This window comes from Chiloscyllium plagiosum, unplaced genomic scaffold (genome assembly GCF_037043375.1).
Source record: "Chiloscyllium plagiosum isolate Xiang-an unplaced genomic scaffold, Cpla_swu_hap1 HiC_scaffold_37, whole genome shotgun sequence".
NCBI classification, from domain to species: domain Eukaryota; kingdom Metazoa; phylum Chordata; class Chondrichthyes; order Orectolobiformes; family Hemiscylliidae; genus Chiloscyllium; species Chiloscyllium plagiosum.
In genome coordinates this window covers 44,129,899-44,418,256 of record NW_028270175.1, presented here as the reverse complement: position 1 = coordinate 44,418,256, position 288,358 = coordinate 44,129,899, and the positions used below count along the sequence as shown (strand labels likewise).

General features: G+C 42.9%; 3 protein-coding genes across 3 annotated transcripts; all 3 read right to left on the bottom strand.

Moving 5' to 3' along the window:
* Positions 1 to 66,199: 66,199 nt before the first annotated feature.
* LOC122540175 (complement C1q subcomponent subunit A-like) lies at positions 66,200 to 81,624 on the bottom strand. The gene is made up of 3 exons (XM_043675510.2): positions 81,488 to 81,624; positions 78,882 to 79,046; positions 66,200 to 68,286 (listed from the first exon to the last, which is right to left on the bottom strand). The coding sequence occupies exons 2-3, from the start codon at positions 79,039 to 79,041 to the stop codon at positions 67,697 to 67,699; spliced, it is 750 nt and encodes a 249-aa protein (XP_043531445.2). The 5' UTR covers positions 79,042 to 79,046; positions 81,488 to 81,624; the 3' UTR covers positions 66,200 to 67,696.
* Positions 81,625 to 102,268: 20,644 nt separating this feature from the next.
* Positions 102,269 to 188,846, bottom strand: LOC122540084 (mucin5.7). The gene is made up of 25 exons (XM_087980180.1): positions 188,774 to 188,846; positions 188,110 to 188,284; positions 187,431 to 187,528; positions 186,671 to 186,845; positions 186,485 to 186,582; positions 178,292 to 178,466; positions 175,061 to 175,158; positions 171,097 to 171,192; positions 156,876 to 157,050; positions 156,671 to 156,768; positions 154,674 to 154,848; positions 154,469 to 154,566; positions 147,610 to 147,784; positions 147,404 to 147,501; positions 143,763 to 143,937; positions 143,557 to 143,654; positions 137,931 to 138,105; positions 137,729 to 137,830; positions 127,057 to 127,227; positions 118,859 to 118,956; positions 117,793 to 117,967; positions 111,751 to 111,848; positions 106,167 to 106,341; positions 105,978 to 106,075; positions 102,269 to 102,638 (listed from the first exon to the last, which is right to left on the bottom strand). Exons 1-24 carry the CDS (start codon positions 188,844 to 188,846, stop codon positions 105,985 to 105,987), a joined length of 3,165 nt encoding a protein of 1,054 aa, XP_087836306.1. The 3' UTR covers positions 102,269 to 102,638; positions 105,978 to 105,984.
* Positions 188,847 to 189,290: 444 nt separating this feature from the next.
* On the bottom strand, positions 189,291 to 281,762 carry muc5.7 (mucin5.7; the record flags this gene model as incomplete). The annotated part of the gene is made up of 17 exons (XM_087980179.1): positions 281,695 to 281,762; positions 270,327 to 270,356; positions 268,458 to 268,491; positions 268,338 to 268,358; positions 236,867 to 237,041; positions 236,675 to 236,772; positions 228,286 to 228,460; positions 228,083 to 228,180; positions 213,164 to 213,338; positions 212,968 to 213,065; positions 212,199 to 212,373; positions 211,995 to 212,092; positions 206,079 to 206,253; positions 205,874 to 205,971; positions 199,557 to 199,731; positions 199,351 to 199,448; positions 189,291 to 189,361 (listed from the first exon to the last, which is right to left on the bottom strand). Coding segments are annotated over exons 1-17 (1,839 nt in total), but the record flags the coding sequence as incomplete, so codon positions are not given.
* Between the last annotated feature and the right edge of the window lie 6,596 nt (positions 281,763 to 288,358).

Here is a 288,358-nt window from a genome sequence, read left to right as displayed (position 1 = left end):
GGAGTGAATGGTCTACTTTTTCTCCAATGTCTAATGGTCTTTTTAGATTAGATTTCCTACAGTGTGGAAACAGGCCGTTCGGCCCAAAGAGTCCACACCAACCCTACGAAGAGTAACCCACCCAGACCTATTTCCTTCTGACTAGTGCACCGAACACTATGGGCAATTTAGCATGGCCAATTCACCTGACCTGCACATCTTTATCCATACGGATTCTATTTTTGTCTTTATGATAGTGGAAAGCTGCTTAACCCAGTTGTTTGAAAACAATGGTTTGCAATGCAAAATAATGCCAACAGGATGGGTTCAATTCCCACACTAGCTGAGGTGACATAACATTTCAACCTTTCCCTTGTCTGAGGTATGGTGAGAGCAGCCTATGGTCTCATAGGGTTTTAACAACTTTTCCTTTAGCTGAATAAGGGTAGTTACTCCATCTCTCTTTCAGAATGAGCTCTTGTACTTCTAATAGAAATTCCAAAAACACTTATCAGACCCTGCTGATCAAGACACTAGTTCTAACTCATTACCCAATCAACTGTCTGTGCCACTGAAACTAGCAAGAAACTTTATTTACTGCTAAGAGTGATAGAAACTGCAAGTTGAATTCAACTTAAATGCTATATACAATGCTCGGTTGGATTTTAGAAACAGAACCAGCAATGAAATCCTTTCACTCTCTCGATACACAGAGTATAATCAGTACTCTGTGCAGCAGCATTCTATCAAGCCTTATATTGAGCTATAAGATCAGCAGTTGTACTAAACTGAACAAATTAGTCACGCAGCAGATGCAAAATGCTTATTGTCAGATTGGGAGAGCTCAAGCCAGCTGATGATGAGGATAAATAACCTGTTGGAGGACGTTACCAGTAAAATGGACAAGGGTGAATCAATAGAGGCTGTGTATCTGGACTTTCAAAAGGCTTTTGACAAGGTTCTACAAAAGAATTTAGGAAGAAAAATTAAAGCTCATGGTATTGAAGGTATTGACATGGATAGAGAACTGGTTAGCAGACAGGAAGCAGAGAGTTGGAATAAATGGGTCCGTTTCAGAGCAGTGATGAGTGGGGTGCCATAGAGTTCAGTGTTAGGACCCCAGCTCTTCACAAGATACATCAAAGATTTGGACAAAGGAATTGGAATGCAAAACTTCAAATTTTCAGATGGCACTGAGCTGGGTGGCAGTGTGTGCTGTGTGGAGGATGCTGAGAGGCTGCAGGGTGACGTGGACAGTCTGATTGAGTGGGCAAATACTTGGCAAATGCAATATAATGTGGATGAAAGTGAGATTATCCACTTTGGTGGCAAAAACAGTAAGACAGCTTATTATCTGAATGGTGGCAGTTTAGGAAGAGGTGAAGTGAAACGAGATTTGGGTATCATGGCAGAACAGTCACTGAAGGTTGGCATGCAGGTGCAGTAGGCAGTGAGGAAAACTAATGGCATGCTGGCCTTCATAGCAATTTAAGTATTGGAATAAAGATGTCTTGTTGCAGTTGTACAGGGTCTTGGTGAGACCACGTCTTGAATATTTTGTGTAGTTTTGGTCTCCTAATCTGAGGAAGGACATTCTTGCTATTGAGGGAGTTCAGTGATTCCCAGAATGGCAGCACTGACATATGAGGAAAGACAGGATTGACTGGGCTGAAACTCACTGGAATTTAGAAGAATGAGGGGGGATCTCATAGCAACACGTAAAATCCTGTTGGGACTGGACAGGCTAGATGCAAGAAGAATATTCCTGATGTTGGGGAAGTCCTGAACTAAGGGTCACAGTCGAGGAATAACGTGCAAGCCATTTAAGACTGAGATTAAGACAATTTCCTTCACTCAGAGAGTTGAGAACCTGTGGAATTGTCTCCCACAGAAAGCTATTGTGGCCAGTTCATTAGATATATTCAAGAGGGAGCTGGATATGGGATTAGATTCCCTACAGTATGGAAACAGGCCCTTCGGCCCAACAAGTCCACACCAACCTCCAAAGAGTGACCCATCCAACCTATTCCTCTATCCTATGTTTACCCTTGACTAATGCACCTAACACTATGGGCAATTTAGCACTGCTAATTCACCTGACCAGCACATTTTTGGATTGTGGGAGGAAACTGGAGCACCCGGAGGAAACCCACGCAGACACGGGGAGAATATGCAAACTCCACACAGACAATTGCTCAAGGCGGGAATTGCACTCTGATCACTGGTGCTGTGAGGCAGCAGTGCTAACCACTGAGGGGGGTGCCGCCCATATGGCCCTTGCGGCTAAATGGATCCCGAAGTATGAAGAGAAAGCAGGAATGGGATACTCAAATTGCATGATCAGCCACTTTCAATGTTTCTATGGCAATGCAAGAAAGATGACACTTGCATACCTTTGTGGCCATTTTGACTTTCTCAAATACAAATGATATATATAGCAGCTACTCTATTTTGGAATGATGTTTGGATGCTTAGTCTATTAGAATTGATAACCTGCCACTGGCTGCCTTCCAGTCAGCACACCACAGATAGCTGGCTGCTAAAACCAGGCTGCTCAGCAATGGTCATGATGTTTAGTGAAGGGGAAGAGATCAATGCAATGCATCCATACTTAAAATTGGTGTGAAGAAGAATCATATTACACTTGAAAAAGCCTGGACTTTCTCTTGTTTTGCCAATATTATGTGAGGTTGAACACCCTCATCAACAAGATGCAGTCCACCTCCATTAGTGAGAAAGGAATGCCAATCAACTGCTAATGGGTACTTCGGAACAGGGGTAGGATAACCAGCCAACTACTCCTTCAAATGTACAGCAATGGGACAGAAAATCTATCAATCTCTACTTGAAGCATGCTCAAACACTGAGCTTCTTCAGCGCTCAATGATAGATAATTCCAAAGGTCACAAATTTCTGAGTAAAAATTTCTAGTCAACTCAGACCTCAGTGCTACTCCCCTTACTTTGGAATTGTGCCCTGATTCTAAATCTCCCAACTGAGGGTTTAACTTGGAAGAAAGTGAGGACTGCCGATGCTGGAGCTCAGAGCTGAAGAGTGTGGTGCTGGAAAGGCACAGCAGATCAGGCAACATCTGTGGAGCAGGAGAATCGACATTTTGGGCATAAGCCCTTCCTCGGGAATGAGGCGGTGGCCCAAGGGGACCGAGAGATAAATGGGAGGAGGGTGGGACTGGGGTAAGGTAGCTGAGGATGCAACAGGTAGACAAAGTTGGGGGTGAAGGTGAAAGTTCAAAGAGGAGGGTGGATCAGATAGGTGGGAAGGAAGATAGACAGATAGGGCCGTTTAGGCGGTTGGTGCCGAGTTGGAAGGTTGGATCTGGAATAGGGTGGGGACGGGATTTGAGGAAACTGGTGAAATCCACATTGATCCCGTGTGGTTGGAGCATCCCAAGGCAAACGGTGAGCCGTTCTTCCTCCAAACGGTAAGGGTTTGGCAGTGGAAGAGGCCCAGGACTGGCATGTCCTTGGGAGAGTGAGAGGGGGAGTTAAAGTGATCGACCACGGGGCAGTGGGGTTGTTTCGTGCGTATGTTCCTGGAGGTGTTCTCTGAAGTATTTCGTATGGTGGCTCAGCGGTTAGCACTGCTGCCTCACAGCGTCAGGGACCAGAGCTCGATTCCAACTTTGGGTGACTCTCTGTATGGTGCTTGCACATTCTCCCCATGTCTCCGTGAGTTTCCTCCGGGTACTCCAGTTTCCTCCCACGATTCAAAGATGCACAGGTTAGGTAAATTGGCTGTGCTAAATTGCCCATAGTGTTGAGGGATGTGTAGGTTAGGCACATTAGTCAGGGGTAAATATAGGATATAGGGTAGAGGAATGGGCCTGGTGGGTTACTCTTTGGAGGGTCAGTGTGGACTTGTTGGGCCAAAGGGCCAGTTTCCATGCTGTAGGGGTTTTAAATTCTAATTCTAAGCAAGTAGGCATCCTCTCTTCCCAATGTAGAGGAGACCACATTGGGAGCAATGGATACAGTAGATGGTGTGTGTGGAGGTGCAGGTAAATCTCTGATGGATGTGCAAGGCTCCTTTGGGGCCTTGGATGGAGGTGAGGGGGGAGGTGCGAGTGCAAGTTTTGCAATTCTTGTGATGGCAAGAGAAGGTGCCAGGAGAGAAAGGTGGGTTGCAGGTGGGCATGGACCTTACAAGGGAGTTGTGGAGGGAATGATCTTTACAGAAAGCAGATAGGGGTTGGGAGGGAAATATATCCCTAGTGGTGGGGTCTGTTTGTAGGTGGCAGAAATGGCGGAGGAGATTGCGATGTATCCGGAGGTTGGTGGGGTGGAAGGTGAGGACAGGTGGGGAGGGGTGTTCTGTCCTTGTTGCAGTTGGAGGAGTGTTCAATGTCGCAATATATGTTGAATTCATTGATCCAAGAGCTTGGGAGGATGAAGGTGAGGCCTAATTTTGATGTAATATCTTACCTACAAATACCCTGTCTATCTTTTTAAGTATCTTGTAGGTTTCAGGCTCTTGAAGTGGTCATCCAACAAGCTTATTGGTCACTCACTTCCTGAGGCAGCAGTGCCCACTGCATTTGAACCTGCCAGCCAATCAGAGCAGCAATACTGTTTTGGTTCTAGTGCCATAGAAACGCAAGAGGCCAGGAGCTGCACAATGAGAAGTGACGGCTTAGAGGAGGAGGGGTTATGGGATGGGGCTCATGGGAAAACTTGTGGCGTGGAGGTGTTGAATACAAAAGCAAGGTAGTAGCTTTTAAAGACTGCTAATCACTCATACACTGAGGTAAATCAACAGTCTCAACAACCTGCCTTATTGTCATAGTCTGGAGGACTGCCAGTTTTCTCAGCTGTCTGAAACACAGATAATCAGGTGGAATTAGCCTATTGAGTGGTTGGTAATTGATCTCTTAAGCATTTTAATTTGCAGTGGGCCTCCCCTGGGCTTTCTTACCCAGACTTCATTTCCTGAGATGGCGGGAATGAGCAAAGCATGTCCTGGCACTAACTCGCCCAATTATTTGAAAGAAGAGATGATACTGGAGAAACTCATTAGGTTTGGCAGCATCTATGGAGAGTGAAACAGAATTAACATTTTGAGTCTGATATGACTCTTCTTCAGAATTAAAGGAGATGGAAAATGGTGTTTTATGCTATTGACATGGGGCAGTGGAGGTATGAGTGGGATAGATGTTGACAGTGTCCAGAGCGAAAGACAAGGGGTTACTACTGGTGGTACATATAAGATAGAGGTATAAAATAGGTGCAAATGTTAGGTGTGAAAAGTAGCAAAGAAGTTCACTCTGCAGAGCCAAAGTTCCACAAAAAACATGCGGGAGGATCAGGGGGTTTAATCAAGTTGGAGGACAGAGGTCATTGTTAAACTCAGCATTGAGTCCTAGAGGCTGTAAAATGCCTAACAAAAGATAAACATGACACAACACTAGGTTATAGTTCAACAAGTTTATTTGGAAGTGCTAGCTTTTGGAATGCCGTTCCTTCTGCTGCTGCTTCTACCGAATGAAGGAGTGGCGTTCCAAAAGCCAGTACTTCCAAATAAACCTGTTGGGCTTTAACCTAGTGTTGTATGATTTTTAACTTTATCCATCCCAATCCAACACCGGCACCTCCACATCATAAGTAAAAGTTGAGGTGTTCCTCCAGCTTGGGGAAAATTGATGTACAGAGAGATCTGGCTGTTCAGGTCCATTGTTCCCTGAAGGTGATAATGCAGATCGATAGAGTGGTCAAGAAGGCATATGGCATGCTTTTCTTCATTGTGTACAAGGGCTGGCAGGTCATATTACCATTGTATAAGACATTGGTTCGGCCACATTTGGAATACTGCATACAGTTCTGGTTGCCACATTACTAAAAAGATGTGGATGCTTTAGAGAGGGTGCAGAGGAGGTTCACTAGGATATCGCCTGGTATGGAGGGCGCTAGTTATGAGGAGAGGTTGAGTAGATTGGGATTATTTTCATTAGAAAGATGGAGGTTGAGGGCGGAACTGATTGAAGTCTACAAAATCAAGAATGGTGTAGGGTGGATAGCAAGGTAAAACAATGACTGCAGATGCTGAAAACCAGAGTTTAGATTAGAGTGGTGCTGGAAGAGCACAGCAGTTCAGGCAGCATCCGAGGAGCAGTAAAATCGACATTTCAGGCAAAAGCCCTTCATCAGGAATACAAACAGAGTGCCTGAAGGGTGGAGAGATAAATGGGAGGAGGGTGGGGATGAGGAGAAAGTAGCATAGAGTACAATAGGTGAGTGGGGGAGGGGATGAAATCAGGGGGGAAGGTGGAGTGGATAGGTGGAAAGGAGGATAGGCAGGTAAGACAAGTCATGGGGACAGTACTGAGCTGGAAGTTTGGAGCTGGGGTGAGGTGGGGAAAGGGGAAATGAGGAAACTGTTGAAGTCCACATTGATGGCCTGGGGTTGAAGTGTTCCGAGGCAGAAGATGAGGCGTTCTTCCTCCAGGAGTCTGGTGGTGAGGGAGCGGCGGTGAAGGAGGCCCAGGACCTCCATGTCCTCAGCAGAGTGGGAGAGGGAGTTGAAATGTTGGGCCACAGGGCGGTGTGGTTGATTGGTGCGGGTGTCCCGGAGATGTTCCCTAAAGCGCTCTGCTAGGAGGCGTCCAGTCTCCCCAATGTAGAGGAGACCGCGTCGGGAGCAACAGATACAATAAATGATATTAGTGGATATGCAGGTAAAACTTTGATGGATGTGGAAGGCTCCTTTAGGGTCTTGGATGGAGATGAGGGAGGAGTTGTGGGTGCAGGTTTTGCAATTCCTGTGGTGGCAGGGGAAGGTGCCAGGATGGGAGGGTGGGTTGTAGGGGGCTTGGACCTGACCAGGTAGTCACAGAGGGAACGGTCTTTGCAGAAGGCGGAAAGGAGTGGGGAGGGAAATAAATCCCTGGTGGTGGGGTCAGTTTGGAGGTGGCAGAAATGTCGGCGGATGATTTGGTTTATGCGAAGGCTGGTAGGGTGGAAGGTGAGCACCAGGGGCATTCTGTCCTTGTTATGGTTGGAGGGGTGGGGTCTGAGGGCGGAGGTACGGGATGTGGATGAGATGCTTTGGAGGGCATCTTTAACCACTTGGGAAGGGAAATTGTGGTCTCTAAAGAAGGAGGCCATCTGGTGTGTTCTGTGGTGGAACTGGTTCTCCTGGGAGCAGATACGGCGGAGGCAGAGGAATTGGGAATACGGGATGGCATTTTTGCAAGAGATAGGGTGGGAAGAGATGTAATCCAGGTAGCTGTGGGAGTCAGTGGGTTTGTAAAAAATGTTGATGTCAAGTCGGTCATCATTAATGGAGATGGAGAGGTCCAGGAAGGGGAGGGAGGTGTCAGAGATGGTCCAGGTAAATTTAAGGTCAGGGTGGAATGTATTGGTGAAGTTGATGAATTGCTCAACCTCCTCGCGGGAGCACGAGGTGGCGCCAATGCAGTCATCAACGTAGCAGAGGAAGAGGTGGGGAGTGGTGCCGGTGTAATTACGGAAGATCAACTGTTCTACATAGCCAACAAAGAGACAGGCATAGCTGGGGCCCATACAGGTGCCCATGGCCACCCCTTTGGTCTGGAGGAAGTGGGAGGATTCGAAGGAGAAATTGTTAAAGGTGAGGATCAGTTTGGCCAAACGAATGGGAGTGTCGGTGAAAGGGTACTGTTGGGGATGTCGGGAGAGGAAGAAATGGAGGGCTTGGAGGCCCTGGTCATGGAGGATGGAGGTGTAGAGGGATTGGATATCCATGGTAAAGATGAGGCATTGTGGGCCTGGGAAACGGAAGTCTTGGAGAAGGTGGAGGGCATGGGTGGTGTCTCGAACGAATGGGGGAGTTCCTGGACTAGGGGGGATAGGACAGTGTCAAGGTACGTAGAAATAAGTTCAGTGGGGCAGGAGCATGCTGAGACAATGGGTCAACCAGGGTGGTCAGGCTTGTGAATCTTGGGAAGGATGTAGAGCCTCGCAGTGCGGGTTTGGAAGTTGTGGATGGGAGATCTCTGGAGGTGATGAGGTTCTGTATGGTCTGGGAGATGATGGTTTGGTGATGGGGGGGTGGGGTCAAGGTCGAAGAGGCGGTAGGAAGAGGTGTCCTCAAGTTGGTGTCTGGCTTCAGCGGTGTAGAGGTCAGTGCGCCAGACTACCACTGCGTCCCCTTTATCTGCTGACTTGATGGTGAGGTCGGGATTGGAGCAGAGGGATTGGAGGGCTGCGCGTTGTGAGGGTGAGAGGTTGGAGTGGGGGAGGGGGGTAGACAGGTTGAGGCGGTTAATGTCCCAGCGGCAGTTGGAAACGAAGAGGTTGAGGGCAGGAAATGGGCCAGCACAGGGTGCCCAGGTGGATGGAGTACGTTGGAGGTGGGCGAAGGGGTCCTCGGAAGGTGGGCAGGAGTCCTGATTGTAAGTGTAATCTTGGAGGCGGAGGCGGCAGAAGAAGTGTTCGGCATCACGGCGTGTATTAAATTCATTGATGCATGGGCGGAGGGGGATGAAGGTGAGTGCTTTGCTGAGGACTGATGGTTTGTCCTCAGTGAGGGGGAGGTCTGGAGGGAAGGTGAAAACTCGGCAGGGCTGGGAGCTTGGATCTGGTGTGGGTGTGGAGCTGGGAGTGGGGGCGGAGCCTGTAACTGGAGTGGGTGTGGTGGTGGGGGCAATGGGGGTGGAGTCATGAGCAGAGGTGCTGTTCCCCTCAGGGTTTGGGGGGGCAGGGATGGTGACAGTGGGATCTGTGGGGGGCATGTCAGCAGAATGCAGGTGAGTGGCATTAATGGGGGCAGAAGTGGTGGCAAATATGGCAGTAGGTGGGGCGGAAGTCACTGAGCGTGTGACATCAGTGGTGATGTGAGGGGTGGAAGTGATGTCACGTGTGGTGCATGAGGAATTGTGAGGGGTGGAAGTGGCTGTGGAAGCGGCCATGATGGGGGTGGAAGTGGCATCATCAATCAGCGTGGGGATGGTGGCTGCACGGGTAATGGCATCTGACAGTTCAAGAGGCCGGGGGAATCTACTGGAATGTTTGAGGAGCGCTGGTTATGGAGGTGGGTAGATAAAAGATAGGGTGGATAGCAAGAAGCTCTTTCCCAAAGTGAGGACTCGATTACGAGGGGTCACGTGTTCAAGATGAGAGGGGAAAAGTTTAAGGGAGATATTCGTGGAAAGTTCTTTATGCAGAAAGTGATGGGTGCCTGGGACACGTTGCCAGTGGAGGTGGTAGAGGCCGACATGATAGCATCATTTAAGATATACCTAGACAAATACCTAGGTGGGCAGCACGGTGGCACAGTGGTTAGCACTGCTGCCTCACAGCACCAGAGACCCGGGTTCAATTCCCGACTCAGGCAACTGACTGTGTGGAGTTTGCACATTCTCCCCGTGTCTGCGTGGGTTTCCTCCAGGTCCTCCGGTTTCCTCCCACAGTCCAAAGATGTGCAGGTTAGGTGAATTGGCCATGCTAAATTGCCCGTAGTGTAAGGTAAAGGAGTAAATGAAAGGGAATGGGTGAGTTGCGCTTCGGCGGGTCGGTGTGGACTTGTTGGGCCGAAGGGCCTGTTTCCACGCTGTAAGTAATCTAAAAAAAATACATGAATGGACAGGGAGCAGAGGGATATATATCCTTAGAAAATAGGTGACAGGTTTAGATAGAGGATCTGGACCAGCGCAGTCTTAGAGGGCTGAAGGGCCTGTTCCTGTGCTGTGATTTTCTTTGTTCTTTGTGTTGCGCTTCATTGGAACACTGTTCATTGAGGTGTAGGTATTAATGCCACTCTGAATTCTTCTATCCCAATCCTTTCCCACCAACTCCATCTTTTTTTCAAATCTCAATTCTTGCCACGCGTTCACTATACATGAGCATCTCCTCTCTTTTGCTGAATGATCTGTACTCATCAAAGGATTTGGTTTCATCCCGTTGTCTCTTGTTATTTCAGATTTCCAGCATCTGCAGTGTTTCGCTTTTATTTGAGTGTCCAGTTGCTATCACCTCCTCTGCCACCTTCGGGCAGGGAAAGTCTCAGCCATTAACTCTGTTACATCCTCAATGGATGCTGCCAGACTAGCTGAGTTTCTCCAACAATTTTGAAATATTAACTTTGAATCAGTGTTCAATTTAAATCCACAATTGAGAGGATTTGGGTGGAGATTGGATGTAAAGTTTCCTACTTCCCAATTTTCTCAGACAGTTAAAATCGCCTTTCCTTTCTGAAAGTCTTGGAAGTAAAATTCTAAGGTCTCTTCTGCAGCATAATTAAACTTATTCTTTCCCCATTGGCGATCTGTTTCACTGTTGTGGAATTCTGATGAAGACTAAATAGAACATTTGGCCAATTCTAGAGTCACTAGGCTGTGTAAAAGATGTTATTATGCTTGGCAAATTTGATTTTGATTTCCATAGTTGCTCAACTTTTAGTTAAGTAACAGAAAACAGAGTCAAGCTGTTTGTCACGCAAGTATTCATTGTTGGACAAGTTCAAACTGAGAGTTAAATAGAAAATGATCTACTAATATCCAAATAAACATGTTTTGGAGATTTGAGAGTTGAGGCGCAGCCAAAAACATCCTTTAAGACATTTCAGGATACTGCCCTGACAATAGCAACTGAATGTTAATTCTTCTGCTCCTTGATGCTCTACCATTATTTTAACACTTTGTTATCGTTATTTTGTTAACCCTGGGAAAATAAATTTGTGATCGACAGGTCACTCAGCAGGTCAAGCTTCATCTGTGCTTTGCTACCTGAGGCAGATCAAAGATTATGTATTTTGTTGATAATTAAAATCACCATTTGTTACCTACATAGGAATGTAGGAATTAGCAGTAAGAGCAAGCAATTCAGCCCGCGCCCCCATTTATCATGATTATGGCTAAGCTTATCCTGAACTCAACTCAAACTTTCCTGCCTGCTTCCCATAGTCCTTTATCCCAATTTTCATCAGAAATGCAATATTTATTTATAGAGTCACATCACAGAGTCAATCAACACGGAAATAGACCCTTCGGTCCAACCAGTCCATGCTGAACGTAATCCCAAACTTAACTAGTCCCACCTGCCTGTTCCTGGCCCATATCCCTCCACACCATATGCTTATTGTATTAGTCATGTACCTATCCAAATATCTTTTAAACATTGTACTTGTACCCACACCCACTACTTCCTAAGGAAGTTCATTTCACATGCGAACTACCCTCAGTGTAAAAAATGCCCCTCAAATGTTTATAAAATCTCTCTCCTTTCACGTTAAAAACATGCTCCCTCCTAGGAAAATCCCCTATTCAAGGGAAAAGACAACTACCATTAACTCTACCTATACCCCTCATTATTTTATAAACACTTATAAGGTCACCTCTCAACCTCCTATGCTCCAGTGGAAAAGGTTCCAGCCAATCCAGCCTTCCTTTACAACTTAAACCTTCCATACCCAGCACATCCTGGTAAATCTCTTCTGAACTCTCTCCAGTTAATGATATCCTTCCTATAACTGAGTGACCAGAACTAGACACAGTACTCCAGAAGAGGCCTCACCATTGTCAGGTACAACCTCAGCATGAGTTTTCAATCGATTCTGCCTCCACTGGCACACTTTTTGAATCTTTTTCCCATTTAAGTAATAATTTGCCCTTTTATTTTTCTGGCCAAGATGGATAAGCTCACATTTATCCACATTAATCTTTATCTGCCACATTTTTGCCATTTCTCTGAGCCTATCAATACCCATCTGTAACCTGTTTGTCTCCTCATCACAGTCTGCATCCTACTTATTCTAGCATCATCTGAAAATGTTTGCTGTGTTACACCCTGATTTGCTGGTAGATCATTTATATAGATTGTAAATAGCTGTGATCTGAGAACTGCAGTCTTTGGCAGCCCACTAATTTCAGTTATTTATCCCAACCTTTTGTTTTGTATCAGTTAGCCACGCCTCTATCAAAGCCAATAATCTACCCTTAACCCCTTGGAATCTCTCCTCCTGGATCAGTCTTTTATACAATACCTTGTCAAATGCCTTCTGGAGTTTAGATATATCACATCTACCAGATCCTCATGACTTACTTTGCTGGTTACATCATCAAATAACTCCAGAAAATTTGTCAAGCACAATTTGCCCTTCATGAGACTGTGCTGAAACTGATGAATTAAGCTTTGTTTTTCCAAGTGTTAATTATCTTCTCCTTTATGATGGACTCCAGCAACTCCCCCTCTACAGAGGTCAAACCAGCTGATCTGTAATTTCCTATGTTATCCTATCTCCTTTTTATGAATAAGAGTATCATATTAGCATGTTTCCAATGCACAGGGAGCTTTCCAGAATCCAGGAAAATTTGTAGCATTACGACCAATACATCCACGATCTCTGCTGCCACCTACTTTAATGCCATTAGGTCCCAGAGATTTACTTGCCTTTAATCTCATCAGTTTTCCAAATACCTTCCCCTAATTTCCTGTTTAGTATCTGTAATTTTTGGAAATAAATTATCATTTTCACTGTGAACATATGACTTACCAACTTGTATACTCAATACCCTGACTTATGAATGTACGCATATTCTATGCCACCTTATCCACTTGTGTTGCCTCTTTCAGATTGCTATGGCCTTGCATGCATGAACCCTCTGTACATCAATGCTCCTAAGGGTTCTGTTGTTACTGCTTTGTCGTGCATGATTTCACATTTAGAATCATAGAAGCCCCACAGTGTGGAGTCAGGCCATTTGGCAATCCAGTCCACACTGACCCTCCAAAGGGCATTTCCCCCAGACCTACATCCTACCCTATTCTTGTAATTCGGTATTTACCATGGCTAATCTACCTAGGCTGCATATCCCTGGACACTACAGGCAATTTTGCATGGCCAATCCACCTAACCTGTACATCTTTGGATTGTGGGAGGAAACCGGTGCACCTGGAGGAAACCCACATAAACATAGGGAGAATGTACAAATTCAACACAGATAGTCGCCCGAGGGTGAAATCAAACCCAGCTCCTTGGTGCTGTGAGGCAGCAGTGCTAACCACTGAGCCACTGTCCTTCCCGAATTTGTCTGGATTAAATTCCATCTGCCATTTTTCCACCCAACTTTCCAATTAATCTATAATGTACTGTATCTTTAGAGAACCTTCCTCACTCTCCACAACTCTAAGAACTTAACTGACTAATTAGACCATGTTAAAAATCACACAACACCAGGTTATAGTCCAACAGGTTTAATTGGAAGCACACTAGCTTTCGGAGCGACGCTCCTTCATCAGGTGATTGTCGCTCCGAAAGCTAGTGTGCTTCCAATTAAACCTGTTGGACTATAACCTGGTGTTGTGTGATTTTTAACTTTGTACACCCCAGTCCAACACCGGCATCTCCGAATCATAATTAGACCACCTATGTTTTCATCCAAATCATTTATGTATTATTACAAACTACAAATGACCCAGCACTGACCTTTGTGGAACACCACTGGTCATAGGGCTGCAGTGACAAAAACCTTCTGACTTCTATGACCAAATCAATTTTTTATCCAATTGGTGAACGTACATGGATGTCATATGACTTAATCTTCTGGACCAGGCTACCATGAGAGCCTTTGTCAAATGCTTTCATAAGTCAATCATCTTTATTACTTCCTGAGAAAAAAACTCAAGCAAGTTTATGAAACAGGTCTTTCCATGCATAAAGGTATGCTGACTGTCCTTAATAAGCCCATTCTCTCCAAATGCAAGTGAATGCTCTTCAATATGAATCTTCTTCAATAATTTCCATACCCCACTGATGAAAGACTCACCTGCCTATAATTTCCTGGAATGTCTCTGTTGCCGTTGTTAAACAGAAGAATAACTTTGGCTATTCTCCTGTCTTCTTGACCATGGCTGAAGTGTACACAAAGGTTTCTGTCAAAGGTTCCTAGCAGTCTCCTCCCTCATATCCAATCTGGAGACTTATCTACCTTCATGTTTTTCAAGACACCTCTTTCTTAATGTTGACATGCATAAGACCATCAACATTTCCCTCCCTAATCGTGCTATCATCCATGCCCTTCTTCCAATGCAAAATATTCATTCAGTACCTCGCCCACGTCTTCTGGTTCCATGTATAAATTTCCTCCTTCATCCTCCGTTTTTAAATGATGGCAGGTGCGTTACCCACATAGGCTACTCTTGATCAATGATAATTTATCCCTCTTTTGCAGGGCAAGAAACCTACATTAGAAGGGCGCAACATGGAACCATGGGTGACATGATGCCTACATCTCCCAAGCCCTATATGTGTTGGTTGCCAGCACCACAGAGTGAGCCTGTGGCATCCCAATGACTAGAAATATTGAATATGTTCCAGTTAAATGTCCCTTCTCAAATCCTAGCTGCCCTCCTCATTCTGCAACGGGCAAGATGAGAAAGGTCCAGGTGCCCTTGTAGCTTGCCCTGTTGGCAGCGCCTGCTTCATCTCAGTCATGTTGCAGTCCCAGAGATAGTAATATTTCTGTTCCCATGCTTGTGTGAACAACTCACCGATTCCTCTGTTCTCACTGTGAGGATACAACAGCTCTTACTGTCAAATCCAGTATGTCATGAATATACACTCCACCGTGCTTCAGACACTGTGCAAAAGTAAAAGACCTTCAAGATTACTTTAGCTTCAATTTGGGTGCGTTGCCCTTTGAACTCTGTCTTTGAAGGGTCCCTTGTGAGATTCACTTGCTCAATCTGTTCAGCAATGTTATATTTTTGGGACTTGAACCCAGGGCCATCTGGCCCAGATGAAGGGACACTACTATTGTGCCACAAGAGCCTAGCCGAATGTAGAAATCTTATAGTTAATTTTAATCAATCTGTTCAGACACACTACGACACACAACCAGGACTGACGGGACTTGAACTTTGGTCTTTGGACTACACTACAGCTTCAGCTGTATGTTTGAACCTTACTAGGTGATTTACTAATACATTATATGGACCAGTATCTGATCCTCAAACTTGGAAAATGTTGGGACTGTGTAACAGTGAAAACAGGAGCAATTCAATTTCCTTTGATGCTTGTAAGGGCCACTCAAGGTAGTGAGCCTTTCAAGTGGCAGACTGCATGGACCATTGTGTACCCTCTTGAAGGCGATCAGCATCTGTGGCATCATCTATTTGTTTGCTATTTCTTGAATTAGATAAGAAAGTCAAAATGCTAATTGATGTTGATTTTAGTTGATTTTAGGTTGATTTTAGTATCCAGCATCAATCAGATGTCTCTGAGGTCATTGCATAATGTGCGTTTAATTCAATTATTTTAGGGGCCCAGTATTCCAATCGCCAGAGAGTAATTGGAACAGCAGACTGGAGCTCCCTGTCCATGTGGGAGCATATGGAAACCCTGATGCAGCTGAATCTGAGGGACTTATTTGGGAAGTTGAATTTTACAGTCTGCAGTTCCCTTGCATTTGGAATCCTCCAGAAAGTGCTTCAAAGTCAGAGAATTCTGAGGCTTCTGACTCACTTAAATTTAACAGTCAGCCAGGAAAGATTAGAGGAATAAACAACAGCTCTTACTCTGGCTAACTAGTAAACTAAACTAATGGCAACCCTTACCTGCAACCATCTCCTGGAATTGACTCAACAGTCCTCGATCTTCCTCAACCTGACTCCATTCTACCCTACCTTCCAATCTACTTCAGCTACTCATCCAATTATGGTGCACCCTACACTCTTCAACCACCTGACAAACCCCACTCACCATCACCGCTGCCCCCAGCACCCCTCCAACCCACTTGACTCACCAGGCACCATACTCCCTCACCCACTCGGGAACCCTACCTCCTTCATCCACGAGACAACCACATCCCTCTCACCCATGTGGCACCCTAACTCCTCTCCCACTTGTCACCTTTCACACCAGTCGATCTATTTCTGCATGCAGTGGAATATAGGGCTCGTCCACTCTTTCTGCTTTTCTTCTCATTTATTTTCTTTTCTTTTTCTCTTCTGTTTTTTTTCTATTCTATTTCATTATACTTACTTCTTGATAAATACTTGGTCGCGGCAATGGCATCAGCCGCAGTGAGTTTGGCCTGGTAGCACAGAAGGCAGAAGTGGGTACTGCAAATGCTCGAGATCGGAATCAAGATTAGAGTGGTGCTGGAAAAGCACAGCAGGTCAGGCAGCATCTGAGGAGCAGGAGAAACCAAAAGCCCTTCATCAGGAAGTTAGCACGGATTCGAGTCGATGGTCGAAGGTGAGTTTGAATTCTTGGCAGCTTCTGCATAGTTGAGGCAGTCCTAGTATTGACTGACTCATCGCTGCAGCTACAGAGGCGAGTTTGGGTTCCTGGGCAGCCTCTACATTCAGCACAGATTCATAACGTGGTGGCAGAAGTGAGTTTGGGTCCAATATGAGAGCCAGCAGCATCATTAGTGGCTGTATCAGTGATTCATGGTGGCTGCCGAGTTGAGGTTGGGCCGACAGCATCAGTGGCATCTGCATTGGCGAGGTCCAGTGAAATGCAAAGTGGCACGGGTGTAGGTGATGACGAAATGGCTCCAAAGCGTGGTATTGTAGCGAAGAGGATACATGCCTGGCCACCAGGTCCAGAACCCATGATGGAGGTTTAATAAGAAGCATTGTAAAGTTGGACAGTTATTTTATTTCTTCAAATATTCTATGTTTTGGTTTATTTTGCTGAATTTTAAGATGGCACTGGAGAGTGGTAACACTGTACAACACTTTTCCCTGTATTTTGTAACAAGATACACATGACAATAAATCAAATCAAATCAAATCGCCCACCTGGCATGCAACTCTTCACCCAGCTCACACCTTACTATCTCATCTACCTTACTTACATACCCATTCACAATAACTTTCTAAGTTCCTGGCAGAGACTTAAATCTTCGGAATAGGATATTCAGTGTCGTAAAAGAGAGTATGGTTTTGATGATGGTTTTGGAAATGTTTCAACTGCAGCCCACAACCAGGTATCTCCAATGTAGAAGTTGTCTAAAGGTCAATGAATACATTTTAATCTGATAAGGGTTTGAAATAAGGTTTGTGATGCTGAGTGGAATTTCTGTTTTATAAAGAAGATTCTTCAGTTCAGAGTAGAGCTCTGATGAAGTGCCTATTCCTCCCGATCTGATCTTCACTACAATGTTGGAACTTAGATGATTATGAGGTGAAAAAGTTGTGTTGGAGCTGAGTGGTGGATGGAGAGAATAAAGTCTGAACCATTTGTGGGGGTTCTATCATCAAGAGATATGAATTGTCTGAACTTACCCCTGTCAGCTGAAGATGGTGATCTGTTCTCAGTGAATTTGCTGTCTTGTAGGGAAGCCAAGCCAGTGTTCTGCCATGTTTGTCACAGGTGAATTATAAACAAAATTGACAAACTGCAAGTCATTTGTTAGCCTCATGCTCATAGTCTGCACTTTCCACATTGTCAATGAATGAGTTGGCATACTCTTTTTTTCTGTTTATTTATCTGCTATGATGGACTCCATCTTCTTGTTGAGTAGATTTTGAAACAGCTGGACAGTAATATAATAGTCAGCCATGTAATAGTCATGGACTGCCAAACTGAGTTGGGTGGTAGCTGACGAATTGTTTAATCTTTTAATTTGTTCATAGGATGTGGACATAACGGGCTGACCCAGCATTTGTTGCTCACCACTAAATGTCTTTGATGAGATGGTGGTGAGTTGACTCCTTGAACCACTGCAGATTTTGGGCTGTAAGGACAGATATCATGCTATTAAGGAGGGAGTTCCAGGATTTTGACCTAGTGATAGTGAAAAATGTTGATATATTTCCAAGTCAGGCAACTCTTCACCCAGCTCACACCTTACTACCTCATCTACCTTACTTAGAAGGGAACTTGCAGATGGCAATATTTCTGTGCAACTGCTGCCCTTGTCCTTCTCAAATCATACAGTTATGGAGCCACACAGCAAAGAAGAGGCCCATCAGTCCACTAAGTCTTCACTGACCTTTGGACATTTATCCCACTTTCTGGCTCTAGGCCCATAGTCATGAATTTTATGACACTTCAAGTGCTCATCCAAGTACTTTTTAAAGATTATGTGGTTTCCCTGCCTCAACTGTCCTCCCAGTTGAGGCAGGGAAAACAAAACAAATGGGCTGTTTTGACCTGAATAGTTTCAAGCTTCTTGAGTGTGGTTGGAGCTGTACTTATCCAAGCAAGTGGGGTGTTTTTCATCACATGTCTGACTTGTGCCTTATAGATGTTGGACAGGCTTTGGCAAGTCAGGAGGTGAGTTACTCACAGCAAGATTCCTAATCTCTGACCAGCTTCTGGAGCCAGAGTATTTATGTGGCTAGGAGAAAGTGAGGACTGCAGATGCTGGAGATCAGAGCTGAAAATGTGTTGCTGGAAAAGTGCAGCAGGTCAGGCAGCATCCAAGGAGCAGGAGAATTGACGTTTCGGGCATGAGCCTGAAGAAGGGCTCATGCCCAAAACGTCGATTCTCCTGCTCCTTGGATGCTGCCTGACCTATTTATGTGGCTAGTCTAGATCAGTTTCTGGTCAATACTAACCTCTAGAATGTTGACACTGGAGTATTCATTGATGATAATTTCACTGAATGTCAAGAGATGATGGTTAAATTGACTTTTATTGGAGATTGTCATTGCCTAGCATTTGAGGAGAAAGTGAGGTCTGCAGATGCTGGAGATCAGAGCTGAAAATGTGTTGCTGGAAAAGCGCAGCAGGTCAGGCAGCATCCAAGGAACAGGAGAATCGACGTTTCGGGCATAAGCCCTTCTTCAGGAATGAGGAAAGTTTGTCCAGCAGGCTAAGATAAAAGGTAGGGAGGAGGGACTTGGGGGAGGGGCGTCGGAAATGTGATAGGTGGAAAGAGGTCAAGGTGAGGGTGATAGGTCAGACTGGGGTGGGGGCGGAGAGGTCAGGAAGAAGATTGCAGGTTAGGAAGGCGGTGCTGAATTCGATGGATTTGACTGAGACAAGGTGGGGGAATGGGAAATGAGGAAACTGGTGAAATCCGAGTTCATCCCTTGTGGTTGGAGGGTTCCTAGGCGGAAGATGAGGCGCTCTTCCTCCAACCGTGGTTTTGTTGTGGTCTGGCGATGGAGGAGTCCAAAGACCTGCATATCCTTGGTGGAGTGTGAGGGGGAGTTGAAATGTTGAGCCACAGGGTGGTTGGGTTGGTTGGTCCGGGTGTCCCAGAGGTGTTCTCTGAAACGCTCCGCAAGTAGCCGGCCTGTCTCCCCAATATAGAGGAGGCCACATCGGGTGCAGAGGATGCAATATATAATGTGTGTGGAGGTGCAGGTGAATCTGTGGCGGATATGGAAGTTTCCTTTGGGGCCTTGGAGGGAGGTGAGGGGGGAGGTGTGGGCGCAGGTCTTGCACCTCCTGCGGTTGCAGGGGAAGGTGCCGGGAGTGGAGGTTGAGTTGGTGGGGGGTGTGGATCTGACGAGGGAGTCATGGAGGGAGTGGTCTTTACGGAATGCTGATAGGGGAGGGGAGGGAAATATATCCTTGGTGGTAGGGTCTGTTTGGAGGTGGCGGAAATGACGGCGGATGATGCGCTGTACATGGAGATTGGTGGGGTGGTAGGTGAGGACCAGTGGAGTTCTGTCCTGGTGGCGGTTGGAGGGGCGGGGCTCAAGGGCGGAGGAGCGGGAAGTGGAAGAGATGTGGTGGAGGGCATCGTCGACCACGTCGGGGGGGAAATTGCGGTCCTTGCCTAGCATTTGTGTGGCATAGTTGTTATTTGCCAGTTGTCAGCCTAATCCTGAATATTGTTCAGGTCTTGCTGCATATGGACATTGACCTCCCAGAGTCATGAATGGTGCTGAACATTGTGCAATCATCAGCAAACATTACTAGTTCTGACCTTATGAAGCAGAGAAGATCATTGATGAAGCAGTTTGAGATGGTTGGACCAAAGCCTATACACTGAGGATACCTGTGGAGTTATCTGACCTCCTACAACACATCTATTTTCTTTTGTGCAAGGTATAACTCTAACAAGTGGAGAGTTATTTTCCCAATTCCCATTGACCTTTGTGACCTTGATATGAAGGGCAGTTTGTCTCACCTTACCTCTGGAATTCAGCTGTTTTGTGCATGTTTGAACCAAGATTGTAAAGAAATCAAGAGCCCCAGCAGAACTCAAACTAAGTATCAGTGAGCAGGTTATTCTTTGCAAGCACTGCTTGATACCTTTGCTGACAACCTCATCCATCACTTTATTGTTGATCAAGAGTAGATTGATAGGGCAGTAATTGTCATTTTTTTAACACACCGGACATAATTGGGCAATTTTCCACATTGTTGGGTAGATGCCAGTGTTGTAACTGTACTGGAACAGCTTGGCTAAGGGTGCGGCTAGTTCTGGAGCACAGGTCTTCAGTATTATTGCCAAATTTTTGTCAAGGCCCATAGCCTTTGCAGTATCCAGTGCCGCCAACCATTGCTTGATATCATATTAAATGAATCAAATTGGCTGAAGTCTGGCATCTGTGATGCTGCAGTACCTCGGGAGGCATTTGAGATGGATTATAAACCCAACTATTCTGGCTGATATTTGTTGAAAATACTCCAAGCTTGCCTTTTGCACTAATATGTTGATCTTTCCCCATTACTGAGGACAGGGATATTTATGGACCCTCCTCCACTACTTTGTGATTTAATTGTCCAGCACAATTCATGATTAGATGTGGCAGGATTGCAGAGCTTGGATCTCAGCCATTGGTAGTGGAATCACCTAATATTTACTGCATGTTGCTTCTGCTATTTTACAAAAGGGTAGGTCTATTTTGTAGCTTTACCAGATTGATATCTGATGTTTAGGTATGCCTGGTACTGTTCCTGACATGCCCTCCTGCAGTCTCCATTTAACATGATATATGATGGATCCCTCCCTTTGTCGGAGTCAGACCATAGCAATTACTCTCTAGGTCAATCAAATCGGGTTTATCACTCATAGTTGCTGCCTCCCATGTTAATGCACTGCTGTGAAGCTGAAATATCCTCTCTAGGGTGTCAGCCTGGATACAATTTAAGCACAAAACTGTCAGTTGTGCACTCTCAACCTATCTAGTTATGTGTAAAGAAATGCAAAGCACTGTGTTTGACACCAGCTTAGTTGCAAGAGCTGTCAGAAAACTGATATATTTCGACATCAGCCTCTCTTTGGGCTGCACTCGAGGTTGTTTTTTGTTAGCATACACTCACTTAGCCTTCAACTCTCCCGAAATATTCACTAAGCACTGAAATAACTTGCCCACAGCTGGGTGCTTGATTCACATTTCTACATGGCTGGGACCTACACACTACAGGTCAGAGGTCAAACTTCCTACACTGAAATTTACCTCTTGGGGGGAAGTATGAGGGTCCCCACTTTCGTGTGTCACCAGTAGGAGGCACAACTGAGCTCTTGATAATGGAGGGATTGTGTACAGACAGTGAGAGAATTACACACTTGGTTCTCTTCCTCACATTGTTACTATCGGTGGTTTGAGCTGAAAATGAGCAAACAGGGACATGAAAGAGGAAAGCACACTAACTCTCTTCACCCGGACACAACCATTGTCTTGGTGGACACATCTTATGAATATTTATTCACCATAATCTCTTTCTCTTTACCATTATTTATGAAGGTTAGAAATCACATTTGCCTTATTTATCAATTTTTTAACCTTTATGAAATTTTGCCCTCCTTGTTCTTCCAATTGAATGAATCACTTCGTACTTCTTTGGCATTGGAAAGGGTGAAACAAAGGTTTACCAAGATGTCCCTGGATTGGAGTGTCGTAGCTGTAAGGAGAGGTTGGTCCATTTTGGATCATTTTCATGAGAGCATTGAAGGCTGAGGGACAACCTGATAAAAGTATATAAAATTATGAGAGACAGAATTAGAGTGGATAGTCAGAATCTTTCTCCCAAGATGGAAATGTCAAAAATGTGGAGGCATAGATTTATGAGATTCAAGGAGATGGGTATGATAAATTTTTTACACGAAAAGTGGTAGGTTCCTGGACTGTGCTGTCATGGAAGGTGGTAGATATGATAACAACAGTTAAGAGGCATTTAAGCAGATACATGAACAGGCAAGGAATAGAGCGATACAGACCATGTGCAGGCAGATGGGATTAGTTTCTATAATGTGTTGTCCGATGATCTATATTCTATGTTCTCTGTGTGAAATTTCAACTGCTATGTGTTCACCCATTCCACCAGCCTGACTGCATACTCTTGAAGTCTTTCACAATCCTCCACATTGTTCACAATGTTTCCAAGGTTTGTGTCATTTGTGAGTTTAGAAGTTGTTCACTGTACTCCTAAGTATTAGTCATTAATATAAATCAAGGAAAGTATTAATCCTAACACTGACCTTCTGTGGCACCCCACTCTAATCTTCCTCCAGCCTGAAAACAGCCTTTCACCATTCTGTCATCTTCTTGTCACTCAGTCAATTTCATATCCATGCTGCTACCATCCCTCTTATTCCACAGGATTTAGCTGTGTTTGAACAGTCTTTTATAGGGTATTAGATCAAATGGATTCCATCTGGAAGTCTACATACAGAACATCACCACATTAACCCTCCTAATCACTTCATTAAAAAAAAAATCAGTCATGGACTCAGTGGGCCAAGTGGCTAAAACTATGGCAATGTTGGTTGACACAATTTGTCTTTAACAAACCCACACCAATTTTCCTTAATTTATCCAAAGTGATTGTAAGCTTTGTCCTAGGTTATCAATTCTATACTCTTCACCACTGAGGTTAAACTGACTGACCTTTCTGATGACTAATTTATTACAAATTTCCTTTTGCTGCTTGTGTGCTGACAAAGGACTTTTGGATTTCAAATTTAAAAGTTTCCTATAAATTCAAGGTCTCTTGTTCTGCCAGTTGGAAGTCACACCCAGGGTAATGTGACCTGTGAGATTGGTGAAAATTCAGAACTACATCTCTCTGGCTTAAGCACAAAGAAGATGTTGTAATGCTCATTGTGAATTGAGTATAATTAAGGATTATGTGAAAGAATAGGTACTTTTTAAAATGATAACAGGAAGAGACTTCCCTGAGACTTTTCCAGATGAGACTTGATTTTCTTTGTGGTTTATTTGCCCAAGGCACTTGATGAAACAATTGGTTGGAACAGGCTGCTGTTCCTGTCCACTCAAGCAAATTGTATTAAGTAAATCTATCAACATAAACCACTCCTGAACTGAAATGTCAATGACTTTTCAACAATCCAGGATCAGAGGAATATTATTACAGACACATATTCAGGAAGAAAATATATTTATTTCGACTAACCCGATGTAAATCCAGAGGAAATGAATCTACAATATCTCTGTCAAATTTACATGCTTGTGTGGTTACAAAACATCATTAACTTCAATGAAGTCTGCCTAGTGTTTTACAAATAAAGCTTTGAGACACAATGAGTGTTTTAATATCCTTCCACATGGCCAGGAGTTTTAGAATGCTAAATGATCTCTACAATTTTGGAATGCTGTATAATCTCCTACAGCATTTGACATGGGAATAAACTTGAAACTATTTAACAGTATATTTTTTAAAAATTGATGATCTCAACATACATTTAATCCTTTATTTTCCAAGCTTTCAAAGCTTTCTTTTCTCCTATTTAGCAACACTCATTTTACATACAATGCTCAAGGTAATAATTCTCTTCTTTGAGAATATTTCTGCTTCATTTCAAAATTACATTATTCTTCAAATTGAGCTTTCAACTAAATTAATCAGTCTGCCCAGTCTATGCATCACCATTATATTGTCACAATAAAATATGTATTATTGATTTTTGATTCCATCATCCAATACTACTATAAACAAGAGGTTGAAGAATGCTCTATCTCTCTCTCCAGCCCATCTCTCTATCAGTCATAACATAAATTTAACCATTTTACCCAGTTACTGATAAAGCTAATCATATAGTCTATCTATATTAGTTTAAAAAACAGGTTATTTTATAAACAACTAAATAATTGATTCATTGTGAAACGATGTAAGGATAATGAATGGTTTGAAATAGGGAACTATGAATATTTATTCTACTAAATAACCCTCGCATATATGCACTAATATAATAATTTAAAAATTTTAAAAACTTTCCCTCCAAAGAATAATTTTGGAAATAAACACTTTGATCAATATTTGTTAGCTCTTTAAGGAAAACAATGGATTCCAGATGACTTTCAGTCAGTGCCCTAAAGCTCACAAGTGTCACTGTAGACATACTGGTGGTTAGAGTCATACCTGACACCTAGGAAGATGATAGGTTGTTGGAAGTGAGTCATCTCAGCTCTAGGGCATCTCTGCAGGAGTTCCTCTGGATAGTGTCCTAGGCCCAACCATCTTCAGCTGCTTCATCAATGACCTTCCCTCCATCAGAAGGTCAGATGTGGGGATGTTTGCCAGTGGTTGCACAGTGTTCAGCAATGTTCTTGACTCTCCAGCCATGAGGTGTCCTTAATCCTGACATCAGTCTTTGAGACTGACACTCTCAGCCACAGAGAATAGTATCTATCCCTCTAATTAAACTATCTTCTATCATTACCATGTTCCTAATTCCTGCACCCACCTGAATGGCTCCCTGTGCCATGGTGCTTGATCAGTTTGCTGACCCACCCTTCAGTTCCCATGCTCATCCACACAGTTTGCAAGCATCTCATAACTAGTCGACAATTGCAAACTCCATGTGCCATTCAATGTCATGACCATTGCTGAATCCCCTATCATCATCCAAGTGTCACAATGCTCAGAAGCTAATTGAATCAGTAGCAGGAGATTGTAGAAAGGGAAGTCTGTGGTGATTAGCTCATCTTCCAGCATCCATAAGGCACAAGCTATGCATGTGCTGGAATATTCTCCATTGTAATGGATGCATTCAACTCCAACAACATGCAAGAGACCCAAAACCACTAGGACTAAGTTGAACATTCATGAAAACCACATAACTTTAGATGTTGGAAATCAGAAACAAAAAACAGAAATTGCTGGTAAAGCTCAGCAGGTTTGGCAGCATCTGTGGAGAGAAATCAGAGTTAATGATTTGGTCCAGTAACCCATCTTCAGATAATCTATGTCATTCATCTATGGGCGGCACGGTGGCACAGTGGTTAGCACTGTTGCCTCACAGCGCCAGAGACCCGGGTTCAATTCCCGCCTCAGGCGACTGACTGTGTGGAGTTTGCACGTTCTCCCCGTGTCTGCGTGGGTTTCCTCCGGGTGCTCCGGTTTCCTCCCACAGTCCAAAGATGTGCAGGGTCAGGTGAATTGGCCATGCTAAATTGCCCGTAGTGTTCGGTAAGGGGTAAATGTAGGGGTATGGGCGAGTTGCGCTTCGGTGGGTCGGTGTGGACTTGTTGGGCCGAAGGGCCTGTTTCCACATTGTAATGTAATGTAATGTAATGTAATCTAATCTAATCATCGCTGGTGTAGTCAGTGGCAAAAATGGGTTTCATGAAAGATGCAACTATCCAGACTCCCTTGACAGCAATTTCCAAGCCTGTGACAGCTAGAAGAACCACAGCGGCAGATGCATGGCAGCACCCCATCACCTATAAGCACCTATAAAATCATATTTGACTTGGAATTATATCACTGATCCGATCTGTTGCTGGGTCAAGCTTCTGGAATAATCTCCCTAACAGCATTGTGAGTGCATGTACACCGAATTTTTTGTAGATGTTCAAGAAGTCAGTTCACCACCACTTCCTTGAGGGCATTTAAGTATGAACAGTAATGCATGGCCTTGACTGAATGAACAGCACAATATTGAGGGCTGAAGGGCCTATACGGTGCTGTACTGTTCTATGTTTTATGTGCTATCTTCATATTTGAAATGAATCTTGAAATGTGGATGCCAATAAATGCTCTCCATGTACATAGATCATAGAATGTAGAACATAGAACATATATCTTAATCTAAGATCAACCTAACCTACACATCCCTCAATTTACTGCCATCCATGTGCTTACCCAGTAGTCGCTTAAATGTCCCTAATGTCTCTGACTCTACTACCACTGCTGACAGTGAATTCCACACATCCACCTCTCTCTGCGTAAACAACCTACCTCTGACATCTCCCCTAAACCTTCCTCCAATCATCCTAAAATTATGACCCCTTGCAACAGATATTTCTGCCCTGGGGAAAAGTCTCTGGCTCTCTACACTATCTCTGCCTCTCATTACGTTATATACCTCTATCAAGTCACTTCCCTTCCTTCTTCTCTCCAGAGTGAAAAGCCATAGATCACTCAACCTCTGTTCATAAGACAAACCCTCCTATCCAGGCAGCATCCTGGTAAATATCCTCTCCACCCTGTCTAAAACATCTACATCCTTCCTATAACGAGGTGACCAGAATTGGACACAATATTCCAAGTGTGGTCTAACCAGAGTCTTATAGAACTGCAGCAAAACCTCATGGCTCTTAAACTCAATCCCCCATTAATGAAAGCCAAAATACCATATGCCTTCTTAACAACCCTGTCAATTTGGGTGACAACTTTGACGGATCTATGTACATGAACCCCAAGATCCTGCTGTTCCTCCACTCTGCCAAGAATCCTGTCTTTAACACAGTATTCAGCAATCAAGTTCGACCTTACAAAATTAATCACTTCACATTTATCCAGGTTGAACTCCATCTGCCAAAACTCAGCCCAGCTCTGCATCCTGTCAATGTCTTGTTGTAGCCTGCAACAGCCCTTGACACTGTCAACAACACAACCGACCTTTATGACATCGGCAAACTTACTAACCTACTCTTCCACTTCTTCATCCAAGTCATTTATAAAACCTACAAAGAGCAGAGGACCAAGAACAGATCCCTGCAGGTTACCACTGGTCCATAACCTCCAGGCGGAATACTTTCCATCCACTACCACTTGCTTTCTTCATTCAGCCAGCCAATTCTGTCTCCAGACAGCCAAATTTCCCTGTATCCCAGACTTCCTAACTTTCTGAATGAGTCTACCATGGGGAAACCTAATAAATGCCTGACTGAATCCATATACACCACATCCACTGCTCAACCTTCATCAACTTGTCTCGTTACATCCTCAAAGAACTGAATAAAGCTTGTGAGGCATTACCTGCCCCTCACAAAGCCATGCTGGCTACCTTTAATCAAATTATGTTTTTCCAAATGGTCATAAGTCCTATCTCTCAGAATCCTTTCCAGTACCTTGTTTACCACAGATGTAAGACTGACTGTTCTGTAATTCCCAGGGATTTCCCTATTCCCTTGCTTGAACAGAGGAACAACATTTGCCTCCCTCCAGTTAAAATTATTTTATGCAACACAGGTTATCCTCAGTATTATTTGCAAATTTATCTCATTGCTACAACAGATGCTCTTTCAAGTCAACAAAGAAAGAAGAACAAAGAAAATTTACAGCCCAGGAACAGGCCCTTCAGCCCTCCAAGCCTGAGCCGATCCAAATCTACTGTCTAAACCTGCCGGTCAATTCCTAAGCATCTGTATCCCTCTACTCCCCATCTTCTCATGCATTTATCCAGATGCATCTTAAATGAATCTACCGTGCCTGCCTCTACCACCTCTGCTGGCAATGTGTTCCAGACGCCCACCACCCTCTGTGTGAAGTACTTGCCGCGTGTATCCCCCTTAAACTTTCCACCCCTCACCTTGAAAAGTCATAGAGTCATAGAGATGTACAGCATGGAAACAGACCCTTCAGTCCAACCTGTCCATGCCAACCAGATATCCCAACTCAACCTAGTCCCACCTACCAGCACTCGGCCCATATCCCTCCAAACCCTTCCTATTCATATACCCATCCAAATACTTCTTAAATATTGCAATTGTACCAGCCTCCACCACTTCCTCTGGCAGCTCATTCCATACATGTACCACCCTCTGTGTGAAAAAGTTGCCCCTTTTATATCTTTCCTCCCTCATCCTAAACCTATGCCCTCTAGTTCTGGACTCCCCCATCCCAGGGAAAAGATTTTGTCTATTTATCCTATCCATGCCCCTCATGATTTTATAAACCTCTATAAGGTCACCCCTCAGCCTCCGACGCTCTAGGGAAAACAGCCCCAGCCTATTCAACCCCATCAACATCTTTGTAAATCTTTTCTGAACCCTTTCAAGTTTCACAATATCTTTCCAATAGGAGGGAGACCAGAATTGCATGCAATATTCCAACCAATGGCCTAACCAATGTCTTATACAGCCACAACATAACCTCCCAACAATGACTCAGTGTTCTGGATTTTGGAACAATCACAGATCCAGTTTGTGATAAAAACATCACCTTGACTGGCTCGAATGCTCTGTACTCACTTTACCTCGTATGCTGAATGCCCTAAGGGGTTAAATCCATTCATAGGTTTGAAGACCCACATTAAGGCGATTGATGATACAGAGTATATATCTCAGTATCCTACACTTTTGATCAGAATTTGGAAGAACAAGGAGTACCTTCATGCTCCTTATGTTGATACATCGAATTGACTGATCTTTCTATTTAGAATCTGGGGTGTAGGCGTGGTAACAAATATGGAGGGAGGTGTTCACACTCTGAAATTGTTAAACTCAGTAAGGAGTCCTGAGGGCTGCCAGGTGACTTGGTGGAAGATGAGGTGTTGTTCATCCAATTGCATTGAGATTTTGCTGGAGTCTTTTTCCAGTCACAACATGCCTCTGCCATTGGCCCTCCAGATAGCAGGCAAGACTTCTGTCACAAACATTACATTCTGTCCTCCAACCTGTCATGTTTGGGCTCCTGTACTGGAGAGGACTATGTGTGAGCCATGTGTTCATGTGTCCTGTCAATCAGTCACCTCCTTTGAGAAGTCTCTATCCTCCATGTCCCACACCACGTCCTGGGGCATGCTTGACTGATCTGTGGGAAAAGCATGAGTTAGAGCTAACAAAGTGTAAGTGATCTGGATCACCCACGTACCCATTATCATCTTTCATGATCTCCTGAAAACAGGTTGCCATGAGCAGAGTGTTGTATGCCATACAGTATATGATATCAAACTCTGTCACCAGCTTCCTGGGGCTCCCTATCACTCACCACCAATAATTATAAACATTGAGACTGAATTTACCTCTGGTACTTCTTCCTTTGCAGCCCTGGAGGTGGTGGGAGAAAGTGAGGACTGCAGATGCTGGAGATCAGAGTCAAAAGGTGTGGCACTGGGAAAGCACAGCAGGTCAGACAGAATCCGAGGAGCAGGAGAATCAACGTTTCGTCATAAGCTTCTTGGCTGATGAAGGACTTATGTCTGGAATGTCAATTTTCCTGCTCTCTAGATGTTCCCTGACCTACTGTGCTTTTCCAGTGCTGCATGTTTTGAGCTGTGGAGATGGTGATGACTGCGCAGTTCATTCTGATTGCCTGCCTTTCACTGATATTCAGTGCTCTCTTCTCCTGCCATGTGAAATAAAAAGTAATCAGACCTGAGAGTGCTAGAAAGGGAATTGGAGAGAAAATCTGTCTGGAGGGGGATAGTGTGGGGTGACTGTGTGATTGCTCTAAGCAGGAGGGGGAGTGACAGTGATGACTGGTCAGATGGGGAGATGAGGAGATACCTTAGCAGACAGGAACTGTTGTAACTGTAAGTTCTGTTGGTGTTAAGCATAATACAGAGAATAATTTGGAGTGAGAGGTGTTGTACTTGAATACAACATTTATACCTGGGTCCTGAACCAAGTACTAGCAAATTATTAGATTCCCTACAGTATGGAAAAAGGCCCTTTGGCCCAACAAGCTCACATTGGTCTGAAGAGTAACCCACCCAGACCCATTCCCCTACCCTATATTTACCCCTGACTAATGTGTCTAACACTTTGGGCAATTTAGCATGGCCAATTCACCTAACCTGCACATCTTTGGATTGTGGGAGGAAACCAGAGCACCCAGAGGAAACCTGCACAGACACAGGGAGAATGTGCAAACTCCACACAGACAGTTGCCCAAGGTGGGAATCAAACGTGGGTCCCTGGTACTGTGAGGCAGCAGTGCTAACCACTGAGCCACTGTGCCACCCAAATGAGACTAGATTAAGTTCGGATATCTGGTCGGTATGGATGGGTTGAAACGAAGGGTCTATTTCTATGACTCTCTGACTGTAATGTCATAACATCATGGTCACACGACACTCCTGTTGCTGATTTCTTTGACAACTTCCAACCATGTGTTCATCTGTCCCATTAAAGCGACTTCCCTTCCTGTACATGCGGGTACAGCAACCAATGTCATCCCTCCCCCCAGCCTGGTAAACCCTTACAGTTTACAACAAGTCCCAAGATGTGTCAATGAATCTCGTGCTGGTTTGCAATCTTATGTCTCCATTGCTGTGGTTTCTGACTCAATCTGAACTCTTCAATCACAGATCCTGACATCTGCTCTCAAAAAACTTTATCTTGAATAGACAGCAACAGGCTGTCCCTGTGAGAGCTCACTCCACTTGGTTGCAAAACCTGGGAGTCAGATGCAAACACAGCAACTGGATTAAAGAGCCACTGACAATTGCACTGCCCAAATTTCGAAGTACTACATAAGGTCCCCACACTGTCAATGGCTCAGAGAGGTGAAATCTAGCCCCTGAATTTTCAGGATTTATGTATTCCAATATCCAAGGATTATTTTTCATTTTTTACCACACTCTCAACAACTGCACTCAATACAAAGAGTTATATGTGACACTTGCACACAGAAGTCATAATAACCACAAGTTCCAATGTTTGGACATAATATCTCTGAAGTTGTGGAACAATGTAAGATGTTATAAAACTAGGGAAATGTCAGTAGTGAATGATTTATAATATTCCCAGACACCCAATATGCATAAGAATTACCTTTTAGTATAAAGCAATGAACAGGAGATTATTCTGATGCCATGACAGCTTAAAGTGGTTGCTGATGAAATGCCTTGGGAGCTAACTGAACAAAATGAGAGAAGACAGACATTAGCAAGGCATGAAGATGGGGTCATTCAGGCTCCATTCCTTAAATCTGAAACTTCTCATGGAGAGACATTCATATTGCTTCCTTAATAAAAAGTGAAAACCCCACACTCAGACACAAATCGAAGCAGAATGCTCTAGAAATAGCCATTTAGTTTTGCAGTGCCATTGAGTTGACTGTTCTCGCCTGACTGCCTGATAGATTGGAAAAATTGGAATTATCTCATATTTTCACCAGAATTTTGAAACATTAAATATAAGTAATTTGGGAATATTGAAAAGTACAGCCAAAGAAGTGTTATTTTGTTCGCAGAATTCTTAAAAGCAATTACTGTCAGGGGACTGCTGATTTTTTTTTAAATTGTTGGCGGGAAGACAGTCACATTAGCAGTTAACACCTGCCCTTATCTGCCCTCAGGCAGAATGAATACAACATGGAACATAGAATATTATAATGCAGGATAGGCCCTTCAGCCCTTGATGTTGCACCGACCTGTGAAATCAAACTGAAGTCCATCTAACCTACACTATTCCATTCTTGTCCACATGCCTATCCAATGACCATTTAAATGCCCTTAAGGTTGGCAAGCCTACTACTGTTACAGACAGTGCGTTCCACACCCCTACTACTCTGAGTAAAGAAACTATCTCAATTTAAATCTATGCTCCCTCATGCTAGGAATGCCATCTGAGAAAAAGGCTCTCACTGTCCAACCTATCTAACCCTCTGATTATCTCATATGTCTCAATTAAGTCTCCTCTCAACCTTCTTCTCTCTAACTAAAACAGCATCAAGTCCCTCAGCCTTTCCTCACAAGAACGTCCTTCCATATAAGGCAATATCCTAGTAAATTTCCCCTGAACCCTTTCCAAAGTTTCCACATCCTTCCTATAATGCAGTGACCAGAACTGTATGCAATACATTAAGTGCGGCTGCACCAGAGTTTTGTACAGACGCAGCACGATCTCAAGGTTCCGAAACTCAATCCCTCTACCAATAAAAGCTAACGCACCATATGCCTTCTTAACAACCATATTAACCTGGGTGGCAACTTTCAAGGATCAAGTACCTGGACACCGAGATCTCTCTGCTCATCCACATTGCCAAGAATCTTACCATTAGCCCAATACTCTGCATTCCTGTTACTCCTTCCAAAAGTGTGAATCACCTCACACATTTCCACATTAAACTCCATTTGCCACCTCTCAGCCCAGCTCTGCAGCTTATCTATGTCTCTCTGTAACCTACAACATCCTTTGTCACTATCCACAACTCGAGCGACCTTAGTATCATCTGCAAATTTACTAATCCATCCTTCTTAAGCCCTCATACAGGTCATTTATAAAAATGACAAATAGCAGTGAACCCAACATAGATCATTGCGGTATTCCACTAGTAACTGAACTCCAGGATGAACTTTTCTCATCAACCACCACCCTCTGTCTGCTTTCAGCGAGCCAATATCTAATCCAAACTGCTAAATCACCGTCAATCCCATGTCTCCTGTATTTTCTGCCTACCATGGGGAACCTTATCAAACATCTTACTGAAATCCATATACACCATATCAAACGCTTTTCCCTCATCCACGTTTGGTCACCTTCTCAAAGAATAAAAATGTGTTGCTGGAAAAGTGCAGCAGATCAGGCAGCATCAAAGGAGAAGGAGAATCAACGTTTCGGGCATAAGCCCTTCTTCAGGAATGCCATTCCTGAAGAAGGGCTTATGCCCGAAACGTTGATTCTCCTTCTCCTTTGATGCTGCCTGACCTGCTGCGCTTTTCCAGCAACACATTTTTAAGCTCTGATCCCCAGCATCTGCAGTCCTCACTTTCGCCTTCTCAAAGAACTCAACATGGTTTTGTGAGACATGACATACCCTTAACAAAATTATGTTGACTATCCCTAATCAAATTGTTTATCTCTAGATGATTATAAATTCTATCTCTTATAACATTTTTCAACACTTTACCAACAACCGAATTAAGGCTCACATGTCTATAATTTCCAGGATTATCTCTACTCACCTTCTTGAACAAAGGAACAACATTTGCTATCCTCCAGGCTTCTGGCACTATTCCTGTAGACAATGATGACATAATGATCAAAGCCAAAGGCTCAGCAATCTCCTCTCTGGCTTCCCAGAGAATCCTAAAATAAATCCCATCCGGCCCAGGGGACTTACTTGTTTTTACATTTTGCAGAATTGCAAACACTTCTTCCTTATGCGCCTCAGTCTAGTAGCCTGTATCTCAGTATTCTCTTCAAACACATTGTCTTATTCTAGTGTGAATACTGATGAAAAATATTCATTTAGCGCTATCCCTATCTCCTCTGACTCCACGTACAAATTCCCACTACTATGTTTGATTGGCCCTAATCTTACTCTAGTTATTCTTTTATTCCTGATATAGCTAGAGAAAGCCTTAGGGTTTCTTTAATCCTATCCACCAATGACTTCTCATGTCCCCTCCTCGCTCATCTTAGCTCTGTCTTTAGGTCTTTCCTGGCTAACTTGTAACTCTCAAGCACCCTAACTAAGCCATTACATCTCATCCTAACATCAGCCTTCTTCTTTCTCTTGACAAGAAATTCAACTTCTTTAGTAAACTATGCTTCCTTGCTCGACCAGTTCCGCCCTGCCTGACCGGTACATACTTATCAAGGACCCGTAGTAGCTGTTCCTTAAATAAGCTACACATTTCTCATATGCCCACCCCCTGCAGTTTCCTTCCTCATCCTATGCATCCTAAATCTTGTCTAATGAGATCGTAATTGCCTTGTCCCCAGCTATAACTCTTGCCCTGCAGTATGCACCTATCTCTTTCCATCACTAAAGTAAACATAACCAAATTGTGGTCACTATCACCAAAGTGCTCACCTACCTCCAAATCTAACCAGGTTCATTCCCCAGTACCAAATCTAATGTGGCCTTGCCCCTTGTTGACCTGTCTACATACTGTGTCAGGAAACCCTCCTGCACACATTGGACAAAAACTGACCCATCTAAAGTACTTGAACTATAGCATTTCCAATCAACATTTAGAAAGTTAAAGCCCCCATAACAACTACTTTGTCACTCTCGCTCCTATCTAGAATCATCTTTGCTATCCTATCCTGTACATCTCTGGAGCTATTCGGAGGTCTATAGAAAACTCCCAACAGGGTGACTTCTCCTTTCCTGTTTCTAACCTCAGCCCATACTACCTCAGTAGACGAGTCCTCAAATGTCCATTCAGCAACTATAATACTGTCCTTGACTAACAGTACCACACCACCCCCTCTTTTACCATTTTCTCTGTTCTTACTGAAACATCTACAACCATTCCTGTTCCTGTTTTAGCCATGTCTTTGAAATGGCCACAGCATCGAAATCCCAGGTACCAGCCCATGCTGCAAGTTCACCCACCTTATTCCGGATGCTCCTGGCGTTGAAGTAGACACACTTCAAACCAACATCTTGCATGCCTGTGCCTTTTTGCAATCTTGAAATCTTAGTTATCACTTCACAACTCTTATCCTCCCATATACTTGAATTTCAGTTCCCATCCCCCTGCTGAATTAGTTTAAAGCACCTGAAGAGCATTAGCAAATTTCCTCCCCTAGGATATTGGTACCCCTCTGGTTCTGGTGAAGACATTCTGTTTGTAGAAGTCCCACCTCCCCTGGAAAGAACCCCAATTATCTGGGAATCCAAAGCCCTCCTTCATGCACCATCCCTGTAGTGACGTGTTCAATTCCTCTCTCTCCCTACTCCTTGCTTCATTGGCACGTGGCACAGGAAACAAACCAGAGATAACAACGCTGTTTCTTCTCGATCTAAGCTTCCATCCTAGCTCCCTGAATTTCTGCTTTAAATCCCCATCTCTCTTCCTACCTATATTGTTGGTGCCCATGTGAACCATGACTTGGGGCTGCTCCCCTTTCCTTACAAGGATCGCGAAAACACTATCAGAGACATCACGAACCCTCGTACCTGGGAATCAACACACCAAACATGAGTCTCTCCGATAATAATCTTTAATAAGAAAGTGACAAGGGCTCTAGAGCACATGAGTTGATTAGGGACTACATAAAACCCTAACACTCATAAACAGTGCAATACAAGACCAACCTTCACCAAGTTCATTAATGCTAACTACACAGCCTGGTCATGTTTAACGGCATGGGTAACTCCTGGTCATCCTCTGGTAGCCAGTTGTCATTTAGAAAGGAATTTCAATAAAGACTTAAGGTCGTGATTGGTAGCATAATTAATGTAAGAATTAGGAGTTCTATCGCTAAAGAGCAGAGTTTTAGATAACATTTGGCCATAGGCGGTATTGTGGGCGGCACGGTGGTACGTGGGCGGCACGGTGGTACAGTGGTTAGCACTGCTGCCTCGCAGCGTCAGAGACCCGGGTTCAATTCCCGCCTCAGGCGACTGACTGTGTGGAGTTTGCACGTTCTCCCCGTGTCTGCGTGGGTTTCCTCCGGGTGATCCGGTTTCCTCCCACAGTCCAAAGATGTGCAGGTCAGGTGAATTGGCCATGCTAAATTGCTCGTAGTGTTAGGTAAGGGGTAAATGTAGGGGTATGGGTGGGTTACCCTTCGGCGGGTCGGTGTGGACTTGTTGGGCCGAAGGGCCTGTTTCCACACTGTAAGTAATCTAATCTAATCTAATCTAATCTAAGGCCCCGTTTTCTGTCTTCAGTGCATTTTGTGAATAAAATTCTGTTGAATTGCAAGTCAACTCTGACCTTTTTTGTTATCTCACAAGTACAGTGCCTGAGTAAAATGATGTGGAGGTGCCAGTGTTGGACTGGGGTGGACAAAATTAAAAATCACACAACACCAGGTTACAATCCAACAGGTTTATTTGGAAGTACAAGCTTTCGGAGCATTGCTCCTTCATCAGATAGCTAATGGGACAGGATGATAGGACACAGAATTTACAACAAAAGATCACAGTGTCATACGATTGATGTGAGATATTGAACAAACCTAGATTGCTGTTAAGTCTTTCATCTTTTAAATTGGGTTGCAGGTTTTGATTCATTTATAAGTAAATCCCAGAACTTCTTTCAAGTCACATTCTTGTGATAACTTAAGATTTTATATTAAAAAAATGACATCTCAGCTCAGACAATGCATTAAAGGTGTGAGGTTAGAGGCTATCTGTATCCCAGTCTTGTTCTATCAGACTGGTTCTATTTCCAAAGTAGGAATTTATAAAGTGTCACATGGATTGACTGTCTACAGATTGTGTGCTTTTTGAACAACATAAAATGTAACTGCAACTACAATTCTGCAAATGCAAATTCACCCCATAGACTTATATGTTTGTGTGCACGCATGTGAGGGAGAGAGGTTGAGAGAGAGAGATTTTGAGTATGTGTGTGTGCGTTTGTGAGACTTAACAGCAACCTAGGTTTGTTCAATATCTCGCATCAGTTGTATGACTCTTTGATCTTTTACTATAAATTCTATTTCCTACGATCCTGCCCCACTAGTTACATGATGAAGGAGCAGCATTTCGAAAGCTTGTACTTCCAAATAAACCTGTTGGACTGTTTGATTTTTAACCGAGTAACATGAGTTTACATAGAAACTGTGGAAGTCTCTGAAGCACGGACCAGAAGCTGGAGTCCTTGTCCTCCACCTAAGAATGTAGGTGGAGCCTAATGCCCTCTCAAACACTAACTCTTTCAGAACAATTATCTCTTACAATACTGATGACAAGTTTCTGGGGCAAGATTCATCAAACATTCTGTTGCAGTTGATTTCCTATAATATGCAAAATAGTCTAGTTCTAATGATTCTGTGGGAGGTTCTGTCTCCAGGAATTCAATGGCATGTAAAGCCATTCTATCGCAAATGGCTGTGTGAGTGATCAAGTGAATGAATGAATAATGAGTAATGAGTCAGTTAGTGAGTGGACTGGTGACTGAGTGAATGGGTGAAAGAATGAGTGGACATGTGGGTTGGTGAGTGAGTGGGTGAATGAATGGTTGAGTGACTGATTGAATGGATCAGTGCTTCAATGGGTTAGTGGGAAAGTGGATATTTAAGTGGTCAAGTGAGTGGGTTAGTAAGTGAATGAGTGAGCAAACGGCTGGGTTAGTGAGGGATTGAGGGAACGAGTGAGTAGGAGAGTAAGTGAGTCAGTTAGTGACTGGGTGAGTTGCGAGATTCAACAGTAAGTGAGTAGATGAGAAGACGGGTGTGAATATCCAGGGCAATTGTACCTGTGGATGTTCCAGGACTTTCAGTGGTTCTTAAAGTGCAACAGACATGAGCGTCTCAGAAGATCCAACATGATATTTTCAGGCACAGTACCATGTTCCACAGTGGATGGTTCACCAGAGCCTGGCATAGCTGCAATAATATTCATGAACTTGATAGTCATGCTGTCTGTGTATCTTTATTTGTATATCAACTGAGTTATACATTTTAACAGCAGCTTGTAGCATAAATATCACTGGTTAAAACCTTGAGGTTCTGTGCTACAAACATGAGACAAGCTTCGTTTAAAATTTAAAAACATCTCGTTTTGACTTATGATAATAATAGCAACATCAGTAGGAACCAGTCTTACCCAGATTTATGTTCCAGAAAAGTGATCTAGTTATAACCATTTCTATACAAGTGCAGGCAAATGTTCATCCAGGGAGCTGTTATAAATGAAACAAATCTTCCTGAGAACTGAGGGAGAACAACTGTCAAGTGAATTAAAGGACAGCATCTCTCCTCAACTTGTCAGTGTAAGGATCTGTTCGTTCTCTCAGTGAAATAGCAGAAGAAGTAGAGACTGAAATAACATGGCTTGGAGACTGACGCAAGAAGGGCAATTCATTTTGCAAACAGAATGAACATATGTCACTTTCAACTAAACACAAGATTGTGGGATAGCCAGTTCCTGAGGCATTCTCAAATGCCAACATTGCTACCCTTTTCACATACAGTATAAATAATTATTTCCTTTGGTACTCTTGCAATTCTTTTTGAAGTGCACAGGACAAAAAGATTCACATCTTCATTCCATGAGAACCTAAGCCCATTTGAACAGGTTTAGAGAGACGTGGACCAAATGCAGGAAAATGGGACTATAGTTTTGGAAACCTGATTAGCATGGATGAGTTGGGTCAAAGGTCCTATTTCCATGCTATATGACTCTATGGTGCTATGACATCATCAGCTTGGGTGGAATTTACTGCAGGCTCTAATAGCAACCTATTCAGAACCTAAAGAACTACAACCATAAACAAAAATACCAGAAAAACAAGGGAAAGTGTAAGCAGGGTACATCTACAGCGCCATTACATTTTGTTTAAAACTAGTCACTTACCATATACAACCAACTGTTTCTCAATATAATCTACCGCACATACCTGTACAAATACAGAACCTGTCTCCTTGCCCTACACAGTTCAATGAATTCCACGTGTCATTGCACTGAAAGCTCAAGAAAAATCATGTTTAAATGTTCTTATATTTCCTCTGTTTGAGAGATTTGTATCATACTCCAGGTGTAAAAGAGCTTTGGAGCTCTCCAGTACAGCCTTGGCCTGATTTTTTTAATATAAAGAGCAGTTAGATTAATCAAAATGTAATTAAAACACCAAACACTTTTTTCCTACTTAATTTTTAAAATAAAGTTCTCTGGATACAGCCTTTATGAACTATCCTGTTGTTTAGTTACTGAGTCCTGGTCCTTTTAAATCTTTAGAACAGAATATAGAACAGTACAGCACAGTACAGGACCTTTGGCCCTCAATATTGTGTCAACCTTCTATCCTACTCTAAGTTCAGACTAACCTACATGCCCTTCATTATACTAACTTCCATGTGACTATCTGAGAATCGCTTAAATGTCACTAATGTATCTGACTCTACTATCACCTCTGGCAGTGCATTCCATCACCCACCACTCTCTGTGTAAAGAACCTACCTCTGATATCTCCCTTAAACCTTCCTCCAATGCCCTTAAAATTATGCCTCCTCATGATAGACATTTCTGCCATGGGAAAATGTCTCTGGCTATCCACTCTATCCATGCCTCTCAACATCTTGTACACCTCTATCAAGCCACCTCTTATCCTTCTTCACTCCAATGAGAAAAGCCCTCAACCTTTCTTCATAAGACTTGCCCTCCAGGCCAGTCGCCACTCCTCAGGTATTTATCTGGAGTCTCCCAAGCCGAGCACATTCTATCCAGGCTCCACCCCTGAGGTGTTTAACTAAAGCTCCTGCTCCAGGTTTGCTCAATTATTGCATGGACATATGGACAAGAATGGAGTAGTGTAGGTTAGATGTGCTTCAGACGGTTTCACAGGTCAGCGCAATAGCGAGGGCCGAAGGGCCTGCACCATGCTGTAATGTTCTATGTTCTAATCCAGGCCCCCTGCAACAAGACCATTTTGATGGAAATTTATTTTATATTAAAATATAATTGCACACCTATTATTTATTGTATGAAACCCAACTCCATAGTGGGCAGTTTTTTTTCTTTGTCTTTGCTTCTTCTGCAAGAGTCCTTCACTGAATTTCTTTCTTTTTTAGCTCCAGTCCCAATTTATTTTCACTCATAGCTGCATCTTGTGGAGCAAAATGTCAATGCTGATGGTACTCATTGTAGCAGGTGAAAACATACCCTCACTTTTATTTCCGGTCTTTGCACTATTTTTTACATAACTTTCTTTTAGGAATTTCTTGGAGCCTTCAGATGCCTCTTAATAGAGCCGCCATACAAAAGCTTCTGTATTTTTTTATGTGTGGCTGGTTTTCTCTCTTTTTCAGCCCACACTCTCACCTCAGCAGTTCTTACCAGCTTCTGAATGAAGTTTTGCTTTTGGAGAGCTGAGTGTGGCCTTTCTGTTGTCTCTGACCATCAGCAATCACACTTTAGATGCTGACTGTTTGTGTCTTCCCAATGTAGACATAAAATGATCTTTAAGGTGTAAACTTATTTTGTCTGTTTTTCTTTCCTTTCTTCTGGATTGTTTGGATTTCTTTTCCTTGTGTGGGGTTGGATCTGACTGCTATGGCCATGTGATATTTTCCCAGCTAACCACTCCTCGCGCCTTGTGGTATTTGCCGCACTGTACTCCATTGAACCTTGCTCCCACATTAACTTATGTTTGTTTGCTTATAAATTTTGCAATTTAATAGAAGATTCAATCTCAAAATATAATTTTCATGCTCATTGCAGATTTCTTTGTGTCCTTATTGGAACTGCATCAAATTGTTACTGATGGGAATTCTAACAAGGTTAGAAAAAGATTTCTGTCACTTACATTCCAGGTGAGTATAATTATTTTACAAGTCACCCAGCAGTTGAGGAACACTTTCACTTCAACACTTGCACAAAAACTAATCCTTTTATTCAACAGGACAACAAACTGATAATGTAAAATGCATGTTTCATTAATGAGTTGGATTTTTTCCCTGATTTGATGTGCTACTTTTCCCAAAAAGAACAAAATTTCAGTTTAAACCAGCACAGAACTCATTAGAAACAGAAAGGAAATTTGGATAAGAAATAAATTTGGATATGATGTCAATCATGTGCTTACATTTTCCGCATAAATAAGCCAAATGGCTTAGACATTCATTATAATTGGGAAATATAGATGAAGGGCCAAAGATTTACTGTTAAGAAAGCTCCCCTGTGTTTATGGTTTATGGTTTCAAACTTTGTTTCTGGCATCCCAACATGCTCATGGGATGGAAAAAGACACTAAGCAAGAAAAAACATTGCTTCATTGACCTGAAGAGCCACTCTGAGCTGCTTAGTGACACGGGCCAGAAATAAACAGCAAACATCTGCTCCCACATCAATGATGGAACCTTCCTCAATAGAGTGAAATGACTCAACTGAGGCCAGTATCCCTATGGAGCCGTCCCTGTTTTTCATGAGGGTGGGCTGATAATCGCACAGAAACCAGGACAGTTTAGTATTGAGTGAAGCCATAGCCTGTTTCTTTAAGCCTGCATTTAAATGTTTGGTCTGCTCTTTCCAGACTATTGGACAATGGATGTTCTTATATGCTGAATGCCATTCAACTTTAGGACATACGCAAATTCCCTGCTGATAAATTATGACCCATTGTCTGTGACCAACACTTCTGGGAGCCTGAGAAAGTTGCAAAAGATGCTTTTCAATTGTTGTTGCCATGTTTGACGAATGAACTCTATGCACATCCGATCACATCCGATCACTTTGAGTGGGCATTCCACAATGATGATGAATGTTGAGCCCATGTGTAACCGAGTCCAGGGTTTACCTGGCCATTCCCATGAGCATGGGGGAGCTGAAGGTGGTAATTTTTTGTCCTTGCTGGGCACTGCTCCACCAATGTGGCTATGTTTGCATCCTGAACACAGGCATAATTTCTCGTCAATATCTTCATTTTGAACACATCTGGATGACCCTGGTGGAGTTCAGCTAGTATCTGTCAGTGACAATCACTCTTATTCCCCATAATAAAATCTTCTACAGTGATCTGGTCTCACCAGATCCAGAAAGGTTTCAGTTCTGGTTGTGAAGGCCCCTTTGTTTCCCTCATCAGCACTAGCTGTTATAGTTTTGCCAGGAAAGGTTCGTTTTGTATTCACTGTCTGATATTGTCAGTAGTGATTAGAAAGTTGGCCAGAAAGTTTAAAACCTGAATGGATTCTTCCAGTGTCAGCACCACTGGTGGTTGGTCTACAGGAGGAGGCAGCCCAAGGCACCCGCATTTGTTACTTGGCCTTCTGGACAGTGTTCCAACTTGTAATTATATGCACTGAATGAGAGACTATCACTGATTTTGACCTGAAACAATGGGTGGCACAGGCTTGTCAACTTTGAATAACCCTAGCAGGGGTGTGTTGTCTGTTACTGTTACAGACCATGTTCATAACGGTATTGGTGGAACTTTCTCACACCAAAGATAACCTCCAAACTTCCCTCTGTATTTGGACATATTTGCACTCTGATCAGCCAAAGTCCATGAAGCATACACTATTGGGCCATCTGTGACCTAACACTACACCAAAACCATATGAGGAGACATCCCATATCAGCACCAGACCTCACTTGGGATCATGGTGTACCAACACCTCTTCATTTCCCTGAAGACTATGTCTTGGGCTACTGGACCCATTTCCAAGGCTGACCCTTTTTCAATAGCAGATGGAGGCCAGGTTACATATAAACTTTCCTTAATAATTCACCAAACCAAGCTCTGGTACAGACTTGGGAGCCAGGGCACCTTTGATTGTCCTCACTTTTTCTTCCAATGGGTGTAACCTGATCTTGTCACATTTGGAGCCAAATAGGTCACTTGGGGTGCCTGGAGTACACAATTTTCCCTTACAAGGAGTATGCCTACCTTGAGGAAACGTCTAAGGACTACGTCTAAGTACTTTCAGTGCTCTTTATTGGCATTCTCTGTTATTAGCACATCATTTAGATAAATGGCGACCTGGGGTAGCCCTGTAAAATGGCACAGGCTGATGATAGCCCAAATGACAGTCTCATCTATTCATACAAAACCTCATGGTTACTGATTGTAACAAACTTCTGGGAATCCTCATCTACTATTGATGATAACTTCCATCATTATTCTGATGACTGACAATAAACATTACTGGGTACATGCCATTATTGTAACTGTACTAGAATTGCTTGACTAGATACACACTAAGTTCTGAAACACAAGTTTTCAGTACTATTGTTGGAATATTGTCAGAGCTCACAGCATTTCCAGTATCCAGTGCCTCCAACTGCTGCCTGATATCACATTGAGTGAAACAAATTGGCTGAAGGCTGACATCTATGATAATGGGGGCAACTCGAGGTGGATGAGATAGATCCACTTGGCACTTCTTGCTGTGAATGCTTTAGGTTTATCTTTTGCATGGATATGCTGGGCTCTACCCTCATTCAGGATAGGGATACTTGTGAAACCTTATCCTCTGATGAGTTGTTTAACTGCCCACCACCATTCATGAATGGATGTAATAGGACTCCTGAGCTTGGATCTGATCCATTTGCTGTGGGATTGTTTAGCTCTGTCTATCATTTGCTATTGATACCATTTGGAATGCAAGTAGTCTTGCATCAGGTTGACACCTCACTTCTAGGTTTTCCTTGTTTCTGCTTCTGCAAGCCCTCCTGCATTCTCCAAAGATAGATCTCCTGGCTTGATGGTAGTGCAGGGGCGGGATATGCTGGGCCAGGAGGGTGCAGAATGTGCTGAAGCATAGTTTTGCTGCTGTCGATTGCCCACAGTGCTTCATGGATGCCCAGTGTTGAGTTGCTACATCTGTTTGAAGTCTGTTCCATTTTGTGGAAGGACAGTGCCACACAACTTGATGGAGGGTATACTCAATGTGAAGATGAGATGTAAGGACTGTGCAGTGGTCACTCTTATCAATACTTTAATGCATTTTTATGGTGTCTGTAGCCAGCAGATTGATAAGGATGATGTCAAGTATGTCTCCCTCTTGTTGGTTCCCTCATCACCTGCCACAGACCCATTTAGCAGCAATGACCTTTAGGACCCAACCAAATTGATCAGTAGTGCTGTTGCCAAGCCACTCTTGGTAGTGGACATTGAAGTGTCCCACCCAGAGTACATTTTGCCACCTTTAGTGCTTTCTTCAAATATTGTTCAACATGGAGAAATGCTGATTCAACAATCGAGGAAGGAGATGGTAATCAGTAGGATGTTTCTTTTTGATCCGATGAGTGAAGCTTCATGGGGTCAAGAGTTCATGTTGAGGACATCCATGACAAGTGACCACTTCTGCTTGGTCAGACCTAACACTGGGACATAATGTATATCTGGGATATTTTCTGTCAGGTATGATTCCATAAATATGACTATGTCAGTTCATTGCTTGATTAGTCTGTGAGACAGATCTCTTAATTTTGGCACTAACCCCAGAGATTAGTAAGAAGGACTTTGCAAAGTCGACAAGACTATATCTGCCATTGTTATTTCTGTAGAGTGGATTGATGCCAAGTATTCCACCCAATTTCATTATTTCTTTGAGACTTTGCAGTGATGAATGCAACTGAATAGCTTGTTCTCCCATTTCAGTGGGCAGTTAAGAGTCAATCGCATTGCTGAGCATCTAGAGTCACATTCAAACCAGATCAGGTAAGGATGGTAAATTTCCTTCCCTGAAGCATAATAGTGAACCTCTCGGGTTTCTAACATCAATAACGTTTTCATGGTCACTTTAATCCAGTTTGCATTTTCAGAATGTTTCTATTGAAGTTAGATTTCACCAACTGCCATGGTGGGGTAATAAGTTACATCCCCAAAGCATTAACCCAGGTACTTGGTTTTCGATCCTAGTCACATTGTCACTACACTACATACCCTACCCCACTCCAAGGCTTAAACTATTAGTTCATTGAATCACTGGAAAGAATTAATTTTTAACGTATTATATTTCTCACTGTCTTGCATGCTTTGTGTGCAGAAGGAAGTTTAAGGTATAGGAACCCCAGGGAGCAGTGATCATAATATGATAGAATACAACCTGCAGTTTGAGTAGGGGAAGCTGGAGTCAAATGGAACAGTATTACAATTGAAAGAAGTTACTAGAAAGACATGAGAGAGGAAGCTAGCCAGAACTGATTGGAAGGGGAGCCTAAGGAAGATGATGGAGCAGTAATGGCAGGAATTTCTAGGAGTAATTTGGGAGGCAGAGCAGGAATTCATCCCAAGGAAGGAAAATCATAAAAAGGGAGGACAAGGCCACCATGGCTGACAAGGGAAATCAACGAGATCAGAAAAGCAAAGGAAGAAGCAAACAATGTGTTAAAGATTAATTAAAAGCTAGAGGACTAGAAAACCTTTAAAGAACAGCAGCGGATAATTAAAAAAAAATAAGCAGGACAAGATGGAATACGAGGGTAGGCTAGGTATTACTATTGAAGAGGATTGAAAAAATGTTTTATTAGATATATACAAGTTTAGAGTGAGCAAGACTGGACATCGGCTCACTGGAAAAGTAGTAATGGGGAATAAAGAAATGGCAGAGGAACTGAATAGGTACGTTGTTTCGGTTTTCACAGTGAAAGACACAAAGAGTATAACAGAACTTCTCGAGAATGAGGGGACAGAGCACAGTGTAGTGGCTATCACTAAGGAAGCTGGGGAAGCTGAGAGGTCTGAGGTGGCTAAATCACCCAGACTAGATGAACTACACCCCAGAGTTCTGAAGGAGTTGGTTGAGAAGATTCCAGAGGCATTGACGGTGAACTTTCAGGAATCACTGGTGTCAGATAGGTCCCAGAAGACTTGCAAATGTGCTAATTTAATATGTCTGTTAAAGAAGAGAGGGAGACAAAAGACAGAAAACTATATGCTGGTTAATGTGACCTTAGCAGTTGGTAAGATCTTAGAGTCTGTTATCAAGAGTCAGATCATGTAGTATTCAGAAGTGCTTGGTAAAAGCTTGGTAAAAGGGTCTGCACAGCTTCATCAAGGGGAGGTCATGTCTGACAAATCTGTTAGAATTCTTTGAGGAGGTAATGAGCAAGTTGAACAAAGGAGAGCCAATGGACATGACCTGTTTGGATTTCCAGAAGGCCTTTTGACAAGGTGCTGCAGAAGAAGCTGCTAAAAAGATTGATTGACTGGCAGAAGGTGGAGATTGGAATTAGAGGGGTCTTTTTCAGGATGGCAACTGGTGTCAAATGGAGTCCAGTAGGGGTCAGTGGGACCACAACTATTCATGTTATACATTAACGATCTTGATGAAGGAACCAAGGGCACTGTTGTTAAGCTTGCCGATGGCACAAATGTAGGAGGGACAGATGGTGTTGAGGAAGAAAGTAAGCTGCTGAAGGAGTTGGACAGGCCAGGAGAGAAGGCAAAGAATTGGCAGATAGAATATCATGAGGGAAATTGTGTGGTTATGCACTTTCGTAGGAGACCAGAGGTGTAGACTATTTTCTAAACGGGGAAAGATTTCAGAAATCCCAAGCACAAAGGGAATTGGGAGTCCTAGTTCAGGATTCTCTTAAGGTTAACATGAAGTTTCAGTTGACAGTTAGCTGGGAAAATGTAATGTTAGCATTCATTTTCTTATTAAGCGGAGGTTGATCCTACCTCTGAGAAATAAAACCAAATCACTCAAAGGGGAGCGCCTCACTGTATCATCTGTTAAAAGGAGTGTGAAAAGGAGTGTAATCTGTTTCTTCAACAACTTCTAGTGGTTAAGTAAGAGAAATCCCTGACCCTCACTTTACAATTCACAAGTAACAATTTATTTATCTAACACTAAAAGTGAACAAACTAACTAAACTATTAGCAGACCCGAACAATTCCCCTCTAACTACTAACTGTTCTTGAATAACGTAAGATTCTGCTGTTATCTTGTTCCAATAAATAAAAGCCTCACTTATATCCAAAAGTAATAGAATTTGAGCTTCAAAATTGTAGCCAGCTTCCGTGTCTTCTGAAACTTTCTGTTAAGTCTCCACTGAACTTTCTGTCAGGCATGTTTTGTCTGTATTTAGATGGTTAGGAGACGATCTGTCAGGAATTTAGATGGTTAGCTATGGTACCATTGTAAATAGATGGTGCTTTTTCTAAGAGTTGAGAGATGTTATCTCTTAGCAGATGGCAGTTAGCTCTGCCTACATTTAACACCTTGATGATCTATCAATATGTTTACAACAGGTTGTCAAAACCATCAGACTTTAATAGGTTTTTGGTAGCTGAGAGCCTGATTCAAAGTGATTGGCTGCATTTTAAAAAAATGCTGGTTGGTCTTTTGCTTCAGTGCAGATGCTCTCTGTGCACCTGTAAACTCCCATGCTGCTCACAGACATCCCTTTATAAATCTCAGAAAACAAACAAACACAATTGTTTAAAGATACCACATAATGCTTTCCCTATTTTACAACTTTACAAACACCAACTTTATAACACCTCCCTCTTAAGAAAAAAAAGAACCCTCATTATTAAAAAAATGACTTCTCCTCTTTCTCTAAAACCTTAACTGCATTACATTATTAGATCCATAACTCATTAACTTACACTTACGCATTTTATACAAATTCTATTTATAATAACATTGAACACTACCATTTCTATCTTATTGAAACATTTTTTCTTTTAAGCCCGTGATAAAGCATCCACGATTATATTTTCATAATCTTCAACATACAATCTGTAAATTAAATGCATGTAACATGAGGCTGAACAAAATAATCTGTTGTTCTTGTCCTTAAATCTTTCCAGAACAGTTTAAGGATTGTAATCGGTATACACAATCATCTCATACACTATTTGCAAAGTAAACTTTAAAATGTTGTAAGGCCAGTACCAAACTCAATAACTCTTTTTCAGTGGTAGAATATTCAGTTCTGTGGATATTGACTTATTTTGAAAAAACAACCAATTGGCCTTTCAATTCTACGATCATCTTCTTGTAATAGCACAGATCTGACAATGACATGGCACACCACTCTATCCCAACCTTGAGGACTTCCTCATTAATCAATTTATTCTGAGGCACATCAAAATGCAAATCTTCTGGATTTGATTCCTCACTCTGAGTGGCAGTAACTAATACCTGTTTCTCCAGTTCCATTTCCTTATCATAATACTATTTCACCATGTTCACATGACCTATCTGATAATATTTTTTCCCATGTGGTATTTTTACCAGATAATTCACCTGTCCTAACTTCTTCTCAATCTGATAGGGACCATTAAACTTTGATTTGAAGGGATCTCCTATCATTGTTAACAGCACCAATACTTTATCCCCATGGGCAAACATACAAATTTTAGATGTCTTATCTGCCTCTTGCTTGATTAGGTGCTGTGCCACCTTCCAATGCTGTCTAGCTAATTCACCTGCTATGCTTAATCTCTCTCTCACCTAAAATGCATAGTCCAACTGTGAGATCGCTGACTTCACACCAATCAACTTTTCCTTAATTAATTTTAAAGACCCTCTTATTTTGTATCCAAATATCAATTCAAATGGCATACATTAGGTCAATTCAGATGGAGCATCTCGAATAGCAAATAATATCCCAATCATTTGGGTAATCCTGGCAATAAGCCATCAACATAATGCCATGGTCCCAATGTTCCCTGGGATTCAAGATGGTATGCACTTGATGCAAAGTGTTTGATGCTTAAACTATCTGTGACCTCTTTAAACAATTTAGCAGTAAAATTGGACTCTTGGTTTGACTGAATTTCCCTGGGTAACCCATAATGGGTAATGAAAGCAAGGAATTCCTTCACAACCTTTTCTGCCTTGACATTCCATACTGAAATTGCCTCTGGAAACCTCATAGACACATCCATTGCAAGTAGTAAATACAGATTCCCACTTTTGAATTTAGGGAGGGGACCTGAGGAATCAATCATCCCCATGTAAATGGTTCTTCCCAGGCAAGAATTGGTATCAAAGGCATGGGTTTTATCAATGCTTATGGCTTTCCTACCATTTGACACATATAACAGGTATGGTAAAATTCAACCACATCTTCATGTAGTCCCGACCAATAAAAATGTTTCTGTATCTTAACCTGAGTCTTCCTCACTCCTTATGACCTCCTACAGGTAATTTGCTACCCACAATACTTCCTGTCGATATTCTACCGGCAACACAATCTGATGAACTTCTGCCCATTTCTCATCTGCACTAATCTACCAAGGCCTTCATTTCCACTTTAAGATTTCATCTTTAAAAAGCACTCGGATTCCTTTTCCAAATGGGCTTTCTGATAGAAATGCTTTATTGTCTCATCTTATTGTTGTAAATCCATTCATCTTTCAGCACGAAACACCTCTGCCTGATCTTCAACTTGCTTAGGTTTTTTCTTTACCATTTCATCAAACAGAGGTCAGCTAACTGGATGTAAACTCCTTCATCTTTCTCATTGGTTCTTCCTTCTTGGTTTAACTTATGGCTGGTCACCACGCAGTTTGGGAAGATTCCAGGGTATTTTTCTTCTAACATTTCAGTTTCCTGGTTTTCTTTTGGTGTTTCCACTACAACAGGCATCACTCTCACCTGTGATCCCATTAAATAATTTCCAAGAATAAACTCTACTTCTGGAATAGCCCATTTTTCCGTCACTCCTCCGATCACTTTTCAAATCTTGACTGGATTTTCTAGCTTTATCTTACATAGGGGAACACCACTCCTCTCTCCATTTACTCCACGGATTACAACACTCTCAGGCAATATTTCAGAAAGAATGAAATCTTTTCACCTTTTATTATTAGAGACTGACTAGCTCCTAATAATCTCAATATTTTAACTTCTTTAGCTACTCCCTCTGCTCTACCTGAGTAAATCTTACACACACAGGTGAAGTCTTTGAAAAGATCGGTCACTATCTTGCTATCCAGCCCCTGATGAGGCCTGCAGCTCCTTAACATCTCTTGGGATGTCCTTCATTATCTTAATCAATCCCATTGGTTTAGCTATTTTTACAACATCCTTTTTCCCAGTGCCTTTCTTAAACCACCAGCACTGTAACTTTGTGTGTCTCACCTAATTGCAGTAAAAATATCTGAGGTCTTTCATCTCTTTTCCACCCTAATGGTTTTCTTTTTCTACTTGTGGTAAACTGTTTCCAGTGTGATCTACTTTTTTGGATTTCATTAACGGATCTTCCCCTTTCTCAATTTCTATTCTCCATGGAATGAAATTGCAGTTGGAAGCTCGATTTTGATTTCTGCACCAATGTGTGTTCATCCGTCATCTCTGCGGCTGTTTTTGCTGTTTTAACTTTCTGCTCCTCAATGTGTGTTCTTATCACTTCTGGAGGTGAGTTTTTAAACTCCCCCAGTAGAATATTATCTCTAAGAGGCTCATATAGAGTTATAGAGTCATAGAGATGTACAGGGTGGAAACAGACCCTTTGGTCCAAACCATCCATGCCGACCAGATCTCCTAACCCAATCTAGTCCCACCTGCCAGCACCCGGCCCATATCCCTCCAAACCCTTCCTATTCATATACCCATCAAAATGCCTCTTAAATGTTGCAATTGTACCAGCCTGCACCACTTCCTCTGGCAGCTCATTCCATACACGTACCTCTCTCTGTGTGAAAAAGTTGCCCTTTAGGTATCTTTTATATCTTTCCCCTCTCACCCTAAACCTATGCCCTCTAGTTCTGGACTCGCCGACCCCAGGAGAGTTTTTGCCTATTTATCCTATCCATGCCCCTCATAATTTTGTAAATCTCTATAAGGTCACTCCTCAGCCTCCGACACTCCAGGGAAAACAGCCCCAGCCTGTTCAGCCTCTCCCTGTAGCTCAGATCCACCAACCTTGGCAACATCCTTGTAAATCTTTTCTGAACCCTTTCAAGTTTCACAATATCTTTCCGATAGGAAGGAGACCAGAATTGCATGCAGTATTCCAACAGTGGCCTAACCAAAGTCCTTTACAGCTGCAACATGACCTCCCAACACCTGTACTCAATACTCTGACCAATAAAGGAAAGCATACCAAACTCCTTCTTCACTATCCTATCTACCTGCGACTCTACTTTCAATGAGCTATGAACCTGCACTCCAAGGTCTCTTTGTTCAGCAACACTCCCTAGGACCTTACCATTAAGTGTATAGGTCCTGCTAAGATTTGCTTTCCCAAAATGCAGCACCTCGCATTTATCCATCTGCCACTTCTCAGCCTATTGGCCCATCTGGTCCAGATCCTGTTGTAATCTGAAGTAACCCTCTTCGCTGTCCACTACACCTCCAATTATGGTGTCATTTGCAAACTTACTAACTGTACCTCTTATGCTCACATCCAAATCATTTATGTAAATGACAAAAAGTAGAGGACCCAGCACCGATCCTTATGGCACTCCACTGGTCACAGGCCTCCAGTCTGAAAAACAACCCTCCACCACCACCCTCTGTCTTCTACCTTTGAGTCAGTTCTGTATCCAAATGGCTAGTTCTCCCTGTATTCCATAAGATCTAACCTTGCTAATAAGTCTTCCATGGGGAACCTTGTCGAACGCCTACTGAAGTCCATATAGATCACATTTACTGCTCTGTTCTCATCAATCCTCTTTGTTACTTCTTCAAAAAACTCAGTCAAGTTTGTGAGACATGATTTCCCACGCACAAAGCCATGTTGATTATCCAAATCAGTCCTTGCCTTTCCAAATACATGTACACCCTGTCCCTCAGGATTCCCTCCAACAACTTGCCCACCATCGAGGTCAGGCTCACTTGTCTATAGCTCCCTGGCTTGTCTTTACCGCCCTTCTTAAACAGTGGCACCATGTTTGCCAACCTCCAGTCTTCCGGCACCCCACCTGTGACTATCGATGATACAAATATCTGAGCAAGAGGCCCAGCAATCACCTCTCTAGCTTCCCACAGAGTTCTCAGGTACACCTGATCAGGTCCTGGGGATTTATCCACCTTTAACCATTTCAAGACATCCAGCACTTCCTCCTCTGTAATCTGGACATTTTGCAAGATGTCACCATCTATTTCCCTACAGTCTATATCTTCCATATCCTTTTCCACAGTAAATACTGATGCAAAACATTCATTTACTATCTCCCCCATTTTCTGTGGCTCTACACAAAGGCCGCCTTGCTGATCTTTGAGGGGCCCTATTCTCTCTCTAGTTACCCTTTTGTCCTTAATATATTTGTAAAAACCCTTTGGATTCTCCTTAATTCTATTTGCCAAAGCTATCTCATGTCCCCGTTTCGCCCTTCTGATTTCCCTCTTAAGTATACTCCTACTTCCTTTATACTCTTCTAAGGATTCACTCGATCTATCCTGTCTATACCTGACATTCGCTTCCTTCTTTTTCTTAACCAAACCATCAATTTGTTTTGTCATCCAGCATTCCCTTTACCTACCAGCCTTGCCTTTCACCTTGACAGGAATATATTTTCTCTGGATTCTTGTTATCCCATTTCTGAAGGCTTCCCATTTTCCAGCTGTCCCTTTACCTGCGAACATATGCCTCCAGTCAGCTTTTGAAAGTTCTTGCCTAATACCGTCAAAATTGGTCTTTCTCCAATTTAGAACTTCAACTTTTAGATCTGGTCTATCCTTTTCCATCACTATTTTAAAATGAATAGAATTATGGTCGCTGGCCCCAAAGTGCTCCCTCACTGACACCTCAGTCACCTGCCCTGCCTTGTTTCCCAAGAGTAGGTCAAGTTTTGCACCTTCTCTAGTAGGTATATCCACATCCATATGTCTTTCTATCTTTAATGCTCTCATCTATCTATTGAAGTTATTCTGTTTAATTCTTCCAAATTCGAGATAAATCTGACCTGGTTCCTTCCTTGCAGTTCTGAATCGCTGTCTACATACTTTTGGTCCAAAATCGTAGGAACTCAAATTAAACTTTTTTCTTCTCCATATTCTCCTGGCACCTCCTGTCATAGCTGCAAACACCTCAGTAGCCCTGCCTCCCAACTTAGTCTGAATTAACATTACCCACACAGTCTCTGGCCAGTTCAAGTAGTTAGCCAATTTCTCAAAGGAAATGAAAAAGGCTTCGGCATATGTTTATATATTCCGACTGTGTCTTTGGCTACAATGAGTTTGCTCATCATAAGGGTGTCATGGTGGCTCAGTGGTTAGCACTGCTGCCTCACAGCGCCAGGGTCCCAGGTTCGATTCCAGCCTCAGACAACTGTCTGTGTGGAGTCTGTGTGGGTTTCCTCCCACAGTCCAAAGATATGCAGGGTAGGTGGATTGGCCATGTGAAATTGTCCATTGTGTTAAGTGAATTAGTCAGAGGGAAATGGGTCTGGGTGAGTTACACTTCGGAGGGTTGGTGTGGACTTGATGGGCCAAAGGGCCTGTTTCCATATCTAATATAAGAGCATAAGTCAGAGGAGCAGAAATTAAGCCATTCACCCCATCAAGTCTGCTCCGCCATTCAATCACGGCTGATAAGTTTCTCAACACCATTCTTCCACTATCTCCCCATAACCCTTGATCTCCTTGACATTCAAGCCTATCTATCTCCATCTTAAATATACACAATACCTGGACTGCACAGCCTTCTCCTCACTAAGTCTACCTTCTACCTTCCCCTCCATCCTGTTACATCAACTTTCCTGTTTAATTGCCAATTTCTGAAGTTCAAGCTCTTTGCCTTTCCCTTTTTTCTCTGCTTGGAATCTTCTTTCCCTTTATTTTTCTGTTTATTGCAACGCCCACCTCTGAAGTTCACTTTCTAACTCCAATTGTCTTGTTTGCTGATTTTTAAACAATTGATGACCTTTCAATATTTTTGTAATAGGATTGATTTTAGGTTGTCAAAACCATCAGATTTAAGTTGAATAAGTTGTTAGTTGCTAAGAGCCTGATTCAAATTTATTGGCTACATTTAAAAAAATCCTGCTGGACCTTTTAATACAAATGTTTCAGTTTGGTTCCTCTGTGCACTTGTAAATCCCCAAGCTGCTCACAGACATCCCTTTTTAAATCTCTAAGCACAGAAACAAAACACCATCTTTTAAAGGGACCATGCAATGGTTTCCTCATGTATAATTTTATAATTTTACAAACAATAATTTCACAACAATTTCAAGAGGGCTAGAATGCAAGAGTATGAATGTACTGTTGAGCCTGTATTAGGCACTAATCAGGCCACATTTAGAATATTATAAGCAGTTTTAGATTCCATATTTAAAGAAAAATATTCTGCCATTGAAGGGGGTCAAGAGGTGGTTTACAGAATAAATCATGGATGAAGGGCTTGTCATATGAGGAGCAGTTGCGGAAGGGAACTGGATTGGGAAGGATGGGGGATGGGGGATGGGGGATCTCATTGAAACTTAGAGAACAGTGAGAGGCCTGGATAGAGTCAACGGAGAGAGGATGTTTCTGCCAGTAGGCAGCCTCAGAAAGAAGACATAACATTTTAGAACTGAGATAAGGAGGAATTTCTTCAGCAAGAGGGTGGTCAATCCCTGGAACTAATTACTGCAGAAGGCTCTGGAGGCCAATTCATTGAATGTCTCTAAGACAGGGATAGGTAAGTTCTTGATTGGTAAGTGGATCAAGGGTTATAGGGAGAAGGCAACAGAATGGGATTGAGAGACCTATCAGTCAAGATCGAATGGCAGAGCAGACTCGATGGGCCAAATGGCCTAAGTCTGCTCCTATATCTTATGGTCTTATGTGCCATTTCATATCTGTTTCCGTAATAAAACTCACTTTGTGAAGATATGTTGACAGTAATATAACCCAAGCAATGCCACTACCTCAATGTGATTTCATATTTGTTTTTCTGAAGAAGGTGTTTTAAACTTGGTTCAACCTGAACTTAAGTTCTGTACACCATACTGTAAGAAGGATGTGATGGATTTAGAGAGAAGGTAGCAAAGATGGACTACAATGGCTGCAGACATGAGGAATTTCAGAAACATGGTTAGATTGGGGAAACTAAATTGGAGAAAGAGGAGGGAAATCTTACTACAAATGTACAGGGTCCTAGTCTGACCACATTTGCAGTACTGTGAGCAATTTTCGTCCCTTTGTTAAAGGAAAGATTTCATATCATTGGAGGAAATTCACAGAATGTTCACAAGGATGATTCCATGTATGGAAGGATTATTTTATGAGCAAAGGATAAAAGGATGGGACTATGGAGATTAAAGTTTAGAAGAATGAGAGGTGAGCTCATTGAAACATGTAGGATTCTTAAAGGCCTTGACATTGTAAATTCCACAATTTCCTTTTATGGAAGCGACTAGGACCAGAGGTCAGAGTCTCAGAATTAAAGGGTGCCAACTTAAGGCTTAGTTGAGGAAGAATTTCTTCTCTTGGAGGGTTGTGGGGCCCAAGTCCTTTTGTAGGGATAGATTCTTGATCAGTAGGGGATTCAAATGTTACAGGGAAAAGGCAGGGAAACGGATGTAAGGAATGTTAGGTCAGCCAATATTCTATTGACTGGCAGAGCAGACTATAGAGGCCAAATGGCCAACTCTGTTTCCATTTCTAATGGTCTTATAAAAAGAGAATGTTATTGTTAGTGAGAGATGGAGATGGAGAACCAGGCTTCGGATTTAAGGTGATTAGCAAAAGAAATGCTGCTGGGAGTGAAATGGAGGTGCATTTAATCGAGGATACCAGTAGGAATGAGGTATGTACTATGATTGAAGCAGATTGGAGTATATAACTGTGTAAGCTAATCCGGCTTGTATACATAAACCTTTGACATTTATTTGTCTCCTAGCTACAATGGCGAAAATCAGTGAGCCTGTCTTTGTGGAACTAGCTGAACCATAAAGACTCTGACAGTAAAAGCCCTAAAGCAGCACACAGTGAGCTCACAGACTGCTCATCTCTCTCAAGCTTAATGAACTGGCAACCCAGAATGTAAGAAACAGCCGAACTTCAATTTCACTCAACATCTTCTGGGCACCAGAATTTCATTTGATACTCTTTTCTTTTGGGTTTCAGCAACTGCTAAATATATGGTTGATTATACTATTCTTGTCTTTGATTCAGAATCTTGTGGTAGCCATGGAAGGAGCACTCATTATGTGGTTAAACAGTTGATAAGCTTTTCAACCATCCCTGGGGGTAAAAACGTGGAGATACTCATGGTTGGTAATCCTCGATGTGTGCTGCTCTTCCAATCTATAACCACTTATTTGTCTTGAACAAGGAGAAATACCTATAGTTCTTCATAGTATGTGGCTAATTATAAATGGACTAAGTGTTCATGAATCAGTGAAGGAGGGAGTCAGTACTCTCATTAACCTATTCATTGATTTGGGTTTTGTCGAAACAACTTCATTCCTGGCCTCAATGCAGATTTGTTCAAAATGGTCAAGAGGGGTAAGGTGAGAGTGATTGCTCTTGACATTCAGGCATCATTTGACTGAAAGTGGCATGCTTTCCATCTTACTTCAGGTTTCCATCTTACTTCAGTATCTTGGTTGGTTCTGGAGTTACTGTGAAGCAATTCTGAATACCACACCTTAGAACAGGTAGATTGACATTTGATGAAACATAGCATTGATTTACCAGAATGGCACTGGTCTATAGTAGGAGAAAGTGAGGACTGCAAATGCTGGAGATCAGAGTCGAGTCGAGTCGGGAGCTGGAAAAGCACAGCAGGTCAGGCAGCATCTGAGGAGCAGTAGAATCGATTCCTGATGAAGGGCTTATGCCCGAAACATCAACTCTCCTCCTCTTCAGATGCTGCCTGACCTGCTGTGCTTTTCCAGCAACACACTGATCTACAGTAATTCTGTAGATGAAGTGATCAACTGGATTGTAGCAAATCTTGTGACAAAATGAAGTAGAAAATCAAATTTGAAGATGACACAAAGAGTAATTTGATTGGATTACCTGAGTGGGCCAAAATATAAGAAAGCATGGCCTTGTCCACATTAGTCCCAAAAATAAAAAAAGCAAATATTGATGAAATGGAGAGAAACTGCAGATTGTTGTGGTACAGAGGGATCAAAGTGCCCTAGTGTATGACAAAGTATCAGCTGTAGCTGCAGCAACTGATGAGAAAGGCAAGTAGAATGCTAACTTTTATTGCATGTGGGTTGGAGGATATAACCGGGAAGTTTTAACAAACTTATACAAGGTATTGGTGAGACTGTGTGGTCCACCTTTAAGAGTTGTAGTTAAGGTTTTAACATAGTGCAGGATTGTGATGTAATACACCATTTGATTCCTGTACTTTACAGTCTGAACAAAGTACCTGTCTGAGCATTCACAACCGTCATGGAAAGGATCATTTTATATGTGACTCTCAATGTTTTCACGCAGGTTATGAAAACACAGCAGAGATCTTTCATGGGGTGTGGGTCTGATTGGTTCCTGAAGAAGGGCTCATGCCCGAAACGTCGATTCTCCTGTTCCTTGGATGCTGCCTGACCTACTGCGCTTTTCCAGCAACACATTTTCAGCTCTGGTTGGTTATGCCAACAATTACTTCCAATCCCTAACTGCCCTTAAACTGAATGGTTTACTCATCCATTTCAGAATGTAGTTATTACTCACTACATTGCTGTGGGCATGAAGGCTAGCCTGTTTCAGAATTTCAAGAATGTCAGTGAGGCTAAGAGGCCAAGAACAGTGGGTAGATTGGCTGTCTCACAATGCCAGGGATCCGGGTTCAATTCCTGCTTTGGGTGACAGTCTTTGTGGATTTTACACATTCTCCTCATGTCTGTGTGGATTTCCGTTGGGTACTCTGGTTTTCTCCCACAGTCAAAAGATGTGCAGTTTAGGTGGATTTGTAATGTTCAGTTGTCCCATTGTGTGCAGGCTTGGTGGATTAGCGATGGTAAATGCAGGGTTACAGGGGTAGGGTGACTCTCGGTGGGATGCTCTTTAGGTGGTCAGTGCAGACTGGATAGGCAAAGTAACCTCTTTTTGTACTGAAGGCATTCTATGATTCTATATCAGGCATGATCTTAGTGAATGCAAAAGTAAGTTCTAGGGGCTGAATAGCCTATTGTGACTCATATTTCTTGCAATCCTATGACCTGAGCTCAAAGAATTAAATCAATTGTACGGATTATTGAAACTGGGATTGCATTGCTGAAATTTGGATATTTAAGAGTGATTTGGTTTTTCTGAGGTGTTAAGAGGAACAGATGAGGTAGACAGAGAGAAATTATTTGCAGTAGTCAGAGAGCCTAGGACAAAGGGACAGAGAGTCAAAATCCAAGCTATGTCACTCAATGGTCAATTGTTAATCATTATTTCATGCAACCTCTAACCTGTTCTTGTAAATCACAGAATTTAAATAGGTTCCAGATCAGTTTCTTGTCAGTATTAACCCCCAGGGTGCTGATAGTGGGGATTCAGCAATGGCAGTGCCACAGAAACGAAGGTTGTTGAGGAAGGTGGAAGTTAGGAACAGCAAGGGAACAGCCACTGCATTGGGGTTTTCTATAGACCACCTAATAGCAGTAGAGAGATTAAAGATCTCATAGCAGGCAGATTCTGGAAAAATGTAGAAGTAGCAGGGTTGTTGTTGTGGGTGAATTCAACTTTCCCAGTATCGAATGGAATCTCCCAAGGGCAGATGGTTTGGATGGAGCCGTTTTTGTCAGGTGTGTTCAGGAGGGTTTCCTTACTCAGTATGTAGACAGACCGACGAGAGGAGAGACAACTTTGCATTTGGTGCTCGGCAACGAGCCAGGACTGGTGTCAGATCTTGCAGTGGGAGAACACTTTGGTGACAGTGATCACAACTGCCTCACATTTACCATAGCCCTGGAGTGGGAAAGGAGCAGTTACCAAGGGAAGATATTTAATTGGGGAAAATCAAATTATGACTATCAGACAGGAGTTGGGAAGTATAGACTGGGAGCAATTGTTCCACAGAAAGGGTACAGCAGAAATGAGGAGACTATTTAAGGATAGGTTGTTGCGAGTGATGCACAAATTTGATCCTCTGAGACAAGTAAGAAGGGCTAAGATCAAGGAACCTTGGATGACGAGAACAGAGGAACTTCTCGTCAAAAGGAAGACGGCAGCTTATGTAAGGTGGAGGAAGCAAGGATCTAGCACAGCTTTAGAGGATTACAGGCTTGCTAGAAAGGAGCTCAGAAATGGACTGAGGGGAGCCAGCAGAGGGCACGAAAAAGGCTTGGCAAGAAGGATTAGGGAGAACTCAAAGTCAATTTACTCATATGTGAGGAATAAGAGAATGATCAGGGATAGCAGAGGGAACTTGTGCGTGGAGTCTGACTAGATAGGGGAAGGCCTAAATGAGTTTTTTGCTTCGGTTTTCACCAAGGAAAGGGAACTTGTTGTAAATGAAAACTTAGAGGAACTGGGATACAGTCTTGACCAGATCAAGATTGATGAAGTTGATGTGCTGGAAATTTTGTAAAACATTAAGATTGATAAGTCCCCAGGGCCAGACCAGATTTATCCAAGGCTGCTCCGGGAAGCGAGAAAGGAGGTTGCTAAGCCACTGGCGAGGATATTTGCCTCCTCCATCTCCACAGGAGTCATACCGGAGAATTGGAAGGAGGTGAATGTTGTGCCTCTTTTCAAGAAGGGTAATAGGGAAATCCCTGGCAATTACAGACCAGTCAGTCTTACGTCTGTGGTCAGCAAAGTTTTGGAAAGATTTCTGAGGCATAGGATTTATGACTATTTGGCAAAGCATAGTGTGATTAAAGGCAGTCAGCATGGCTTTGTAAAGGGCAGGGCATGCATCACAAATCTTATTGAGTTCTTTGAGGAGGTGTCAAGACAGGTTGACGAAGATCAAGCAGTGGATGTGATGTACCTGGACATCAGCAAGGCATTTGATAGGGTTCCCCATGGTAGGCTCATTCATAAAGTCAGGAAGTATGCGATACAGGGAGATTTGACAACCTGGGTTCAGAACTGGCTGGCTGACAGAAGGCAGAGAGTATTTGTAGATGGAAAGTATTCTGCCTGGAGGTCAGTGTTGAGTGGGGTCCCACAGGGCTCTGTTCTTGGGCCTCTGCTCTTTGTAGTTTTTATAAATGACTTGGATGAGGAGGTTGAATTGTGGGTTAGTAAATTTGCAGATGACACAAAGGTTGGAGGTGTCATCGATAGTATAGAGGGCTACTGCAGGCTGCAGTGTGACATAGACAAGATGCAGAGCTGGGCTGAGAAATGGCAGATGGAGTTCAACCTGGATAAATGTGGGCGGCACGGTGGCACAGTGGTTAGCACTGCTGCCTCACAGCGCCTGAGACCCGGGTTCAATTCCCGCCTCAGGCGACTGACTGTGTGGAGTTTGCACGTTCTCCCCGTGTCTGTGTGGGTTTCCTCCGGGTGCTCCGGTTTCCTCCCACAGTCCAAAAGATGTGCAGGGTCAGGTGAATTGGCCATGCTAAATTGCCCGTAGTGTTAGGTAAGGGGTAAATGTAGGGGTATGGGTGGGTTTCGCTTCGGCGGGTCGGTGTGGACTTGTTGGGCCGAAGGGCCTGTTTCTACACTGTAATGTAATCTAAAAATGCGAAGTGATGCATTTTGGAAGGTCGACCTCGAATGCTGAATGTAGGATTAAAGACAGGATTCTTGGCAGTGTGGATGAACAGAGGGATCTTGGTGTGCAAGTACATAAATCCCTCAAAGTTGCCACCCAAATGGATAGGGTTGTTAAGAAAGCAAATGGTGTTTTGGTTTTCATTAACATGGGGATCGAGTTTAAGAGCCGCGAGGTTTTGCTGCAGCTCTACAAATCCCTGGTGAGGCCACACTTGGAATATTGTGTCCAGTTCTGGTCGCCCTACTATAGGAAAGATATAGAAGCTTTGGAGAGGGTACAAAGAATGTTTACCAGGATGCTGTCTGGACTGGAGGGCTTGCTTTATGAAGAAAGGTTGAATAAGCTCGGACTTTTCTCTCTGGAGAGAAGGAGGAAGAGAGGAGACCTGATCGAGGTATACAAGGTAATGAGAGGAATAGATAGTGTCAACAGCAGAGACTTTTCCCCAGGGCAGGACTGACTGGCACGAGAAGTCATAGTTTAAAGATACTAGGAGGGAGGTATAAAGGAAACATCAGAAGTAGGTTCTTTACACAGAGAGTTGTGAATGCATGGAATGTGTTGCCAGTTGAGGTGGTGGAAGCAGAGTCATTGGGGACATTTAATCAACTGCTGGACATGCACATGGATAGCAGTGAGTTGAGGGGTGTGTAGATTAAGTTATTTAGTATTGAGTACAGGAGTTGGGAGGTCATGTTGCGACTGTACAGGACATTGGTTAGCCACTGTTGGAATATTGTGTGCAATTCTGGTCTCCATCCTATAGGAAAGATTTGTGAAACTTGAAAGGGTTCAGAAAGGATTCACAAGGATGTTGCCAGGGTTGGAGGATTTGAGGTATAGGGAGAGGCTGAACAGGCTAGGGCTGTTTTCCCTGGAGCGTTGGAGGCTGAGGGTGACCTTATAGAGGTTTACAAAATTATGAGGGGCATGGATAGGGTAAATAGGCAAAGTCTTTTCCCTGGGGTTTGGGAGTCCCGAACTAGAGGGCATAGGTTTAGGATGAGAGGGAAAAGATATAAAAGAGACCTAAGGGGCAACGTTTTCACACAGAGGGTGGTACGTGTATAGAATGAGCTGCCAGAGGAAGTGGTGCAGGCTGGTACGATTGCAACATTTAAGAGGCATTTGGATGGGTATATGAATAGGAAGGGTTTGGAGGGATATGGGCTGGGTGCTGGCAGGTGGGACTAGATTGGGTTGGGATATCTGGTCGGCATGGTTGGATCGAAGGATCTAATTCCATGCTGTACGTCTCTATGACTGTTTGACTCTATGAACCTCGGCACAACATCGTGGGCCAAAGGGCCTGTTCTGTGCTGTGCTTTTCTATGTTCTATGTTCTAAATTTCAAGGAGCAATGGCCAGATTCTGACTTGTTGGAGGTTGCTTTTGACTGGCATTGGTTTGACATGAATTTTATTTGGCCATTGACTTTCTTTGGACATGGACTGCTTCGATATCTGAGGAGTCATGAATTGATGGTCAACGCTGTGTAGTTGTCTGTGGACATCACCAGTTCTGAACTTACGGTGGAGCGAAGGTCATTGATGAAGCAGCTGAAGATGGTTGGGCCTGGTATACTGCCCTATGGACCTCTGCAACAATGTTCTTGAACTGAAATGAGTGACCTCCAACAACCACAACAATCTACCTAAGTGTCACGTATGATGACAACCAGTGGAAAGTTTTGATTCCAGTTTAGCAGGGGCTTTTTGATACCATACTCCATCAAATGCAGCTTTGATGTCAAGGGCTGTCACTCTCACCTCACCTCTAGAATTTAGTTTATTGTGTCCATGTTCAAATCAAGGCTGTAAGGCAGTCAGGCCTTGGCAGATCCCAAACTCACATCACTGAGCAATTTGTTGCTAAGCAACTGCTGCTTGATAACACTATTAATCACACCTTCTCTCATTTTACTGAGGGTCGCAAGTAATTGGTCAGATTGGATTTGTCCTGCTATTTGTATACAGGCTTACCTGGGCAATTTTCCACATTGGTGGGTAGATGCCGATGTAATTGTACTAGAACTGCTTGGCTAGGGGAGCAGCAGTTCTGGAGCACAGGTTTTCAGCATTATTTCTGGAATATTGTCAGAGACCATAGCCTTTACACTAACTCGTGCTTCCAACTGTTTGCTGGTATCATGAGGAGTAAATTGAGATGGCTGAAAATTGATATTTGTGATGCTGGGGACCATTGGAGGAGGCTAAGATGGGTCATCCACTTCTGGCTGGAAGATTGCAATGAATGCTTCAGCCTCATGTTTGCAAATATTTGCTGGGCTTCTCCAATGAATTATCCACCACCATTCATAACTGGCAGTGGCAGGCCTATGGAACTTGAATCTAATCCATTTATTGTGGGATCACTCAGTTCTGTTTATTGCTTACTGCTTATGCTGCTTGAATCCAAGTAGTCTGAGGATCAGTTGGAGCGACAGTTAGAGGCAATGAGGAATTTACAAGAACAAGGGAATGTGATGGATTATAGGAAGGAAGAAAAGTTGCAGATACAGTCACATAGATGGGTTAACTCCAGGAAAGGTAAGAGAGGTAGGCAGGTAGTGCAGGGTACTTTCTAAGAAGTATCCTGTTTTGAAAAATGTAGGAGGTGATGGATTCTCAGGGGAATATAGCATGAACAGCCATGTTTCTGGTATTGAGACTGGCTCTAATGCAATGAGGGGGTATATTGGGTTCCAAGAGATCGATTGTGTTAGGGGACTCTCTAGTACAAGGCACTGACAAATGTTTCTGTGGCCAGCAGCGAAAAATCAGGATAGTGTGTTGCCTCCCAGCAATCACTCCCTAGCTTCCCACAGAGTTCTACGGTACACCTGATCAGGTCCTGGGTATTTATCCACTTTTATGTGTTTCAAGACATCCAGTACTTCCTCCTCTGCAATATAGACATTATTCAATTATTGGCAATCATTCCCACTTCTGAACTTATGACAGAGGGAAAGTGATTGATGAAGCAGTTGAAGATGGTTGGGCCTGGGACACTACCCTGAGGAACTTCTGCAGAGCTGTCCCTGAACTGAGATGACTGATGTTCAACAACCACAACCATCTTCCTTTGTGTTAGGTATGACTCTAACCACCAGAGAATTTGCCCCCGATAGACTTTGATTTCAATTTTGCAAGGCCATTCAGTTGGGTGTGGCCATGATGTCAAGGACTGTCATTCTCACCTCACCTCAAATTCAGTTGTTTTGTCCATGTTTGAACCAAGGCTGTAATGAGGTGAGGAGCTGAGTGGCCCTGGCAGAACCCAAACTAGGTGTCACTGAGCAGGTTATTGCTGAGCAGGTGCTGTGTGATATCACTGTTTGTGATATCTTCCATCACTTTACTGATGTTGAAGAGTAGAACAATGAAACAGTAATTGGCTGAGTTGAATTTGTTCTACTTTTAATGGACACAACTTACCTGGGCAATTTTCTACATTGTCAGGTAGATGCCAATATTGTAATTGTACTGGAACAGCTTTGCTCGTGGACTGGCAAGTTCTGGAGCACAAGTCTTCCATACTATTGCCGGAATATTGTCAGGGCCCATAGGCTTTGCAGTGTCTCCAACTGTTTCTTGATGTCACGTGGAATGAATTGAATTGGCTGAAGACTGGTATCTGTGATGCTGGGGACCACTGGAAGTGGCCGAGATGGATCATCCACTTGGCACCTTAGGCTGAAGATTACTGTGAAAGTTTCTGCCTTATCTTTTGCACTAGTGTGCTGGGCTTTTCCAGCACTGGGGGTGAAGACATGAGAGAAGCCTCTTCCTCCAGTCCATTGTTTAATCGTCCACCACCAAACACGACTGGATATGGCAGGTCTGCAGAGCATAGATCTGATCCTTTGGTTGTAGGATCTCCTAACTCTGCTATCAGATGCTGCTTCTGCTGTTTCGCATGCAATCCTGTTTGGTGGCTTCACCAGGTTGACACCTCATCTTCAGACATGCTTGGAGTTACCAAAATGGGCATTTCAAAGCTTTTACTGTAAAAAGCAATTTGTTGCCAACAACTTTTGAAAATCTGGCTTTACAGGAGCAGAGTTCATATTCTTTATCTCTTATGTGTTACTGTCGCAGATTCTGAATATGAGCGGCATGGTGGCTCAGTGTGGGGGGTGGGTGGCACAGTGGCTCAGTGTCGGAGGTACAGTGGCTCAGTGGGGGGGGCACAGTGGCTCAGTGGGGGTGGGGGGGCACAGTGGCTCAGTGGTAGGGGGCACAGTGGCTCAGTGGGGGTGGGGGCACAGTGGCTCAGTGGGGAAGCATGGTGTCTCAGGTGGGGTGGGGGGGGGGGTTGTCCAGTGTAGGTTAAGTACATTAGTCAGGGGTTAATGTAGAGCTTTAGGGGAATGGGTCTGGGTGGGTTACTCTTTGGAAGCTCGGAGTGGACTTGTTGGGCCAAATGGCCTGTTTCCACACTGTAGGGATTCTATGATTCTTCTATGATAGTGTCCCCGATCTTATGATTGGAAAATACCTGCTGCAGCAGAGTGCCCTGCAAGATATGTAACTGGCTGTAAAGTTATTGGAGGAAATGTAAACTTCAAATGAGCATCCAGAATCCTCTGAAAAAGTCCCCCATTGCGAGTCAGAATCAGAAAATTTGACGGATTACAACTTAGTTAACCTGGTAGCCCACCAGGAAAAAAAATAGATTAATCAAAACAAGTTTCAGCTATAAACCTGACCCCTTTGACTTATTACCCACCCCTAATTACTTGGCCGACACAATCACCACCACTACAAACCCCAAAATGAATCCTTCCTCACCCTTCCTGCCTATCATTTACCCATTTGGCACACAGCTTCCTCTTCACTTAACTGACAACTATTCCCTTATACACCTTGTCAGGGAGACAGGATTTGTAAACATTTTAGGGCTTGAAGGAGGATAACCCTTCTGTCCACGTGCCCTCACCCACTTGCCTGCCATCATACCCCTACTAACTACCCAAAAATCTCACCCAAGTACCAACTTAGCCACTCACCCATTAATTTGCCTACATACCACCTCTCACCCACTTAATTTATTCACTTATTTTCTTGCCTTGACCTTTAGGACCCTCAAACATTTGAATACTGCAGTTTCTGCTATAAAAACGGAGCATGACCTGACCTCTAGGAATGTTTCTGTTTTGTAGTGGGAGGTTTCCAGGTTGGTATGTGTCACATTTCTCAAGTTAGAAGTCTAAATCAGAAACATAAAGCTCAAAGGCAGGGTATAATTTATGAAACAGATGGACACTTGCACAGCATTGACACTTTTTGGAGTACTCAACCCAATATATTTCACAGCCTGTAAACTGTTATCCTATTGAAGTACTTTATTTAATAGAATAAATTGCAAAGAATTCCATAACTGAAATACTAGCTTTAATGTTTACTTTAAAAATTGGAATATATATTGATGCTGCAAACAATAAGTATTAGCAAAAATTGCTCACCCACATTGCTACTTTCAGAGCAATTCACCATCCATTTTACCACATCAACATTCAATCTGTTATACACTACACACTGTGTCCTGTAATGTGAGCTGGCAATAGTCTCTGATGAGGAGTAAAACCCTCTTTACACCAATTCCAAATAACCCATCCAGAAGTTTCCAATATTGCTTCCATCATTGAGACGCAAGGCCCTTCATTATTTAACAGAAGTAACAGTTCCCCTTTGCATTTGCATTTCTGTATAATCCTGAGATCTGTGAATATATATCGCTTATCTTCTTGTTTTTGTATACATCTGGAGCTGTGCAATCCAAGGTTGTGTGATGATGGGACTGTGTAACCCTGTGCCTGTGTACCTTGGATCTATATAGAATCATAGAATCCTTACATTCGGCCCAACAAGTTCACACCGACCCTCCAAGGAGTAACCCACCCAGACCCATTCTCCAACCCTATTACTTTACATTTACACCTGACAAATGCACCTAACCTACGCATCCCTGAACACTATGGGGAACTTAGCTTGGACAATTCACCTGACCTGTACATCTTTGGACTGTGAGAGGAAACCGGAGCACCCAGAGGAAACCCACACAGGCACAGGGAGAATGTGCAAACACCATACAGACAGTTGCCCAAGGCTGGAATTGAACGTGGGTCCCTAGTGCTGTGAGGCAGCAGTGCTAACCACTGAGCCCATAAGATAATACTTGCTACTTATTGGACAGGGAACCAAGTCTGACCTAATTGATTCTAGCAAATGTATAATCCTAATTGCCTATAACCAAAATATATTTTGCACTGTTTAAATCAAAGATACAAAAATAGGATTTCTTTTAGATGCATAAGAAGTTTCTGTATCTGCAATTTATTGGGAAATTCTCATTTATTTTATTATGAAAGGAATGAATAAACACATGTTATACAAATACAGAAAAGCATTTATCCCCAATGTAACCAACAAAAATCTCTGAGAGCAGATTTCAGGAATTAGTTCCAATACAAAGTGTTAGTCTAACTTTTCAGCATATTGGAGCGTGAATTGCAGAATGACCTGGAAATGTTAGCTAGTGATTATATAAATTATAGTAGCTGTTTTACAGGAAGTATCATTAACACAGATTGCTCGTGGCAAGTACAAATATACAATTTGTGATCCTTACTAATAAATTCCATAAAATATTGACATGGGAATTTATAACTAGAGAACTGATGTAAAATCAAAGTTATTTCTCACATTGTGTGTCCTATTATCTGCAACATTTTCATGAATGTTTGGATTGTTCATAAGTAGTCGTGATGTCCCAGTAACAGAGTCTGCTAGCATTGTCTGTCTTATACAGTATATCTGTGTGCAGCCTTGGAAGGAGCAGAAACAGTATTCATGTTGTGAATTGCAAAGTGGCTCTTAAAGTGCATAAGAAGTAAAGAAGGAGACAAAGATTGGCGACTTGAACTACAATTCCAACTGGAAATGAAATGGAGGGTGTCTGTCAGAGCAATGGATCACTGTCTCCGTGTGGACAATGGGACAGACAATGGTATATCTGTGAATGGGGATAGAGGGGAATGGTATCTCTGTGAAGGGGGAGAGGGGAATGGTGTCTCTGAGAAGGGGGAGAGGGGAACGATGTCTCTGTGAAGGGGGAGAGGGGAACGGATCTCTGTGAAGGGGGAGAGGGGAACAATGTCTCTGTGAAGGGGGAGAGGGGAATGGTGTCTCAGTGAAGGGGTAGAGGGGAACGGTATCTCTGTGAAGGGGGAGAGGGGAACGATGTTTCTGTGAAGGGGGAGAGGGGAACGGTGTCTCTGTGAAGAGGGAAGAGGGGAACGGTGTCTCCGTGAAGGAGAAGAGGGGAACGGTGTCTTTGTGAAGTTGGAGAGGGGAATGGTGTCTCTGTGAAGGGGGAGAGGGGAACGGTGTCTCCATGAAGGGTGAGAGGGGAATGGTGTCTCTGTGAAGGGGGAGAGGGGAATGGTGTCTCTGTGAATGGGGAGAGGGGAACAGTGTCTCCAGCATTCATAGTAGTTGGCTTCAATTTTAACTGGTAGATTCATGTTGTTCCAATGATTAGATGTCACTTGTGGCCATAATAGTTTATAATGAACATAGAATTGGCAGTCAGATAATGGAAACTGAAAATGTTTGATAAGTGTGGATATTTGAGAGAGGGAATGATTGATGTTAAGCCCATTTTTTTGGACAATTCTAATGGCTTTTCGAATGTAATCTTATGTTTTCTTCATTTTTATGGGTATTGATATAATGGATCCCAGCAGTGAGCAAGGGTTACAGGTCAAAGTGAGTAATTAAGGTGAGCAGACATATTAATGTAGTTTTAAACATTAATTCTCTGGAAAGAGAAGGAACCCAGAAAAGACACTGTTGACTTCATTTGAGCCAAAAACATTATTGTAACCTGGTGTGGTTTGAAGCCAAACCTCATCTCCCTTTCTCAGCTTCAGTACTGTCCCACCTGAATTCATTTGATTCTTTTGCCAGTTAGTTTTGCTTCCATGAGTGTCGCAGATTCCAACTGTCTTTCTGCTGTTTTTCATGATGTTAACACAAAGTTTTCCTTCAGAGACCATGTTGTAGGTGAAGAAATACCAGCCACCTTTACAACAGTGAAACTTTCCCAGATCAACACGGAAACATTCTCCCTCGTTGGTGATAACCTTGTCAAACATGATTGGCCTTTCAGGAAAAGGGTCATTGGTTGTGTTTTTGATGACAGAGAAGGCAGGTCTTTCTGTCCCCTGTAGACCACCCCCTTGCCCCGATTCTCCCTTCTGTCCTTGGAGTCCAGGATTGCCTGGTGAACCTCTGGGTCCTGCTGGACCTACATATCCTTTGGGGCCATTTTTTCCTGGGTGCCCTGGATTCCCCCGTTGCCCCTTGACTCCTGGCTCACCACGAATGCCAGTGTATATGCCTACAGAGAAGAAGAAGACATGAGGAAGAACGACATAGAAATCCTTCTCTACATTCTATTCCCCAACTGTTCAAAGGATCCATTAAAATTTAGACAATTTCAATATGATTCTCACTAGCTAACTGTGGTCATCTACATCTCTTTCTGCTGACAAGTATGGATTGATTTCTAGCCCAAATGGAAAGAAAGAAGGCAGGTGAGAGTTGCAATCTCAGTTGATGATCTACAGTCAATATAGAAACTAATGAGGACAGAAGATCTTGGTGTTGTTGGAGATCAGTCATCTCAGGTCCAGGACATCTCTGCAAGTGTTCCTCAGTGTACGTCAAAGGCCCAACAATCTTCAGCTGCTTCATCAATGACCTTCTCTCCATCATAAGGTCAGAAGTGAAGATATTCACCAATGATTGCACCATGTTCAGCACCATTTGTGTCTCCTCAGATACTGAAACCACCCATGTCCAAATGCAGTAAGACCTGGACAATATTCAGGCTTAGGCTGACAAGTGGCAAATAATATTTAGTCACACACATGGCAGACAATTACCATCTCCATAAAGTGACAATATAACTTCTGTCCCTTTCTAATAATATCACTGGATCTTCCTGTTTTTCTATCTTAATGGTTACCATTGACCAGTAACCGAACTGGATGTGCCACATAAATGCAGGGGTAAATGTAGGGGAATGGGTCTGGGTGGGTTGTGCTTCGGCGGGTCGGTGTGGACTTGTTGGGCTGCAGGGCCACACAAGAAGCTCTGTGCATTTCTCATGAAGAGTTTTGTGAAAGATATTGTGAAATGTTTGTGCTAGTGGACTTGGAAAAGCATCACAAAAATGTTGGTACAGCCTGAGGATAAGAGGTTGGGCGTAATCTGTTAATTTAAAAACTTAAGGAGTTGAGATAAGAGTGAAATTTCACTGGAATTGACTAACAGTAAAAACATAGTGTTGAGGAGCAGATTGAAACTTGTCTGTGTTGTTTGCATTAACAGCTTTTTTCTCTCTCTTTTTGTTTAAAAAATATGTTTAGATGTTAAATAATATGTGCAGACTCTGTGACTAATCACTATGGGAACCAACTGCAAAACAAAATTCCAGTAGATGGGTTGGGACATGGTCAGTCAGTTGCTCAGGATGGTCAGAGTCAGGAAACTCTGCACACAGTGGGTGAGGGAGAGCAAGGTGGGCAGCACACTGTTAGTTTTGGTGCATGTGTGGAGATGTCCTAAGAGGGTGAGTAGGTCATGCAGAAGAGATTCAGAGTTAGTCAGGATCAGATGTTAGCGAGGATGAGATTGAGTAGATTTGATTAGATTAGATTACTTACAGTGTGGAAACAGGCCCTTCGGCCCAACAAGTCCACACCGACCCGCCGAAGCACACCCCACCCAGACCCATTCCCCTACATTTACCCCTGCACCTAACACTACGGGCAATTTAGCATGGCCAATTCACCTGACCTGGACATTTTGGGACTGTGGGAGGAAACTGGAGCACCCGGAGGAAACCCACGCAGACACGGGGAGAATGTGCAAACTCTACACAGTCAGTTGCCTGAGGTGGGAATTGAACCCGGGTCTCACTGTTGCTGTGAGGCAACAGTGCTAACCACTGTGCCACCGTGCCGCCCACGGGAAGATGTTGTAGGAAATGGTTGGTACAGTAGCAGAGGAAGAGTGAGTGTGAGGTATCAATGAGAAAATGGTGGCATGTTCATTGACAGAGTGGAGAAGATCATTGATCTTCTTCCTACATTCTGTACATTCCTTCAGATGGTTGAGACTGTACTGACCAACCTGGTCCAGGTTGGCGTGGTTCGAGTAGAATGGCATCCTCTGTTGGCCTGATAGAAAAGGAGATCCTACTGTTGTATCACCCCATTCCCATGAGCAGCATCGCCATGTCCCTGCCCACAAAGAGAGGCACCACTTTTTCATTGACTGCCACATTCATGATCAATGTCAGGAACTGTGCAGGGCAGCTCTAGACTGACAGCTCTTGTGTGGGTGCACATTGTCTTTCTAAACATGTGGCTGCACCACAGATGTTGGTCAATTCTGGGATATCCAGGAAGTAGTGAGTTGTTTTGGAAATGGCACATGGTATGATGGTGCTAGAATGTGTGAGAGGGGCACCAAAGGGTGGGGTAGGTAATTAATCAGGCGGGCTTTGTAAAATAAGGTGATAGATGTCCCGAAGCACCATGATATGAAACCCTCCAAAAAAATTGACAAAACTGACACTTAAAGAAAAAACTTAAAATTCGGCCCTTGATCTAGAACATAGAACATAGAAGAATACAGCGCAGTACAGGCCCTTTGGCCCTCGATGTTGCGCCGATCCAAGCCGACCTAACCTACACTAGCCCACTATCCTCTATATGCCTATCCAATGCCCGCTTAAATGCCCATAAAGAGGGAGTGTCCACCACTGCTACTGGCAGGGCATTCCATGAACTCACGACTCGCTGAGTAAAGAACCTATCCCTAACATCTGTCCTATACCTACCACCCCTTAATTTAAAGCTATGCCCCCTCGTAATAGCTGACTCCATACGTGGAAAAAGGTTCTCACGGTCAACCCTATCTAAACCCCTAATCATCTTGTACACCTCTATCAAGTCACCCCTAAACCTTCTTTTCTCCAATGAAAACAGCCCCAAGTGCCTCAGCCTTTCCTCATACGATCTTCCTACCATACCAGGCAACATCCTGGTAAACCTCCTCTGCACCCGTTCCAGTGCCTCCACATCCTTCCTATAGTATGGCGACCAAAACTGCACACAATACTCCAGATGCGGCCGCACCAGAGTCTTATACAGCTGCAACATGATCTCAGGACTCCGGAACTCAATTCCTCTACCAATAAAAGCCAGTACGCCATATGCCTTCTTCACCGCACTATTTACCTGGGTGGCAACTTTCAAAGATCTGTGTACATGGACACCAAGATCCCTCTGCTCATCCACACTACCAAGTATCTGACCATTAGCCCAGTACCCCATCTTTTTGTTACTCTTACCAAAGTGAATCACCTCACACTTAGCTACATTGAACTCCATTTGCCACCTTTCTGCCCAGTTCTACAGTTTATCTATATCCCGCTGTAACCTGCCACATCCTTCCTCACTGTCAACAACTCCTCCGACTTTCGTATCAGCCGCAACTTGCTCACCCAACCTTCTAGCCCCTCCTCCAGGTCATTTATAAAAATGACAAACAGCAATGGTCCCAAAACAGATCCTTGCGGAACACCGCTAGTAACGGCACTCCAAGATTAACCTTTACCACCAACTACTACCCTCTGTCTTCTTCCAGCCAGCCAATTCCTAATCCAAACCTCCAACTCACCCTCAATGCCATACCTCCGTATTTTTTGAAGTAGCCTACCAGAAGACAGGTTTCATTCTGGGATCCGACTTGTGCAGTGTTACCATTGGATGGGATCAGAAGATTGGTTTGAATGTAGTGCAACCAGTGGATATAGATTCAAAAACTGTGGCTCAGGAAAAGCACAGCAAGTCAGGCAGCATCCGAGGAGCAGGAGAGTCAACGTTTCAGACGTGAGCCCTTCATCAGGAGTGTGGCGGGAGAGGGGGCGGTTAGAGAGTGGGGGGGGGGTGGAGTGGGGGGGGTGGGGTGCAAAGGTAGCTGGGAATGCAATAGGTGATGTCGGTGGGGTGGGGGAGTGGGTAATTATAATAGGTTGGTGCATTAGTTGAAGATTCTGATTAATTGAACTACACAGTACCACATAACAGGTCAGTTACAACAGGTCAAAATTTACTTTGAACTACTATTTTTGTTTCGATGTTTACTGGTATTTTTGGTGGTTTGCCCCAACCCTGTTTTTCTCATAGGCCCCATTATTTCTATTGCGCGAATATCTATGACACAGTGTTGCATGGGCATGCAACTACAGTATTATAGGAGAACTACCTGTATAAGAGTAAGGATGCTTTGCTGCAATTATATAGTGCCTTGATGAGGCCACACCTCGAGTAATATGTGCAGTTTTGATCTCCTAGTCTGAGGAAACACACTCTTGTACTGAGGGAGTCCAGCGAATGTTCATCAGCTGACTCCTGGGATGGCAGCACTGACAAATGAAGAAAGACTGGATCATCTGGGCTTGTACTCACTGGAATGTAGAAGAATGATGGGAATGGATTCTCATAGAACATATAGAATCTGCATACTGCAGAAAGAATGTTCCTGGTGTTGGGGAGGTCTAGAACTAGGGGTCACAGTCTAAGAATAAGGGGTAAGCCATTTAGGATTGAGATGAAGAAGATTTTCTTCACTCAGAGAGTTGGGAACTTGTGGAAGTCTCTATCACAGAATGCTTTTGGGGCCAGTTCATTAGGTACATTCAAGGGGGAACTGGACATAGCTCCTGCAGCTAAAGGCATCAAGGGGTACAGAGAGAAAGCAGCAGTGGAATATTGAAATTGCTTGATCAGCCATGATCATTTTGAATAATGTGCCTGAATGGTCTACTCCTGCACCTATTTTCTATGTTTTTTATGTTTCCAACTTGACACAGAAAATACCATCAATGTTCACATTCCACAAATAAGTTTTAAAAACCCTCCCAACTCACCGTCAGACTAATGTCCACTACATCATTTTATTCACTATTGAAACCACCTTCAAAAGTGCCTTGAACATCAGTTTTAGCACCTTGAGATTCTCTAACATTGAGAATAATCTCTGAGGACACTCCTTTGTAGTCACCTCAGCAGAGCAGGATCAGGGTCACTGTGCTCAGGTTGTACTGTGCCCAGAGCAATTTCCAGAAGCAGGATCCCAACTCTTTCACTTTGGCTCCTCAGAGTGAAGTGTAAAGTTATATCTTTTGTTAGGGAAAAAAACAAAGAGACAACATAAAATGAAGGGCACTGTTCTAATGAGGTTCAGGAGTAAAAGGACCTTAGTTCTGAAAAGCTATTTTATATTTAACATTGCTTAGAGGACTTCAATTCTAAGCATTGTTAAAAATGGATTTAGTTCAAGTTTTGTGAACATATCTAGAGTGACTTTGTTAAAAAAAGTGAAAGTTTGCTATGGACAATGGAGATTTTATTCGAACTAGCTTTCTTGTAGGTCACGTTATCCGTAATAACCACTTGTTTTGTGGTGAAACACTGCTGCAGCTGTTTGAACAGTGACTGGCTTGGAGAGATGTTTGTTTTTTCCTGTACAGTTGAAGGAAAGCTTGCTAAGAATAAGCTGCCCAGCTTATCTCTTGTACTTCTTGAAAACAATCTCTTCTTGGGTTCAAAGCGCAACCTTTCTGTTCTTTTGAGAGTGATACAAAGAACATCTCAGTGCTGTATTTACTGTACAAACTGTATTTGCAAGACGTGTATGATTAGTGACATGTGCCAGGATGTCACAGGAACAAATTCTCAAACACTCAATGCTTTATCCTCTTGCCTTCAGTGATAAACCATTGCCCAAAATGTTTTATTTAGAAAGAAAATCTCCGCAAAGAAGTATTTTTCTTTTCTCTCACTAAAGTTGTATGTGCCATCTGGTGTCTTCTCAGGACAAGCATTGATACTTCTATATCACTGACCCAGACGGTTGTGAATTTATGAAATTCCTTACTATTTCAGTAAACATTTTAAAGCTAAGATAGATTTTGTTTTGAACAAGGAAGGAATTAATGGTTATGGTGAGAGGGAGGGTAAGTAGAGCTAAGGCCACAAAAAGATCAGCCATGGTCTTATTAAATGGCGGAGCAGGTTCGAAGGGCCAGATGGCTTACTCCTGCTTCTGGTTCTTATGTCCTTATGGTAAAAGGCGGAAGGTGCAAACACCCAAATTGCACTGCCAAAGGAGCTGGATACAATTGTGACAGTTTAAAGGCATCTTGTCAGATATATGAATAGGCAGGAAATAGAGGGATATGGAGCACGTAGCAGCAAAGGTTTGTTGACACTGTCTTGGTGGACTGAAAGGCCTGTGCCATGTTGTACTGTTGTTTGTCCTCATCCTGAACACCAGGTATTGGAAAAGATGTGAAATTTTCACAAATGACACAGAAAATAATTATGAGAATGGTTCTGGGGATGAGATTATATAGATAGCTTGGAGAAACGGTGGCTGTTCTGCATAGGGAGAGGATGGCCAAAAGAAGATTTGATGGGTGTGTTCAGAATCAGGAGGGTCTAGGCAGAGTATTTGGGGGAAATTGTTCCCATTGGAGTTTGCAATTTCGCCCCATGTCTGCATGGGTTCCTTTCGGCTGCTCCAGTTTCTTCCCACAGCCCAAGGATGTGCAGGTTAGGTGGATTAACCATGGGAAATGCAGAATTACAGGGGAAATTAGTGAGACTGGTCTGAGTGGGATGCTCTTTGGAGGATTGGTGTGGACTGATGGGCCGAATAGCCTGCTTCCACACTATACGGATGCTATGATTCTATAATAGAAGGAATGTTTAAGGACCAGAGGACAGCGACTGGTGTTGATTGTAAAACAACCAGAGGTAATTTGAGGAAAAACATTCCAACACAAATGAATGGTTGGAATTGCAGAATACACTGCCTGAAAGTGGGCATTAATCAGGACCTACAACTGGGAATTAGATTATCACCAGAAAAGAAGCAAAATGCTGGTTATGTGGTTAACAATGAGGGAATGAGAGTAGCTGAGTTCCTTATTAATATTATTAAATTATTTTATGATTCTCTAGCGGTCTTTCCCTGAGTGCACAGGAGTCTTTCCCTGAGTACACTGAGCAACAAAGCCCTCACATTGACCCAGAGTCAACATGAGCATTGCTTTGATTGCCTCATATGCCTAATTGACATGTATCCCACACTGGAGGGACAGCTACCATATAGCTGTAACATGTCCATAGTTTTGGAACACGGCGTAAAGGAATGTCTCTATGGAAATTATGGCAAATCACAGCTGCTGATCCATGGAAAACCATTGTCCATGAGAAGAGGGCTGAAAATTATTATTATTATTAAGTTATTTTGTTCTACATCCACAGCTGTAGATCCAACAGAGGAATGTGTGCCATTTGATGGCGGTATCAAATACTTGAAATCACATCTCACCCAGGGATGGCAGTTACACTGCTTAAAGAAATGCATTCCAAAGTTAGAATTTCAATGACTTTTATGCTCCTGACACAAAACAAACATTTTCAGCCGTATGTAAGGAACTCATTGACATGGTGGATTGACCGTTTCAGATGGTTTTTGGGGTATGAGTTCTCTTGAAATGAGTTTGGACACTTCTGTGATGCTTCTCTCACATGAGGCTCATCATGACCTTCAGGGAGCTCAGAAATCAGTTATGGCAAGTTGCTGCTGTGGAGATACTGGAAACAAATAACCTGTACCAACTGGCACCAACTGTACCTTCTCTGGAGAGCTACAATCCCTTCATGAACCAGGGACTTGCAGAATTAAATTCTCGTTAGACAAATGTATACCTGGAGTTTGTTCAGGACTGGGACATAGATTTTCGATTGACAAGGAGGTGAAGAGTGATGGAGACAGACTGGGGAAGTGGGATCCTCAACAGCAAGGAGGCAAGTGCAGGCCAAAAGGAGATACAGTAATCAGAAAGAGTAAAGTGAAGAGACAGATCAGGCTGGAATGTGACAGAGAGCAAGGAATGCCTATTGGATTAAATTGCATCTATTTCAATGCAAAAGAGTTGACAGGTAAGGCCGATGAACTCAGGGTATGGATAGGTACGTGGGATTGGGATATTATAGCCATGACAGATACATGGCTAAGGGAGGGACAGGACTGGCAGCTTAATGTGCCAGGGTACAGGTGCTTTAGTGGGACAGAGGAGGTGGAAAGAGGAGAGAGGGAGTTACATTTTTGATTAAGGGGAGTTTCACAGCAGCAATCAGAGATGAAAAAAACTGAGGGATCATCCAGTGAGATGTTGTGGGTAGAGCTAAGAAATAAGAAGGGGATGGTAACATTATTGGGGTTGTACTAAAGGCCCACAAGTAGTCAACAGGAATTAGAGGAATAAATATGCTGGCAGACTGGGGAGATTTGCAGGAGCAATAGGCTTGACATGAGAAGGGATTTTAATCTTCCGAACGTAGACTGGAACTGCCATAGTGTTAAGGGCTTAAATGGGGAGGAATTATTAAGTGCGTTCAGGAAAGTTTTCTCAAGCAGTATATAGAGGGTCCTACTCAGGAAGGAGCAAAACTTTGACCTACTTCTGGGAAATAGGGCAGGACAGGTGATGGAGGAGCACTTTGAGACCAGTGCCCATAGTTCCATTAATTTTAAAATAGTTATGGAGAGAGAAAAAACTGGTCCATAGGTTCAAGATCTAAATTGGGTCAAGGCGAATTTTGATGGAATTAGACAGGAGCTATTAGGGATTGACTGGAGAAGTTTGTTTACAGGTAACGGACCTTCAGCAAGTGGGAGGCCTTTGAAAGTGAGATAGCTCGAGTTCAAGGTCTATATGTTCCGGTGAGGGTGAAGGGCAACATTGGCAGGAAGGGAGAACACTGGATGAGAAGAGATAGTGAGGCTTTGATCAGAAAAAAAGATAGAGGTATGGTTCAGGTACAGGCAGTTGGGATTAAGGGAATCCCCGGAGTTATATAGGGGATACAGGAGCTTACTGAAGGTGGGAAAAAAGGGGGCATGAGATAGCCTTGGCTAAGAAGATTAGGGTGAACCCAAAGGGCTTCTTTAAGTATATTAAAGGAAAAAAGAATAGATAGAGAGAGAATAGGACCCCACAAATACCAAAAGTGGACATGTATCTGTAGAACCACGGGAGATGGGCGAGGTCCTCAATGCATATTTCTCCACTGTGTTTACCGTGGGGAAAGATATGAAGACTTGGGAACTTGGGGAAGTTAGTGGCGATATCTTGGGGATAGTCCATATCACAGTAGAGGAAGTGTTGGATGTATTATAACGTATGAAGGTGGATAAATCTCCTGGTCCTGACTAGATATATCCAAGAACACTGCAAGAGACTAGAGAAGAAAGTGCAGTGGCCCTGGCTGATATTTTTGCACCATTGTTAGCCATGGGTGAGGTTCCAGAAGACTGGAGGGTAGTGAATGTTGTGCCCTTACTCAAGAAGGGCTGCAAAGAAAAATCTGGAAACTGTAGACCAGTAAACCTAACATCTGTGGTAGGTAAATTACTTGGGAAGATTCTGAGAGATAAGGTATACATGCATTTGGAAAGACATGGCTTGGTTAGGAATAGTCAGCATGGCTTTGTGCATGGGAGATCATGCCTCATAAATTTGTTAGACTTCTTTGATTAAGCGACCAGGAAGGTTGACGAAGGCAGGGCGGTAGACGTAGTCAATATGGATTTCAATAAGGCCTTTGGTAAGGTTCCACTTAGGCTGCTCTGGAAGGTTAAATCGCATGGAATCCAGGGGAGTTGGCAAATTGGAAAACCAATTGGCTTGTTGGTAGGAAGCAGAGGGTAATAGTGGAAGGATGCTTGTCAGACTGGAGGCCTGTGACTAGTGGAGTGCCTCAGGGGTCGGTGTGGGGCCCATTGCTGTTTGTTATTTATATCAATGAGTTGGATGAGAATGTACAAGGCATGATTAGTAAATTTGCTGATGACACTAAAATAGGCGGTATCATGGACAGTGAAGAAGATGATCAGAAATTGCAGCAGGACCTTGATCAGCTGGGAAAGTGGGCCGAGAAATAGCATAGACTTTAAATAGATAAGTGTGAGGTCTTGCATTTTGATGAATAGTAGGCCTTAAGGAGTTCAGGTGCACGAAAGTGGAGTCACAGAGAGACAGGGCAGTGAAAGAAGGCTTTTGGCACACTGGTTTTTATCAGTTAGGGCTTTGAGTATAGAAGTTGGGAAGCTATATTGCAGTTGTACAGGACGTTGGTGAGGCCGCACCTGGAATATTATATACAGGTTTGGTCACCTTGCTATAGGAAGGATGTTATTAAACTGGAAAGAGTGCAGAAGAAATTTACAAGGATGTTGCCAGGACTCAACTGTCTGAGTTATATAGAGAGATTGGACAAACTGGACATTTTTATGAGAGGCATGGACAGGGTGAATGCACTCTTGTTCCCAGGGTTGCTGAATCGAGCATTAGAGAGCTTCAGTTTAAAGTTAGAGGAGAAAGAATAAAAGGGAACCTGAAGGGCAATTTCTTTTACACAAAGGGTGGTACGCATATGGAATGAGCTGCCAGCGGAAGTGGTTGAGGCGGGTACACAACATTTAAAAAGCATTTGGACAAACACATGGATAGGAAAGGATTAGAAAGATATGGGCCAAGTGCAGGGAAATGAACATTGTGGTCAGCATGAACCAGCTTGGGCCAAAAGGCCTGTCTCTGTGCTGTAGGATTCTCTGACTCAATATTCCTTTATTTATATTAATAGACCTATTTATATGGTTCAAATCCAATGGTGGAGCCAGCCCAAGAGGTCAAATGGTCAACTTGTGGTCTTATTCAATTTGTTTGCTCTGTTTATGGACATGGATTCACAATTTTCCTTCGTCTCGACCCAGTTATTATTTGTTAATTTACCAAAACAATGCACTTTTTAGCCAGTGGTAACTCAATCTGTCATGTGTTACCTGGCTCCCCTGTGTCACCATCTTGTCCAGGTCTTCCATTTCTTCCTGGTTGTCCTGGTGCACCTGGCATCCCATCCTTGCCATCGGGTGCCCGACATCCTCCTGTACCTGCAGCAGCCCGTGTTATCAGAACAAACAGCAGCAGCCCCTCACGTATCATAGTGTCTGCACAGAACAAGCAAGCGCTGATAGTTACATGGCTCCGCACTCTACTGGAGTTCATTATTCTCCACTGCACTATAGATTGTTGGTGCACACATATTGACTGGCTCACATGTGGGTAACAGCAGAAGATGCCTTTTAAAAGAAACCAATAAGTTACACACAATAGCCTGAATATTCCCACATTCCTATTCTGAAGTGTTGGAAATCTGGCAGAACCACAGTAGCGATGATGTTATAGAGGCTCAGAATTCCCTGGAATTTAGGAGATCAATGCATCTTCATTATTTCATAGGATGTGGGTATTACTGGCTGGGTCAACATATATCCCTGTGCCATTTCGGAGGGCAGTTCAGACTTAACTACATTAACTATGTATCTGGAGTCACATGTCGGTCAGACCAGGTAACAATGCCCTTTCTTTAGGAGATGGATGGTGGTGAGGTCAGTGACTGCTGTTGGATCTGCACCCATCCAAGTAAATGAGGAGTTTTCCATCATTTGGGGTGGCACAGTGGCTCAGTGGTCAGCACTGCTACCTCACAGCGCCAGGGACCTGGGTTCAATTCCAGCCTCGGGTGACTTTCTGTGTGGAGTTTGCACAATCTCTCCGTGTCTGTGTGGATTTCCTCTGGGTGCTCCGGTTTCCCCCCACAATCCAAAGATGTGCAGGTTAGGTGAATTGGCCATGCTAAATTGCCTACAGTGTTCAGGGATGAAGAGGTTAAGGGTAAATGTAGGGGAATGGGTCTGGGTGAGTTACTCTTCTGAGGGTTGGTGTGGACTTGTTGGGATGAAGGGCCTGTTACAATACTGTAGGGATTCTATGATTCTGTGTGTGCCTTGTAGGTGTTGAACAAGCTCTGGGCTATCAGGAAGTGAGTAATTCACAAAATTCCCAATGTCCAGACACCACAGCATTTAAGGAGTTGTTTGAGTTTCTGATCAGTGGTGATCTTTGTGGAGGATTGAGCAATGGTATGTCAGGGGATGATGGTTCAGTTCTCTCTTACTGGATATGGCACTTGTATGATGTGAATGTAATTGCCACTTACCAAACACAAGCCTGGGCATTGCTGCGAATGGTTACAGACTGCTTTTTTGATCTTCCAAAGTGGGACTTGAACATTTCCACTTCACCATGTCATGGAGATTTACATTTACAGGTTTATTGTTTGTCCTGGGCAGTCATGGGAGATGAATGATTATGCTCAATATTCCTCTCCATTGAATATAACTTTGGTCACATAACAGGCCCCTAATTCATTTGACTTTTTTTTTTATCTGCTGCTACCAAAGGTAAAGTTAACTCACAAAGATTGCTTGTAGATACAGAAGCTGATCATCGATCATTCTTTCTGCATTTGCCCTGGTCCTAACTATGGGTGTAAGCTATGTCATAATGGAAAATTATGTAAAATAATGACAGGCACAGATAGGTAGACCAGAAGAAACATCTTGTTTGATGCAGAGATCAATGACCAGGGGACATAGATTTAACGTAAGGGGGAAAAGGATGCGATGTGAGGAAAAACACCCAGAGGGTGGTGAGAATCTGGAATGCATTGCCTTTAAAAGTGGGAGAAGCAGAAACCCTCTTAACATTTAAAAAGTATTTGCACGTGTGATGCTAAGACATACAAGAAGGCTATGGCCCAAATGCTTGCAAATGGGATTGGAATAGTTAGGTGGTTGTTTTTGATCAGCACTGACATGATGGGCCAAAGGGCCTTTCTCTGTATTGTAGATCTTGATGACTCCATATCTCTAATAGTTTAAAGCAGGAACCATTACAATTAGACATGATTTGGAGATGCTGGTATTGAACTGGGGTGTAAAAAGATAAAAATTACACAACACCAGGTTATAGTCTAACAGGTTTAATTGGAAGGACTGGCTTTTAGAGCACCGCTCAACCACCTGATGAAGGAGCAGCGCTCCGAAAGCTAGTGCTTCCAATTAAACCTGTTGGACTATAACCTGGTATTGCATTCCAATTAGGATAGCGAGAATAAGGGGTTAACTCACACAAAGATAGACATGCTCACTGGCTGGTTCCAGATCTTAAGTTGTTTTGAAGCATTCACTAAAATAACTTTGTAAATTTTTAATAACTTTCATTAATGGTTTTAAAATGTATATTTCAAATGAAATCCATTCATTCCTGATAGTAATTCTTTGCTCCAAATGAATATAATTTTAGTAAGAGAAAGGCTGATAGGATTAGAAAGCCGGATTACTTGGAACAGAGTGAGGTGGAGCGAAATCCACTGAAACATTTGCTCTGTTAATGTGATGAAACAACCCGGCTGAGATTAAACTCATTTCAAATGCAGCCAAAAAGTCTGAGTGTGGAGAGATATGAGGAAGAACATTGCCATTCACAGCTTGCACTTTCCAAACAAACTCAAGTTAATGGATAGCTCGCTGAAACTATAACTTACCTTAAAAAGCGCTCGTAAGACAGTCTGTGCATGTACTCACAACAAGCTGTTCACTTCTGGGAATGACATTTGTAAAAAAGAGAGGAGGGACTTTACATATCTGTTGTGCAAACTTTATCCAGATTGCCAAATCAGTGTGAAGCTACGGCAGCTGAGCCAAGATTGAATGGTTCTCTGAGGGAGATAGGCTGCCAAATCTGCCTCCAGCATATTCCTGAATTACAGAAGTTTTATACCTTTCCAGTTGGAATTATTTGTTGGAATAAACTTTTTTTTTCTTGTAATTAAAGGAAAATTCTATTTGTGTTAATGTATATACATATCAAATCTATATTATTTAACATAATTCACAAACTGAAGCAGAGTCTCTTAGGAAAAGAGTATTCAAATTTTGTTATCGTGATCTTGCTTTCAGCGTGAATGCCTGTAATGGTTCTTTCACACTGACCCATGATAATTGTGAACTGATGTCAAAATGTCAGCAGAATTTCTGAATTCAAATCCAGCCTCAGTCTCTCTGCAGCTGCTAAGTTTGATTTCCCTCAAGGTTTTCATTCATACTCCAAGAAAAGGCTAATAAAAGGGGTGAGAGGGGAAAGATATAAAAGAGACCTAAGGGGCAACTTTTTCATGCAGAGGGTGGTACGTGTATGGAATGAGCTGCCAGAGGAAGTGGTGGAGGCTGGTACAGTTGCAACATTTAAAAGGCATTTGGATGGGTATATGAATAGGAAGGGTTTGGAGGGATATGGGCCGGCTGCTGGCTGGTGGGACTAGATTGGGTTGGGATATCTGGTCGGCATGGACTAGTTGAACCAAAGGGTCTGTTTCCATGCTGTACATCTCTATGACTCTAAAAGTGAAGTATTGTGAATGCTGGAAATCTGAAACGCACGTAGAGAATTCTGGAGAAACTCCGCAGGTCTGGCTGCATTTATGGAAGAGAAACAGAGTTAATGTATCAAGTTCAGAATGAACCTTCTTCAGGATAGATGATAAACTGGCTAGGATCACATACTCTCTTTATTAATGGAAGCACAGAGTTTGAGAGCGGGGAGGTTATGCTGGTACTGTATAAAATGTTGATTAGGCCACAGCTCGAGTATTATGCCCTGTCCTGGAATCCATATTATAGGAGAGGTGTGATAGCACTGGACAGAGTGCAGAGGAGGTTTACCAAGACGTTGCCGAGCTATGATTTGGATGAGAACAGAGAAAGCATGGTTAGTTTGCAGATGACACCAAAATTAATGGCATAGTAGACAGTGAAGAAGATTTTCTTAGATTACAAAGGGACCTTGATCAAATGGGTCAATGACAGATGCAATTCAATCTGGATAAATGTGAGGTATTGCATTTTGGCACAGCAAACAAAGGTAGTGTTGTAGAATGGAGGGACCTAGAGGTGCAGGTACATTTTTCTTTAAAGTTTGCAACACATATAGACATAATGATTAAAAAAGCATTTGGTATGCTTGCCTTTATTGCTCATTCCTTTGAGTATTGGAGTTGGGACATTATGCTGAGGTTGTACAGGACATTGGTGAGGCCTCTTCTGGAATACTGTGTCCAGTTCTGGCCACCTTGTTATAGGAAGGATATTATCAAGCTGGAGATGGTTCAGAAGAGATTCATCAGGGTGTTGTTGGGAATGGAAGGTTTGAGTTATAAAGAAAGGCTGGATAGGCTGAGACTTCTTTCACAGGAGTGTAGGAGGTTGAGGGGTGACTTAATAGAAGTTTATAAAATAATGAGAGGTATAGATAGAATTCATGATAGTTGTCTCTTCCCTAAGATGGGGAATTTCAAGACTAAGGGGCACATTTTTTAAGGTGAGAAGAGAGATTTTAAAGAGAAATAAGAGGCAAATATTTTAGATAGAGGGTGGTTCGAGTTTGGAATGAACTTCCTGAGGAAGTGGTGGATGTGGGTACAATCACAACATTTAAAAGATACTTGGATGGATACATGCACAGGAAATGTTTGGAGGGATATGGTGAGGCTAGTTTAGTTTTGGATTATGGTTGGCATGGACTGGTTGGACTGAAGGGTCTCTTTCCATGCCCTATGACTCTATGGAGAGATTCAGTTATGAAGAGAGGTCAGACAGACTGAGTTTGTTTACCTTAGAGCAGAGGAGATTACAAGGGAACATAATTGAGATTTATAAAATTATGAATGGCATAGACAGGGTAACCAGTCCGACTGAACAAAATGGTCTGAAAGTTACTCCCTCTGAATCCCCACTTCAACTCTAACTCCTCCTGTAGTAATGAATACAAGCTGATGTAAAGTCTACATACCCTCCACAGATAAAGCAAATTCAAAGAGGGAATATCAGCAGGAGATTTGACAGCCAGAGCACCAGAGTCCAAATCATATAATCACAGAGTCATGGAGTCATTACACAGTAAGAGGCTATTCAGCCCATCAAACCAATTCTAGTTCTCTTTTCAGAAATCCAGTCGGCCCAACTCCCATCATTGTTAATGTCGTGTTCTCGGATCTTAAAAAGTCATTTGACAAATTGATACACCATCATTTTGATGGAAAATTGGCTTTAAGAGACAAGGGAAAAATGGATTCAAAATTATCCAGGAGGTAAGAGTGTAAGAGTGTAATGTGTAAGAGTGAATAATTGTTTCTCAGGGAAGCACTGTTCCGCAGGAGTAGATGTTAGTACCAGATGTATTTGAATATGCAATAATGACATGCTTTTGGGTATATAGGACATCACTTTAAAGTTTGACAATGAGCCAAAACTTAGGAATGTTTGAAACTGTGAGATGGACAGTAAGAGATTTCAGGAGGTGCTGGACTGGTGATATTGACAGAAGAAGCCAGATTACATTGAAGAAATCATTATTCAAGAAGAACATTAGGAATAAACTGGGAAACTACAGTTCAATGAATCTATCATCAGTAACAGGGAAAAGCAATCGTAGCAAAATTAGTTCTAAACAGGAAGGCAAGAGCACAGCAGGAAGCAAGGGAAGTCTGGGTTAAACTGCATTTATTTCAATGCAAGAGAGCTGACAAGTCAGGCAAATGAACTCAGGGCATGAATAGGTACATGGAACTGGAATATTATAGCTATTACAGAAACATGGTTGAGGGAGGGACAGGACAGGCAGCTCAATGTTTTGGGGTACAGATACTACAGGAAGGATAGAAGGGGAGGAAAGAGGTGGGGGAGTTGTGTTTTTGATTAGGGAGAACATCACTGCAGTACTGTCACATGACACTCTTGGGGATTTATCCACTGAGCCCATATGAGTAGAACTGAGAAATAAAAAGGGGAAGATCACTTTGGTAGCATTGTACTATAGGCCCACCCCAATAGTAAGCAGGCGGGACATTGAGGAGCAAAAATGTAAGGACATCACAGAGAGCTGAAAGAATAAGAAAGTTGCAATAATAGAGGATTTTAACCTTCCTCACATCGACTATGTCTGCCATAGTGTAAAGGGCTTAGATGGAAATACATTTGCTGAATGTATTCAGGAAGAATTTCTCATGCAGTAGATTTCTCTAGATGGTCCTACTAGAAAAGTGGCAAACCTTGACCTACTCTTGGGAAATAAGGCAGGGCAGGTGACGGAGGTATAAGTGGGGTAGAACTTTGGGACCAGTGACCACAATTCCATTGGTTTTAAAATAGCCATGGAAAAGGATAAGTCTGATCTATAAGTTAAAGTTCTAACTTGGGTCAAGTCCAATTGTGATGGTCTGAGGTGGAAACCTTCTAAAGTTGACTGGGGAATCTGTTTGTAGGTAAAGGCACATCAGGCTTTCAAAAGTGAGTTAATGAGGTTTCAGGGCCAGCATGTTCCTATTCAAGAGAAGGGTAAGACTGGCAGGAGTAGGGAACCCTGGGTAACTAGAGTTATTGAGGCCCTGGTCGAGGAAAAGAAGTCATATGACATGTACAGGTAGCTGGGATTGAATTAATTCCTTGAGGGGTTTAGAGGGTGTCAGAGTACACACTGTAGCAAAACCACAAGAGTTCAAAGGGGATACAAGATGTCTTTGGCAGATAAGGTAAAGGAGGATCCAAAAATATTCTATAAGTACACAAAGATTTCTTAGGGAAAGAATAGGGCCTCTTATAGATCAACAAAGTCATCTATATGTGGAGCCACAAGAGATGAATATTTCTCACCAGTATTTACCATTGAGAAAAGTTTGGTTGCTAGGAACTCGGGGAAGTAAATTGTGATGTCTTAAAGACAGTCCACATTTCAGAAGTGGAGGTGCTGGAGTTCTTAAAATTCATTAAGGTAGATAAATTCCTGAGAGCTGATGAAGTGTATCCCAAACCTTTGTGGAAGGCTAGAGGGGAAATTGCAGGGCCCCTAGTGGATATGTTTGTATCATTGGCAGCCATGAGTGAAGTACCCAAAGACAGGAGGTGGCTAATGTTGTGCCATTATTTAAAAAAGGCTGCAGGGAAATGTCTCGAAACTACAGACCAATGATCTTGACATCTGTGATAGGTAAGTTGCCAGAGGGGCAGGATCTAAAGGCATTCGGAGAGGAAAGGACACATTAGGGATATTCGGCATGGAGTTGTGCATGGGAAATCATGTCTCATGAATTTGATAGGGCTTTTTGAACGGGTGACCAAGAAACTGGATAAGGGCAATGCCAACATGGACTTTAGCAAGACTTCTGACAAGCTACTGCATTGTCAAGCATTGAGTAAGATTAAATCTCATGGGTTCCAGGAAGAGCTAGCCAACTGGAAACAAAATTGGCTTATTGGTAGAAGACATAGGGCAGTGGTAGAGGGTTGTTTTTCAAACTGGAAGCTTGTGACCAGCGATTTGACAGAGGGATTGGTTCTGGGTCTACTGTTATTCATCATTTATATAAATGATTTGGATGATAATTTAGGAGCTGTGTGTAGTAGACTTGTGGATGATGCCAAGATTGGCGGTATAGTGGACAGTGAAGAAGGTTACCTGGGAATACAGTGAGATCCTAATCAACAGGGCCAATGGGCTGAGGAATGGCAGATTGAGTTTCATTTAAATAAATGTGATGAGTTGCATTTTGGTAGGTCAAACCAGGGCAGAATTTATACAGTCAATGGTAGGACCCTGGGGAGTGTTACCAGAACAAAGAGTGGTACAGGTTCCAAGTGCCTTGGAAATGGAGTCAAACGTAGACAGAATGGTGATGAAGTCCTTGGCATGCTTGCTTTTATCAGTCAGAGCAGTGAGTATAGGAATTAGGATGTCTTGTTATAGCTGTACAAGACATTGGTGAGGCCATATTTGGAGTATTGCGTGCAGAAAAGACTTACTGGGATGCTACTGGACTGGAAAGTGTGAGTTTTAAGGAGAGGCTGAGAATCTTTTCCCTGGAGCATAGGAGACTGTGGGGTGACCTTATAAAATGATGAAGGACATAGATATGATAGATAGCCAAGAACTTTTCCCAATAGTAGGGAATTAGAGGACATAGATGAGAGGAATACAAAAGGTCCAGGGGGTAATTTGTTCACACAGAGGGTGGTGTGTGTGTGTGGAATGGGCTGCCAGAGGCAATAGTAGAGGCAAGTACAATTTTATCATTTAAAAACATTTGGGCAGGTACACAGAAGGAATAGGTTATGGAGGGATATAGATCAAACACAGGCAAATGGGACTTACTTAATTGTGAAAACTGGGTGGCATGGACAAGTTGGCCTGATGGGCCTGTCTCTATTCTGTAAACCTCCTGCATTGTCCTGGATGGTACTAAGCATCTTCAGTGTTGTTAGACTTGCGCCCATTCAAACAAATGGGGAATATTCGATCATACTCCTAACTTGTGCCTTGCAGATGGTAGACAGGTTTTGGGGAGTCAGGAGATGAGTTACTCACTGCAGTATTCCTAGCCTCTGACATTCTCTTGTAGCCACTGTGGTGAGGGATTCAGTGATGGCAACACCAAAGAATGTTAAGGGATTGTGGTTAGATTGTCTCTTATTTGTTATGGTAATTTGTGTAGTGTAAATGTTACTTGCTACTTTCACCCCAAGCCTGGATATTGCCCAGACCTTGTTGGATTTGAACATGAACATCAGTATCTGAGGAGTCGTGAATGGTGTTGAATATTGTGCAATCATTAGTGAGCATACCCACTTCTGACTTTATGGTGGAGGGAAGGTCATTGCTGAAACAATTGAAGGAGGTTGGGCTGAGGACACTAGCCTGAGGAACTCCTGTAGAAACATCCTGAAACTGAGATGACTGATCTTCAACAACCACGACCATTTTCCTTTGCATCAGGTATGACTCCAACCACCAGAGAGTTCGCCCCATTATTCCCACTGATTCCAGTTTGCTAGGGGTCCTTAATGCCACACTCAGTCGAATGTAGTCATGATGTCAAGGGCTGTCACTGTCACTGCAATAAATACCTGGAGTTAAGACCCTAATAATGACCATGAAACTATTGTTGATTATCAGGGAAATCTCATCTGGTTCATCAGTGTCCTTGAGGGACGGAAACTGCCATCCTTACCTTGTCTGGTCTACATGTGACTCCAGAATCACAGAAATGTGGTTGACACTTAACTGCCCTCTGGGCTGTAAGGGATAGCAATAAATGCTAGCCTGTTAAGTGATGTCATTAGGGTCCTACCATTGACTGTGTAAGTCCTGCCCTGGTTTGACCCATTAACATGCAACACCTTACATTTATCTAAATTAAACTCCATCTGCCATACCCCGGCTCACTGGCCCACTTAATCAAGATCTCACTGTAGTAGGATGGCTGCATAGTTAGTACTGCAGCTTCACAGTACCAGGGACCCTAGTTTGATTCTAGCATCAGGTGATTGTGTGGGGTTTGCACATTCTCCCTGTGTTTGCTTGAGTTTCCTCTGGATGTTCCAGTTTCCTCCCACCGTCCAAAGATGTGCAGGTTAGTTTTTTTTTGGCCATGCTAAATAGCCCATAGTGTCCAGGGATGTGCAGGCTGGGTGAATTAGCCATGGGAGTTGCAGGGTTACAGGGATAGGATAGTAGGGGGGGGGGGGTCAGGGTGGGATGCTCTTCGGAGGGTTGGCATAAACTCGATGGGCCAAATAATCTGCTTCCATAGTGTAGGGATTCTATGATTCTAACACAGGAGCATAGGAACAGGAGTAGGTTATTCAGCCCATCAATATGAATGCCCTTTATCATTTTCTCCAGCAATCAATCTCTACCTTAAACATGCTCAAAGACAAATTTTCTGAAGTCTTCTATGATTGACAATTCAAAGTTTCACAACCCTCTCTGGAAACAAAAACACCCTTATCTCAGATCCATTAGCACTCCTCTTATTTTTAAATTACAGCCAGTTTCTAGACTCCCCAGCTGGGGGAAACATGTTAGCTGAATCGACTGTGCCTACACAGAGGGCAGTTAAGTATTTTGTAAGTTTCAATGAGATCACTTCTCATTCTTCAAAACTTTATCCAATACAGGCCTAGTTTGCCCAATTTCTCTTCATAGGACAGTTCTTCCGTCCCGGGAATAAGTCTGGTGAACCTTTGTTACACTCCCTCCATGGCAATAATATCTTTCCTGAGAGCACACAGTACTCCAGGACCAGTCTCTCGAAGCAAGACTTCTGCATTACTCAAATCCTCTTGCGGTGAAGACTAACATTCCATACCTAACATCTTGCTACACTACCTGCAGTGATTTATTGACAAGGACACATAGGTTCCTTTGTACATCCATACTTTCCAACCTCTTCTCATTTAAAATTAACCTTTCAAAATATTCTATATGTAAGTTTATCCTACCAAAGTGGATGGCCTCACATTTTTCCATATTTCATTGCATCTGTTTTATTCTTGTCCAATCATTAAGTCTGTTCAAATCTCCTGAAGCTGCTTTACATCTTCCTCACAACATGCATTCTAACAACATTGTCTTGGTATCCTCAACAAATTTGTAAATATTACATTCGGTCCAAATCATTGTTATACATTAATAGCTGGGACCCAAGTACTGTTCTGTACTGGTACCCTACTAATCACAGTCTGCCAATATGAGAATGATCTACTTATTCCTTCCCTCTGTGTTCGTTAATCACTAATCCATGTCTTTACATGGATATGTGGTTTTATCTTCCTACACACTCTCCTGTGGGGGTCTTTAGCAAAAGCCTTCTGAAAATATCAGTATACAATGCTAATTGGCTCTCCTCTGTCAAATTTGTTCGTAACATCTTCAACAAACAGCAATACTTGTGCATCCACACACTATAATGTGCTATAGTATGTTCAGGCTCCATGATTTTAGAATCATACTTTTAGGCATTTGCCATGATTATGGCCTTAAAGAACCTTAACAATCAACCTTGATCAGTTTCTGTGCAACAAGACATGATGTCACCTCATGACCTACTTGAATCCCTAATTGACACTGGCAGACTGAAAGCAGCAGTGTCACGGCTCAATCAGCAGGAGAGCGAATTTTTTAAAACCCTTTGCTCAGACACATCTTATTGAGTGAGAAAATCTTTATCTGAGCTCCCTGTGCCATCCTGTGGTTGACTGAAGGTACTGCAATTAATGCATTTTGTTTCACTGGTTATATCCAGATTCAGCACTGTGTGATTTAACGGCAAATTTTGCAACATTTTAGCCAATATGAGGTGAATCTGTTACACCTTCCATGCTCCACCGTATGATGCATGGTGCTGGACAGTTAAAGTTAAACATTAAAGCAGTCAGTTAGTCCTGGAGCCAATCATGGTGTCTGCTCAAACCACTGATCTGTTATGTTGCCTGCTGACAGCCACTATAAGATAAGCAGAAATCTCCTGTAGTTAAATATTATGAATGCAAAGCCATTGTCCTTTGTCCCCCTTTACAACCCCAATTCATTATTCACTCACCCAGATAGAAGTCAGTGGTTAACTAGATCATTCACAGCCTGATTTAATTCTGTGCTGAGCTTCCGATCGTCTAATGTCTTTATTACTTGGACAACCACAACTCCATCTCTATAACATTGCCCAATTACTCTCTTACCTCAGCACATTCGCTGCCAAAGGCTTCATGGAAGACTTCACCACCACCAGGCTCAACAGTGAAGAAGGGACACTGGACTTGAATCATTATCTTGGCAATTTTCCCACAGAAGCTGCCAGATCAGCTGAGTTTCTCCAGCAATCTGTTTGTTTCAGATTTTCAGCACCTGCAATTCTTTGCTTTATTCAATTATTGTAATGCTTTCCTGTATGGATACATAGATGATTCAAAATTAGGAGCAGGAATAGGCCATTTGACGCCAGGAGCCTGTTCTGTCATTCAATATGATCATGGCTGAGCTCAATACCCTAACCCTACCATTTCCCCCCATAAGCCTTGATCCATCTACCACAAAAGCATCTGCATCCTTCTTGAAATGATTTGGCCTCAACCACTCTCTATGGCAGTGAATTCCACAGGCTCACTACTCACTTGATGAAGAGATTTCTCCTCATCTCACCCCTAACCCAAAAGGCACCATGTCTTGGTGCTTGTTGGAAAGTTCTGGTGATGAGGCATTCTGCCAAATGACTTTGACAGTCTGCTCAGGGAACCGCTCGATAGGATCCACCCTCTCCTTTTCCCGAAGGGTCTCAAGGACACTACGTGCTGATCACTTCCTGATGGACTTGTGGTCAAAGGTGTTTTTCTTCATAAACGTCTCCACGAAAGACAGGTGATACGGAACGGTCCAACTACTCGAAGCGTTCTGCGGCAGCGAGGCCAGGCCCATCCTTCGCAACACCGGGGACAGGGAGAACCTCAGTACATAGTGACACTTGATGTTTGCGTACCGGGGATCCACGCACAGCTTGATGCAGCCACACACAAAGGTGGCCATCAGGGTGAAGGTGGCATTGGGTGTATGATTTCCACTGTTGCCCAGATCTTTATACATCGAGTCCCTTCGGACCCGGTCTATCTTTGACCTCTATATAAATTGGAAGATGGCCTGGGTGACTGCAGCGGCACAGGTTCTGGGAATAGCAATGACAGTGCCTCACACCTGATGACCAGGTTTTTTCCCATGATGGAGAGCGACCGTAGCTTCCATCTGCCCAGTTTCTGCCTCACTTTCCTGATACACTCCTCCCAGGACTTGGCACACGCCCTAGCCCCCCCGAACCAAATACCCAGCACCTTCAGGTGGTTGGTCTTGACAGTGAAGGGGATCGAGGATTGGTTGGCCCAGTTCCCAAAGAGCATGGCCTCGCTCTTGCCTCGGTTTACCTTGACCCCCGAGGCCCGATCGAACTGGTCACAGATGCTCATGAGTCTATGCACAGACAGCGGATCCGAGCAGAAAACGGCAATGTCATCCATGTACAGGGAGGCCTTAACCTGCAGGCCCCCGCTGCCAGGAATAGTCACCCCTCTCAGGCTCGCAACCTTCCCGATGGATTCGGCAAATGGCTCTATGCAGCACACAAACAAGGCAGGAGAGAGAGGGCAAGCCTGTCTGACTCCAGACCTGATTGGGAAGCTATCTGATTCCCACCCATTGATTGAGACTGCACTGAATGTTGGTGTAGAGCAGTCTGATCCAATTGCAGATTCCCTCCCCAAAGCCCATTTTGGAGAGAACATCTCTCATATACCTGTGTGATATCCTGTCAAAGGCTTTCTCCTGGTCCAGGCTGATCAGGCAAGTGTCAATCCCTCTGTCCTGCACATAGGCGATCGTATCCCTGAGGAGTGCCAGACTCTCGCCGATCTTCTTGCCCGGTACAGCACAGATTTGGTCAGGGTGAATCACCGACCCCAGAGCAGTCCTGAGCCAGTTGGCGATTACCTTTGACAGAATTTTGTAATCCACATTCAACAGTGAGATTGGACTCCAATTTTTGAGTTCCTCCCTCTCCCCCTTCTGCTTGTAGATGAGGGTGATGATGCCTTTCCTCATGGATTCGCTCATGGTACCTGCCCGAAGCATACTGACATACACCTCCAGCAGGTCCTGGCCAATCAAGTCCCAAAGAGCGGAATAGAGCTCGACCGGTAAGCCATCACTTCCGGGAGTTTTATTTTTTTCGAAGGACTCGAAGGCCTTGGTCAGCTCGTCCAGAGATATCGGCTGGTCCAGCCTCTCCCATGTCCTGTCGTCTAAGACCCCCGTGATAGAGGACAGGAATGACTGGGAGGCCGTGCTGTCAGTTGGCTTCGCGTCATACAGACTGGCATAGAAGGACTTGCTGATCCTCATGATGTCAGCCTGAGATGACGTTATCAAGCCGTCTTCTTCCTTCAGGCTGCTGAGCACGGAGCTCTCTTTGTGCACCTTCTGGAAGAAGAAACGTGAGCACGTCTCGTCCTGCTCCACCGAAGATTATCTTGGAGACCGGAAGATTATCTTGGAGACCTCCGAAGCAAAGAATGAGGCTTGCTGGCCCTTCACCTCCTTGAGGTCCTCCGTGACATCGACCCCCAACGTCTGCAGCAGGAGCAGGTTCTGCATACTTTCCTGGAGCTGGGACAGTTTTCCCCGCTTCTCTCTCACCTCCTGAACACCTTTGAGGATGAAGAACCTCTTGATGTTCCCTTTTACTGTTTCCCACCAGTCCGCTGGGGACTCAAAGAGGGGCTTCACGGTTCTCCAACCTGCGTAGTCCCTCCTGAGCTCCTCAATGTTTCCTGGGGTCAACAGCTTTGTGTTCAGCTTCCATGTTCCCTTACGAGCCCGCTGCTCATCCTGTAGGTGACAGTCGGCCAGCAGGAGGCAGTGGTCAGAGAAGAAGAACACCGGCTTGACGTCGGTGGATTTGACCGAGAGCATTCGGGACACAAACAGGTAATCTATCATTGAGCGGATAGACCCGTCTGCCCGTGACCAGGTGTATCTACGCTGCGCTCCATCTGCAGGGGTGCTGAAGATGTCGTGCAGTTTGGCATCTTTTACCGTGTCCATCAGGAATCTGGATGTGGTGTCTAGTTCACTGTCCCCCCCCAACCGGATCGTCCATTTGCATCAATGATACAGTTGAAGTCTCCGGCCAGAATGACCAGCCTGGACGTAGCCAACAACAGGGGAAGCTGCTGCAGGACGGCCAACCGTTTACTCTTACCCACTGGGGCGTACACACCTCCTTAACCTCGGAGATGGTGAAGTTGCCTCCTCGCAACAGGATACCCAGGCCGGAGGCGCGGCTATTGTTGCCCCCCGACCAAACCGATGGCCCATGGGCCCACAAGCTCGACCATCACCTGTAGCTGCTGAGGTGCGGTATCCCACACTCCTGCAGAAACAGGACGTCGGCTTTCACATTGGCCAGGAAGGCCATCGTAGAAACACATCGTGTAGCCAATTTGATGCTACTACATTGATGCCGGCAATTCTTATCCCCATTTTAACAGTTTACAAGGTTACCAGTGTCCATTTGCTGCTGGTCTTGCCTCTCTGGGATAGCTGTGTGCATCCCCGTGGTGATGGCAAACTGCTGGATCATCCCAGGGCTGAGGTAGCTGTCCAGCTCCATGCTGGGGCCATTTCCCCGCTCTGGTGTCTTCGGGTTAGGCCCAGGGTCCACACAGTCCAGCGGGGCTGTCACAGGACCCCTGCTCCCAGTTACCTGGAGCTGTGGGCCGGTGGGTACCTCTTGGTTCTTACCGGGTGGGGGGTGGTCTTTATCCGTCCCCTCAGAGGGATCGTCTTTTCCTGCTTGGGCGGTGTTGCCCTCCTTTTTCCCCACGGCGCTCTGTCTCTTCCTCTGGTGACGACCCTCCTTGCGCCCGTCCTCACCATCCAAAGAGCTGCTTGTATCCTCGTCATGTAGGTGAGGTTTCCCCCTTTGCTGGGTGGCTTTGGGGGCCTGGTGAGGTTTCCTCTTCCTGCTTTTGACAGTAATCCAATCCTCTGCCTCCTTTGATCCCTCCTCTTCCATTTCCTCCGTCTGTCTTGAAGGAGCTTGGATCGGCTGCTGCATCTCTCCGCTGTCTGCCATCTGTTCCGCTACAGCCTGCCCTTCCTTCTGGGTGCCTCCAGACACCGTTCCCGTGCTGTTTTGTGGTACTTTGCTGGTCTTAGGCGGTCCATGGCTCGTGTTGCCACCTCCGGCCATCTGTGCATAGGTGGCGGCCCCTCGTCTTGGGCAGGCCTTGTACATGTGGCCCGCCTCTCCGCACAGATTACAGTTCTTGGCCTCTTTACATTCCTTGGTCGGGTGGCCTTCCTACTTGCAATTTCGACATACAGTCACCTTACAATCCGCCGCCATGTGGCCTGACCTCTTGTGGGTGGCACGGTGGCACAGTAGTTAGCACTGCTGCCTCACAGCGCCAGGGTTCAGTTCCTGCCTCAGGTGACTGACTGTGTGGAGTTTGCACATTTTCCCTGTGTCTGCGTGGGTTTCCTCCGGGTGCTCCGGTTTCCTCTCACAATCCAAAAATGTGCAGGTTAGGTGAATTGACCATGCTAAATTGCCTGTAGTGTTAGGTGAAGGGGTAAATGTAGGGGAATGGGTCTGGATGGGTTACACTTCGGCGGGTCGGTGTGGACTTGTTGGGCCGAAGGGCCTGTTTCCACACTGTAAGTTATCTATCTAATCTCCCTGCGTACATCAGGTAACCTCTGCTTCCTCTGATGGCAAAGCTGGAGGGTGGGTGGAGGATGTTCCCACTGGCATCGACCCTCAGGGTTACCCTGACTTGTCGTTTGCTGGTCCAGATCCCGAAAGGATCGACCACATCGGTACTCTCTCCCTCGACATGGACGTATCTCCTCAAGAAGGTCAGGACATCTGCTGCTGGGACGTGAGGGTTGTACATCTGGATTGTTACAACCTGACTCCTCTGCGCAGGAAGCACACACAACGGGACCGCCGACAAGATGGAGAACAGAGGTTCCCCTTCCTTCTCCTTGAAGACCTTCAGGAGCTGCTCGCAATTCTTCACGCTCCTGAAGGTCACATCGAAATAGCCCACCCCTAGGAAATCTTGCAGGCAGTACACATTTTTTTTATTTCAAAAATATACTTTATTCATAAAATACTTTAATGGTCTGTACAGTGGACATGCCATACATGTATAAACATCCCATTTGTTTGCATACCGAAACAGAGTAATCATTCCTATTTCCAGGTCTGTACGATTACATATTTAGCTGAGGCGTCAGCAGAGCCCAAATGACTGCGCGGGCCCCCTGTTCTTCTTTAGGCAGGCAGATGTTACACAGTGGTCTTCCCCCACCGCGCCTTGGTGGCAGCTGCCGCAAGCTTCATCGCGTCCCTCAACACTTAGTCCTGGACCTTGGAATGTGCCAGTCTGCAACACTCAGTCGGGGTCAACTCCTTCAGCTGGAAGATCAGCAGGTTTCGGACCACCCAGAGAGCGTCCTTCACCGAGTTGATGATCCTCCAGGCACAGTTGATGTTCGTCTCGGTGTGCGTCCTGAGGAACAGGCCGTGGAGCACGGAGTCCCGCGTCACGGTGCTGCTCTGGACGAACCTCGACAAACACCACTGCATTCCTCTCCAGACTTCTTCTGCATAGGTACATTCCAAAAGGAGGTGTGTGACAGTCTCGTCCTCCCCGCAGCTGCTTCGAGGGCCGTGTGCGGTGCGACAGAGAGTCCGGGCGTACATAAAGGATCTCACAGGCAGAGCCCTTCTCACCATCAGCCAAGCCATGTCTTGGTGCTTGTTGGAAAGTTCTGGCGATGAGACATTCTGCCAAATGGCTTTGACAGCCTGCTCAGGGAACCGCTCGACAGGATCCGCCCTCTCCTTTTCCCGAAGGGTCTCAAGGACACTACGTGCTGACCACTTCCTGATGGACTTGTGGTCAAAGGTGTTTTTCTTCATAAATTTCTCCACGAAGGACAGGTGATTCGGAACGGTCCAACTACTCGGAGCGTTCAGCGGCAGCGAGGCCAGGCCCATCCTTCGCAACACCGGGGACAGGTAGAACCTCAGTACGTAGTGACATTTGATGTTTGCATACCGGGGATCCACGCACAGCTTGATGCAGCCACACACAAAGGTGGCCATCAGGGTGAGGGTGGCATTGGGGGTATTTTTTTCCCCCGTTGCCCAGATCTTTGTACAGCTAGTCCCTTCGGACCCGGTCTATCTTTGACCTCCATATAAACTGTATGACTGCAGCGGCACAGGTTCTGGGAATAGGCCAGACCTGTGCCACGTATAATAGCAATGACAGTGCCTCACACCTGATGACCAGGTTTTTTTCCTGCGATGGAGAGCGACCGTAGCTTCCATCTGCCCAGTTTCTGCCTCACTTTGCTGATACGCTCCTCCCAAGATTTGGCGTACGCCCCAGCGCCCCCCAAACCAAATACCCAGCACCTTCATGTGATCGGTCCTGACGGTGAAGGGGATCGAGGATTGGTCGGCCCAGTTCCTGAATAGCATGGCCTCGCTCTTGCCTCGGTTTACCTTGGCCCCCGAGGCCCGTTCGAACTGGTCACATATGCACATGAGAGAACATCTTGATGTTTGCTACTTTGAACCCACAGCACTCCAGCAAAATCTTCTTGACAAACACTGTCCGATCGACCGGTGTGTGCTCTTCCACCTTCTTCAAGTATTCAGCCTGGAGCGTGGTAACCAGTGGTATTCCACAGGGATCTGCTCTGGGACCTGTGCTGTTTGTGACTTTTATCAATGACTTGGATGAGGGAAGTGGAAGGGTGTGTTAGTAAGTTTGCGGATGACACAAAAGTTGGTGGAGTTGTGAATAGTGTGCTGGATTGTTGTAAGTTGCAATAGGACATTGGCAGGATGCAGAGCTGGGCTGATAAGTGGCAGATGGAATTCAACCCAGAAAAGTGTTAAGCTGTTCACTTTGGAAGGTTGAATTTGAATGCAGAATACAGGGTTAAAGGTAGGATTCTTGGCAGTGTGGAGGAACAAAGGGATCTTGGGGTCCATGTCCATAGATCCCTCAATGTTGCCACCCATGTTGATAGGGTTGTTAAGAAGGCATGTGGTGTGTTGGCTTTCATTAGCAGGGGGACTGAGTTTAAGAGCCATGAAGTTATGCTGCAGCTCTATAGAGCCCTGGTTAGACCACACTTGGAATATTGTGTTCAGTTCAGGTCACCTCATTATAGGAAAGATGTGGAAGCTTTAGAGACAATGCAGAGGAGATTTACCAGGATGCTGTCTGGACTGGAGGGCATGCCTTATGAAGAAAGGTTGAGGGAGCTAGGGCTTTTCTCATTGGAGTGAAGAAGGATGAGAGGTTACTTGTTAGAGGTGAACAAGATGATGAGATACATAGATAGAGTGAATAGCCAGAGACTGTTTCCCATGGCAGAAATGTCTATCATGAGGGGGTATAATTTTAAGGTAATTGGGGGAAGGTTTAGGGGAGATGTCAGAGATAGGTGGGTGTGTGGAATGCACTGCCAGCAGTGGTAGTCAGATACATTATGGACATTTAAACGACTCTTGGATCGGCACATGGAAGATAGTACAGTGAAAGGTAATAAGGTTAAGTCTGATCATAGAGTAGGTTAAAGGCTGGCACAACATTGAGGGCCGAAGGGCCTGTACTATTCTATGTTTTGTGTAATGTCGGCTGGCCTGGTCTCAGTTCTGCCAGTCAGCGCTGTACAGGTACATGTGTGTGCATTGCCCTTCAGCCCTTCCTTCCAACTCATTCTTAGGACGATTCAAAATCTTCGCCGGCTGAACATCTGTCTTCTCCACTTAACAAAATCTATGAAGATTCAACAGTAACTCACAAAGTAATCAGCTCACCAACTGTAAATGGCTGAATTACAAAATATGCCTTTTGACTACTAGGCTGGCTATGACAGGTCCAGTTCCCCATACATCTGTGGCTTCCAATATTTAGACTCTGAGCAGCTCAGAAACATTTCAATGCTGAGCTTGATTAACACAAGAATATAATAATTGCCTTATTACCCAGCTGTTTTGTCTTGGTCCCCCAAAAATCTGAGCTTTGAGATTCTGCAAAGATGTTTATTTCTTCATTGCCTCACAGGAAACTGAGTTTTCACATCTGACTAGATTCATGCTGAATTGTATCTTTGACCAATTAGTTCTTTTTTTTTAAACAACTTTTGAGCTAATAAAACATTTTGACAAAAAATTACGGTTTCTCATCACTGTATTTACAAAGAGTATATCACAAGATTTAAAAATATCATGCAGTAGAAACATCATTACGGTGTAACTAAGGATATCTTTATAATCAGCCTCTTGTAGAACTTTAGTTTCGTTAATTAGTAAGAAGACCTGATGTTGGGCTTTCCCAAAATTCTCAGACAAAGTCAAGATAACCTCCTGCTCTTACAGATTCAGGACTCCTTCATATGCTCAGCACCAGTGAAGAAGTATAAGAGAAAAACATCAAGCAGTTCAGTATTATTGCCATTCACCAATGTTCTTCTCACCAATATTCATTTTGGGCTCTGTCAGGTTTTCATCAGGTTTATCTAAAGACAGGTGTAAATGCTGAATAAATTCACTAATTGATTGAGATGGAGTCATGAATCTCTGGCAAAACTATTATCAATGGAAGTCAAAGGGACAGAACCATTCATGAGGATCAGGAAGATGGCTGTTGTTATCAGAGGCTTAGAGTTCAGAACACAGTTTTACAATACATTGTGTAATTCCTAAGTGTATACTCCTTTGTTTCAATTCTGCAAGACTGAAGTCTTTCATTCCCTACCTTATCAAGCAAATGTTTGAAATACTTCTGTTTGAGAAAGGTGCTACTCTCCTTATATTCCATGGAATACAAAGAACAATAAGAAGGGGTGACAGAATTAGGGACAAGATAAATATACAATGGTACAGGCATTCCCTAGTTATGAACGGGCTCTGTTCTTGAGTACTCGCATGTTGTAGTACAATTATGGGTGGCACGGTGGTTAGCACTGCTGCCTCACAGCGCCAGAGACCTGGGTTCAATTCCCGCCTTCGGCAACTGTGTGTGTGGAGCTTGCACATTCTCCCCGTATCTGTGTGGGTTTCTTCCAGGTGCTCTGGTTTCCTCCCACAGTCCAAAAATGTTCAGGTTAGGTGAATTGCCCTGCTAAATTGCCTGTAGTGTTAGGTGAAGGAGTAAATGTAGGGGAATGGGTCTGGGTGGGTCAGTGTGGACTTGTTGGGCCGAAGGGCCTGTTTCCACATTGTAAGTAATCTAAAAAAAAGGACAAAACACAATAGCTGTTTGTATGAACAAGAGTCCATAAATTAAATGTTTGTATAAGGATGACCAGCTATATTGATATGTAACAATAGAAGTTGTAAAGTTGAGACTGTCATGTTATCAAATTGCTGAAAGTATAATATAATGATATATGATGAAACAAACTCTGTTAATGACATGAGGCTCTTGAGTTATAAAAATGTGTTTATTTCAAAGCGTTTTGTCAAGAGTGCAGCTTTGCTGGGGTGTCTATGGTATTTATAACATATCTTGTTAACTCTGGAATGTGGCGATGCTGTATTTTAAAAAGGTTACTTTCTCCTGGGTTTTTTTGAAGAGACATTGTAAAGGTACAGGTGCCGAAGTGGCTAGGCGTCAGCCCGAATTAGAGTTTTTTTAAAACAGTTTAACAATGGAAGGGGAGTGGTCAGTTCTCCCAGGTCAGGTTCTCGTTTTTTTGTAGCAGTCACAAGATTTGAGTACCAGAGGGTTTGCAAGCTTCAGTAAATGATTCCGAACTGACTTTCTCCGAAATCACTCCTGGATTAGAATCCCGTCTGAATGATCTGTGATTAAATTTACTTTTTTGCCAAGGGGTGTGTTTCTGGGATGTTACTATATTGAAACAGGTAGTTAGTTAAGTTATTGTATCAAGGATTCTGTTAAGTTTTCCAACAAGTAAGTTAGTCTAAATTCTGCTTTCTTTTGTTCATGTTTTAACTGTAGTGTTTAAATAAATTGTTTTACTTAAAGCTGAGTTGTTTGACCAGTTGCATCACAGGTCAGGGAGCATCCGAGGAGCAGGAGGATCGACGTTTTGGGCAGAAGCCATTCATCAGGAATGAGGCTTGTGGGCCGGGGCTGAGAGATAAATGGGTCGGAAGTGGGGTTTGGGGGTGGATGAAGGTGAGGGAGAAGGTGATAGGTCAGAGGGGGGAGTGATGGACAGGTCTGGAGAGTGGTGCTGTGTTGGACGGTTGGGACTGGGATAACGTGAGGGGAGGGGAAATGAGGAATCTGTTGAAATCCACATTTATTCCATTTGGTTGAAGGGTCCCAAGACGGAATATGAGGCGTTCCTCCTCCAGGTGTTGGGTCGTAACGGTTTGGTAGTGGAGGAGGCTCAGAACCTGTATGCCATTGATGGAACAGGAGGGGAGTGGTGTGGGCACAGGTTTCGCAATTCTGTGGTGGCAGGAAAGGTGCCAGGAGTGGGGTGTGGCCTGGTGGAGGGGTGTGGACCTGACGAGGGAGTCGCAGAGGGAATGGCCTTTTCGGAATGCTGATAAGCGTGGGGAGGGAACTATGTCTCTGGTGGTGGGTCCGTTTGGAGTTGGCAGAAGTGGCAGAGGATGACGCGTTGCATGCGAAGGTTTGTGGGGTGGAAGGTGAGGACCGGGGCATTCAGTCCTTGTTGTATTGGGTGTGGTGGGGTTCAAGGGCGGTGGTATGTGAAATGGAGGAGATGTGCTGGAGGGCATCGTCAACTACGTAGGAAGGAAGTTGCGATTGTGGAAGGAGGCAGCCAACTGGGACTTTCTGAGATGGAATTGGTCATCCTGGGAACAGATGCGGTCCAACCCTCCACTCCAACCCCAACCTTACCATCAAACCTGCAGCATCTCCCGCATTAACAACCCCACTGCCCCACAGCTGAACACTTCAACTCCCCCTCCCACTCTGGCAAGGACACGTAGGTCCTAGGCCTGCTCTATCGCCACTCCCTAACCACCCGATGCCTGGAGGAAGAATGCCTCATCGTCCACCTCAGGACCCTCCAACCCCTTGGCAACAATGTGGATTTTACCAGTTTCCTCAGTTCCCCTCCCCCTACCTTATCCCAAACCCAACCTTCCAACTCAGCACCACCCTCATAACCTGTCCATCTTCCTTCCCACCTATCTGCTCCACCCTCCTCTCCAACCTATCACCATTACTCCCATCTCCATCTACCTATCGCACTTTCAGCTACCTTCTCCCCAGCCCCACTCCCCTCCCATTTACCTCACCACCCCCTCAGCTCAAAGCCTGATTCCTAATGACGGGCTTTTACCTGAAACATTGCCTGCTCCTCAGATGCTGCCTGACCTGCTGTGCTTTTCTAGCACCACACTCTCAACTCTAATCTCCACCACCTGCAGTCCTCACTTTCGCATCTCTGTAAAATGCCCTACTCCCTTTATAGAATCTTCCAAACCTTATAATCTCTACCACCAGGAGAACAAGGGCACCACATACCTGCAAGTTCTCCTCCAAGTCACCCACCATCCTGTCTCAAAAGCATGTTCCTTCAGTATTGCTGGGTCAAAATCTTGGAAATGCATCCTTAACAGCCTTGTGGGTGTCCCTACACCCCAGAGACTACAGCAATTCATGAAGCTAACTTCACCACCACCTCCACCATCTCAGGGCTGAAAGACATGGATAATACCTTTTGGCTTTGCTGGTAGTATGCATATCTCCTGAATTGATTTAAACTGGTGACACTGTTACTCCACATTAGGAATGAGACATGTCCTTTTCCATTTTGGGAATGTTTTTGATAGTAAGTTATCCCTTGATTTAATTACTGAATACTGTATTTGCAAAGAATATTCTAAGAATTACACTAATAATAATTAGATAACAAATTTTATTCATATTATTGAGTTTCCCACTTTTCCCTCACATGCAACCTATTTGTTAATTACTATAACTAAATGCATACAGCTCCAAGAGTTCTGCTCCCTAATAATTACCAATTTCCAACATTTCTCAAAATGATATATAAATTCAATTTCTATACAGTTATGCAGGTAGTATAGTTCAATGTGATTAGTCAGTAACTCCAAGTCTATATGATGTGACTTTCTCTCTGTAACTGCTTTTTATTTGACCCCAAATCCATCAGACTAATGTTTATGTACAGCAACTCCATCAAATATTGAGCCTGAAGCAGGCCTGGCTGGCTCCAGAGGCAGGTCCTGTGACTGCTTTCCTGCTCACTTGTCCCTAGAAAAAAATGACATGCGATTAGGAACTTAAGATATAGGAGCGGAAGTAAGGCCATTCGGCCCATCGAGTCCACTCCGCCATTCAATCATGGCTGATGGGCATTTCAACTCCACTTACCCACATTCTCCCGTAGCCCTTAATTCCTTGTGACATCAAGAATTTATCAATTTCTGCCTTGAAGACATTTAGCGTCCCGGCCTCCACTACACTCTGCAGCAATAAATTCCACAGGCCCACCACTCTCTGGCTGAAGAAATGTCTCCGCATTTCTATTCTGAATTTACCCCCTCTAATTCTAAGGCTGTCTCTACGGGTCTTAGTCTCCTCGCCTAACGGAAACAATTTCCTAGCGTCCACCCTCTCCAAGCCATGAACTTCCCATGTTTTTAGAATCAACTTAGACATATGGACATAAGACAGTGGTTACACTGTCTTGTTGGGTTTATACTGGTAGCTAGGAGATAGTGAGGACTGCTGATGCTCGAGAGTCAGAGTGTGGCGCTGGAAAAGGCACAAGGCAGGCAGCATCTGAGGAGCAAGAGAATAGATGTTTTGGTCCTGATGAAGGGTTATGCCCAAAACTTCAACTCTGGTCAGACACTGCCTGACCTGCTTTGCCCTTTCTGGTGCCACTCTTTATCGACGTATATTGGTAGCTGAAGATTGAGAAGCAAAAGTGATGACTGTGACTCGTGGAAATCTGCCCACTAACAACAGCTCTGTACAACGGCTGCACAGATTAGGTTTCAAAACATTTAATATTTAAACATTTTTATGAATATCTGCTCTCTCAAAACACATTACAAAAATAGAGTTGAGTTCAGAATGTACCAAGAATTCACTTTTAAAAGCAACTCAGTTTCACAAAAGCATTGCTGCTAAATCGAAGTGGGATGTCTTTATTCCCTGGATTAAGCAGAGGCTTTTTTTAATGGAATGGAGCTTGAAGATGATATTCTTTGTGTTCAATCCATCAGGCTCAATGGTTCTTTTATAGTGAATTATCATGCAATGCTTAAAAATGTATTTCTTCAAAGATTAATGTATTTAAAGAAGTGCAACTCAATGAAAATTTACACAGAAACTCTTATGGGACAGATCTTTTGCTGTCAGCACTGACTGAACCATATCCAGAGGCCCACATTTGAGGTGTGCATGGCCACAATCTTATACTATTATGACTTTTGTGGAAGTCATTATATGTATGATTCTGTGAGCCAGGGCCAGAAACATGGTAGATTGCAACATGATTCTGATGGAATATTATATCAGGGTTTCCATTTAAAAGCCTCTCCAAATGTAATTTCACCTGATAGTGATATGATCCATGAGGCAGGTATGGTTTCTGAAAGCTAAGGGGACCTTCCAGGTAAATTGTTTCATGAATCTTGGGGAAAGCCTGCTGTGGATTGTGAACCTTTCAAAAGGTAGATTTAAACAGTTTTACTAACTTCATATGTCATAGCCTAATAGTGTACGATAATTTAAATATGATTTTAAAGCAGTAATTCAGTATAAGAGTCTGTCCTTAAAAGGTAAATGACCATTAAATTGTGCATGTATTCCCATGCATGAGAGTACTTTAACTAATGGATACAGTGTCTATCTGCTTCAACTATATAGAAATCTGATTTAAGGCAGGTGACTATGCTTTGAATTTAGCATTGATAATAAATTTAAAAATCAGATAACACTTTGAGAAAAGGACTCCTTTGACTTGAACTGCATTGGGCTTTTTAAATAAAGGAACAGGCAACTGATCAAGCAACTTTAATGATGCCTTTATATTGAGCTCTGTAAGGTTTATTTAGCTATGAAATATCATGCCATTCCAATTGCAGTGTTGCGTTCCAAGCAACATTAATGGATTTAGCTCAATGGAATTTGGATATACTTTGTGGGGAGGACTGTACCTTGTTTTGCCTTATAGTTTTATGAGCAGTTAAAATAATTAGATGTTTAGAAGAGGGTTACGAATATTTGTTTATTTATTTTGACAGAATAATCATCACTTGACGGGAAAGGACTTATTTTGTGAAAAAGGTTTTTTTTTCCCAGTGATTTCATTTAGCTCCTAAATTCTGTAGATTCTGGTTGAAAGGGTATATGGGGGCATGGGGAATGAATGGGCAACATTGTGAGGGCATGGAAGATGCTCAGATTACATGAAAGGGGCATGGGAGTAAGGAAGCAAATAGGGGACATGGAGAATTTTGGGTGGATGAGGGGTATGAGGATTAGGGGGCCTAAGAACCATGTAGAGGAATAGGTCAACGACCCCATGGAGGTAGGCCTTTTACATTGCTGTCTTCACCTGCCTCCATCTCTAATCTGCTTTTGGAGGTGGCTGTCTTGTCTTCAGCCCGCTTGGAAGACTGCAATTCCATGTGAATGGAAGACTTTCAGAACTTGGGAATGCAACATTGAGCAATGGTCTCACCACACTTCCTGAGTCAAAGCAGGAAGTTTTCTTGGTATCAAATGCAATCCACATATAACGTATAATTCATTTGACAATTAACAGTAGAAATGTCACAAATATGGAACTGAAAAATCAGAAAGATGAGAGACTCTCAGACTCAATCTTTCATTGTTGTGTTGTTTCTTCTTACTAACTGAGAACGGCAGACCTTTTGAGGTGATCCTTCATTTGCCATTTTAACCTTTACTTAAAAAGTGTTGAAAATAGTACAAAAGCCGATGCTACTGTTTAGCAAGGCTAGAATCAACCTTTGTATATACAGCTGCTTGGCACAATTTATCAGAAATATTGTGGATGATGTAGATCCATGTTTGTCTAATATTTGAGCATGCTCATCCATATTTTATGGCAAACAGACTCCATTTTTGCTGGAGTTTGGGTTTTATTGCACAGTGTGAGCACTGAATTTTGAGAGATATAATTATTCATAAACAGCAGGGAATATCTGTAGAACAGTCAAGCTATCAATCTATTTAAATAGACTACCTTTTAAAAATTGAAAAACAGCTTACATATATCTGTGAGCTGAAAAAAACTGCACTTTCAGTTCTAATAATTGTGTATTGATACAATCTTAAATGCTATATTGTAGTATTTCTGTAGCTTAACTGCTTTATTTAATCTGTACTTAACCTCAATATGGATCCTGATATTTTCCCATGGTATGTGAGGTGGCATATGGTTGTAAGGGCAAAGAATGAAGGTACAAGACAACGTGAATGTTTTGGCATGAGCTGACACAGTCGGTAAAGGAGGCCATAGGCTCCACCTTGCCACATCAACCCACAATACCTCCGCCGTCAATACAATCAAGGTAGTCAACAAATCACTGTTTCCAAATGTCCATTACTCACAAAAAGATTAAGGGCAGGTAAATCGTATTTTGTAATCTTCACAGAGCTTAAACTTTTGTTCTTTATTCACGCAAGTAAACCCAGTCAATGTGCTGCACCTATTGAGGCAAAACCAAAGAGGATGATGATGTAATTGGTAAAACATAAAATTGCAGTATGAAAATACTGTAGTACGAATAGTTTAATTACTCAGGAATAACATCCCCAGTGCTTGAGGCTGACTGGTTTGACACTGTCTGTACTTCACAGGCAATTGGGCTATCGCAGATCTGACCAGGATTTTCCTTCCGAAGGTTCTCCAGATCCTCAAAATCACCATTTCCTACTGGGTCATCACGATCAAACCATTGAGTTTTCTTACTGCCTGGTTAAAGGAACAATCAAATGGAAATTGTTAGCAACATGCCGAAAGACAGAAGCAGTGTTTTTATTTTTACTAGGTGCAGGGAATCTTCCTGGGAGACATCTAACTGCACAAAATCAATACACTGTCATTTACCATTGGCCAGAAATGGAACTGAATGCACAGACAAATACCATGGCTGCAACAGCAGAATGAGGCTTGGAATTCTGAAGCAAGTAATTTACTTCCTAACTCCCCAAAGCCTGCCCACCATAAGATACAAGTGAGAAGTTTGATAAGTCCCACTTGACTGGATGAATATAGTTCCAACAACGATCAAGAAACTTGATATTATCCAGGACAAAGCAGCACTATATCCACCAACCTCAGTAATTCACTTCCTTCACCTGATGCACAGGATCATGGAGTCATCATCATCATCTACAGCACAGGATAAGGCTTTTCATCTTATTGTGACGAGGCTGGTCAGAAACAACCACTAAATTATTCTAATCCCATTTTTTCAGATTTATCAAGTAGACTACACCAAAAACATTGCACCCATCTACACACCTGGTCACTTCTTGAAATAATTTAATCAAGTTGCTCAGACATGAATTTCACTTAATAAAACCATGCTGACTGTCCTTAATTAATCCATGCCACTCCAAATGCAAGTTAATCCTGTCCCTCAGAATTGCACACAATAGATTAGCACAACCAAGATTGGATTGAGTGGCCTGTAGTTTGTTGGTTTATCACTTGCTCCCTTCTGGAATAATGGTACCACATTGGCTGTTCTCCAGGCTTCTGGCACCTCTCCTGTGGTTAGAGAGGAATTGAACAAGTGCCTCTGCTATTTCCTCCTTTGTCTCACTCAACAACCTGCTTTACATTTCACTTGGCTCCAGATATCTATCCACTTTTAAGCATGTCAGGTCACTTGGAACCTCCTCTCAGTATGTGCTAATTTCTTTAATTGTATCATAGGTCTTTCTCCTGATTTCTACATCCATATTGTCTCTCTCACTTGTGCACACTGACCCAATGTATTCATTTAAAACCCTTCGTAAAATCTCTAGCTCAATGCACAAATAGGTTCGGCTCTCCCATTATCCTTAACATAACTGCAAAACAATTTCTGATTTTCTTTTATTTTAGCTGCTAGTACCCTTTCATGTTCCCTTTCAGCTCTCCTAATCTCCCTTTAAGTTTGCTCTTGCATTTGATACTCCATTAAGTCTTCTAATGTTTTGAGCTCTTGGTACTTGTCATAAGCCTCCCCTTTTCTCTGAATCTAATGCTGTATATCCATTGGTATCTTGGGTTCACAGAATTTATTTCTTTATTGGACCACGTTGGCTGGAAACTCTGCATACTTTCTTCTTGAATGCATTCCACTATTCTGAGAAAGATTTATCTGAAAATACTTACTCCCAGTTCACTTTGGCCAAATCATTTCTGATCTTATTAAAATCAGCCTTCTTCCAATTGACAACTTTGGTATCAGGCCCATCCTTGTCCATATAATCCCCAGTGTGGAAACAGGCCTTTCAGCCCAACAACTCCACACCAACCCTCTGTAGAGTATCCAACCCAGACCCATCCCCCTAACCTATTCTTATAATCCTGCATTCCCTATGGCTAATGTACCTGATCTACACATCCCTGAACACTATGAGCAATTTAGCATGGCCAACCCATCTAACCTGCACATCTTTGGACTGTGGTAGGAAACTGGAGCACCCAGAGGAAACCCACACAGACATGGGGAGAACATGCAAACTCCACACACACCATTGCCCGAGGCTGGAATCAAACATAGGTCCCTGGCACTGTGAGGCAGCAGTGCTAACCACTGAGTCACTGTGCCATTCATAACAATCTTGAATCTAACAGAGTTGTGATCACTGTCTGCAAGATGTTCCCTCACTAATAGTTCAACAACTTGCCCAACTTCTGTTCTTGTTTCAATCTTCCCATAACAGCCACTCTCAGTTTGAAAGTCGCAGTGCGTACCTACCAAAGTTAATTATCTTCCTGATGAACATCTAAACAGGTTCATAAAATAATTCTACATGCATTTCATGATGATCTAATATGCTCCCTTTTTTAAGGGCTCCACATGTGCGTTACCTTGAATCTGTACAACATTTTCAAACTGTTATGAACACTAATGAGACCAGATTTATGTCGTGGACTGATTAATGACCAGTAATGTTATTGTTTAAAGTTATTGTTTAATGTAAACCAGTATTGTTTACATTTGCAATCCTAGCTACTTGGTAAGAGAAGAAAACCATAAGATACCATAGTTTTGTACAAACAGCAATAAGATATAATGTTAGAACTGTAAAATAATCTACAACATAGACATAACTTACACTCCAACATCTCGAATTAACATGAGGAATACATAGGTACTAGACAAACAGTAGTCAAATAGCGAATAGATAGATCCAATGGGTTCCTCAGCAATTCCAGATATGGTGATACTGCGGATCATAAACTCTCAAAACATCGGCTTCGTAACAAAAGGTTTCAATTCTTCACTTTACAAGATTTAACTTCAGAACATCCTCAGAAACTGCTCCATTACAGTGAACGATTGCTTGAATCCCAAGAATTTGATTTCTTTTCCTGAGACTGTGTTCTACTGGATTCCTGAGATTGCACTCCAGCTCCTACTATCAGCTCCATTCCAGCTCTTTCGGAGACAGATAGTTTCACTAGGCTGACACTATCCCAGTGCTTTTTTGAGATTCAGTTGCACCAAGCAAATAAAAGGAGAGTAGGGACAAAATCAATTGACTAATAGAAACTGAGAGTTATGGTCAATGGATACATTTTCATGCTGGAGGAAGGTCTGGAGGGAGGTTATCCAATATCCAGTACTAGGACTCTTGCTTCTTCTGATGTTTATTAATGATCTTGATTTTGCAAACTTGGAACCACTGTGAAGAAGACAATGTAGAACTTCAAAAGTATACTGATAGGTTAGTGGAGAGGGTGAATATGTGCCATTCAATGCAGAAAACAGAATTTGGTAGCAAAGATATGGATAGACAAGTAAAAGATAGGGGTTACAAGTCTAAAGGAGTGTAGGAGCAGAGGAATCTGGGTATTGTATACATGCACGGATCATTGAAGGTGGCAGCAGAACAAATGAGGAGAACATATTAATATCCTGGATGAATATATTTCTTTTCAAGTCTTATCTTAGCCTCTACCTTTTAAAATTTATGTAAATCTATGCCCCCTGGCTATTGGTCACCCTTACAAATGGAAAAAGTATCTTCCTATTTATGCTTCTCAATCTTACACACCTCTGTCAGGTTTCCTCTCAATCTTCACTTCTCCAAGAAAATCCCCACCTCTTTAATCTTTCCAGCCCAGGCAACATCCTGGTAAATCTCCTCCACATCCTCTCTAGTGCAATGCCATCAGCATAACCTGTTTACTTTTGTATTCTATGCTTTGGCTAATAAAGGCAAGTATCCCACATACTTTCTTAACTACCTTATCAACCTTCAGAGATCCATGAATATGTACACCAAGGTTCCTCTAATCTTCAATTTTATGGACTGTTGCTTCTGTTTAGACCTGATTCGGGCCACGATAATCTGTTTCTCAAAAACAGGAAATGAGCGCACCATGTGATCTCCTGACACAGACTAAAAACTAAAGCCACGTAACAGCTGCTAGGGTTAAGGCACCCAGGGAATCATCATAATGAAGATTAGTTTTTAAGCCCCGAAGGCACATAATTGGCAATTGTACTCAAAGTTGATCTCAGTGTACCGCAGTACAACATCTCATTGTCTCCAGTGAAGAAATTACTAGCACCAGTAAAGAAATAAAACTGCGCAGTTCTCCGATTTTACTTATTCTTTCATGGGTCAGAGGCGTCACTGGCAAGGCCAACATTTGTTGACCATCTATCCAATCCCTTACTTGCAATTCCTCTGCCTCTGCCGCATCTGCTCCCAGGAGGAGCAATTCCACTCCAGAACATCCCAGATGGCCTCCTACTTCAACGACCGCAATTTCCCCTCCCATGTGGTTGATGATGCCCTCCAGCGCATCGCCTCCACTTCCCGCACCTCCGCCCTTGAACCCCACCCTCCAACTGCAACAAGGATAGAACCACTTTCCTCACCTTCCATCCCACCAATCAGGTCCAAACATTGCATCACCCAGTGCCATTTCCGCCACCTACAGTCAGACCCCACCACATAGATAATATTTCCCACCCACTCCTATCAGCATTCTGCAGAGACCATTACGTCCACGACTCCCTCGTTAGGTCCCATCCCGGCACCTTTCCTTGACAGCGCAAGAGGTATAAAACCCGCACCCAAGCTCCCCCCTCACCTCCATCCAAGGCCCCGAAGGATCCTTCCATATCTGGCAGAGATTTTACTGCACATCCAAACACCTCATCTACTGTGTCCGTTGCTCTCGATGTGGTCTCCTCTACATCGGGGAGGCAGGGATGCCAACTTGCGGAATCTTTCAGAGAACATCTCCGGGACACATGCACTAAACAACTCCATCGCCCTGTGGCTGATCATTTCAAGTGCCCTCCCACTCTGTCAAGGACATGCAAGTCCTGGGCCTCCTCCATCACCAAGTCCTCGCCATCTGACGACTGGAGGAAGAACACCCCATCTCCAACCACATGGGATCCATGTTGATTACAAGTTTCCGCAACTCTCCTCCCTCACTTTAACCCAGATCCAACCCTCCAGCTCAGTACCATCCTCTTGAACTGTCCTTCCTGTCCATCTTCCTTCCCACCTATCCACACCATCCTCTGCTCCAATGAATCAGAATCACCCCCCACCTTCATCTACCTATCACATTCCCAGCTACCTTCCCCCAGCCCCACCCTATCCCTTCCATTTATCTTTCAGCCCCTTGGCACGCGCCCCCCCCCCCCCCTTCTCCCCACATTCCTGATGATGAGTTTATGCTTGATACGTTAACTCTCCTGATCCTCAGATGCTACCTGACCAGCTGTGCTTTTCCAGTACACACTTTTGACTCTGATCTCCAGCATCTGCAGTCCTCACTTTCTCCTCCTCCTTGAATTTAATAGCTTGCTTATCCATTCCAGAGGACATCTAAGACTCAACCACATTATCTTGATTCTGAAGTCATTATTGGCCAGCCTGGGTAAGAATGGCAGGTTTCTTCTCCTCAAGGACACTAGTTTTTAACGTGGCTACCTTGTTCAGTACAATTTTCACAATGTGAGATCAAGGGCACTGAGGCTAGTTTTCTATAGCTGCCACATACTTGCTTCTTTCAAACAGAGGGAAAGAATTTCAGCCCTTTAATTTTCTGATACATAGACAACATTCAATACTGCATCATGATGAGCAAAGTGGAAGGGTAGATTCCACAAATGAAACGTTCAAAACTTACAAAAAGAGCGAGGACAGGTAAATCGTATTCTGTAATCTTGACAGCTCTGGTCTTTTTGCTCAGCATTTACACAGGCAAACCCAGTTGAAAGGCTGCACCTGTTTAACGCACAATAGAAGCATGTGTTAATCTAATAATTAAAACAATTCACACTCTTTGAAACAATCCCAATTTCCTAGGAACAGGAAGTAGGTCACTCAGCCAGTTCCGCATTTACTTAGAATTCAAAGTTTGAGAGAAGATTTGTAGCTTGGGTGCTCGTTATTGTGGTTCTGTTCGCCGAGCTGGGAATTTGTGTTGCAGACGTTTCGTCCCCTGTCTAGGTGACATCCTCAGTGCTTGGGAGCCTCCTGTGAAGCGCTTCTGTGATGTTTCCTCCGGCATTTATAGTGGTTTGTCTCTGCCGCTTCCGGTTGTCAGTTCCAGCTGTCCGCTGCAGTGGTCGGTATATTGGGTCCAGGTCGATGTGCTTATTGATTGAATCTGTGGATGAGTGCCATGCCTCTAGGAATTCCCTGGCTGTTCTCTGTTTGTGACAACACTACTATTATAGGACAAGCCAAACAGAGAACAGCCAGGGAATTCCTAGAGGCATGGCACTCATCCACAGATTTAATCAATAAGCACATCGACCTGGACCCAATATACCGGCCACTGCAACGGACAGCTGGAACTGACAACCGGAAGCAGCAGGGACAGGCCACTATAAATGCCAGAGGAAACATCACAGAAGCGCTTCACAGGAGGCTCCCAAGCACTGAGGATGTCACCTAGACAGGGGACGAAACGTCTGCAACACAAATTCCCAGCGAACAGAACTGCATTTACTTAGAATATTGCTGATTTGTATCTAACTATATTTCCTGCCTTAGTTTCACAATTGGTAATATCCTTCCCCAAAAGGAATTCATCAATCTTATGTCTGAAATATTTAATTGATCTGTCCTCACCAGCTTTTCAGGAAGTGAGAACTCCAGATTTATGCAACATTTTGCTCTGAAGAGGTGCTTCCTGACATTACCCCCTGAACTGCCTAGCTCTGATTTTAATTTTCAGTTCAACCCTCCAATGCAGAACGAGGCCATTCGGCCCATCGATTTCGCACCAACACTCTGAAGAGCCTCTCACCCAGAACCAAACCTCCACCCAATCCCTAACCCCCCCCTACCAATTAACCATGGCTAATACACCTAACCTGAACATCTTTGGACTGTGGGAAGATACCAGAGTACCTGAAGGAAACCCATGCAGATACGGGGAGAATGTGCAAACTCTACACAGACCGTCAGCAAGGGTGGAATTGAACCCAGATCCATGGTGCTGTGAGGCAACAGAGCTAATCACTGAGCCACCATGCTACCCAAATGTTATACCCTCCATTCTGGACTCCAGAAGAAACAGTTTCAACTGAACTACCTAAATATATCTTTTAGTCCTCTTACCCTGTTAAATCGCTCTTAAATCCTTGTGTTGTTTTCTGCATACACGCTTACTCATTGAGTACACAACATGGAAACAGACTCTTCGGTCCTACCAGTTCATGCTAACCAAAATCCCGAACTAAACTAGTCCCACCTGCCTGCATTTAGACCATATCCCTCCAAACATTTAGACCATAAGACACACGAGGAGAGATTACTCTGCCATTCATTCATGGCTACTAGGTTTTTCAAACCTCATTTTCCCACTTTTTGCCCATAACTTTGATTCCCTCTGCAATCAAGAACCTATCTCAGTTTTAAATATACTCAGTGACCTGGCTTCCACAGCCTTCTGTGGTAATGAATTGCACAAATTCACTATTCTGGCTAAAGACGTTTCTCCTTATCTCCATTCTAAACAGTCTTCCCTTTCCTCTAAGGCTGTGCCCCTGTGTCCTTGTCTCTCTTGCCAATGGAAACATCTTCCCAATGTCCAGGTTGTTCAGTATTCTATGAGTTTCAATCAGATCCTCCCCCATTGTTCTAAACTCCATTATGTATTGTCACAAAGTCCTCGAATGTTCCTTATATGCTAAGCCTTTCATTCCTGGGATTATTCTCGTGAACCTCCTCTTGCCCCACTCCAGGAAAGATGTAATGGCCCTGAGGTATGGAGCCCAAAATTGCTCACAATACTCTAACTGTGGTCTTACTAGAGCCTTATAAAACCTTAGAAGTACATCCCAGTTTTTATATTCTAGTCCTCTCAAGACGAATGGCAACATTGTATTTGCCTTCCTAACTACCAACACAACCTCACATTTTCTCACCTTGTATTTCATCTGCCAATTCTTCACCCTCCCTCCTCAATACTACCTGCCCCTTCACCTATTTTTGTATTATCTGAAATCTTAGCCAGAATGCCCTCAGTTCCTTCATCCAGATCCTTAATGTATAAAGTAAGAAGTTGTGGTCCTAACACTGACCCCTGTGGAACACTGCTAGTCACCTTAATCCCCTCTCTCCGATTTCTGCCAAACAGCCAATCTTCTATTCATGCTTGTACCTTGCCTCTAATACCATGGGCCCTTATCTTACTCAGCTGTCTCCTGCATGGTACCTTATCAAATGCCTTCTGGAGGTCCAGTCAGAAAACATCCACTGGGCTCGCCTTGGTCTAAGCTGTTTGTTACCTCCTCAAAGAATTCTAACAGACTTATCAGGCGTGACCTCCCCTTGATGAAACCATGCTGATTTTGCCCTCTTTTACCATTGATTTCCTAGTCTTCATAAATCTTATCCTTTACAATGGACTCCAAAATCTTATCAGCAAATAAGTTCAGGCTAATCAGCCTATAATTTCCCACCTTTTGCTTTGCTCCCTTCATAAACAGAGGGGCTACATTAGTGATTTGCCAGTACTCTGGGAGACTCCAGTGATACCTGAAAGGTCACTAGTAAACCATCCACTATCGCTTCAGTATCTCCTTCAGAACTCTAGGGTGCAGCCCATCTGGTCCAGGTTATTTATCCACTTTCAGACCTTTCAGTTTTTCTAGCACCTTCTCCTTGGTGATGGCAACTGTATTCATCTCTGATTCCCCCAACTCTCTTGAATGTTTGGGATATCACTAGTGCCTTCCACTATGAAGACTAATGCAAACTACTTATTCAGTTCCTCAGCCATTTCTTTGTTCACCATTACTATTTCTCCAGCATCATTTTCCAGTGGTCCAGTGTCCACTTTTGCTCTTTATATACCTAAAGAAATTCTTGTAATCTTTCCTAATATTACCGGCCAGCTTACCCTCATATTTAATCTTCTCCCTCCTTATTTCTTTATTGTCCTCTGTTGGTCTTTACAGGCTTCTCAATCCTCTGGTTTCCTCCTGTCCTTTGCCACATTGTGCACTTTCTCTTTTGCTTGTAGGCTGTCCCTGCCTTCCCTGGTCAGCCATGGTTCTCTGGTCAGCCATGGTTGCCTGGTCAGCCATGGTTCCCTGGTCAGCCATGGTTCCCTGGTCAGCCATGGTTGCCTGGTCAGCCATGGTTCCCTGGTCAGCCATGGTTGCCTCATCCTCCCTTCACTATGTTTCTTGATTCTTGGATGATTTTTTGCTGCGTCTCTCGAATTATTCCCAGAAACTCCTGCTATTGCTATTCCACTGTTTTTTCTGCTAGGCTCCTCTCCCATTCAATTCTGGTCTGCTCATCCCTCTGCAGCTGCCTTTATTCAACTTTAATACCATTACATCTGAATCCACCTTCTCCCTCTCAAATTACAGAGTAAATTCTGTCATATTATGATCACTGCCTCCTAGGGTTCCTTCACCTTGAGCATCCTTATCAAGTCTGCCTCATTGCATAACACTACATCCAAAATTGCCTGTTCTCTAGTGGGCTCCACCACAAACTGCTCCAAACAGCCATCTCATGGACACTCCACAATTTCCTTTACTTGCAATCAACTACCAACCTGGATCTCCCAGTCCATTTTTTACTAACAAGGCAACCCTACCTCCTCTGCCCACCTGCCTGTCTTTTCAATAGGATATAAATCCTTGGATATTTAGCTTCTAGTCCTGATCCCTTTGCAGCCACATCTCCATCATGCATACCACGTCACAACTGCCAATTTCGAGCTGCGCCATAAGCTCATTTACCTTATTTCGTATACTGCACGCATTCAGATACAACATCTTCAGTCCTGTATTGACCGTTCCTCTTCTCATTGTTATTCATTCATCCAGTGTTTTTTAAAGTTAGATTCCTAACCCTTTCCAAACACCCTGTCATATTTTGTACACTAGAGACTTTAATAACCTCTCCTGAGTTCTCCTTTCTTTTTATTTTTATCATTTCTCAATGCAGTTGAATCTCCCCCACAGATGTTAACCTGCAGCTTTGCTTCCGATTGGTCATTATATTTATTCATGTACTTATCTAAATGTCTTTCAAACATTCTAACTGCACCACATCCAACACATCCTCTGGTAGTTCATTCCTCACACGAACCACTCTTAAAAAGAAACTGATCTGCATTTCTTTTTTAAATCTTTCTCCTCTCACCTTAAAAATATGCCCCCTAGTCTTGAAATCCCCCACCCGAGGGAAAAGGCACTGGCCATTCATCTTATCTATGGCCCACATTATTTTATAAATCTCTACAAGGTTATCCCTCAACTTCCTACACTACAGTGAAAAAAGTCCTAGCCTATTCAGCCTCTCCTGGTAACTCAAGCCCTCCATTCTTGGCAATATCCTGGTAACTCTCTTCTGAACATTCTCCAGCCTAATAATATCTTTCCCATAATGGGGCGACCAGAACTGGTTCCAGTGCTTGAGGAGCACTTCATCAATGTCCAGTACAATCTCAAAATGATGTCCCAATTCTATACTCATAGATCTGAGCAATGAAGCAAAATATACTCCTTGTAACATATATACATAAGCAATCCTCTAGATCAGTGATTCTCAACCTTTTTTATGGCCATGGTCCCCCTATGAGCTCTTCTCAGGTTCCATTGGCCCCCTCCACTTTCAAACATGGAGTAGATGGACAGAAAATCATTCTAGTTTTCAGTATGTGGCCCCCTTCAAATGTGCCAGGGCCCCTGAGGGGGCCATATATCTCCATTGAGAATGACTGCTCTCAATCATCAGTACCATTCTAGTGATTGTGAACCTGTGGTTCTTCCACAGATAACATATCCTTACTGAGTTGTGAGGCTCAGAACTGAATGCAATAGTGCAGTCTCGCCAGAGCTATATGGATCTAAAGTATACTTCCATCCCTTTTACTTTAGTCCCTTCAAAATTATGTTAAGAATTTTTGAAGTCATTTGTGCAACTAGAATTTAATATTGTCTATACATGGACATGAAAACCTTTCTGTTTCTGTCTTGTTCTCATGACTTAAAATATATTGTGATCAACCATTTCTGTTAATGCCCAAAGTGAGGTCACTGTTTAAAAATAACATGTTGCTATTTAAGATAGAGATGAGGAGGAATTGTTTCTCACAGAGGGTTGAGCTCTTTGGAACTTTCTTTCTCAAAAGGTATTGGAAGCATTGTCTTTGAAAATTCTTACTGTAAAATTAAATAGATTCTTAATAAGAAAGGAGGTGGAATATGAAGTAATCAGATCAATCATGATCTTCTTGACTGGTGGAGCAGGCTCGAGGGGTCAAGTGGCCTACTCCTCCTAATTTGAATGTTTGTACAAGCTCACATATTCCATTTTGAAGTTCAGCTACCATAACCTTTCCACTAATTTAGTATGTTGTGTCGTTTTGCAAGTTTCTGCCCTTACCTACACTTTGTATTGTGCCTGCTAACCTGGTGTTGAACAAAATGATTTCTATTGCTTTAAATAAGTCACTGATAAATAAATTGAAATACTAAGTCCCAGTGTGGGACACCAGTAGTCATATCGTAACAACTGGAATATATATCCATTACCCCTACTGACTGTCTAATACCTTCTAACCAATTCCCTACTAGTGTAAAAAGGTTGCCTCCAACCTCATGTATTTTTATTTTTGCTAACAGTCGATTGCATGGAACCTGATCAAATGTCTTCCGGATGTCCATATAAGATGGCAGGTATCATTATTTACTCAGAAACAATGTCTCCAGTACGTGAGGCAGGAACACCTTCTGTTGTCTCTACTTCGCAGGCAGTCGGATTACTGCAGATTTTACCAGCATTTTCTTTTCGAAGATTCACAAGATCTTCATAATCCCCATTTCCGGAAGGGTCATCTCGATCAAACCACTGGGTTTTGCAGCTGCCTGGTTTAAAGGAAGACAAAGACTGTGCTGTCAGCAACACTTCAACACTTTCAGTTTTAGGATAGAAACTCAAAAACGGTAAAACCTGACTGTTTAAAAAATGTTAAATAAAATAGTAATAAATTTCGACAAGAAAGCAATCCAGTATTTTTTCACTTCCTCCTTCAAAGAGATCACAAATTGAGAATTCCACAGGAAAACAAGGTGCTGTTTTTTCAAATTTATTTCAGCAAAATATTGCAGATGCTAAAAATCTGAAACAAGTACAGAGGATGCTGAAGAAACTTAGCAAGTGGGGCAACATCTATGGAGAAAGAAACAAAGTTAATGAGTCTAGTTCTGAAGAAGTCAGTTTTGAAGATGAATCATACCACAGATTCTCTCTCCACAGATGCTGCCAGGCCTGCTGAGTTTCTCCAGCATTCTCGGTATTTGGCTCGAGAAAGAATGCTGCATTCAGCAAAAATAACACAGCAAGGGATATTGCTATAAACAAGAGTTCCAATTTGATCAGCAGTTCTTAATAGGCAACCATGCTCTCTTGATAGAAGCAAGGATTAGATTGAGAGATACTGAGATTGAAGTAATAGGGCTATGGACACAAGGCATTGTACAGTCAGTAGTGGGTTTTTGGTTGTACAGTCATGGGGGTTGACAATGCTTCTTAGGGTTGTTAACATTTGTAGGAGCCTCACTGTTACATTTCACACCCCTACCCATCCAGATTATAGTACAACTTGCAGAACATTTGGCATGATTATCCCCAGTGACAAATTTTGACTGTTACTTATCAAGTAAATGGATAATACAGCTGCAGCACTGCATCTAGAAATACTACTAATGAATTGGAATATAGTACACAAAACACCATTTAAAATGTTAATTACTTACAAAAGGATTCAGGACAGATAAATCGTACTCTGTAATCTTCACAGCTGCCATTTCTTTGCTCTGCGTTGATACAGGTAAATCCAGTTGAAATGCTACACCTGTTGAATGTAAATGGAATGACTGGTTAGTGCAGTTTTCAAAACTATTCGTATTTGAGAAATAGGCCTGAGTGTTCCAGGTCCCCAAAACTAGAACAGAATTGGAGGGAAGATCCAAAAATGGTGCAGGCACTCATATTCCAGGTAATTACAGACCACTGAGCCTGACGTCAGTGGTGGGAAAGTTGCTAGAGAAGGTACTGAGGGATAAGATCTATTTATATTTAGAAAAGAATGGGCTTATAAGTGATAGACAACATGGTTAGTTGTGGGACAGATCGTGCCTTACCATTTAATAGAGTTATTTGAGGAAGTGACCAAGTTGATAGATGAAGGAAGAGCTGTTAATGTCCGAGACACGGACTTTAGTAAAGTGTTTGATAAGGCTTCCCATGGTACACTAATAGAGAAAGTGAAGTCACATGGTGTGCAGGGTGTTCTAGCTAGGTGGATAAAGAACTGGTTGAGTAACAGGAGACAGAGAGTAGTAGTTGAAGGGAGTTTCTTGAAATAGAGAAAGGTGACCAGTGGTGTTCCACAGGGGTCAGTGCTGGGGCTACTGTTGTTTGTGATATACATAAATGATCTAGAAGACGGCACTATCGGTATGATCAGCAAGTTTGTTGGAGAATATAGATAGACTGGAGAGTTGGGCAGAGAAGTGGCAGATGGCGTTCATTCCAGGCAAATGTGAGGTGATGAATTTTGGGAGTTCTAATTCTAGACCGAATTATACAGTAAACGGAAGAGCCTTGGGAAAAGTTGATGAGCAGAGAGATCTGGGAGTTCAGGTCTATTGTACCATGAAGGTTGCTGCACAAATGGATAGAGTGGTCAAGAAGGGATATGGCATGCTTAGCTTCATCGGATGGGCTATTGAGTATAAGAGCTGGCAGGTCATGTTAAAATTGTCCACGACAATGGTTTGGCCGCACTTAGAATACTGTGTACAGTTCTGGTCACCATATTACCAAAAGGATGTGGACGCTTTGGAGAGGGTGCAGAGAAGGTTTACAAGGATGTTGCCTGGTATGAAAGGTGCTAGCTATGAAGAGAGGTTGAGTAGGTTAGGTTTGTTTTCATTAGGAAAAAGGAGATTGAGGGGGACCTAATTGAGGTTTATAAAATCATGAACGGTATAGACAGGGTAGATAGAGATAAGGTTTTTCCCAGGGTGAAGGATTCAATAACAAGAGGTCACACTTTCGAGGTGAGAGGTAAAAAGTTTAAAGGGGATACATGCGGCAAGTACTTTTCACAGTGGGTGGTGAGTATCTGGAACGTGTTGTAATAGAGATGGTAGAGGCAGGCATGGTAGATTCATTTAAGATGCGTCTGGACAGATGCATGAATTAGTGGGGAGCAGAGGGATACTGATGCTTAGGAAGTGGGCGACAGGTTTAGACAGTAGATTTGGATCGGCTCGGGTTTGGAGGGCCGAAGGGCCTGTTCCTGAGCTGTAAATTTTTTATGCTCTTTGTATCAATTTCAAGATGCCATTCCTGTCACTGGCTGCTGTTAAGAATGAGATGGAGAAAAACTGGGGTATGGAATTCTCTCTCTACCAAACTGAGGCTATTTAAAAACTCATTAGCAACTTGTTATTTTTTACTGCTCACATTTGTTTTAAGGCAGGGCACACCAGTTCCTGGCAAAAAGATCATCTGAAGGTAGAAGGACCACACAAGGTTGGATAGTACAACCATGTAAGAGGGTCAGTTAGACAGAAGGAAACTTAGCATTTGGTAAGGTGTGCTATGATACTGCTTAGGCACAGGGTAATTGGGTTATCAGTGCCTGGACATTGATTGGCACAATTAAAATCTTAACATCACTGGTTACAAGAGAAGTAATTCATGTGTCACTGGACATCGGAGTGCATCTGGGAAAATTAACAAACAGTGAATTTCACAACTAATCTTGGAGGAACCGGTTTGGGCGAAGTTCACAACACAGAATCAGATAAGTTAATTGTTGTTTTAAGTCTGTCCAAGAGAAAGGCTGTATTAGTGAGTACAGTGGGTTCTTTCTTGATTATATGTTTTTGGAGATAAGTCTCTTGATTAAACTTAAAATATAAGCCACAGCTATTAATTTAACCTGGTGCGCTATTTTACAGAGGAATAAGACGGTGTTCTTTTCTGGGTCTGTAGATTGTGATGGAGCAAAAATGGCCTTTGCAGTGATATGTACTTCTTGTCAGATGTGGGAGTTTAAAGAGAGTTTAAGGGTTACTGTGGATTATATCTGCCATAAATGCTGTTGGATGCGAATCTTATCAGATCGAGTGGATCGGTTGGAGAGACAGATAGAAGCGATGAGGAATTTGCAACAGCAACAGTATGTGATGGATGGCAGTTATAGGAAGGGGGGAAAGTCTCAGATACAGTCACAAAGATGGGTTAACTCCAGGAAGGGTGAGAGAGGTAGACACCTTGGGCAGGAGTCTTTTGTGGATATACCCATTTCAAACAGGTATGGTGTTTTGGAAAATGTAGGGGGTGATGGATTCTCAGGGGAACGTAGCACGAACAGCCAAGTTTCTGGTACTAATGCAATGAGGGGTACGTCGGCTTCCAAGAGATCAATCGTGTTAGGGGATTCTGTAGTCCGAAGTACAGACAGACGTTTCTGTGTGTTGTTTCCCTGGTGCCAGGATCAAGGATGTCTCAGAGAGGGTGCAGAATGTTCTCATGGGGGAGAGGGGCCAGCAGGAGGTCATTGTCCACATTGGAACCAACGATATAGGAAGGGAAAAGGTTGAGATTCTGAAGGGAGATTACAGAGAGTTGGGCAGAAATTTAAACAGGAGGTCCTCAAGGGTAGTAATATCTGGATTACTCCCAGCGCTACGAGCTAGTGAGGGCAGGAATAGGAGGATAGAGCAGATGAATGCATGGCTGAGGAGCTGGTGTATGGGGGAAGGATTCACATTTTTGGATCATTGGAATCTCTTTTGGGGTAGAAGTGACTTGTACAAGGAGGACGGATTGCACCTAAATTGGAAGGGGACTAAAATACTGTCAGGGAGATTTGCTAGATCTGCTTGGGAGGATTTAAAGTAGTAAGGTGGGCGGGGGGGGGGGAGGGGGGGGGGGGACCCAGGGAGATAGTGATCAATCTCACACTGGTACAGTTGAGAACAGAAGTGAGTCAAGCAGTCAGGGCAGGCAGGGACAAGGTAGGACTAATAAATTAAACTGCATTTATTTCAATGCAAGGGGCCTAACAGTGAAGGCAGATAAACTCAGGGCATGGTTAGGAACATTGGACTGGGATATCATAGCAATTACAGAAACATGGCTCAGGGATGGGCAGGACTGGCAGCTTAATGTTCCAGGATACAAATCTACAGGAAGAATAGAAAGGGAGGCAAGAGAGGAAGGGGAGTGGTATTTTTGATAAGGAATAGCATTACAGCTGTGCTAAGGGAGGATATTCCTGGAAATACATCCAGAGAAGTTATTTGGGTGGTACTGAGAAATAAGAAAGGGATGATCACCTTATTGGGATTGTATTATAGACCCCCTAATAGTCAGAGGGAAATTTAGAAACAAACTTGTAAGGAGATCTCAGCTATCTGTAAGAATAATAGAGTAGTTATGGTAGGGGATTTTAATTTTCCAAACATCGATTGGGACTGCCATAGTGTTAAAGGTTCAGATGGAGAGGAATTTCTTAAATGTGTACAAGAAAATTTTCTGATTCAGTATGTGGATGTACCTACTAGAGAAGGTGCAAAATTTGAATTACTCTTTGGAAATAAGGCAGGGCACCGAGGTGTCAGTGGGGAAGCACTTTAGGACCAGCGACTATAATGCTACTCGTTTTAAAACAGTGATGGAAAAGGATAGACCAGATCTAAAAGTTGAAGTTCTAAATTGGAGAAAGGCCAATTTTGACAGTATTAGGCAAGAACTTTCGAAAGCTGATTGGAGGCAGATATTCGCAGGAAAAGGGGCAGCTGACAAATGGGAAGCCTTCAGAAATAAGCTAACAAGAATCCAGAAAAAGTATATTCCTGTCAGGGTGAAAGGAAAGGCTGGTAGGTATGGGGAACGCTGGATGACTAAAGAAATTGAGGGTTTGGTTAAGAAACAGAAGGAAGCATATGTCAGGTATAGACAGGATAGATCAGTGAATCCTTAGAAGAGTATAAAGGAAGTAGGAGTATACTTAAGAGGGAAATCAGGAGGGCGAAACGGGGACATGAGATAGCTTTGGCAAATAGAATTAAGGAGAATCCAAAGGGTTTTTACAAATATATTAAGGACAAAAGGGTAACTAGGGAGAGAATAGGGCCCCTCAAAGATCAGCAAGGTGGCCTTTGTGTGGAGCCACAGAAAATGGGGGAGATACTAAATGAATGTTTTGCATCAGTATTTATTGTGGAAAAGGACATGGAAGATATCGACTGTAGGGAAATACGTGGTGACATCTTGCAAAATGTCCAGATTACAGAGGAGGAAGTGCTGGATGTCTGGAAACGGCTAAAGGTGGATAAATCCCCAGGATCTGATCAGGTGTACCAGAGAACTCTGTGGGAAGCTACAGAGGTGATTGCTGGGCCTCTTGCTGAAATATTTGCATCATCGATAGTCACAGGTGAGGTGTCGGAAGACTGGAGGTTGGCTAACGTGGTGCCACTGTTTAAGAAGGGCGGTAAAGACAGGGAACTATAGGCCGGTGAGCCTGACCTCTGTGGTGGGCAAGTTGTTGGAGGGAATCCTGAGGGATAGGATTTACATGTATTTAGAAAGCCAAGGACTGATTAGGGATAGTCAACATGGCTTTGTGCGTGGGAAATCATGTCTCACAAACTTGATTGAGTTTTTTGAAGAAGTAATAAAGATGATTGATGAGGGCAGAGCAGTAGATGTAATCTATATGGACTTCAGTAAGGCGTTCAACAAGGTTCCCCATGGGAGACTGATGAGCAAGGTTAGATCTCATGGAAGACAGGGAGAACTAGTCATTTGGATACAGAACTGACTCAAAGGTAGAAGACAGAGGGTGGTGGTGGAGGGTTGTTTTTCAGACTGGAGGCCTGTGACCAATGGAGTGCCACAAGGATCGGTGCTGGGTCCTCTACTTTTTGTCATTTACATAAATGATTTGGAGGCGAACATAAAAGGTATAGTTAGTATGTTTGCAGATGACACCAAATTGGGAGATGTAGTGGACAGCGAAGAGGGTTACCTCAGATTACAACAGGATCTGGACCAGATGGGCCAATGGGCTGAGAAGTGGCAAATGGAGTTTAATTCAGATAAGTGCGAGGTGCTGCATTTTGGGAAAGCAAATCTTAGCTGGACTTATACACTTAATGGTAAGGTCCTAGGGAGTGTTGCTGAACAAAGAGACCTTGGAGTGCAGGTTCATAGCTCCTTGAAAGTGGAGTCGCAGGTAGATAGGATAGTGAAGAAGGTGCTTGATATGCTTTCCTTTATTGGTCAGAGTATTGAGTAGAGGAGTTGGGAGGTCATGTTGCGGCTGTACAGGACATTGGTTAGGCCACTGTTGTAATATTGCGTGCATTTCTGGTCTCCTTCCTATCGGAAAGATGTTGTGAAACTTGAAAGGGTTCAGAAAAGATTTACAAGGATGTTGCCAGGGTTGGAGGATTTGCGCTATAGCGAGAAGCTGAACAGGCTGGGGCTGTTTTCCCTGGAGTGTCGGAGGCTAACGGGTGACCTTATAGAGGTTTACAAAATTATGAGGGACATGGATAGGATAAATAGACAAAGTCTTTTCCCTGGGGTCGGGGAGTCCAGAACTAGAGGGCATAGGTTTTGGGTGAGAGGGGAAAGATATAAAAGAGACCTAAGGGGCAACCTTTTCACACAGAGAGTGGTACGTGTGTGGAATGAGCTGCCAGAGGATGTGGTGGAGGCTGGGTACTAGCAGGTGGGACTAGATTGGGCTGGGATATCTGATCGGCATGGACAGTTTGGACTGAAGGGTCTGTTTCCATGCTGTACATCTCTATGACTCTAAGTGGGTAAGGTTGCCAAAGACCTGCTCAGAAGGAAGACTTGAGCCTACATTGGGCTCAGAATATCAGAGTTTGCACCCAGAAGCAATGATGGGAAACACCTTTTGCAGGAAAAGTAGAACTTCAGGAATTAGGCAGGCAGAAAGAAGGAAAAAGGCGCAGGAACATAAGAGCAATTACTGCTGAAGACAGAATTACCTGGATGTAGTGGAGTGCGAACAAAAACTGCGACTCTCCAAGCAGATAGTCACAGAGATTGTTGCTCTCATCACTAAAGGTCTTGCTGTCACCCTGCCAGTGAGCTGAACTTCTTTGTTTGTGAAACCTTATTTGAATCAGCTCAGAGGCAGCACATCAATATATGTCATGGATCACGGATACCAGAGAGGATATCACTAAGTGAACCGGCTGCACAGCTAATTAATGACTGGCATGGCCTTGGAGGGAGAAAGTGCATTGAGTTTTCCCTCATCACTATATTGCCCCAGATGCATGACATCATCCACAGCACCCATGTGTCCCTTAAATGACCCAGTGACCAACCCGTGAGATCTAACAACAGGGGGTTCTTCTGCTCCATTCAATGTGTCTGTAACCATGAGAGTTTCTTCCATGTGTGCACTCACTTCCCAGGCAGCTCTCTCAGCTCCTTCATCTTCCAAAAATCCAAGTTAACTCAGATTCTCACAGAGGAGGACAGTCTTTGGAATGGTCTGTCTCAAGAGACATGGGAGCATAATCTTTGAATAATTTGAGAAAGTGAATATGTTATTGTTAAACAATGGAGTTATTGGCGTAGGAAGGAATATAGAATTGAGATTATCATCAGATCAGCCATGATCTTTTTAAATGATGTAATAGGCTTGAAGGACTGGATGGTCTGTTTCTAATTTGAATGTTCAAATGTTCATATATTCAACACTAACTGTGTGTTTGGATGGATCCTAGTGCACAAGGGATATACCTTGAAGAGGTGGCGACTATCTGCTCTATCGTGGCACTAGACAGAGCCGCAGAGGCGTTTCAGATTTGCCAGTACTGAGGAATGGAGTTCTGAAAGGACGGAGGTAGAAACCTGGAAAATATAGGCCAGTCAGCCTAACATCTATCATAGGTAAGGTCCTAGAACCTATTATTAAGGATGTTATGGCAGTATACTTAGAAAATCACAATTTGATCATAGTGCCAACATGGCTTTCTGAAAACAAAATCATGTTTAATGAACTTATTTGAATGCCTTAACAGAGTACATTCAAGATCATTTAGAGAGTGGGCAACAAATGCCAGCTCACAAAATCAAAGAAAAATCAATCAAATCTCTGAACACGAGAACACTCACCTCTTTTGAATAGGTGTGTCCTGTGCAGCACTCCCAACTTTCCAAGAATTTGAAGCCTACATTCCTGTACCATGACTCAAGCCTTGCACTGACCCTCCCTGTTTTCCTCTTTCTACATTTAGAACATAGAACTTAGAATGTTTCAGCGTAGTACAGGTTCTTTGGCCCTCAATATTGCGCCGAACTGTGAATTTAATCTGATGCCGATCGAACCTGCACCGTTCCATCATTATCCATATCTACGTCCAATGCCCATTTAAATGCCCTTAGCATTGGCGCGTCTACTACTGTTGCAGGCAGACCATTCCACGCCTCTACTACTCTCTGAGTAAAGAAACTAGTCCTGATATCTGTCCTAAATCTATCACCCCCAATTTAACACCTTGTGTTAGCCTTTACCATCCAAGGAATAAGCCTCTCACTGTCCACCCTATCTAACCCTCTGATTATCTTATACTTCTTAATTAAGTTCACCTCTTAACCTTCTTCTCTCCAACGAAAACAGCCTTGGTTCCCTCAGCCTTTCCTTGTAAGACCCTCCTTCTATACCAGGCAATAGCCTAACAAATCTCCTCTGAACCCTTTCCAAAGCTTCCACATTCTTCCTATAATGCCGTGACCAGAACTGTGCAACATTGGTGAAACATGGCACCAAGGATAATCTGGAAATGCTACTTTTCAGATCCTAATCTTTAAACTTGTTCCTTTATTCCAGAAAATAGAATCATCTGTTGTTAGTTTGAAACACTAAAGTGGGAATAGTTACTGTTGAATGTTGTCTTCAGAGTTTGATGCTGGGATTCCTGATATTGTCTCCACTTCACAGGCTGTTGGTGTACTGCAGATCTGATCAGGATATTCTTTCTGGAGATTCTGCAAAACTTCAAAATCTCCTCTCCCTGAGGGGTCATCATGATCAAACCACTGGGTCACACAGCTGCCTGATTAAAAGGAACACAAAAAAAATCATATTGTGTAAAACACTTTTACATTTTAGAATCAAAATCACGGCTCAGTAATTCAATAGAAAACGTATAGAATTTGTTTCAATTTATGACCAGTGTGAGATTAATTATTTAATTAATCAGCACAAGAGACCTTCTGTCTCATTATTTGCATGCCAGCTTTACAAATGATCTTTCTAATTTTATTCCACTCTCCAGATCTATCCTCATAGCCCAATGAAACTTTCCATCTCAATTGCAAAACCAAATCTTCTTCCAGATCATATCTCAAGCTTTGTGGAAATTCATCTGCAGCCTGCCCTAAATCCAATTTTTTTTACTAGCTTCCTTTTCCCTGTCTACTTTCTCAAGACCCCTTAATTTTGACTTAGTTTATTAAATTTCTTCTTAACCTTTGCTGTTATAAAATTTGCTATATAAATTCACATTGCTGTATTTGACAAATGCAAAGGTTTCGGTCCCAGCTATTGGTAATTTAAGATTTCTCACAAGTCTCCAGGTAAAACTAACCTCCCCCTTCACTTAGAGCATAGGATACAGAACAGTGCTGCACAGTACAAGTCCTTTGGCCTCGATGTTGTGCTGATCTCTTATCCTACTCTAAGATCAGACTAATCGACATGCCCTTCATTGTAACATCATCTATGTGCCTATCCACGAGTCGCTTAAATGTCTTCAATGTATCTGAGTCCACTACCACTGCTGGCATTGTATTCCACTCATCCATCATACTCTGTGTAAAGAACCTACCTCTGACATCTCCCTGAAAACTTCCTCCAATCACCTTAAAATTATACCCCCACGTGATCGCCATTTCCACCCTGGGAAAAAGTCTCTGGCTATCCATTCTATCTAAGCTCCTCATCATCTTGTGCAACTCTATCAAGTCAACTCTCATCCTTCTTCACTCCAGTGAGAAAAGACCTAAAACTCCCTCAACGTTTCTTTATAAAATATGCCCTCCAGTCCAGACATCATCCTGGTAAATCTCCTCTGCACCCTCTCTAAAGCTTCCACATCCTTCCTATATTAAGGCGACCAGAACTGGACAGAATATTCCAAGTGTGGTCTAACTCGGGCTCTACAGAGCTGCAGCATAACCTTGCAGCTTTTAAACTCAATCCCCCTGATAATGAAAGGCAACGCACTATATACTTTCTTGACAACCCTATCAACTTGGGTGGCAACTTTGAGGGATCTATGGTCATGGACCCCAAGATCCCTCTGTTCCACCACACTACCAAGAATCCTGTTTAACCCACTACTCTGCATTCAAATTCAACCTTCCAAAGCGAATAACCTCACACTAGTCCAGGTTGAACTCCATCTGCCACTTACCAGTCCACTCTGCATCCTGTCAATTAGGAGAAAGTGAGGACTGCAGATGCTGGAGATCAGAGCTTAAAAATGTGTTCCTGGAAAAGCGCAGCAGGTCAGGCAGCATTAAAGGAGCAGCAGAATTGACGTTTCGGGCATAAGCCCTTCTTCAGGAATGAGGAGGGTGTGCCAAGCAGGCTAAGATAAAAGGTATTCTAGGAGAAAGTGAGGACTGCAGATGCTGGAGATCAGAGCTGAGAATATGTTGCTGAAAAAGCGCAGCAGGTCAGGCAGCATCCAAGGAGCAGGAGAATCGACATTTCGGGCATGAAGGCGGTGCTGAGAAGGGTTGAAGAAGGGCTCATGCCCGAAACGTCGATTCTCCTGCTCCTTGGATGCTGCCTGACCTGCTGCGCTTTTCCAGCAACACATTTTCAGCTAAGATAAAAGGGAGGAGGGACTTGGAGGAGGGGCGTTGGGAATGCGATAGGTGGAAGGAGGTTAAGGTGAGAGTGATAGGCCGGAGAGGGGGTAGGGGCGAAGAGGTCGGGAAGAAGATTGCAGGTCAAGAAGCCGGTGCTGAGTCCGAGGGTTGGGACTGAGAAAAGGTGGGGGGAGAGGAAATGAGGAAGTTGGAGAAATCTGCATTCATCCAGATGATGCGCTCTTCCGCCAGGCGTTGTGTTGCCATGTCTGGCGATGGAGGAGGTCAAGGACTTGCATGTCCTTGGTGGAGTGAGAGGGGGAGTGAAAGTGTTCAGCCACGGGGTGGTTGGGTTGGTTGGTGCGGGTGTCCCAGAGGTGTTCTCTGAAACGTTCCGCAAGTAGGCGGCCTGTCTCCCCAATGTATAGGAGGCCATATTGGGTGCAGTGGACGCAGTAAATGATGTGTGTGGAGGTGCAGGTGAATTTGTGATGGATATGGAAGGATCCCTTGGGACCTTGGAGGGAAGTGAGGGGGGAGGTGTGGGCGCAAGTTTTGCATTTCTTGCGGTTGCAGGGGAAGGTGCCAGGAGTGGAGGTTAGGTTGGTGGGGGGTGTGGACCTGACGAGGGAGTCGCGGAGGGAGTGGTCTTTCCGGAATGCTGATAGGGGAAGGGAGGGAAATATATCCTTGGTAGTGGGGTCTGTTTGGAGGTGGCGGAAATGACGAAGAATGATACGATGTATCTGGAGGTTGGTGGGGTGGTAGGTGAGGACCAGTGGGGTTCTGTCCTGGTGGTGATTGAAGGGGCGGGGTTCAAGGGCGGAGGAGCGGGAAGTGGAGGAGATGCGGTGGAGGGCTTATGCCTGAAACCTTGATTCTCCTGCTTCTTTGATGCTGCCTGACCTGTTGCACTTTTCCAGCAACGCATTTTTAAGCTCTGCATCCTGTCAATGTCCTATTGCAACCTCCAACAGCCCTCCACACTATCCACAACTCCACCAACATTCGTGTTATTAGCAAATTTACTAAAATTCCACTTGTTCATCCAAGTCATTTATAAAAATTATGAAGAGCTGAGGTCCCAGAACCGATTCCTGTGGAACACTACTGGTCACTGAACTCCAGGCTGAATACTTTCCATTTAGCACCACCCTCTGTCTTCTATGGGCCAGACAATTCTGTATCCAGACAGCCAGACCTCCCTGTATCCCATACTTCCTTACTTTCTGAATGAGCTTATTGTGGGGAATTTTATCAAATGCCTTACCACATCCACTGCGCTACCTTCATCAATGTATTTTTTTAGATTATATTAGATTACATTACAGTATGGAAACAGGCCCTTCGGCCCAACAAGCCCACACCGACCCGCCGAAGCGCAACCCACCTGCATTTACCCCTTACCTAACACTACAGGCAATTTAGCATGGCCAATTCACCTGAAATGCACATCTTTGGACAGTGGAGGAAACCGGAGCACCCGGAGGAAACCCACGCAGACACGGGGAGAACATGCAAACTCCACATAGTCAGTCGCCTGAGGCGGGAACTGAACCCGGGTCTCAGGCGCTGTGAGGCAGCAGTGCTAACCACTGTGCCACCGTGCCGCCCATTTTGTCACGTCCTCAAAGAATTCAATAAAGTTTGTGAGGCATGACCTGCCCCTCACAAAGCCATACTAATTCACTGTAATCAAACTATGGTTTTCTGCACAATTTTTAGAACATCCTTCTTCTTATCAGCAACCTGTCCAAGCAGGTTGAAGCAAGCTTAATGACAATAGGACCTAGAAACATAGGACCAAAAGTAGGCTATTCGGCCTTCTGTGCCTGCTCTGCCATTCATTCTGATCATGGCTGATCATTCCAACTCAGTACTGTGTTTCCACTTTCTCCCTATACTCTTTGAGCCTTTAGCCCTACGAACTATATTTAACCCCTTGTGGTGTAAAATTCCAAGCAGTGGAATGTGGTGAAACGGTTAAAAATTATGTCCCAATACATGTGTGAATCTAACCGGAATGGAGGTGTTGCTTAGTCCCGTGTGAATCTGTATGTAACCAGAATGGAATGTGTTTAACCGGAATGGAGGTGTTGCTTAGTCCCGTGTGAATCTTATTACACACCTCCCCGTGTGAATCTTCTTATCTGTATGTAACCAGAATGGAATGTGTTTTTTAGCCTTGCTCTGCTGTTCACATGAATGTTTATATCTGGAAAAGAGTATATCAGCTGGAAAAGTCTCCAGTTCGGTGAGTCTGCTCCGGGGTTACGTTTAACCGCCGAGCGTGGGTTGTTGGCAACCGCTCTACGAGAACTGACGGCTCCCAGTTCCGGTAACATGTAGAGTGAGTATAAGCCAGACCCGTTGTGGCGACGCTGCGGGGAATAAAATGCCCATATTCTAGCAGACTCGCCTCTTGGTCGTTTGTTCTGTGTCAGACTACTCTCCTACGAACCTGACCTTGAGAATTTTTTAAAACACCCCTTCTTGAAAATATTCAATGATTTAGCCTCAACTGCTTTCTATGGCAAAGGATTCCACAGGTTCATCACTCTTAGGGTGAAGAAATTTTTCATCTAATCTTAGTCTGAAATTGCCTACCCCTGCGTTTAAACTCTCTGATCACTAGGAACGTACTTCCCAAGAGTACCAAATTCTAGTCCTGTTGGAATTTTATAGATTCCCCTGAGATTCCCCCACTCTTCTCAAATCAATACAGTCACAACTGATCCAGTCTCTCTTCATCCATCAGTGCAGCCATTCCACGACCCAATCTGGTAAACTTTTGTTTCCCTTTCTCTATAGCCAGAATATCCTTCCTCAGATAATGAGACCAAAACTGCACACAATACCCCAGATGTGGTCTCACCAATTTCAGCAAGACATCCCTGCTCCTCTGGAATCCTCTCACTGTTTAGATATACGATGTATCTTCTTCATCATCTGCTGCACCTATATGCTGACTTTCAGTGACATCCAGGTCTCATTTCACTTCTCCATTTCCAGATCTAACGCCATTCAGATCACCATTTAAAACATTCTATTAAATCGTTCAGGAATCTCAGTGGGAGTTTCCCATCTCTGTTTTCATCTATACAAAGATTTTGTATACAGTCCAAGCAGTTTTAATACCTTTCTGTAGCAGAGCTTCCAGATTCGCACTCAATATTTAAACAATGGCCTAACCAAAGTGCTGTATAAATTCTCTATTACTTCTTACACCTTGTACTCTATTCACAAATTTTAAAATAGTGTCTTTTCCCAACACATGGTACCATTAAAAAGACCATCAGCAGAGGATAATGCTGTATAAAATCAAGCTGAGATTTTAAGTTAATGTTCAGAAACAGGAAATCTGGGAGACTGAATGCCAAAATATTCAGCCAATGAACTCAGGGCAATCACCCAGTTATTAATCTCAGTGCAAAGCTACTTGCACAACATTCTACAGAAGACAGTTATCATTTTTAAAATTTAACAAAGACTCGACTTTTACTCGCTGCTGGGACTAGATATGAATGTGGTTGAGTGAAGATGGTATTGTTGCCCAACGTGCTGGTTTAATGTGCCGGTTTAATGTGCCTATTCTATCTTTGAGAGGAGGCAGGATGAGGATGTCAGGACTACTTGACCACAGGCAATGGGGGCCACTGAAAGAACAAAGAACAACACAGCATAGGAAGAGGCCCTTCAGCCCTCTAAGCCAGCGCCAATATATTTTGCCCTTCCACACTAAAACTTTCTTTACTTTCTTTATCCCTCTAACCCTTTCCTATTCATGTATTTGTGCAGGTGCTTCATGAATACTGCTATTGTGTCTGCTTCCACCATCTCCTCTGGCAGTGCATTCCAGGCACTCACCACCCTTTTTGTGGAAAACTTGCCTCGCACATTTCTTTTAAAACATGCCCCCCACTGCACCTTGAACCTATGTGAAAAGCCACATGCTTTCCACTCTATCCACGCCATTCACTATCTTACAACCCTCCAGCAGGTCACCCCTTAACCTCCTGCATTCCAGTGAAAACAGACCCAGTCTATCCAACCTTTCTTCATAGCTAAAATCCCCCACACTGACATCTTGTAAACTTTTTCTGTACCCTCTCCAAAGCATCCACATTCTTCTCGTGGTGTGGTGACCAGAACTGTACACAATATTCCAACTAAAGTTCTATAAAGTTGCAGCATAACTTGCCAATCCTTATACTCAATGCCCCTTCTAATGAAAGCAAAAATGTGTAAGCCTTTTTTATTACCTTATCTGCCTGCGCCTCGGTAATCTGTGGATCTGCACACCTAGTTTCCTCGGCATATTAACACTGCTAAAGGTTCTGCCATTCACTGTATAATTTCAATTTACACTTGACCTTCCAAAGTGCATCACTTCACATTTGTCCGGATTAAACTCCATCTGCCATTTTTCTGTTTGTGCTTCCAACTGATCTATATCCTGCTGTATTCTGACAATCCTCCTCACTATCTGCAACTCCACCAATCTTTGTATCATCTACAAACTTATTAATTAGATCAGCCACATTTTGCTCCAATTCATTTATGTAGTTAGCTGCATGGAGGAAGACTGCCTGCCAGAAAGAGACAGTGGGCCAGCAGAACTCCAGGTGGGTTAGAGGCCCTTGCTGTCCTCTACAACTGAAAGAAAGAACCTGATATATCCTGGGGTCAGGAGGATGGTGACTGGGGATGGGAAGGTGAGTTGATTGTGCTTCTTTTTGAAGAAAATTACACTGGCGAGAGAAAGGAAAATCTGGGAACTATGGATCAGTAATCTGTGGTTACTTGAGAAGATTGTGAGGGATAAAATATACATTCATTTTCAAAGGCAGAGTTTGATTAGGAACAGTCGGCATGGCTTTGTGCATGAGAGATCATGCCTCACAAATTTGTTAGGGTTCTTTGATGAAGTGACCAGGAAGGTTGATGAGGGCAGGGCGGTAGACACAGTCTATATGGATTTCAGTAAGGCCTTTGATAAGGTTCCAGATGGTAGGGTGCTCTGGAAGGTTAGATTGTATGGAATGCAGGGGAGCTGGCAAATTGGATACATAATTAACTTGATGGTGGAATCAGAGGGTAATAATGGAAAGATGCTTGTCAGACTGGAGGGCTGAGACTAGTGGAGTCCCTCAGGGGTCAGTGCTTGGCCCATTACTGTTTGTTATCTATATCAATGATTTGGATGAGAATGTACAAATTAGTAAATTTGCAGATGACACTAAATTAAGTGGTATTGTGGACAGTGAGTAAGGATGCTATTAAACTAGAAAGAATGCATAAGAAATTTAGAAGGATGTTGTCAGGACTCAACTGTCTGAGTTATAGGGAGAGGTTGGACAAGCTATAACTTTTTTTCTTTTGAGCATAGGAGACAGAGGGGGAATCTTGTACAAGTATATAAGTTCATGAGAGGCATGGATACGGTGAATGCACTCAGTCGTTTTCCCAGGGTTGGGGAATCGAGGACTAGAGGGCATCAGTTTAAGGTTAGAGGGGAAAATATAAAAGGGAATCTGAGGGGCAAGTTTTTTTCCAGAGGGTGGCATGCATATGGAATGAGCTGAGTCGAGAGTGTAGTGCTAGAAAAGCACACCCGGTCAGATAGCATTGGAGAAGCAGGAGAATCGATACTTCGGGCATAAGCCCTTCATTGAGAATTTGGGCTTATGCCCAAAATATCAATTCTCCTGCTGCTAGGATACTGCCTGACCTGCTGTGCTTTTCCAGCACCACACATTCGACTCTGATCTCCAGCATCTGCAGTCCTCACTTTCTCAAAATGGAATGAGCTGCCAGTAGAATTGGTTAAGGCAGTACATTAACAACATTTAAGAGGCATTTGGATAAATGCATGGATAGGAGAAGTTTAGATTAGATTACTTACAGTGTGGAAACAGGCCCTTCAGCCCAACAACTTCACACCGAAGAGCAACCCACCCAGACCCATTCCCCTACATTTACCCCTTCACCTAACTCCACGGGCAATATAGCATGGTCAACTCACCTAACCTGCACATTTTTGGACTGTGGGAGGAAACCAGAGCACCCGGAGTAAACCCATGCAGACATGGGGAGAATGTGCAAACTCCACACAGACAGTTGCTGAGGTGGAAATTGAACCCGGGTCTCTGGTGCTGTGAGGCAGCAGTGCTACCCACTGTGCCATAAGGATATTTCCCAAGTGCAGGGAAATGGGGTTAGCATGGATGGACGTTTTGGTTGGCATGGAACAGTTTGGGCCAAAAGCCTGTCTTCATGTTGTAGGACTCTCTGAGTCTATGACTCTATGACTGCTCACCACAAAGTGCGGTTGTTTGACCCATGTTTCAATCTGGAGGAAATGCCTATTGGAAAATTTCTGACTCTGATACACATCTGTCCATTTTGTTTCTGCTTAAATACATCACTGAACACTTGACCAAATGGTCCAGAAAGTTGCAGAGTTTCTGCTAGTGTAGATCTTTTGTGACAGGTCAAGGAAATAGATTGAGCCCCAGATATGTCTGCTGGCCTGAACAATCCTCCACATGAAAAGGACTGAATGGAATAGGGATCTGTGGACTGAGAAGTTTCTTGTCCTCACCTGGAAAATGCTATGGCAACTGGAGAAAAGAGCCTAAGAAGGGAGGTGTCCACCTTGGCATCTCAATCTGGATGGCAGGCATATTGAACAATAAAAGTTCACATTATCCCTTTTACATTGACTGCTATAGGCGGATGACCTTCGGTGCAGCACTCCCCCCGCCCCACCGATGAGGACTACACCTTCTGAGTTCACTGGCCTCTTGTTTCATTTGTCCTTACTGATTTTTCATCAGTCCTCATGGTTAGGCTGCCATCAGGTTTGGGACTCAGATGTTATGCTGTGTTCCCTTCGACTATACTGTCTTCATTCTGAGGATATAATACCTTGGCCTCTGCTTGATCTGACACTTGGCTATCCAAACAAACGCTTTTATTTATACACACTGTATATTACACCTCTCTAGTTCAGGTTATTCCACCTTCTTTTCAAAGTCATAATTGGCTTTTGCCCGAAACATCGATTCTCCTGCTCCTTGGATGCTGCCTGACCTGTTGTGCTTTTCCAGCAGCACACTCTCGACTCTGATCTCCAGCATCTGCACTCCTCACTTCTGCCTGTATAACTGCTTCTGCCAGTCTTCTATCATCTCTACATAGCAGGTCATACGCTATTATATGATGGCTTCTGACGGCACTCAATGATGTCAGTCTGTTGGAGCAAGTTACCTACCTGTTCTGTAGCAGACCTGATTTTCTTTTAATTTCGGGGTGGTGGGGGGGGGGGGGGGTTGTATAAAATTAAGACAATCAGAAGCTGCTGTTTGTCCTGCGTATACCAAACTCAGCTAGAGACAAAAAAAACTGCTGGAATCCAAGGGAGACAGGTAGGAGGCTGGAAGAACACAGCAAGCCAGGCAGCATCAGGAGGTGGAGAAGTCAATGCTTTGGTTGAATCCTGAAGAAGGGTGATACTCAAAACACTAACTTCTCTACTTCCTGATGCTGCCTGGCTTGCTGTGTTCTTCCAGCCTCCTGCTTGTCTGCTTGTACCAAAGCCTGTCTTCAAAGCACAGGGGATACAAATACAGTGAAGCCGGAGGCCTGGTACCCATGAGGGAGCAGGGGGAGCCCCTCCTCCTGCAGGAGAGGAACTCCTGGAGAGGAGGCACTTCTCTACTTACCCTCATCTCCCATTCCACCTCTTCCCACACTTTCCCCAGCCCCAAATCATTATAGTTTACCCCTTTCTGAAAGGCCATATTTTGGAGTGTGTAGCAGATTACCATATCGATTTACAAAGTATTACAGGTCTGCACTGGAGTAATCACTGGACTCAATGCCCTTGAACATGTGATCTGCTGACATTGTGAATTAGGCGTGTTGTCCAGGAGGAGGTATTTGTCATTTTGGCATTGCAGTGGATCGCTGCCTGTGATATGGCGCAAATGTCCACATTGTGCAGGCCATAGTTTTTTCTACAGAGTACAGTCTCCTGCAGCATTGATTCTCAGTCATGTTCAGAAATTTTGCCTGTGTATAGATTCTGTCCCAAGATGTTCTCTCCTTCTCCTCAGTACAGCCTGCCCCTCACCGCTGGCCTCCTGATACTCAATGCACTATTTTATTTTCACAAGCCGCTGCTTCTCTTCTCCAATGACCTTGACTTCTGAGGCCACAACCTTCAGCAGGTTTTCTTGTGCACAGGTAGAGTCTAAGCAGCTGTGCCACCCTCACTTTGATGTCCATGTGATGTCAGGGAGGGGTGATGACCTCCTGAACTGGAAGAGTTCTGCTGCAATATTAAGTTCAAAAGAGGTCTGGGATGACTGACCCCAGAAACAGAGCTGGAAATTGACAGACCAAAAGGAGAAATCAGTAAAACTGATACTTGATATAGTCTAGATTGACTTGAGTTGTATATTTCAAAAAGGAGCTACAGTATGAGCAGCACATTCATTTCTTGTTACTTTTCAAAAACTCTTTTCACCTTCTGGCTCTCTAACTCTCCTGTTCCATTCCTTCTCCCACCTAACTGGCTCCATTTCCAGTCTGAACTGAGCTGCAAAAATCCAGTCTTAAATTTGTCCTAGCTTTCCAAGTTGAAGGTAACAATTTTGACAAATGCTCAACACATGCAATCAAATTACAACACTAAACATAGTTCTATTATTTCCAAAATGGGATACTTGCAAAAAATCTCAGGGCAGTTAAAACGTATTCTGTAATCTTCACAGCTCCCATCATCCTGGTCTTCGTTCGCACAAGTAAATCCAGATTCAATGCTGCATCTGTTTAACACAGAATAGTAGGGCATGAGTTTGTAATGCAATTTGTATCCTCTGAAATAAACTGAAAGGACAAAACTAATATGTCAGGAATTGCTTTTACAGGGGGATATTGTCTCCAGTGCTGGAGGCTGGGATTCCTGATGTTGTCTCCACTTCACAGGCAGTCGGAACACTGCAGATTTGCTCAGGATATTCTTTCTTGAGATTTGCAAGGTCTTCAAAATCACCTTTTCCTGAAGGGTCATCACGGTCAAACCACTGAGTTTTGCAACTACCTAGTGAAAGGACCAAATAAAATTTACATTGTTACCGAGAGCTGTCGAGATGGAAAAGAAATATGCAGCTTAAGAGAATGCAGCACAGAAACAGCATTGCAGAATGTCCTGGTTGAAGCAGAAGTAAGTTGAATAGTACTTGGTTTGATAGGAAAGTTGTTGATAGACTAATTAAAGTGGAAAGAAAAATTGAAGCTTCAAGAGATTTCTGAAAGAAGCCTACACCAATGCTAGTTGCAAATAGAAGCACAATGAAAAATCTTCCATTCTACTAGCATTGGTGTAGGTGTTACACTTAGTATGAACCTTTGTTACACAATCATTTGCATTTTCCACTCAACTTAAATTTTGAGAACTATTTGCAGTCGAGTTGGAATGATGCTAAAACTACTGACATATATGTTAAAGCAACACTGAAAGACTAAAACTGTGATAAGGCTTAGTATAAACGTGCTAACACAAATCAATCAAAGGTACTATGTTGATAAATGTTTGACAATTATTATGTCATACACATCACCATATATTATTAAAAAATGGTTAGGCCTTCCTGTTTAGATTTCACCTTAAGTGAGGAAAGCTTGAGGAATTTGAGGCTGTTTTCATTACAGAGAAGAAGGTTGAGAGGTAACTTAATAAAGACACACAGGATGGTCAGAGGATTAGATAGGGTGGAAGTGAGAGCATTTTTCCTCGGCTAGCACGAGGGGACATAGCTTTAAATTGAGGGGTGATAGACGTAGGACAGGTGTCAGAGATAGGTTCCTTACTCAGAGAGTTGTAAGGACGTGGCGTAGTAGACTCGCCAACCTTTAAGGACATTTAAGTGATCATTGGGTAAACATATGGATGAAAACAGAATTGTGTAGGTTAGAAGGGCTTCAGATTGGCCTCATGGGTCGGCATAGCATCGAGGGCCAAAGGGCCTGTACTGCGTTGTAATGTTTTATGTTCTAGTGAGGCCTCTTCTGGTGTACTGTGTGCAGTTCTGGTTGCCCTGCGATAAGAAGGATATTATTAAATTGCTGAGGGTTCAGAAGAGGTTTACCAGGATGTTGCCAGGAATAGACGGTTTGAGTTTTGAAAATAGGCTGGGACCTTCTTCACTGGAGTGTAGAACTTACAGAGGTTTATAAAATCATGAGGGACACAGATAAGGTGAATAAGCAAAGGTAATTTCCCTAGGGTGGGGGAGTTCAAAACTAGTGGGCATATTTTTAAGGTGAGAGGAGAAAGTTTTAAAATGGACATGAAGGGCAAGTTTTTTGTACAGTGTGTGGTTTGTGTTTGGAATAGACTGCCATAGAAATTGGTGGATGCAGGTACAGTCACACCATTCAAAAGACATTTGGACAAGTACATGAATAGGGAAGGTTTGGAGAGATATGGGCCAAGCACAGGCAAATGGGACTAGTTTAGTTTGAGAACATGATCAGTGTGGAGTAGCTGTATTCATGCTGTATGACTCAATGCTTCTTTGATTCAATGGATTCTAGGCATAGTCTAAAGATGGCTTTTGTACCATTTTGGGAAACTTGACTGTCTCCTGGCAAGGCCCCCACCCCACTGCACCAATGACAGTGTATTCAGGTCACGTCAGCAAGATATAATTTGTTCATGTCCCAATGTACAATATTGTGCTCAGTGTCGACTGCAAGTACAAGTGGAATTGTAATTCTGGAGTGGCAATCCTTATGTTTTAACTGGCATTGTGAGTCAGTGCCATTGTCTTGCTCTTTCCTGTTTCCCATGTGTCTAATGGAATGAACTGCCTGGAAATGTGACAGAGGTGGGTTCAGTTGAGGCATTCAAGGGGGCATTGAATGGGAAATAGTGTGTAGGGAAATGGGGAAAAAGTCCCATGGTATTATAGAATAGAATACCTACAGCGTGCAAACAGATTATTTGGTCCAACAAGTCCACACCAACTCTCCCAAGAGCATCCCAACCAGACTCACCCACCCCATGCTCTATCCCTGTAACCCTGCATTCCCATGGCTAATCCACCCTGACCTACACATCCTTGGACACTATAAGCAATATAGCACGGTTAATCCACTGAAATTGCACATCTTTGGACTGTGGGAGGAAACTGTGCGCACACAGGGAGAATGTGTGACAAAATTGTCACGAATGACAATGACAAAATTGGTATATCAGCAATCTGGCTGATTATTCCAGATACAACATGGATGTCAAGTTGCTAAGCACCAATGGAGTTAAAGAGTCAAAGAGACTATGTACCTCTCCTCAGCAGAGGTTCATTTTAGGACAACTTTAGCTTTGGAGATATTGATCCATATTTTCACAGAACCAATTTGAAAATGAAAGGTGGAAACTGGCTTCTGGATTCCCACTCATTCCCAATGTCATCAATATTCACTGACACAGGATAAATGTGTAGCTATCAAACCCACAACTTGCTCACCCAACCGGTCCAGCTCCATTTTAGGGTGGGCATCTCCTACCCCAATCTATCCAACTTTTGTAAACAAAGAATTGTGGATGCTGGAAATCAGAAACAAAAACAGAAATTAATGGAAAAACTCCACAGGTCTGGCAGCATCTGTGCAGAGAAAGCAGAGTTAATATTTTGGGTCCAGTGACCCTTCTTTAGAACTCTCTAAATTTTGTAACATCAGGCCAACTTCTGAATTCTGGTCCATGACCTCACAGGAGAATCATGAATCTTTGACTGGATTCAGGGATGTTTGGAAAGGTAAGTTCAAAAGGCATTACCCAGGCCCTTTCCATGTCTCTGAATATAAAAACTCTTTCTGGGGAACTGGATATCCTAATTACATCTACACTGCTAAAAGCTCAGACTCATAAAATGACTTTCTCAGCATATGTTCTGTTTAAACAGCTGACTTTGCTTGATTGACATCTTTAAATGATCACAATAAATTGTTCTTTCAGTGATTCTTTTTATGACAATGTCTATTGATTTGCATAAGAATGAGATGCTCGATGTTTGAAGCCTCTGTTTTTGATACTTTCATGGCTTCTGATTTAAACTTTTGTATGTTTGGAGACACAGCAGTATTTTTTTCTGAAATAAGATTTGTGAAAGGGTGCTTTCTTTTTTCATTGTTACGATTTGTTTAATTGATTCCATATATAAATTCACATGGACAAGCATAAAGTTATAAGAAGGGAATGGAAAGCCAGTGGATGGGAGCATGGGGAGCATGAGTTGACATAGGAAGCATGCAAGTAGCATGAAAAATAAATGGATATGAAGGAGTTTGGAAGAATATTGGCCAAATGCAGAAAAGTGGAAGTAGTTTAGATTGGGATTATAGTCGGCATGGACTGGTTGGATCATAGGGTCTGTTTGCATGTTGTATGACTCTATGAGCGCAAGGAAGGAGGGTTAGAGGGCCTAACAGCTTTTAACTGTTGTAAATGGAACAAAGTCGCAAAAATAAACCAAAGCTGATCTTCTAACCATGTCAACCAATGGCATTCTAACCAGTTTTGTGCCCCTTCTACTCTCATGAAAACCACAACCACAACCCCAACTCATCTCTGTGCCCTTTATACCTCCTAAGACAACTTAGTACCAAACTCACACCAACGCACCGTCCTTTGCCCTTAAACCTTCTGTGCTAACCCATCCAATATCTGCCATGGTACAGATTAGAGCCATACAAGAATAAATAAAATAATTTGTATCTATTACTGACTTTATTATGTGAAAAGGTGCAGTCATTGATAAAAGCACATTGAATGCATTTAAATCCTTCTAACTACTTAAAATTTAATTAAAAAAAATAGTATTCTCAGCCACACATCAAAGGCAACTGGAACTGCAAGCTGGCAATAAAACAGTGAACTTGTAAGTCCTCCACTGTGATGCCAACAGAGTGTGTCAGTAGTTAAACAACAATAATACTTTTACTAACAGTCAGGAATATACCAACAAACATCAATTAAAATTACAAGCACTAACATATTTTCCAATTCCAGACTGTTTCCGTTTAAAATTTAAAGAACAGAGAATTTAAATGCCTTAAATGGCTTAATAGTTCCACAAACATCATTAATTTTTACATACATTAGTGCACTCTTACAGTTCCAAAACAGTAATTGTTGTCTCCAAATGGAGACATCCCCAACCTCTCCAAAGAAGGTTTAAACCTCATCCTCAAATTCATATACCTCATGAGGTGCGATTTCGAACCTTCAAATACAAATTTTTTTTCTCTGTTATGTAATAAGAATGCATGATGTTAGATGCAGTGTATTCGTATGGATAGAAAATTGATTAAATCACAGGAAGCAGTGACTGTGAATAAAGGGATTCTTTTTCAGGTTGGTGACCTGTGACTAGGTAGAGTCAACAGGGATCAGTGCTAGGACTACAACTGTTCACAATATATATTAATGACTTTGAGGAAGGAAGTCAATGACTGTAGTCATATTTGCAGACAACACAAAAATAGGTGGAAAGACAGGCTGTGAGAGGAACACTGGCTCCAGGAAGCTATTAATAAGTTAGGTAAGTGGGTAAAAAGATAGATTCTTGAACAATAGGGGAATCAAGGGTTAAGGGAAAAGGGCAGGGAAATGAGCATGAGGAATGTCAGATCAGCCATTATCCTATTGATCAGTAGAGCGGGGTGGAGGGGCCAAATGACTCTGTCCCTATTTCTTATATTCTTATGATTGCAATCGTAGAAATCAGTGTTTCGATCATCTAAGTTTTTCTGGCTCACCAACTCCTCACTTCCATTAAAATTAATTGATGCTGCCGAACCTCAAGTACTGAAATCTAACATCCTTGGAAAGAATTAGGAATGAAAATCCAAGAAATAGAATCATATATGCTTACAGTATCAAAGGAGGCCATTTGGCACATCCTGTCTGTACCTGTTCCAGAAAGAGCTATCCAGATTGTCCCATTCTTGAGCCATCTAAATTCAATACTTTCAAATACATATCCAACTCTCTTTTGAAGCCTCCTATGGAATCCACTTCCACCACTCTCTCAGCCAGCACCTTCTCCTTAGAGATGGCCACTTCATTCACCTCTGCTCTCAACTCTCTTGAAGTTCTGGCACACCAATGGTGTCTTCCACTGTGAAGACAGATGCAAAGTACCCATTCAGTTCCCTCGCCATTACCAAATTCTAAATTTGGTAAATGTCTAGCTAATGTTCCAAAGGCCCTCTGACTGAAATGCAAATGAGGTCAGTGGGTGTTGGTTGACATGATAAGGTGCAAGAAAGTGTTTGGTACCATTAGGATTCCCTTATTTGTGGCTGGAATTCCATTAGAAAAGTGCTATGCCATGCAAATGATCTTCAACCCTGCAAAATCCATGCAGGAACAATCTGCAAAGCAGAACTTTGATTTGTCAAAATGAATCTAGATGCTAAATTCCAAACGAATCTAGATGCTAAATTCCAAACGGGGGTTTTAAGTTTTACAAAGTCTAGTACTTACAAAATGATTCACGACAGGTAAATCGTATCCTGTAATCTTCACAGCTCCCATCTTCTTGTTCTTGATTTACACAAACAAAGCCATCAGTTACGCTGCACCTGATAATACAGAATTGGAGGATGTTTCAGTGTAAAGGGTCAAACAATTTCTGCTCTTCGAGATAACGTCGCAATCTCAGAATAAGATGAGAGAAATAATTATTTTACTCAGGGATGTTGTCTCCAGTGCTTGAAGCTGGAACTCCTGATGTTGTTTCCACCTCACAGGCAATCGGATTTCTGCAGATCTGACCAGGAAATTGTTTTCGGAGATTCACCAGATTTTCATAATCACCTTTGCCCAATGGGTCATCTCTATTAAACCAGCGGGTTTTGCAGTTGCCTAGTTGAACATAAACAAATTGTATTCTTCAAACCCAATGCTTCAGGCACAGAACTGAAGCTTTGATCTTAATAAGCACATGAAGGAATAATTGAAAGTGTTAGGTACATTCTGAAAGTGGTCACATTGAAGAGAAAATAAATTAAGTAAGGAATTTCAACATTTTTGGGACAGCTTAATTGGAAAGAAAGAAATGAATCATTTATCAAGAGAATTAATTGCTTATTTCTGTGTCTGAATGTTTTGTGCTATCAGTGTGTCCAGGATAATCGTAGAATCCTTACAAGTGTGGAAAGAGGTCATGCAGCCCATCGAGTCTATTCTGACTCTCAGAAGATCTTCCACTTACCATGGCCAATCCACATAACCTACACTTCTCTCTCGACTGTGGGAGGAAACTGAAGCAACTGGTGAAAACCCATGCAGACATAGGGAGAACATGCAAACACCAGACAGTCACCCAAGGCTGGAATTGAACCGGGATTCGTAACACTGCGAGGCAGCAGTGCTAACCACTGAGCCATTGTGCTGATTGTCAAAGGTTACATGCCACTAATTTGAGTTATTCCCCAGTTTCAGAATGAAAACTCATTCCAGCCTTTGTCACATACTTTGTCCATGAAACTGCTCATGGGATTACATTGCAGACTTGATTGAGTTTGAGATACAATATCCCCCTTGCATAAAAATGATTGAGGAGGTTAAGGCAGTGAATGCTGTCTATTTGGACTTTACTAAAGCATTTGACAAGGTTCCTCATGGTAGATTGGCAAAGAGGATTAAGTCACAGTCCACCCATGGTGAGTTGGCAAGTTGTGGCCTGGCAGCCTGGTTGTAAAGACAGAGGGTATTGCAGATGGGTGTTTTTTTTCACTGGAGGCCTGTGACCAGTGGTGTTCCACAAGGATCAGTCTTAGGACCTCGGTTTTTTTGAAATATATATTATTTGGATGAAATGTAGGTGGTCTGAGATTTGTAGATAACACTAAAATGGTGGAGTTGCCAATAGTGAAGAAGATATTCAAAGGATACAGCAGGATATAGACCAGTTGGAAATTTGGACAGAGGTGAAAATGTGTTGCTGGAACAGCGCAGCAGGTCAGGCAGCATCCAGGGAACAAGAGAATCGACGTTTCAGGCATAAGCCCTTCTGTCCGAAACGTCGATTCTCTTGTTCCCTGGATGCTGCCTGACCTGCTGCGCTGTTCCAGCAACACATTTTCAGCTCTGATCTCCAGCATCTGCAGACCTCACTTTCTCCTCGGAAAGTTGGGCAGACAAATAGCAGAGTTTAATCTAGACAAGGGTGAGGTGATGCATTCTGGAAGGTCAAATGCAAGAGGCAAGTATGCTGTAAATAGCAGGATCCTGAGGAACATTGATAAACAGAGGGATCTTGTGGTGCAATTCCATAGCTCCCTATGTGGCAATACAAGTGGATCAGGTAGTAAAGTAAGCATATGGCATGCTTGTCTTCACTGGTTGGGGAATTGAGTAAAAACGTTGGCAAATCATGTTCAGCAATATAAAGCTTTGGTTAGGCCACACTTGGAGTATTGGGTGCAATTCTGATTGCCACAGTATAGGAAGGATGTGGAGGCTTTGGAGAGGGTGCAAAAGGGGTTTATCAGGATTTTGCCTGGTTTGGAGAGTAGTACCTATAAACAAAGGTTGGACAAACTTGGACTATTCTCCTGGAGGCTGAGGGGCAATCCGATAGAAGTATATAAAATTATGACAGGCATGAATATGGTGGATAGTCAGAGTCATTTTTCCAGGATGGAAATGTCAATTACTTGGGAGCATAGGTTTAAGGTGAAAGGGGGAAAGTTTAAAGGAGATGTGCGAGCAATTTTATTTACACAGGGGCTGGTAGGTGTTTGGAACACACTGCCAGGGGAGGTAGTAGAAGCAGATGTGACAACAATGGTTAACAGTCACTTCAACAGACACACAAACAGGCAGGGAATCGAGGGATACAGACCATCTGCAGGCAGATGAGATTGATCTGAGTAGTGTTATGGTCGGCACGGACATGGTGGGCCGAAGGCGCTGTTCCTGTACTGCCTATGCTCTTAAAACCTTTCATCCAAAGGATGGTGGGAATCTGAGCTCACTGCCTGTAAGGATGGTCGAAGCAAAAACCCTGATAACATTTAAGAAATATTTTGATGTGTACTTGTGATACCAAGGCTGTGGGCCAAGTGCTGAAAAATGGGGTTAGGTTATGACCAGCATGAATACAATGGTCTGAAGGGCCTTTTTCCAAGTTGCAGATCTCTATGACTCTATAACTTGATTGGATGAGAGATGAAACAGAGCTAACTGTTCAGGTTCATGACATTTTAGCAGCTTTGGCCAGCATTCCTACTTCTGATAAAATAACGTCAACCTAATACATCAATTCTTTTTCTCTCCACATATGTTGTCTGACCTGTTGAGTTTGTCAACATTTGTCATTTTTATTAAACTGTCCAACTTTGTCAGAAGTAAAAAAATCTCACAACACCAGATTATAGTCCAACAGGTTTGTTCAAAAGTGCAAGCTTTCGGAGTGCTGCTCCTTCGTCAGGAAGCTAATGGGGCAGGATCATAGGAATAGAATTTATAGTAAAAGATCAAAATGTCATACAACTGATGTGATGTACTGAACAAATCTAGATTGCTGATAAGTATTTAATCACTTCGAATGGGGGGGTGCAGGTTTTGATTGATTAATATGTAAATCTCAGAATTTCTTTCAAGTCATATCACCGAGATAATGTAAGGTTTTACCAGTATAAGAAAAAGGTGACATCTCAGTTCAGACAATGCATTAAGGGTGTGAGGTTAGAGTCGGTCTGTATCCCAACCTTGAGTCAGACTGGTTCTATTTCCAAAGTAGGAGTTTATAAAATGTCTCGTGGACTGACTGCCTACAGATTGTGTGACTGCCTGCAGAATGTATCTGCAAATCTGGAAGGTCAGTGTGGACTTGTTGGGCCAAATGGCCTGTTTTCACACTTTAGGGGTTCTATTCTATTCTATTCGATTCGATTCTAATACATCACCTCAATTGTATAACACTTTGATCTTTTACTATAAATTCTGTGTCCTATGATCCTGCCCCATTAGCTACCTGATGAAGGAGCAAAGCTCCAAAAGCTTATACTTTCAAATAAACCTGTTGGACCATAACCTGGTGTTGTGTGATTTAATGTTGTCAACCCCAGTCCAACACCAGCACCTCAAACTCATCAACTTTGTCAGTATTTTGTTATGTAAAATTGCACAAATCAATGGCATGACTGAAGGCTAAATACTGGGCTTGATATTCATAAATTTTCATTCATTTTTACATGTTTCCGAAGATCTTGACTATATATTCAAATGAGTCTCTTTTAGTCCCTTGCTTTGTGCATCTTGCAGTAGCAACTGAATTACAACACTGAATATAGAGCAACTGTTACCAAAGTGGGATACTTACAAAAAGATTCAGGGCAGGTAAACCGAATTCTGTAATCTTCACAGCTCCCATCCGCTTGGTCCTTGTTCAGACAAACAAATCCAGTAGAAATGCTGCAGCTGTTTAATACAGAATGATGCAAAAGGATACCATTATAGTTGCTTAAACAATTTATACTCTTTGCGAATGATGTGAAATAGTGTGAAATTATCAAAATAAGTTTTTACGGGGCAATGTTGTCTCCACTGCTTGATGCTGGAAGTCCTGATGTTGTCTCCACTTCACAGGCAACTGGATTAGTGCAGATCTGCTCAGGATATTCTTTCCGGAGACTTGCAAAATCTTCATAATCCCCATTGCCTGATGGGTTATCACGATTAAGCCATTCCGTTTTGCAACTACCTAGTTAAAGGAAGGAAACAAAAGGTAAATAGCACATTTCAAGACAGAACTTAAGCCTGAGGTATACTAGTTTGAAAGTAGAAACTGAAGGTAACAACTGGACTCCCAGTGCTGACCTAGCTGAAAATTAATTACTGAGAATTAATAATAATTGGATTAATTAATGATTTTAGAGAATAATAATATTCATTAATGTTTTACCAGATTTGAAAGTACCAGGAACAATTCCTAGAGTAAAATGTACTCTACATTGCAGAATACAATTATGTCTTATGGGAGCAAACCACTCAGATGATATCTAAACATGAAGCAAACTTGCAGCATTTTATTTAACGCTATTGCTCATGTGAAAGGTAACAACAATTAACTGCTGGAAGTATCCAACAATATTTGCCCATCAGAGGAGGTGACAGCCTAATAGTATTATCGCTGGTATATTAATCCAGAGAACCAGTGTAACTGTCATGGGGACCTAGGTTCAAATCCCACCACAGTAAATAGTGACATTTGAATTACAGGTCTGGAATTAAGAGTCTAATGGTAACCATGAATCCATTGTTAATCATTGGAAAAACCATCTGGTTCCCTTATGTCCTTTAGGGAGGGAAACTACCATCCTTAGTTGATCTGGCCTGTGATTCCAGACCGACAGCTATGTGGTTGATTCTTAACTGCCTGCTGGGCAATTAGGAATGGGCAATAAATGCTGGCCACAGAGAGAAACCAAGTGCCCCAGGCTGTTCTGCCTGTTTCTGCAGCAGCATAAGGAATACTAGTTGGCCATTCAGCCCCTCATGTCTGCTCCATCAATCAACAGGATCATGGCTGATCCAATATTCCTTAAGACCACTTTCCGGTCTTTTCCCCTTAACGCTTGCTATATCTCAGTCTTAAATATACACAAGGACTCTGTGCCCACAGCTCTCTGTGGCAAGAATTCCAAAGGCTCTAAACCATTGAGAAAAGAAATTCCTCCTTATCTCATTCATAAATTGACATCCATTAATTCTGAGACTGTGACTTCTGGTTCTAAACTCTCCCGTGACAGGAAACATTGTCTCAGTATTTACTCTGTCAAGCCCCTTAAGAAGTATATATATGATTCAATTAGATCACCACTCATTCTTCTAAACTCCAGAAGGTAGAGTCCCAAGCTGTTTATCCTTTGCTCATAAGGCAATCCCTCCATACTGAGAGAAAGTGAGGGCTGCAGATGCTGGAGATCAGAGCTGAAAATGTGTTGCTGGAAAAGCGCAGCAGGTCAGGCAGCATCCAAGGAACAGGAGAATCGACGTTTCGGGCATAAGCCCTTCTTCAGGAATGAGGAAAGTGTGTCCAGCAGGCTAAGATAAAAGATAGGGAGGAGGGACTTCGGGGAGGGGCTTTGGAAATGCGATAGGTGGAGGGAGGTCAAGGTGAGGGTGATAGGCTGGAGTGGGGTGGGGGCGGAGAGGTCGGGAAGATGATTGCAGGTTAGGGAGGCGGTGCTGAGTTCGAGGGATTTGACTGAGACAAGGTGGGGGGAGGGGAAATGAGGAAACTGGAGAAGTCTGAGTTCATCCCTTGTGGTTGGAGGGTTCCCAGGCAGAAGATGAGGCGCTCTTCCTCAAACCGTCGTGTTGCCATGGTCTGGCGATGGAGGAGTCCAAGGACCTGCATTTCCTTGGTGGAGTGGGAGAGGGAGTTAAAGTGTTGGGCGACGGGGTCGTTGGGTTGGTTGGTCCGGGTGTCCCAGAGGTGTTCTCGGAAATGTTCCGCAAGTAGGCGGCCTGTCTCCCCAATATAGAGGAGGCCACATCGGGTGCAGCGGATGCAATAGATGATGTGTGTGGAGGTGCAGGTGAATTTGTGGCGGATATGGAAGTGTCCCTTGGGGCCTTGGAGGGAAGTAAGGGGGGAGGTGTAGGCGCAAGTTTTGCATTTCTTGCGGTTGCCGGGGGAGGTACCGGGAGTTGAGGTTGGGTTGATGGGGGGTGTGGACCTGACGAGGGAGTCACAGAGGGAGTGGTCTTTTCGGAACGCTGATAAGGGAGGGGAGGGAAATATATCACTGGTGATGGGGTCCGTTTGGAGGTGGTGGAAATGACGGCGGATGACACGTTGTACATGGAGGTTGGTGGGGTGGTAGGTGAGGACCAGTGGGGTTCTGTCCTGGTGGTGGTTGGAGGGATGGGGCTCAAGGGCGGAGGAGTGGGAAGTGGAAGAGAAGCAGTGGAGGGCATCGTCGACTACGTCTGGCGGGAAATTGCGGTCCTTGAAGAAGGAGGCCATCTGGGTTGTACGGTTTTGGAACTGGTCCTCCTGGGAGCAGATGCGGCGGAGACAAAGGAATTGGGAATATGGGATGGCGTTTTTACAGGGGGCAAGGTGGGAGGAGGTGTAGTCTAGGTAGCTGTGGGAGTTGGTCGGTTTATAGTAGATGTCCGTGTCGATTCGGTCACCCGAGATAGAAATGGAAAGGTCTAGGAAGGGGAGGGAGGAGTCTGAGATGGTCCAGGTGAAAGGTATTGGTAAAGTGGGTGAACTGTTCAACCTCCTCGTGGGAGCATGAGGCAGCGCCGATACAGTCATCGATGTAGCGGAGGAAAAGGTGGGGGGTGGTGCCAGTGTAGCTGCGGAAGATGGACTGTTCCACATATCCTACGAAGAGGCAGGCATAGCTGGGGCCGGTGCGGGTGCCCATGGCTACTCCTTTGGTTTGGAGGAAGTGGGAGGATTGGAAAGAGAAGTTGTTCAGGGTGAGAACCAGTTCAGTCAGTTGAAGGAGGGTGTCAGTAGAACGGTACTGGTTGGTACGGCGGGAGAGGACGAAGCGGAGGGCATTAAGTCCTTCATGATGGGGGATGGAGGTGTACAGGGATTGGATGTCCATGGTGAAGATAAGGCGTTGGGGACCGGGGAAGCGAAAATCATGGAGGAGGTGGAGGGCGTGGGTGGTGTCCCGAACGTAGGTGGGGAGTTCTTGGACGAAGGGGAACAGGACCGTGTCGAGTAATGCAGAGATGAGTTCGGTGGGGCAGGAGCAGGCTGAGACAATGGGTCGCCGGGACAGTCAGGTTTGTGGATTTTGGGCAGGAGGTAGAAACGGGCGGTGCGGGGTTGTGGGACTATGAGGTTGGAGGCGGTGGATGGGAGATCCCCTGAGGTGATGAGGTTCTGGATGGTCTGGGAGATGATGGTTTGGTGGTGGGAGGTGGGGTCATGGTCAAGGGGGCAGTAGGAGGAGGTGTCCGCGAGCTGGCGTTTAGCTTCAGTGGTGTAAAGGTCGGTGCGCCAAACTACTACCGCGCCTCCCTTGCCTGCTGGTTTGATAGTGAGGTTGGGGTTGGAACGGAGGGAGTGGAGGGCTGCACGTTCTGAGGGTGAGAGGTTGGAGTGGGTCAGAGGGGTGGAGAAGTTGAGGCGGTTAATGTCGCGGTGGCCGTTGGCTATATCGAGGGCGGGTAAGAGGGGTGTCCAGGTGGATGGGGTGTGTTGGAGGTGGGAGAAGGGGTCGTCAGAGGGTGGGCGAGAGTCTTGGTTGAAGAAGTAGGCGCGGAGGCGAAGGCGGCGAAAGAATTGTTCGATGTCACGCTGCGTGTTGAACTCGTTGATCCGAGAGCGTAGGGGAATGAAGGTGAGGCCTCTGCTGAGGACTGATCTTTCATCCTCAGAGAGGGGTAGTACTGGAGGGATAGTGAAAACACGGCAGGGCTAGGAGCTCGGACCTGGTGTGGGGCTGGAGCTGGGAGTGGGGGCGGGGTTAGGCGTGGGGGCAGGGACGGAGATTGGCGTGGGGGCGGAGTTGGGCGTGGTGACGGAGATCGGCGTGGGGACGGGGTTAGACGTGACGGAGATCGACGTGGGGGCGGGGTTAGACGTGGTGACATACTGGCGATCCCTCCATACTGGCGATCTTCCCACTGAACCTTCTCTGAACTCAACTGAAATAATATCAGCTCTTAAATAAGGACACCAAAACTGCTCAAGTGCTGCAGATGTGGTCTCACCAGCACCTTGTACAGTTGTAGTAAAACTTCCCTAGTTTTAAACTCCAACCCCTTGAAAAAGGGCCAACAGTCTCCCTGATTACCTGCTGCACCTGTGTGCTATGTTCATGTATTGTGTGCTCAAATATTGCCAAGCCCCTTTGTATTGCTTTTTGCAGCTTTTCCACATTTAAATAATATTCTAGATTAGATTACTTACAGTGTGGAAACAGGCCTTTTGGCCCAACAAGTCCACACCAACCCACACTCCTACATTTATCCCTTCATCTAACACTACGGGCAGTTTAGCATGGCCAATTCACCTGACCTGCACATTTTTGGATTGTGGGAGGAAACCGGAGCACCCGGAGGAAACCCATGCAGACACGGGGAGAACGTGCAAATTCCACACAGACAGTCACCTGAGGCGGGAATTGAACCCAGGTCTCTGGTGCTGTGAGGCAGCAGTGCTAACCATTGTGCCACCGTGCCGCCCCTGTTCTGCTCTTCTTTCCAAACCTTTCTGGTATTATACTGCATTTGCCAACTTTTTGTCCATTTACTTTTGCTTTGCATCTATTTTTGTGTCATCTACAAATTTGGCTACGATACATTTGCTTCCTTCCTTCAAGTCATTAAGATACATTGTGAACAATTGCAGTCCCAGCACTGACCCCAAGGGGAGCCATTAGTTATAGGTAGCCAACCTGAAAAAGAATCCTTATCCCTACTTGCTGTTTCATGTGCATTGGCCAATTCCTTATCCACGCCAATATAAAACCTTCATCACCATAGGCCTTAATCTTATGAAATAAACTTTTTGTGAGGTATCTTGTCGAATGCCTTCTGGAAGTGCAAATATTGCTTCTACTATCCATTCTGGTTCAGACTGATTTCCCTTTAATGAAGCCATGCTGACTCTGCTTGATCAGATTATGATTTTCCATGTGTTCTGCTATTACTTCTTGAGTAATTGATTCCAATACTTTCCTAACAAGAGATGTTAGGCTAATTGGCCTACAGTTACCCACTTTTTGCTTTTTTCCATTCTTGAACAGGGTTGTCACATTAGCATTTTTCCAATCCTTTTGTACTTCTTAGCTTTAAATTAAGGGGTGGTAGGTATAGGACAGATGTTCGGGGTAGATTCTTTACTCAGCGAGTCATGAGTTCATGGAATGCCCTGCCAGTAGCAGTGGTGGACTCTCCCTCTTTATGGGCATTTAAACGGGCATTGGATAGGCATATGGAGGATAGTGGGCTAGTATAGGTTAGGTGGGATTGGATCGGCGCAACATCGAGGGCCAAAGGGCCTGTACTGCGCTGTATTTTTCTATGTTCTATGTTCTCCAGAATCCAACGATTTTTGGAAAATTACAACCAATGCATTCATTACCTCTGTTACTGCCTCTTTTAGGATCCTAGGATGCAAGTCATCAGTGTTAAGGGATTTATCTACCTTTAGACTCAGATTCGTTTTTCTAATTCTACTTCTTTAATGATGATGATGGTACTTAATTGCGCTCCTGTACTGTTTAGCATTAATGGGATATTCAAAGCACCTTCCACCATAAAGATTGATATAAAAATAACTTTAACTCCTCTGCCATTTCCTTGTTCCCTATTACCATCTCCCCAGACTCTTTTTCTAAGGGGCCTATGTTCACTTTGACCTCTTTCTTCATTTTTTACAGATTTAAAGAAGCTCCTATTGTCTGTTTTTATATTCCTTGCTAGCTTGCCCTAATATATACTCTGTACATTTGAGTTGACATGAAGATATTTGGACTTGCACAGAAGCAGAATGATAAGAGTTTATCAGTATCCCCAATTATCAATGCCCCATTGTGACTAAAGCCACAATGCACAGGGAAAGCATTCATTTCTTAGGCACCACAGTACTTGAATTTATACAAGATCATACAAGATTTATATAAGGCAGAGTCAATAACCAAATTTTTTTTTTCAAAATTACTGATAGATACAGCTATACAAAGAAGATATCATCTGAACACATCTCCTGAAGACTAATGTTATTACACATACCCAAAGCTGCTCTCTTTTTCAGCTTCCCCCTTACCCCCTCCGAAACCTGTTCTTTCTCTCGCTCTTCCCCCTCCTCCCACAAGAACACCCCTTGCAGCCTCCTCCTTTCTTGTCTTTGGAGGATGAGATCTTCATAAATTACCTCTTTCACACAGAAAGACAATATTGCTCTAATTGACGCCTTAAAGGGACTATGTTTTCTAAGTCTGGGACAGCGTGATTAGCATCTTGAGCACCCTTCTGTCCTTCTCCTGCAAAGAAGAAGTGATAAAGGCAATGCAACAGTTGTTTTTGCAGAATTCAAAAGGCACATCTACATTATTTAACAGATCTTGTGGAACTTAAAATCTGAGGTTTAGAACGCTCTCATTGAAATTATTCACAAGTGTCTTAATAGAAGACTGTGCTAAGTCAGCTGTTGTCCCTGAATGTAAGCGGCTGGCTAATATTCTATACCTTTTGTAATGACAGGATAATAGTCATATCGGTCCTTTGAATGTTGGCGTCTTATTGCATTGTAGGTCTTTTATGCATTATTCTGTTATAACCCCCAGTAACGGAGTATCGTCAGCTTTTAATTTAAAAACTTAGCAAAGCAGCATTATATAATTTGCAGAAAAGTAGTCAGGAAATATCAATAACTTAACTTTTACAGGTGGTCAGTACTTACAAAAAGACTCAGGGCAGGTAAATCGTATTCTGTAATCTTCACAGCTTCTATTATCCTGCTCTGCATTCACACAGGCAAATCCACTAGAAACACTACACCTGTTTAATGTGGAAACAGACAATGTGACAAAGTAATTTTCAAAACAGTTTATGCTATTTGAAATAAAGTGACAACATCAACATCGGTGACAGGAATTGATATTTACTCAGGGATATTGTCTCCAGTTTCGGAGGCTGGAACTCCTGATGTCGTCTCCACTTCACAGGCAGTCGGCTTACTGCAGATTTGAGCGGGATATTCTTTTTGCAGATTCACAAGATCTTCATAATCACCATTTCCTGATGGATTATCACGATCAAACCACTCAGTTTTGCAGCTGCCTAATTAATGCAACAAACGAAATGCACCCTCTGAGCAATAGTTTTAAAAGTATGATTGAAGGATCTTGTCCAATGAGTGCAGAACTGAAGCATTAACATTGGGTCCTGCTGATTACCTGCCCACAAATTGCACAGAATAATTGGTTTTAACTAATATGGCCAAAGAAAATTCAGAGTATATAATATCCACATAGATCCACCTTACTTGTCCCCTTCCAGCCTTTCTCAGCTCCTTTTTAAGGTCTATTGTTAATACAAAACCAACATGAATCAAAATAAGATCCATTTGTCAATGGGCAGGTGGTAATTGCTGGAATCCAACTGAAAGTGGTCACACTGAGCTATGTAGTCATGATTGTACCCTCAACTACCCAACTACATAGCTAATCTATATAGGCCAGCACAGTTCCAGATGGCTACTTCACAACCATCAATGGTCAACTTGCTGTGAATGCACTTGGGGAAGAACTTCTGGCCCTCAGTAGGAAGTCCTGCCTAAGACAGCTGATTGACAATTGGCTTGGCTCTCCATTATCAGCGGCATCACGGGAAGGGCTGTCTACCAGTAGTACTGCAGCGGGGATGTAAGTAGCTGTTCTGCACTGCAGTAGGACTGGGTGTAGATCACGGATTTCACCAGGGCCAGTATGACAAAATTGTTGAAGTGGCTGACTGTCCAGAGTAGAAAGTCTCAATGAGGATGGAATCCCGCAGGGGCTATAGTTTGGGGACACTTTTATTATGTAATAACTGAAAAGCAGGACCTTGAGTGTAGCAATCTCTGGGTTATTATCAGGTCCACATGCTAGTGAGGCAAGGAGTAGAAAGATGAGACAGATGAATGCATGGCTAAACAGCTGACACAGGGGTGGCAGAGTTTCAGCTCTTGGATCATTAGTACTTATTCTGGGGCAGAGGTGATCTATTCAAGAAGGATGGTTGCATCTAAACTTGAGGGGAACCGACACCCTCGCAGGGAGGCTTGCTCGTACTATTCAGGATGGTTTAAACTACAGCGGCAGGGGGCAGGAACTAAAGTGGCAGGTCAGCTAGTGGAGGGATTGAGGGGAAGATGGATGTTAGGAACAGTAAATGAGAAAAGTAGGGCAGGCAGAGACAGGTAAATGAATGTGAAGGTACTAATCGGCTGAAGTATGTTTATTTCAATGCAAGGAGTATTATAGGTCGGGCAGATGATCTTAGAGCCTGAATCATGGGAATATGACATTATGGCAATTGCAGAAACATGGTTGAAAGGGGGACAGGACTGGCTGCTCAAGGCTCCAGGGTTTCATTGTTTTATATGAGATAGAGAGGAACAGAAAAGAGGTGGAGGAGTTGCATTACTAATCAGAGAGAATGTCACATCTGCACTCAGAGATGACATACTCAGGAGGACATAATTTAAAAACTTATCAAAGCAGCATTACAGAATTTACAGAAAAGTAGTCAGGAAATATAAATAACTGGGCGGCACGATGGCACAGTGGTTAGCACTGCTGCCTCACAGCGCCAGAGACCCGGGTTCAATTCCCGCCTCAGGCGACTGACTGTGTGGAGTTTGCACATTCTCCCCGTGTCTGCGTGGGTTTCCTCCGGGTGGTCCGGTTTCCTCCCACAATCCAAAAGATGTGCAGGTCAGGTGAATTGGCCATGCTAAATTGCCCGTAGTGTTAGGTTAGGGTAAATGTAGGGGTAGGGGTATGGGTGGGTTGCGCTTCGGCGGGGCGGTGTGGACTTGTTGGGCCGAAGGGCCTGTTTCCACACTGTAAGTAATCTAATCTAAAAAAAAACTTAACTTTTACAGGTGGTCAGTACTTACAAAACGACTCAGGGCAGGTGAATCGTATTCTGTAATCCTCACAGCTCCTATTATCCTGCTCTGCATTCACACAGGCAAATCCACTAGAAACACTACACCTATTTAATGTGGAAAGAGACGATGTGACAAAGTAATTTTCAAAACAGTTTATGCTATTTGAAATAAAGTGACAACATCAAAATCGGTGACAGAAATTGATATTTACTCAGGGATATTGTCTCCAGTTTCGGAGGCTGGAACTCCTGATGTCGTCTCCACTTCACAGGCAGTCGGCTTACTGCAGATTTGAGCGGGATATTCTTTTTGCAGATTCACAAGATCTTCATAATCACCATTTCCTGATGGATTATCACGATCAAACCACTCAGTTTTGCAGCTGCCTAATTAATGCAACAAACAAAATTGTGAGCAATAGTTTTAAAAATGTGATGAAAGGATCTTGTCCAATGAGGACAGAACTGAAACAGTAACATTGCACCCTGCTGATTATCTGCTTACAAATTGTACAGAATAATAATTGGTTTTAACTAATGAGGCCAAAGAAAATTCAGAGTCTTAAATATCCATTATTTTTCACTCTGTCAACCCTGGATAATATCTCAATTTACCCCTTCCAGCCTTCCTCAGCAACTTTTTAAGGTCTATTGTTAATACTAAACCAACATGAATCAAAATAAGATCCATTTATCAATGGGCAGGTGGTAGTTGCTGGAATCCAACTGAAAGTGGTCACAATGAGTTATGTAGTCACATCTGTACCCTCAACCACCCAACTACATAGTTCATCCATGTATGCCAACACTGCTCCAGATGGCTACTTCACAACCATTAATGATCAACTTGCTGTGAATGCACTTGAGAAAGAACTTCTGGTCCTCTGGTCCTTAGGTCCTGCCTAAGACAGCTGGTGGATAATTGGCTTAGCTCTCCATTATCAGCGGTATCACAGCAAGGGTTGTCTACCAGAGGTACTGCAGCGGGGATGTAGGACGCTGTTCTGCACTGCAGTAGGACTGGGTGTAGATCATGGATTTCGCCATGGCCAATATCTAATATTTGGTGAAATGGCTGACTGTCCAGAGTAGAAAGTCTCAATAAGGATGGAATCCTGGAGGGGGTTATAGTTTGGGGACACTTTTATTATGTAATAACTGAAAAGCAGGACCTCGAGTGTAGCAATCTCTGGGTTACTATCAGGTCTATGTGCTAGTGAAACAAGGAATAGAAAGATGGGACAGATGAATGCATGGCTAAAGAGCTGGCACGGGGTGGCAGAGTTTCAGGTTCTTGAATCATTGGGACTTCTTCTGAGTCAGAGGTGAACTCTACAAGAGGGCCAGGTTGCACCTAAACCTGAGGGGAACAAATATCCTCACAGGAAAGCTTGCTAGTGCTATTCAGGAGGGTTTAAGTTAGAGTGACAGGGGGCAGGAACCAGAGTAGCAGGTCAGCAAGGGATTGAGGAGAAGATGGATGTCAGGAACAGTAAGATAGATACGGAGGGCAGGCAGAGATAAGTAAATGTACATGATGGTACTAATGGGCTGAAGTATGTTAATTTCAATGCAAGGGGTATTAAATATAGGGCAGATGAGCTTACAATCTGGATCATGGGAATATGATATTGTGGCAATTACAGAAACTTGGTTGAGAGAGGAACAGGAGTGGCTCAAGGTTCCAGGGTTTCATTGTTTTAGATGAGACAGAGAGGAATACAAAAGAGGTGGAGGAGTTGCTTTATTAATCCGGAGAATGTCATATCTGCACTCAGCGAGGACATACTGAAGGTCTCATCCATTAAGGCATTATGGGTAGAGTTAAAAAGTATGATGGGTGCAAACACTCTGATAGGATTATATTATAGGCCCCCTAACAGCCACCAAGGAAGAAATATGTGGGCAGATTATGGAAAGTTGCAATAAAAACAGGGTTGTCATAGTGGATGACTTTAATTTCCCCAATGTTGACTGAGCCTCCCTTACAGTTAGAGTTTGAAACAGGTCAGAATTTGTTAAGTGCATCCAAGTGGTTTTCTTGAAACTGTAGGTGGATAGATCAACTACAGGAAAGGGTCATACCGGATCTTATATGGCTAACAGTTTCTTGCCGGCTGCCATTAGACTGCTGAATGGATCTCTCTAACTTGAAATGATGTTAATCTTGCTAATATTGACCTTGCTTTGTCCACCTCCTGTGCAGCCATAAGCTTGTAAGCCTCGCTTTGTCTAAGCAGCCCATGATTTGTATGCCCTTGCTTGCTATGATCTGCATATACGGCTTGCAAAACAAAATATTTCTCTGTACTTAGGTACATGTGATGGCAATAAATCAAATCAATTAAGTCAAATCAAATGTGCCTGCCCAGCTGACTGACCTTTCAGTGAGAGACCATTTTGGAAACAGTGATCACAACTCCTTAGGTTTTATGATTGCTACAAGGAAGGATAAGTCAGGACCTTGCGGGAAGGTACTAAACTGGGAAGGGAAATTACATCAGTATTTGGCAGGGGCTAGGGAGTGTTAATTGGGAGGAGCTGTTATTGGGGAAGTCTACATTTGACACATGGGATTAATTTTAAGACTTGCTGATCAGAGTTCAGGACTGGCATACAACAAAGAGCAAGGAAAATTACAGCATAGGGAGAGGCCCTTCGGCCCTTCAATCCTGTGCCAATCCAGATCCTCTATTTAAACCTGTCACCTATTTTCTGAGGATTTGTGTTCCTTTGCTCCCTGCCCATTCATGTATCTATCTAGATACATATTAAATGATGCCATCGTACGTGCCACCTCTGCTGGCAGCCCGTTCAAAGCACTCACCACCCTCTGCGTTAAGAACTTTCCACGCATATCTCCCTTAAACTTTTCCCCTCTCGCCTTGAGCTCATGACCCCCAGTAATTGAGTCCCTCACTCTGGGAAAAAAAGCTTCTTGCTATCCACCCTGTGTATACCTCTCATGATTTTGTAGACCTTTATAAGGTCCCCCCTCAACCTTTGTCTTTCAAATGAAAATAATCCTAATCTACTCAACATCTCTTCACAGCTAGCACCCTCCATATCAGGCAACATCCTGGTGAACCTCCTCTGCACTCTCTTCAAAGCATCCACATCTTTCTGGTAATGTGGCAACCAGAACTGTACGCAGTATTCCAAATGTGGCTAAAACAAAGTCCTTTACAACTTGACATGACCTGCCAACTCTTGTACTCAATAGCCTGTACAATGAAGGAAAGCATGCTGTGTTCCTTCTTGACCACTCCATTGACCTGTGTTGTCACCTTCAGTGAACAATGTACTTGAACACCCAGATCTCTCTATACATCAATTTTCTCCAGGGCTTTTCCATCTACTGTACAGTTTGCTCTAGACATAGATCTTCCAAAATGCGTCACCGCGTATTTGCCTGGATTGAACTCCATCTGCCATTTCTCCGCTCTATAATCTATCAATATTCTGCTGCATTCTCTGACAGTCCCCTTCACTTTCTGCCACTCCACCAATCTTAGTGTCATCTGCAAACTTGTTAATCAGATCACCTATACCTTCCTCCAGATCATTTATATATATCACATACAACAGATGACCCAGCAGGCATCCCTGTGGAACACCACTGGTCACAATTCTCTATTTTGAGTAACTCCTTTCCACTACTACTCTCTGTCTCCTGTTGTCCAACCAGTTCTCTATCCATCTAGCTAGTACAACCTGGACCCCAAGCGACTTCACTTTCTCCATCAGTCTACCATGGGGAACCATAACAAATGCCTTACTGAAGTCCATGTGTATGACATTGACAACCCTTCACTCGTCAATCAACTTTGTCACTTCCTCAAAGACTTCTATTAAGTCGGTAGACATGACTTTCCCTGCACAAAACCATGCCCATTTTCTTCCAAATGCAAATACATCCTATCCTTAAGTATTTTCTCCAGCAGCTTCCCTACCATTGACGTCAGGCTCACCGGTCTATAATTACTTGGATAATCCTTGCTACCCTTCCAAAACAAGGGGACAACATTAGCAATTCTCCAGTTCTCCGGACCTCACCCATGTTCAAGGATGCTGCAAAAATATCTATTAAGGCCCCAGTTATTCCTGTCTCACGTCCCTCAGCAACCTGGGATATGTCCCATCTGGACCTGGGGACTTGTCCACTTTAATGCCTTTTAGAATACCCAACACTTGCTCCCTGTTTATACTGACTTGACCTAGAGTAATCAAACATCTATCCCTAACCTCAACATCTGTCATGTCCCTCTCCCTGGTGAATAACAACACAAAGTACTCATTAAGGATCTCATCCATTTTCTCTGACTCCATGCATATTTCCCTCCTTTGTCCTTGAGTGGGCCAACCCTTTCTCTTATTACCCTCTTGTTCCATACATACAAATAAAAGGCTTTGGGATTTTCCTTAACCCTGTTCGCTAAAGATATTTCAAGACCCCTTTTAGTCCTTTTAATTCCTCGTTTCAGATTGGTTCTACTGTCTCGATATTCTTTCAAAGCGTCGTCTGTTTTCAGTCACCTAGACCTTACATATGCTTCCTTTTTCCTCTTAACTTGTCTCAAGATTTCACCTGTCACCCATGGTTCCCTAATCTTGCCATTTCTATCCCTAATTTTCACAGGGACATGTCTGTCCTGCACTCTACCCAACCTCACTTTAAAAGCCTCCCACAGATCAAATGTGGATTTACCCTCAAACAGCTGCTCCCAAACCACATTCCCCAGCTCCTGCCGAATTTTGCTACAGTTGGTCTTCCCCCAATTTAGCACTCTTCCTTTAGGATGACTCTCATCTTTGTCCACGAGTTTTCTAAAAATTACAGAATTGCAGAACTGTAATTCCTATTCCCAAAGTAATGCCTACGGAAACTTGAACCATCTGGCCGGGCCCATTCCCCAACATCAAGTCCAGTTCGGCCCCTTCCCAAGTTGAACTATTTACATACTGCTCTTTAAAATCCTCCTGGATGCTTCTTACAAACTCTGTGCCATCTAAACCTCTAACGTTAAGTGAATCCCAGTCAATGTTGGGAAAACGGCATGTTCCAGTAAGGACAAAGGATAAGGATGGCGAGTTAAGGGACTTTCAGATAACAAAGACAGTTGTGAATTGAGTCAAAAGGAGAAAAGAAGCACACATAAGGCTGATGAATCTAAAATTGGGACAGGGTCCATGAGGAATATAAGGAAAGCAGGAACAAACTCAAGCGAGTATTGGGAGAGCAAAATGGGCCATGACCTTGACAGGTAGGGTTAAAGAGAATCCCATTCTGTACATGAATTAAAAATAAGAAGATGACTATGGAGAAGGTAGGACCACTCCACAATAAAGGAGGGAACTTGTGCTTGGAGGCAGAGGATGTGGGCAAGATCTTAAATCAGTACTTTGTATTGGCATTCACCCAGGAGAAGGATAGGGAGGATATTGAGATTTGTGTGGAGCATGCTCAAGCATTTTGAGATCAAGAAAATATTGGTGTTTGGTCTCTTGAAGAGCATTAAGATGGATACATCCCCAGAGCCTGATAGTACAATTATGAAGTTGAAGGTGTGTACTGCACCTTTAAGAAAGAGTGAATGCTGTTTTGCATTGAGAGCTTAAGAAGCACCTGTCATTTGACGAATTAACAGTCCCAGAGTGTAGTGAAAAATTGAAAATATGTAACATTTGGCCGTGAAACAGATACCTGAGTTGGTTGCTGTTTTGACCACAATTCAAATTTAATCAATCAGTCCAAGTTATGCTCCAAGATACTAAAACCCAATCAAGATTGAATTTATTGTTTTGCCAAAATCAAACCAATGAGACAATCCAATGTTGGGGGTATAAAAGGTACTTTTCATATGAAAGACCTTCACACTAAAAATAAAGATGATGACCCAGGGAGATCTTTAGCCAGAAGTTGTGGTCCACATCAGCGTCAATGACACAGGTAGGAAAAGGGAGGTGGATATAAGACATAAATTCAGGGAACTAGGGTCGAAGCTTAGAGCTGGAACAAACAGAATTGTTAGTTGTGCCACGTGCTGATGAGGCAAGGAATAGGGGGAGAGAGCAGTTGAACACGTGGCTACAGGAATGGTGCAGGAGAGAGGGCTTCAGATACCTGGATAATTGGATCTCATTCTGGGGTAGGTGGGACCTCTACAAATGGGATGGTCCACATCTGAACCAGAGGACTACCAATATCTTGGGGGTTGCCGGAGGGGATTAGCTAATGCTTTTTGGGAGGGTTTAAATTAATTCAGCAGGGGGACGGGAACTGGAATTGTACTTCCAGTGTACAGGAGGTTGAGAGCAGTGAGATCAGAAATAAGGTTTCAAGGTCGCAAGAGTGTACCAGCAGGCAGGGAAGTGGTTTGAAGTGTATCTACTTCAACGCCAGGAGCATCTGGAATAAGGTGGGTGAACTTGCAGCATAGGTTGGTACCTGGGACTTCGATGTTGTGACCATTTCAGAGACATGGACAGAGCAGGTACAGGAATGGTTGTTGCAGATTCCGAGGTTTAGCTGTTTCAGTAAGAACAGGGAAGGTGGTAAAAGAGAGGGAGGCATTGTTAGTCAAGGACAGTATTACAGTGGCAGAAAGGACTTTTAATGAGGACTCGTCTGCTGAGGTAGTGTGGGCTGATGTTAGAAACAGGAAAGGAGAGTTCAACCTGTTGGGAGTTTTCTATAGCCCTCCACAAAGTTCCAGCAACGTAGAGGAAAGGATTGCAAAGATGATTCTGTATCGGAGTGAAAGTGACGGGGGAGTTGTTACGGTGGACTTCAATTTTCCAACTATTGACGAGAAACACTACAGCTTGAGTACTTTTGATGAGTCAGTTTTTGTCCAATATGTGCAGAATGGTTTCCTGACACAGTATGTAGAGAGGCCAACAAGGCGCGAGGCCACATTGGATTTGGTACTGTGTAATGAACCTGGCTAAGGATTAGATTTGGAGATAAGTGAGCACTTTGATAATAGTGACCGCTATTCAGTTACATTTACTTTAGAAATGGAAATGGATAAGTCTATACTGCAGGGCAAGAGTTACAGCTGGGGGAAAGGCAATAAGACAAAATTTAGGAAACTGCAGGGCATGGCCACAATTAAAAGTGGACCTTATTCATGGAACAGCTACTGCGTGTCCTTGGTAAGTATGTAACCGTCAGGCAGGGAGGAAATGGTTGAGTGAGGGAACCATGGTTTACTAAAGATGTTGAATCTCTTGTCAAGAGGAAAAACAAGGCTTATGTTAGGATGAGATGTGAAGGCTCAGTTAGGGCATTTGAGAGTTACAAGTTAGCCAGGAAAGACCTAAAGAGAGAGCTAAGAAGAGCCAGAAGGCGATATGAGAAGTCTTTAGCAGGTAGGATCAAGGAAGACCTTAAGTGTCTATACGTCTGTCAGAAATAAAAGAATGACGAGAGTAAGATTAGAGCCAGTAGTGGGAAGTTGTGTGTAGAGTCTGAGGAGATAGGAGAGGTGCTAAATAAATATTTTTCATCAGTATTCACAGTGGAAAAAGATGTTGTTGGGGACAATACTGAGATACAGGCTATTAGACCTGTCAGGATTGAGATTCACAAGGAAGAGGTGACAGCAATTCTGGAAAGTGTGAAAATAGATGCATCGCCAGGGCCAGATGGGATTTATCCCAGGATTCTCTGGAAAGCCATGGATGAGAATGCAGAAGCTTTGATTTTTATATCTTCATTGTCTACTGGAATAGCAAATGTTGTCCTCTTGTTTAGGAAGTGGAGTAGAGACAATCTGGTAATTATAGACCATTGAGCCTTACTGCAGTTGTGGGTAAAGTGTTGGAAAGGATTATAAGAGATAGGATTTATAATCATCTCAAAATGAATAATTTGATTAATAGTCAACATGATTTTGAGAAGGGTAGGTCATGCCTCATAAACCTTCATTGAGAAGGTGACCAAACAGGTAGATGAGGGTAAGGCGGTTGATGTGGTGTACATGGAGCTGAAAATGTGTTGCTGGAAAAGCGCAGCAGGTCAGGCAGCATCCAGGAAACAGGAGAATCGACATTTCGGGCATAAGCCCTTCTACATGGAGTTCAGTAAAGCATTTGATAAGGTTCTCCACTGTAGGCTACTGCAGAAAATACAGAGGCATGGGATTGAGGGTGATTTAGCGGTTTGGATCAGTAATTGACGAGCTGAAAGACGACAGAAGGTGGTTGATGAAAAATGTTTGTCCTGGAGTTCAGTTATTAGTGGGGTACCGCAAAGATCTGTTTTGGGACCACTGCAGTTTCTTGTTTTTATAAATGGCCTGGATTAAAAGGACGGGTTAGTAAATTTGCAGATGACACTAAGGTCATGCGAAAGGATGTTGTAGGCTACAGATAAGCTGCAGAGGTGGCAAATGGAGTTTAATCTGGAAAAGTGTGAGGTGATTCACTTTGGAAGGAGTAACAGGAATACAGAGTACTGGGCTAATGGTGATTCTTGGTAGTGTGGATGAGCGGAGAGATCTTGGTGTCCATGTACATGGATCTCTGAAATTTGCCACCCAGTTGATAGGGTTGTTAAGAAGGCATACAAGGTACGTTAGCTTTTATTGGAAGAGGGATTGCGTTTCGGAGCCATGAGGTCATGTTGCAGCTGTACAAAACTCTGGTGCGGTCACACTTGGAGTATTGCGTACAGTTCTAGTTGCCGCATTGCGGGAATGATGTGGAAGTGGTGGAAAGGGTGCAGAGGAGATTTACCAGGCTTTTGCCTGGTATGGAGGGAAGGTCTTATGAGGAAAGACTGAGGCACTTGAGGCTGTTTTTGTTACAGAGAAGAAAGTTGATAGGTGACTTAATAGAGACATACAAAATGATCAGAGGGTTAGATAGGTTGGGCAGTGAGAGCCCTTTTCCTTGGATGGTGATGGCTAGCATGAGGGGACATAGCTTTAAATTGAGGGATGATAGATATAGGACAGGTGTCAGACGTAGTTTCTTTACTCAGAGAGTATTGGAATGCCTTGCCTGAAACAGTAGTAGACTCACCAACTTTAAGGGCATTTGAATAGTCATTGGATAAACATATGGATGATAATGGGATAGTGTAGGTTTGATGGGCTTTAGATTGGTTTCATAGGTTGGCGCAACATCGAGGGCTGAAGGACCTGTACTGCACAGTAATGTTCTATGTTCTGTACAGAAGAAAGACACCGCAGACGGAATCTGCTGTCTGGTTTTGAAATGAAGTTGATGCAATTTAAATAAGTGTTTTATTGGAACAGTATATTGTTATAGCATTGGAGGCAGATAATAAGCAGTTAAGAGAAAGGTGGGGAGGGGGAAGGGGTTAGAATTATGAATAGTTGCTGTTTAATGAGGCAAGAGAGGCAAGAGAGGAGAGGATACAAAATCTTTGTATCCTTGTTCGTCAGTGGAAAGGTCCTGGAGGACTGATGAATAATGTTGTTCCTCTGTTCAAGAAGGGAAATAGGGATAAATCAGGAAACTGTAAATCAGTGGTTAGGAAGCTATTGGAGAGAATTCTTAGGGACAGAATTTACATGCATTTAGAAAAGTATGGCCTAATTAGGGACAGTCAGTATGGCTTTATGTGGGCAGGCCATGTCTTACTAATTAGATTGGATTTTTTTGAGGAGGTGACAAAGTCGATCAATGAGGGTAGAGCAATGGATGTTGGCTACATGGATATTAGTGAACCTTTTGACGAGGTCCTTCATGGTAGGCTTATCCAGAAGATGAATGGGATCCACAGTGAGGTGACCAGATGGATTCAGAATCCCTTGCCCATAGAAGGCAGAGACCAGTGGTAGAAGGTTGTTTTTCTGGCTGGAGGCTCATGACTCATGGTGTTCCACAGGGATCCATACTGGGACTTCTGTTGTTTGTGATATATACAAATGACTTCAATGAAAATATAGACAGGTGGATTAACAAATTTGCAGACGATACAAAGAATGGTGAAGTTGTGTAAAATGTCGAAGGTTGTCAAAGAATACAGCAGGATATAGATCAGTTCCAGATATGATCAGAAATATGGCATTTAATCTGGGTAAATGTGAGGTGCTGTACTTTGAGAGAGGAAATGCGAAAGAAACTATACAGTTAATGGCAGGGCCTTGAACAGCACTCGTGTACAGAAGGATCTTGTGGTTCAACTTCCTAGCTCCATGAAAGTAGCCATGCAAGTAGATAGGGTGATAAAGAAGGCATATGGCATGCTTGTCTATTTTGTTGGGGAGTTGAGTAGAAGATGTCGTATGACTTTGGTTAGGCCACACTTAGAGTATTGAGTTCAGGTCATCACATTCAGGAAGGATTAGATTAGATTAGATTACTTACAGTGTGGAAACAGGCCCTTCAGCCCAACAAGTCCACACTGACCCGCCGAAGCGCAACCCACCCATACCCCTACATTTACCCCTTTAACCTAACACTATGGGCAATTTAGCATGGCCAATTCACCTGACCCGCACATCTTTGTGACCGTGGGAGGAAACCGGAGCACCTGGAGGAAACCCACGCAGACACGGGGAGAATGTGCAAACTCCACACAGTCAGTCGCCTGAGTCGGGAATTGAACCCGGGTCTCTGGCGCTGTGAGGCAGCAGTGCTAACCACTGTGCCACCGTGCCCCCCACGGATGTGGACGCTTTGGATTTATTTGATTTGATTTATTGTAGTCATGTGTATCGAAGTACTGTGAAAATCTTCATTTCCTGGCTGTACAGGCAGATCATTACATGTAAGGACATAGAGATCGCAGGGTGCTTCGACATAATGAGGCATACAGACTACACTGCACAGGAGGTGCATGAAGCAAGATCCACATTGACAAAAACAACATTACTTAATGTTAGAGAGTCCATTCATCAGTTTAATAAGGGCAGGGAAGAAGCTGTTCTTGAACATGGTGCATGTGTTCAAGCTTCTGCAACGTCTGCCTGACAGAAGAGATTGCATTACCAGCTTGGGAGGGGTTTTTGATGATGTTGGCAGCCTTTCCACACCAGCAAGAGACCATGGATGGAAGGGCGGCTTCTGTGTTGGTCTTGGTTGAGCATACAATCTTCTGTTGAGCATACAAACATCCTACAGTGCTGAGCAGAGCAGTCGCTGTACCAGGCCATTATGCATCTGGATGGTATGCTTTCACGGTGCATCTGTCAAAATTGGTGAAGGTGCAGAAGAGGTTTACCAGGGTGTTACCTGGATTAGAGGGTATAGGCTATAAAGGAGAAGCTAAAAAAACTCAGGTTGATTTGTCTGGAATGGCAAAATTGAGAGGAGACTTGATAGAAGGCTATAAAATTATGAGATGCATAGATAGCGGTGATGGTCAGAATAATTGTCCCAGCATTGAAATGTCTAACGGGACATTCATTTAAGAGGAGAGAGGGAAAGTTCAAAGGAGATGTGAGGGACAAGTTTTATTTACACACAGAGTGGTGGAGTCTGAAACGTGCTGCAAGAGGTGGTGGTGGTGGAGACAGATATTTTAGGGCTAGTTAAGAGACCTTTCGACCCTTGCATATGAATGGGCCAAGGGCAGGCAGATGGGATTAGTTTAGTTTGGCATCATGTTCCGCATAACATTGTAGGCTGGAGGGCACATTCTTGTGCTGTACAGTTCTCCATTCTCTGTAATGGAATAGAAGGTAAATCTTATTTCATGGAAAATGGCATTATTCGTTCATGAAACCATTCTCACTGGCTAGACCAGCAGTTATTTCCTCTCTCTAATTGTCAGGACAGCAGTTAAGAGTCAACATCATTGTTGTGGGTCAAGAGTCACATGTAAGACAGACCAAGTAAGGATGGCAGATTTCCTTTCCTGAAAATTATTAGTGAACCAGATAGGTTTTTATGAGAAACAACAGTTACTACATATCTTTATTCCAGATTTTTATTCAATGCAAATGTTACTGTCTGCATTTGAAGTCATGCTCTCGAACAATGGTCTAAGGTTCTGGATTGCTAATCCAGTGACATTATGCCACTGCCTCCCCTCATCAATATTAATCATTGGACAGGAGTTTCACTAAGCATAATTCAGAATTTTCACAAGTTCCTTGAAGTTGAACAGTCTTGGATGATGTCCTACTAAATGACTGACTCATCTGTTATTGTCTTATTCAGGTTAAGTGGGGGGAATTGATCAATGGTGTGCCTTGAGCACATATAAAGACTGGCTTTGTTTATTGTTTTCAAAAAGATGTATAAAGAGATTTAAATGTTGATCAGAGAGGAGACAGGCATTTACAGTGTTACATTCCGTAATTAACTCTAGTATAGAGTGAAAGATTGGCTCTAGTCTCCTACTTCACCATTTGGTTTCAGAATGAATTAACTCACTATTTGGAACTTCATCACACCACCCATTTCATAACACCTTGGGTTTCACCTTCTCAGCTACAGAGCAGAACTGGTTCTGTTACATAACATGCCACGAGGCATTTTCTCTGGGTACACAATAATGTTAAAGAATTAAACCATCCAATTGTTGTAAAAATACAAAATGAATTCACAGGCATTAGTTTACGTATCATTATTTCAAAGTATACAGTAACAATTAGTAAACCAATTCTTATAAATAGCGAATTGTGTTTGACCTTTTGATAAAGTGAATGTTTCCCAAATGGGAGGTAATAATCCAACAATTAGTCTTTAACAACATTTAGTACTTACAAAAAGATTCAGGACAAAAAAATCGTATCTTGTAATCCTCACATGTCCCATCATCTTGTTCTTTATTCACACAAACAAAGCCAGAAGAAATATTGCATCTGTTTGTGACAGAATGGGAGGACGGTACATTATTTTCTATTAAAGCAATTCGCATCGTTTAAAATACCGGGCTGACATGCAATTTTTAAAAAGTTGGTTGGTTAGAAGTAGGATTAGGAGGGAGATTGATTAATAACAGTGAAATTGGTCTCAACCTGACTCCAACCCATCACCTTCCCCATATTTAACTGCGGTGTTTTAGGCTCCATGTGAGCAACCCCAAAAGGGAAGGTGCATTGTCAATTTTTAAAAAATGTTCACAGGATGCAGTTATCACTGGCTGGGTCATCACTTATTATCCATTCCTGATTGCCCTTGGTAGCGGCGAGCCAACTTTTTGAAACACTTGCAGTCCTTGGCTTTAAGTTGGACTGAAGCGTCTGTTTCTGTGCTGTACAACTCTAAGACTGGACATACAGATAGGATAGGTGTTTCTGCATGGTAACTGCTCAAGCAAAATGGATTTTGCAACTTGTGTTTAAAAAACAAAGTGAGAAAACAGTACTAATTAACAGCCATTTTAAAATTTGTTTACGGGATTTGGGTTTTGCTAAGTAGGCCAGCATTTTCTCTCATCCCTAATTCCCTGGAATTGCTGCTATTATTGCATGTAGGGCTACCCACAATATTGTTAGGGAGGGAATTCCAGAACGTTGACTATGCAACAATGAAGGAACAGTGCTACAGGATAACGTATGGCTTGAAGGGGAGGCTTGAAAATGGTGGTGGCAGCCTGTATGTGCTGCTATCGTCCTTCTCAGAGTAGAAGTCACACATTTGGAAGATATTTTTGAAGAAACCTTAGTGAATTGTTGCAATGCATCTTATTGATGATGAATATTGCTGCTATTGTGCACTGGTGGTGGACAGTGTGAATTGTGAAGGTGGCGAATGAGCAGGCATTCAGGTTTGTATTCCGAACTTGAATCCCATCTGTTTGAACTATGAATGGTTGCATGCTTGCAGCAGATACTGTACCCTCAGATCATCCAGGAACATTCACTGAACTGCAAGAGGTCTCCTTTCTATCAACAGAATAACATCTCCCTGGAGCATCCTTACAGGTACTATAGTCACACTAAGAAAGTGCTCCAGCCAGTATAGCTGTCCACTGCTGCTCCCTGTACCTGTTCTGCTGCTCACCTTATGGGCATGCCTGCCTTATTTCATTGATGGCCTTCTCACTCTTATAAATATGGAACAGCATCTCCCTGGAGTGCCCTTTCAGGCCTCAGAGTCACAGCCAAGAATCATCATACCCTTTGACCATCTGCACTGCTTCTACCAGTTATTTCTGTTGTGAATGTTCAGTAAAAATCAAACATTCAGCAAACTGCATACTGGGAACATTCCTATCAATGCTAAAAATGAAAATGACTATTACAGACCTCACAATCCCTCCTCATGAGGAACCCAGAAATGATGTGGTGATGCATAGCTAATCTTATTCCCAAGATTCCCCATTGCATTACTGTAGCTCCTGCACCCAGCACTCTGAGAACATATTGGCCATCCCATAGACACAATCGCAAAGTACAAGGAAAGGAATCACTACTTACTCAGGGATGTTATCTCCAGTGCTTGAAGCTGGAACACCTGATGTTGTCTCCACTTCACATGAAATCGGGTTAGTGCAGATCTTACCAGGTTGTTCTTTTCGGAGATTTACTAGATCTTCGTAATCCCCATTGCCTGATGGATTATCCCGATCAAACCACTGGGTCTTACAGTTGTTGTTGCCTGATAAATACAACAAAAAGAAAACTGTCATAATACTTTAAAAGATGCTAATGAAAGTTTATTTATAAAGTGCAGAATTAACTGTGAAAAAGTTTGATATTTGGACTCTGCTTTACAATCAAGTTGATAAATAATTTGGCAGAATAATATTTGGTTTTAACCTCCGACCACAAAATGTTTAAAATAACAAGTCCTTGAAGCCAAGTGTTTAGTTTGTTTTCCTCCCTCCCCTAAGGAGGAGGGAGGTCCTTCTTAGCATTACATTCCCGGCACTCTATGCTTCATAAGAAACACTGCAACAAGAATTGGCTAATTAGCCCCATGAGTGTGTTCCACCATTTAATGAGATCACGGCTGATTAGTGGCCTAACTCAATATACCTGCCTCTGGCCCTTTTGCCTTATTACATTTTCTGAACAAATAAATTATCTATCCGAGATTTGAAACTAACAAGTTAAACATTCCGTTCTTACGACAAACCAAAATAATTATTTGATTTGAACTTCACAGGAACACCATTGCACTATCCATAGAACAATGAGTCTAAATATTAACCTCACTGCAACAGACAGGTGTCCGATGGGGAAATTCAGATCTGAACTTCATGCATACGTTGACTGTCTTCCTATTGCAGTATCCAAGCATCCAATTGCAGAGTTGAAGCAATTTACCACTCTGGAAGCCTGATTTCAATCAGGTGCCACATTTGTAATTCATTCCTAATTAATTGGATCATGCACACCTTTCTCAAGAGGAAGAAAACTCTGCTGTAAAAGGGAGTGGTAGATTTCTTCTCTACAGTATCTGTCAATACAAAATGTGGATAGGAAGAGCAGAAAACTCCTGTCACCTTTCAAAGAGGTTTCTGGCATCACTTTTCCTGACTACATCTCATCCCTGTTAGGATCATGAACAAGATGACATCTTTCTGATTTCCAATTCCACCCCCGCCCCCTCCTTTCACAACCTGCAAAGTTACTTTTTAGAACATAGAACATAGAAGAATACAGCGCAGTACAGGCCCTTTGGCCCTCGATGTTGCGTCGATCCAAGCCCACCTAACCTATACTAACCCACTATCTTCCATATACCTATCCAATGCCCGCTTAAATGCCCATAAAGAGGGAGAGTCCACCACTGCTACTGGCAGGGCATTCCATGAACTTACGACTCGCTGAGTGAAGAACCTACCCCTAACTTCAGTCCTATATCTACCCCCCCTTAATTTAAAGCTATGCCCCCTTGTAATACCCGACTCCATACGCGGGAAAAGGCCATGGGTTCAACCTGTCTATTTTGGACAGCATGAAGCATCAGCAGAATGTACTTTATGATTCACTCACAGGATGTGGGTGTCACTGCTTGGATCAAAATTTATTGCCCATCTCTAACTGCCTCCAGAGAAGTTGGTGGTGAGTTGTCTTCTTGAACTACTGCAATTTATGTCATGAAGGGAAACCCACGGTGTTGCTAGGGAGTTCCAGGTTTTTGACCCAACGACATTGAAAGATCGTCAATATATTTCTCTCCCGAGTTGGGAGGGAGGCAGCAGACACAAAACTACAGGCTGGTTAGCCTGACCTCAGTAGGTCGTAAGATGTTAAAATCCAGTATAAAGGATGAGATTATGGAATGATTGGAAATACATGGTAAAATATGGCTGATACAGCACAACTTTAGCAAGGGGAGGTCTTGACAAATCTGTTAGAATTCTTTGAGAAAGTAGTGAGCAAGTTAGATAAAGGAGAGCCAGTGGATGTGATCTATTTGGATTTCCAGAAGACTGTTGACAAGGTGTAACACTGGAGGCTGCTAAATAAGAATCCATGGTGTTAATGAGCAAGCGTGAATAGAGGATTAACTGACTGGCAGAAGGCAGAGTGTGGGGATAAAGGAGTCTTTTTCAAGATGGCAGTAGGTGACGAGTGGCGTTCTACGTGTTAGGATTAGAAGCACGATTATAAATGTTATACATTAATGATCTCAAAAAAGGAACTGATGCCATTGTTGAGAAGTTTGTAGATGATGCACAGACTGGTAGAGGTACAGGCAATTTTGAAAATGTGAGGAGGCTGCAGAAGAGCTCAGACAGGCTAAGAGAGTGGGCAAAGAAATGGCAGATGGAATACAATATGGGAAATTGCAAGGTAGGGAGAATAGAGGTGCAGGCTGTTTTTTAAATGGGGAAAGGCTTTGGAATTATGAAGCTGAAAGGAATTCTGATTTCAAGATTCTCTTAAAGGGTAACACATAGGTTCAGTTGGCAGTTAGGAAGACAATGCAACATTAGCATTCCTTTTGAAAAGGCTAGAATACAAGAGCAGAAATGTACTTCTAAAGCTCTGGTCAGACCACATTTGGAATATTGTGAGCAGTTTTGAGTCCCGTATCTAAGGAAGAATGTGCTGGCATTGGAAGGTGTCCACAGGAGTTTTACATAAATGATGCTGAGAATGAAGGACTTGTCATATGAGAGTGGTTGAGGACACTCGTTCTGTACTCCAGGGACACAGCTAATGAATAGTAGGACCCTGCGGACTGTTGGCCAACAGAGAGACTGGGGTACAACTACATAGTTCCTTGAAAGTGGCATCACAGGTCGACAAGGTGGTGAATAAGGCATTTGGTACGTTTGCCTTTATTGGTCAGAGCATTGAGTTGGGAGTCATAGGAAAGGTTTAGAAGGATATGGGCCAATTTCAGGGAAATAAGATTGATGTGAAGGAACATTCACATAGGAGTTGGGACGTCATGTTGTGACTGTACAAGATATTGGTGAAGCCACTTTTGGAGTACTCTGTGCAATTCTGGTTGCCTTGCTAGAAGACTGATGCTATTAAACTGGAAAGGGTATGGAGAGGATTTACAAAGATGTTGCCAGGACTGATGGATTTGAGTTATAGGGAGAGGCTTGATAGGCTGGGACATTTTGCCCTCAAGTGCAGGAGGCTGAGGGGTGACTTTATAGAGATTTGTAAAATCATGAGGATCATAGATAAGATGACTAGCCAAGGTCTTTTCCCGCGGGTAGGGGTGTCCAAAACTAGTGGGCATAACTTTAAGATTAGGAGGGAACGGTTTAAAAGGGATCTGAGGGGCAACTTCTTCACACAGAGGGTGGCGTGTATATGGAATGAACTGCCAGAGGAAGTGTTAGAGGCGAGTACAATTACAACATTTCAAAAACATTTGGACAGATACACGAATAGGAAACGTTTAGAGAGTTATGAGCCAAATGCAGGAAAATGGGACTAGTTAGTTTAGGAAACCTGGTTGGCATCGATGAATTGGACCGAGGGGTTTATTTCCATACTGTATGACTGATTCTGTGAAGGGGGATCTGATTCAATCTTAAAGAATACTGAGAGGCCTGTATAGAGTGGACGTGGAGAAGAAGCTTCCACTCATAGGAAAGACTAAGTCCAGCCTCAGAGTAAGGGATGACTCTTTAGAATTAAATGAGGAGGAATTTCTTTAGCTAGAGGGTGGTGAATCTGTGGAACTCATTACCACAGAAGGATTTGGAGGCCAAGTCATTGAGTATATTTAAGACAGAGGTAGATAGGTTTTTGATAAGTAAGGGGCTTATGGGTTATAGAGAGACAGCAGGAGAATGAGGTTGAGAAACATGTCAGCCATGATCAAATGGTGAAGCAGACTCAATAGACTAAAGGTATAATTCTGCTCCTACATCTATGGTCTTATGGATGTGAAATCTAAATTCAAAATAATGAGCTTGCTCAATTTGTTACCCCACATCCTTGGTCTCAACAGGAATCTTTCAGTCATTTTCTGCTTCCCCCTTCAATCATGGTTATTTGTAAACTAAAGGTATGCCACTTTGGAAATAATAATGCCCACTACTCACAAAATGCTTCAGGGCAGACAAATCTTATCCTGTAATTTTCACAGCTGCCATCTTCTTGCTCTGCATTCACACAAACAAATCCAGAAGAAATGCTGCACCTGTTTCAGATAGAACAAGATGATGTGATAATGTAGTTACCAAAATCATTCTTCTGTTTTTCCAAGTAAATACACAGTATAACAACAACACCATCAATGATTTGCAATCATAATATTCTTGTAATGTAGTGATAAGAGTCCAATATGCTTCCTAGGCACTTTACTAAACCAATTTTGATACTTAACCAAATAAGGTGTTATAAGTCAGGTAGTAAAAAAGTAGGTTTCACTAGTATCTCAAAGTGAAAACTGTACAGAAAGAGAGGTTCAGAATAAACTTAGGCAACTGAAGGCAAATCACTTGATGGAGGCAGGCAATCGGGGGATATGCAGGTGACCAGAGTTAGAAGAAAGCAGAACTTGGGATTAACTAATGATCTCAAATGTGGGAATTTCAAATTCGGTTGCAGCATGAGAAACTGGAGTCCTACACGAGTGCTTGGAGTTAAACAAAGGTAATTAATACGTACAAGGCCCAAAAGTAGGGCAGTGGCAGATGTTTAAGGAAATAGTCAATTCCTCTCAACTAAAATATATTCCATAAAGTCATAAGTCCTACATAGAATCCTGTGCCAACCGCCTAAGCGCCACATACGAACAATTCCGGTTCCTGCATGAATGCCGAAAGAATCGAATACTACAAATGCTGGAGGAAAGATCACAGAAGCGCTTCACAGGAGGCTCCCAAGCACTGAGGATGTCACCTCGACAGGGGACGAAATGTCTGCAACACAAATTCCCAGCTCGGCGAACAGAACCACAACAGTCCTACAACATGGAGACAGGCCCATCGGTTCAAACTGGACCATGCTGACCAAAATGTCCATTCACACCAATCTCATTTCCCTCAAATTAGCCCATATCCTTCTAAACCTTTCCTATCCATGTATTGTCCAAATGCCTTTTAAATGTTGTTAATGTACCCGCCTCAACCACTTCCACTGGCAGCTCATTCCATATGCGTACCATCCTCTCTAGAAAAAGTTGCCCCTCAGGTACTCTTTTATTTTTTCACTTCTTACCTTTAAGCTGATGCCCTCTAGTCCTCAATTGCCCAATCCTGGGGAAAAGACTGAGTTGCATTCACCCTGTCCTTACCTCTCATGATCTTATGTACTTCTATAAGAACCCCTCTCAGTCTCCTATGCTCTTAAGAAAAAAGTTCTAGCCTGTTTAGCCTCTCCCTATAACTCAGTCCATTAAGTCCTGGCAACATCCTTGTAAATTTCTTCTGCACTCTTTCCAGTTTAATGACATCCTTCCTACAGCAAGGTGACCAAAACTGAGAGGAAGAAAGATTGTAAGGGGATGTTCTATGGTTAAGTAACAACGTTAAAAATAGCATAAAGCCAAAAACTTAAGGTACACCATCTCACAAAGGCCAGTGGCAGGCTGGAAGATTGGGAAACTTTTGAAGAGTTAGTAAATAAAAAGTAATAAAAACACTAAAGGTAAATTAAGAAAGAGAATTAGAGCAAAATATAAAAATGGATAGCAAAAGCTTCTCTAAATGTATAATTAATAGAAAGCAGAGAGTCAGGATAAATAGGTCTTTTTTGGGTTGTCAAGATGTAATTAGTGGGGTGCCACAATTTATATTAATGACTTAAATGTAGGGATAGCAGGTACTATTGCTAGATTTGCAGATGACATTAAAATAGGTGCATTATTAAGATGCAATGAAGAAATAATACATTTATAATGGAACATGGATAGGTCAGGTGAATGGACCGAATTTGGCAGGTGAATAAGTGTCAAGTTATCCTTTTCATTTAGAAGAAAGGCAACTTATTAAGTAAATGGTAAAAAACTTCAGAGTGTTTTGGTTTGGAGTTTTCTGGGTGTCCTTGTGCATCAATCATGAAAAATGCATATGCAGGTACAGCGGGTAAAAGGGGAGGCAAATGGAATTCTGGAATCTATTGCTAAAGGAGAAGAGTGTAAAGTTACAGAAGTGTTGGTGCAACTGTGCAAGACAACAGTGAGACGACACCACAAGTACTGCATACAGTCTTGGTCCCCTTTCTTGAAAAGGGATGCAGTTGCTTTGGAGGCAGTTCAGAGGACATCACCTACTTGATTCCAGAGGTGAGGGATTTGTCTACGAAGACAGATAGAGTAATTTAGGTCTATTTTCTCCAGAGTTTAAAAGAATAAGAGGAAATCTAATTAAGGTATACAAGATGATAAAGGCAACTGATAAAGCTGGCATAAAGAGGATGCTCTTATGAGGCAGTATAGAATAAGAGGTTGTAGCTTTAGGATAATGGGTAGCAGATTTTAAAAAGAAATGAAAAATTACTTCTCTCATGAAATCTATGGAATTGACCACACCCAAGTGGACTGGATGCAGGAGGAAAGGAGTCAATTTAAGGAGGAGGTAAACAGATTTTTAATTACTAACTTGTTGAAAGGTATGGGGAGTTGGTAAGAAAATATCGATGAGATCAACTGTGATCATACTGAATGGCAGAGCAAGCTTGAGGGGCTGAACTGTCTCCTCCTGCTCCTGGTTCTTATGTCTCAAGTCTGTCATGGATGCAGAGATAAAGGGAAAACCACTGAAGAAATTAAAAACAGGGATAGGAATTTAAAATTTGAAGCATTTTCAGGACAGGTGCCAAACAACTTCATTTTACAGAGGGTAGACGGTTGGAACGTGCCCAGGAGAGCACAGAAAGTCAAATCGGAGGGGGGACAGAAGCACAGTCAAGGGTTTCACCAACGGGTGAATTAAATGGAAATAGACAGTCTTAGTGAATGAGAGGATTTGAAGTTTGAAATACATCTTATGATCAAGTAGAACTCCATAAGACTGTAAGATACAAAAACAGACTTAGGCCATTTGGCCCATGGAGTCTACTCTGCTATTCAATCATGGCTGACACTTTTCTCAACACTAAAAGCCTGCCCTCACCTAGAAAGAGACTGTTTCAGTTTTATCCTGAGTGGCTCAGGAATGTAATTTGTGATTAGCTCTGAAGCCATTGGGTTAATACTTTACAATATTGATCAGAGAATATTTCTGATCCACAAATGTTGGGCACTGGTCTACTTGTGTGACTTATCAGAGGCAGGGAAATGGTTCAGATTGGTAGTGTGGAGGAATAAGATGGTAACAATCAATATTTACTCAGGGATGTTGTCTCCGGTTTCAGAGGCTGGAACTCCTGATACTGTCTCCACTTCACATGCAAATGGGTTGCTGCAGATCTGATCAGGATTCTCATTTCGCAGATTCACAAGATCTTCATAGTCTCCATTTCCTGACGGATTATCACGATCAAACCACTGGGTTTTGCAGTTGCCTGATTTGTGCAACAAATAAAAAGATACTGTGAGCAATACTTTTAATGACAGAATTGAAGTTCCATCGATGCAAAACAAAAATTGCTTGCAATACTTAAAATTTATTTGTTTTAATTTTTATCAAGAGGCAGGCAGACTTTAGAAAAAGAGATCAATAGGAATACCAAAACATTTAAGATGGGAGAGGACTGAATTGATAAGCAAGTCATCCAACATGCATGCTCAGTCTGATTCTAAAGGGGTAGTCAGTGCTGGGTGTGTATGTGCATTAATCAATGAAGGAGATAGGATAGGTTGAGAAAGCAATTAATGAAGGGTATAGTATCTTAGGTTTTATTAATATGGACATGGATTACAAGAGTACCAAAGAAGTTTCATATTGGAGTCAAAATGTTAACTTGATTTCTCTCTCCATAGATGCTGCCTAACCTGTTGCATGTCTCCAGAGTTTTCCACTTTTATTTCAGTTTTCTAACATCTCCAATAGGAGAAAGTGAGGACCGCAGATGCTGGAGATCAGAGCTGAAAATGTGTTGCTGGAAAAGTGCAGCAGGTCAGGCAGCATCCAAGGAGCAGGAGAATCGACGTTTCGGGCATGGAATGAGGAAGGTGTGCCAAGCAGGCTAAGATAAAAGGTAGGGAGGAGGGACTTGGGGGAGGGGCGTTGGAAATGCGATAGGTGGAAGGAGGTTAAGGTGAGGGTGATAGGACGGAGTGGGGGTGGGGGCAGAGAGGTCAGGAAGAAGATTGCAAGTTAGGAAGGTGGTGCTGAGTTCGAGGGTTTGGACTGAGACAAGGTGGGGGGAGGGGAAATGAGGAAGCTCGAGAAATCTGAGTTCATCCCTTGTGGTTGGAGGGTTCCGCCTAGAACTAGACATTCTAAAGTAAAAATAAATGACTAGGATAATATCCCAGAGATGTCTCTTTCAACATTGTGAATGTTCATAAAATTAGATGTATGTTTAATACTGATCAAAAATCAGACATGATAACAAGTCTGTAAAATATGTGTGTAGATGGCAGACAAATGGAAATATTGGAAAAAAAGGTTTTAGTTTTGATAGGAGAAATAAGGAGGGCATCTACTCTTTGGAAACTAAGAGCTTAAGGAGGGTACAGTTGTAAAGAGAGTTCAGCTTATTGAACTAAGTTAATAAAAGTAACAATACTTCAACAAAAAAGAACTGCAAACAAAGACAGTTGATGAGAGACATGTTTAGAATACTGAGGGCATATTTTGGGTTTTTGTTTTACAAAGCAGATATTGAACATACAAGAGAACTATTTTAAAAAAAAATGTACAAGTATGATACCAAAATTAAGTTGAGTCTAAAGGTATGTTTCTGCGCTGCAGTTTTTTTTTGTAAACCTCTGAAATTCTAGTTGCTAAAAAATGTTGAGGCTAATCAATCTCGTTCAACTTAGTGCCTTTCAGCAGAAGTGAGACTAAAATGGGTGACAGGAATGTGGCAATGTTGAATAAATAGTGTCGTACATTCTTTACTAAGCAGGGAATCTTAAGTAAAAATATTTCCTGATACAGCAGACCTGCCTTGGAAAGAAGTGCTCGGCCAAGACAATTTTTGTTCCAGGTTCAGGGTGCAGGGTGGAGCTGGGCTTGGTGATTCTGGGAGGAGATCAGAGTTCCAAGAAAGTTATTTACAATTATCACCTCAATTCTCTGGGATGTTATCCTAGTCATTTATTTTTACTTTAGAATGTCTAGTTCTCACCCTCACTACCTCACCCCTTAACCTTTAGCACGTCACCTCTTAATGTCCCCAAACTCATAGCATGTATCCCTTATGTCAACTCAGGCACGTACATTACTTTTTCAGGAAGAGAGTTCAAAAACTCAAGACTCTGAGAAAAAATGGTTTGACTGATCTCTGTTTTAAATAGGTGATGCCTGATTTTTAAGCAGTGAACCCTGCTTAAAAGAGTTGTACAATAAGAGGAAGCAACCTCTGTATATCTAACCTGTCGACCCCTCAGAGTCTCGATCGAGTCACCTCTTACTTTTCTAAATCCCAGTGGGTACAAGCCTAGCCTGTATAACCTTTCCTCATAAGATCACCAGGTATTAGTCTTGTCACTTTCTCTGAACAGCTTGCAATGCACTTACATCCTTCTTTAAAGAAGGTGACCAATACTGTCCACAAAATTTCAAATGTAGTCTCACCAGTGCCTTGTACTTTTGTACTCAACTCACCTTGCAACAAATTATAACATTCTATTAGCTTTACTTGCTGCATACTAACATTCTGTGATTTATACTGTGAATATCATTCATTATTGTTTCATTCACCAGGTATTGATATTTTTTGACATATTCAGCAATATGAGCCCAAGTCCTGTTCAAAATCATGCTACTTTTGAGAGCACCTCAAAATCCACCTTTGAACCCCGCCCCTCCAATCGCCACCAGGACAGAACCCCACTGGTCCTCACCTACCACCCCACCAACCTCCAGATACATCGTTTCATCCTTCGTCATTTCCGCCACCTCCAAACAGACCCCACCACCAAGGATATATTTCCCTCCCACCCCTATCAGCGGTCCGGAAAGACCACTCCCTCCATGACTCCCTCATCAGATCCACACCCCCCCACCAACCCAACCTCCACTTACGGCACCTTCCCCTGCAAGCGCAAGAAATGCAAAACTTGCGCCCACACCTCCCCCCTCACTTCCCTCCAAGGGCCCAAGGGATCCTTCCATATCCGTCAGAAATTCACCTGCACCTCCACACACACCATTTACTGCATCCGCTGCACCCGATGTGGCCTCCTATACATTGGGGAGACAGGCCGCCTACTTGCGGAACATTTCAGAGAACACCTCTGGGACACCCGGACCAACCAACCCAACCGCCCCGTGGCTGAACACTTTAACTCCCCCTCCCACTCCGCCAAGGACATGCAGGTCCTTGGCCTCCTCCATCGCCAGACCATGGCAACACGACGCCTGGAGGAAGAGCGACTCATCTTCCATCTAGGAACCCTCCAACCACAAGGGATGAATGTAGATTTCTCCAGCTTTTTCATTTCCCTTCCCCCCACCTTTTCTCAGTCCCAACCCTCAGACTCAGCACCGCGTTCTCGACCTGCAATCTTCTTCCTGATGGCTCTGTCCCCACCCCATCTCTGGCCTATCACCCTCACCTTAACCTCCTTCCACCTATCGTATTCCCAACGCCCCTCCCCCAAGTCCCTCCTCCCTACCTTTTATCTTAGCCTGCTTGGCACACCCTCCTCATTCCTGAAGAAGGGCTTATGCCCGAAACATCGATTCTCCTGCTCCTTTGATGCTGCACTTTTCCAGCAACACATTTTTAAGCTCTGATCTCCAGCATCTGCAGTCCTCACTTTCTCCAAGTGTGTTCTCAGTCAAGCAAGCATAATAGGTATTATGTCAACTAGAAATTTGTTATATATTTGCTATTCCATCTTATTTCAACTTTTTAAGGCTCTGTTGTACATCAGAAATACTGAGCTGTTATTCAATCTCTTCGTAAAGCCATGTTGCTGTAATAGTTGTAACATCTATTATGGGCGGCACAGTGGCTCAGTGGTTAGCACTGCTGCCTCACAGCGCCAAAGACCCAGGTTGAATTTCCGCCTCAAGCAACTCTCTGTGTGGAGTTTGTACATTCTCCCCATGACTGCGTGGGTTTCCTCTCGGTGCTCCGTTTTCCTCCCACAATCCAAAAATGTGCAGGTTAGGTGGATTGGCCACGTTAAATTGCCCATAGTGTTAGGTGAAGGGGTAAATGTAGGGGAATGGGCCTGGGTGGGTTGCGCTTTGGCGGGTCGGTGTGGACTTGTTGGGCCGAAGGGCCTGTTTCCATACTAAGTATCTAATTTCTTCTAAGTGTCTACCCTTCGCTCATCAGTCTAGTTCACTAGACTTCTTGTGCTGAAGTTCATTCCAGAAGTTACGAAAAAACTCCGTTTTCTATTTTTAGCCTTTGTTTTCTTTGCCTCCCATATTTATTTATTTATTCCCTCCAATCTATTTTTCTCTCAGATTCCTAAACCTTGCCCCTTACCCCCAGTTCCCAAGCCAGTTTAAACCCTGCAGGACCACTCCTCTGAATGCTTCCCACCATGATAGTGTTATGATGAGAATTGCCCAGCTTTTACAGGTGACATTTCTCCCAGAAATTACTGCAATGCCCAGGAATCTTAAGCCCTCTTTCCTGCAACATTTCTCCAGCTAAGTTAGCAGCAATGATTCTGTAACAAAAACAAAAATTGCTGGGGAAACTCAGCAGGTCTGGCAACATCCAAGCAGAGGAAACAGAGTCAATGTTTCTCATCCAGTGACCTTTCATCCATACTAATTCTGTACTCAGTAGTATTCTATAGGATCTACAACAGTCCACCTCATGAAACTGCAGCTGATTGCACCTTCTGTGTTTTTGAATTTAACTGTGTCAGCACAGTCACAGTATAAGAGGAATGAGGAAGTGGAGAAGGAGACACTCAGCACATTGTCTGCACGTGCTCTCCAAATAGGTATTATTAGTCACTTCTAGATATGTTTGCACATTGTTTCTATCTAAATAACCTTCTAATGCCCTCTTGAATGCCTCAAATAAACATGCTTCCACCAGACAGTGCACTCCAGACCTGTTTTTTGTGTGAAAAGGTTCTTTCTCATACTGCATTTGCAAATCACCTTGAATCAGTGACCTCTTGTTCTTGATCTTTTATGAGCTGGAACAGTTTCTTTCCATCTAAAAACTCAAAACTTTGAAAACGTGTACCTGATCTCCTCTCAGCCTTATTCTCTGCAAGGGGTCCTACCCTCACCATTCTATCCTCATAACTGAAATTCCTCATCCCTGGAACCATTCTGTCAACCTATTCTGCACTTTCCCCATTGTGTTCACAAACTTCCTATAATGTAGTGCCAGAAATGCAAACAATACTCCAAACAAACTTTAACAAGCTTAGCACCACCTCTTGCTCTGTGCCCCTCTTAATAAAGCACAACATGTTGTATGCTTTATTAGCTGTTCTCTGAACCTTCAATGATCAATGCAAATATGTACCCAGGTTCCTCTGTCCTCAGTCCCTAAAGAATTGACCCCAATGTTTATATTATCCGTCCATGTTCTTCCAACCAAAATGAAACATGTCACATTTCTCATTGAACTTTATCTTCCGCCTATCTGATGACTTTACTTTAGTCATGGATTTCTACACAGTTCTCCTTTCAATATTTCTAAGTTTTGTATCTTCCACAAACTTTGAAATCATCCCCGGACACCAAAACCTAGATCATAAATACACATCAGGATAAGCAAGGGTCCCAAGACTAGCCCCAAGGGAACTCCACAACAAGCCTGCAAGATATCTGCTGATCCAGGAGTTTATGCCAGTTTTGGAGTAGAAATAACATTGTATGCTACCCAGACATCTGCTTGTAATTGAAACTGCATTTAAATGGAATCAGTTCTAAATGCTCACAAGGCTAACATTGGTTAATGATAACTTTGGCAGCAAGTCAGCTGTCATCATTGAATAAAAATGTTTGTCCTGTGTTCTCTACTATTTACAATGACATTACCTTGTGTTGCATTCCTATTACTGGGTGATAGTCAGCAAGTATTCAATATACTTTATACCTTATAGATTTTCAATATGCAAAAGTTCAATAGCACTGTTTTGTTCTAACTTGTACTGACATTCATCTTCTTAAACACAAAAAACTATAGCACCGGCTGTACAGTAGTTGTACAGTAGGACAGACGCGGTAGAACGAGCCATAAACACCAAGCAACGACAAACACAGATAAAGAAAAATCGGGACCTGAAGAAAAACTTGACAAACTCAAAAAAAAGACAAAACCGATAACACAGGGGCACTGATAAAGAACTTATCAGACCGGACCCTGTCAGATACAGAAAAAGCGGTACTAGTAAAAGGATTACATTTCAATTACTGAGACACTGACAAGAAGGATTTCCTACTGGCATTAGAAACCACATTGAAGGAGGACAATCTCATGGAAGAAACACAACAAACGATCAGACAGACAGTTGCACCTACTCTGAGCCGAAAGAGGGAAGGAAACAAACTGAACACACAAGAAAAGAAAGCCCTAGAAAACCTCAAAAAAGACAAAAACATCGTTATATTACCTGCAGACAAAGGTCAGCTCACTGTCATCCTGAACAGAAGGGACTACATCGAGAAAGACAATGCACTACTCGCAGACACCAACACCTACCAACAGGTGGCGCTAGACCCGACCCCACAACTAGGAGTCAAAATTACATATCTCCTAAAAAAATTACACAATTCCGGACAATTAAACAAGACGGAATTCCAGAAAATGAAACCTGACGGGACCAACACCCCACGATTCTACAGACTACCAAAAATCTATAAACCAGGAGCCCCCCTCAGACCTATAGTCTCACTACCCGGAACACCAACTTACAGACTGGCCAAAGAACGACACACAAGACTGAAATACCTAGTAGAAGAGTCACAGCACTCCATCCACTCCACCCAGGAATTCCTCAAAATCATCAAAAACACCAAAATAGAGGAAGATGAAGCAATGATCTCATTCGACGTAACAGCACTGTTCACCTCCATCAACATCGACCTGGCAAAGGAAACATTTACCACACTTTTAGAAGAGACCATCACACACACCCCAACCACCATCAATCACATTACCAACGAAAAGATCATGGAGCTAGTGGAAACATTATGAAGCCTCACCACCCACTTCACTTTCAACAACATAGTCTACAAACAAACCAACGGCACACCCATGGGATCTCCGCTATCAGGATTCATAGCAGAAGCAGTAGTGCAAATACTAGAACAAACAGCCCTACCAACCATCAAATCAAAAATCTGGGTCCCCTACGTAGATGACACCTTTGTCATCACAAAACGAAACAAGATAGAAGAGACATTTAACATCATCAACAACACCCTCACAGGCATAAAGTTCACCAAGGAGGAAGAAACCAACAACAAGCTCGCATTCCTGGATGTCACAGTAGAAAGAAAGGGCAACGGAGAACCTGCGTATACAGAAAACCGACAAATACTGACCAAATACTTAACTACACCAGCAACCATCCCAACACACACAAACAAAGCTGTATCAGAACACTATTCCAACGAGCCACCACACACTGCAGCACAGATGAACTTCGGAAAACAGAGAACCACCTATACAACGTATTCAAGAAGAACGGATACTCAAAAAATACAGTCCGCAGATTCCTCAGAACACACCACGACAAGCAGACCAAACACAGCCAGAAACCCTAACCACCATATATCAAAGAAGTTTCAGAAATGACAGCCAGACTACTAAGACCCCTCGGAATCCTAGTAGCACACAAACCCATCAACACTCTCAAACAAAAACTAACAAACTTAAAAGACCCAGTACAACCCATGGACAAAATCAACGTCGTCTACAAAATTCCATGCAAGGACTGCCACAAACTCTACGTAGGACAAACAGGAAGAAAGTTAGCCACCAGGATACATGAACACCAGCTAGCCACAAAAATACACGACCCTCTCTCCGTCGTAGCCCTACACACGGATGAAAAAAACCACTATTTTGACTGGGACAACACATCTATCCTGAGACAGGCTAAGCAAAGACATGCCAGAGAATTCCTAGAGGCCTGGCGCTCCAACCACAATGCCATAAACAAACACATAGATCTAAATGCCATCTATCAACCCCTCAGAAAACGAACAGGAAATGACAAACCCCAGGAACCCCATCCAGGAGAAAGGTATAAATAGAAAGCAGGAGACAACAGCTTCGCTTCACTTGGAGGTCGCCACTGATGATGTTACCTAGCCAGGTAATGAAACGTCTGGATATCAAACCTACAGCTCAGCGAGCAAACCTACACCCTAAACCTCAACCTGAGCTACAAACCTTCACAAACCTTGTAGTTGTTTTCAAAGTGCAAATTAACTACCCTTAAGGTATAATTTACAATGATGAATACTTACAATAAGATTCAGGACAGATAAATCGGACTTTGTAATCTTCACAGCTCCCATCTTTTTGGTCTTCATTTACACAGGTAAATCCAGTAAAAATACTGCACCTGTAAATGAGATGGTGTAATGATGTGTTTGCCAGAACAATTATTAGTCTTTAAAATTGAGACAGAGATGAGAGGAATCACTATTTACTCAGGGATGTTGTCTCCAGTTTCTGAGGTTGGAACGCCTGATACTGTCTCTACTTCACAGGCACTTGGATTACTGCATATCTGGTCAGAATGTTGCTTTCGGAGGTTCATAAGATCTTCATAATCGCCTTTGCCTGATGGGTTATCACGGTCAAACCACGGGGTTTTGCAGTTGCCTGATTAGTGCAAGAAACAAAAAACATAATGAGCAATATTTTTAAAAGTGGCACTAAAGGGTTTGGTTCAATGGGTGCAGAAGAGAAACAGAATAAAGTTAACAATACTTTGCTTTTATATTTTAATGGCATAATCCTGATTAACCCTCTGAATGTTGGCTTCTATCGCTGGATGATGCTGTCCCAAATACACAGTGCTCTACACTTGTAGAAGATGCTTGCTGTGCAACTCTGCTACATCCCTCCACATACCATCCTGACTTGGAAAGACATTGCTACCACTTCAGTGGTATGTCAAAATCCTGAAACTTCGTCCCTAACACCACACAATGGTTTGGTTTCCCTACACCACACAGACTGCAATTCCAGAAGACACCTCGCCATCAACAGTAACTAGGGATAAGCAATAAATGCTGGTACAGCCAGCAAAGCGAACGTTCCACGGAATTAAAAAAAGCAGTCCAAACAACAGTGAAAACATATCCTACTTAATATGGAGCTAAGCTGCAGCACTACATGTGAACTGATTATTTCCAAAGCGGAAAGTCACAATAAATCAACACTAATAAGTGGTCAAACACTTACAGAAAGATTGAGCACAGGTAAACCGTATTCTGTAATCTTCACAGCTGCCATCAGGTTGATCTTTATTCACACAAGTGAATCCAGCTGTAATGCTACATCTATTTAATACAAAATATGGAGGCTATAATAATGTTGTTGACCAAGACTGCAGTAAGGTCAAGAGATGAATAATGAACATAAACCAAGTGTCTTCAACACAAATCTTCAATACTATTGTCAGGCATCTGTAGCATCTCAACCATTTTGTGATATTATGACATGAATCAAAGTGGTTAATGAACTGCAAAAGTGGTACTGGGATCTTAGGGGAAGGCCAAGATGAGTCACATGTTTGACACTTGTGGCTGAAAATTGTTGCAAATGCTTCATCCTCGTTCTTTGCATTGATGTTTTGGGCCCACCATCATTGAGAACAGGATTTTTGTGAAGCTTCCTCCTGTTTGCTAAATTGTCCTCTATTATCTATTACCTATGACTGGATGTGACAGGACTGAAATGCTTGATTCTGACGGTTGTTATATCAATTAGCGATTGTGGGCAGTGAAGTTGCTGTAGAAAAGATAGACGAGATAGATGGTTAAGGTGGAGTAATGGGCCCACTACTTCATGAAAAACTCCATCCGTTCACTTTGAAACACTGACCCAGTGCCAAATAAAAGTAAAAGGATGCATTGCTTACTCAGGAATAATATCTCCAGTGCTTGAGGCTGGGGCCCCTGATGTTGTCTCCACTTCACAAGCAATTGGGTTACTGCAGATCTGATCAGAATATTCCTTCCGCAGATTCACAAGATTTTCATAGTCCCCATTTCCAGATGGGTTATCGCGATTAAACCACTCAGTTTTGCAGTTGCCTAATTTATGGGGAAAAATAAATGTATGATTTAAAGATGGATTGAGAGGTTTAATTTAATTAAACAAATAAAGTGTAGGTTAAATCTAGTAAGGTTAATTTTCATTGCCCATCCCTATTTGTCCTCGAGAAGGTTTCTGTGGTGAAGACATCTCCACTGAGGTAGGAAATAGCAGGAAAACAAAGTGTGAGGTTTTATGTGTTGATTTTTTTAAGTCTTAAATTTTAGTTCTGTTAAGTCTAGTCCATTGCCCAAATAAATAAAGACAAGGCTGAGTAGATGCAAATCCTGCACTACAATGGAACTGCATAAAGTTCTCAAGTCCTGGAAGACTATACATGCAGGGAGACAGCTGAAGTAGCTTAAGCGTTGGATTTCAAACTATCAACCAATAATACAATGGGGAAAATGTCTCTTCATTTCTGAAAGGCAATATTCAGCCTTGGCTCACTGTGTCCTGCCTTACCACAACTCTGACTGTTGGATTACAATATTTGGCAAAGCTTTGTGAATCAGTTTTGTATTGTAGTTTATTCCCAGAAATTCCTCGATGTGTCGTCATGCATGGTTCAAATCCAAAAGGTAGAAGTCAACATTTTCTTAGTTAAACAAACAACAAAATGACAATATTAAAATTGGAGGCACTCCTTCCAAAGTGACCAACTAAAGCACCAGAAGTCAACACTGAAAATATCCAGTACTTACAAAAAGCTTCAGGGCAGGTAAATCGAATTTTGTAATCTTCACAGCTCCCATCTTCTTGCTCTTTATTGACACAAGAAAACCCATTGGAAATGCTGCAACTAATTAAGGCAGAACAGGAGTTTGTGGAAAAGCAGTTACTAAAATAAGTCACATTCTCGGCAATGAAGATCAAAAGGAGAGAGAAATTTATTAATTACTCAGCAATGTAGTCTCCAGTGCTCATGATTAAAATTCCTGATGTTGTCTCCACCTCACAGGCAGTTGGCTTACTGCAGATCTGATCAGGATATTCTTTTTGTAGAGTCACAAAATCTTCAAAATCACCATTGCCTGATGGATCATCACGATCAAACCACTGGGTTTTGCAGTTGCCTGGTTGAAGGTAAAAAACAAGGTGCCAATAACACCATTAAGATTAGATTTGAAGGACTTGACATGGCTAAAGCAGAGTAGTGGAAATGTGAAATCATTACTTCCATTCTGAAGGAGATCAAGCCATAGAGAAATTCACTAAACCAGAATCAATTGCAATTTAGCAGTTGTAAAGGGAACCTAATGAAGAGCAAAAAGGGAAGGTCCAGTAATGGAAATTACTTGTGCATACACACGTTTGTTAGTTGTCAAGCACATGGTTTTCACGTGAGCTATTTTAAAGTCAGCTGGATCAAAGATTCAAATGCTAAGTATCCTTGGGTGGGTTACTTTCTGTTTCTCACATTTTTCGGGAGAGGCAAGAGAAAGAGAGAGAGAGAAAACAAGGGGGTAATTGGAAAAGGGGGAAATTGGTAAATTTCCCACTTAAAAGAGAATTATCTCAAGCGTCAGGCCTCCATTTTTCGGAAGAAGCAGGGGAGAGAGAGAGAGCGCGAGCGAGCACGAGAGAGGATCAGAGGGCTGTCAGGAAAGTAAGTTTCCCATTTAAAAGGGACTTACCTCGAGCAACAGGCCTCCATTTGCAACAGTGGTGAGAGCGAGGAGCTGAGTGGGAGTGGTCGAATTGCATGCTGGGAAGGTGAGTGAATTGATATATTTTGACAGTTATCCCGTTTTGGTTAACCAGGGGAAGGCAGCCCTAGCCAAGTTCATGGCACTGTGGCTGGCTCTGCTGTTCAGAAGAGGGGGAAAAATATGGAAGAGCTATAGCCTTAGGGGATTCAATTGAAAGAAGAGTAGATAGGCAGTTCTGTGTTTGAAAACGAGACTCCCGAATGGTATGCTGCCTCCCAGATGCATGGGTCAGGGATGTCTCAGGTCAGCTGCAGAACACTCTAAAGGGGAAAGTAAACAGCCAGTTGTTGTGGTTCATATTGGCACCAAAGATATAGGTAAAAAAAAAGGGATGAAGTCCTACAAGCAGAATTTAGGGAATTAGGAGCCAAGTTAAAAAGTAGGACCTCAGAGGTAGTAATCTCAGGATTGCTACCAGTACCACGCATGAGTCAGAGTAAAGGAGTAGGCAGGACGAATGCATGGCTTGAGAGATGGTTAAGGATGGAGGGGGTCCGACTTTTGGGACATTGGGACCAGTTCTGGGGGAGGTAGGACTATTACAAATTGGACAGTCTACACCTGGGCTGGACTGGAACCAAGTCACTTGTGGGTGCTTTTGCTAAAGATGTTTAGGAGGGTTAAACTAAAGTGGGAGGGGGATGGGAACCAAGTAAGGAGGTTAGTCAACAATAGGGATGTTGTAACCAAAGCCTATAATGAACTAGATAATGAAGTCAGCGTGATGAAGGGGAATAGTAGGCAGGGAGCAGATGATGAACACAAAGGGACTGGTAGTCTGAGATGCATTTGTTTTAATGTCAGAAGTGTAGAAGGTAAGGCAGATGGACTTAGGGCTTGGATTAGTACCTGGGAGTACGATGTTATTGCTATTACTGAGGGAAGTGCATGATTGGCAACTAAATATCCCAGGATACCAATGCTTCAGGCAGGATAGAGAGGGAGGTAAAAGGGGTGGAGGAGTTGCATTACTGTTCAAAGAGGCTACCACAGCTGTGCTGAGGGAGGGCACTATGGAAGACTCAAGTAGTGAGGTAATATAGACAGTGGTCAGAAATAGGAAGGATGCGGTAACAATATTGGGGTTGTAAGACAGGCCTCCCAACAGTGAATGTGAGGTGGAGGTACAAATATGTAATCAGCTTATGGAAAGATGTAGGAGCAACAGAGTGGTGGTGATAGCGGATTTTAAATTTCCCAACATTGATTGGGATTCACTAAGTGTTAGAGGTCTCGATGGAGCAGAATTTGTAAGGAGCATCCAGGAGGGTTTTCTAGAGCAGTCTATAAATAGTCCAATTCAGGAAGGGGTCATACTGGACCTGGTGTTGGGGAATGAGTCTGGCCATGTGGTTGAAGTTTCAGTAGGGGATTACTTTGGGAATAGTGATCACAATTCCGTTAATTTGAGAATACTCATGGACAAAGGTGAGAGTGGTCCTAAAGGAAGAGTGCTAACTTAAGGGAAGCGGGCTCATGCCCGAAACATCGATTCTCCTGCTCCTTGGATGCTGCCTAACCTGTTGCGCTTTTCCAGCAACACATTTTCAGCTCTGATCTCCAGCATCTGCAGTCCTCACTTTCTCCTAAATTAATGGAAGGCCAACTATATCAAAATTCTACAGGAGCTGGGGAATGTAGATTGGGAGCAGGTATCTAAAGGTAAATCCACATTTAATATGTGGAAGGCTTTTAAAGAAAAGATGGTTAGAGTACAGGCCAGACATGCTCCTGTGAAAATGAGGGATAGCAATGGCAAGATAAGGGAACCATAAGGTGAAATTGTGAGACTAGCTAAGAGAAAAAAGGAAGTGTATATAAAGTCTAGAGTTGGAAAAATATCGTGCTGGAAAAACACAGCAGGCCAGGCAGCATCCGAGGAGCAGGAGAATCGACATCTATAAAGTCTAGGCTACTGAAGACAGACAAAGCTTTGGAAGAATATTGGGCATGTAGGACCAATTTGAAACGAGGAATTAAGAGGGCTAAAAGGGGTCATGAGATATCTTTAGTAAATAGGGTTAAGGAAAATCCCAAAGGAGCAAGAGGGTAACTACAGAAAGGGTTGGCCCACTCAAGGACAAAGGAGGAAAATTATATATGGAGTCAGAGAAAATGGGTGAAATCCTTAATAAATCTTTGCATTGGTATTCACCGAGGAGAGAGGTATTACGTATGTTGAGGTTAGGGATAGACGTTTGATTACTCTAGGTGGGACCAGTATTGTTTGTGATATACATAAATGATTTGGTGCAAGGTATAGGTGGTCTGATGAGCAAGTTTGCAGATGACATTAAAATTGGTGGAGTAGTAGAAACAGAACGGGACTGTCAGAGAATACAGCAAATTATCAATAGATTGGAGCATTGGGCAGAGAAGTTGCAGATGGAGTTCAATCGGGCAAATGTGCGGTGATACATTTTGGAAGATTCAAGAGCGAACTATACAGTAAATAGAAAAATCCTGGTGAAAATTTATGTACAGAGAGATCTGGGTGTTCAGGTCCATTGTTATATGAAGGTGGCAACACAGGTCAATAGAGTGGTCAAGAAGGCATATGGCACGCTTTCCTTCATTGGACAGGGTATTGAGTACCAGAGTTGGCAGGTCATGTCACAGTTGTATAGGATTTTGGTTCGGCCACATTTGGAATACTGCATACAGTTCTGGTCACCACATTAAGAAAAGGATGTGAATACTTTGGAGAGAGTGCAGACGAGGTTCACTAGAAGGTTGCCTGGTATGGACGGTGCTAGCTAGGAAGAGAGATTGAGTAGATTAGGATTATTTTCATTAGAAAGACGGAGGTTGAGGGGGGGCTTGATTGAGGTCCACAAAATCATGAGAGGTGTAAACAGGGTGGATAGCAAAAAGCTTTTTCCCAGATCGGGCGTCTCAATTACTAGGGGTCATGAGTTCAAAGTGAGAGGTGAAAAGTTTAGGGGAGATATGCGTGGAAGGTCCTTTACAGAGAGTGTGGTGGGTACCTGCAACATGTTACCAGGAGAGGTGGTAGAGGTGGGCACAATAGCTTCACTTAAGATGTATCCAGACAGACACATGAATAGGCAGGGAGCAAAGGGATACAGACCCTTAGAAAACAGGTGACAGGTTTAGGTAGAGGATCTGGATCGGCACAGGGTAGGAGGGCCAAAGGGCCTGTTTCTGTGCTGTAATTTTCTTTGTTCACTCCAATTTTCCTTTAAGACTCAGGATGGAGATAAACATCTCAAGGGACTATATAAAGAAGAACAGGTCGTTGTCCTGGTGTTTGAACCAAGACCTGTTCCTCATCCAATATCTTGTTATACCATTTTGACAGCTCCACTTCCTACATTGGAGTAACATCACATTGCACATTAAAGCAGCAAATGCTGGAGAAATTCAGAAGATCCAGCAGCTTCTGTTCCAAAGAAGAGTCATTGGACTTCAAATATTAACTCTATTTCTCTTTCCACAGATGCTGACAGACTTGTTGAGTTTCACCACTAAATTTATCTTTGACCTCCAGCACCTGCAGTACTGTATTTTGCTTTCACGAGTTTCACATTTCACAAGCATCTCATGGATGGGAATGAGGGACATAAGACAAGAAATAAGAAGATGGGTGAATTCTTTTTATTGTTGGTCAGGTTAGAGAGCCAAATCAAGAGTGGGGAAGTAACAGTAGAAGTGATTGATAGAGTGTCTGTTCCAGGAACACAGTTCATTCTTGGGAAGGATTTAGCAGGATCCAGGTTGAGAGTGACACCCTTTGTTGTGGAGAAGCCAAAGGAAGACCAGGGAACTGAGGAGTTAAAAGAAAAATACCCTGGAAGCTTTCTAGACTGTGTCGTAACAAGATCCCACTGTACTAAGTCACAGCAAGAAACAAAAACTAAAGAGAAAGACGAAGGAGTTGAGGTTCAGTTAGATGATAGCCTGTTTGATATATCGGTGCAGGAAAAACCTGAACAGGCAGAGGGTCAGGCAGAAGTGTTTAGTTCTGAAAGGGCTTACAACAGAAAGACGAGACAAAAAAGTATATATTGACGTATACTCAGGAAAGGAATTAGAATAGGACGGCACGGTGGCACAGTGGTTAGCACTGCTGCCTCACAGTGCCTGAGACCCGGGTTCAATTCCCACTTCAGGCGACTGACTGTGTGGAGTTTGCACATTCTCCATGTGTCTGCGTGGCTTTTCTCCGGGTGCTCCAGTTTCCTCCCACGGTCCAAAAGTGTGCAGGTTAGGTGAATGGCCATGCTAAATTGTCCATAGTGTTAGGTGAAGGGGTAAATGTAGGGGAATAGGTCTGGATGGGTTGCGCTTTGGAGGGTCAGTGTGGACCTGTTGGGCCGAAGGGCCTGTTTCCACACTGTAAGTAATCTAATCTATTCCTGACGGTTATTATCTTCAAGAGACGAAAATGGAGACCATGACAGATTAGTTCAGAGGAGAAATGGTTGGAAAAAACAGATTGTTTTGCCAATAGCATACAGACAGGAAGTGTTGCAGGTAGCACATGAATTACCAGTAGGTGTCATCCAGGTGTGAAGAAGACTCAGGCTAAGGTACAAAATGACTTCTATTGGCCTGGACTGCACAAGGATGTGGTTAAATGTTGCCGTTCATGTCAAATGGTAGATAAGCCAGCACCTTTGTAACCAAATCCCACATTCAATGAACTTTTCACGCTGGTTATGATTGACTGTGTAGGACCTCTCCCTAAAACTAAAAATGGGAACCAGTACTTCCTAACCATAATGAATGTGTCGACCAGATTTCTGGAGGTAATTCCATTACAGAGTCTTAAGGCAAAAAGGGTGGTGAAAGAGTTGGTAGCTTTCTTTACCTGGTATGGGCTACCCAGGGAGATTCAGTCAGATCAAGGGTCTAATTTTACTGTGAGGCTGTTTAAGAAAGTCATTGATGGCTTAGGCAAACAGCACTTTAAATAAAGTGCGTACCATCCCTAATCCCAGGGAGCTTTGGAAAGGTGCATCAGATCCTGAAGACCATGTTAACAGCACACTGTCAGGATTACCCGAATGGTTGGGATAAAGGAATCCCATTCGTATTGTTTGCCATTAGAGATGCCCCAAATGAATCTACTCAGTTTTCTCACTTTGAGCTAATATTCGGACATGAACTAGGAGGACCTTTGAAATTAATTAAAGAAAAATTGATAAAACCAAAGTCAGTAATTTCATACTTGGATTATATATCTGAGGTGAAGGAGAGATTAAATCGGGGAGATGAGTTAACTAAACAGCACCTGAAGAGGGCACAGCATAGAATGAAGTAGGTGGCAGATTAAAAACTATAAAATTTGGATAATTTCCCTTGGGGATGACTTTTTAGTATTGTTACAAAGGTTTAGTGGTCACCATCAAATTGAGAAAAAGTTGAGTCAGGTAAGCTATTTGGTAAAGATGTTGGATAGAAAAAAACTGTCTCGGATATGTCATGTGAATATGTTGAAACCTTACTATGGTAGATAGGGAACTGGAGAAACAGGTGTTAGTTATTGCCCTGCAGAGTGAGAAATCAAATCCAGATGTATGGATTTTGATGTGCCTCAAAATATGTTTAATAATGAGGAAGTCCTTGAGGAGTGGGATAGAATAGTGAGCTATCTGTCTGAGGAACAAACAACCGAGTTGAAAGGTTTGTTGCAGTAAAATGAGGATATATGCAGGAATAGAATGGGGAGGACTAATACTATTGTGCATGAGGTGGAAGTAGGCAATGCTGTTCTGATAAAACAACACCCCTACAGACTTAATCCTCTCAGAGTCCACTGGTCCAGAAGAAAGTGAATGCAATGCTCAATGAAGATATCATCAAACCAAGTCAGAGTAAGTGGAGTTTGCCAATTGTGTTGGTTTTCAAACCTGACAGGACTCAACAATGTTGTGTGGACTATCAGAAAGTCAATGCCATAACAAAATCGGTCTCGATCCAATACAAAGATTGGAAGACCGTATAAAGAAATTTGGACAAGGTACTTACATCGTGAAGTTGGACTTACTGTACGGCTATTGACAGGTACCTTTATCAGAGAAAACGAAAGAAGTATCTGTGCTTGTAACCCCAAATGGGCTATATTAATTCAAAATGATGTCCTTTTGGAATGAAGAATGCATCAGCCACATTTCAAAGACTCATGAACAAAGTTGTGGCTGGATTAACAAATTGTGCAGTTTATCTGGATGATATAGTGATCTTTAGTGAGTCATGGATAGATTACATGGCATAGTTGGCAGCAAATCTGGTAACATATTTAAAGAAAACAGAATTTGCAAAGGCAGAGGTGACATTCTTGGGACATGACATTGGTTATGGAAGGTTGACCCCAAGGAATGTGAAGATGAAGGCCAGCGAGGAATTTCCATGGCCATTCATGAAGAAAGAATTGCTTCGTTTTTTGGGACTAAGTGGATTCTACTGGATGTGGATTTACTAAAGAAGAATGAAAACTTTCAGTGGACAGAACAATACCAGGAGGCTCTTGAGAATTTAAAAGAAGTATTAACCACAGCACTAGTTTTAGCTACACCAAAGTTTTTGAAAGCCTTCAACGTTGTAATCAATGCTAGCGATAATGGAGTTGTATTGAATTGGATTGTAATTAGCAGTGATCTGTGAAAGCAAAAGATATCGACAATACTCGAAAAAATCAGTTTGAACAAGCAATAATCAGCTTTTATTGATAATTCTGCAGCAGTTTTGGCTAAAACTTGAGAGAGGGAGAGACACAAGTTGTTCTCAATTTCTCTTCCAAGTTTTGCACCTTTACAAAGAAAAGGATATTATTTATATACTTTGAAATATGCTGAGAACTGACAGATTATGATGAAAGGTTTACCATCCATAACATTGAACTTTGCTTTATTGGTTTTTCAAAAAAAATCAGTCAATCACGTCATTCCATAACACTGTTTCTGTGTATTTAGGCTAAAATCTGCAGTTCAAAATATACAAGGAGCCGTTAAGGAGATTACTGAAGTTTTACCAAGGTTGCAGCCTGTCATGAATGCAGTTTCTGACCTTTTGCCACAGTCCTTTCTAACTTACTAATCTATAATTTGAGAGTTGGCCAATTTTTCCCATTATGCAATGTTACATGTTCCCCACAGTACCACACTTGGAGCTGTACTGCGACATGAAGATGCTGATGGAATTCAACGGCCAATTGGCTACTTTTCAAAGAAACTCAACACTGGCCTTACAACATTTAATGTTTATGTGACGAACAATATGTCAGAGACGGTTGTGTACACTGACTACAATCCTCTTATGGTCTTGGAAAGATTTAAAAATGAAAATATGAGGCTATTTTGTTGGAGTATTCTGTTACAGACTTTTAATTTACAAATTAACAAATTATTCATAAAAAATGTGATAGCAGATACATTATTGTGGGGGATTTAAAAGAAAAAATTAGATAAGATTTGACTGATTCCAATGTTACATATGTGTGTGCAGAAACTAATATGTCAAGTATAACTTAATGACCTATGTATTTCATTATATTGGAAATAAGAATTACAAAAAATCATGAAGCCATCTTTTCATTATGATGGTTCATGTTTTTCTTAAGGGGGAGGTGTTATAAAGTTGAAGGTGTGTACTGTACTTTTAAGAGAGAATGAATGCTGCTCTGCATTGAGAGTTTATAAGCACCTGTGTATATGAGTGAACCGGAAATGTACCAAAAAATTGAAATTATGTAACATTTGGCTGTGAAATTGATACCTGAGTTTTGGTTGCTCTTTTGACAACAATTCAAATTCAAACAATCAGTTTAAATTATGAGAAAGTGAAGACTGCAAATGCTCTAAATCAGAGTCAAAAGGTGTGGTGTCAGAAAAGCACAGCTGGTCAGACAGCATCCGAGGAACAGGAGAATCGACATTTTAGGGATAAGCACTTCGTCAGGAATGAAGGAGTGGCCCAAGGGGCTTAGAGATAAATGCGACAGCGGTGTGGCTAGGGAGAAGGTAGCTGGGAATGCAATGGTAGATGGAGCTGGGGGTTGATGGACAGTTAGGACATTTAAGAGGGTAGTGCTGAGTTGGAAGGTTGGCTGTGGGATAAGGTGGGGGAGGAGAAATGAAAAAAAACTGGTGAAATCTACATTGATCCCATGTTTAAATTATGCCCCAGAATACTAAAACCCAATCAAGTTAGAATTTATGGTTTTTGCCAACATTGAACAAATAAGATAGTCCAACATTAGGGGGGGGTATTAAATGTGGGCATTTTGAAAATTGGTCATTTCAATGCATGGAGAGCCAACATCTTGCTCTCTAACAAATTAGGAAACACTCTCAATCAAAGGTACCTTTTCATATGAAACATACTTGCAGCAAAAAGAAAGAAAATGACCCAGGAAGAAGAAAGACACAGAAGACGACAGCGGCTATGTGGTTTTGAAATTAAGTTGATGTAATTTTAAGATGTGTCTTATTGGAGCAGCATATTGTTATAGTGTTGGAGGCAGATAATAAACAGTTAAGCTTTGAGACAGCAATAGCACCCATTGAACTTTGACCAAGTTCTCAGACCAGTCTTGCTGTACCAGACTCCTGCCCTCACAGCCCATCTCCCAACACACTTTCAGTTCTGAGGGATCATGACAATTTTCAATCCTTGGAATGGGGTCACAGTGGTAAAGTTTAGGAACACAGACAGAAGGGTCACCCAGGAGCCATCTAGTGGTAGAGTACATGTTAAGTGGCTTCTACTTGCCAATGTTTTGCCCTTGGTATTATAAAAGTAGAAAGAAGTAATGAGGATCATTTGGTAGGAATATTTACTCAGGGACATTGCCACCAGAACTTGAGAGTTCCCAAGAGTGGGTCATTTGCATTTTGTGCTTCTGCTGAGTTATGAAAATTAGGAAATAAAATCCTGCTACTGAAGATGACTGTGATCCAGGTAAGTTTTCACCAGTTCGGCGAAAACTTATCTGATCGTACTCATTACCAAAAGCAGGATTTTATTCCCTAATTTGTTGAAAACTTATTTTTGGAAAATGATTTCAACATAATTTTTATGTGTTAAAGATCCAATAACCCTTTCTGATCCATAGGTTTCATTTGTGAAGTGAAAAATTCAGCCTGAACATGATAACACCTGCAGTATCACAACTGTGACTGGAAACTGTAGGTGTTAGATTCTCATGTCTAGTCACCCCAGTGATTTTCATTTCAGAGGTCCTCAACCTGTATTCAGTATTGCACTAACAGGGCCTGATATCATCCCATTTAAGCAAGCCTTACAGTAAGCCTTCAGCACTAAATATGTAGCCACAACGTGAGAGCAGACACTCAATAAACCAACTTGCACAAATGTCTAATACTCACAAAAAGACTCAGAGCAAATAAATCGTATTCTGTAATCCTCACAGGTCCCATCTTCTTGCTCTGCATTTACACAACTGAAGCCAGTAGAAATGCTGCATCTGTTTAATACAGAATGACAGTGTGTAATAATTTAATGTTTAAACAAACTCATGGCTTTTAAAATGAAGTAATATTATCAAAATTGAATGGGAAGAATAATTGTTTACTCAGGGATATTGTCTCCAGAGCCAGAGACAGGAACTCCTGCTGTTGTCTCCACTTCGCAGGCAATCAGGTTACTGCATATCAGATTAGGAAATTCTTTTCGTAGACTCACAAGATCTTCAGCATCGCCTGTGCCCGAAGGGTCATCCCGATCAAACCACTGGGTTTTGCAGCTGCCTGAATCATGTAATGAACTTAAAGTTAACTGTGAGGAACATTGTTGAAGATGAAATTGGAGGTTTGTATTTAATGCAAGACAAAGAGAAAAAAAATTGACAATTATTCTCTCCATGCTTGATTTAATTGAAATGCAGCTACACAGAACAATTGCTGGTTTCTGAAAAAGCCTAATTAAAAGGGATGAAACTGAAGATCTTGTGTCAGAAATTCTTCCAGATTCTTGAGAGAATTTTTTTTGGTTTTATGTGGAAAGGCAACAAGTTTAAAAAGTTAGTCTTAACGCCTTGTGTGGGGCATTTGTCATAAAGTAGATGAATTAGTCATGTAAATAGTTTTAAACAGGAATGATATAGTTGGGATTATGGAGACCTGGCTGCAGGGTGACCTGGGATAGAAACTGAACATTCAGGATTATTCAGTTTTTTGGAAGGACAGACAAAAAAGGAAAAGTAGGTGAGAAAGCATTGCCAGTTAAAGACTAAACTAACACAGCAGAGAGGAATGATATTAACTCGAGAGCTCAGAAACACTAAGGGGCAGAAAACATTAAGAGGGCGTTCGTATACAGACCCCAAGCTATAGTGGTTACATTAACCAAGATATAAATAGGAAATTATAAACACAAGCAGGAAGGGTACACCTGTAATTATAACACCATAAGAAATAGGAACAGGAGTAGACTGTTCGGGCCCTCAAGCCTTCTCCTCCATTCAGTAGTGTCATGCCTGATCCGACATTCCTCATATTCACTTTCCTGTATTTTTCCCGTAACTCTTAATTCTTCAACTGAGCAAGTATCTATCTCAGCTTTAAACGTACACAAGTACCCTGACCCCAGAGCTCTCTGTGGTAAGGAGTTCCAAAGACTCTCAACCCTCAGAGAAAAAAAATGCTTTCTTAACTCTTAATTCTGAGACTGTGCTCTCTGGTCCTAGACTCTCCCATGAGGGGAGACGTCTTTTCAACACTTACTCTTTAAAGAATCCTGTATGCTTCAACAAGATCCCATTCTTCTAAACTCCAAACAGAGTAGAATTCTAATCTGTTTAGGCCTTGTTCATAAGTATATCCCTCCATACCAGGGATCACCCAAGTGAACCTTCTATGACCTGCACTCATTGGAATGATATCTTTCTTTAAATAAGGGGATTGCAATAATTGCTCATTCCTGTCTGGCACAAAAATGAAATGGGAAAGATGGGCCAACAATGGCAAACAAAGAAAATTATAGTAGTAGATCCAAGGAAGGGCAGTCAAATTGGCCAAAAAAAAAAGCAGGCATGAGAATTGGGAGTACTTTAGATTTCAATAAAGGAGGACAAAGGAATTGATTAAGACAGAGAAAATTGAGTATAAGAGTAAATCTGTCGGGAAACTACAATATGATAGCTTTTATAGGTATGTGAAGAAAAAAGGATTAGTGAAAATAAATGTAGGATCCTTACAGTAACAAATGGGGGAAGTTATAATGGGGTCCAAAGTTGACAGATCAATTCCATAAATGTTTTGTTTCTACTGGAGAACATTGGGTTTAGTGAGATGTAGGAACTGAACACAATCAGTATGAGTAGGAAATAATGTTGGAAAAATTGATGGGATTAAAGGCCAATAAATCTCCAGGGCTGATTGTCTACATCCCAGAGTACTGAAGGAAGTGGCCCAAGACATAGCGGTTGCATTAATGATCATCTTTCAAGATTCTATCGATTCTGGAGCAGTTCCTACAGATTGGAAAGTAGCTAATGTAACTCCATTATTTATACAAAGGAGGTAGAGAGAAAACAGGGAACTGTAGACTTGACATTCATAATAGGGAAGACGCTAGACTCTGGAAGAAAAAGTTAACAGCGCAGCACTTCAAAGCCAGTGATGGTATCAGACAGAGTCAGGATAGATTTATGAAAGGGAAATCATGCTTGACAAATCTACTGGAATGTTTTGAGAATGTGACAAGTAGAGTCAAAAAGAGGTATGTGGTTAACATGGACTTTCAGAAGGGTTTCAGTAAGGTCCCATATAAAAGACCAACATAGAATTATAGAATTCTTGCAGTGTAGCTGTTTGGCTCAACTGGTCTAACTGACTCTCTGAACAGTATCTCACCCAGACCCAGCCCTCTACTCTATTCCTGTAACTCCGCACTTCCCATGGCTAATCCACCTAACCTACACATCCCCGGACACTATGGACAATCCACCTACCCTAAAAATCTGTGGGAGGAAACTGTAGCATCCAGAAGAAACCCACGCAGACATGGGGAGAAGGTGCAAACTCCATACAGATAGTTGGCTGAGGGTGGAATCGAATCTGGGTTCCTGTGAGGCAGCAGTGCTAAGCACTCAGCCACCGTGCCACCCATGTAAAACTAAAACGCATGGGATTGAGATCGTGTACTGACATGGATAGAGAATTGGTTGGCAGTGACTAGTGGGGTATCGCAGGGTGATAATAGTCATGAATGATTTAGATGAGGGATTTAAATATAATATCTCAAAATTTGCAGATGTGATAGAACTAGCTGGAAGGGTGAGAAGGATGCACCTTCAATGTGATTTGAACATGTTGAGTGAATGGGCAAATATATGATAGATGAGTATAATGTGAGGTTATCTACTTTGGTAACAAAACAGGAAGGCAGATTATTATCTGAATAGCAGTAAATTGTGAAAGGGGAATAAGACTTGGGTGTCCTTGTACATCAGTTGCTGAAAGTAAGGATGCAGGTACAGCACTTGTCCCATATCATTGCATGTTATGATATTTAAAACGCTCATCCAAATATATTTTTTTAAAGTTAAAAATCACACAACACCAGGTTATAGTCCAACAGGTTTAATTGGAAGCACACTAGCTTTTGGAGCGACGCTCCTTCATCAGGTGATTGTGGAGGGCTCGATCGTAACACAGAATTTATAGCAAAAATTTGCAGTGTGATGTAACTGAAATTATACATTGAAGAATTGATCATCTGTTAAGCCTTTCATCTGTTAGAATATAGTGATAGTTTCACTTCTTTCATGTGAGGAGAAAGTGAGGACTGCAGATGCTGGAGATCAGAGCTGAAAATTTTTTTAAAGGTTGCTAGGTTTCCGGCTTTCATTATCTTCCCAGGTAGTGCATTCCAGGTTCACAACACTTGCTGAGTGAAAAAGTGTTTTTTTCCAAGTCTCATCTGAATCTCCTAAAACTATGCTCTCTCGTGATTGGCCACTCAACCAAGGGAATCAGGATTTCACTCTGTCCATATCTCTCTCAATCTTACACATCTTAATCATGTCCTCCCTTAGCCTTCTTTGCTCTAAAGAAAACAATCAAAGCCTACCTAGTCTTTCCTTATAGTCCAACTTCTCCATCCCTGGCAACATCCTGGTAAACCTCCTCTAGTAGCCCCTTCTGTAGTCAGGTGAACAGGACTGCACACAGTACTCCAGCTGTGGCATAACCAACACGCTATACAACTCCAACATTACCACCTTGCTCTTATACTTTATACCACAACTGTTGAAAACAAATGTCCCATATGCTTTCTTAACTATCCTATTCACATGTTCTGCTGACTTCAGGAATTCATGAATATTTACCTGAAGGTCCCTCTATCCCTTTAAGGTACTCAGTATTCCACCATTCATAAAATACTCCCTCAACTTGTTGTTTCTCCCCAAGTGCAACACCTTGCACTTTTCAAGGTTAAATATTACCTGCAACTGGTCTGAGATGGTAGAACTGACCTGTGAAGAGAGACTGATAGGACATTATTCACTAAAAGAATGAGGAAGTATCTTGAAGAAACTTTTAAAATTCTAACAGGACTAGATAGGATATTCACCATGTGCAGAGAATCAGTCTAAGGTTACAGGGTACGCCATTTGGGACGGGGTCAGGGTGGACACTGTCTCATCAGCCTGGACCAGGAGAAAACAACAAAGGGCCTGTACTGCGCTGTATTTTTCTATGTTCTATGTAAGACCTTTGACTGGATATAGCATACCCACATAAGGGGTGAGCACTGAGCCTTTTGCCAAGTCCATCAGGAAGAATGCGAGGCTGAGAGAGGTTAATATTCCAGGCAGTGCAAGTCCGCAGGTCAAAGCTTCCCCTCATGAATGACTTTGCCATTTTTTTGCTCAGATTTACCATGATGCGCAGACTCATGAGCATCTGTGACCAGTTCAGACTAGCTTTGGGGGACAAGGTACACGGAGGCAAGTGCGAGTCCTTGTTCTTTGGGAACTGCGTAGACTGATCCTTTATCCCCTTCATTTCATGCTTGGTAGGGCAACTGCTCTGCCCAGGACCACAGAAAGTACAGAAAGTTGTGAACACAGCCCACAGTCCAAATCATCATGCAAGCGAACCTTTTGTCTATTGACTCCATCTATACTTCTTGCTGCCACAGAAAGGCAGCCAATATCATCAAAGATCCCTCCCACCTCGGCTATTAGCTCTCTCATCCTCTTCCATCAGGCAGAAGAGACAAAACCTTAAACACACATGTCAACAGATTCAAGAACAGCTTCGTCCCTGCTGTTATCAGACTTCTGAATAGACCTTTCAAATTTCAAATCTATTGTTGATCTTGCTTTTTGTGCACCTTCTTTGCAAACGTGACTTGTATTCCTCACTTTGTTCAATCACCCTATGATCTTTGTACATTATAATCATGCAAAACAGAGCTTGTCACTGGAATTAGTAAATGTGACAATAATAAATCAAATCAAAATCAAAATGTGGCGGCCAGATTACCTGAAGCCGCTGGGTATATGGTTTGGAGGGCAAGGGGTGTGAGCTCAAACTTGGGAGAAGTGTATTGCCAGGTGAGGCAGAAACTGAGCAAATGGGAAAAAGTCTGGTTATCAAATGAGGTACTTGTGGTGTCTTAGCATGTGGTGCAGGTCTGGCCTATTCCCTGAGCCTGTGCCACAACAGTTACCTGAGCAATCTTCTATTTTATCTGGAGATTAAAGATGGACCGTGCCTGCATGGATACCATGTATAAAACTCTAGATAAGGGAGGAAGGATATAATCCATCCTCATCCTGATGCCCACCTTTGTGCATGGCTGCATCAAGATGCACACAGACTCGCAATATACAAACACTAAGGTTCTACCCATCCCCTGTATTTGGAATGATGGATCTGCCTGCAGAACACTCTAAATAGTTGGACTGTTTCCTATCACCTGTATCTCATGGAACCATATGCAAAGAACACTTTTGACCACAAGTCCAGTGGTCTGGCAGTGATCAGCACATAATGCCCTCATGACCGTGTGGGAGAAGGATGTCAATGTCAGTGATTCCCTGTGCCATTTGGCCCTTTTGATTCTGCTCCACCATTTAATGAGAACACAGCTGATTTAATAATCCTTCACTTCATCTTCCTGCCTTATTCTTATAATCCTTTCAGGAAAACACTATTCAGATCACAATAACTGGGTGTGAGAGAAAGAGATTTTCTTTGTCTCGCCACAGATTATTTTTGCCAATTACCTAAAATATTTATTCCCTCCAGCAGCTTGAAATCATTTTCCCTTATAACTATCAAAATGCTTTCTGATTTTGAAGATCCAATAAAGATTAGATTAGATTACTTACAGTGTGGAAACAGGCCCTTCGGCCCAACAAGTCCACACCGCCCCGCCGAAGCGCAACCCACCCATACCCCTACATTTATCTCTTAAATAACACTATGGACAATTTAGCATGGCCAATTCACCTGACCTGCACATCTTTGGACTGTGGGAGGAAACCGGAGCACCCGGAGGAAACCCACGCAGACACGGGGAGAACGTGCAAACTCCACACAGTCAGTCGCCTGAGTCGGGACTTGAACCCGGGTCTCTGGCGCTGTGAGGCAGCAGTGCTAACCACTGTGCCACCGTGCCACCCACTTGTCTAATCATCAGTGTTCTGAGTGCATGTGCGACGTTTAGTATTTTACTCATCCTGGGTACCTTTTGCTCAATTTCTGTCACTTTCAAAGCATTGATATCCTTTCCAAAATGGGTTACCAAAGGCTAAGCATTTGTTTATATACCTTTCAGTGTACACCAAAAATGGAATAGTGAACTTGTAAGGAGTCTTTCAAAAATGGATATTAGTGTAAACCAATACTTCAAAATAAAAATTCAAACACTTACAAAAAGATGGTGGGCAGGTAAATTGTATTCTATAATCTTCACAGCTTCCATCATTTTGTTCAGCATTCACACAGATAAAGCCTGTAGATGTGCTGCATCTGTTTAGTGCAGAGTGAGGGGGAAAATAATCATGCAATTTTTAAAAAAACTATTCATACTTTTTGAGAGAAAGTAACAGATTACAATGATACGGATCAGTGTTTACTGAGGGATGCTGTCTCCAGTGCTTGAGGCTAGAATTCCTGATGTTGTCTCCACTGTACAGGTTATTGGATTTCTGCAGATCTGCCCAGGATATAGTTTTCGGAGATTCACAAGATCTTCATAATCACCATTTCCAGATGGGTTATCGTAGTCAAACCAACGGGTTTTGCAGTTGCCTGATTAAACGAATAAACAAAATCGACACTGAAAATGTTCTGAAAATAAATCTTATAGAATTACAGAAACATCCAGTGCTGGAAAATGTCATTTAGCCTGTAGTGCTTGTACTGGTTCTTTCAAGGAGGTTGTCATTCTCAGTCCCATATCTGACCATTTTATGTATAATCATGTACTATCATGATATTATATTGTATTATTAAATTGGAGAGGGTTCAGTAAAGATTTACTGGGATATTGCCAGGAATTGAAGGTTTGATGTATAAAAATAGGCTGGATGGGCTGAGATTGTTTTCCACCGGAACATAGGAGGTTAAGGGATGAGCTTATAGGCTTATCAGAGAATCCCTCTGTGTGAAAACAGGCCTTTCGGTCCATCATGTCCACACCAATGCCCAAATGAGCATTCCATCTAGACCTAACCCTATAACCCTGCATTTTCCATGACGAAACCAATTGTCTACATGGTTGGACACTATAGGCAATTTAGCCGGGCCAATCTACCCCACTTGCACATCTTTGGAGTGGGGGAGCACCTGGAGGAATCCCATTCAGACAACAGAAGAATGTGCAAACTTCACACACACAGTTGCCCAAGGCTGAAATTAAACCTGGGTTCCTTGCACTGTGAGGCAGCAGTGCTAACTGATGAACTATCGTGTCACCCTTATAAAGTCCTGAGGGGCATAGATAAGGTGATGAACAAAAGTCTTTTCACTAAGATGGGGGAGTTCAAAACTATGGGGCATATTCTGAAGGTGAGAGGAGAAAGATTTAAAAAGGACGAGGGCCAACATTTTTATACAGAAAGTGTTCAGTATATGGAATGAACTGCCAGAGGAAGTGACGGATGCAGGTGCAGTTACAACATTTAAAAGTTATTTGGATGAGTTCAACAATGACCTCAGTGGTGGGAAAATAATCATGCAATAATAATGACCTCAGTGAGGGACAGGATGTACATGTATTTGGAAAGGCAAGGACTGATTAGGGATCGTCAACATGGCTTTGTGCGTGGGAAATCATGTCTCACAAACTTGATTGAGTTTTTTGAAGAAGTAACAAAGATGATTGATGAGGGCAGAGCAGAAGATGTGATCTATTTGGACTTCAGTAAGGTGTTTGACAAGGTACCCCATGGGAAACTGACTAGCAAGGTTAGATCTCATGGAATACAGGGAGAACTAGCCATTTCGATAATGAACTGGCTCAAAGGTAGAAGATAGAGGGTGGTGGTGGAGGGTTGTTTTTCAGACTGGAGGCCTGTGACCAGTGGAGTGCCACAAAGATCGGTGCTGGGTCCTCTGCTTTTTGTCATTTACATAAATGATTTGGATGCGAGCATAAGAGGTACAGTTAGTAAGTTTGCAGATGACACCAAAATTGGAGGTGTAGTGGACAGTGAAGAGGGTGACCTCAGATTACAACAGGATTGGGACCAGATGGGCCAATGGGCTGAGAAGTGGCAGATGGAGTTTAATTCAGATAAATGCGAGGTGCTGCATTTTGGGAAAGCAAATCTCAGCAGGACTTATACACTTAATGGTAAGGTCCTAGGGAGTATTCCTGAACCAGGAGACCTTGGAGTGCAGGTTCATAGCTCCTTGAAAGTGGAGTTGCAGGTAGATAGGATAGTGAAGAAGGTGTTTGGTATGCTTTCCTTTATTGGTCAGAGTATTGAGTACAGGAGTTGGGAGGTCATGTTGCGGCTGTACAGGACATTGGTTAGGCCACTGTTGGAATATTGCATGCAATTCTGGTCTCCTTCCTATTGGAAAGATGTTATGAAACTTGGAAGGGTTCAGAAAAGATTTACAAGGATGCTACCAGGGTTGGAGGATTTGAGCTATAGGGAGAGGCTGAACAGGCTGGGGCTGTTTTCCCTGGAGCGTCTGAGGCTAAGGGGTGACCTTATAGAGGTTTACAAAATTATGAGGGGCATGTATAGGATAAATAGACAACGTCTTTTTGCTGGGGTCGGGGAGTCCAGAACTAGAGGGCATAAGTTTAGGGTGAGAGGTGAAAGATATGAAAGAGACCTAAGGGGCAACGTTTTCACGCAGAGAGTGGTACATTTATGGAATGAGCTGCCAGAAGAAGTGGTGGAGGCTGGTACAATTGCAACATTTAAAAGGCATCTGGATGGGTACATGAATAGGAAGGGTTTGGAGGGATATGGGCCGGGTGCTGGCAGGTGGGACTAGATTGGGTTGGGATATCTGGTCGGCATGGACAGGTTGGATCGAAGGGTCTGTTTCCATGATGTACATCTCTATGACTCTATGACTCTAATCAAAAAGGTTTGGGAGGAAAATGGGCCTAATGCAAGTAGAGAGACCAGTTTAGTTTAGGAACATGGTCAGTGTGGACTAGTTGGGCTGAAAGATATATTTCCACGCTATATGACACTATGACTGTGTAAGTTCTCAACCTCAATCAAGGACCTGCTGAAGTCACTTATAAAAACACTTTTTTTCCAGACAACATTCATGTGAGGTATTCACAAGGGTATCAACATCCTGTATGCCCTTGCCACATGCTTTGCTGAGCTCCTTATACATGAATTCTTAATTAGTTGGTCACCACATGATGATGTATGACCAGTCGTTCCTGCCTCTGAGTGCAAGTGCTGTAGACCTTCTGTTTCACCACAGGCAACCAGAGACTACCGTCCAAGTGTATAGAAATGACAAAGTCAGGGATGATATGCAGGGCAAATGGGAAACAGGAATGGAACTAGAAACACAAAGATGTGTGTCCAGAGAAATTGTAAATGCCAAAACTGAATAACTACCAATATTCAAAAGTAAATGCTCAAAAAGCATGGTCACATGGGTTGGAATTGGAAATGGTTGAACTCACTAACTCTGAAGGCCAGGAAATGGCTGCTATTCTTCAAGCAATTGTTGAGCTTCACTGAATCAGTGAAGGCAAAGATCAGAGAGGTCAAACTGAGGTGGAAAATTAAAATGACAGGTCAGTCACCATCCTTACTTGAAACTATACAGCCATTCCTTTGCTGTTGCTGGTTCAAATCTGGGAACTCATTCCCTAATTGTGCTGTGGATGTCCCTGCACTCCAAGCTCTGCAGTAATTCCAGAAGGCAGCTAACAACCACTTTTTCAAGACAATGAGAGATGGGAAATAAATGTTGGCTCAGCCAGAAAAACCCAAATTCCTAAAATGGAAGCTGCAATGCAATTTCCTAATCTAAATCAAAAATAAAATGCATGGTGGAAATCCGATATATAAAAAAAGAAAATGCTGGAGAAACACAGCCTGTCTAGCAGCATATCTGAAGAGAATGTAGTCCATACATTTTGTGTACTAATGTAAAGGAGTCATCACATTAAAGAGTCGATGAAACTGAAATATGCACAGCAAATCATCAATATCCCCTCTCCAGTAATTGAGCAAAACTCCCCATTGAAGAAGAAGGAACTTTTATTCACTCAAATTTCACCAGGGAGACAATCTCACTTGCTGCACATAACCTTCAACCAGTCATGAATCTGAAGTCACGTATTTCGCTTTTGCTGTCTACTTAAATTTAAACAGTACTCTTCATTTTGGTAAGGTTGCCCTCAAATCAGCATAGATGATGTGCAAATATATTAAATGGTGGTTCCCAACACTTGCCATCTGCGCCAATTCAATTTCAACCATTGTGCCACATAATTGATAGACTGGCCCACCTTATTGCCTGCTCTTGAGAGTTGCACAAAATTCTGTACAATATTTCACTTTATTCTCCTTTAATCTCCCTATACAGAGCTTGCCTTTGCTTCTTCCAGCTTCGAGTTTAAGAGCTGTGAGTTTTGCTACAGCTCTACAAGTCCCTGGTGAGACCACACTTGGAATATTGTGTTCAGTTCTGGCTGCCCTACTATAGGAAAGACACAGAGGCTTTTGAGAGGGTGTAAAGGTTTTCCAGGATGCTGCCTGGACTGGAGGACTTGCCTTATGAAGAAAGGTTGAATAAGCTCGGACTTTTCTCTCTGGAGAGAAGGAGGAAGAGAGGATACCTGATCGAAGTATACAAGAAAATGAGTTAAAAATCACACAACACCAGGTTATAGTCCAACAGGTTTAATCGGAAGTACACTAGCTTTCGAAGCGACGCTCCTTCATCAGGTGATTGTGGAGGGCTCGATCGCAACACAGAATTTATAGCAAAAATTTTAACTTTGTACACCCCAATCCAACACCGGCATCTCCAAATCAAGATAATGAGTGGAATAGATCAAGTCAATAGCCAGAGACTTTTCCCCAGGGCAGGACTGACTGGTACGAGGAGTCATAGTTTGAAGATATTAGGAGGAAGGTATAAAGGAGACGTCAGAGGTAGGTTCTTTACGCAGAGTTGTGAATGCATGGAATGCGTTGCCAGCTGTGGTAGTGGAAGCAGAGTCATTGGGGACATTTAAGCGACGCTGGACATGCACATGGATAGCAGTGAGTTGAGGGTGCATAGTTTAAGTTATTATGTTTTACATTAGGATTAAACCTCGGCACAACATTGTGGGCCAAAGGGCCTGTTCTGTGCAGTACCTTTCTATGTTCTATGTACTCAGCCAACTCAAGGACTGCAATGGTTCAAGTCAGAAGTCACATGACACCGGGTACACTTCCCTTCACTTCATCTGACGAAGGAGCAGTGCTCCAAAAGCTTGTGATTTCAAATAAACCTGGTGTCACATAACTTCTGACTTAGTCCACTCCGGTCCAATACCGGCACCTCCACATCATGGTTTAAGATGACAGCGCACCACTACTTTCTCCAGGGTTATTACGGTTGGACGATAAATGCTAGCCCAGCTAATGGCACCCACATATTCTTGAATGAATAATAAAAGAAAAATGTCTGATCCCAGTAAATGACAATGTTCAGAGTCATGTTGCAATCCATTTTTCCTCGTGGAACATTTTGTATTGACATAAATAAAAGTTTTGACAGTAATATAACCAAAGAAAAGGTGTTTTCTGGTATAGTACGTGCTCAGAAAAGAAGATATATTTTGTTAAAGCTTTTTGTCTTGTGCTTATCAATATCAATTTAAATGAAAAGAATATTTACATTCAATACAATGGCCTCTGGTTGGCAGATATTTTTGTCAAGGGGAATACAGATAAATAATATGAAGTGTGGCAGCTTGTTTGCAGATAAGAATGAGAGAATACATATTCATAGCATTGATCAGATTAAGACATGGGGCCAGTGGGTTTACATCAATATTTCTAATGTACTCAAGGGTTCCAAAGACCTGGAAATAGTGACATCCACACCTTTATTACTTCAAAAGAAATAACTCCTGTTTGGACAGCTTGTCTTTTGAAAGTTCATCAGATACTGGTGAGTGTCATTTCATTCCCAAAGGATGATACTTTCTTTGAACCCAATGCCTCTTGTAATACCATAAAGAATTGTGATTAGAAACTCTGAACACTGAGTCCTTTCTGTTCTCTCATTACATGTTCATGATTTTTGCAGACTGCTGGCAAGACCAGTTTTTGCAGCATCTTCAATTGCCCTTGCAAGTAATGTTTGCTAACGTAGATGCTCAAAGTTGCTGAGCACTTTTACTAACAAGGTTCTCAATATTGAATATTTCAACAATTTACCAAGGGCCTGAAATCATCTTCATTTTTAAAGAAAAACATCAGTGAATGTGCAACTATTGTTACAAATTAGAATCTAACAGTCAATAAATCAACTTCTGACAATTCTTCATTACTTACAGAAAGACTCAGGGCAGGTAAATCTTATTCTGTAATCTTCACAGCTCCCATCATTCTGCTCTGCATTCACACAGGCAAATCCTGTTGAAACGTTGCACCTGTTCAATATAGAATAGCAGGACGTGATAATATAATCTCAAAAACAATTCATGCTATCTGAAATGGTGACAACACCAAAATAGGATAACAGCAATTAATATTTACTCAGGAATGTTGTCTCCAGTGCTCGAGGCTGGAACCCTTGATACTGTCTCCACTTCGCAGGTTATTGGGTTACTGCAGATTTGCTTGGGAAATTCTTTTAGCAGATTGGCAAGATCTTCAGAATCACCATTGCCTGATGGGTTATCACGGTCAAACCACTGGGTCTTGCACTTGCCTCATTCATGCAACAAACAAACAAACAACGGTGTGGATGTTTTAAAGACATGTTTAATTTAATGGACAACACATAGAAAAAGTACCAACAATTTGTCCTTTCTCTGCTGAAGACCAAGTTAAAATGAAAGTATTTTGTTCTTGATTTCAACCTTTGGTTGCTCAGAGAACCTAGTTTAAATGGATAAAATTGTAGTATCAGAAATCTTTCCTGACTCCTGTTAAAGAGTTTTGTGTCCTTCCTTGACTGGAGGTTAATGCTGTTTTGGGCACTGAATTTTGGGTTTCACATCCAGGATTAGCATCAGCAACGCTAAAGACATTTGCAGATTATATTGGATAAGGATTGACACCCCATTTGTTCCCATCCAAAATGTGACATTTGCACCTTCAAAGTTAATCCTCCTGCAGTGGTTCAATATATCAGTACACTGTAACATGAAAGTCCTTGTACAATATTATACAAGCATAGTTCAATTCTGATCAGACACTGAAATTAAACTATTTCAAAATACAGTTTTGATTGTTCAACTCTATTCCAAATTGGAAGCTAAGAATGAATAAAATCAACTTCTTACAAATGTCCAATACTTACAGAAAGGCGCGGGGCAGGTAAATCGTACCCTGTAATCTTCGCAGCTCCCATCCTCTTGCTCTGCATTCACACAGGCAAATCCAGTTGAAATGCTGCACCTGTTTAATACAGAATAGGGGCATGTGTTAATATAATGTTTAAATCAATCAAAATGAACTAATGGTATCAAAATACGATAAGAGGGATCATTATTTACTCAGGGATGTTATCGCCGGTGTTTGAAGCTGGAACTCCTGTTGTTGTCTCCACTTCACAGGCAGTCGGGTTACTGCAAATCTGATTGGGATATTCTTTTCGCAGATTCTCAAGATCTTCATAGTCACCAGTTACCGATGGGTTATCACGATCAAACCACTGGGTTTTGCAATTGCCTGAATCATGCAAACTACATGTTATTTATGCTAGTTCTAAACATGCATATAAAGATAAGACATGCTAAATGCAGCAAAATAACTTTAACATTTGCCTACTGAAGATCACCTAGCAGTACAAACTTACATAGAATCACAATAAAATTCAAGTGAGAGAATCTAATAGAAGAGCAAACTGTGCCACAAGGATCGGTGCTGGGTACACTGCTTTTTGTCATTTATATAAACGATTTGGATTTGAACATAGGAGGTATAGTTAGTACGTTTACAGATGACACCAAAATTGTGGTGGACAGCAAAGAAGAGGACCTGAACGTACAACGGAATCTTGATCAGATGGGCCAATGGATCGAGAAATGGGTAGATAGAGTTTAGATAAATGTCAGGCGCTGCATTTTAGAAAGGCAAATAAGGGCAGGACTTATACACTTAATGGTAAGGTCCTGAGGAATGTTGCTGAACAAAGAGACCTTGGAGTGTAGGTTCATATTTCCTTGAAAGTAGAATCTCAGGTAGGTAGGATAGTGAAGGCGGCGTTTGGTATGCTTTCCTTTCTTGGTCAGAGCATTGAGTAGAGAAGTTGAACGGTCATGTTATGCTGTACAGGATATTAGATTAGATTAGATTAGATTAGATTACAGTGTGGAAACAGGCCCTTCGGCCCAACAAGTCCACACCGACCCGCCGAAGCGAAACCCACCCACACCCCTACATTTACCCCTTACCTAACACTATGGGCAATTTAGTATGGCCAATTCACCTGACCCTGCACATCTTTGGACTGTGGGAGGAAACCGGAGCACCCGGAGGAAACCCACGCAGACACGGGGAGAACGTGCAAACTCCACACAGTCAGTCGCCTGAGGCGGGAATTGAACCCAGGTCTCTGGCGCTGTGAGGCAGCAGTGCTAACCACTGTGCCACCGTGCCGCCCTATTAGTTAGGGCACTTTTGGAATATTGGGTGCAATTCTGGTTTCCTTCCTATCAGAAGGATGTTGTGAAACTTGAAAGGGTTCAGAAAGGATTTACAAGGATGTTACCAGGGTTGGAGTGTTTGAACTATAGGGGGAGGCTGAATAGGCTGGGACTGCTTTCCCTGGAGTGTCGGAGGCTGAGGGGTGAACTTATAGAGGTTTATAAAATCATGAACAGCATGGATAGGGTAAATAGACAAGGTGTTTTCCCTAAGGTAGGGGAGTTCAGAACTAGACAGCATAGGTTTAAGGTGAGAGAGGAAAGATTCAAAAGGGACCTGAGGGGCAACTTATTCATGCACAGAGTGGTGTGTGTATGGAATGAGCTGCCAGAGGAAGTGATGGAGGCTGGCACAATTACAACATTTAAAAGGCATCTGGATGAGTATATGAATAGGAAGGGTTGAGAGGGAAATGGGCCAAGTGCTGGCAAATGGGACTACATTAATTTAGGATGTCTGGTCAGCATGAACAAGTTGGACCAAAGGGCTTGTTTCCGTGCTGTATATCTCTATGACTCTAAGACTCTATGAATGATAGGAATCATTTCTAATTTCTGTATACAATCCTTGGGAGACAAACTCAAATATTTTTCACATTCACTTATTTTTCTTCGATCTGATGTATTCAGGGATCAAAGGCACACCACATTATATGTTCATTTGGCAGATATTATTACTGAAACAGGAGGGGATCCTGTGCTGCAGTAGTAATATTCTTACCTTGAGTTGAGGAGACCCATGTCAAAGTCTCATCTACTCTAGAGATTTATAATAAGAGAAAAGGAATTTGTGGAATGTCTATGAGATGGTTACTTTGAGCAATTTGTTAGGGAGCAGAAAATTCTGGGTTTGGTAATGTGTATTGAGGCAGACTTGCCTCAATAAGGGGGCAAAGGAACATAATGTGATAGAATTCTCATTGCATTTGGGAGAGAAAAGTTGAAATCAGATGTAACAGTATTACATTCCAGTATAGATAACTACAAAGATATGAGGGAGTAGCTGGCCAGAGTTGACTGGAGGGGAACCTAGTAGGGAAGATGTTGCAGCAGCAAACACAGGAGTTTCTGGGGGTAATTTGGAAGGCATAGCATAAATTCATTCCAAGGAAGAAGAAACATACTAAGGGGGATAAGGCAAACATTACTGACAAGCGAAATCAGAGACAGCAAAAAGAGCAAACGAAAATACTTTCTATGTGGTGAAGATTAATGACAAGCCTTTAAAAGGCAGCAAAGGGTAACTAAAAAAAGCATTGGGTTGGCAGGGGTGGGGGCAAGATGAAATTTGAGGGTAAATGAGCTAGTAATATAACAGGATTTCAAGAGTCTTTTTTAGACATCCGAAGATAACAGAGAGGCATTGAATCACTGAAAAATAAGGCTGGAGAAGCAGTAATGGGAACAAAATAATGGCAGAGGAACTGAATAGGCATTTTGCATCAGTTTTTACACGGGTAGACACCAGCAACGTACAAGAACTTCAAGAGAGTCAGGAGGCAGAAGTCAGCATTGTGTTCATCACTAAGAAGGTGGTGCTGGAGAAGCTGAAAAGTCTGAAGGTGGATAAATCACGGGACTAGATGGACTATACCCCAGACATCTGAAAGAGACAGCTGAGGAGATTGTAAAAACACTGATAGCGATCTTTCAGGAATCACTGCAGTTGGGGCAGGATGTGGAGGACTGGAAAATGGCTAATCTAACACACCATTTTAAGAAGTGAGGGAAGCAGAAGACAGGAAACTATAGGCCGGTTATCCTGACCTTGGTTGTTGGTAAGATTTTAGGGGCCAATATTAAGGACAAGATTACGGAGTATTTGGAAGGACATGGTTAAAAAAAAGGCCGAGTTAGCATACCTCATCAAGGAAAGGTCATGCTTGACAAACCTGTTAAGAGTTTTTTGAGGAGGTAACAAGCAAGTTAGACAAAGGAAAGCCAGTACACATGATCGACTTGGATTTCCAGAAGGCCTTTGATAAGTTCAAAGGAGGCTGCTAAATAAGAGAAAAGCCCATGGGTGTTAGGGGCAAGGTACTTGCATTGACAGAGGATTGCCTGACTGTCAGAAGGCAGAGAGTAGGGATGAAGGGGTATTTTTCAGGATGGAGGCTGGTGACCATTGGAACTCCACTGGGTCCATGTTAGGACCAGAGCTATTCATGTTATACATTAACAATCTGAATGAAGGAACTGAGGGCATTGTCACTAAATTTCCAGATGACACAAAGATGGGTGGAGGGACAGGCAAAGGAGGCATCAACAAAGCAAGGAGACTGCATAAGCACCTAGACAGGCAGGAGGCGAAGGTATGATTGATGGGATACAATGTGGAAAAGTGTGAGGTTGTACACTTTGTTAGGGAAGAATAGAAACACAAGACTATTTTCTAAAGCAGGAAAGGCTTAATAAATCTGAAGCACAAAGTGACTTGGGAGTGCTAGTTCAGGATTTTCTTAAGGTTAAATGCAGGTTCAGGTAGCAGTTAAGAAGGCAAATGAAATGTTAGCATTCATTTCAAAAGGGCTAGAACATAAGAGCATAAATATACTGCTGAGGCTATATAAGGTTTTGGTCAGTCCGCATTTGGAATATTGTGAACAGTTTTTGGCCCTGTATCTAATGAAGGTAGTGTTGGCATTGGAGGGAATCCAGAGGAGGTTTACAAAAATGATCTGGAGATAAGGGGCTTGTTAAGAAACAGTTGAGACTCTGGGTCTGTACTCCAAGGAGTATAAAGGTCGGTGGGGGGGGGGGGGCAATCTCATTGAAACGTACAGTATATTGAGAGGCCAGGGTAGAGTGGAAAGAGAACGATCTTTCCACTTGTCAGCGAGACTAGGTCCTGAGGGAATAGCCTCAGAATGAAGAGACAACACTTTATAGCTGAGATGAGGAGGAATTTCTTCAGCCAAAAAGTCATTATTCAGTGGAACTCACTGCCACATAAGACTGTGGAGGCCATGTCATTGAGTGTATTTAAGACAGCAACAGGTAGGTTCTTGATTGGCAAAGGGACCAAGGGTTACGTGGGGAAGGCAGGAGAAATCAGCCATGATTGAAGGGCAAAACATTCAATGGGCTGAATGGCCTAAAAAATTACTTCTGTGTCTTATGGTCTTATAACATCACTGAACAGATTGATTAGAAAGTATCTATTCTGAACCATACAGGTGAAGCGGTTCTCTGATTTGAGTTTTATTGTTGAACTACAGTTCACTACAAGTCTTTATTTCTTTCCTTTCCCTCAGAGTCCTCTCCCAATCCAAAAGTACTGTCTTTTGGGGAAAAATCTTTACTCTCTAGGACAAGCATCAGAAATCAAATGACACCAGATTATACTGACAGGTTTATTTGAAATCACAAGCGTTCAAAGTATAGCTCCCCTTTGTCATGTGAAGTGGAAGAGAAGCATACACAATTTATAGGCAAAGAGATCAGCAGATCATACAAGTTGTGCAAGTGGATGTCAAATAATAAAACTGCAGGTGTCAAAGAGCGTTAGACTGGTTGGGTAAAGTGTCAACAGCTGAATAACAAGCGAAGGGATGACCTATAATCCAATGAAATGAAGCAAAGAGAGAATTACAAAAATTAAAAATAAGGAGATGCTTAATAATTGGAATGACATGGAGGAAAAACAGAGGCTGCTGGAAGAGCTCAGCAGGTCTGGCAGCATCTGTGAAGAAAAACCAGAGGAAGGGCCACTGGACCCAAAATGTTATCTCTGACTTTTCTCCACAGATGCCACCAGACCTGCTGAGCAACCCCTGCTCCTGATTTACAGCAAGCACAGTTCTTTCAGTTTTTGAGTGAAATAACATGATAAGTATAAGAGTCACATGCTAAGAGTCTACTCAAAGTCATAGGTAATCCAAAACTGTACAAACGAATTAAGGTGGAGAGATCATAACGATTTATCACAAGTATCTGTCATGTGCGTGTGGACGGTCTTCTGGCATGTGATGGCAGTATCCATGTCGATGATCTGACACGTCTTGCAGAGGTAGAAGCTGAGGAATTCATCAACCGAATGAGGCGCTGGGACTGCTTCCACAAACCCCAAGAGGTCAGTAGCAAGCCCAGTGAGACAACCAATGAACTGGAACAGTTGACAGAGAGATCCATGGTGCAGTGACTGAAGAAGGAAAAGTCAAATTGGACTCTCCAGAAGACTGCTGCCCTATGCTCGACATGTACGCTCAAGCCATCAGGAGATGCACTTACACCAAATTTATCAGCCATGCTCACAAGATAGCACAGAACGTGACCTAAGCACAATGCTCTCAACACCAATTACAACATTGTCATCAAACTAGCAGACAAGGGAATAGCCATTGTCATACAGCATAGAATGGACTACTGCAATGAAGCATACTGACAACTGAACAACAAGGAACAATCTGATCAAAGAACACACCTGTTAACTGTTGTGGTTCTGTTCGCCGAGCTAGAAATTTTTGTTGCAAACGTTTCGTCCCCTGGCTAGGCGACATCATCAGTGCTTGGGAGCCTCCTGCGAAGCGCTTCTTTGATGTTTCCTCCGGTTTTATTGTGGTCTGTCCCTACCGCTTCCGGTTGTCAGTTTCAGCTGTCCGCTGTAGTGGTTGGTATATTGGGTCCAGGTCGATGTGTTTGTTGATGGAGTTTGTGAATGAATGCCATGCCTCTAGGAATTCCCTGGCTGTTCTCTGTCTGGCTTGCCCTATGATAGTAGTGTTGTCCCAGTCGAATTCATGTTGCTTGTTGTCTGCGTGTGTGGCTACTAAGGATAGCTGGTCGTGTCGTTTCGTGGCTAGTTGATGTTCATGTATGCGGATTGTTAGCTGTCTTCCTGTTTGTCCAATATAGTGTTTTGTGCAGTCCTTGCATGGGATTTTGTACACTACATTAGTTTTGCTCATGTTGGGTATCGGGTCCTTCGTTCTGGTGAGTTGTTGTCTGAGCGTGGCTGTTGGTTTGTGTGCCGTTATGAGTCCTAGGGGTCGCAGTAGTCTGGCTGTCAGTTCTGAGATGCTCCTGATGTATGGTAGTGTGGCTAGTCCTTTTGGTTGTGGTATGTCCTCGTTCCGTGGTCTTTCTCTTGGGCATCTGTTGATGAAGTTGCACGGGTATCCGTTTTTGGCGAATACCTTGTATAGGTGTTCCTCTTCTTCTTTTTGCAGTTCTGGTGTACTGCAGTGTATTGTGGCCCTTTTGAATAGTGTCCTGATGCAGCTTCATTTGTGTGTGTTGGGGTGGTTACTTTCATAGTTTAGGACTTGGTCTGTGTGTGTGGCTTTTCTGTATACCCTTGTAGTGAATTCTCCGTCTGGTGTTCTCTGTACCATCGCGTCTAGGAATGGGAGGTGGCTATCCTTTTCTTATTCTCTCGTGAATCGGATTCCTGTGAGTGTGGCGTTGATGATCCGGTGTGTTTTTTCTATTTCCGTGTTTTTAATGATTACAAACGTGTCATCGACATATCTGACCCAGATATTGGGTTGAATTTGTGGTAGGACTGTTTGTTCTAACCTTTGCATAACTGCCTCTGCTATGAGTCCTGAGATTGGTGATCCCATGGGTGTTCCGTTGATTTGTTCAGATATCTGGTTGTTGAATGTGAAGTGTGTTGTGAGGCACAAGTCCAGTAGTTTAAGACCACACCGACCTGCTGAAGCACAACCCACCCATTCCCCTACATTTACTCCTTCACCTAACACTACGGGCAATTTAGCATGGCCAATTCACCTGACCTGCACATTTTTGGTCAGTGGGAGGAAACCGGAGCACCCGGAGGAAACCCACACAGACACAGGGAGAATGTGCAAACTCCACACAGTCAGTCGCCCGAGGTGGGAATTGAACCCGGGTCTCTGGCGCTGTGAGGCAGCAGTGCTAACCACTGTGTCACCGTGCCGCCCACTGTTCTTGAGAACAGTTCTGAGGAAGGGTCGCTCGACCCGAAATGTTAACTCTGATTTCAGTCCACATATGTTGACAGAACTGCTAAGCTTTTCTAGCAATTTCTGTTTTTGTTGCTCTTAAATAAAACCATTAATTAACCAAGTCGATGGCAGCAACTAGTCCTAAGACTAAGAAGAAGCAGGGTCCAAAGTTCTAGTATTTTACCACCTTAGATATTAGTAACAGATTTTAGGAGTGTCAAGATTTGATTTTACATTTCAAGACCAAGAATATACCCATTTACCTCAAAGATTTTAGAACTCTCCTTCGATTTTCTATCAGAGATTAGTGCAGAGGTTTGATGTTTTTTTTCACAGCCTTAGGGTCTGATTCAATATATTGACTTTTATTCCCTTGAAACAAACGCTGGGGGAGATCATTTCTAGCTCCTCAGTGAGTTGTTAGCCCTCCTCATGTCTTTTTGAGTCCTAAAGTTAACTCTAAGACAGCCCCCCAGTTGTGAAATCCCAAGTTTGGTATTAAGGAACTGCAGTAAGTAAGAACTTGAGAAAAAAAAGTATTGAAAAAAAATTACTCCTCCCCATGATGTAAAATGCCTCCGATCCATTTTTGAATTAGTGGGATATTGCCAGAATCAATTTGATAATTTCACTGCCAAAGCATTCCCACTGCCAGATCTGTTGGGAAAAAAAAATGCCTATTTGGCTACCATTTTGAAACTAAAACAAGCACTGGTCAAGGCTTCAGCCTTTTGCTCTGGAGTTTGTTGGAAAAAGACTTGACCATCTTGGCAGTCCTCTTTGCAGGAGACTTTGAATCACCTGTGCTCCTCTTAAAACACATCTTCTAAAGGCAGAATTATGGTATAATTAAAGTAAAAACACACCATAAATCTTCCCCTGCTGGAATTTACGAACAGATGAAGTGGCAAAGTTAGTTGCCCGAGAAGGAGAACCATGGCAACCTTCAAGAGGTGAGCAAGTACACACAGGCACTGTTAATCATTCTGAGGTTAAGGACCTTTACAAGGTCAAATGTCTTAAGGTCTTACTATGGATGATGATTTAGAACAAATCGGAGATGGAGAGCCTCATGCAACAAATAGAAAGCTAAGATATAAATTGAGGATGCTTGGTACATGGGACCCATACAAGATCTCAATCAGATAATATACCAATACCATATCAGTGGCACCAAGGAATTGAATCAACCACTGAGCAAATTTAAAGCTGTGTTGGTAGTCCAATATAGATACGGAGATAAAACATTATGTAAATAATTGTTTGGTACATGCATAAAATAACCTAGATCATTACGCAAAGGAGAGTGTTTAGGCACAAAGAAAAACAGTAAATGGACCTTTGACAAATTTATAAATAAATTATCAAAGTCATGTGCCACATGCAGAGGGGGATATAGATGCGACAAAACCAGAGGTTGCTGGAAAAGCTCAGCAGGTCTATCAGGATCTGTGAAAAGAAATCAGAGTTAACATTTTGGGTCGGATGACTCTTCCTCAGAACTGATGGGAGCTAGGAACATGTCAGTTTATATGCAGACGTTAGGATGCAGGGAGGGAGTAAGGAGTAAACAAAGTTGGGGATTTGTTTGACAGACAAAGGCATGGATAACAATCTGGTGAGGAGGGTGACTTGCTGTTAATAGCGACTGTTAGTGGCTAACAATAGGTAGCCAGTGTTGACTGGGGTGAACAAAGTCAGAAGTCGCACAACACCAGGTTTTGTCCAATAGGTTTATTTGAAATCGTAAACTTTTGGAGCATAGCCACTTCCTCAGATGAAGTGAGAGAGAAGCACACAGACACAGAATTTATGGGCAGAGACCAAGGCACAGAGATCAAAAGATCATACAAGCGGTGTGAGTAGAGTGTCGAGCAATAAGTCTTTGCAAGTGATCAAAAGTGTTGGATAGTGTGAGTAATGTGTCAACAGCTGAATAATAAGAGAACGTATGACCTACAATCCAATGAAATGAGGCAGCGAGATAATTACAAAAACATTAAAAATAAAGTGGTGCTGGAGGCAAACCAAATAACTGAAAGAACATGATAGGTATAGGAGTTGCATGCTGATGGTCTAACCATAGTACAAAGGAATCCAAAACTGTAAAAATGATTAAAGGTAGAGATATCATAATAATTTATCAAGGTGATGTGTCAAAACAGAGACAGTAAGGATGACTTTATAGATACATAAGTGTGGTGGGGTCACATGGAGCGCGAAATGAACCCAAAGTCACAGTTGAGGCTGTCTTCATCAGTATGGAACTTGGCTATCGGTTTCTGCTCAGCAATTCTGCGTGATTGTGTATCATGAAGGTAGCTTTAGAGGATGCTCACCCGAAGACTGGAGGCTTATGAAGAGAGGTTGAGTCGGTTAGGTTTATTTTCATTAGAAAAAAGGAGATTGAGGGGGGACCTGATTGAGGTTTACAAAATCATGAAGGATATAGACAGGGTGGATAAAGACAAGCTTTTTCCCAGGGTGAAGGATTCAATATCGAGAGGTCACGCTTTCAAGGTGAGAGGTGGAAAGTTTAAGGGGGATACACGCGGCAAGTACTTCACACAGAGGGTGGTGGGTGCCTGGAATGCGCTGCCAGCAGAGGTGGTAAAGGCAGGCACAGTAGATTAATTTAAGATGTATCTGGACAGATACATGAGTAGGTGGGGAGCAGAGTGTTACAGATGCTTCGTAATTGAGCGACAGGTTTAGACAGTACATTTGGAGCAGCTCAGACTTGGAGGGCTGAAGGGCCTGTTCCTGGGCTGTAAATTTTGTTTGTTCTTTGTTCTTTTAATATGCTTGTCCTCTAAAGTGTTCCCCGACTGGGAGGGAACATTCCCGTCTAGCGATTGTTGCTTGGTGCCCATTCATCCGTTATAACATCTGCATTGTCGCCCCAATAGACCATGCCTTGACATATCTTTGCCTGCAGTGTATGAGATGGACAACATTGACTGAGTCACATGAGTATCTGGGTCAAAAATGTGGTGCTGGAAAAGCACAGCAGGCCAGGCAGCATCCGAGGAGCAGGAGAGTCAATGCTTTGGGCAAAAGCCCTTCACATGAGTATCTGTCATGTATGTGGTGGTGGTGGGTGGGGTTCACACGTGTGATGGTAGTATTCATGTCGATGATCCAATATGTTTTACAGAGGTTGCCATGGCAGGATTGTGTGGTGTTGTGGTCGGTGCTGAAGGCTGGATTGTTTGCAACGAACTATAGTTTGTTTCAGTTATGGCAGTTGTTTGAAAGTAAGAAGTGGGAGTGTAGAGATGATCTTGGTGAGATATTTGTCATTGATAACAGGTTGAAGGCTGGGAAAGACATAGCGTAGTCTCTCACTCCGGGGAAGTACTGGATGACAAAGGGTACTCTATCAGTTCTACCTTGTGTCTGTCTTCTATGGAGGTTTTTCACTGTAGCATGACGGAACTGGCAATTGATGAGTTGAGTATCGTATCCCGTTCTTATGAAACCAGCCTTCAAAACCTTTAGGTGTCCATTGCATTCCTCTTCATCCAAGCAGATACTGTTTATATGCAGGGTTTGAATGTAGGGAATCGATTCTCTAAGATATTTAGGGTAGAAGCTCGAGAAGTGCAGCAGCATGAGGTTATTCGTGTGCTTGTGGTAGAGTGAGGTACTGAGGTGTCCGTCCTTGATGGAGATGCACGTGTCCAAGAATAAGACTAATTTTGAACAGTAGCCCACGGTAAGTCTGATGGTGGGATGAAACTTGTTGAAATCACTAGTAGACATTTCAGTGATTCCTTACCATGAGACCAAAGGAAGAAATTGCCGTCAATGCATCTGGTGTATAGCATTGGTCAGATATCCTGCACAGTGAAGAAGTCTTGCTCGAACTTGTGCATGAAAATATTGCAATTCAAACTTGGACTTATTATTCGACAGACCACTCACACCATTTGCATGATCTTTTGAGCTCTCTGTCTTTCATCTCTCTGCCTATAAATTCTGTGTCTGTGTGCTTGTCTCTCATTTCAAGTGACAAAGGGCCAAACTCTGAAAGCTTGTGATTTCAAATAAATCTGTTGGACTTAACCTGGTATCATGTGACTTCTGACTTTGTCCACCCAATGCACAACTGGCACCTCCACGTCATGGTTACCTATTGTTAGCCGCTAACAGTCTCCTTTAATAACTAGTTACTCTCCTAGCCAGAGCTTTATCCACTCCTTTATCTGTCCAACTGCTCTTAGACAATGAAACCATAAGACCATTCAGCCCATCAAGTCTGCTCCACCATTCAATCATGGCTGATAAGTTTCTCAATCTCATTCTCCCGCTTTCACTTTGTAACGCTTGATCCCCTTGATGCTTTTGACACTCAAGATCTCTATCTTAAATGATCTGGCCTCCATAAGCTTCTGTGGCAATGAATTCCTTAGATTTATCACTTTCTATCTGAAGAGGTTTCTCCTTAACTCCATTCTAAAAGCTCTTTCCTTTAAGGTTGTGTCCCCAAGTATTCAGCAATCTCATCCTTTAAAATAGGATCTTACCCACGGACCAAGGTTAGCCTAACTGGTCTGTAATTTCTGTCTTTTGCCCTATCCCTTTTTAAACAGGGGTGGCACATTAGCAATTTTCCAGTCCTCTGGGATGCTCCCTAATTCTAGTATTTCCTGAAAGATCATCACTAACATCTCCACTATCCCATTTTGTCCATCTATTTTGAACAACATGCTTTTCCACCTGGCTTCAAGACAGCCCTCCACTGCACCTCCTCTATTCCCTCCTCCACTGCTCTAAACCCGCTCCAAATGCAATATAGGGCTCACCTTCTCCCCTACCTACTACCCCAGCAGTCTCCACGTCCAATGCATCATCGTTAAACACTTCCACCAACTCCAATTAAATTCCACCACCAAGAACATCTTTCTTTCCCCACCCGTCTCTGTCTTCCGCAAAGACTGGCCTTTATTCAGCTGAAATACCGTTATTTCTGATTCTATCTTCTCCTTCTCAAATTGCAGAGTAAATTCGATTATATTATGATCACTGCCTCCTAAGGGTTCCTTCATCTTAAGCTCCCTTATCAAGGGAGATGGAGTGTTGTTTCTCCAGTTTATCACCTGATCAGCTGGGGCAATGGAGGAAGCCAAGGATGGTCATGTCAGAAAGGGACTGGGAAAGGGAATTAAAATGGACGGTGACCCACCGTTATGCTTCTGATTCTATCTTCTCCTTCTCAAATTGTAGAGTAAATTCAATTATATTATAATCCCTGCCTCCTAAGGGTTCCTTCACCTTAAACTTCCTTATCAACTTCCTGTATAGCCACAACATGACCTCCCAACTCCTATACTCAATGCTCTCACCAAAAAAGGAAAGCATATCAAACTTCTTCACTAACCTATCTACTTGCGACTCTAATTTAAAGGAGCTATAAACCTGTACACCAAGGTATTTGTTTCAGCAATATCCCCCAGGACCTTACCATTCAGAGTATAGGTCTTGCTCTGATTTGTCTTTCCAAAATGCAACAACTCACATTTATCTAAATTAACCTCCATCTGCCAGTCCTCGGCCCACTTGCTCATCTGATCAAGATCCCATTGTACTCTGAGGTAATCTTCTTCGCTGTCATCTGCAAATGTACCAACTATACCTCCTATGTTCACATCCAAATCTTTTATATAAACAATGAAAAGCAGTGGACTCAGCACCGATACTTGTGGCATGCCACTGGTCACAGGCCTCCAGTCTGAAACGTAACCCTCTACCACCACCCTCTGTTTTCTAGCTTCAAGCCAGTTCTGTATCTAAATGGCTAGTTCTCCCTGTATTTCGTGAGATCTAACCTTGCTAACCAGTCTTCCATGGGGAACCTTGTCAAACGCCTTACTGAAATCCATACAGATCACATCCACCACTTTGCTCTCATCAATCATCCTCGTTACTTCTTCAAAAAAATTTAATCAAGTTCATGAAACATGATTTCCCACACACAAAGCCATGTTGACTATCCTTATTCAGTCTTTGCCCCTGCAAATACACGTAAATCCTGTCCTTTTGGATTTCCTCCAACAACTTGCCCACCACCGATGTCAGGCTCACTGGTCTATAGTTTCCTGGTTTTTCCTTACCACCTTTCTTAAATAGTGGCATCACTTTAGCCAACCTCCAGTCCTCCGGCACCTCACCTGTGATTATCGATGATACAAATATCTCAGCAAGGAGCCCAGCAATCACTTCCGTAGCTTCCCACAGAGTTCGAGGATAAATCTGGTCCTGGGGATTTATCCATTTTTATGCATTTTAAGATATCCAGCATTTCCTCCTCTGTAATGCAGTTATTTTTCAGGACGTCACATTCTATTTCCCCACATTTTATTTCTTCGATGCCCTTCTCCACAGGAAACACTAATGCAACATATTCCTTTTGTATTTCTCCCAATCTCCTGTGGTTTCACACATAGGCTGTTTTGCTGATTTTTGAGGCCCTATTCTCTCTCTAGTTACCCTTTAATCTTGAATGTATTTATAAATCCCTTTGAATTCTCCTTAACTCTACTTACCAAAGCTATTTCGTGTCCCCTTTTTGCCCTCCTGTCTTCCCTCTTAAGTATACTTCTACTGCCTTTATACTCTTCTAAAGATTTACTCGATCTCTGCTGTCTATACCTGACATATGCTTCCTTCTTTTTCTTAACCAAAACCTCAATTTCTCTAGTCATCCAGCATTCGGTACACCTACCCGCCTTTTCTTTCACCCCAATCAGCTGTTAGTCTCGAGATTCAGTGCAATGAATGGCAAGCTAGAATAGTGAGTTAAATGTGACGTTAGTAAGAACTAATTGAATGCCTGTATTCAGTATTTTGTGTGATTTGTGTATTAAGACTAAGTTGGACTGTACTTTAGTTTGTGCGTTTCTTTATCTGACGTATCAGTTGACAATCTTTCAAGGCAAGAGGACAATAGAAACATCAGGTTTGATTGTGCTATCAAGTGACTTTATTCAATAATTCAATTACTGCTCAAATTGCATTATGATAGGACCGTTTAGTTACAGACCTTATTACAACCTTGGACCAAGCATGGGTGAAAAAACTGAATTCAAGAGATGAGGTGCGAATGGCTACCCTTTACATCAGGCAATTCAAGAAAGGAGCTCACCACTATCTCCTCCAGAGAATTTAGGAATGTGAGATCCATTTTAGCTGGACACTGATACTCACATCTCATTAGCACATACAAAATATAGTTTTGTAAACATTTGGTGTTCCTGAATTGAAAAGGAACAATAAGCAAATTAAAATTAAAAATATCTGACAAGGCTTTGACCATTTGAAGGCAGAGCTTACTCATGGAAATTAGGGTCCCATGGACCAAAGAATAGAAAATAATATTGTAGAACTGAAATCTCTGCCATTGACGAAAGTCATAAGTTAGTTATTTAAACAGAGACCTGGCTGAAAATTGCATTTCAAATGTATTTTCAGAGGATTATTTACTGAAATTCACTCAGGTCCTTTTGATCAGCTCTGTGTTTCTGAAGGGAAATCTGCCACTTACTTTCAGTGTCTTCTTCAGTAACACACCATTGGCTTAGAGAGACCCAAGTGCCTGGTGATACAATAGTCAAAAAGTACATCTCCAGTATCTGCAGTCCTCACTTTCTCCTGGTGATACAATAGGTCAGTGTACCTTGTCTACTGTTGCGCAAAGACAATTTAGTTCTACCCAGAGAGTGAGCGCACATTTTACTGACTTAAGACAAAATGTAGAAAACAGCACTGAATGTAGAGGCACAAAGTAAAAGTAACAATCAATTGATCAACTCCCTACAAATGTCCAAACACTTACAAAAAGATTCAGGGCAGATAAATCGAATTTTGTAATCTTTACAGTTGCCATCTTCTTGGTTTGCATTCATACAAGTAAAGCCATTCAATATGCTGCACCTGTGTAACACAAACACATGCGCATGTTAATGCAATTGGTAAAACAGCCATTTTTATGAAACAAAATGAGAATGTCAAAGTCAAAAGGACAAAATCATTATTTACTCAGGGATATTGTCTCCAGTGCTTCCAGCTGAATCTCCTGCTGTAGTCTCCACTTCGCAGGCGATGGGGTCACTGCAGATCTGCTCAGGATAGTCTTTACGAAGACTCACAAGGTCCTCAGAATCACCTTTGCCTGATGGGTCATTGCGATCAAACCACTGAGTTTTGCAGCTGCCTAATTTAAGACATAATAACCAGTGACTTTATTTGTAATACTTTGAAAGGCACATGAAAATGATGTTTAAATGAAATATAAATAATATGATAAGATGTTGGGTGGAAAATAGAAAAGGAAAACGTTTAGTTATTGAACAGAGAAATTCAATTGAATCATAATTGGTTCAAACATTATTGATGAGAGAACCTGCTGATCTGACTTCATTCCGGGGACAGGCATGGCCGAGTCCTGTGCAATATTCATGGAACAGTTTTTAAAGGAATAGTGGATCATGGAACCTCTGAGGCAAGCTAAGTTTAGGAAGTTAAGTTCAAGATAACCTTTATGCCATCTATGGCAAACCAGAAGACCATAAGATATCAGAGCAGAATTAGGTCACTCAGCCTATTGAAGCTGGTCTGTCATTTAATTATGGCTAATATGCTTCTTAGCTTCATTCCCCTGCCTTCTCCTCATAACTTTTGATCTCCTTTCTAATCAATCTAATTTTTTCTCTATCTTAAATACACTCAATGTCTTGGCAACAGCCCTCTGCAACAATGAGTTCCATACATTCACCACCCTCTGGCTGAAGAAATGACCCATTCACTTCCCATGGCCTATTATTCCCTGAATGCCAGTCTATATCCTTCCATGCCCTTTAAATAGGCTCAGAGTCATAGAGTTATAAAGCGCAGAAATAAAGCTTTCAGTCCAACTCATTCATGCTGACCAGATATCCGAAGTTAACCTAGTCCCATTTGCCACCATTTGGCCTATGTCCTGCCTTTTAAATTTTGTAATTATATCAGTCTCCCCTACTTCCTCTGGCAGCTCATTCCATACTCACACCATTCTCGGAGTGAAAAAGTTGCCCCTTAGGTCCCATTTATATTTTTCCCTTCTCACCTCACCTTTTGCCATCTAGTTTTGGACTAACCTATTTGGGAAAACGACATAGAACAGTATAGCACAGGAACAGGGCCTTTGGCCGAACATGACGCTAAATTAAACTAATCCATTCTGCCTACCCTTAGTCCACATCCCTCTATTCCTTGCATATTTATGTGCTTATCTAAAAGCCCCTTAAACACCTATTCTATCTGCCTCTACCATAATCCCTGGCATTACATTCCAGATAACTACCACTCTCTGTGGAAAGGATTTGCTCCTCACATCTCCTTTGAACTTTCCTCCTCTCACCAGAATTGAATGCAATATTCTAAGGGTATTCTAACCAAAATCTTACAAAGTTGCAAATTGACATCCTGAATTTTATACTCAACGTCTCAACCAATAAAGACAAGCATGCCATATGTCTTCTTTACTACCGTATCTACTCACATGGCCACTTTAGGGAGCTATGGACTTGAACCCCAAGGTTCCTCAGTTCATCAATGCTGTTCAGGGTCCTACCATTAACTGTACACGTTTCCTCAACATTTGATCTCTTAACTGATGGGTGTGCACGTCACAATTAAAGTCCATCTGCCATTTCTCTGCCCATATCTGCAACTAATCTATATGAGGGATCTTGTTGGGAGCCTTCCTAAAATCCATGTAGACAACATCCACTGCTCTACCCTCATCGATCACTTTGCCACTTCCTCAAAAAATTCTCTTTAACCCTACTTACCAAGATCATTTCATGACCCCTCCGCCCCCTTTTAATTTCCTGCTTGAGTTCTTTCCTGCTTTGTTTATATTCCTCATGGCCCTGATCGATATTAGCTTCCTAAACCTTACGTAAGCTTTCTCCCTTTTAATTAAATTCACAACCTCCCTGGGTATCCAAGGGCCCTTACCTTGCCATCCTAGTCCTTCATTCTTATTGGAACATGCCAGTCCTGAACTCTGATCAGTAGGTCTTTAAACAATTCCCATATGTCAAATGTGGACTCACCCAAAACAGCTGCTCCCAATTTACTCTCCCTAATTCCTGCCCACTACTGACATAATTTGTCCTCCCCCAATTCAGTACCTTCCCACAAGGTCCTGACTTATCCTTATTCATAGCTTTCTTAAAACCTATATGATTAAATTAGATTAGATTCCCTACATGGAATCAGGACCTACGGTCCAACAAGTCCCAACTCTCCAATGAGAATCCACCCAGACCCATTCCCTTAACCTCTATTTACCCCTAACAAATTAGGTGCAATTTAGCGTGGCCAATCCTCCTGACCTGCACATTGTTGAATTGTGGGAGGAAACCGGATCACCCGGAGGAAACCAGAGCACCCAGAGGAAACCCACACAGACACGGGGAGAATATCAAACTCAACAGAGGCAGTCGCCCAAAGCGGAAATTGAACCCTTGTCCCTGGCGCTGTAAGGCAGCAGTGCCACCGTGCCACCCTGGCTATTCACGCTATCTGTGCCCCTCATAATTTTATAAACCTCGATACAGTCACCCTTCAGCCACTGACACTCAAGGAAAAATAGCCCCAGTCTATTCAGCCTCTCCAACCCTGGCAACATCCTTGTAAATCTTTTCTGCACCCTTTCCAGTTTAACACCAACAGCGTCCTACAGCAGGGAGACCAGAATTGAATGCAGTATTCCAAAAATTACCTAATCAATGTCCTGTCCAGCCAGAACATGACATCCCAACTGTTATACTCAATGACCTGACCCAAGTCAAAGTATACCAAACATCATCTTCTTGACTCTATCTACCTGCGATTCCACCTTCAAAGAAGTATGAACGTGCACCCCAAGATCTTATGTCATAACATCTCTGATCAGGTTGATTAGAATTTTGTTTCAAAAAGGTGGTGCACTCAAGAAAGAGTGAGGGTAGGAAGAGAAAAAGAAAAGATATGAAAAGATGGGCTGAATGGTCTTCTTCTGCATCTACATCTTATGGCAGAAGATTTGAACAAAAACCTCAAGGCATTGCAATTACACCAAAGGGAAGTCATTGTATTATTTATTTGTGGGAAGTCAGGAAAATTAATTTGGTTGCCAACAGTACTTCAAAAATGGAAAATATGAAGAAAATACATAGTCTTTTAGAACAAAGAACATAGAACAATACAGCGCAGAACAGGCCCTCAATGTTGCACTGACCTGTGAACTATTCTCAGCTCGTCCACCTACACTACCCCAAAATCATCCATGTGCTTATCTAAGGATTGTTTAAATCTCCCTAATGTGGCTGAGTTGACTACATTAGCAGATAGGGCATTCCACGCCCTTACCACTCTCTGCGTAAAAAAACCTGCCTCTGACATCTGTCTTAAATCTATCACCCCTCAATTTGTAGTTATGCCCCCTCGTACACGCTGACATCATCATCCTAGGAAAAAGACTTTCACGGTCAACCCCTATCTAATCCTCTGATCATCTTGTATGTCTCTATCCAATCCCCTCTTAGCTTTCTTCTTTCCAATGAGAACAGACCCAAGTCTCTCAGTCTTTCCTCATAAGACCTTCCCTCCAGACCAGGCAACATCCTGGTAAATCTCCTCTGCACCTTTTCCAATGCTTACACATCCTTCCCGAAACATGGGGACCAGAACTGTACACAATATTTCAAGTGTGGCCGCACTAGCGTTTTGTATAGTTGCAGCATGATATTGCGGCTCCGGAACTCAATCCCTCTACCAATGGAAACCGAACACACCGTATGCCTTCTTAACAGCACTATCCACCTGGGTGACAACTTTCAGGGATCTATGTACATGGACTCCAAACTCCCTCTGCACATCCACACTACCAGGAATCTTTCCATCAACCCAATACTCTGCCTTCCTGTTATTCTTCTCAAAGTGCATCACCTCACATTTAGCTGCATTGAACTTCTCTGCCACCTCTCAGCCCAATTCTGCAGTTTATCCAAGTCCCCCTGTAACCTGCAACATTCTTCCACACTGTCCACTACTCCACCGACTTTAGTGTCGTCTGCAAATTTACTAATCCACCACCTATGCCTATGTCAAAGTCATTTATAAAAATGACAAACAGCAGTGGTCCTAAAACAGACCCTTGTGGCACACCACTAGTAACTGGACTCCAGGCTGATTATGTTCCATCAACCACCACTCGCTGCCTTCTTTCAGAAAGCCAGTATCTAATCCAAACTGCTAAATCACCCTCAATTCCATGCCTCTGCATTTTCTCCAACAGCCTACCATGTGGAACCATATCAAAGGCTTTACTGAAGCCCATGTATACCACGTCAACTGTCCTACCCTCATCTACATGCTTGGTCACCTTCTCAAAAAACACTTTCTTTCTTGACTTGTGAATGTATCCATTGAAGAGATGCGGCTTCATGCTGTATAGTACTTACATTTAGTACATTCTTTGCTGCTTCTGCTTCAGCTCTGCTATCAAATGTAACACAGCCAAATGGCTGTTCTGTGGTTAACAAATTATGCACTGTACAGAGCAAGAATAGGATGAACAAGAAATTTGAAAGAGCCAGTCGTTCATCCATCACTATTGACCTACTGCAAGTCAGTACAAGTATCAATCACCCAATCCTTTTAAGGTAGCAGAATCAATAAAGATTTAATAGATCTTACCCTTCTGCAAGTAGACCATGTGCAATTGACAGAAAAGATCCTGGGGCTCAGATACAAAGAATCACTGAATTCAGACAAAAATGCATACATTCCTGAGTATAATGTGTAAATGAACATAAAAAAGACTGGCATGAGGGCCCATTAAGGTAGGGTATAGTTTGGAATCTGGGCATGAGAAGCCATTGAGATGATGGGTAAAGGTATATGATATGTCAGGATGGAGAATGATGAATGTCTGGGTGTGAGCAGTGAGGGCGAGAGAAGGCATTTTATCATTGCTGTGGGACTTAGACCCAGTTGTACTGAGTTAAACCTTTTAAACAGCTTACTTACTACCCACAGCATCTGGTGGTTGTGTCAGAATTTTTTCCCAGGTTGGCTGGCCCAAATGCAAGCCATGCTCTAGCAGTGTAGATCATTCCTCCACACCCACTTTCTGCTGCAGTGGGTGTGTGAAGCTCAGGGGTTTTCCCAAATTTGTGTTACCTGCCTCAAGGATGAAAATCCAGGCAATGTTTCATTGGCAAACTGCCAGCAATATCTACCAAGGCACATTGATGGTGACAAATGCTTTGACAAAAAAAAATGTCGGTAGTGATACACTCAATGGAATGACTGTTAGACATGGTTAAAACCTAGGAACTAAATGGTGAGATTAGAAAGCAAAATTGGATATGTCAAGTCATTTGCTGGGTTTAAATACCCCCAAAATAAATGTTTTACCTATGCCATGCAGCCTTATTAGTGCCAGTCGCACAGGAAATGAGCATCACATGACTCTTTGATACCAGTCTCAGCATACTGAACATCTCAAGGTCCTGAATGTACAGTATCTCACCACTGCAAGCACAGTATTATCTCAGTGAATGAAGCCATCCAGATACTATTTAACAACCAACTGAACACTACTAATTTTAGACATTGCTGCACTCAGACAGCTGGATGGTTAGTTTGCAATGCAGAGTGATGCAAATAGCATGGGTTCAACTTTTGTACAGACTGAGATTACCATCTCAACCTCTCCCCTTGTCTGAGGTATGATGACCCCCAAGTTAAACCACCATCAGTCTCTGCAATGTGACAACAACCCAGTAATCCTCTGGGACAATGGCGACTTTACTTTCTCATTTTATGAGCATTCAAGGTTGTGAAACTTATCCTCATCAATGGCATGCAAAAGGCAGGTAATAAATTTGAATCTGACATTTCACTTCTCCATTTTATATTACTCATAAACTCAGGAACAGGAGCAGGCCATTCAGTCCTTCGAACCTGCTTCACCAATTTAGATCATGGCTGACCATCTCCTCAAAGCCATTTCCCACACTGTCTCCATATCTCGCATGTCATTAATTGCTACAAACCTTTGGATTTCTGTCCAGAATCTGCTTAACAACTGAACTTCCATAATCAACTGAAGCACAGCAAATACAGGCTTTGAAATTATTGCCAATTTTTAAAAAATCTTTAATCCAAGTAAAAATGTCAGCGAGGCTAGGAAATAAATATCTAAGAAAGAGTTTGAACTTTTGCCAGTGAGTTTTGATGGAAGGAAGATTTAACATAAAACAGTACAGTACAGAACAGGCCCTTCATCCCTTGATGCTGTGCTAAACTTTTATCCTATTGAAAAGGTCAAACTAACTTACATACCCTACATTTTACTAACCAAGAGTCACTTAGGTATCCCTAATGTTTCTGACTCTACTACCACTGCTAGCAGTGCATTCCATGCAATCTCAATGTTCTGTGTAAAGAACCTACCTCTGACATCTCCCTTAAACCTTCCTCCAAACACCTTAAAATTATGCCCTCTCGTGACAGACATTTCTGCTCTGGGAAAAAGTCTCCTCTCGACTCTGATCTTCAGCATTTGCTGTCCTCACTTTCTCCAATGAGAAAAGCCCTAGTTCCCTCAACCTTTCTTCCTCAGCCATGCCCTCCAGCCCAGGCAACATCCTGGCAAATCTCCTCTGCACCGTTTAAAGTTCCCACATACTTCTGATAATGAGGCGACCAGAACTGAACACAATATTCCAAGTGTGGTCTAACCAGGACTTTATAGAGCTGCAGCATAACGTCATGGCTCTTAAACTCAATCTCCCTCCTAATGAAAGTCAATACACCATTCAGCTTCTTAATAACTTTATCAACTTGGATGGCAACTTTTGAGGGATCTATCAATGTGGACACTAAGATCCCTCTATCCCTCCACGCTGCCTTTAATCCTGTAATGTGTATTCAAATTTGATCTTCCAAAATGAATCACTTCACACAATTCCAAGTTGAACCCTATCTGCCACTTCTCAGCCCAGCTCTGCATTCTGTCAATGTCTCGTGGCAACCTACAATAGCCTCCCAAACTATCCACAACACCACCAACCTTCGTCTCATTTGCAAATGTACTAACCCACCCTTCCACTTTCTCATCCGAGTCATTTATAAAAATCATCAAGAGCAGAGGTCCCAGAGATCCTTGTGGAACACCATTGGTCACCAAGCAGAATGCTTTCCATCGACTACCACCCTCTTCTCCATTCTGACTGTATACCACTGTTCTGTCATCTCTTCTGTGTCTGTCCTGCTGGTGGGGCAGGACATATCTAGGGATGAAGAAAGTGAGGGATGGTGACTGTGGTGGCTGGGATATTGTCTGTCAGATATGATTCCGTGAGTATGATTATGTCAGACTATTAAAATAACAATAGATAAAAGCAAATTACTGCGGATGCTGTTAAAGAGAAAATGCTGGAAAATCTCAGCAAGTCTGGCAGCATCTGTAAGGACAGAAAATAGCTGACATTTCGAGTCTAACTGACCCGTTATCAAACTCCTTACGGATGCTGCCAGACTTGCTGAGATTTTCCAGCATTTTCTCTTTTTTGGTATGTCAGACTATTGCCTTGTCTGAGGCAGTTCTCCCAGTTTTGGCACGAGCTCCACATGTTACTCAGGAGGATTTTGCAGGGTCAACAGGGCTGTTTTTGCTGTTGTCTACTCTGATACCCAGGTTGAGGCCAGGTTTTCCATCTGGTTTTGTTTCTTTGTTGAGACTTTGTGACAATTGATACAACTGAGTGGCTTGCTTAGCCACTTCAGAGGACAGTTAAGAGTGGTCTGGAGTGACATATAAGCCGTACCAGATAAGGATGGCAGATTTCCTTCCCTGAAGGACATGGGTGAACCAGATGGGTTTTTCCAAACTTGAAGACATGGTATTAATTCCAAATTTTATTTATTGAATTCAAATTCCACCACCTGCCATGGTGGGATTTGTCCCCAGAATATTAGCTGAGTGTCTGGATTAACAGTCTAGCAATAATGTTAGCTGATTGAATTGAGACCTAGTTGAAAATTAAAGAACTTGTCTGTTGAATATTTCATTTGTTGACGCTCTCTTGAGCCCTGATGGATCCTTATCTCTGGAGGGAAATGTTCTATCTACAGTTGAAGCCTCGAGTGGTGTAGTCAACAGTTAAAATAAACTGTGAGCACTCGGTCCTAGTGCCTGTCAATGATGTGATTTAGTGCAAGTTATTTCCAAACGTTACTTAAAAATAAACTAACACAGGTCAATTCCACACTGATTGAATCCAAATTTATCTTAAACATCCTGCAAAATTATAACATTAAATCTCAAACCATTTGTTACAAAGTGGAAAGCAGCATAAAGCATCTTTGATAAATGTCCAGTACTTACAAAAAGATTCAGGGCAGGTAAATCGTATTTTGTAATCTTCACATTTGCCATCCTGTTGGTCCTTATTTGTGCAAATAAATCCAGAAGAAACACTGCACCTTTAGTGTAGGAAAGGAATAACGTAACTGCTAAAATAATTCATTCATTTTAAAATAAAATCAGTTTCAAATTCAGATGGGAGAAATCATTTACTCAGTGATGTTGTCCCCGGAGCTTGATTCTAAAATTCCTGATGTCGTCTCCACTTCACAAGTAGTCGGGTTACTGCAGATTTGATTAGGATACGCTTTTCTTAGATTTACAAGATCTTCATAATCACCATTACCTGATGGGTCATCACGGTCAAACCACTGAGTTTTGCAGTTGCCTGGTTTAAGGAGTAAAAGAAATTCTGTATTGTTAGCAATAATTTTAAAGATGGATTTGAAGTCTATAACCGCGTGTTTGCAGCATAGAAAGTGGAATGTTTATTAAATGGGCTCCATCCAGCTGTTATCCTGGCTTTACAGAAATTAAATGGAAGCAGAATTAGTTTCAGCAAGTACTATTTGAGAGAACATATCAAACGAGGAAAATGGCAAGATGCTAGCTGTAGAAGAATACTATTTATTTTTTACATATCATCATTATAAGAGGGATACAACACGTTTTTATACTTTTAGTATACAATGTACCAGATATTCTTTAGGGTATTTGATCAAAACACTTTTTGCTCTTCAGAACACATTTTTTGCCATCACTGTACAAGAAGGACGGGTTGCATCTGGACTGGAAGGGGACCAATATCCTGGGTGGAAGTTTTGCTCGAGTAGTTCGAGAGAGTTTAAACTAGTATGGCAGGGGGGTGGGAACCTGAGCTGTATACCGGAGGTGAGAGTTGATGCAGATGAGGCAATAGCAAGAGGTAGACCAGCTAGTGGGAAGGACTTCCGTGGCAAGGAACCAAGGTATCAGTTATAGTGTGTTTGCTTTAACGCAAGGAGTATCAGGAATAAAAGTGACGAACTTAGAGCATGGATCAGTATTTGGTGCTATGATGCTGTGGCCATAACAGAGACATGGGTTTCTCAGGGGCAGGAATGGTTGCTGGATGTTCCAGGGTTTAGAGCATTTAAAAAGAATAGGGAGGGGGGAAAAAGGGGAGGGGGTGTAGCACTACTAATCAGAGAGGGTATCACAGCTACAGAAGCTTCCATTGTTGAGGAAGATCTGCCTACCAAGTCAGTATGGGTGGAAATTAGGAACAGCAAGGGAGCAGTCACCTCTTTAGGGGTTTACTACAGGCCCCCTAATAGCAGCAGGGAGATGGAAGAAAGCATAGCTCGGCAGATTTTGGAAAAGTGTCGACGTAGTAGGGTTGTTGTAGTGGGTGACTTTAACTTCCCCAATATTGATTGGAACCTCCTTCGAGCAGAAGATTTGAATGGAGCTGTTTTTGTAAGGTGTGTTCAGGAGAGTTTCCTAACTCAGTATGTTGACAGGCCGACGAGGGGAGAGGCCATTCTAGACTTGGTGCTCGGAAACGAGCCAGGGCAGGTATCAGATCTTGTGGTGGGAGAGCATTTTGGTGATAGTGACCACAACTGCCTCACATTCTACATAGCCATGGAGAAGGAGCAGATTAGGCAAAATGGGAGGATATTTAATTGGGGAAGAGGAAACTATGATGCGATTAGACATGAGTTAGGAAGCATGGATTGGGAGCAATTGTTCCATGGTAAAGGCACGATAGACATGTGGAGACTGTTTAAGGAACAGTTGTTGCAAGTGATGAATAAATATGTCCCTCTGAGACAGGCAAGAAGTGGTAAGATAAAGGAACCTTGGATGACAAGAGTGGTGGAGCTTCTCGTCAAAAGGAAAAAGGTAGTTTACGTAAGGTGGAGGTAGCTAGGGTCAAGCTCAGCTCTACAGGATTACAGGCAGGCAAGGAAGGAGCTTAAAATGGTCTGAGGAGAGCCAGGAGGGGGCACGAGAAAGGCTTGGCAGAACAGATTAGGGAGAACACAAAGGCATTTTACACTTATGTGAGGAATAAGAGAATGGTCAAAGAAAGAGTAGGCCCAATCAGGGATAGCATAGGGAATTTGTGTGTGGAGTCTGAGGAGGTAGGGGAAGCCCTAAATGAGTTTTTTGCTTCTGTCTTTACGAAAGAAACAAACTTTGTAGTGAATGAAACCTTTGAAGAGCGGGTGTACATGCTGAAATGGATAGAGATAGAGGAAGCTGATGTGCTGAAAATTTTGTCACACATTAAGATTGACAAGTCGCCAGGCCCGGGCCAGATTTGTCCTCGGCTACTTTGGGAAACGAGAAATGCAATTGCTTCGCCACTTGCCAAGATCTCTTCATCCTCGCTCTCCACTGGAGTCGTACCCGAGGACTGGAGAGAGGCAAATGTAATTCCTCTCTTCAAGAAAGGAAATAGGGAAATCCCCGGCAATTACAGACCAGTAAGTCTCACGTCTGTCGTCTGCAAGGTGTTAGAAAGGATTCTGAGGGATAGGATTATGACCATCTGGAAGAACATGGCTTGATTAAATGCAATCAACATGGCTTTGTGAGGGGCAGGTCATGCCTCACAAACCTTATCGAGTTCTTTGAGGATGTGACTAGACAAGTTGAGGAGGGTCGAGCTGTGGATGTGGTGTATATGGACTTCAGCAAGGCATTTGATAAGGTTCCCCATGGTAGGCTCATTCAGAAGGTCAGGAGGAATGGGATTCAGGGGAACATAGCTGTCTGGATACAGAATTGGCTGGCCAACAGAAGACAGCGAGTGGTAGTAGAAGGAAACTATTCTGCCTGGAAGTCTGTGGTGAGTGGTGTTCCACAAGGCTCTGTCCTTGGGCCTCTATTGTTTGTAATTTTTATTATTGACTTGGATGAGGGGATTGAAGGATGGGTCAGCAAGTTTGCAGATGACACAAAGGTTGGAGGTGTCGTTGACAGTATAGAGGGCTGTTGTAGGCTGCAGCGGGACATTGACAGGATGCAGAGATGGGCTGAGAGGTGGCAGATGGAGTTCAACCTGGATAAATGCGAGGTGATGCATTTTGGAAGGTCGAATTTGAAAGCTGAGTACAGGATTAAGGATAGGATTCTTGGTAGTGTGGAGGAACAGAGGGATGTTGGGGTGCAGGTACATAGATCCCTTAAAATGGCCACCCAAATGGACAGGGTTGTTAAGAAAGCATATGGTGTTTTGGCTTTCATTAACAGGGGTATTGAGTTTAGGAGTCGTGAAATCTTGTTGCAGCTCTATAAAACTTTGGTTAGACCGCACATGGAATACTGCATCCAGTTCTGGTCGCCCTATTATAAGAAAGATGTGGATGCTTTGGAGCGGGTTCAGAGGAGGTTTACCAGGATGCTGCCTGGACTGGAGAGCTTATCTTATGAGGAGAGGTTGACTGAGCTCGGACTTTTTTCATTGGAGAAAAGGAGGAGAAGAGGGTACCTAATTGAGGTATACAAGGTAATGAGAGGAATAGATAGAGTCGATAGCCAGAGACTATTTCCCAGGGCAGAAATGACTAACACAAGGGGTCATAGTTTTAAGCTGGTTGGAGGAAAGTATAGAGGGGATGTCAGAGACGGGTTCTTTACACAGAGTTGTGAGAGCATGGAATGCGTTGCCAGCAGCAGTTGTGGAGGCAGGGTCATTGGGGATATTTAAGAGATTCCTCGACATACACATGGTCACAGAAATTTGAGGGTGCATACATGAGGATCAGTGGTCAGCACAACATCGTGGGCTGAAGGGCCTGTTCTGTGCTGTACTGTTCTATGTTCTATGTTCTACTTGCAGGAAAAATTAAAACACAGGTCATTTTATGGTTCCTTGATTAGCTTTTCTTTAAAGCGTTCAAGTGGGCATAAAAATTCTATGTAACTGTTTTACACAAATGAGTGAATTTCTTCTCATGTCCAGGCTAATCCCACCTTTACCTCTATAACCACACCTGTAGTGATTGGAACCAGGTTGACCTCATCGACTACGAGATCATTGATTGGGGTTGTTAACCTGGGCTCATCAGGAAAGCCCTGGCATTGCCCCTAAAGAGAAGGGCACTGCTTGGCACTAGCCACTCCGGTGTTTCTTTTCTTGCTGGTGGCAGAATGTCAATAAAGTTTTCTGCCCATGTTGTTCTTCAATCTGTCCTATACTTCCACTCACATGACATGGGTGCTGGGCAGGGGTTTACTCAAAAAGAGACAAAAAGGAAAGAAAATAAAAAAAATATAACCAGGAGATTAGATCTCTTCAGTTCAAGAAAAAAAACAAGCGATGAGACTGTTCAGGCGAATGACTCCAAGCTGGCCATTCACAGTCAGTGTTCCTGTTGTTTTTAACTGATTCCTAAACTGGCTGATCTACACTACCAGTTTACTACTGTTTTTCCTTTTTGAGGACTGATTTCTGAGGTGGCTGACCACATTGTCAGTGTGTTACTGTTGTAGTTCAGTTCTCACCAGGGAACTGTTGTCTCACTGGCTGGTCGAAGTCTGTGTGTTACTCATTTTTGTTTTCTTTTGAGAAGACTACGGTGATTTTGTTGCAAGGCATAGCCCTTGCACTCTGGCTTTTAGTGTCTGCACTTCCTTTTTTGGCACGTGCCTACACTTGTGGTGTTTTGACTATGTTCCTGTGAGGTAAAAACAATGACTGCAGATACTGGAAACCAGATTCTGGATCAGTGGTGCTGGAAGAGCACAGCAATTCAGGCAGCATCCGACGAGCAGCAAAATCGACGTTTCGGGCAAAAGCCCTTCATCAGGAATAAAGGCAGAGAGCCTGAAGCGTGGAGAGATAAGCTAGAGGAGGGTGGGGGTGGGGAGAAAGTAGCATAGAGTACAATAGGGGAGTGGGGGAGAAGATGAAGGTGATAGGTCAGGGAGGAGAGGGTAGAGTGGATAGGTGGAAAAGGAGCTAGGCAGGTCGGACAAGTCCGGACAGGTCAAGGGGACAGTGCGGGCTGGAAGTTTGAAACTAGGATGAGGTGGGGGAAGGGGAAATGAGGAAGCTGTTGAAGTCCACATTGATGCCCTGGGGTTGAAGTGTTCCGAGACAGAAGATGAGGCGTTCTTCTTCCAGGCGTCTGGTGGTGAGGGAGCGGCGGTGAAGGAGGCCCAGCACCTTCATATCCTCGGCAGAGTGGGAGGGGGAGTTGAAATGTTGGGCCACGGGGCGGTTTGGTTGATTGGTGCAGGTGTCTCGGAGATGTTCCCTAAAGCGCTCTGCTAGGAGGCGCCCAGTCTCCCCAATGTAGAGGAGACCGCATCGGGAGCAACGGATACAATAAATGATATTAGTGGATGTGCAGGTAAAACATTGATGGATGTGGAAGGCTCCTTTAGGGCCTTGGATAGAGGTGAGGGAGGAGGTGTGGGCACAGGTTTTACAGTTCCTGCGGTGGCAGGGGAAAGTGCCAGGATAGGAGGGTGGGTCGTGGGGGGGGCGTGGACCTGACCAGGTAGTCACGGAGGGAACGGTCTTTGCGGAAGGCGCAAAGGGGTGGGGAGGGAAATATACCCCTGGTGGTGGGGTCTTTTTGGAGGTGGCGGAAATGTCGGCGGATGATTTGGTTTATGCGAAGGTTGGTAGAGTGGAAGGTGAGCACCAGGGTCGTTCTGTCCTTGTTACAGTTGGAGGGGTGGGGTCTGAGGGCGGAGGTGCGGGATGTGGACGAGATGCATTGGAGGGCATCTTTAACCATGTGGGAAGGGAAATTGCGGTCTCTAAAGAAGGAGGCCATCTGGTGTGTTCTATGGTGGAACTGGTCCTCCTGGGAGAAGATACGGCAGAGGCGAAGGAATTGGGAATACGGGATGGCATTTTTGTAAGCGGTAGGGTGGGAAGACGTGTAATCCAGGTAGCTGTGGGAGTCAGTGGGTTTGTAAAAAATGTCAGTGTCAAGTCGGTCATCACTAATGAAGATGGAGAGGTCCAGGAAGGGGAGGGAGGTGTCAGAGATGGTTCTGAGAGTCAACTGCACCATTACAAATGAACTCTGGCTCTGTGATTGGGCCTGGACCTCTGTGGATTGACCAGGCCTCTGTGGAAATTGAACACTTGTATACGTGTGCTGTGAGGTGAACATTTCCTGTATACTGGAGTGGACTCTGCCTTTGGAAGTGGACTGAGCCCCGAGGAGTCAAATGCACCATTACAATGAACTGCATCTGAGTGGGCCTGGTCCTTTGTGGATAGACCAGGCCTCCTCTGTGGAGGCCAAACACCTGTGTGTGTACTGTGGGGTGTGTATTTGCTGCCTTCGAGAGTGTACTCTGCCTTTGGGTGTGGACTTTGTTTCTAGTAATGGACTCAACTTTTGCTTTGATGATCGGTTTTATCATCTGCACTGTGTCTTGTGTGTCCCTGTGCCTGGCAGGCCTTACTGTGAGCCAGAAGGTTCACAGATCATTCTGAAAGCCATCAGTCCGAGAGTTGGTGGGTGGGTAGGCCGTCCCATGAATCAGAAAATGATTAGGCCATCCTGAGAGACTGAAGGTGGGTAGACCATCCCAATGCCACTCGCCCTGAAAGCCAAAAGGTGAGTAGGCCATCTTGAGCACCGTCATTCCGAGGAAGGAGCGAGACAGGCTGTCCTAGAGGTTGTTGAAAGGTGCATTACAGTGGACCAAGAGCAGGAAGGTGCATAGGGACAGGCCGAGGGCTGGAAGAGGTATAAGCCATCCTGAGTGCTGTTGTTCCAGGGAGGTATAGGGATGGGTTGTTCTAGAGGTGGCCAGAAGGTGTATTAGCGCGATCCACAGGTGGGATGGTGCATTGAGGTGGGTGAGAGATGGATGGTGATAAGGGGCCTAATGAGAAACGGAAGGCAGGTAGGCTGTTCTCAGCATTGTCGTCCCAAGAAGGTACTGGGATGGACTGTCCCAGAGGTGGCTGGAAGGTGTGTCAGGGCAGACCGAGAACCAGAATGGGTGTCGAGGCAGGCCACTCTGTGGCTGGAAAGGTGGGAGGGGCGGTTCATTTGCTGGTTTGCCAGGGATGTCTGAGTTTCATGCACTGTTTTATTGTTTGATTGATCAGACTGTTTTCTATGTGTTCCTTTTTGGTAAGATGAGGTGGGATTTGAGGTTCATCCGCATCTCACTGCCAAGTGGTTGACAGTGGTGTTTGTGGTTTGGCCTGGCTGCCCCTTTCCCCTGTAAATGCTGTTCCTTGTAAACTGCTGTTTATTGTTCATTGTTGACTGTTTGTTTGTATTTTGCACCATTTTATAAAATGAAAAAATATACATGTAACTAGGAAATTAAATCCCCTCAGTTCAAGAAAAAAAAACAGGAAATGAGACTGTTCAGGTGACTGACTGAGCTGGCTGGCCACACAGCCAATGTGCTTCAGCGAGGAGAACTCATTTCTGTACTGGTTGAGTTGTGGCCAGTGTGTACTGTTGTTTGTTTATTTGTTTGAACTGGTTCCTGAAATGACTGGTGAAATGGAGAGTGGTGCTGTTGGAGACACCTGTGAGTTCCAGGATGACTTGAAAACGTGATCTGGCCTTGTTGGTTTGTGGGTTATGCCCTGTCCAATCTCCTGTGTGTGGACCATGCTTCCGCAGGTGGAGTCTGCTCTCGTGAGTGAACTTTGCTTCTGTGCATGAATTTGGTTGTGCGTGTGGACTTCCTTTTGCATAAGAAACCTTCTCTTGTTTGTGGACTCTGCCTTCAAGCATGGATTCTGCCTGGGTGTTGGGAATTTCTATCGTGTGAGGATTTTGTAAACTCTGTTACTGTATGCGGGCCTTGTAATTGATTGTGTTTGGAGTTTTGTGTGTGTAGGTGGGTAGTCAGTGGTTAGAAGTTGGCTGGGGCCCGTGAGGTGCTGGGGACTCGATGGCCCTTAGCCAGCTCATGCGATAGAAGTTAGTGTAGCCGACAACTGACCTGGAGAAATGCCAGCCGGAATGGACTACTCTGTCCGTGAGATGGCCGAGAGCTGAAGGATTGACGACCGGCCTGGGGGAAAGCGCCATGAGGAGGCATCTGCTAGTACATGGGGTTGGCCGGGTGTCAAGCAGCTGACAGCATGCTCATAGGAAATCTGGCTAAGGGAGGGTCAGCCAGTACTTGAGCTAGCTGGGGGCCGGAGGATCGATGACGAACCTGGGAGGAAAGCAGGCTGAGAGAGGCCTGTCCATACGCAGGGTGGGTGGGGCCAGACAATTGATAGCATGCTCGCAGGAAAGCCGGTATAGCAGGCCAATCAGTATGTGGGGAGGTTGAGACAAGCAGCCAACAGCGGCCCATAGGCAGAGCAACTGGGGAAGACCAGTCACTATACGGGTGGGGCTGGGAGCCGGTCAGCCAATGGCCATTTGGTAGGAAAGCTGGCCAGGTGAAAGGGTCAGTCAGTACAAGGGGGGCAGCCAGATGTTGGAAGGCCGACGGAAAGCAGGTTGGAGGTGGTTTTGTTAGTATGCGGGTTGACTGGAAGCCAGGAGGCCAACGACCGCCCTGGAGGAAAGTGGGCCTGGAAAGGGCCGGGCAGTATGTGGGACGACTGGAGACCAGAAGGCTGACAACTGGTTCGTAGGAAAGCGGGTGAGGAGTGGTCCAGTCAGTACGAGGGGCAGCTGGTTGGCCAACAAACACCCCAGATTATAGCAGGTCTAGGGAGAGTCAGTCAGTACGCAGGACAGCTGAAAACTGGAAGGTCGATGGCTGTCTCACAGGAAAGTTAGCCAAGGATAGTCTGATCATTATGTGGTATGGACCGGTGTCAGGAGATGTGTAGCCTACCTGGGGAGTGGAGGGTGTCGGAGGAGTTCAGTTATGTAGTCAGTGTTTTTCATTGTTGAATGCTGTTTTTGGCTATGTTGTCTTTTGCAGACTGTTTTCTTTAATACCTAGTATAGGCGATATGTAAAGTGTTTGTAATAATTGTATACTGTGGGCTTTTGCCTGTTGCAAACTTTGCTCTTAGGGGCTGAAATGAACTCTTTTTATGGACTTTGGTCATTGTGGTATCTTTTAAAAGGACAGTGACCTGCGTAAAAACTCTGTTTTATATACCATTGTTTGTTCTGAGAGATTTAGGATGCCTTATAGTTGCTTCCCTAATTCTCTTGTGCATTGTAACTTGTTGTATTGTATTTTGCATAACTTTGAATTTAAAAAATAACAACCAGGAAATTAGATCTCCTCAGTTTAAGAAAAAAAAGACAATACTGTTCAGGCAATTGCCTCCGAGTTGGCTGGCCACATATAAAGGGCCACATAGCAATAGCACAAAACAAAGAACATTATAGCACAGGAACAGGCCCTTTGGCCCTCCAAGCCTGCACTGATCCATATCCTCTATCTAAACCTGCCGCTATTTTCTAAGCATCTGTACCCTTTGCTCCTTGCCCATTCATGTATCTGTCTAGATACATCTTAAATGATGCTATTGTTCCCGCCCCTACCACCTTCGCTGGCAATGCATCCAGGCACCCACTATCTGTGCGTGAAGAACTTTGCACGTATATTTCCCTTAAACTTATCCCCTCTCACACTGAACTCATGACCGCGAGTAATTGAGTCCTCTACTCAGGGAAAAAGTTTCCTGCTATCCACCCAGTCCACACCCCTCATGATTTTGTAGGCCTCAATCAGGTTCCCCCTCAACCTCCTTCTTTCCAATGAAATTAGTCCTAATTTACCCAACTTCTCCTCATAGCTAGCACCTTCCATACCAAGCAACATCCTGGTGAACTTCCTCTGCACCCTCTCCAAAACATCCACATCCTTCTGGTAATGTGGTGACAAGAACTGTATGCAGTATGCCAAATGTGGCCAAACCAAAGTCTTATACAGTTGTGACATGACCTGCCAACCCTTGTACTCGTCTGATGAAGGAAAGCATGCTATATGCCTTCTTGACCACTCTACTGGCCTGCGTTGCCACCTTCAGGGAACAATGGACCTGAACACCCAGATCTCTCTGTACATCAATTTTCCCCAGGACTTTTCCATTTACTGTATAGTTCGCTCCGGAAATTCATCTTCCAAAATGCATCACCTTGCATTTGTCCGGATTGAATTTCATCTGCTATTTCTCTGCCCAACTCTCCAATCTATCTATATTCTGCTGTATTCTCTGACAGTCCCCTTCACTAACTGCTCCTCCACCAATCTTAGTGTCATCTGCAAACTTGCTAATGAGGCAACCTACACCTTCCTCAAAATCACTTATGTATATCACAAACAACAGTGGTCCCAGCACGGATCCTTGTGGGACACCACTGGTCACAGGTCTCCATTTTGAGAAGCTCCCTTTCACTACCACTCTCGGTCTCCTGTTGCCCAACCAGTTCTCTGTCCTTCTAGCTAGAACACCCTGGACCCCATGCGACTTTACCTGCTTCATCAGCCTACCATGGGGAACCTTATCAAACACCTAACTAAGGTCCATGTATATGACATCTACATCCCTTCCATCATCAATCAACTTTGTCACCTCTTCAAAGAATTCTATTAGGTTTGGTAAGACATGACTTTCTCTGCACAAAAACATGCTGCCTATCACTGATAAGCCCATTTTCTTTCAAATGGGTATATATCCAATCCCTAGTATCTTCTCCAGTAGCTTCCCTACCACTAACATCAGGGTCACCGATCCCTAATTACCTAGAGTATCTCTGCTACCCTTCTTAAACAAGGGGACAACAATAGCAATTCTCCAGTCCTTCGGGACCTCCCCCATGTTCAAAGATGCTGCAAAGATATCTGTTAAAGCCACAGCTATTTCCTCTCTCACTTCCCTCAGTAACTGGGATGGATCCCATCCGGACCTGGGGACTTGTCCACCTTAATGCCGTTTAGAATACACAACATTTCCTCCCTCCTTATGCCGACTTGACCTAGAGTAATCAAATATCTATCCCTAACCTCAATAACTGCCATTTCCCTCTCCTCGGTGAATACCGATGCAAAGTACTCATTAAGAATCTCACCCATTTTCTCTGACTCCACACATACCTTTCCTACTTTATCCTTGAGTGGACCAACCCTTCCCTAGTTACCCTCTTGCTTCTTATATATAAATAAAAGACTTTGGGGTTTTCCTTAACCCTGTTGGCTAAGGGTATCTCATGACCCCTTTTAGCTCTCTTAATTCCTCATTTCAGATTGGCTCTACATTCCTGATATTCTTCCAACGCTTTGTCTGTCTCTGCACAGTTATTTCACACCAAAAATAGATCAGCTGATTGCAGCTTGTGGAACCTTGCTGTGTTCTAGGTGACCATCACATTTCTGACATCAGAACACATACTGCACTTTGCAAAGCATTAAAATAAAAAAAAGCACTATGGTCACTGGCTTTTGTTTGCAAAGCATTAATTGGTTCTAAAGCAATTTGTGAAATGCACTTTTTCATGCAAAATTATTTTTTCCTTCAAATTCATACCTTCAGAAAACCAAAGTAAGTGCACTTATGCTATTGGTCAAACAAATGAGACCGATTAAATCGCTTTCAGACAGATTCAAACAGCAACCATGGGAAACGATGATCATTCCATTCAATTTTTGAGATGAAAACCTCAACACACTTGAATGATAACATTCAAAATCCAGCTATCAGACAGCTGTAACAGAAATATTGAATAATACAGTGGAAATACATTGCTTTTTCATTAACATAGACCTAGTTTAAATTTGGGGCCTGAGCTTTAACTTTCCAAAGAATATTTTTGAATGTGCCTATGGGGTCTACTGATTCTAAATGGTCCAAGTTTATCTTCCTGCAATTTTCCTGCTGACAGTGCAGTTCTGGTGATACCAGCAGCCTGGCTTAACAAAAGGTGTCACTGGAAGTTAAATCTTTCAAGATTAAAGATATTCAGTAAAACTAGGGAAGGAAAGAGGAATGGGTGAGATAATTAAGTAAAATATCATAGTACTGAAATGAGAGCATGTCCTGAGGAGTGAAGGACAGATTCTAATGTTAGGAAGCAGCAAGCATTACACCTCAGGTTCAATTTTATAGGTCACCAACATACACAGAAGAATAATTGCAGGGAAATTACAGAAAGATGCAAAAACAATAGTGTATTGATCACACAGGCATTTAAAACATTTATACACTGGGAAAGTGATTGTGTAAAACATTAAGAGTTTTAGAGGAAACCTTCAAGACCATCAATAATATCCTTGCTGGCACAAAATTCACTAAAGAGGAGGAAGACAATAAACAACCATTCCTAGACGTTGTAATAGAGCAAACAGCCAATGTGGAACTTCAAACCAGTGCCTACAGGAACACAACACATATAGACCAAATATTGAGCTACAGATGCAATCATCCCAACACCCACAAACGGAGCTGCATTAGAATATTATTCCAACGAGCCATCACATGCTGCATCACAGAGAAACTACAAAGAGCAGAGGAAAATCACCTATACAGTGTATTCAAAAAGAATGGGTACCTAATGAACACAGTTCGCTGATTTCTCAGCAACAAACCCAAACAAACAGACAAAATAAGTCCAGAAACCCTAGTCACTCTCCCCTACATCAAAGACATCTCAGAAATGACTGCCAGACTACTCAGATCCCTTGGCATCATGATAGCCCACAAACCCACCCACACTCTAATACAGCAGCTAATGAACTTGAACGACCCCATACAGACAACATGCAAGACTAATGTCATTTACAAAGTACTGTGCAAGAACTGTAACAAACATTAATTTGGACAAACAGGCAGAAAACTAGCCACCAGGAGACATGAACATCAACCAGCTACAAAAAGATGTGATCCACTCTCACTAGTATCTTTACATACAAATAAGGAAGGACACCACTTCGACTGGGTGCCCCACATCCATCCTAGGACAAGGCAAACTGAGACACACGCAAGAATTCCTAGAAGCATGACACTCCAACCAGAACGCTATCAGCAAAAAAATGACTTGGATTCCATTTATCACCCTCTGAGGAAAAGAACTGGAAATGACACCACACAGGAAATAACATCACCAACCCAACAAAACCTAAACACATAACTAAAAAGCGGACCATACTTCCAGTGCTTCACCGGGGGCTCACTGATGATGTTACCTAGTATGGTAATGAAAGATCTGAAAACGAACCTTCCAGCTCAGTGAGCAAACTTACATCCAGAACCTCAACCTGAGCTGCAAATCTTCTCAAAACTTGCTAACATCAAGCGTGTCTGGATGTTCAGGAAAATTTTCTAGAACACAATATTTCCAGCCCAAAGAAAGTAGAGAAGCAGAGAATATTGAATTTTAAATAAAAACAGAAAATACTGGAAAAATTCACTGAATGTGCTCCTAAGGATTGAGGTCAATGAAGTAGATGAAGTGTCAGTTGAAAATTTCTTAAGATTGTAATATTAGAAAATCTGGTTAGCCATGAAAAAGGACATGAAGTAATTGGATGTAACAGTGCAAGACTGGAGGCAGGCCAAATGTTTTTGCTGATTCTTATCCTTGATGACAACTGAAATTGTTAGCAACTTGTAATTCCACAACCAACCGTCAGGTTAATTGCTTTTCAGCTGAAATGCAAAAATGCTTTTCTTTAACTGTCCAATTTCCTTCTCACCTGCAGTTCATAAGCTAATATTCACAAAGAACATTCAACGATGTTTCAAACAAAGCTGAAGTGTCACCAGATGAGTCATCTTTTAACTGGCTGCTTCACTTGGCCAAGTATGATTGGTGGCCTGTTACACGACCCACTTTATGAGTCACCTAGTTTAACTGATATTGATCCATCCCACATAGAGAAAGATGATCCCATTCTGACTGAGTTAATTTGTTAGTGTCCCTTTTATGATCAAACATATGAGGAAAAGAACTATGCTGAATAGCATTAGTTATTACTCAGGGTTCAACTTATTTTAAGGAATAAATCCTGATCAAACTCTCAAACGTCCAACTGAAATCTGAAGCAAAAACAGAAAGTGCTTGAAATACTCAGAGTTTCTGGCAGAACCTGTCGAGAGAGAAGCAATGAGATTTTGAGAGTTTTTTTGTTACTGTACTGGTGAAAGAAAAGGCAGTGTACGATGGAAAGTAGATTCAACAATAGTTTATTGGTGCCAATAAAGGAAGACTTTCAGTCATCATCACAATGCATGATGAGATTTCTCAGATGTGAAACTGTGGACTTTGAAAATGTTACATCTGTATTTATATGAAATATGTTAGAATTGAGGTTAAAGTCGAGAGTAGAACTTTTTAATGGAATGTGGGCATCGCTGATGGGCATAAAATTTGCTGCCCATCTCTAATTTTCATTTAAGAGGCCAGTTAAAAGTCAACCACATTGCTATGGATCTAGAGTCACATGTAGGACAGAACAGGATAAGGATGGTGATTTTCTTTCCTAAAAGACATTGTGAATCAGATAGATTGCATGGAAAATGATGGAAAAAGATAAAGGGTGTGGAGGATTGTGCAAAGGTCATCAAAGTTTTGAAAACAAGTCATAGGACAGACAGCATGAAAGGGTTCAGGAATCTAACTTCAAGCAGAGCAGATAAGGGGACAATTACGAGAAAGGGGAAGTCAGTGCAGAACTGAGGGTGTTGTACTTAAATGCACACAGAAACTGAAACAAGACAAATGAGCTTGTAGGGCAGATTGAATTTGGCAGTTTGATATTTGGGTAACATTGAGGCATAGCTGCATGAGGATTAGGGCTGGAAACTAAATATCAAACTATACATGCTTTATGAAAAAGATTTACAAGGATGTTGCCAGGGTTGGAGGGTTTGAGCAATAGGGAGAGGCTGAATAGGCTGGGGCTGTTCTCCCTGGAGCGTCAGAGGCTAAGAGGTGACCTTATAAAGGTTTACAAAATCATGACGGGCATGGATAGGGTTAATACACAAGGTTTTTTCCCTGGGGTGAGGGAGTCCAGAACAAGAGGGCGAGACGGGAAAGATTTCAAAGGGACCTCACACAGAAGGTGGTGCATGTATGGAATGAGCTGCCAGAGGAAGTGATGGAGGCTAGTACAATTAGAACATTTAAAAGACATCTGGATGGGTAATTAAATAGGAAAGGTTTAGAGGGATATGGGCCAAATGCTGGCAAACGTGACTAGATTAATTTAGGATATCTGGTTGGCATGGAGGAGTTGGACCAAAAGGTCTGTTTTCGTGCTGTACATCTCTATAACTCTGACTCGGTGACAGGCAGATGGACATAAGGGGATGGACTGCCTTATTGGTAACATATTAAATTAAATCAATGGCAAGATGTGACAGAGAGTTGGAAGGCGCGAAGGATCAAAAAGTACTACCCTGATGGGTGCTATATGTAGGTCTCCAAGTAGTAGTCAGGGTGTGGGATAGAAAACAGATCAGGAGATAGAAAAGGCATGTAAGAAGACACTATTGCAATGATCATGGGGAATTTCAATACGCAGGCGGATTGGGAAAATCAAGTTGGTAGCAGATCCCAAGAAAAGGAATTCATAGAATGTCTATAAAATGTTTTCTTGGAGCAACTTGTAGTGGATTCTATTAGGGAACAGGCAACTTTAGATTTAGTGATGTATAATGAAGCAGACTTGATTAGGAAGCACAAGGTGAAGGAGCCCATCGCAGCAATAATCATAATATGATTGAATTCACACTGCTGTTTGAGACAAAAGCTGGATTCAGCTGTAATGGTGTTATAATTGAATAAAGGTAACTACAAAGACATGAGGGAGGAGCTAACCAGAGTTGATTAAAAGGGGAGCCTAGCAGAGAAGACAGTGGAGCAGAAATGACAGGAGTTATCTGAGCATAATTTGGGAGGTGCAGCAGATGTTGTTCCAAGGAAGAAGAAACGCACTAAAAGGAGGATAGGAAACCAGAGCTGACAAGGGAAGTGAGGGACAGCGTAAAAACAAAAGAAAATGTACACAATGTAGTGAAGATTAGTGGGAAGCCTCCAGATTGAGAAGCCTTTATAAACCAGGAGAGGATAGTTAATAAAGCAATAGGATAGGAGAAGATGAAATACAATGATATGCCAGCTGGCAATATAAAAGAAGATTGAAAGAGTTTTTTTGGATATCCAGTAAGTAAGAGAGAGGTAAGAGTGCACATTAGACTCCTGGAAAATGAGACTGAAGAAAGTAGTAATGGGGAAAAAGAAATGGGAGAGGAACTTAAGTACTTTGCATCAATTTTCACAGTGGAAGACATCAGTAGATACAGGAAATTCAAGAGAGTTGGGTGCAGGGGTGACTGTAGTGATCATCAAGAGAGTTGGGTGCTGTGGAAGCTGCAAGGTGTGAAGGTGGACTATACCCCAATGCCTGAAAGATATAACAGCGCAGATTGTGGAGGCATTGGTGATGATCTTTCAGGAATGACTGGAGCCTGGGATGGTTCCAAGGATTGGCAAATGGCTAATGTAGCATCCTGTTTAGAACATAGAACAATTTCTGCTGTGCCTCCTGAATTATTCTTAGATAACTCCTGTCGTTGCTGCTCCACCATCTTCTCTGCTAGGCCCACGTCCAATCAATTCTGGTCAGCTTCTCTCTCTCCAGTTTTTGTAGCTACCTTGATTCAATTGTAACATCTCTTCAATCACCTTAAAATTATGACCCCTCATGACAGACCTTCCTGCCCTGGGGAAAGTCTCTATCCACTCTAGCTATGCCTCTCATTACCTTGTATACCTCAACCAAATCACTTCTCTTCCTTCTCTCCATTGTAAAAAAACCTGAGCTCACTCAACCTCACTTCATAAGACAAGCCCTCCAATCTAGGCAGCTTCCTGGTAAATCTCCTCTGCACCCTCTCTAAAGCATCTACATCCTTCCTATAATGAGATGACCAGAACTGGACACAATATTCTAAGTGTAGTCAAACCAGGGTTCTATAGAGCTACAGCAAAACCTCGCGACTCTGAAACACAATCCCCCGTTAATGAAAGCCAAAACACCATATACCTTCTTCCCAACTCTATCAACTTGAAAGTCAACTTTGAGGGATCTATGTACATGGATCCCAAGATCCCCCTGTTCCTCCAGACTACCAAGAATCCTGCCTTTAACCCTGTATTCAACATTCAAATTCTACCTTCCAAAATAAATAACTTCACATTTATCCAGGTTGAACTCCATCTGGCACTTCTCAGCCCAGCTCTGCATCCTGTCAATGTCATGTTGTAGCCTGCAACAACCCTCAATGCTATCTACAACACCAGTGACTGTATGCAAATTGCCAACTTTCCCTGTATCCCATACCTCCTAACTTACTGAATGAGCCTATCGTGGGGAACCTTATCAAATAGCTTACTGAAATTCATATAGACCACATCCACTGTACGACCTTCATCTGTCTTATCACATCCTCAAAGAACTCAATGCGGCTTGTGAGGCATGAACCTGCCCCTTAGCTGCAGATTATCTTTAACCAAACTATGTTTTTTCAAATAGTCATAAATCCTAGCTCTCTAAATCCTTTTCAGTACTTTGCTTCCAACAGACGTAAGACTGACTGGCCTGTAATTTCCAGGGATTTCCCTATTCCCTTTCTTGAACAGAGGAAGAACATTCACCTCCCTCCAATCATCCAGTATTACTCCAGTGGAGACTGAGAATGCAAAGATCATCGCATGCAAAGGCACAGCAATCTCATTCCTCGCTTCCCATAGTAACCTTGGATAGATCTGGACCGGCCCTGGGGACTTATCTACCTTGATGTTTCCCAAAATTTCCAGTTAAAAAATCACCCAACATCAGGTTATAGTCCAACAGGTTTATGTGGAAGCATTAGCTTTCAAGGCACTGCCTCTTCATCAGGTGGATGGGTTATCACCATCCAACATTGGCACCTCCAGCATATCCACTTCCTTAATATCAATCTGTTCAAGCTTATTAACCTGGTCCACAGTGTGATCACTATCAACAAGCTCCCTCTCTCCAGTGAATGCTGAAGCAAAAAACTCAAGTAAGACCTCCCCTACCTCTTCAGACTCCAGGCACAAGTTCCCTCCACTATCCCTGACTGGTCCTATCCTCTCTCTGATCATTATCTTATTACTCACAAGTGTAGAAGACCTTCGGGTTTTCCTAAACCTTCTAGCCATGGTTTTCTCATGCCCCCTCCTAGCTGTCAGTCCATTTTGAGTTCTTTCCTAGCTACCCTGTAATCCCCTAAAGCTGTGCCTTATTTCCTCAGCCTTAAGTAAGCTTCCTTCTTCCTTTTGATGGGAAGCTCCTCTGCTCTTGTCATCCAAGGCTCCTTCACCTTACCATTTCTTGCCTGTCTCAGTGGGACCAAGTTATCCAACACTCACAGCAAGTGTTCCTTAAACAGCCTCCACATTTCTGTTGTGCATTTCCCATAGAACAATTGTTCCCAATTTATACTCCACAGCTCCTGTCTAACAGCAGTATAATTTCCCTTCCCCCAATTAAATACCTTCCCATACTGTATGCTCCTATCCCTCTCCATGGCTATGGTAAAGGTGAAGCAGTTGTGGTCACTGTCACTGAAATGCTCTCCCACCAAGAGATATGACACCTGGCCTGGCTCGTTACCTAACACTAAATCCAATATGGCCTGCCCCCCAGTCAGCCTATCTACATTTTGAGTGAGGAATCCTTCCTAGACGCACCTGACAAAATCGGCTCCATCCAGACCATCTGCACTAAGGAGGTTCCAATCAATATTGGAGAAGTTGAAGTCACCCATAACAACAACTCTGTTACATCTGCACCTTTCCAAGATCTGCTGTTCAATCTGTTCTTCCATCTCTCTGCTGCTATTGGGGGTCCATAGAAAACACCCAATAAAGTGACTGCTCCTTTCCTGTTACTGACTTCTATCCGTACTGACTCAGTGGACAAACCCTCCTCAACACTTCCTTTTCTCCAACTGCGATTTACGGTCTAATTTACAATGCTACTACCCATCCTCTTTCTCCCCCCTCCCTGTTACTTTTAAAAGATCTAAACCCTGGAACATTCAGCAACCATTCCTGCCCCTGTGAAATCCATATCTCCGTTATGGCCACAACATCATAATTTCAAGTACTGATCCATACTCTAAGTTCATCACTCTTATTCCTGACACTCCTTGCACTGAAACAGACACACTTTAACCCGTCCCTTTGCCCTATCAACTATGTATCCTTCCTGACAGATTCTCTGCATTCTATTTCTGCCTGTTCAACAACTACCCTCTCCTCTCATCTGCAGCTCTGGTTCCCAATGCCCTGCCACACTAGTTTGAACCCTCCAAAAGTACTCTAGCAAATCTCCTACCTAGGACATTGGTGCCCCTTCAGTTTAATGCAAACCATCCATCATGTACAGGTCCCACTTTCCCCAGAAAGTATCCCAATGACCTACGTATCTGAAGCCCCTCCCTCCTGCACCAGCCCTATAGCCATGTGTTAGCTGCACTCGCTCCCTGTTCCTTGCCTCACTAGCACGTGGTACTAGTATTAATCCTGAGACTACTACTCTGCTCATCCTGCTTTTTAGCTTCCAACTTAACTCCCTGAAATCACTTTTTAGATCCTCATCCCTCTTCCTGGCTATGTCATAGGTGCCAGTGAGCATCACGGCTTTGGGCTGTTCACCAGGGAGGTGAGAGTGGAAGGCAGAAAATGGGAATCTTTGGCTTACTAGCCTGGTCTCAATTGTTGAAAAGAGTTTATAATTCATTATTAAGGATGAGATTACAGAGTACTTGGATGAAATTGGGCTAAGTCAACATGAATTTCTCAAGGAAAGATCAAATCCGTGAGAAGTCTTTGAGGAGGTAACAAGCAAATTAGGCAAAGGAGAACCAGTGGTCATGATCTTATTGGATTTCTAGAAGACAAGGTGCTGCACAGCAGGATGCTAAATAAAATAAGAGCCCATAATGCCTGGGGCAAGGTACAGGCATGGATAGAGGATTGGCTGACTGGCAGAATGCAGAGAGTGGGGAAAAAGGGAGGGTAACAGTCCGAGACTGGTGATGTTCCACGGATGCCCGTATTGGGACCACAACGATTCACATTATCCATTTCCAATCTGGCTGAAGTTTACAGATGACATAAAGACAGGCAGAGGGGAAGGGTAGTACTGAAGAAACAGGGAGGCTCCAGAAAGACTTAGGCAGGCTCGAAGAGTGCCAGACGACATACAATGTGGGAAAGTGTGTAGTTACGTAGTTTGGTTTGAAGAATACGGGCATCGACGGTTTTTTCGATGGGTAAAGACTTTGGCAATCTGAAGTACAAAGGGACCTGCGAATCCTAGTTCCAGATTCTGTTAATATTAACATGCAGGTTCAGTGGGAAGTCAGAAAGACAAACATGCATTAATTTCAAGCTGGGCTAAAATACTAGAGCAGAAACATATTGCGGAGACCATACAAGATTGTGATCAGATTGCATTTGGAGTGTTGTGAGCAGTTTTGGGCCCTGTATCGACGATAGGGTGTGATGGCATTGGAGAGGGCCCAGAGGAGGTTTATAAGAATGATCTGGGACGTAGAGCTTGTCATATGTCAATCAGTTAAGGACTCTGGGATTATACTTGATGGATGAAGGGGGGTTTCATTGAAACTTAGAGAACACTGAGAGGTTTGAATACAATGGGCATGGATAAGGTGTTTTAATTGGTGGGAGATATGAGGACCGAAGGCACAGCTTTAGAGTGAAGGGATAATCCTTTAGAACTGAGATGAGGAGGAATTTCTTCAGCCAGAGAGTGGTGAATCTGTGGAATTCATTGCCATAAAAGGCCATGTAGGCCAAACCATTGAGTGTTTTTACATTTTTGACAAGTAAGGGATCAAAGGCGATGTAGAGAAGGCAGGAGAATAGAATTGAGAAATATATCAATCACCATCAGACAGTTGAGCCGACTCAGTGGCCAAATGGCCAAATTCTGCTCCTATATAAATGGTAATAAATCCCACAGTCCTGACAGTGTATATTCCTGGATACAATAGGTTGTTGACTTTTGAGAGGGCAGATGGATTAGTTGACATTCTTTAACACTAAACAGATTTTGGAAAAAATCTGGCAGATTGGATAGTAGCAAATATAACCCCATTGTTTACAAAATCAGGGAGGCAGAAGACAGGGAGCTCCAGACTGTTTAGCCTTACATCATTTAATGGGAAAATGCTGGAGACGATCATAAAGAATATGTTAAGAGAACACTGAGAACATAACAATTGGATTACAAAAATTCTACATGAATTTATGAAAAGGAAATCACATTTGACAAATCTAATGGAGTTCTTTGAAGATGGAATTTGTAGAATAGATGAAGAAAAACCAGTGGATCCAATGAATTTGGATTTTTAGAAAACTTTTGATAAATTCCTATGTAAATGGCTAGTGTACAAAATCAAAGCACGTGGGATTGGGTGCATTATACTGGCAAAGACCAAAAATTGGTAACAAGAAGGAAACAGAATGGGATTAAGTGTTACTTTTCAGAATGGAAGTAGGGTACCACAGTGCTTGGGCCTCAGCTATTCACAAAATGTATCAATGATTTTCAATAGATCACATTTATATTCAAATATTTGCAGGGAGGGTATCTCATCAAAATACTTAAACTCTGATAGGGCTGGACAAACAGAATGCAGAAATGATGTGTCTGCTGGCTGAAGGGTCTAGAATAAGGCATCATAGTGTCAGGATACACAGACTATTTCAGACTGAGATAAGAAGAATTATGGTGAAGCTGTTGAATTCTTTACCACCAAAAGCTGAGATGGCCAAATCATTAAATATTTTTCACAAAGAAATCGATTGATTTTTTTAAAGACTGAAGACACAAAAACAGGGCAGAACATGGGTATTTTTATGAAGGTATAGGTACATACTGTACATTTAAGAGAGAGACAGAAAACTGGCAAGGACTGACAAAGCACAGAGTATGCTGAGCAATTTAAAAATGTAACATTTGGCTGAAACAAATAGCTGGAATTGTGTTGCAATGGAACAAAACAAATTCAAATTTGGCCAATCAGTTTAAATTATGCCCCTGATACCAAAATCCAATTGCAGTTCCATTTTACTGTTCGAGATGACATCAAACCAATGAAGTGATCCAATGTTTTGCGGTGTAAAACATGTTGAAAAGTTAGGGGAGAACTGCAAAGAGCACCAACAAGTACAGACTGCTAGCTGAATAGCTCTCTGAAAGAAAAATCCATAAGAAAAGTTGTGCAGCAGAAGACCGAAGAAAAGGCGATCCAGGAAAATACAGAGGAAAATCTACAAAGGAGAATTGACAAAGCTGGCTGGTTTTGAAACATGACTATTTTTTGTAAATCTTAATTGGGCCAATATTGTAGAGTGGGAGGTAAAAGATACTTTTAAGGAAATAAGTTGTAAATGATTGTGTTTAATGTTCTCTACTGGACTTAAAGAATAAAATTGTTACTCTTTACTTTAAATAGTGACATCTGGGATAGTTCTTTTCCTCTTAAGTTTACGCCGCAAGGTGAGTCAGATTTAAATTAGCAGAAGGGTTTACCCTGCGTTGTAACAGTTTGGGGGCTCGTCTGGGATTTGAACAGGTTTAGACAAATTTGAATAGATTTGGATTACGAAAAAAGCCCAATAGATTTAGCACTTGCCAATCGGTGTCCTAGATCTTTAAATAAAAAGTAGGTGAGACAACTTGTTTAATTTCGATTACTTGTGGTTGGTTAAATTAAAAGTGAGAGAAATGGCTCTTAAAATTGCTAAAGAGGTACTGGAGTTTGAAGATGACTCCGAAATTTGCCAAGAAAGTTTAGAAAGAAAATACCATACTCTTAGAATTAGCAAAGAGGTTAGAATTGGGTTTAACCAAGGACAAAAATAAAGCTGAAATTGTAAGGGAATTACTCAAACACTTTGAAACAGACAAGTGCAGTACAGTTAGAAAAATTTAAATTACAATTAAGGAAAATTGAGTTAAAAGATAAATAAAGGGAGAGGAAGAGAGAAAGAGAGAGAGAGAAAAGGAGAGAGAAATAGAAAGAGACAGAGAGAAGAAAAGGAGAGAGAAAGAGAAAGAGAAACAGAAACAGAGAGAGAAGAAAGGGAGACAGAAACAGAAAAAGGGGGCAAAATAAAGAGAGAAGTTCTTAGCTGAGCAAAGAGAGAGGATTTGAACTTGAGAAGCTGTGATTTAGTCAGCAAAGTCAAGTTAACAGGATGGAGATTAAAACAGAAGGTAGTGATATATATAAATATGTCAAAACTCTGCCACATTTTGATGAGAAATATGTTGAAGCCTTCTCTATTTCATTTGAAAAATTGGCTAGGCTAATGGGGTGGTCCGAGGGTTTATGGGTAATGTTAGATCAGAATAAACTAGTAGGCAGAGCTAGTGAAGTATTTGCTGCGCTGTCAGATGATGGGTCAAGAGACTATGAAGAGGTCAAACAGGCTATTTTAAGTGCTTATGAATTGGTACCAGGAGCGTATAGACAGTGGTTCAGAAACATAAAGGGGGATCCAGGTCAGATTTATGTTGAGTTCAAAATAATTAAACAATCATTTTGATAGACAGATTTGGGCAATAAAGATAGATGAGACCTATGAGGCTTTAAGAGAGATTATTCTGCTGAAGGAGTTTAAAAACTCATTTCCAGAGATGGTAAGAATTCACTTGGATGAACAGAAAGTTCAGGAAGTGAGAAGGGCAACAGAATTAACAGATGAATACATGTTAGTGCATGAGACAAGCTTTCAGCCAGAATTTTGTCATGTGAGGGATAGAAGTTAAGGGAAGGGGAGATCCTACACTACAAAGAGTAGAGAACACTGTTAAGTGTCTACCACTGGTTAAAAAAGAAGCCCAAGAGGGTGGAAAGGAGATTAAAGGCCTCAGGTGTTTTCACTGTAATGGAGTGGGACACAGAAAATTACAGTGCTGTTGGTTCAAGGAGGGCATTGGGAAAAGGTGTTTTCACTGCCAGAAAGTGGGACAGGTAAAGTCAGACTGATGGTTATTACAGAAAGGCAGTGTGGGAAAAGATGTGGCAAAAGAAGCTAAGCCAATGGCATTAGTGAAAATAGTAAAAGGAAAGCCCAAGAAGAGCTGAGGAGCTGCAAGAGAGTGCACAGCCGAGGCAAAGGCTTGGTATGGAGTTACTGCCTGATCTCGACAAAGAATTCACCTCTGTGGGTAAAGCTTACTCAGAAAGAACAGGAGAAGAACAAGAAGTTATCATTTTGAGAGATACAAGATCTAACAAGTCTCTAATAGTAAGAGATGAGCGAATTTGACTCTTTCTGATCTGTTACCCGAGAGTGTGGTAATTTGTGGGATAGATGGACAGAAATTTAGTGTTCCCCTACGTAAGATCAGGTTGGAGTGACAACTCAAGATTGGGGAGGTAACAGTGGGAGTGATTGACAGAGCGTCTGTTTCAGGAATCCAGTTTGTTCTTGGGAATGATTTGGCAGGATCCAAAATGGGAGTGACACCCCTTGTTATGGAAAAGCCCAAGGGAGATCAAGAAACAGAGGGGCTAAAAGAAAAATATCCTAGTATTTTCCCAGACTGTGTAGTAACAAGATCCCACTATCATAAGACACAGCACAAAGCAAAAACTAAAAAGGAAGCTGAGGGAGGTGAGGTTCAATTGGTGGACACGCTGTTTGACATAATGAACAGGCAGGGGGTCAGACAGAAGTGTTCAATCCTGAAAGGCTAGGGATTTGCAACTGAAAGACAAGACAATAGAAGAAATATATGTGGATGCGTACACAAAAAAGGAAGCAGAGAATACTCCTGTGGGTTATCAGAAAGCTAGATTCCTCAGACGAAAATGGAGACTATGGCAGGTTAGTGCAGAGGAGAAACGGGCTGAAAGACATGAGATTCCGTTGTCGTTGGCCTACAGACAAGAAGTCTATGGATAGCACATGAACTACCTGTAAGGAGGTCACCCAGGTAGATAAAAGACTCAGGTTAAGATACAAAAACATATTTATTGACTTGGAATGCATAAGCATGTGGTTAACTTATGCCATACATGTTATACATGCCAACTGGTAGGTAAGCCACAGGCGGTAATAAAACCAGCACTTTTGTTGCCAATTCCCGCATTTGAAGAACCTTTCATGGGGGTTATAATTGATTGTATAGGTCCCCTCCCAAGAACCACAAATGGGGACCAGTATTTGTTAACCATAATGGATGTGTCTACCCGATTGTCAGAGGCAATTCATTACGGAGTATTAAGGCAAAAAGGGTGGTAGAGGAGTTAATAGCTTTCTTCACACGGTGTGGGCTACCCAGAGAGATTCAGTCGGGTCATGGATCTAATTTTACTGCTGGCTGTTTGAGGTGGCCCTGAATCCCAGGGAGTTTTAGAAAGGTGGCATCAGACTTTGAAGACCATGTTGAGAGTATACTGTCAGGATTACCCAAATAATTGGGATAAAGGTATCCCATTCATATTGTCTGCCATTAGAGATGCCCCAATCAAATCTACTTTGGGACTGCACAGTGGCTCAATGGTTAGCATTGCTGCCTCACAGCGCCAGGGACCCGGGTTCAACTCCAGCCTCGGGCAACTGTCTGTGTGAAATTTGCACATTCTCCCTGTTTTTGTATGGGTTTCCTCTGGGTGCTCTGGTTTCCTCCCACAACTCAAATATACGCTGGTTAGGTGAATTGGCCATGCTAAATTGCCCATAGTGTTCAGAAATGTGTAGGTTACGTGCATTAGTCAGGGGTAAATGTTGGATAAAAGAGAAGGGGAATGGATATGGGTGGGTTACTTTTTGGAGGGGTCAGTGTGGACTTGTTGGGCTGAAGGCCTGTTTTCACACAGTAGGGATTCTATAATACAGTTTACTCCCTTTGAGTTAATATTCAGGCATGAGATGTCCTTTGAAATGAATTAAAGAGAAATTGACAGGACCAAAGTTGGAGATCTCACACTTAGATTATGAATCGGATGTGATGGATAGATTAAATCGAGTAGGTGAATTAGCTAAACAGCACCTGAAGAGGGCATAGCATCGAATAAAGCAGGTGGCAAATAACAACTCTGAGACTCAGATGTTTTCTCAAGGGGATGATGTTTTAGTACTGTTACCAGTGATAGGCGATCCCTTCAAAGCCAGGTTTAGTAGTCCCCATCAAACTGAAAAAAAGTTGAGTCATGTAAAGATGCCAGATATTAAAAAAAAGTATTGGGAATGTCATGTTAAAACCGTATTATAAGAGAGAGAAAGAACTGGAGAAACAGGTGTTAGTTACTGCCCCGCAGAGTGAGGATTCAAATCCAGAGGTTGAGGATTTTGATGTGCTTCGAAATATGCTAAAAAAATGAAGAAGCCCTTGAGGAAGGAGATAGGCTATTAACTATCTCTCAGGAGCATAGAATACAGTTGAAAGGCTACCGCAGTATAAGGACATATGTAGAAATCAGATGGGGGGGACTGATGCTATTTTATATGAAGTAGGCGTAGAGAATGCTGCTCCGATAAAACAATACCCCTATCAGCTTAATCCTTTCAAAGCCAGGCAGGTCCAAAAGGAGGTGGAGGCCATGCTCGACAAGGACATCATCAAACCAAGCCAGAGCAAGTGGAGTTCGCCGATCGTTTCAGTTCCCAACCTGATGGAATCAACGACTCTGTGTGGATTATCGGAAGGTCAATCCCGTTACAAAATCAGACTCATATCTAATACCAAGATGGGAGGACTGTATTGAGAAAGCGGGACAAGCCAGTTACATCACCAAGTTGGACTTAATGCATGGTTACTGGCAGTTATTTTTATCACAGAAGACGAAAGAAATTTCTGCGTTTGTAATCACAAATGGGCTATATCAATTCAAAGTGATGCCCTTTGGAATGAAGAATGCACATGCCACATTCCAAAGACTCATGAACAGAGTTGTGGCTGGGACAACAAACTGTGCAGTCTATTTGGATGATGTAGTGATCTTTATTAAGTCCTGGAAAGATCACATGTTATGGTTGGCAGGACTCTTTGAACGACTAGGTGACTGAGGTGTCAGTGGGGGAGCACTTTGGGGCCAGCGACCATAATTCTATTCGTTTTAAAAGAGAAAAGGAAAAGGATGGACCAGATCTAAAAGTTGAAGTTCTAAATTGGAGAAAGGCCAATTTTGACGGTATTAGACAAGAACTTTCGAAAGCTGATTGGAGGCAGATATTCGCAGGTAAAGGGACAGCTGGAAAATGGGAAGCCTTCAGAAATGAGATAACAAGAATCCAGAGAAAATATATTCCTGTCAGGGTGAAAGGGAAGGCTGGTAGGTATAGGGAATGTTGGATGACTAAAGAAATTGAGGGTTTGTTTAAGAAAAAGAAGGAAGCGTATGTCAGGTATAGACAGGATAGATCGAGTGAATCCTTAGAAGAGTATAAAGGAAGTAGGAGTATAATTAAGAGGGAAATCAGGAGGGCAAAACGGGGATATGAGATAGCTTTGGAAAATAGAATTAAAGAGAATCCAAAGGGTTTTCACAAATATATTAAGGACAAAAGGGTAACTAGGGAGACAATAGGGCCTCTCAAAGATCAGCAAGGTGGCCTTTGTGTGCAGCCATAGAAAATGGGGAAGATACTAAAGGAATATTTTGCATCAGTATTTACTGTGGAAAAGGATATGGAAGATATAGACTGTAGGGAAATAAATGGTGACATCTTGCAAAATGCCCAGATTACAGAGGACGAAGTGCTGGATGTCTTGAAACGGTTAAAGGTGAATAAATCCCCGGGACCTGATCAGGTGTGCCCGAGAACTCTGTAGGAAGCTAGAGAAGTGATTGCTGGGCCTCTTGCTGAGATATTTGTATCATCGATAGTCACAGATGAGGTGCTGGAAGACTGGAGTTTGGCAAACGTGGTGCCACTGTTTAAGAAGGGCAGTAAAGGCAAGCCAGGGAACTATAGACCGGTGAGCCTGACCTCGGTGGTGGGCAAGCTGTTGGAGGGAATCCTGAGGGACAGGATGTACATGTATTTGGAAAGGCAAGAACTGATTTGAGATAGTCAACATGGCTTTGTGCATGGGAAATCATTTTTTTGAAGAAGTAACAAAGATGATTGATGAGGGCAGAGCAGTAGACGTGATTTATATGGACTTCAGTAAGGTGTTCGACAAGGTTCCCCATGGCAGACTGATTAGCAAGGTTAGATCTCATGGAATACAGGGCGAACTAGTCATTTAGATACAGAACTGACTCAAAATGTGGAAGACAGAGGGTGGTGGTGGTGGAGGGTTGTTTTTCAGACTGGAGGCCTGTGACCAGTGGAGTGCCACAAGGATCGGTGCTGGGTCCTCTACTATTTTGTTATTAACATAAATGATTTGGATGCGAGCATAAGGAGGTACAGTTAGTAAGTTTGCAGATGACACCAAAATTGGAGGTGTAGTGGACAGTGAAGAGGGTTACCTCAGATTACAACAGGATCTGGACCAGATGGGCCAATGGGCTGAGAAGTGGCAGATGGCGTTTAATTCCGATAAATGCAAAGTGCTGCATTTTGGGAAAGCAAATCTTAGCAGGACTTATACACTAAATGATAAGGTCCTAGGGAGTGTTGCTGAACAAAGAGACCTTGGAGTGCAGGTTCATAGTTCCTTAAAAGTGGAGTCGCAGGTAGATAAGATAGTGAAGATATGCTTTCCTTTATTGGTCAGAGTATTGAGTACAGGAGTTGGGAGGTCATGTTGCGGCTGTACAGGACATTGGCTAGAACACTGCTGGAATATTGCGTGCAATTCTGGGGTCCTTCCTATTGGAAAGATGTTGTGAAACTTGAAAGGGTTCAGAAAAGGTTTACAAGGATATTGCCAGGGTTGGAGGATTTGAGCTAGAGGGAGAGGCTGAACAGGCTGCGGCTGTTTTCCCTGAAGCGTCAGAGGCTGAGGGGTGACCTTATAGAAGTTTACAAAATTATGAGGGGCATGATAGGATAAATAGGCAAAGTCTTTTCCTTGGGGTCAGGGAGTCCAGAACTAGAGGGCATAGGTTTAGGTTAAGAGGGGAAAGATATAAAAGAGACCTACGGGGCAACTTTTTCATGCAGAGGGTGGTACGTGTATGAAATGAGCTGCCAGAGGAAGTGGTGGAGGCTGGTACAATTGCAACATTTAAGAGGCATTTGGATAGGTATATGAATAGGAAAGGTTTGGAGGGATATGGGTGCTCGCAGGTGGGACTAGATTGGGTTGGGATATCTGGTCGGCAGGGACAGGTTGGACCGACGGGTCTGTTTCCATGCTGTACATCTCTATGACTCTCTGGCTATGAGAAGCAAAACTGGCAATAAACCTAAACAAAACTGAATTTGCGAAAATTTGGGATATAATATCGGTTGTGGAAGCTTGACCCCACACAATACAAAGACAAAGGCCATCAAGGAACTTCCATAACCAGCCTCGAAAAAAAGAGTCGTTTTGATTTTTGGGACTAAGCAGATTCTATCAGAAGGTTGTTCCAAATTTCAGCAGTGTAGTGGCAGCATTAACCAATTTGCTGAAGAAGAACACCAAGTTTTGGTGGACAGAGCAACGCAGGAGGCATTTGACCATTTAAAAATAGTATTAACCACCGCACCATTTTTAGCTACACCCAACTTTATTAAACCCTTCAAAGCTGCCATTTATGTTAGTGACATACGAGTTGGAGCTATACTGCTACAGGAAGATGATGATGGGATTGAACTGCCAGTTGGTTCCTTTTTGAAAAAACTCAACGTCCACCAGAAAAAATACTCCCCGATCCAAAAAGAACTATTGAGTTTGGTACTGGCCTGAGTCGGTTGTGTACACGGATCAGAATCCTCTTACATTCTTAGAATGCTTTAAAAACAAGAATATGAGACTATTTCATTGGAGTCTTATGTTATAGACTTTTAATTTACAAATTGTACATGTTGCAGGTCGTAAGAATGCAATCACGATGCGTTATTGCAGATTCAACTGATCAAGTATAGATGAGGTTGGTATCTATTCAATGTTGTTGTGGTTCTGTTCGCCGAGCTGGAAATTTTTGTTGCAAACGTTTCGCCCCCTGTCTAGGTGACATCCTCAGTGCTTGGGAGCTTCCTGTGAAGCGCTTCTGTGGTGTTTCCTACGGCATTTATATTGGCCACTATAAATGCCGGAGGAAACACCACAGAAGCGCTTCACAGGAGGCTCCCAAGCACTAATGATGTCACCTAGACAGGGGACGAAACGTTTACAACAAAAATTTCCAGCTCGGCGAACAGAACCACAACAACGAGCATCCGAGCTACAAATCTTCACCCAAACTTTGATCTATTCAATGTTATATATACGTGGGAAGAAGTTAATATGAACTTAGACGAAAGGTATTTGTATGTCATGATAACGTAGTTAAGGAATAGAGGAAAAAAATGAAGTCATCTTTTCATTATGATGTTTCGTTTTTATTTTAAAGGTGGGAGGTGTTATGAAGGTGGATGTGTGTACTGTACCTTGAAGAGACAGAGGTAGCTGGCAAGGACTGACTGAACGCACATGTTAAACATGTAACATTTAGCTGAAACGAATAGCTGAAGTTGCATTGCACACAACAAAAACAAATTCGAATTTGTCCAATCAATTTAAATTTTGCCCCGATACCAAAATCTAACTGAATTTGCATTTTACTGTTTGAGATGACATCAAACTAATGAAATGATGCAATGTTTTGGGGTATAAAACCGGACATGTTGAACACTTAGGGGGAGAACTGCAAAGAGCGCCACAAGTACAGACTGCTAGCCGAATAGTTCTCTGAAAGGTACTTGTCTATAAGAAAAGTTGTGCAGCAGAAAACTGAAGAAAAGATGTCTCAGGAAAATACAGAGGAAAATCTACAAAGGAGAATCGACAAAGCTGGATGGCTTTGAAACATAATTATTTTTTGTAAATCTTCGTCAGTTTTTTAAATTGGATCAGTATTGTAGAGTTGGAGGCAAAAGATAGGTTTAAGAGAAAGGAGTTGTAAATAGTTGTTTTAAAGTTCTCTATTGAACTTAAAGAATAAAACTGTCAATTTTCACTTTAAATGGTGACGTCTGAGACAGTTCTTTTCTGTGTGCGAATGTGGTTTGATCCACTACCTCAGAAGTAAAAACTCTTACCATGCAAAGTATCATTGTTGTTTTCCACTTGCATCCCTTTATCAAGGACCAAAGAATGGATTTTTGTTTGGATCGGTCAGGGAGGTGGAGTAGGTCACCCTGAAGTGCCAGCACATTCCATATTTCCACTCTTGACCTGACCCAATTCAAAATCATGCAGACCAGGTTATCTGATAGTGAGGGCTAGGCATCAAGGCCAGTAATGGCGCAAGTAATACAGCTGCTCTTTGGACTGAGTGAAATTGTGGAATGCCATTTTGCTGCTCTGTCATAGGGGACACATGCATATCTGGCCTAGAGGTCAATACTGGAAAATAGGCTTCACTGCTGCCAGGTCACTGATGAATATGTTAACAAATACATTCACTTACAACTGCCCTGCACAAGATATTGTTACCTGAGCCATCTGCACGGAAACCAACCATGAAGTAAATTATTCTGCAGTATTGTATATCTTAAAATTAATTATACTAGATAAGGTTTTTAAAATTCCACCATGGATATGCAGTCACATTTTATATAAACTAGAATTGATCCAAAACACAAATACTTGGGAATGGTATAGCTACCTTGCCGTTCAAAAGCATAACCTGAAATCAGAAACAAATAGTTCAGTTAAGTGCCATTTGAAAATTATTCAAAATGATTAAGAATATTGTAAAAATCAGAATATAAATGGTAACACTTACTATTGGTGCAAAGTATGGAAGTAATTATGAATAGCTGGAATTAGATATTAAGATTTGGTAAAAGAACATTTCAGTACACCTGATTAATTAATGAACACTACAAACAAGTGATTGTTGAATGAACTAGGTTCACAATTTGCAATGATTTATTAATTAAATTTATTACTTATGGTATCTTACAGATTATTTGCATGAATAATATTTTAGAAGCCTGCCAGAAAAAGGTCTGCAAGGGAACTCCATACACAAATAATTATCATTCACAACTTGCTTAAACCATGTGTTCTGTATTCACCAAATTTACCCGTACCCTTCACTTACCCTGTAGTCCAACTGAAGTGTGAATTAATTCATTGTTTAAAAGGTCTGTGATGAACATGTTAATAATTGGAACACTAGCAGAATACTCAACAACAACAGTTTGCTTTTATATAGCACTTAAAATGTAGAAAATATGTAAGATTTGCATAAAATGTCCATATGAGGCCTCAACTGTATGACTGAAGAGCAGATGTGCTTTCAATGTGTTAGCTTCCTTCTCTTTTTCAGTTCACACTGTTGGTAACTGCAATGCAAAGATCATTACCAACTATGTAAGTCTCTCCCTGTTAGTACATAGCCTCACAGGGAAGTCTTCACCAAATCGATAGGAGTGGAGAACAGGTACAGGCTGATTCAAGTAGTGGAACACCATCATATCTCACTGGTCAGTCACTGCCCACCTCAAATTGGGAAACTCTGACTAACTGGTGCTGACCTGCCACTTTCCCCATTTGCTTCAATGGGACTCTGGAGCTCAGCAAGTAGATGGAATTCATTGCTCTAGATAAACAAACAAACAAAAACAAAAACAAAAATAAAGAAGTTACCATCTCCCCAGTCGGCAATTTGGAATGTCAGGGCTTTCTGTATGGGACTAGCAGCTGCCTTAGAGAAAGTTGGAAATATACACAAGTTATAACCACCATGGGTTCAATAGCTTGAACATTGACACAGTTTTCATATCAGAGAGTAGATTCACTGGGAATAGATCACTTAAAGAAAAGCATCACACCCTCACCTTGCAGGGTGAGTAGTAGTTGTCTTCTCATTGAAACCATAGAACGCCACATTTACCATGGATAGCCTACACTATACATGGCAATTCTTAGCATAGCTAACCGGCACATCTTCCGGCTGTGGGAGGAAACCGGAGCAAACCTGCATAGACACAGGGAGAAGGCACAAACTCGACATCTAGGATTGGAAATGAACCCAAGTCCCTGGTATTGTGAGGCAGCAGTGCTAAACACTGCTATAGTTTAGAGAAGGTTTATTAGATTAATACCTATAACGAGCGGATTGTCTTATGCGGAAAGACTAGACAGGCTAGTCCTGTATCCTTAGGAATTCAGAAGAGTAAGAGGCGACTTAATTGAAACATTTTAGATCCTAAGGGGTCCTGACTGAGTGGATGTCAAAAGAACATGGGAGAATTTAAAAAAGGAATTATCCATTTGAGGCAGAAATGAGGAAACATTTCTTCTCTCAGAAGGTTGAGAGTCTTTGGAATTTCATTTCTCAAAAGGCACTTAAAAATATTTTAAAATTGTGAATTAAGACAGATAAACTCTTGATTACAAAAGGGATGAAAATATGCAGGAATCTGGAGGTGATGTTAAAATCAGATCAGCCATGATCTTATTAAATGGCTGAGCAGGCCCAAAGGGCCTAGTGCCCTAATTCTGTTCCTTGTTTGTGTGTTTGTATACAACTTTTAGAATCAATCAGCTATAACATTCACACCTTAAAAGGGATTCACGCAGCAAACTCTCCCAATACAACATTTAAGTGAGTAACAATTTGTCTCTAGAATATTGATAAACTTACCAAAATCATTTTGCCAAATTTCTTCCAGTTCTAGAAAACAAAATTCATGAATGCAACCTGTTAAAGTAAAAGCAGGCCTGAAATAGCACAAGACAACAGATCCATATTAGTGAAATGTGTAAATATTCAACAGCACAAAATGAAATTGCAGTGGCAATAAACAATATATATCATTCTACCCAGTCTCTTCCCTTCATTATTTTAAATATTCCAAGTAAATCTCCCTGAATAAATCTCCTCTTCACAATGAACACATTTTAAACTTTTTAGTTTCTCTCCTTTGGACCTTTCCCTGGGCCAACATGTCTCACTATAAGAGGTCAAATGGGTTGTTATTTTGGACAATGCTGCAAAGACCCAGGCCATGCTAGGTTATTGAGTTCTTTGTTCTCACTACATGTTTTTTGACATTTTAACCATTACAGCTTACTCAGACATTCTGTTGCTAAACCATTGATTCATAGAACGTTTGGAAGTGCAGTCCAAAGGGGTCAGGGATACTGCTTCTGTCAGCTCATTGAAGCCATAGACCACTGTTTGGCCCACTGTCAAATACTTCCTCCTCTTCCCAAACCTGCCTGTGTACCTTTTGTGACTTGCAATGTGTCTCTGGGGGCCTGGTCACCTTAACAGCTACACTTGCATACTGCCTTGGATTGCATCCTAAAATCTGGACTCAAGTTACCATTCATCATTCTGCGATTAAATCAAAATCTGATCATAGGTCTTATAATTCTGAGTCATCAGTCACAATGCTGACATGACCAGCAATACTTTACCTGGAAAGTTTATGCATGATAGTCAAGATTAACAATTCAAAACATAGAAAGGACCCTGTGCAATTCTACTATCCACCAATCTCCATTGCAGGAACAAACAATAATTATTGGTAATCCTCTGATTATGAAAGTGCAAATTAATTTCCTCACCTCAAACTGCTCCTTTAATCAATAAAATGGTTGAGTGCAAAGTACCATGTCACAGATTTTGATTTTTGCAAATCTAATCATTTTTTTTTAGCAGGACTATTGCATCCACCTGCCTGTTAATCTTCATGGCAAATTTAATCTAATTTCTGGACATAAAAAACTGAAAACCATACTAGAATCCTTACAGTGTGGAAACAGGCCCTTCGGCCCAACAAGTCCACACTGACCTTCCGAAGAGTAACCTATCCAGACCCGTTCCCACTACATTTACCCCTGATAAATGTACCTAACATACAAATCCTGGAACACTATGGGCAATTTAGCATAGCCAATTCACCTAACCTGCACATATTTGGACTTTGGGGGGAAACCAGAGCACCTGGAGGAAACCCACGCAGACACGGGAAGAATGTGCAAACTTCACACAGACAGTCACCCAAGACTGGAATCAAAACCAGGTCTCTAGCGCTGTGAGGCAGGAGTGCTAACCACTGAGCCCTTGCATCACCCCAGTAGGACTTTCTGTTTATTCATTTCTTGCCCATGGCTTTCTAATTCTGTTCTTGGAAAAATGCAGCCTGCGACTGTTTTACCTATTTAAGGGTACATTGAACTTTTTGTATAAATTCATTAGCATAAGACTAAAACTAAAATCATTTATCAAATGCATGTTCACAATATCAATTTGTAATGGGAATCAGGCATTCTCAGAAATCATAGAGAACAATGCGATCATTATCATTAAATGAGCCATTTCTTTAATTGACTGACTTAATTCTTGTGGTCTTACTGTTCAAGTGGCTTAAGCTAACTGACCATGGCAGCATAGCAGAACACACCTCCATGGCTACCAATTACCATATATACTTGCGTATAGGTCCAATTTTGAAGACTTTTTAAAAAGATTTTTAAGATTTAAATTGGAGGTCGATATATACACGAGGTATTGTTTTCAAGGGGCTGAAATTCGTGCTATAGTATGAAATGCCATGTTAGCTGAAGTCGATTTGATTGCACAACTAATCCAGAGTAAAGAAGAATCCTAAATAGTTACTGAATCCTAATCTACTGTCCATCTTCCTGCCGGGCCTGAGTCAGGAACACAAACTTTCTTCAATTTGCTACATACATACAGTACAAGGAGTTTCAAACTCTCTGAGACGGTAAGGTGGGCGGGGTTCCTTGCCCACAGGTCGCAGCTCTGCTTGGCTTGTGGCTTGCCCATGAAGCAGGCAGGCATTCTGATTGGCAGGCAGTGATGTCATCGGAGACAGGTGGCCGGCGCTGCCTCCCTGCCGTGCACCTAGGAGGCACTGGAGGTTCGTAGTCTAGCGCCAAATGGGAAGGGGGGCCCACAGGGGGAGTGGAGGAAGGCCCTGTCACACAGCAGCTCACTTAACAAACGGTGCTCAAATTAAAGAAATGAAACTTAAACTGTACACCCACATTATTATTCGAAAGAGTGCAGTAATTGTGAATTAACTTAGAATAGTTACACCAATACTGATTAATACAAAACTGAACTTTAAAAGAGGAACTATGTATCCCGTAAAATCCCTCTATATGAGTGAATTTATTGTTATTTCTCATATAGTTTTGGAACTTAACAAAGCAGTATAATGAAATGTCAAAGAATTAAAGAAAAACCAGTATGTAGCTAATATAGCTGAAAATGCGTTGCTGGAAAAGTGCAGCAGGTCAGGCAGCATCCAAGGAGCAGGAGAATCGACGTTTCGGGCATGAGCCCTTCTTCAGGAAGGGCTATGGAGCTAATATACCTCACTTTCATTCAGAGATAATGGCACAATTAAAATGATTAACTTTTTAATGATATTAACTTTTGGATGTATAGTGAATAAAGTGCAATAGGTACCGATAGATTTAGTACCAGTCTGAATGAATGAATGAATTAAAACATGCTGTAGTAAACCAAATGCGGTAAGTAGAAATAGGAATGAATGAATAGAGATGCGATACAGTGAACAAAGAGCGATGAGTAGTTACCGGTCCGACTGAAAGAATGAATGAAAATGTGCTGTAGTAAACCAAGTGCGGTAAGTAGAGTTATGAATGAATGAATAGAGATGTGATATACTGGCAGTAAACAAAGAGCGGTGAGTAGAGTTACCGGTATGAATGAATGAACGCCATTTCGTTGAAGAGGGTTAATGGGAATATTGACTTATTTTCTTCATTAAGCAAATATTTTCTGAAAAATCTATGAAATTTCAGCAAAAATAAGTTAATGGGGATATGCAGTTTTCTTTGTAAGAGATTTATAATGCGATATAATAGGGTCGATTTGCACAAGATATATGGAAAATACAAGATTTGTTTTGGCCAAAACTCAGGGCTTGACTTATACATGATTATTTACAGTACTTTTTTATTGTATGTCTTCTTTACCAAGGACAATTCAAATGGCTGAATTTAAACGGTGATAATTTAAAATTAATTTAAACCATTCTTCCACAGGAAAGAGAAAAACAGATCTGGTTCAGGCTGATCAACTGTATTGTTAAACAAAGAGACCTAGTGGTGCAGGTACATAGTTCCTTGAAAGTGGAGTTGCAGGTGGACATGGTGAATAGGAAGGCTTTTGCCATGCTTGCCTTCATTGGTCGTAACATTGAGTATTGGAGTTGGGATGTCATGTTGCATCAGTACAAGACACTGTGAGGCCACTTTTGGAATACTGTGTGTAATTTTGGTCATAGTCTACACTAAAGGTTTTGATCTATGATCTTTGTTTTTCAATTAAAATGAATGGAAAAGAGAAATCAAATCAATTAAAGACATTACTTGGGGACAACCAGCTATGAAGATGTCAGAGAATGCCACGGTTGTTATGATTTTACTACTACAGTCACAAGAGACCAATAGTGAAAGATAATGGACAGAACAGGTATATATGTTGCTTAAAGGGTAATCACCAGGAAAATGGAACAGATTAATGCTGCAATCCAAAATGTACTGTCCTGGTTATTATGCTCAGAAAATTACGTTAAAGATATAACATAATGACAATCATATCAAACATTTAGATAATTGTTATTTAACTTTACAAAAGTGTGGATATGCATATCTTTGGTTACTAAATAGTCACATTTAGTGTTTAAAGCACAGCATTGTGCACACCGTGAGCACACATGCACGGTCACAGCTCCTTGAAATCTCCAAAGTGTTCAAAATGCTTATTTATTATTAAGATTTTGGTTTGTAAATTGTGATCCTAGTACCTCCTCTAGTGAAACGACAGGCCAGTGAAAATACTTCAGTAAATATCAAGTTGATTCTTAACTTCACCAGGACAAATCAGACAAACTGATTGAGGAATTTTGGTCTGAGGAAGGGAGACCACATTCGAAATGTTAACACTGATCTCATTTCACAGATGCTGCCAGATCTGCTGAGCTTGTACAGCAACCTCTGTTTGTTTCTGTTTGAGAAATTTGGGGGAGGTGGGGGGGGGGGGGGGGCGGGGGATGCTGTTTGCAAGTTGATTAAATATGTTTGCAACTCAGATGACAATAAACAGTCAGCAGTATTTTCGTATTAAGTCCAGAAATGGGAAAGATTAAAGGAGGGATTAAAGAATCCTGTCAAAGTGGGAAAACCCAGTAGCTGTTCCAAGCAGTTCATCGGCTGCTCATGAGCAACCACACAGGGTCAATGTGGATTTCAGCAGTTTCCTAATTTCCTCTCCCCGCACATTATCCCAGTCCCAAAGCTCCAACTTGGCAGCACCCTCCTGACCTTTCCATCACCTTTCCTATCTATCTGCTCCACCCTCCTCTCTGACCTATCACCTTCTCCCTCACCCTCATCCACCGCATTCTCAGCTGCATTCCCCCTAGCCCAACAGCCCTCCTGCTATTTTTCTCTCAGCACCCCCCCGGCCCACAAGCCTCATTCCTGATGAAGAGCTTATGCCCAAAATGTCGATTCTCCTGTTCCTCGGATGCTGCCTGACCTGCTGTGCTATTCCAGCACCATACTCTTGACTCTGATCTGCAGCCCTCACTTTCTACAAGCGTTACAGTTTTATCCAGACCCTAAGATGGAGGATTGCCATGGAAAGCGTAGGTGTATTTTTGGGTGATGAGGGTGCAGGGGTGTATCTTGTAGAGTGAGGGTCACAAGGAGAGGAGGAGATTATGGGGATTAGAAGCAAGAGCAGTGTGGTGACTCAGATGTTACCCCTGCCCTATGCCCAGTCCTTCAATCATGCACAATTACTGCAGCTTGATGGCCCTCCCACCACCTCTTCCAAACTGCAAATTCCTGCTACATGGAAGTGAAATAGTTGCATAAGTGGCCATTCCATCAGCCCACCTCACTGAGATCACTTTTCACCTCCAGGCCTGGAAGATTTGTGGGCGGTATGGTGGCACAGTGGTTAGCACTGCTGCCTCACAGCGCCTGAGACCCGGGTTCAGTTCCTGCCTCAGGCAACTGACTGTGTGGAGTTTGCACGTTCTCCCTGTGTCTGCGTGGGTTTCCCCCGGTGCTCGGTTTCCACCCACTGTCCAAAGATGTGCAGGTCAGGTGAATTGGCCATGCTAAATTGCCCGTAGTGTTAAGTAAGGGGCAAATGTAGGGGGATGGGTGGGTTGCGCTTCGGCGGGTTGGTGTGGACTTGTTGGACCGAAGGGCCTGTTTCCACACATTAATGTAATCAAATCTATTCAAATTCTGGCCTCGGAAAATACACATTGAAAGGGCATTCCAATCTGAACATTGGCAAGAAATTACTAATGGTGGAAGCTTACCAGGGCCTAAACAATTTGGGCTATGTTGAGGTTTTTGGCAGAATCAGATGAAAGTCTGCTGACGGCCATCTCGATATTGTGAGCAACACGCTGTATCTCTAATGCACCTGCCTATGGCAACAGGACCATCCTCAGTTTGAACTTTCAAGATTTGGATGAGGTAGGCAGGGAGGAAGTGCAGGGCCTAGTCACATCTGGAGTGTTTGCAAAGAGGGGACTATAAGTGATTCCCTTTCAGCTGGGTGTCTTCCGGCACTGTCATGTCTCTTTATGAAGAAAAGGCACTAGGTATGTGCCAGATTCCCCATCACCCTGTTGCCATGACTTCAGTCTTGAGAGCAGTGGCAGGGGCAATGAAGTGCACGTGTGTGCAGCTCTCCAGCAGACCCTGATGTTATAGCACCACATGGCTCTCAATGGCAGTCGTCAACCTTTCCATGGAAGCAACCATATAACTGCATGCTTGAGGTAGCCAGGTCCTCAAAGTGTAGCTGCATTCCTGCAGCCTCTAGGCAATGAGTATCATTGCATCCCACTTACCTATCTGCTGTTCTTGTTCCTCACAGTCCATGTGCATAAGGTCACTGATTGCCAACATCAAACTGGAGCTGAGCAGGTTTTTGGTCTATGGCAATCCTAAGTACCAGCAGTCTGGGCATTTGTTTTCCCTTGGCCAGCTGCAGATGCTCAATAAATTATGTTCGCAAACATTTTCAGACAAACCTTCCCACAGGTGTGTCAGTATCTGAGGTACTGGGGGGATGCAGAAGATAACCTTGCCAGTGTTTCCTCTGAGTCGGTAAGTATAGCACTGGAAAAGCACAGCATGTTAGGCAGCATCTAAGGAGCAGGAGAGTCGAAGTTTTGGGCATAAGTCCTTCATCAGGAATGTGGATGGAGAAGGGGGCTAAGAGATAAGAGGAGTGGGAGTGGGACTGGGGGGGAAGGTAGCTGGGAGGGAAAGAGGTAGATGCAGGTGGTGGGTAATTGTGGTAGATTGGTGGGGAGGATGGATTTTTCTTTTGAGTGCGAGCAGCAGCAGAGTGTAAAGGAACCCGGAAGGCTACAGCTAAGGTGAGACAGTTTGTTTTAAAATTACTTACCGGTAGCGGGCAGCGGTGGTTTTTTTTCTCTTCACAGAAAGAGCGGGAGCAGCAGGGGGAAGTGACGAAGACCAGAGGGGCAGCCGGGTAGGTTTTTTCCCTATAAAAGCGCGCAGGAGAAGAACCCGAGGCACTACAGAGGTAGTGCCCCCCACCCTCCTTCCTCCTCTAACCTAATAATAAGACCCGTTGTGGTAAGTTGTGCTGCATTTTGCTTGTTCTATTCTTTAGACCCAGTTTTTTTTTTAAAAAAAGGTTACTTTTAGAGGGATGGCAGTGAAGGCAGTGCAATGTTCCTCTTGCAACATGTTTGAGGTGAGGGATGCCATGGACGTCCCTGCTGATTACACTTGCAGGAAGTGCACCCATCTCCAGCTCCTCCAAGACCGTGTTAGGGAACTGGAGCTGGAGTTGGATGAACTTAGGATCATTCGGGAGGCAGAGGGGGTCATAAATCGGAGCTTTAGGGAAGTAGTAACTCCAAAGATTGCAGACAGATGGGTGACAGTGAGGGGGACTGGGAGGAAGCAGCCAGTGCAGGGACCCCCTGCAGACGTTCCCCTCAAGAACAAGTATACCGTTTTGGATACTTGTGGGAGGGGGGGGGAAACTTACCAGGGGTAAGTAATGGGGCTCAGGCCTCTGGCATGGAGCCTGTCCCCGTTGCTCAGAAGGGAAGGGTGGAGAAGAGCAGAGCAATAGTTATTGGGGACTCGATAGTTCGGGGCACAGATAGGCGGTTTTGTGGGGGCGAGAGAGACTCACGTTTGGTATGTTGCCTCCCAGGTGCAAGGGTACATGATGTCTCTGATCGTGTTTTCCGGGTCCTTAAAGGGGAGGGGGAGCAGCCTGAAGTCGTGGTCCACATTACCACCAATGACATAGGTAGGAGGAGGGCTGAGGATGTTAGGCAGGCTTTCAGGGAGCTAGGTTGGAAGCTCAGAGTTAGAACGAACAGAGTTGTTGTCTCTGGTTTGTTACCCGTGCCACGTGATAGAGAGTCAAGAAATAGGGAGAGAGAACAGTTAAATGCGTGGCTACAGGGATGGTGCAGGAGGGAGGGATTCCGGTATTTGGATAACTGGGGTTCTTTCTGGGGAAGGTGGGACCTCTATAAACAGGATGGTCTACACCTGAACCTGAGGGGCACCAGTATCCTTGGCGGGAGGTTTGCTAGTGCTCTTGGGGGGGGTTTAAACTAACTCTGCAGGGGCATGGGAACCTAGACTGTAGCTTTAGGGTGCAGGACCTGGAGTGTAGGGAGGTTAGGAACATGGCAACAATCTCAAAGGAGGGTGCCTGTAAACAGGAAAGTGGCTTGAAGTGTGTATACTTCAATGCAAGAACTATACGAAATAAGGTAGGTGAACTTGTAGTGTGCGTTGGTACCTGGGACTTCGATGTTGTGGCTATTACGGAGACATGGGAAGAACAGGGACAGGATTGGCTGTTGCAGGTTTAAGGGTATAAATGTTTTAGTAGGGTCAGAGGTGGGGGTAAAAGAGGGGGAGGTGTGGCATTGCTTGTCAAAGATCGTATTACAGCGGTGGAAAGGACGATGGATGAAGACTCGCCACCTGAGGTAGTTTGGGCTGAGGTTAGGAATAGGAAAGGTGAGGTCACCCTGTTAGAAGTTTTCTACAGGCCTCCTAATAGTCCTAGAAATGTAGAAGAAAGGATTGCGAGGATGATTCAGGAGAAGTGTGAAAGTAATAGGGTGGTTGTTATGGGGGACTTTAACTTTCCTGATATTGATTGGGAAAGCTATAGCTCTAGTTCGTTAGATGGGTCGGTGTTTGTCCAATGTGTGCAGGAGGGTTTCCTGACACAATATGTAGATAGGCCAACAAGAGGTGAGGCCATACTGGATTTGGTTCTGGGTAACGAATCAGGCCAGGTGTTAGAATTGGGGGTAGGTGAGCACTTTGGGGACAGTGACCACAATTCGGTGACTTTTACTCTAGTGATGGAGAGGGATAAGTGTGCACTGCAGGGCAAGAGTTATAGCTGGGGGCAGGGAAATTATGATGCGGTAAGGCACGACTTAGGATGCGTGGCTTGGAAAAGTAGGCTTCAAGGCAAGGGCATAATTGATATGTGGAGCTTGTTCAAGGAGCAACTATTGAGTGTCCTTGATAAGTATGTACCTGTCAGGCAGGGAGGAAAGGGTCATGTGAGGGAGCCGTGGTTTAATAAGGAATTGGAATCCCTTGTTAAATGGAAGAGGGCGACCTATGTAAAGATGAGGCGTGAAGGTTCAATTGGGGCGATTGAGAGTTATAAGGTAGCCAGGAAGGACCTGAAGAGAGAGCTAAGAGCAGCAAGGAGGGGACATGAAAAGTCCTTAGTTGGTAGGATTAGGGAAAACCCTAAGGCTTTCTATAGGTATGTCAGGAATAAAAGAATGACTAGGGTAGGAATAGGTCCAGTCAAGGATAGTAGTGGGAAGTTGCGTGTGGAGGCTGAAGAGATTGGGGAGACACTGAATGAATACTTTTCGTCAGTATTCACTCAGGAACAGGACATTGTTGCCGATGTGAATACTGAGTCACAATTAAGTAGAATGAATGGCTTTGAGGTATGTAGGGAAGAGGTGTTGGAAATTCTGGAAAGGGTGAAAATAGATAAGTCCCCTGGGCCTGATGGCATTTATCCTAGGATTCTCTGGGAAGCAAGGGAGGAGATTGCAGAGCCATTGGCCTTGATGTTTATGTCCTCGTTGTCTACAGGAATAGTGCCAGAAGACTAGAGGATAGCAAATCTGGTTCCCTCGTTCAAGAAGGGGAGTAGGGATAACCCTAGTAACTATAGGCCTGTGAATCTCACTTCTGTTGTGGGCAAAGTCTTAGAGAGAATTGTAAGGGATATCTGGATAGGAATAATGTGATCAAGGATAGTCAGCATGGTTTTGTGAAGGGTAGGTCGTGCCTCACAAACCTTATTGAATTCTTTGAGAAGGTGACTAAGGAGGTAAACGAGGGGAAAGCAGTAGATGTGGTGTATATGGATTTTAGTAAGGCGTTTGATAAGGTTCCCCATGGTAGGCTACTTCAAAAAATACGGAGGTATGGCATTGAGGGTGAGTTGGAGGTTTGGATTAGGAATTGGCTGGCTGGAAGAAGACAGAGGGTAGTAGTTGATGGTAAAGGTTCATCTTGGATGCCGTTACTAGCGGTGTTCCGCAAGGATGGTAGGAAGATCGTATGAGGAAAGGCTGAGGCACTTGGGGTTGTTTTCATTGGAGAAACGAAGGTTTAGGGGTGACTTGACAGAGGTGTACAAGATGATTAGGGGTTTAGATAGGCTTGACCGTGAGAACCTTTTTCCACGTATGGAGTCAGCTATTATGAGGGGGCATAGCTTTAAATTAAGGGGTGGTAGGTATAGGACAGATGTTAGGGGTAGGTTCTTTACTCAGTGAGTCGTGAGTTCATGGAATGTCCTGCCAGTAGCAGTGGCGGACTCTCCCTCTTTATGGGCATTTAAGCGGGCATTGAATAGGCATATGGAGGATAGTGGGCTAGTGTAGGTTAGGTGGGTTTGGATCCGCGCAACATCGAGGGCCAAACGGCCTGTACTGCGCTGTATTCTTCTATGTTCTATGAAGATGGACAGTAGGACAGGTCAAGAGGGTAGTGCTGAGTTGGAGGGTTGGATCTGGGATGAGGTGGGGGAGAGGAGATTTGGAAACTAGTGAAGTCAATGCCAATGTCACGTGGTTGAAGAAACCCAAGATGCACAATGAGGTGTTCTTCCTCCAGTTCTCGGGTGGCTTTGATTTGGCAGTGGAGGAGGCCCAGGACTTTCATGTCCTTGGAGGAGTTGAAGTAGTCAGCCACAGGGCAGTGGGGCAGTTTGGTGCGTACTTCCCACCCTCTCCCCTCCCAGCCCCACCTCACCCCTCTACTTATCTCTCAGCCCCCTTACCCTGCCACATTCCTGATGAAGGACTCATGCCTGAAACATCGACTCTCCCACTCCTTGATGCTGCCTGACCTGCTGTGATTTTCCAGCACCACACTTTTCGACACTGGCTTTCCAGCATCAGCAGTCCTCACATTCTCCCAATGCAACGAATGACACTGACAGTTACAGTACAATAAAGATTGATACTTAGTTGGTGGGGCTTGGATGTCTCAGCATCTCTGCAGGAACAATTCTAGACATCTTTTACAAGAAATACCATTCTGTTCTCTTTGGAGTTTGGAGGCTGATGCTGGACACCGCTCCACTCTATTGAGTTCTTTCTGCCCTTTAGTGGGCTATCTTCACTTGAAATGAGGGGAAGGGTAGGATAGAGTGAGGTAAAAGTTGGTGCACAACTGTTAGTGTTGGCACAGGTTGGTATAAGTTGACAAGGAGTCCTGTGTGAGGGTATCATCAATACAGAGGCTTTGCAGAGTTAGTGGTATGGGAAAGTGGTAAGAAAACGAGGAAAGCAAGTTGTCAATTTTTGCAATTGTGCAAAACAACAATAGTAAGTGGCAGACTGTGACTCTTGATGGGGAGGTACCAAAGAGAAGGTTATGGCACTTAACTGAAAGTAGTGGAAAAGGTCACTGACCTTCTTGCAACTCTGCTGATCAGTCCTCCAGATCATGAAAACCATACTTGCCAGGATGACGACCTTGGACCAGGCTGCTAGAGTTCTGTGCTGTGGTGTCCTCTGCTGGTCCTGCAGCAAGAGAAATCCTTGTCTGCACTACCTCCTCTCATGGGTCCCTCCAAGTCCCTGTTGGAGAATCATGGCGCTATATCCCCCTTCTTTGACATCTTCAGACTATCAAGCAAGGCAGCTTCAGAATGCCAGTGCTTCTGGGTGCACTGCTGCCTGTTAGGTATGGCACAGGGACCAGGTTTCTCAGCAGATATCTGCTGTGTGGAGAGTTGTTCTGGGAACAGCAGGTGCTAGAATGGGGATGGAATGAGAGGGATACCGTAGAGATGGGTGAGGTAGTTACTAGGTGAGTTTGGTAAGAACTGGTGAAGCCTGGTACAATTACAGCATTTAAAAGGCATCTTGTTGGATATATGAATAGGAAGGGCTAAGAGGGATATGAGCCAATTGCTGGCAAAAGGGACTAGATTAGGTTAGGATATCTGGTCAACATGGACAAGGTGGAGTGAAGGGTCGGTTTGTGTTCTACATCTCTATGACTCTATGATTCTATACGTGGTGAGAAATCTCACTAGGCCTCAGGGCAAAAAAATGCTTCAAAAACCTTAACACATACACACTTTCCCAAGATGGGGCGGCTTGGCGGCACAGTGGTTAGCACTGCTGACTCAGAGCAACAGAGACCCGGGTTCAATTCCCGCCTCAGGTGACTGACTGTGTGGAGTTTGCACATTCTCCCCGTGTCTGCGTGGGTTTCCTCCGGGTGTTCCGGTTTCCTCCCACAGTCCAAAAATGTGCAGGTTAGGCGAATTGGCCATGCTAAATTGCCCGTAGTGTTAGTAGAAGGGGTAAATGTAGGGGAATGGGTGTGGCTCTTCAGAGGGTCGGTGTGGACTTGTTGGGCCGAAAAGCCTGTTTCCACACTGTAAGTAAACTAATCTAATCTAATAACTAAGATTCAGCCCAGTCTTGCAACATGAAATACAGGGCCATTTAGATACAAAATTGGCTCAAAAGTAGGAGACAGATGACGGCTGTGGAGGGTTGCTTTTTCGGACTGGAGGCCTGTGGCCAGCAGTATGCCACAAGAATCCATTGGGTGAATCCACACTTTTTGTCATTAATATAATGATTTAGATGTGAATATAGGAAGCATATTACCTCAGAGTAACAAAGGGACCTTGATCAGATGGGCCAGTGGGCCAAGAAGTCACAGATGGAGCTTAACAGAGATAAATTTGAGATACTTCATTTTGGTAGGCCAGGACTTGTATAGTTAATGGTAAGGTCCTGGGGACTGTTGCGAATAAAGAGACCTTAGTGGGCAACTTCATCGTTCCTTGGAAGTGGAGTCGCAAGGTAGACAGGGTAGTGAAGAAGGTGGTTAGTACACTTGCCATTATTGGTCAGTGCATTGAGTACAGGAGTTGGGAGGTCATGTTACAGGAAATTGGTTAGGCTACTTTTGGAATACTGTGTTCAATTCTGATCTCCCTGCTATAGGAAACATGTTGAGAAACTTGAAAGGGTTCAGAAAAGATTTACAAAGATGTTGTTGGGGTTGGAGGGTTTGGACTATGAGTGGCTGAATATGCTGCTAAGGGGCGACCTTATAAAATCATGAGGCATGGACAGGGTGAATAGTCAAAGTTTTTTCCCCCAGGTTAGAGGATTCCAAAACTAGGAGGTTTAAGGTGCATGGGGAAAGATTTAAAAGGGACCCAAGGGACAACTTTCTCACATAGAGGGTGGCGCATGTATGCAATGAGTGGAGGTTGGTACAATTACAACATTTTTAAAAGCAATCTGGATGGGTATGTGAATAGAGGGATATGGTTCAAATGCTGACAACTGGGACTAGATTTATTTAGGATATGAAAGGTGTGTTTTCATGCTGTGCATCTCTATGACTCATACCACTTGTTGGCAGGGCACAGAGCAGCACTGTCACATTTGGTTCAGAAAGTGGTAGCTTCAAATTTCATTTCATTGAATTCAACACAGATCTAGGATGACATGACAGTGCAGTGTTAAGGGAGTGCTGCAAAATCAGAGGTACTGTCGATGAAATAAAACATTAAACTGAAACGGAAACTCTGGGCAGAATTTAATGCCATGTCCAAGGATCAGGCTGGAGCTGGATTAATCAATTTCTTGGGTGGAAAGTCAGGGAAGGGGTGGAAAACCCTTCCAGTCTCCCTCCAATTAGTAGTCTATTTCAATTAGACAAGTGTCCCTACTCACTGAAAAGGCCAATTCTATGCAGTACCTTGTCTACCCCATTGGATGATCCTACATGCCCTCTAAACCAACCCCTCTAACTTCCTGCCACCCATTTGCTGGATGCTGCCTGATGATGCCATCTCACTCATCTCTATCCTGACCCAATCATGGCTGCTCTTTGCTTCTGATCTCTGACAGTACCATTGATGACCATTGTTCATACCCAACAGCGCCATCGAGCAGTTGCTGCCTTTGGCTAGTTGCCAACTTGTGGAAGCAGGATCTTTATCTGGAAGGACCTGGGAATGCTGGTAGAAGGTAAGATAGTCCTAATGAGGCCCTTACTAGCCTAAGTCCTAACAAAACTCCTGGATGTGGCTCTCCGCTTGGTGAACCAGGCCACTGCAGTAGTCATGAAATACCTTCGCCTGGGTGGACATAAAAGATCATGTGGAAGTCCTTCCTAGTGTCATGACCAATATGTATCCTTCAAAACACACCAAAAAAAAAGAGTTAACTAGAACAGATTTTCTGCTCACTTATCGCAATGCTGTTTCTGAGGGTTTGCTGTGCTCAGTCTGGCTACTAATATTTTACATTACATTTGTAATAAGCAAGCACTTCACTGGCTTTTGAGGGCTTTAGAATATCCTGATGCTGCCAAAAGCATTATATAAATGCTTATTGTTATAATTAAAAATAATGAATAAAGGAAAATAGTCCAGGAACATCAATCATAAATTTAGTTGCAGAACTCAACATGTCTGATGAACCTTTTCAGGGTGATGTTACTATGTTAAGGTTACCCTAAACTTAACATAGCTCTAGTTTAGCTCAGTCTTGACATGAAAGCAAATGATTTTCCTGCTTGTTTTCTTAATTGGTACCTCTTACACAATATCAGTTTGGTCATTTGTACCAGATGTCCTAACACCAACTGATGATTATACCTGTTAGAGTTGTATCATTAAAGATGTAAAGACTGTTCCAAAACCTTACTTTGGTTTTCAGATTCCTTGGTTTACATTTTGCATGTTGCCTCACTTCCTACTATTATCTAGCCTGGGACAGCTGATGAGAGCGCTGCATTGCCATCTGCAGGGAAAGCCCACCAGATTAAGGACTTCGCAACTGAAGGGAGCCTTCCACAGCTCCATGTACAGAGATCTCTCCCCACCCTACCAGAAGCTGTCAGCGTGTTAGAGGCTGACAGCGAGGCACTGTTCAGTGGTTCCACTGGGAAAACAGTGATATCGGCTGGTAACACACACAGAGATCTAAGATTGCTGAAGCACCCAGGCCACCACAGTATTACTGCTGATTGTGGCACTTGATTCACAGGGATGGGGTAGCAGGGCAAGAGAAGAAGATATCAAGGACATGGGGGTGGTGTGGCTCCCAGCAACCAGCCCCTGTTGCTGATGCTGGGTCCACTAAGATTCTAAAAATATCCAAATTCCAACATGGGCAGATGAGGCTTTAAAAAGCTGATGCTCATGATGAAAGTTGCTGCCACCATCCTCTTTAATTTTAGCAAACTACAGGACCTGCCTACTCCAGTGTGTTAGAGGAAAACCACTCATTTACAACAAGGCCTTTAAGTGGTCAACAATTGGCAGCAGGACAAAAAGGATATCCAAAAGCCTTCCCACCCTGGACTTCCTCAGAGCAGGGCAGGAAGGCATTGATGTCCAATACTGCCATGCTCCTACCTGATGAAATGCTCCTTGTCATCAAACTCACCTCTAAAGAGGAGATTCAAATCCACCAAATAAAATAAATGCTTTCCTTTGAAGGTGCAGCTTCAAACTTCCTCCTCTATAAAGTGCAAGAGAGTCCATTTTTGTAACAAATCCAAACTGCTGGTCCTCTAAACAGTGAAATTATTGGGTCATATCATAGCTCTTCAACGAAAATACCATGGGACTTTCCCTTTAGGGAAGGTGAAAGTAGGCAATATGACTGAAAGTGCTGGAAAAGTACAGCAGGTCAGGCAGCATCCGAGGAACGGAAGAGTGGATGTTTCAGGCATAAGCTCTTTTATCAGGAATGACTAATGCCCGAAACGTCAACTCTCCTGCTCCTCAGATACTATCTGACCTGCTGTGCTTTTCCAGCACCACGCCTTTCAACTCTAAATCTTCAGCATCTGCGTTCCTCACTTTCTCCCAATATGACTGCATGGACAAAGTGTTGTCACTGGATATGAACATCAGCAACATTATTCTGCACTCACCTATTTGGTGCTAAGATCTCATTCTCAATTCTTTTGAATAATATTAAATCTTTTACAGGCCTTCAGAACTGCCATAACCTACCATGCTATGCTTGGGGAACATAGTATTTCCTAGAGCCTATTGCTAGGTAATGTAAACTGCCTCAACAGGCTGTGCAGTTGCATGAGAGGTTCTGAAAGCCAAATTGTCAGCCTGCACAGCTTTGTGTTAAACCTGGGCTTGTGGTATTTGCCCAAATGACCCCTGCTGGCATTTTGTAATATTTGCTATCTCTACCAGGCTTGGACAATGGATAAGGGTCGCTTAAGGCAGTTCACAGCCATTTATCTTTCTTTACCTGCAGCTTGTCTTGGCCTATTCAATGTTTAGTTATAGAAGGCATATAATATCAATATCTATTAAAAATGCACTGTTCTTAGATAACAAGATTTATGGCACAATACCCTTAAATACATTTGCCCGGCATAATTACCAGAACTTTCGGGAGTTCACCCTACAAAGGAGAGCAGCACTTCGAAAGCTTGTGATTTCAAAAGAACCTGTTGAATTATATGGACTAAATGAACCTAGTGTTGTGACTTCTGACTTTGTTCACCTCAGTCCAACACCAGCACCTCCACATCAAAATGACAAAGTGTGACATAATCTACTTTGGAGTGAGAAAGCAAAATTGGAACATTTCTTAGTGGTGAGAGATCTGGGAATTGTGGAGCAGCAAAGAAACCAGAGGGTCTAGATATGCAAAGGGAGAAAGACATTAGTGTATAGGGCAAAACATAATCAAAAGGCTAATGGAAAGTTGACCTTCATTTCAAGAAGTTTGGAATATTGTGATGTGTATGCTTCAGTTGTAAAGTATCTTAATGCTCAGTTTTCAGCAAGGTATGTAAGGAATGATATGCTGTCTTTGGAGCAGGTAATCTGCAGAATGCGCAGAATGATTACAGACTTAAAGGAGCAAACACTGAGGATAGGTTGCATACATTTTTCTCATATTCCCTTGAGCGTACGAAGTTGAGAGGGTGTTCTAGTCTACAGTAAACAATAACAAAAGGATGAAAAAGGATGTATACTGATAAATTATTTCCTTTAGTAGAAAAGCAAGAATAGGCAACATAATCTTGAATAAATAAAAACTAAAATTGCTGGAAAAGTTCAGCATTTTTGGAGAGAAATCAGAGTTAACATTTCAGGTCGAATTACCCTTCTTCAGAACTTCCAGTTTTTATTTCTGATTTCTAGCATCTGCACTTCTTTTTATAATTTTGAATAAGCCTATGTAAGAGTGAAATCAGAAAGTACATTTTCACCTAAAATGTGGTATCAATCTCAAATTCTTTTCCCTACTGGACTGCGCTTGTTGGACAAGTGTAGTAATATCCTCAATCCAACCATCTTCAGCTTTCTCATCAATGACATTCCCTCCACCATTCAGTCAGATGTGATGATTGCTCAGATCTATTCATAACTCCTCAGATACTGAAGCAGCCTGAACCTTCAGGCAACACGACTTGATCTCAATCCCAGAACATGGTGACATCAGCCATGGTTATGGATTCTAGCCACGTCTAGGGATTTTGATTTTTATGTACAGGTATCCCCCACTTTCCAAAAGTAGAATGTTCCTTTGAACCTTTCGGAATTGTGTCAAGCAATGAAGCATTATTAGATTACATTACATTACATTAGTGTGGAAACAGGCCCTTCGGCCCAACAAGTCCACACCGACCCGCCGAAGCGCACCCACCCAGACCCATTCCCTTACATTTACTCCTGCACCTAACAATACGGGCAATTTAGCATGGCCAATTCACCTAACCTGCACATTTTTGGACTGCGGGAGGAAACCGGAGTATCCAGAGGAAACCCACGCTGACACGGGGAGAATGTGCAAACTCCATACAGTCAGTCGCCTGAGGCTGGAATTGAACCCAGGTCTCTAGCGCTGTGAGGCAGCAGTGCTAACCACTGTGCTGCCCATTATGTTATATGGGAAAAAGTTTGCTGCTTTTCATAAAAGCGAAAATGCTCTTCAGATTCGTGAAAACAGGTACTAATGTAGGTCTTCCGTAAAAGCAGAGTGGCGTAAAGCCAATGTTCAAAAAGTGTGGGAAACCTGTGTACGGAAATTCATTCCCACTTAGACGTAC

Bases quoted from the DNA above. Each gene is read 5' to 3' on its own strand.
- LOC122540175 (XM_043675510.2), bottom strand. From the start codon at position 79,041: ATGATACGTGAGGGGCTGCTGCTGTTTGTTCTGATAACACGGGCTGCT. The intron at 68,287-78,881 runs GTAACACATGAC...TCTTCTCTGTAG, and splicing joins TGGTGACACAGGGGAGCCAG to GCATATACACTGGCATTCGT.
- LOC122540084 (XM_087980180.1), bottom strand. From the start codon at position 188,846: ATGACGACACATCGAGGAATTTCTGGGAATAAACTACAATACAAAACT. The intron at 157,051-171,096 runs GTAAGATCTGCA...TGCATTAATTAG, and splicing joins TCTCCGAAAAGAACAACCTG to GCAGCTGCAAAACTGAGTGG. The intron at 143,655-143,762 runs GTAAAATAATTA...CTGTATTATCAG, and splicing joins ACTGGAGACAACATCCCTGA to GTGCAGCGTAACTGATGGCT.